The sequence below is a fragment of the Aphelocoma coerulescens genome, chromosome 6 (assembly GCF_041296385.1).
Source record: "Aphelocoma coerulescens isolate FSJ_1873_10779 chromosome 6, UR_Acoe_1.0, whole genome shotgun sequence".
NCBI classification, from domain to species: domain Eukaryota; kingdom Metazoa; phylum Chordata; class Aves; order Passeriformes; family Corvidae; genus Aphelocoma; species Aphelocoma coerulescens.
The window spans coordinates 20,051,659-20,321,950 of record NC_091020.1 but is presented as its reverse complement, the minus strand read 5'-3'; the positions used below and the strand labels follow the sequence as shown (position 1 = coordinate 20,321,950).

The 270,292-nt window shown below is 39.6% G+C and overlaps 4 protein-coding genes, 1 long non-coding RNA gene and 1 other non-coding gene across 11 annotated transcripts; 4 read left to right on the top strand and 2 right to left on the bottom strand.

The window, feature by feature from the left end:
* Nucleotides 1-23,488: 23,488 nt before the first annotated feature.
* LOC138112477 (uncharacterized) lies at nucleotides 23,489-24,050 on the top strand. 2 transcript variants are annotated; one of them, XR_011151752.1, is made up of 3 exons: nucleotides 23,489-23,657; nucleotides 23,767-23,872; nucleotides 23,963-24,050. It is a non-coding gene; the product is annotated as an uncharacterized lncRNA (long non-coding RNA). The 2 variants fall into 2 exon arrangements; XR_011151751.1 differs by having other exon boundaries at nucleotides 23,494-23,653.
* A 17,095-nt stretch (nucleotides 24,051-41,145) lies between these two features.
* On the bottom strand, nucleotides 41,146-158,270 carry PCGF5 (polycomb group ring finger 5). 4 transcript variants are annotated; one of them, XM_069019656.1, is made up of 14 exons: nucleotides 157,870-158,270; nucleotides 155,398-155,494; nucleotides 153,107-153,222; nucleotides 142,856-143,047; nucleotides 96,538-96,649; nucleotides 74,133-74,442; nucleotides 64,250-64,346; nucleotides 60,462-60,517; nucleotides 60,283-60,342; nucleotides 56,954-57,102; nucleotides 55,739-55,837; nucleotides 54,843-54,932; nucleotides 52,889-52,948; nucleotides 41,146-50,702 (listed from the first exon to the last, which is right to left on the bottom strand). In XM_069019656.1, the coding sequence occupies exons 6-14, from the start codon at nucleotides 74,242-74,244 to the stop codon at nucleotides 50,655-50,657; spliced, it is 771 nt and encodes a 256-aa protein (XP_068875757.1). In that variant the 5' UTR covers nucleotides 74,245-74,442; nucleotides 96,538-96,649; nucleotides 142,856-143,047; nucleotides 153,107-153,222; nucleotides 155,398-155,494; nucleotides 157,870-158,270; the 3' UTR covers nucleotides 41,146-50,654. The 4 variants fall into 4 exon arrangements, with proteins under 4 accessions (XP_068875757.1, XP_068875761.1, XP_068875760.1 ...); XM_069019660.1 differs by lacking the exon at nucleotides 52,889-52,948; XM_069019659.1 differs by lacking the exons at nucleotides 142,856-143,047; nucleotides 153,107-153,222; nucleotides 155,398-155,494; nucleotides 157,870-158,270 and adding an exon at nucleotides 106,541-106,609.
* Nucleotides 158,271-158,272: 2 nt separating this feature from the next.
* Nucleotides 158,273-166,431, top strand: ANKRD1 (ankyrin repeat domain 1). The gene is made up of 9 exons (XM_069019661.1): nucleotides 158,273-158,382; nucleotides 159,559-159,738; nucleotides 161,586-161,723; nucleotides 161,813-161,920; nucleotides 162,561-162,659; nucleotides 163,750-163,848; nucleotides 163,994-164,092; nucleotides 164,245-164,343; nucleotides 165,528-166,431. The coding sequence occupies exons 1-9, from the start codon at nucleotides 158,353-158,355 to the stop codon at nucleotides 165,636-165,638; spliced, it is 963 nt and encodes a 320-aa protein (XP_068875762.1). The 5' UTR covers nucleotides 158,273-158,352; the 3' UTR covers nucleotides 165,639-166,431.
* A 1,933-nt stretch (nucleotides 166,432-168,364) lies between these two features.
* RPP30 (ribonuclease P/MRP subunit p30) lies at nucleotides 168,365-186,891 on the bottom strand. Of its 2 annotated transcripts, XM_069019655.1 has the most exons (12): nucleotides 186,459-186,523; nucleotides 185,858-186,044; nucleotides 185,410-185,465; nucleotides 185,063-185,119; nucleotides 184,300-184,374; nucleotides 183,693-183,764; nucleotides 178,968-179,057; nucleotides 176,749-176,865; nucleotides 173,150-173,179; nucleotides 172,713-172,750; nucleotides 171,510-171,589; nucleotides 168,365-170,115 (listed from the first exon to the last, which is right to left on the bottom strand). In XM_069019655.1, coding segments are annotated over exons 2-12 (726 nt in total). In that variant the 5' UTR covers nucleotides 185,859-186,044; nucleotides 186,459-186,523; the 3' UTR covers nucleotides 168,365-170,005. The 2 variants fall into 2 exon arrangements, with proteins under 2 accessions (XP_068875756.1, XP_068875755.1); XM_069019654.1 differs by lacking the exon at nucleotides 185,858-186,044 and having other exon boundaries at nucleotides 186,459-186,891.
* A 5,856-nt stretch (nucleotides 186,892-192,747) lies between these two features.
* HTR7 (5-hydroxytryptamine receptor 7) lies at nucleotides 192,748-217,554 on the top strand. The gene is given in 3 exon segments (XM_069019653.1): nucleotides 192,748-194,109; nucleotides 194,112-195,118; nucleotides 216,505-217,554. Coding segments are annotated over 3 exon segments (1,794 nt in total). The 5' UTR covers nucleotides 192,748-194,073; the 3' UTR covers nucleotides 217,256-217,554.
* Nucleotides 217,555-227,408: 9,854 nt separating this feature from the next.
* On the top strand, nucleotides 227,409-227,503 carry LOC138112905 (small nucleolar RNA SNORD116). The gene has a single exon (XR_011151907.1). It is a non-coding gene; the product is annotated as a small nucleolar RNA SNORD116 (small nucleolar RNA).
* The last annotated feature ends 42,789 nt before the right edge of the window (nucleotides 227,504-270,292 follow it).

The window sequence follows — 270,292 nt, the reverse complement described above, 5'->3', positions numbered from 1 at the left end:
CTTGAGCTTGCAAAGAGAGATGAAATAAAGAAATAGTTATATGTAGAAAGGCAATTATAGAAACAAATTCATATTTTTTTCAGTTCCATTGAGCTATAAAGGCCTGATTTTTGACGGTGTCAGAAATGCTGAAATAGTTTTCTACTGAGGTTATCTCACAAAAAGCTAATGCAAAATCAAAGACATCAACTTCTATTGTCCATGCTCTCCTGTGGTATTTGAAGCGGTCTATTGAACTAAACGAATTCAGGTGAATATTTTGACTCATGACAACTATGAAAATAAGCACAAGAAAAATTTCTTCCTATTTTTGTAAGAAAGCAAAATGACCCTCTACTGAAGGAGAAGCAAACAGATTTCCCTACTTCTAAGGAATGTAGCTAGCATGCATCTGGTGCCCAGGGTTTGAGACTAAAAGTACTTCAAGATCATTCATAGATCCACAAGGCAGTCAGAGGTATAACCACAGCTGGGAAAGACATTCTAAATCAGCTTTCAGTTTTTTATTGTGGATGGATGCTAGCTGGGAGCAGCAGTGCTGCATATAATGAGGCAATGCATGTAGACCCTGTAGTAATTTGTTGCCAAAGCGATGAACTGGGGTGGTGGGCAATGGAGCAGTCAGAAAACAGGATGAAGACATTCTAGCAGTCAAGATTTGTGGGATACACAACATACACAATTTTCAAAACTAAACAGAAGTATGCAACTGCCATTTTACAGACTTCATGAATTTGTTGGACAGATAGCCTGGGAACCTTGACAAAGGGCCGAACACACTCAATGCCTGTATTTCAAAGGACGCTTTCCTTGATTTTTTTTACATCTCTTCCAAGCTACTTAAAAATCTTAAATCACATGGTGCCAGCTACTTCACCATATTTTTTGGTGAAAGGGGCAAAGGTAAATTTCAACCGAAAACTGATGCCAATGCCCAAGTACATGCTCCCTGGGTCTACAGTTCTTGCTGTTCCTGGAGGAGTTTGCAGTCTCACTTGACCCCCTGCTGGCACAGCACGCTGCTGGCTCTGATAAACATATGCACACTGCAGTAATACCCTTGAATAACTGTGTGGGGAACACAGCAGGATGATTTTCTTATATTCATGGAAGAACAGTCCTGCCTTAGCAGGATGTTGACCCTTTCAACTGGAATAAGACCTTCTTGACACCTTATTTTAAAAAGCTTAACAAATATATATTTTCTATCTAAGGAGTTTGAGTTGTCAGAAGGGGGAAAAGTCATTGGCACATCTCTGTGCAATGACGAGGCCAGGCACAGACCGCTGCTAGGAATGACAGATGGAACCAAACCAAATGCTAACATTTGTTCACAAATGATTAGTAAACGCTTACAAGTAATAGATACACTCACAGAGACTGGCATTTGGGAGTGATACACAAATGTAAAAAATAAAAAGGGCTGAATTCCCTGCCTAGTATCATCATGGCAAATATTGATTGGATCTCACATGTTTCTCTGCAGTCAGAAGTCAAATTCAGCTATAGCCAAAATCGCCCCTGGTTTAATTCAGTAGCGTTAGGGGATAGGTTTGGGCTATTACAGGGTTTTCCCTGGTCCTCAAATGGTTTACTAGTGTTTGCAGTCAAATGGTGTCAAACATCTCCAGTGCAAACTGGTATTTCAGGAATCGAAGCAATGCGTGACCTTCAGGAAAGGTAGGCTGAATTTTCCTGTTCAGTTGCTGATGTACTCCCATCACACATCTGTACTGTGTCTCTCTTATGGAGTAGTACTCCTTCTTTCTCTTCATACCTTTTGAAGGTCTCATACACTTCCCAGTACAAAATATGTGGGCCATTTAACAGATGTGTGCTTTGTGAGATGGACCCTGAGTGGGAATAAGGGGAAGCACAGAATGGCTGAAACATTAAAAGAGGAAGCAAAGGCTGGAGACAGCCCATTTCCTCTCTATGGGAGTAGGAGAGAAAGAAATGTTTGGGAGTTTTCCAACACAACAGGTTTTCAGCAAAACATTCTGTTTCAACAGAAAGACCTGATTCATTGAAATGGAAACGTTTTACAAAGAACCATCTTTCTCAGTGACCTTTTAGCAGAACTCAGGCAAGATGCCACCAAAATCCACCTATTACTCTGCCGACTCAGTTGGAGAGCTCACCACACTTGCCATGTGAATCACAAAAATTAGAGACAGTGTAGCTTCTGGACTCCCTGGCCTGCTAACTCCCAAGCTGTGGTACCCTCCTGTGCCACCTGCCCACATCATCCTTTAGGGAAGATGGAAATTCGTGTCTGCTCTCAAGTCATGACTGTTCAGAGACTGCACAACCTCAGAGCTTGTAAGGGATGACCCCAGTCTTGTCCAACCTCTGCTATTTGCAGCCACCTGTTTCCCGTGAAGTTGGACTAAGGTATAAATTTGAAGAATTTTGTCCAAAAGAGTCCAAATGATTGTGAATCCATCTGCCATTGCTAATGAGCTAGTCCATTTAGATTTATTATTCTTGCTGCAAATTTGAAAATGTGTCAGCCTTGAGCTTGGCTTATTCTTCTAGTCATCATGTGCCTTCATTTGCAAGAGAGAAAAGCTCCTTCTATTCCAGAAGCACATATGCAAGGTGCACTCAAACCCTCCTGAGCTACGTCCACGTTATTTCCCTTGTGACTAACATTAGATGAACTAATGTATAGCTCTCGCTTACCCTTTGGCCATCCTCCAGTACTTGAAAAGTCTCCTTTAAAAGAAAAGTTTATAAACATTTTATAAGAAAGTGGTGCAAAGAACTCAGATAATCTTCTGAGGCACTTACATGCAAGTTGGTTTGTCTTGGCAGACAACTATATCTTTCTCTTTGGCAAATGGTAAACTTTTGATTGAAGGTAAATCACCAGATGGGATGCATCCAGCTTGGGCATTCCTAGTACAGAGAAGGAAGAGGTAATCAGAAGTTCTGTCTTATCTGCATCATTATGCTTTCACTTTGGGTTCCTTGTCATCACTGACTGGTGCAGTACAACAGCTGTACCAGCCAACTGAAAAAGGCTTAGGCACTCTGGCACCTAAGCTATACATGATCTTCTAGGTTAGTGATTAACTCATTTTTGTCTGCCTGAATAAGGTGAATATTATATTACCTCTTGCCATGGAACAGGGTCTTTGGGTTGAAAGAAATCATTAGCCTCTGTTTTAGAAATGCAGTGGCTTTTTCAGAGTGAGCTTATCTGTGATAACGCAGTTTATGCAAACACTGGAAGAAAGATATGGCAAGAGAAAAACTCACCAAATGAAGAGCATTCCCGTAGTGAGCTCTCAACTTTACTATGGTTTCCATTTCTTCTATCCAGAAAGCTGGTGTTGGTTATTCAATCTAAATTTCAGTTAATTTCACTTGTACAGAATATAACAGTAGCGTAGCCTTCCTCAAGTTATAGCAAGGGACAGACATTAAGGCTGGGAGATAACTCACAACCTTTGTCATGTCTGATCTGGAATTTATTTTTAAATGAGATAGAGGCAGATATTAGGCACAGAATTTTATCCAATTTCTATTCAAATTGGAAATAAGAAACAAACATGCCATGCTACAGAAGTTTCAAATGAGGAAGCAGTAATAATGCTTAATTCAGAAAGTAGCTTCTGTACCTTTGTCATGTGACCTCTAAAATGGTAAAATACTGTTAGAATTAACATTTGCTTAGCATGGCTTTGCAAATATCCACTTACTTAGTGGTTAACAGTCGAGTCCGATCTCTTTAAAAAGACAGCGTTCTTGAACTGAAGTGACAGCGAGAGATACAATTTAAATAATTTCAATCTGCTCATCCTCTTTACCTTGGAGGAGCTGGAGGAACAGAGGGTGCTGGGGAGCGAGCGGAGGGTGCCGGTGGAGGCGGCAGTAGCCGGGGCTGCAGCTCCCTCCAGCGCCGGCACAGCGGCTTTTCCAGGGAAGGGGGCTGGCCTCGCTGAGCAAGCATCGCGCTCCGGGCTCCTGGCGTTTGGAAATTACTTATTAGCTCACAGACATGTTTGACGTGGTAGAAATACCTAGATTTCGAGCTTTAATGAAAATAAATATGGGATAAGATCATGTAAACAGTGATTTGCATGAGTATCCTTGAAACTGTTAGGGCAATTGGCACAGACGATATTAACCCCATATGTTGGTTTGGGCAGGATTAAGAGCTGGATGCTTGCAGACTGTCAAGAATTTCACATTTTTAATGCATCATGTGGTATTTCCTTTGTAATGTGTAAGTGGGATGCATACAGTGCCTGCTTCTTCAAGTATCTTGGTTAGCTAACTCTAATTGCCTTTCCTATTAATGGCTAACTTCTACAAACAGGAGAGATGTTTAAACTTGTGGAGGTCTTGAATCTCCTAAGGAAGAAAGGCCTCTGGCACACATGATGGTAGCTAGAATCAGAGGGCTGGGGCAGATTCTGCTCTCCCACTGAATGGTGCAGTCCTTGCCAATGAATCTGCAACCTTCCTGCCATGCTTCTCAGGCTGGTCTGTAAGATAAATCACCTCTGCTTGTCAACTATGGTTACAAACCTAGGGGAACCCCAAGTGAATGGGGGGCCTCTATAAGTGTTAGTGGTGCTGTTCCTGCAGCAGAGCAAGCCCTGAGGACAGTCCTCCCAAAATCCGGTTCCTCATGTGCTGCTGGAGTCTGGTTTGGATCCACCTGCAGAATTGTAGCACAGGCACTGATGTGCCCCAGCTCAGCACCTGGCCAAGCAGAACCCACTGGGTGCTATGTCAGCCTGACTTTCCTAGGCTCAGCCTTCCCTCTTCAATGGCTGCTTTACTTTCCCATCTTCCCTGCTCAGGGCAAGTTGTTTGAGAAAGCCAGTTGTTTCTAAAAGTTGTACGAGGGCTCTCTCTCCTGTCTCCTGTAAACACCATCAGTTTCAAACCCAACTCTTTCACAAGATTTTCTTAACTTTCCCCCACTGCTGTCAGTTGCACCACTATAGACTCACCAGCTGCTTTTCAGCAACTTGCCTGGAGTAGCTATGAGAGTAGAGACGAGGAACACCATGCAGTGCTGTGGCAGCCACAGACCAAAATCACAGCAGGGAGAGAAGAACTCCCAACAAGACCCCAGCTGTTCTGTAGTGTCATATAGGCCCATCACACATACAGACTGAAATGTTCATACCTCTGAGGAGTACACCTGAGGTTTCACAGCAGATTTGGGGGGAGGCAGCAGCTTCAGGATATTTCTTCAGTCAATGTCGGCTCAGACACAAGAAGCTCCCTGTGTGCCAGCAGAGGTAGCAAGTGACACAACTGATGATTTTACAGAAGCACAAGAATTGCTTATGGGTGAGTGCCAAGGGCATCCCTGTACTGTGCAATGTGGATGCCACTCAAACACCCGGCACCACTGGCACATGGCTACAGACAGCACTCAGTGCATGTTGCAGAAGTGCATTCACCAAGGGCCTTTAAAAAAAAGGCACAAATGTAAGTGAATAAGATCAAGATGTGTTTTATGGATATTTTCTGGCTTCTTTTACATAAATAATCATACTCACTCAAAACTAGTTCCTTCCTAAACAGTGTCTAATCTAGTAAAACCTCATTGTCCACCAAAATAGCTCAAAAAACTCCACAGTTTGTGTGGGATAAAAGGAATGATGCAAACACAACTAATGTAATGGTGACTAAATTTACTTAATAAATGAACAAATAATGCTGTTTTGTTTCTCTCCCCTCCAGAGGTAATGTGCACCAATTGGTTAATAATCCCATCTTCTGTCCTTGCCCCACACAGTATCCCTGTATTAAAAAAACTCCGCCACAGTGCTTGACTCTAGGGGCAGAAACTTTATAAAAGCAAAGAACTGGTCTAGATAATAGGGTTCATATATCTGACTTTCTCCCAAATTATCTTTTAAGAAATTTTTTCCTTTTAAATTTTTCCTGCACTTGTTCTCCTTAAAAAAATAGATATTTTAATTTTTTTTTTTTTTTCCAGTGAAGTTCCTGAGACACACAGTAAGGCAGTAGAGAATCCTGGAGTTACAAAACACTATTAGAATATAAATAAGAGACAATAAAACAAACAGCTGGACCAGTTCCCTATATAAATTATAATGATTCTTGAAAACACGCTGGAGCAAGGGAAGGACTCCTCTCACTGAGAAGCAGCAGAAATAATGTGCGATGAACTCACCATAACGTCCATTCTCTGATTCCCCTGCTCCACCACTGGGGAGGAGGTAGAGCTGGGGGAAGGTGTTTTGAAGGTCTTGTTTTATTCTCATTATCCTGCTGTGGTTCTGTTAGTAATAAATTCAATTAATATCTCTGATTTGCATCTGTTTTGCCCATGATGGTGTTTGGTGAGTGATCTCTCTCTGTCCTTCTCTCGGCCCAGGAACCCTTTGTTATATTTTCTCTCCCCTGTCCAGCTGTGGAGGGGAGTCATAGAGAGGCTTTGGTGGGTGTCTGGCACCCAGCCAGGGTCAACCCAATACACACAGTCTCCTACATTTTCAGTTGATATTGCAGAATTTACTGTTACTGGGTATAAAGGTGCCTGATTTGCTGGAGAGCATTGCAGGAGTACAGGCTCCTTCCCAAGACAGTGGTGCCAAATTATAACATCATTTGTGTTTATCCAAGTAGTTCTATTTATAATAACCTTTCAGGTGACCTAATTGTACACTGGGTAAAACAAGCCTAAAGAAGATAGAAACTAATCTTTCAGAGTATGAAGTAGTGTACTATATAAATACTGCAGCTTAGCTAGTGTCTGTTTTGAATGTCAGTTAGGATCAGGTAGTGTTTATATGCTCCTGAGATTTAGCAGTTTTTATTCAGGATTTCTCAAATTTGCATCAAGCTGAAACTTGGCATGTAAGCTGTCAGCACAGATGCTAGATTTATTCCAAAAATAGAGTAAGTTGAAGCTTTTAAAGGTGTCAAGTGGCTTATTTATGCAGTCGTTGCAGATCCTTTAGTTTTCTGTCTCTTTCAACTATACAAAATCTTACTCTGTCACCTTCCTCCAGCATTACTTCCTTCTCCAGCATTACAGTCCTGAACAGTGAGGAATAAGAAGGTAAATAATCACATTAGAGTGGTAATCCAAGGATGGTGTGCCCTGGAAACAGGTGTAAATAATGGTAATTTTTGGTGAAGCAGAACTGTCCTTATGGAGTCACCATAAAGAAAAATAATTGGGAAAACATCTGAAATGCTACCCAAAATGCTAACATATTGCTTGGTAGCACAGTGAAAAGGCAGGCAAGATCCCCAGCACTGGGAAGGTTTTCTAACAGTCCCATTTAGACAAGGAAGGACCTTCTTTCAGGGATCACTGAAACCTCCTCCTCCAGGAATCATTGCAGGGTACAGCTCTACCTCCACCATGGTATTTATTGAGTGTGTGCATTAAAGTCTAAGGCATAACGACTCAGAAAACTTGTACTAGTATGGATCACTTATGTTCAGTGATCTACAGCACTGAGTGGTAACAAACTGCCCCTCGTAGAACAAATCAACCCAAATATAAATAACCACAAGTGGACTCCTTTGCTCTATTTTGTGCAGCCAGAGAATGCCCTCTGCCATAAACTAAGCTCTGGGAGACTAGAAAACAAAACTAGGAGATTGTGAAACACAGGAGCTTTCTTGCAGAATGTCCTGCCAACAGCTTCAGGAGATGGCAGGTCAATGTAAACATGACATACACCCTGTCCTCTTTCCTTTTAAGTACCCTGAAAGACGGGATGGGGAAGGTAAAGCCAGGGAGGGCCTGTCTAGTTAGAGGTCTTGCAGTCAGAGATCTGTCTGCAGCACGAGTTTCCATTTGTAACAAGTGGAGGCAATATCCAATTATTTGCAATCATGTTGATATATAAAAAACTCCCATATTATGATATGTAGGTTTTTGTTAATTTTGTCAGTTTTAAGAATACTTACATGTTGCAAGGACTGTGATTAGGTTTCAGCTGAACTTAGTCATTTAACACAACCTTCAAATTCATAGCTGTATTTTTTTCCAGTGAGCAATTTACTCTTCATAAAAGCACTTGTGCCAGTACAAGCTAGTGTGCATGACTTCTTTATTCTACTCTTCTTGGAGAGGCATCCCCCATCTATTTAAAAAACAAAGAGAAGTTGTCACAATGGTTGCAGAAAAATGTTTTTAAATTTAGACCCTTTCATTCCACTGCATCAAACAAGATCCAAATATGAATAAAGACCTGTCACAAGATTATAAGCTTGAAACGTTTGCTCATACATAGTACATATTCAATACTCAGTAATTTTATTTTCTCTGAGAAATGATAGAATTTCAACACTCACTGGCTATACCTTTTTTTGGAGGTCTTCAGCAGTAATTTCTCTTCTAAAATCTACTCCATTAAATGTTCAGCTGTATCAAAATAAAAGATGAAACCATATCAAGCTCTATTTAGTGGCCAAGATTTGCACACCTACAATACTCATGATATGTAAACATTTTAGTCTCTCCTGTCAGAATGAAGCAATGTGAAAAACCTGAGCTAATTTATTTGGGCTTTAGACAGCTGTGGATAAGAACTAATTTCTGGTCAGGATTTGAAATCATGCCAGCAGGAGCTTACTCTTAAACAGATGCTCCAGAATTTTATTAGGAAGGTCACATATCTCACGTCATCATTTGGTGGGAACCTGGTCAGAAGTCTCTTCTCCTCCCGCTACAGCTGCCCCTGTGAAATAGCAAACATGTTTTCTGGTCATTGTGTACTCTGTGAATTATTTCTCTAAAAGCTTATTTACAGAAAACTCAGGGTCTATATTCTTAACTCTAAAAACATGGAGGTTGAACCAAATCATGTTTGTTAAAAATCCTATAACCCTTAGTGTGGTAAAATTCTGAATATTTTTAGTAATTTCAAAATGTTAAAATAATTTTACAGATTAAAAAAATAAAAAGCCCCAAACCCACAAGGGATTATTCTTTATCAATCCTTTGGTTTTGAAAAAATAGATATAAAAATTTAGAGATTGTATTTTTCCCTAGTGGGCATAGAAAGGAGACAGCCCAGAAATATACAGGCAGAAGAATGCATGGAACATGCTTTGTCTAGATGCTTTTTGTGTCCCTTAAGCCTCCATGAACATCAGGTCTCGTTGCAATGTTTCCCCTCAGGAAACATCATGTTTATGCCAGAGATTTCTATCTCTCAAGAGTTTCCTCTGTACCTGACTTCAAGTGAGACAAATAGAAGGTGGATATTTTTGGTGGGTTGCTCGTGCTGTTGATAGTCAGTAGTGCCTGGAGTTTCATGAATGCTTTCTGTTCTGGTTTGAAAGAAGCTGTCCACCCTTTCCCACCCTACAGCTACCTGCTGGCATCCTACCTTCCCCTGTGTTTGCAGGAGCATATTTTGTGGTCATGTGGGGCGCTGGTTGTTCTTAAACCCAGGAAAAACTCAGAAGGGTTGGTACATCATCTGTGAAAAGACGGTGAGGGCCAGGAGCAGGGTCTGGGCTCAGCAGTGGCTCAGTGCGGTACCTGAAGGTCGGGCACCAGCTCCAAGGCTGGTACTCACCACACTGAAGTAAGTGCTGTGCAGGAAAGGGCCACTAAATCGACCCAACAGGGAGAGACTCCAACAGGGCACCCCTGGGATTCAGAGCCCAAGTTCACCGCTGGTGTCTGGCTGCCTACACACACACAGAAGAGGAATGTGCACGCAGGTCGTATTTTGCAAGAACTACCCGAAAAAGGTGCAGTGAATACTTTTTGCTCGTGGTGTGATTTGACACATGACGTGCCACAGCAAATTTCCAGGGCACAGAATGTGATCCCAGTATGTATCTGATATAATTAAGGATGTATGACTTAAGTACCAGCTCATGGCTGTGGCCTGAAGTGATACCATTGGACTGAGATACAGCATTGTGGTTTTGCTTCCCATCTAGGGAATTGTAATGTGTGCTAAAAATACTGTTGGGCACATGGAAATGCAGAGTGTTATCGTGTGCAGAGGGGGACATGGAATGTCGGTCCCAGTAGAAGTCACCACGGAAGAGAGAAAATGGACATTTTAAGGAAGCCTTCTTGTGTTGCCAGCAAGATAAGCTGGGGCTGGGTTGACATTCTTTATCCCTCTCTCCACTCTGTCCCTTGCAGGATGAGGAATGATCTGTTTAGAAGTGAGTCATAGCTAAATAAAACATGCATAGGTAATCATTTGCACCATATTAGGCATCAATTTTCCCCCACACATTGTATCTCTGTAGCTACTGGAGATCTTGTTTTTTTCCCTGTATTTTTTCATGGGAAGATGCATTTATTTTTAAGCTGTATTTAAAGTCACTCATCTCTAGGGAAACATGGGATACTTGACAGGAAGGGACCTCATCTCCTCTCCAAAGCTACTCTGTGCCCAGGCTCTGCCATCCCAACTCTGGGTGGCACACCATGACTGTGGTTTAAGAGAGCATCCAGGAGAGAAGACTTGTTCTGACAATCTTTTTTAGAAAAAGTATCCAAGATCCCGTATGAAGTTATGGTTACAGACAGCAACATCTGCTGAATTATTTAAATTGATACCTTCAGGTTCTACAATCATAGAATCAGAAAAGGGGGAGCAAAGAAATGTACACACTGAGTTACTTGTGAAGGACAATAAGGTAATAAAATATTCTGGATAAATACCAAATTAACCAAAGTGATTAAATTTCAGCCTTAGAGAGCTGTAGAGCCAACTCCTGCCTATTTTACCCATATGAGTAGTTTCATTAACAACAATCTGCTTCTTAGTAAATTGCCAGTTATAATAAAAACAAATAACTTGTTCTTTTGTGTCTCTGCTGCTATGCATTTTAATAATTCCAGACATACTCATTAAAACTGATGCTTTTATACTTACATGTTGTAAACCCCTCTTGCATTACTGTTAAATCACTCCATCTCCCTTTTCTGTCTGAGCATCAATATAGCAACAGAAGAGGCAGAGGAAAATAAATACCTCCAGAACAGGTGCAAGAGCAAGATGATGCAACTGTCTGCTCACTCTGCCCACAGGAGCAATGTGGCACCTCGGGGCCATGAGCACGGATCCAGAAAGTGGCACTGAGTGAATTCCTTGCCAAAATGTTGACAACATCTGATATGTACAAGAGGGCCACTGAGTGCACAGAACTGTGTGTCCAGCAGAACATAACACCATGCAAACACCACTGGGGTTAGATTTGCACTCAGTAATCATTTATTTGCTATAAAACCAGATGAGCCTTATAATTGCATCTAGAAGGTGTGCTCCCAAAATTAACAATCCAAAACCTGTATGAAGATAAAGGTTTCATCACCTTTATAGTTAATTTGAAAAAGTTGCTCTCCATTTGCTTATGCTATAGGTACCAATTTTAATAAAGTACGGAGTGACATCTATGTAGGGGGTTTTTATTATTTTTTACTTTGTCACACTTTTATGTTTATAATGACTGTATACTATGAGGACAAAGGGGTGACAGAACACCAAGTTTGCTTTAAAAGTGTTATTTGTTCTTTTATATTATTCATGAAGTACTTAAGGCTGTTCAGGAGAATAATGATGTTTAATATGCACATGTGCAATACTTAGTCTGCAAAAACAAGTTGGCAGACATTTGCATGGAGCTGTTGGTAACGTGTCTTTCCTAAACAGTGGTACATTTAGGAATCTGTTGGCAGTTTTTCATTCTGCCCATGAGGAGTGACACCCTAAAAGACTCATTTTGTGCCCATTCTTATCAGGAGCATTACTGAGAGGGCAACTGGCTCAGCACTGCAACAACTTTGGAGGGACAGGTTTCACTTTACTGGCCCTGTGAATGGGGAAAACTGTGGTAAAATAATATGAATTTGGATTTCTGTCCACACTTCCAAGAGCTACACTTCAGAAGCTAGTAGAGTTCTCTACAGACATTATTCTTCCCTATTTCTGAAGTCCCTGAATCTGTCATGCTCAATGTTGTTCAGAGCTGGAATAGAAGGGCCCAAAGACAGCTGGCAATCTGTGTGTGATACAACAGATGATACAACTCATGATAAATTAGTACTAATAGATAGAAATAAGGAAATAACTCTGTTATGGGCTGCTCAGCCATTTGAAGAATTGGTATGCAGGGAAGGTGAGAGAGGTTAAAACTTACTGTTTTCTAGAAAAAATATTGTTTCCAAATAGAAGGACTTTGCTCAGTGTCTTTTTCCGGTCTAGTTGAAGATTCATCTTAACACTGATGGGTATCTAATGAGTTTGAAGTATTACCTCTTAAAGTATGAGCACTTTTGATGAATGATTGTGAAACCCTGCTGGATGGCTACAAAGTTGCGACTTCTGGGTTAAGGAGGGTCCACTTAACCTTAGGGATCTGTCCTGTGCTTGAACATGGTCCCACCAGAGTTCAGCATGGCAGTGGTACTCTGCAGATAGAAATCCAGCACCTCTGGCTCTCTTGTAGATTTATCAAGAGAATAAAACAGAGACCAGTCCACAGGCAAACGCATTTCAAGCAGGAAAAAAAAAATCACTTGAGTCTTTGTACTGCACCAAGGATAACACAGTCCCAACCCAAACAAGTAAGAATTATTATTGGTAACAGACAGCTGGAAACACAGGTCAAGGACAGAAGATGTCCCTGCCTCAGTAGTTTTCCATTTGCTCGTGATGCAAAGGTCCCCAGTGACCACCTGACTGTTCTCCTGGCTTGTTGTAGTCTCGTGGGCAAAGCACTAACTGTGATGAACTCGCGGTTCATGTGAGCTCAGCTCACATGGTAGGTCAGGCTCCAGACTCCCAGTCTGTGGGTGAAACTCCTCTGATGGCATTTCCTTTAAAGCTGTAGCATTATGCACTTTATTCTCTGCTGCATAAGCTTGGGCCCATTTAATATAAGGCGTCCTGCTTAAAATTGGTTGGCGTAGTGGAGTTTCTGCCTAAAGATGATTGAAAAAAGAGAGAACTGAGTGATAGGAAGTGAAGCCAAACTACAAGTGGTGTGAACCTTGTTTTCGAAGTAGAACTAAATGTATGGGATCTAATTTAAAATGAAATATATATATATAAAATGTTTCATTTCAGTAAGAAGAAATGCTGAAAATCTTTTTACTACCAAGCAGATGTGGATGACATTGGCTGGCAACACAGTAGTACAATGGGAATTTTTTCAAACATTGCCACAGTACATGCTTTTTTTTTCTATTGAGATCTCACTACTACTATAATGTCAGTCAACTGAGAAGAATTTCTCGTGTTTTGGGTGGTAATAAATCTTCCACAAAGTGTTAACCAACACCTTGGGCAGTTTTCCTGGTTGGTATTACTCTAGATCCCACAATACAAATTGCTGAAACAGGAGAAGGGGCTTAGGTACATGTTTCAAACATTTCCTTCCTACTTTTGGTCAGCATCGTGACTACATGAGTGAAATAGCAAGGGATTCATCAATAATAGTGGTAAACTACAGCTCAGGCTTTGAGTTACAAAAGAAAGCAAAACCAAAACAACTTTTCCCTCCCCACTCCCCCTCCTTATTCCCATGTAACAGTTCAACAGACTGTGAGAAGTCTTGGAATAATTCCTCTTTTCAATGCTTCTAATTTAAATGACTTACTAGAAATGAATATTTCATGGCATATCAGGACTCTCCAAAGCTTCATCTCTTTAGCACTAATTATTTCAGCAGGACCTATACAAAAGGCAAATACTGCCACTTTTCTATATTGTCTGCATGAATACTGTAAAACCATCTTCATTTGACAGTTAAAGTTCTCATTTCTGTATTTCCTCATTTTTACTTTTCAGTGTCTCCTACAGTTTGTAGTGTCATGGGGTTAACCCCACAGTCAACCAGTTATGTCCTCATTAGTAAAAAAGAAGTAAGGCTGCTAACACTTAATCCTTAGTTTTCTTTCTCTTCAAGCCAAAGACACCTTTGATTTCCACGCTGGAAATTCTCGTAGCAGTACCCCTAAACAAAGTACTGTTTAATCCTCCAGGTCAGTTTGACATAGTATCCATTGCCTGAGCAAGGAAGCAAGGTCTACTTAGGCACCTACATGTCTGGAGCTATGAAAGTTTCCACTTCGGAGTAAATAGTTTCCACTAGACCTCACTTCTCTTGTAGTAAAAAAAAAAACCAAACAAACCCAAAACAAATCAACCTTCCATCTGCATTCCTTTCACATTCTGATGGCCACAAACAAATTTAGATAACCTCCCAAAACACAGCCTTATGTCATTTGATCAAATGGAAGGACATGCATTATGAAGCTGGAAATCTTTTCCATGTACCTTAGCCAAGGTCAGGACAACCATGTGTCCAACCTGTTGCCTGGGGTGTCAGCATTTCAAATGTGCTTTCAGAGGCTCTTGCCACAGTTCTTTCATGCAACATCCACACTGAGGAAAATAACCTGCAAGTCCAGGCTCTTCACCCTTTCAAGTTCCCTCCTGTTCCTTTACTCATATTCAACTTTCATCAGACCATCTCTCATAAGGTGCAATTTGCAGTGAGATACTTCCTCTGTCCTGGCTTCTGCCTGACTCTTGAAGTCAGGTTGAGCATCCAGGTGGACTCTAACCTTGAGAACTTGAATAACAAAAGCCACTGGGAATGGGCTACAAGAGATCAGCACAGGGGCTCACGGTGGCTTCTGCCTGCCTCTTGCTGCTATAATACCCAAGGTGAGGGCACTGAGGGCTGCTCTGTGGTGCCAGAGCAGCATAAAGCAAGACCAGTGCAGCCAGAGTGAACGCTATGAGCATGTGGCAATAATTTCTCCAGCCTACTCTGTGTCATTGAGCAGCCCAAAGGTGGGGAAACACCTCAAAGGAGGAAGGAACCAGAGTTTCAGACTTTCACTGCTCGTCCTCCAACTTCTGAGCTGAATGACCTAGAAAGTTTTGACTTTCTAAAATTGGTATTCACAAGTGTGGGACTTCACTGATTTAAATACTCAGGACAGCTTTTCCCTCAATACCTCCATATGGCCTTTTGTCACCCACACTAAGTTTTCTGATGGAGAACTAGGTGGCTTTGCATGCCCTGGCCCATTCCCCCAGCCAGTCTCCTGAGCACCCAGCATCCTTGTTCACAGTAATCAGATGCATGAATCTAACAATTCAATTCCAGTTTTATGAAGTGCAGATTTCTGTAAAGATGGAGTTATTATCACAAAAGAACCTGATGTTTATTTTCAGCCCCTATAGGTTTTGACAAGTTTATTAGTTTTAGATGTGGATCTTAACTGACTTCCATTCTTTGGGTATTACAAGACACTGACCTCTTAAACATTTAATAAACAATATGAAACAATAAACTAGAAGAAATGAAATGTTGTGGAATTAGCTTTGCATTTGGACTGAACTTTTATTGTATCATTTACCAACCACAAGGATAAGCTTGTAAAGTGGTTCTTTTGAAACAGCCAAACAAGTAGGATGATTCAGGAACACATGGTGTAAGTAGGATGAAGTCTTATAAAGAAAAATCCTTCATGACACTGTAGCTGAATAAAGCCAAGGCATAATAATTTCCATTTGCCCATACAAGCTACTGGCACAATCTCTACAACAGAGCTGAAATGGTATGTGCAGATAGCCACTGGGGTGCAAAGTTAATGTTTTTATGAATGAAGCATCCTGGCATGCACAGGTGATCATCAAATGCCAAGGATTGCCTCTCTCTTTTGCATCACAAAACATCTGCAACAGTCCTATGGCATTCAACAACACTGTTTATGATCAAGAGCCAGATTGTGATGTTTGTGTTCACAGCTATTTAGCTTTCACCCTAGATTTCCTTCCCAAATTTTCCTTCATTTTATCCTGCTCCTGTTGGGCTTGTAACCATATAAATTATATGAGCAATTGTATTTTTGTCAGGCTAGTTGCCCTGTTGGAACTGCCAGAATCTCACTGGGCTGGTAAATCACAGTTTGGTAGCTACTGCCAGACATAACAAGGACATCCACTGGTGTCCAGGAAGATTTTGGGAAGCAAGACACTGCTCAGAGGGAATATGGATATCTCACAGTTGATCTGCTTGCTAGAAATATGGAAGTAAGGGGAGCAAAACTAGGCAGAAATATTAAAAAGCCCTTTTGTATGGTTAAATACTTATTTTGGGATTGCAAAATACAGGAAAAGAGGGAACATAAATATATTAATCCAACAAAAACTAGATCAGTGAAAGGGGTTCCTCATGTAAAAGCTGAAGCACAATGATGAAAAAGTATCTATTCCAGCAAAAACTCCATCACTATTTACTTCCCTCTATTAATACAATCATGGCTTAGTGTAAATCTGAGGTAAAACTGAAATGAACTGGAAATGAGAACATTCTGTTTTGCAACTGTTAGAAACCATTGAATGCGATGTTAAGTTCACCACAGGTTTTGTCAGCAAGTCCTTGCTCCTTTAAACTCCTATGTACAGGCTTTCTACTCTTTTGGAGTGGGGATTTTAAAAAAGTAAGTCATTAATTTGGCTTAGTTTGCCTGGGAATTATGCAATCTGGACAATGTGGAGATCAGTGTTTGAAAGATGTATTTACAAGGTTGTGCTGGGTGAAAGCAGCACTTCCATCTGGCAGATGCCTGAAATGTGAACTCGTTGTGGGAAAGACTGGAATAAAAGAGGAAAATAAGGTGATACTGGCCATTCAGCTGCAGTTACCAAGTCTTACCTGGCATGTGGCAGAGCTCTTGGGCAAGCTCAGGGTGTACCAGTGTTGTAGAACAACAGAAAACCCAGAAATAATTCTCACTTTGTCTGCAGTGCTTAGAAGACAAATAAGTGTCACTGATTTTTCTTTAATAATGTATTCATAACTAAAATATTCCTTGCTTTAGTGAAACTGGAATAAAGTACCTTCTAAAAACATGACCAACTGATAAGACATAAATAAAATTACTTCCATGTGTATGAGATTATTATAAATGGGACTTCTCTTTTAAAAGAAGAATACTGTAAACAAATACATGATCCAGTTTATTAACTGAGATTGGCTGGATTACAGTTTGAAAATAAGATACACATGTTGGCAATTATCACACTTCACTACAGTTAAGCCTTTGAAAGACATACCTCATGTGTTTTTTTTTCCTGTGGAAATCATAGCTTTTTAGCTTGCCTTACTAGAAGATTTTGAGAAGTATTTTTTCAAAATTTATATACAAGCCTGATTTCTGAATTCATGTTCAGGCATGAGAGGGCAGATCCAGATTCCTCTATAACCTGGGCTGAGGTGGAAGTTTGGAAAGTCCTCCAGCCAGCTGGGATATACCACAGAGGGGGACTAGGTATAAATGTTTCAGTGGCTACCATGTTGGCCTATAGCCTGTGTCACTCAGGGTATGAGACTAAGAGAGGCCTTGCCTGGTTCAACTAGGAGAAGAACTGTGTCAGTGCTCTGTTTTATTAGGGTTATTTTACCTTGCAGGATGGTTGTTCTCATGTCCTGGTTTGTAAAATGTAGCAGAACAGACTTTCCCTACTTAATATAGATGTTATTAGGGGAACTTAAACTGCTAGGCTCTTAGGTAGTAGTTACCAAAGTAAGATTATATATAATTTTTTTTTTTTTTTTACTTTAGCTTTGAAAGAAAAAGCTTCTCTGCTTGATAAAAATAAAGAAAAAAAAGCCTTTTGAACAACAGCAACCTGCCATTCAAGGCACTTGTGGCATGTCCAGGCCAAGTTCTTGTTCCCTATCAGGTAGAGCTCTTGTTTTGCCCTGGCTCTGCTGCCTGGCTGGTGCCTAAGCCCTAAGCACTGGGCTGCTGGCCATTCTGGAGCAAGTCTCTCTGAGTGAGAGACTTCTCTTTCTGAAACACCACAAAACATGATTTAAGCACTCCACATGTCTTGAGAGAGCTCTGTGCTGGGATGCACTGGTTACAGTGGAGAGAGGCAAATTAGATCTCATGGGAAGTGATACAGATCTTAACCATAGCACCATATTCAGTCTAAATAAATGATTGTTGTTGCAAAGTTTGGACAGATGGCTGGCAAAACCTGCCAGGGGCATTTCAAAGTTAATATTCATGTGCTGTCCCTCTTCTCCATGTTAAGGAAATGCATGTTAATGTTAACCCTGGCACTAATCCAATACTGGGCTCTGACATTAGAAGGACATACACAGCAAGTAGGAACATGTCTGCAGAGATTAGAGGTGACTCTTTACTCTCACAGTACAAGACCTTTGTGCAACAGCTGTAAGGAAAAGAAGAGGAATACCAGGCCCAAAATCTCTGCTTCAAGCCCATTATACATGTCCAAGCAATGATGACAAAGTATTTTGCAGACATTATTGGACTTCGGTGCTGTTAGTCCCATTCTGGCATAGATAACACACAAGCATGAAAAAGACAGACCTAACCTCTCTTCCCTGTCATGCAGCCTAGAAAACCAATGGAGTATTGCAATAGATACTGCAACAACAGCACAAATTAATCTCCTTATCTAATTGACGCCAGCATTCGTGGCTCAAAGTTATATGACAGAAAGATGTGAATTTAAAATGTCAAGTGTCAACGATAAAGGAACCCTGGCCTCAGCTAAGGTTCTCAGACAGCAACTCCTCAGGTACAGAAATGCCACAGTTAAAGCATTATTTACTTCAACCAAAATTTGCCACCTTTACAGCATGAAGGAGCTATGCCAGTCCTGTCCCTCCTTCCAGGACAGCCGAGACAAAGTTGGCCAGGTGATGGGTTAACTTCATGAACTGCACTTCAGGCTTCATTGAGGGTGTTGAAAGACCTAATTTTTCAAGCAAAGCCTTCAGCTGCCTTGAGCAGGCCAGTAACATGGGAAACCTTTTTTCCCTGTCTTATGTTACAGAAAACCTCAGATTATTTTTGAGTTTGGTGCTGATTCTAATGTCACTTTTAAAAAACATGAAGAAAGCAATAGAGTTAAAATCAAGAACTTCATAAATCTTACTAGAAAAAGATTCTGTTTAAATTACATGAGATGAAAGTGTGTTCTGAAAACTCTCCAAAGGATCTTAAAAATGCAGTAGGGGGACAAAGATACCATCCAGTTAGTCCTCTAGTCCTACCCACCAAAATAACCACACTAAATAGCAAAATAATCAATTAAGGAGGGATCAGAAAAGCATGGGGGAAAAATTGAGCAAAGGACTCAGCAAAGCCAGCCCTCTCTCTGTGCTTCATTTATTTCTACAAATCCAAAGATTGTTTTCTTGAAAATATAAAATGAAAGCCAGCCCTGCCCTGTTTTGTTAGAAAATGTTGATCTTTTTATATCAGCTACCTGCTCACAGGCAGAAAATTTCAGATAAATTCTTTTAACAGTCTCTCTTTTTTTACTGTAAGGCCAAATAAATGGATGAGGCATTTATTTTTTGGAAGAATGAGAGAAGCATTTCTGCTTTGCCTCTGTGTTTGTGGCCACTAACTGGTGACAGCAATTAGAAATTACTGCCTTGAATATTTTCTTCCACTACCAGCCCAGTCTATGTGCTGGAGGCAGGCAGAGGTGAGCAGAGCCTCAGTCAGTGGATTCCTCGTGTTGGCAGCCAGCAGCAGCACTATTGCTGCTATGCCTTTATTCCTGTTGTGGACAGGTGCTGGAGCAGGGATCCATCGGCCTTGCAGCAGGCGGGGGGACATGCAGCTCGTGCCACAGCAGCCCCACGGGGCTGACATGGCTGTCTTTACTTTCATGTTCCCATTTTTCTGCATGTCAAGCTAAGCCACAAACCAGCTCAGGGCTTTATCAGCCACCTGCAGAGGATTAGGTGGGCAACCCTGGACTAAGGTTTCACAGCAAGCCCAGGCAGCGGCAGCAGCTCTGGCATGTGGGGAGCTGAACCACGGTGTCCCACGGCCCCAGCAGAGATCAGACTGCATTTGTGCACCCAGGCTTTACAAAGCAGCCATCTGTCACTGTGCAGCCACAGGGGACTTAGAGGGGCTTCGGCAGCTGGATCCCATCCCCAAGTACTGTACAGTCTAGATGGGACCAGACAGTAACCAAAGTGTTACAAGTCAGTGATGGAGACCTGAGGAACTGCTCCTGAGACAGACCCTCTACCACAGCAAAGCCCATGCCAAGAACTGCAGCAATGGAAGGAGAAAAACCTTATCTTACTACCTGGAAGTTATTAAGTCTGTGCTTCATACAGTAAGAAAGTTATTATCACCAGCAAATCTGTCCCTTTCTCTCAGACAAAGAATTTGCAAAGCTATGAAGCCAGATGTCTGATAACATGGAAATCACCTCAGAGATGAACACCATCAAAACTGTTTTTAACTGCCATTCTGGAGGTGCTTTCAAGTTTTAAAGTGATTGTTTAGGGAAAACAGCTAAGTTTTCAGGTCACAATAAGATTACCTAAAATAGAATTTAGAGTTTGGATGCTTAGTACAAAAATGAACAGATAGGATCATAAATCTATCTTATGCTAGATACATCTCTGTATTATTCAGGGACCCTAAGATTTTAATTTTTTTTATATTCTAATGCTTCCATTCTGGTGGGAATTATACTGCTGTAATTTGGTCAACTAGCAGGTATTACTTTCAATAAAACCAGTGGAAACAAGATTAGATGTCAACCCATTTACAGCAAAGCCAACCAACCAACCCAAACAAACCTCAAAACTTGTAATTTATAAAGCACTTGCTCTGATGCAGCTCATGCCCAGCTTCCTGGGAACCACAAGGGAATATATTAATTCCTCTGTGAGGCCAAAGAAGGCAAGTATCAGATGGAAGACACTTTATAGTGGATCTACTCTGTCATTCAAACTTCAGTAGCTGTTTGAGATATCTTCTGATTCTCTGACTATAGTCTGTTCTCTGCAGACCAAACATGAAAATTCTCAAATCAAAATGGTTTTCTAATCAACGTTAAAAAGAATTAAAAAAAAAACCTCCAAAACCTTTCTGCCCTACAGAGTTAAGGGAAAGCTCACAATAAGGAACTGAAAACCAATATGCTGCTTTTATACAGAATTTCCAAGAAAACAGGCGTGGGGAAGCAAGTATAATGAACAGCCAAGGAATGGTCTTTAAGAAAAATGAAATGTTAGAGAGTTTTCAAGCTTGTCTTAAGCAGGTATCATTGTAAAAGCAGCTATAAAGAGCTTTTGTTAGTGTTACAAGTGTAACTAGAAGCAGAATTCTGTTATGGTAATAAAGCTGCTACTGCAAATATTTTACAATGGAGAAATAAGCTTTTTGTAGCTAATAAAATCATATATATTTAAAGAAATGGTGCAATTATGCAGGTCAGCATTATGTTTCACCTCTGATTTCCTTTTTTTCACACCCCCTGCATGCTTCTTCCTCACCAAAAGCCATAATCCTTGAAGAGGAGGTAGTCATGCTCTGCACAAGTGTAATAGTCTAAACACGTCTTTTTTCTGCAGATTGAGACCTGAGAATTTAATGATTTACAGAACACCTCTGCTCGAGGTCTTCTCTCAGCTTTTATTAATTAAGAGTACATGTCTGTGATACAAAGTAGAATCTCTGAGAGGCGAGAGGCATTGCATTCTCAGGTATATTTAACACAGAGCAATGTGATGAATGCAGTTCAGGGTTCTGTGCTGCCCATCTCTTTGCTAGTATAAATTTAGAAAGTGTTAAAAGGTCTAATGCCTATAAAAGTTAAGCATGTTACAGCAAGCCAAGAAAAGGGAGATGATGCATTCTCTCAGGAATCTGTCTAAGGAAGTTATGGGTGTAGCTGCTGCGCTCTTTGGCTTTGGTGAAAGTCTAGAACAGGAAGTGTTGTGGGATGTCCCTGGCAAAATTTACAGAAACAACAGCTCTAAAGTAAGTGGGAAATTTAGATAAGAGAACTGACATAAATCCTTAGGACAAATGAATCTCCTATTGGACTGAGAGTCTAGAAGAGTAATATCTTCCTCCTGGAATTAACAGTTTATTGCAGAAAAATGAATGAAATGCTATAGCAATGATAGATTCCCCCAGAGTAGTTACTGGGTCTTCTCACTTGGAGAAGAAATGAGAGGAATTTTCTTTTTTTATTCTGCTCTTTTGTTAGTTATAGCTGTAACAGGAATTTAGACAACAGAAAAAAATTCTAAACCACTTGGGGAACTTGTCAGCCTTTTGTGATTTATACAAAATAAGTGGGACTGAACACAGTGGGACTCCAAATCTTGGCCTCCTCACCACTGACCCCAGAGCCACTCCTAAGGTGGTGCTGTAAAAGCCTACACTTACTACTGGAAAGAGCCATTACTGACAAATAGGGTCTCAGAAAATGTTCAAAGGAGTCATGTGTCTGACTTCTTTTTCTAAAAGCAGAAGTTTCCCTCGTTAAGTCTATTCTGGAACAATATTGTCAGTCATTTTCTGAGCATTCAGAAAGTCCTGCTTTGTTTGCAAAATTAGAGCAGAGAACAAACAAGAGTAAATTGTCAGCTTCAGCAAAACCATCTATTTGAAGCTGGAGGCAAATATCAGGATACCTTCTTTCCTGAACATTTTGGGCCAGACTGCCTCAAACGGTGGAAATCAGAATCAAGTTCAATCAACAAGGCTTTCTAGCATATTCCCAGTAGCAAATTGACTCCTTGCTGAGCTGCCAGACTCCAGCACTTCCACCCACAGACCTGCAGAAGTGCCCAGCTGCCCTGCAGATACACGTTAAATGTAGCTTCAGTGTCTGCAAATGGAGACCAGTGCCGTCACTTGCATAAGGCACAGGGTCTGCTCAGTGTTGAAAAAGAGCATGTTTAGTATGCTGAGTTTCTTTAGGGAAATGGGTGACCACAGTTAACCTCCTTAAAGTTTTTTTCTGCTGCAGCAGGTTTTTAAAGCAAAGAATTTATTGGTGTGAAAAACCAGACATGCTCTTAATGCCAAAGTTGCAGTGCCCTTGTTTCATATCTGTGTTTATTTCACAGCACCATTCAAGCCCTGGTCCAAGTAGTCTCAATAATAATTGCTTGTTAATATTAGAGTGGTTCCTCAGGAAGTTCCTATGTGACAAAAAACACTGTTGACAGATTGAGAAGAGAAATCAGGTAGAAATCCCCCCTACTGCACCAGCACTTTAGGATTTGTTGTGAACCTAAACATGTGAAGAATATAGCTTTCACCCACAGATGGCGATGAACACAGTCTGTGCCTTCCCAAGATAGAAAACCGCAGATTCAGGCTCAAAGAAATGCCAACACACAGCTTAAAGAAAGGGGCTCTCGTTTATGTTAAAACAGGATAACCAGTTTGGCATGAAAAAGGTGGGAGTCAGATTGGTATCCACCCATTCATGAGGCTCTGAAAAACCCAGGAAGGCACAGGCTCAGAAGAAAACTGCCTCATCCTAATAAGGCAGAGCTGTCTGGCAGTGACATAGTCTGGATGCCTTCTATATGAACTAAGGCACGCCATCGGGGAGCCGCTCCTGCGCGGCTCGGGAGCCATGTCATCTTTCCATCAATAACTGAGTGTGCTCACCTCTGCAGGACTGCTTGTGCTGAGTTGCACACAAATGCTGTGCTCGCTTGTGTGCTGCAGGAAAATCTCATGTTACAAGAAAAGCCACTTACGGATGTCCCGAGTTACCCTCTGCCTCTCCTTCAACACGAAAGCCCAGGGAAAAGAAAACAGTCACCAAGACTGACTAGCAAGCATTTCTTTCTGCACAAGGGATAAAAAATTATAGCAAGTATTTTATTTATTTTTTTGACGCTGCAGTAAAATGATACTGCTTCTTTGTTTGACTTTTCAAAACCTTCCTTTGCTTAGATTTAACTTGATATGATTGAATCCTTTAGAAATATTAGATTTGAAATGGAAGGCAACAGCTCAGAAGAAAGGCATCTATGCAAACAGCCATGTTTCTGTCTATTGCTGAGGGGAGGCGGCAAGGTGTCTGCTGAGGTAGGAGATGCTGCTCACTTATTTTGAAGAAATGTCTTTATTTCTTCATATATTTATAACATTCATATCCACTACTTTAATGCATTCCAGGGAGAGGCAGATCTCTCTACTTTTGTCAAGAGAATCAGCTGAAAACAGGCCAATAACAATTTCTGGACTTTAAAGCAAGCTCTCTGGTTCTGCAGGAAGGAGGAGATTTAGCATTATAAGCACAAACAAAAAACCAAGTCAATCACAAAGAAGAAAGTAAGTATATCATGTCAAAATTTATTAATGTAGGTGCTGTTCTTATACTTCATAGCCAAAAAATGATCCTTCCTGCAGCAAGATTTCCATCTGAAATTTTAGGATATTTGCTTGATTAAGTACTGCAAGATGTGCCTTTTGTGCCAAAACTTCATTTTGGTCTATTGGCATTGTGGAGCTTTGTTATTCAATCAGAAATACCCCATGTATTAAAATGAAAATCAATACTCAGCTACCTCTACTACGTCTTACTCTTTTCTTTCAATAGTTTTAAATATTGAACCAAAATATGGTGTCATGTTGACATTTCATACTTTTGCAAGGCAGAAAAATTAAAGCAAGTGATGACCTTTTCTTACCACCTGCAATAATCAAGTACGGCTCTACTGGTCTCTTAATCCCCCTCCATGCCCTCCTTACAGGTTTAGTACTACAATGGGGTATCAGTGGCTAAAAAGAGACCAAGAAATTGTGGTGAGGGACAGAAAATGTGCTGAGGTGCTCTTAGGTGAATGAACAGTGGAATTGTAAAGATTTTGTTTAAACACAGGCATTTATCTCTTAGCAGAACAAAGTATGAGCTTATTCAATTCTCAATTTATGAGATAGTTTGGGATTGCTTAATCATCATTGGGGCTCCCTAAACTTCAACTACAATGAATTTTCAGTTTGGAGGAAGTGTTCTCACTTGCTCATCAATTACTCAGGAAATGAAGGTAACTCCGACATTCACATACAGAGGGGAGCTTCCCCCACAAACCTCCCAGTCACTGTAAGCAGCTCCTTTAACAACCAACTCCTGCAAAAACATAAGGCACTCAAGAGGTGCATCAGGCCAGGCATAAATACACCTCTATGCTAATAATGCACAAAAGAAGTTGGAAGTTTGAAAGGTACTCCCAAAAGCCCTTCTAATTGATGTACATACACATTCCCAATGAAAAAGGCAACAGATCCCTTTGACGTGCCATCTCCTACAGAGAGGCCTTTTCTCTGCCATGTCAGACTCCACCTGCGCCAGGAGTGAAACTGGGTCTGGCTAGAGATCCACAATTATCTTACAAGGGTCCTATTTCACTTGCAATTCTTTAATAGTTTCACGGTTCTAGACATATTGTTTCAACAGTGTGCAACTTCCCTGCATGAGCTACGGCTTCTGCTTCAAATTGCCACATTTGTGTAAGTGGACAGAACCAGTAATTTGAATTCACGGACCTTGGAACACTCCATTCTGTTTGAGCAACAGAGAAGGGGATTGAAGTATGCCCAGCAAAGAGACCAAAAGCATAAGCAAGTATGAGGCAGTGCATTGCAAGCATACAAAGCATTGTCAGGGTGCCCTGCCAAGCCATTGTAGGTGTAGTCAATATAGAAACCCATCTGAAATTTTCCAGAAAACACTTTCCACATGACTGACATCTTCTACACGTCAAAACCAACAAAACGTTCATTATCCCAGCTCTCTGTCCCAAGCAGGCAGGACAAGAACACATGCTGATACATCAGCATTTCTCAGGAGAGAGAAATTGTCATTTATGACCACCTCTGCATTTTTCTCCTTTAGATGAAGGATTTCTTCCCTCTGCACCAGAATCTGTCAGCACACACCAAACAATAATGATGTATTTAAATGTAGTTACTCAGCACTATGTACCCAAGCACCTACAGCTGAGAAAGCTGTTCATTCAGTAAGCCAAATTTGGAGCCTCATTCTGCTTAACCTGAGGAAATGCTCCATCGTCATTCCACTGCTTATGCCCTTGTTCTGGCATCCACAGAAAGCCTGGTGACTCAAAAGTGCCCACTCTTGGGCAAAAGAAAATGGAAGACACTCCAAAATATAAGTACAAGAAAAGAAGTCTCTTCAAGGCAGGGAGATCACTCACCTCCAACATCAGTTGTAATGCAGGTTTGCTAGCCTGGACTCCTTCATTCCGATTGAGAAATAGGTCCTTCATTTCACTACTTCCCTTACTCTTAAGTTTCTCTTTGCTCCTCCATGTCACTGTAATGAAAGAATAGTCAGTCCAGTCCCAAGCAACCATTCTGAGTATGTATTTCAACATTGTTGTGGTTAATTAGCTTGTCAGATAGCAGTCTGGGAGCAGTGGATATATATGTCCCTCAGGCACATTGCATATTTTATCTTTGCCATATCACTAATTATAACCATGGTTGTGATTAGAATGCCGAGATTCACGATTTTACACATCACTCTTTCCTTGCCTATCCTAAGTTTCGTTTCAGCCTCCTCTCTCTGGCTCCAAAAGCAGAGACATCAGTAACATGGAATGCCTGCCAATGAGCAGGAGTGAGCCAATGCTGATCCCTCTTCCTGTAACATGCCCTGGCTGAGCATGTCCAGGCTAAAACATCATTACAGCCAAATTTTCACATCCCCAAAAGCAGTATTACTTTGTATCACTACGTACTAGTACAAACAACACTCCTCACAAGCTTCTTGAACAGACAACCTTTAGATTAAATGGAGGAACTGGAAGCAGGTTTTAAATTAGCTTTTCCATATACTAGAGGACACTTCGTATGTTTAGTTGCACTAAAAGCACCTAATCCCTTTAAATTCTTATCCTTTCAGAGACCTGCTAGGATTCTTGAAATGTAATTCAGACCAAGACACCTGGGATAAGTAAAAAAAACCAAAACCAAACAGTGAGAGAGAGGGAGACCAAAAAAGCATATAAGGCCATAAAAAAGAGTTGTGCAGGACTCAAATACCCGATCCCAGACTCTCTTTGCTTGATTGCCTCCTAGCACTGGAGAAAACTCAATTTGACAGATACCTACTTTTTCCACTTCCCCATCCAGGTGCCCTGAGCTGCACCACTTTATCCAGAACTGCCTCAGCTGAGGGTAAACAGAGATGCTCAGCATCCTGCTCTGCTTCACCCTGCTCCACACCCAGAAGCAGGGCTTTAGTTCAGCCCAGTGGCAGGAAACACTCAGCCATGGGGCAGTTGTTTTCCAAGTCTCAGAGATGCAGACAGATGCCATGGCAGCTCCTGTCTTCCTGTAGAACAGAGGATGAGGTGGGGTTCTCTCAATTTGTTAATCTGATGCTTGTCTGCTTCTGCCTGGGGGCAAGAAAGCTGTGATTCTGAGCAGGATACCTTTGTCACTAGGTGACATCCTCCTCTGTGAGGCAACACTCCCCATCTCACCAGCTGAAGCCATGGTACTGCTCAGGGAAGCACTCACCATGCTCAGGGCACTCCAGGGTGAGCAGGGAGTTCTGGTTACTCTCCTCACTGCCAGAAATGCTGGCATACATTACTGTTCAAGTGCCAAACACAACTCATCTTGGGGGCAGGAACCAACTGACCTGATCCTTTACACAAATCCAACAACTCCCCTCTTCCTCACAACTGCCCTAAGCTGTAGCCCACAACCCTGCAGCCTTTTTGTGTCTTTCTGTTTGTGCTTTCTTTCCATTTAATTAATTTTGGTTTGGCAGAACACATTCAAAAGGAGAGAAGGGTGTTCTTCCAGGATAAGTGGTTGCCTTGGAAATAGGACACATGGATTCGAATTCTCTCGAGTTGAGAAGAGAACCAAATGTAAAGCCCCTGCTTCATCTGCAAGGACAGTAACCACCCACTGCCATGGGGAAGGTGCACCTCTGAGACATTCAGCGAGCTGTAGCCCACTCTTTGAAGAAATGGACCATGGAAGTGTCCTCAGGAGCCAGGACCAGGCTTCTGCAAGAAGGCTTTCCCCTGAAGCTTGAAGCCTGTAGTAGGACATTTTACTCAGGTTATCATCCAGGCAACTTCTTGCTGAGCATACAGACTTTGCATGACTCTTTCCTCAGGCTTTCTGACTGCTAATCTGTCAGGGAGAGAAGAAAAAAATCAGTGATTTTGCCTAAAAATTGGTATGATAATAATGATGCTTTCTGGATTGAGCCAGTAGGTACAAGTTCAAGTGAAATGGTCTTATACTGATTTAGCTGGGGTTTTTTTTGGCTGAAAAATGCTTTCCCTCATAGCTTCTTTTCAAGCAAAGTTAGCATTAGGTCTGGGTTATTTACAGCTAGTCAAACTGCAAAAAGGTTGTCTCAGGGCATGATCTTTCTGAAAAAATGCCAAGACATTCACAAGCTGGACATAGATCATTTGTTGAGTGTTTTAGGGTATTGTGAAGGTGTCAAATGAAGACCACTTCAGGCATCCATAGCAAAGGCCCAGGAGCCAGCGGGACTGTGACCCTGCCCAACCTTGAAGCTGTACTGTCTTGTGTGCTGAAGATCAAAGGCAACAGAAATAACAATTATCATGTTACATCATGCTGTTCCGATAAACAAATGCACATATTTTCACTTCAGCTTTTCCTGTGCTTTAAGAAAAGTGCAGTTCTAAAAACAAACCCCAAGAGACTATGAATTAAACTGTGTATGTCCAAAAGCCAAGCCTGTTATGTTTTGCTACTTTTAGTTAGTTAACATGAAGAGGATTTTTAGGAGTTCAACATACCACTGCTGTCCTGCAACAATATTTCACAGTGTAGTAAGAGAAGCTGTCTTATTTTTCTTCTTGGTCCAGAGTGAATAATTCAGCACTACATGTTTCATAGTCTGAGTCATAAATGTTGAAATTGATTACACAGAGGCATTGGAGCAGTTTCTCATTTTGCTTGCTTAAAGAACCAGTGAAATTCATTGAGACATAAAACTCAGGCTTCTAACTTGAGGCTTTTTATTTCCCCCCACCACTGTCAGGACAGCAACTCCAAGGGCACAGTACATGTTCAGAAATCACAAGAGCACTTAAAACCTCCAAAATTCTGAGAAGGGTATATATGAGGAACATTGCTTAATCTGGCTTGCTTCTAGCAGTGAACAGGTATTACCAGTACAGAGGTACGTGCTAATTCTCAGTACTGTGTAACCTCAGTGGCTGTCCCTGTTCCTCTGCCGACAAGGAATTTTACTATTTAACAAAGTTTCTGTTTACTGAAATTACTCTTTAACCCTCTAGCACCCCTTTTGATACCAGAAGAATGCAACTGGATCCTCCCAACCCCATCTGCCCCAGGACAAACAAACCCACGCTCCTTTGCCTCTTTTCTCCTCTGTCATATGCTCAGCCTCCTCCTCACACCCCCATTTTAATGGCTTGCCATTGAATTAATATATTTGTCAATAACAGCACTTGATTAAGAAGAAATATATATTAATAGTCTCCCTACCAGGAGTAAGCCCAAATACACCAGAATGCAAGACATTAAAGCCTCGTTTTTTTCAAAAAAGATGGGATTTTGCTTCTTGCCTATGGAACCAGTTGTGGTCCACTCTACAAGAGTCATTTGAGCCCCTGTTGACAACTGGACAGAGCTGGAGCAAATCTATTACAGTAAATGCAGCGACTCCAGAACTGTTTGATGTTGCACTTCAAACAGGTATAACTGACCTGATCCTTTACACCAAATCCAACACAAAGCAGATCAGTGTTTGCTATTGTGGTATGGAGATCAGAACTGACACTTGTTGGACTCCCCCAAGACACTCCCAGTGGAAGAACTCCCTAACATATAACTAGAGTCTAACAGAAAGGGTACAGCTAAAGGTAACATGGCTGGCATGAAAAAGGCACTACCAACACCACTTTCAATTCTGAATATGCTACCTCTGGTAAAAAAGTCAGTGGCAGACTAGGACATGCTGCCCCATTTAAACAATTGAGTTACATTACACTCAGTAGTGCAGATCTTCATCCACCTGTAAGGGCTATGAAAACTTTTATTGCAATGCTTAATTATTTTCTCCTCTGCAAGCTGATGGAGGCTCTGGGGCAGATCAAGGGAGCTGATGGAACAACCTCAGCAGCCCATTCATTAGACTTCCTGTATGACCTGGACTGGGCAGGATTTTCTGCACAGAATGTTCCTCTTTCCCAGCCTCACAGGGCAAATTAGAGTACATCCAATTAAGATACAGAGAAAACTTCAGTTAGAAGGAAATAACCTAATTCATATTTCTCTGGGACATGAGCGTGATACATCCATCTTTATTAAAGCAAACAGAACAAGGATAAAAACACTTCGCAGTCCAGGGACAGAAAACAACCCTTACTGTAAACAGAGGGTTTAAATATTATTCTTAGAAGGATTATCTTTTAAAGAGTTGCCAAAATGTTCATTGGCCAGAGCTAGTGCCCTCTGACTTGTAGGAAGTTGTATTTTTTAAAATGTTTTGTCTTTGTGATAACCTTAGGAAGGGCCATTGCACACCTCAATGCAGTCTTATTGCTCATTCTGTGCTTGTTTCACACCTTGCAGCCCTCCCTTTGTTGGGGGTATTTACAGCACCGTATTTCAGTACTGCTCTGATCAACTGATCCCCCATAAAAACATTTGGAATTAGAATCATGGAATTGTTTAGGTTAGAAAAGACCTTTAAGATCATAAAATCCAGCAGTTACCCTAACACTGCTAAGTCCACCACTAAACCATGTCCCCAAGTGCCACATCTACACCTCGTAAATACCTCCAGGGACAGAGACTCAAATGCTTCCGTGGTCAGTCTGTTCTAATGTGTGACAACACTTTCCACGGAGAAATGTTTGCTAATATCCAACCTAAACTTCCCCCAGTGTAACTTGAATCCTGTCACTAGTTGCCTGGGAGAAGAGGCTGATCCCCATCTTGCCATAATCTCCTTTCAAGCAGTTGTAGAAAGCAGGAAGGTCTACCCTGAGCCTCCTCCAGGCTAAACACACCCAGCTCTCTCAGCTGCTCCAGACCCTTCACCAGCTTTGTTGCACTTCTTTGGACACACTCCAGCACCTCAAACTCCTTCTTGCAGTGAGGGGCCCAAAACTGGACACAGGATTCGAGGTTCAGCCTCATCAGTGCCGAGTACAGAGACTTACATCTCTGAAAAATCATACAGCAAAACCACTCCAGAGAGAAGAATTTTCAGGTGGGCTACATAACACTCATTGTCACGGATGAGACTTGGGAATTTCATGGAGAGGAGCACAGGCACGAGGCAGTGCCCATCAAGAGGGAAGGGGAGGGCGGGTGCTGCCAGTGGGGCACTGCCAAACCACGCAGTCTCTCCTGGCGCAGTGAATCTGCTTTGCAAAGCCCCAGATACTCAGAGGGCTTGCTTTGCTTGCTGCATGCTTTATTACCCGTGTTAGAGAAGTGGTGGGGAGGGATTTGCAGTGAGAACGAGTAAGACTGTTGTAAACCTTTTATACCTTCCACCCAAGGCCTCGAGGCATTTCCCAGCTGCCGGTGTCCCCTCGGGGCTGCCGGGACGCGTCCGTCTGAGCGGAGCGGCTCCCCCGGCGCTTCCCTGCACACGCCTCTGGTGCTGAGCTGGTTTGGCTTTAGCTCTGGCAGGGAGCACTTCAGTTGCATCAGTGCAGAGTTATTCTGTTCCAGGGGCAGCCTCCCAGGCTAAAGCGAGAGTTTTAAAAAGCTTACTCAGTAAATATCAGATTTCATATTGTTTCATCTACCACTTCCCACCCCAGTCTCAAGGCGAAGGACAAAAGCAATAATTTAACTTCACATCAATTTGCTGCTGGTCTCCTCTACCCTTCCCCAAGATTTCCAAATAACAAGCATTACCATTTCCCTAGCAGGCACTCCAAGCCCACAGCGACATAAAAGCCAAGTGAGGCCACGGCATCTCTTCAGGAACACAAGAGGAAATGAGACCCAAGACACCCACAAACTGGTAGAAAGTAGAAACTGTTTCAATCTGCTCCTGGGTTTGAAGAGTCAGCTGCCAGGACAAAAGACTGTGGAAAATGTTCTCTTACAAAGACTCACAGTAAATGAGAGAGGTCAGCAGTGAGAAAGCTACTAAAGAGACAGTAACTGTAGCTAATTAGATGGGCTGCTGCCTGGCTGTCTGAAACCTAAGGATTTGCCCGTGAGGTATTTTAAGTTTTTAGGGCCTTCCCACCCTTGTGTAGTATGCTGAAGTAGTTCATGCAACAAAAAGATTGCTTCTTTTCCCTTTCTTTTATTGTTAACGCCTTAAATACATCATTGTGTTCTCTTCTTTTTTTTTTTTTTTTTTTAGAAAAAGCAGGTGAAGGTAGGTAAAAGATAGAGCTGCAAAACCTTGCACACTCAGCATTAATGTGAACTTAAACATATTTTGCTGGTAGGCAATTATTTCTGTACAAATTTTTTCACTAGAAGAAATTTTAGCATTTGGAATGCCCAGTTACAATATTTTCCTAACGCATTCTTAGTTAAAAAATTTTAAAAAATCCTATTAGGGTCATTTAAACTTGTCATATCCAAGTCAGCATCCATCTTTGTTGCTTAGTACATCTCTGTTCTTTCCCTGCTGGAGATAAGCTGGGGGATTTGCATGCTGTTTCTCACTGACTCATTTTCCAAATATGGCCATTTAACAAATATTATTTCTGCAGGCAGCCATCCCCTTCAGAGCCTTCATAAAGGAAATTACTCAATCAATAAAGTTAATTTTCCCTCCCCCCTGAAGCAGCCACCCACCTCAGCAGATGTTCAGAAACAGACTAAAACAAAGCAGGAAACCTACTCAGATCCAAACATCTCTTACCAATGTCCTCCTGCAGCTAAGGTTGAAATTAATACTTTATCTATACTAGGAAGCAATGCAAAGAGCAAGACCGTGTTCTGCTTCTTTAATTAGCTGACTGAAAGATTAATAAAAGAGTGATGAGCTCTGGTCCATTCTCACTATGTTTAGAGTCAACCCACTTCTACAAGAAATGCTGCTTTCATGTTGAAACAAATTTGAAGTTGACATTAAGTCCTACTAATGATAAAGCCCAGTGATGTGCACAGCACAAAAGTGGGACAGAAGGAACCAGTTCCACTGCCTACTTTCATCCCAGGAGGAGGTCTGCATTGGAAAGCAAGAAGAGACTCGTCTGGAGAGCCCAAGGAAACCCTGCAGCTTATGGATACTGCTGGGGAGACTCCCAAAACCACTTGAGTAGGGTCTGTTTTTGCAAACCTGTGGGAAGTAATAAACAATAACATTGACCACAGGAAGAAAATGCACGACAGCACCCGCTTTACTTCTCTTCTGGTTTGAGTAAGAAACATGAAATTCAGTATTGTATATACTAAAAAGGGGACCTTGGGATCTAATCTACTCTGCTTTATGTGAACCTGATGGTCATGGAGAAAGTTCAGACTTAAACTGAGAAAGTTCAGAATTAGGTTCTCCTTGTCTTACCTTGTCCAAATTCTTGCCACATGCAATCTCTCTGAACACGTTGGCAAAGGCAGCACAGAAGTTGGCCCCAGTTTAAATTTCTGTGCAAATCACACTTAGGTAGAAGGGACACAGATTTAGTGAGTGCATTAGCTGGTCTTATATAAAGTTTGGAAGAAAATAGAAAAATGAAGGTTTCAATTTAATGTTTAAGAAAAAACAAAAAAGACAGGTGCTCTCAGGAATAATAGCAAGACAACTTGTTAACAGCTGAAGCAGGTCTCCACACAGGCAGGAGGCTCGGGGAGGAAAAAAAAAAAGAGCACCCAGTTAAGGACAAGAGGATTTCATGGGTGAAACATGCATCAGAAATTACTCAGAAATGCAATATCAATGTAAAGCATTTCTCTTTGAAGTATGTAAATCATAATGTATGGAAGGTATGAAGGAACTGGGACCATCAAGTGTCAGTCTATGATATGAACGAAAACCAAGAGAGAAACACTTTGAATAGTTATTGGAGAGAGAATGAAAGAAGAAACTGATTTATCTACCTAGTATTTAGCAAGATATTAGATTAATATAATACATTCTTAACAGAGTACTGCCAGTCAATGCACTTATAGAACAGATCTACTCACATACCTAGAACAACCCTCCTGTCTCTGCAACATCAAGAGTCTCACTACCACGGGAACAGCATGGCACTATTTATGTTACAGGTGTCACCAGTTAGAGACAAAATTAGCCCATCTCCCAGAGTTTATCTCCTGGGAATCTTCTGAGCTGGAAGGCATAGGGGGAGGCAAATCAGCTTGCCCCATGATCCAGGGTAGGGCTGGGTGGGGGATGCTGCAGATGTCCTGGGAACCTGCCTGTGAGTTTGTGCCACCTCATGCAGGTGGGATGGGAATTTTCCAGAGTATGGGCTACTGGGGCAGGATATCCCATGCTCTGAATGTTGGGCTAATAAGGAAGTGTTTGAGTCCTAAGAGAGCTTTGCATTCGGACCTTAGCAACCACACATACCTGTGGCTATTCCGCAATTTCCATCCTGCTGACACAACAGGCACTGGGAGAGCTGATTGCAAAGAAATTAACCCCTGTAATTTCAAGCAGAGCTCTTGCTGTTAAAAGGACAGAGGCAGGTTAATGATGAACAGAGGAAAATCTTCTCTAAGAAGATCTGATAAGTCAGTACCTGATTTGATAGGAGATCCAACCTGAAAGGATGGAAGCAGGTTAACACAATGCAGCTGGCTTCTTAGATGGGACTTCTGGGGTGAGAGCAAGCAGAACAGTCGCTGCTGCTGCTAAAATCATGGCAAAGCTTATGCCTTCACAAGCCTGTGGGCTGCTTCAACAGAATTGATAATAAAAGTTGGTGGGCAAAATCTTTCTGTGATTTAAACAGGTATCTGTGACATGTATCATATAATGAACTTAAAATGTGGAGGTCCAGCACATTCATACCTACAGCTCTGGAATATGAGTAACTCTTCTGCCTATTGCTGGGCAGCAGAGCACCAGGTCAACTTACCTTTATTTTTCTACATAACTACCTGGTATAAATGCTATCAGAAGAGTCCAGCTCCAGCTGTGTCACATATGGAAAAGAACAACGATTAAGGATATTGCTAGAAATGTTTATCACATAGGAGCCTACAGCCGCAGAGTGGTGTTTGGTGTGTCATCCCGCCTGGGCATGGAGTCACTGCTTTACTAACACCAAGCTCCTAAAGATCAGGGCTGATGACAGACTGCACACAGACAGAGTTTCCAGACCTTAAGATAACTCTCTACACCTCCTTCCCAGCAATTACATCTGATCTGCAGCAGCTGTCTCATGCATTTAAGCTCAGTTTCTATCTAACCACTGTAAAGGTAGTTACATTTACAGTTCAAAATCCTGACTTGGACACATCTGAGCCCAGGGAAAGGTTGCTCTGCACTGAGCACTAACAGCAGTAAATTATATGTTAACTGCTTAGAGCTCAACTATTGTCTTTTACAGGAAAAAGCCTATATATTAACGAACATGGAGAACATCTATAAAATCATTAGCAAGTTCTTTTTTTCTTTATTTCCTTGGCTTTTACTTTGGTATACTTAAGTTATTTTTTAAAAGTCTTTTGTAGTCTTTTCTATCTAATAAGACATTTTCCATTCACAGAACCCTCTTTCTTTTGCTGTAGTCATATTTATCATGTTTGTCATCTCTCCATGCCACTGAAGTTCTCCCAGTGTAAGGGGGCAGCCTTGCCTCTTGGTCTTCTGGTATTGAACTTTATCATTAAATTTAGAAAAATAAAATGCCTGGGGCTTTTGGAAAATTGTGAGAAGGTAATTTTTCTTTGAATGCAAAGCACAAAATCCACATGCATTCCACACTTTACTAAAGATCTGGGTGTGGTGAAAGCTAAACAAGCCTTGATCCATCTGATTCTGAAGAACAACTGAGGAACCTTTCCTCCCATTCCTTGGGGTGGACACCTGTGCTGGCTTTGTGTCCCACCCTGGAACCCAGGTCTTGCATACATCCACATTGCTGAGAGCAATCAGCTGTGTGCTTGGTTGCTGCTCCCCATTCTTACTCAGAATTGCTTCAGCATCTGGGTGTTGCTGTCAAGCTCAGGTTTTTATGGAAATCAGAGAAAAACATACCACCTCCCTTTGTGAGTTTTGCAGAAGCACAAGCGGAGCCTCTTAAAGTGTTGCTTGGAAGGGATCAGTGACATTTTAAGCATTCTTAATGCAGCATTCATTGATCATCATTCTAAATATTACTGATGCATGAAGAGACAGAGATTCAGTTCAGCTTCGGTTCCTCAATTAAAAATGTGTATGTGCCTTGTGGTCTGCTGCAGTAGAGATGCTTGTACCTGTAGGCTTTTAGAGATGTTTATAATTGATCCTGTGCTGAAGTGGAAGAAAACACATTTGACTTACAGAGTCAATGGAAATAATCCTCTGTGAGGACTACATTTGGATGAGTTCTCTGAGCAGCAGGCAACAACCCATGATGCTTTTGCTCTTGGGACATACTATCTTTTCTTAGAAGCTATTAATAGTATGAAGCACTGTCTAATGCTTACTTTCCCACAGAAATCTTTGATTTGTGTTCACAACTGCACATTCCTTACCACATTACCTTCCTTACCACTATTCTTATTCCAGTGGTTGCTTGTGGGCAAATGAAAGAAGAGTAGATGATAAAGCTCTGGACAAGAGGTGGTTTTCCTTCCCCATGACCTATGCTCCCAAAGAGTTTAGCAACAAGAAAGCTGTGAATCCACAGCCACAGTGTCAAGCTGATGGCCACACCAACAAGTCTCCTGTTTTCTGCCAGAACTTCTGCCTGCAGCTCTATAGAAAGGCTCTAGGATGCTTTTCTACTGTTTCCCAAGGTCAAGCTCTTTGCTAACTCTTAATGTCAGGCTGCAAACAGCAGCTGGAACTAAGTCTATGCTTCCTAGTAGTAAAATGTGAGGACATTTAGAAAATACAGTTGATCTGCTGGCTATGTACTTTAGCCTGGCAGCAGTTAAAGAATATGGTTGGTATTGAAAACGTTTATTGGTGAAAGGTCACATACAGTATTTTCTATACAAACCACGGGCAGACACCTTGTCTACAGTGAAGTGTGGTGTACAGGCAGTCTGGTTGGCAGTGACCTGAGCTGCACAAGGGCTCAAAGCCCACAGCCACTGCCTCTCTGCTGCCAGTTTCCTTGCACAGAGCTGCAAATAACGCAAAGGGTGCTCACCAATGCAGCTCTGGAGCTTGTGCTCAGCTGGTTGGCTCACTACTGCTCCGTGGCTGCTCGGCGCACCCTTGTGTCGGTGTGCTGAGCAATTTCCTCCACATGGTGCTCTCTGTGATGTTACATCTCTGGAAATTCTTGTCCTCACATTGAGAGAGATAAGAACTACAAGAGCTGAAGACTGAATTTCTTATGGGCTATTCAAATTTGGTTTTAGCCAGTGTCCTCTTGTAACTAGCAGTAGATGACATCAGAAAGAAAATTGCTGTACAGCCCTCTTCCTTAGAAAGACAAGCAGGGTCTCCTATCACACCCACCCCCTTCTCAAAATCTAGAAGAAGGAACAAGGAATTCAGAATAATTTAGCTTCTTGTCAGCTTCTTTAAGCAGTGATTATTGTAGTTTCCCCATGCTGGGAATTGAGAATATATTAAGGCTCATAGGGATAAAGCATTTTACTCTGATTTTTTTTACCCCTGAGAATTTGTTTGCCATAGAATAGTCTTGGCCAGGAGCTGCAGGCAGAAATCAGTGTTTTGAGGCTGAATGCAGATGGCAGGCAGTTCACTGTGCAGTCACTGAAAGGGTTTACCAGCACTTTTCTCCAAAGTCAGGGAACAGACCTGAATATATTTAGGTGTGAATTCTGATTTCACATTACTGTTACCTTGAACACTTCTCTTGCACTTGAATTACTTTCTTGGGCTGAGTTGCTCTATTCTGCTTTTACCTATGGCCCCATTGCCATGGCAAAGTCACTCCTGCATGTGTATGTTTTAATTACATAACCTACAATGCACTTTGGATTCCTTTGAAATGGTAAACATCTCTTCTCCAAGTGATTTTCTTGTTTTAAATACAACCTGTACAACAAATGGAGAACATGCTACAGGCAGGCCAATTTGTATTTCTACAACAGGATCACTAAAAACCTATGTACACGTCTTGCATGTTACACGTTGAGTATTCTTTCAGCACATGCCTTTATAGGATCAGGCATCTACGTAACACGTGTTTGGTTTCATGCTGTTATTATGATGTGACATAACAACTTGTTTTTATAGCAAGTATAGAAAATTAAACTATAGCAGCCCTGGGCTGAAAACAACAGTGCAGATTTTTTCCTTCATAGTATCACTTCTCTAAATAAGCTATCGCATTATTTATGTATTTATTTTATTTATGTATTAAGAATTTTGATTAGCAAAAATTTTTGATTTTATATGTTTCTGAATACTTTTTTAAGAAGTCAAATTACATGGGTAATGCTCTGAACATGTACATCCATCCATGCAAAGTATTAGCCAGAGTGCCCTTTAATAGCAATTTTTCCAAATAAAGCTTAAAAACCAAGTTGCATATTGCTTACCTCGAGCACTGTGGTAAGTTTTTTTGGTTATTTATAAGGTACTCCAGAAACACCTTTTCAGTCTAAGAAGAAAGATTCTGGCAATCAGCAGAACATGGAAAGAGGGGTAGGCAGAGTGCTGCAGGTTACAGCACTATTCAGCAGTACAGATCCATGCCTTTTTTTTTCTCTTGTTCCAGGGATTTTGATTACCAGAGAGTAACAATCTGAGCTGAACACTTGGAGAAAGGGTCTGGAAGAAGTCGGTGTAATTGCTGTTTAACATTATAAAGCAATCCACACTGGAGATGAGGGCAGTACTCACAGAAGTACAGGTGCTATTCTGGATGCTGCTTGCTTCCAAGGGGTGCCTATTGGGAGTATATCCCTTTCTCTTTCCCTGTTTTTTGGTTTCAAATACAATCCACGAGTTCTCTGTGAGTACTAAGGTGCTTTACAAATCCAACATCATACTCTAGCAAAGCACAGGAGCAGCAGTGGACTTCCCTGAGCTCACTACTTAAGATGTTTAGAACTCCTGATGGGTGTAGCATAAGGACATGCGGAGCACACAGAGCACTCTCTATGTCTGCATCACTTCCAGCAGGTTATAGGGAGGAGCATGGGAATAAACACATTTTAGAAACTAGTCAAGACAAAATCGCACTACTTTGAGAAGGACATGGACAGAGAAATTAAAGGAGGAATACTGGCTAGTAACAAGTTCTGCTGGTTCTGGAGGTGTACTAGGACACTAAAATCTGGAGAGGCTGCTTGTATGCAGCAGGACTGGAAGTCTTCAGGGGCATGGGACGCATACATATGCAAAAGGATGACATTCAATCCAAGGAATTTAAAGTGTCTCCAAAACTGGTACTAAGTACAGCTTTTCTTAAGTTCCTTTTTGTAATTATTTTCCATATCTAGAAGTGCATTTACTGTCATTATTTGTGTACTACAGGAAAGGACAGAACATTACCTATAAATACTTTAGAACAGAGAGGGTGGTTTTGCATATAAGAATGTTTTCTTTTCCTGTGTGAGTTTAATGGGATAGATGCCAATGCTTTTATGAATTATGAATGCAGCAGTCTTCTTTCCAAATGAAGATGCTGGAAGTGTGCCACTGGAATGAGGTGCTCATATTACATACTGCCAGCAAATTTCTGTTGCTTTAATGAAACCTAAATTACTAAAGCATTTTTCTTCTGAAAAACATTACTCTTGCCTATAATGACGTTGCATTGCATTTTCTCCTCTAGAATAAAAGAGGAAAGAATAATTAGGGTAGAAAGCAATGTGAATCACAGTTCTAACAGGGAAATTCATGTGCTACACCCCTGATGTAAACAGCTGTTTGTATGCCACCTACCCTCCTCCTTCAATAAAACATAATCCAGCTTTATGACTTATCAGGCATTCGTTACTATTCTTATGCATAGGGTTCCCCCCCCCCCAATGATTCTCGTTTTAGCTACCTGAAACAAAGTAATTATTTAGAATAATTTAATCACTGCATTTTAAATGGAAATCTTGCTTGAGGAAATTCGTTCCCTATTTAGGAGCAGAATTTTGCACTTATATACAATTCAATTTCTATTAAATAAAGAATGTAATGACATTATGTAAAGTCAGAGGGTTTTTTCACTGAGTGACCTTAAGTCTCAAGAACACTTTAAGAAGAAGGGAAAGTATTAGTTTATGACCTTTGACAAATCTGGAGGTCAAATACCCCACATGAAAAAGGTTCAGAGAAAGCCATTGAGGCTGCAGTGCTTCATCTGCACAGGTTACAGAGCAGCCAGTAGTGCCACAGCTGCTCTTAGCCTGTTAACAGCCAATTACAACGTAACTAACAAATCCTATTAAATCATATGTATTAACTGCAATGTGCTACACATACCTTCACATTTTGTGCTCACAAGCGATTGGGGTTTTTTCTGCTAACATGTAGAAGGATTTTACAAGAGGATACAAAATGTTCTTTGTCTCAGATCATTTTAGTTCAATCAGCAATCCTTTCTATTATTTCCAAATCTGAGCCACATCTCAGAGCTTGTGTGGTGGTATTGCAGGTTTTGTAGGAGCATCTCAGACAAAAGGTGCAAGTTCTCTTGAATAACAGGGCTCTCTCCGCTGTTTTTCTTTGCAGTAACTCAGTATATAGTATGAATAACATTACTTCACACCAAGGGCTCAGTTGTAATGGTATCCCCTAGCTTCCAATTTGCATGCACATTTATTTTACACTTCCTTAGACTTAAAACAACTCAACAATATAATAAAGGTTAAGTGCATAGAATAATAAATACTACTGAAACCATATTAACTCAGAAAAATATCAAAAAGGGAGAGAACAAAAAGCAGTGAAATTAGGTTAAAACATAAACTTGCAGAAGCTCTATGGGATTGTTTTTTTTTAAAAAGCCTCAAGCACACAGTCACACTGTAACTCACCTGGTTATATTTCACAAATGGGGTGCCAAGCCCAACAACTTTAACGTTAAGCAGAACTCTGCACCCTTGAAAAATAATGGTAGCACTCCATGACATTAACTAGAACAAAATCAGGCCTTCTGAGTACCTTCTGTTTTTTTCTATAATGCATAACATTACTGCATTGTGTTTTCTACTTGCATTTCTGTGAGTTGACAATATGCTTGCACGATTAAGATATAAAGCTAACAAATGTCTGAATTCAAATATTATTACAAACTAGAGAGAAGTCAGATAAAACCAGAGATTTTTTTATTGCACAAAATAAATTATATAGAAACAATGCAACAAAACAACTCGTATTGTAGGCTGCACAACAGATGTTACAACATGAATATATTTATTGCTTTGAGAAAGGAGCAATTCAGTGCTAGTAAGCAGATTAGTTATACTTCTTGCTCATCTAGATTTTTCATAAAATTAATCCAACTGGGCTAGAGGCATCTTGCAGCATACAGGTCAAGCCAAATTGTCATTTGTTATCAACCACTATAAAGGTGCTGTAAACCTTCTTGACATTAGCATGAAACATGTAATTTAACATCACCAGTACTGAGCCATACAGGTAGTTCACTGTTAGAAATATCATTACATACCTGATACATTTATACACAAGATTCTAGAGGCCCATTTACAGGGTTTGCATCAGCTGTTGTTTCAAAATAAATCTTACTTACAAATGTTGATGCAGATTTGAACAGGCTTCACTCTACATCAACAGGCACGACCATGGGGTTTTGCCAAAAAACCCCCAAGTACCAGCACTTCCCCTCCCTAAATGCAAAATTGATCACTAGTGCTGATTCAGTTATAAGTGTCTCATTTTTTTTAGGGCCACAATCAGATTCTAGATTAAAAAACTCCCCACATTCCTTTGGTAGAACTGGGTGAAATTTACAGTGCTTTTTAAGGTACTTAAAAACACAACATATTTGGTTCTTCAAAAGATACAAGCCTGCAGTACTGATATTGCACTCAGATCAAATGGATTTTGAACTGCTACTTTGTGGACCCTGAGATGTTGACCCTAATGAATTCCTACAGAAATTAGCTCTTAACAAAAATTATAAAAATGGGCAATGTTCATGTAATAAAACACATCAAATCCTGATCAACTGCAGATCTTTGTGAAGCATGAATGTAAATGAGAGAATGCCATTTCAAGTGTTCATAATCTCAGTCAAATTCTCCCCAAATTAGTCAAGGACACAAGTATTTACTCAGTTGAGTTCCTACCAATGAATTCTACTGCTAGTGTACACACTCATTATTGCAGAACTTACTTATGAGAAGGTTAATATGATAAGAGTAAATTTAAACAATATTAGTCACCCACGAAAGGAAATTAAGTGAGGAAGTGGGAAGTCTGGCTCATTTCAAGTCTCAGCTACAAGGATAATTATGGAAAGTCACTCCACTGAGGTCAAGCTGAAGAACTTAACTGAGCATCAGACCCACGGAGTAGATCCCTGTAGAATCCCACTGAAATGAGCAAAGAGATTTTGGATTATACACTAATAACTACAAACAAATATGGTTGCCATTCTTTAATAACATTATTTACTCTTTTTTTTCTTCCCTGAAACTGTGTTAATGCATTATGATGAATCAAAATACAGTTGAAAGTAAGGTTTCAAATAGCTGCAAAATATTACAAGAAGTGAATGATTCTGAATTTAAAAAATAGTATTTGTACAAATTCTCAGAAACTTTAGTGATGCAATCATGTTCCACACATATACCCAGCAGCAGTTTCCTTTGAAGGAAGATAAGTATTAAACTTGACTAATCTTGCATACTTTTTCATCCAGGGGACTATTAGTTAAATACTTTACGTAAAATCCTGTCATCTTATAAAAATGTTAGTAAGCATAGCAAGATTCAACTAAACAACCAGATATACCCTGAAATGTCCTTTGAAACACATGCACCACAAAAAAGGGTTAGCATTTTTTATACTTATTACGAAGTAGAAAAGTTGTAAGGCAGGATGAAGCTAATATCGAAGATGAAGAACAGCACCACTAGCCTGTGTTTTACCATTGCTTTCTGATCAGACACAGAATATATTATCATAGTCAGATACAACTGATTAAGGTGAGAAATGCATTTAGCCCAGCTGTACTAACTATACAGCTTCACACAGAATAAACATTCCATAAATCATCAGAAAATGCATTTGAGCACAAAAAATAAAAATATGTAAGTGACTCTCTAAGCAGCATTTTGTTTTCTTTTTTTTCCCAAAACATTAACATAGATAGATATTGGACTGATTAAATATCTACAAGTGCTTTTCCTTTACAAAAATACATATATTCTTAATAGTAGGATAGACTGTCATTAACAATGACCTGTGTTTTTTTTTCACTTCAATTTGAATGATTTATAAGCTAAATTTTACAACCACAAAAAGGTTTATTTGTAATAGGATGTTATCACTTTTGACAAAAAGCTTAAAACATTTTATATTTTAAAACAAATTAGCAACTTAAGATCACAATGTGTTCTATGAGCTCCTAAGTACTGTGAGGGCTGCTTTATTAAAAACTGGTAACTACTGATCAAATGCAAGGAAGCATTAGAACATTATTACTGCTCACCATAGGCTCCTTTCTTTTAACTTGGATCACAGCTTATATAAGGACACTTAGGCCCCAACACCCAAAAAAATCCATTGAGAGTAACTCTATATCATCTATTCAGTAGCCTGGAACATCCAACAATTCAGGCTTCGCATTAATTAAAAAAATGCAAAATACTTTCCTTTCAATAGTTAAGTCTGCAATAAGGGAAAAAATGATGCATTGCTTCATGTTGATGCTAAGAAGCTTCTAATTGAGAAAAAAAAATATGTTCAGTAAGTATTTAGAATGAAATCTTTCAGCCAGCAAAATAATTAAATTGACCTATTACTTTCCAGTTTAGTTAATCACTATCCTGGAAAAGGAAATCAAGATAATTTGGATTTTTTTATTCTCTCTGTTTTATACTGCACAAGTAAAATAATTACTTCTTGCTAATCAATGGTCTCATGTCAAGGACAGCAATGCCATTTGCTAAAAAAATAGCTATAAAAATCTGTAAAACATACTTAATATCTTCTCATTATCCTCCAAATCTGTCCTTTCCACCCTCCAAAATATCACTGAACTACAACTAGAAACCCCGAAAGTAGCTTGGTGACTATTTTGTGCTTTGGAAGGTTTACAGGATTGACAGCACACTGAGTATTTTGTTAGTTCACAGGCCAGGTATAGCAGACACATCAGTAAATGCAAGCCTTTGTGCTTTTCTTCAGGAACATGAGCTAGGACTCAGAGCTACTCTATGTCTGTTAACTCAAACTTTATGCTATTCCTGTTGTTTCTTTCCTTTTCTGATTTGTTTTGGAAACTGCAAGGTGTGCCTAACCCTTTAGCTTGGTGACACAGACAACTACCACTGGTTCAGTTCTGCTTGATTGACTCCAGGTGTACCTCTTGACCCCTCAGGCACTGCAGAAAAGTGTCAATGTCATATTCCAAGTCCATTTCTGGGTGGCGTTACCTTTGGTATTAAATAGGTCCCTTAAAACTATTAGGCAATCAGATTATCCATAAAAATAGTTTATTTTTTTAAAAAGCCTAAGTTTTTATGAACAAACTAAATATCTGACAACAAAGACTAATTTTAAACCAACTAGCATGTGATATTTTTCAGTAAAAATGGAGCATGTTTCATTTTACCACATCAAAATTCAGGAGACAACAGGAACAATATCTACTATACTCAATATAATACAAAACTGAATTTTAAGAGTAGAATACATCATAAAATATGTGACTTGCACTTTGACAATAAACATCTTCATTACAACTTCATTTGTAATAAAACCCTCAGTATGCTAAGTAGCAGCAAAAACATTTTACTGTGCAGCCACTTTGTATATTGTATAGTAACCTTCTCTCAACTCTTACTTTGCTTTACACTCACTGTCATGAGGAAAAAGGAAAATGCACAGTAGCTACTTCTGTTCACCTCATCCTGTCAACTGTCAACCATGCTAGAAACATTTCCTAAAAATACACGTAAAAGTTACTTCAAAGAAAAGTACCTAATGGTTCAAAAAAACATGAAAAGTCAAACCAATGCCTACTTTTGGTGAAAATTAATGTAACAGCAAAAAACTACCACTTATAGACATCTTTCATTCTAGAATTTCTCCTCCATCCTGAGCTTACAGAACTTGGTCTCCTTCTGCAAATACAAAAGATAACCTGGACACTTCTACTCGTGTATAGAGCTCCTCTGCTTCACTGCCCCACTCCAGAATTATAGAGACCTAAATTGCTTACTAGAGAATGAAACAACATCCTTACTCAGCTTTAGTGGAAAGCAACCTGAATGCAAAAGATTTATGGCACATACCTTGGATGGAAGAATCTGTCAGGAATTCATTAATTAATCAATTGACTATTCTGGAATCTAAGGTTTTAATCTGACCTACAGACAGTGAAGACAGTAGGTAGAAAAGAAAATCAACAGGTAGATCTTCTTATGAAGAAAAATATATTAACATTACAAGATCATCATTTGAAGGACATTCCTGCAATGGATGTTTCAGCTGAGGTCTGAATGTCAGACAACCCCTATGTGCCAAAATTAGAGGTAAATGTGCAGTTGGAAGCTTTCACATTTCCTTTAGATGAATCAATCCCTTGGTGTCTTGGAATTCATCCTGGAACACACTCCAGTAGACTACAATCCCTCCTCAAACAAGTGCCTTTAGCTGAAACCCTTGTGGAAGCATGACCTTGCTCAAACTGGCTGCAAAGGATTGAAAATGCAGAACTGTGAAAACTTTGCTGAAATCCATGAGAGCTGCCTGATTAATGAAACCTGTCAGCTGATACCTCATGTGCAATTTTACTTTTATAAGTCCTAATGTTTTGACTTTTGGGTAGGAAATGGGGTGGGGTACAGGAATGGCGAAAAGACGTGCAAGAACTTAGAATTAATTACAGGAGGGAGGGTGCCTGTTGAGATATTTTAACTGAGAAAAGTAATAAAATAACAAAGCATGAAGTAAAATGAGAGGGGAATATGCAGCATGATACATGCATTTTTGTAGGAAGCAAAGAGATGCCTTAAATATGCCAGATTAAGAGAAGAAACTGGACCAAACTCTTGGATAAGGATGTTAAACCTTAATTGTCTTTGCAGTTTTCCAGGACAAAATTGACTTTGATCAGTGAATGTTATTAACCAGTATTTTATGTAGCCCCTCTATAATTTATTCCCAGTCTGTTTATTTTGAGACTTAAGACTGGTTTTGAACAGCTACCTGTTCTCTAGTATTTCTACCAGGCATAGTATCTGGCTGAGCTGGATGCTATGCCTTTTGTTGCAAGTCCTCTCAAGAATGATTTTTTGGGGGGAGTGAATAAATGCCTCTTGTCTTCAGTTATATGAAAATGTAAAAACACCCACAAACAATACAACTCAGTGATTAGTTCAATTAAAAGGACTATGCTATGGCCTGTTTTGTTATTTGAGAAAGCATCAGAGAAGGAAAAATTTTTACTTCTCTCACAAAGTCATGTATAACAGCTACACATGGGAGAGATGAGATGAAACTCGGGACCGCTACTTTGTCTGTAGTAAGAGCCTAGCTTATATCTAAATGGAATAGGATCAATCTTTTTTCTCCTGCAGATATACTAGAACTGTTTGTGATAACAGCAGAAAAGTCAAGTCAAATTGCTGAAACCTATGGAGAAAAAAAGACCAAGATCCAGAATTAAAGGGTTCCTCATGCAGAAAATGGAACATTTTCAACATAAAAGTACTTATTTTTATGTAGTTTCTACTGAGATAGGTGATTTTAATTTAAATTATCTAAAAGAACACATTTCTTTTTATCCTTTTTACTCATGAAAGCTTCTCAATACAGTATGCTTATGATATATTCTTGCTGAAAATATTAAGACCACAGATAAAATACAGATGCAAATATTACCCTGTCAAATGCAAATAATGGCCTTAAAAGGTATTCTGTATTAGTAATCAGGCACTTCACATTGTGTAACATTTTCAGTAAAGATTATACTTTTATAATTTTTTTCTGTGTAACTGCAAGCTAGCTGACTATGCACAACATACTTCTAGCACTGCATACTCCTAGGACCCAAATCCCCAAAGCTTTCATGTGAACAATACCTACTATAGTGATGAGTCACTTCAGTTATTGTAGCAATCTTACTTGGTATTTCATTTAAAAAAATCCTTCATAAGACTAGGCCCTTAGCTACCAGGAGTGTAGTAATGCATCATGGAAGATACATTTTTTGATTAATCATCTAATTCCATATTGTTTGAGATATTGCAGGATCTTGTTTCTAAATTCTAGCTTACGGCTTGTTACTAGATAAATGCAGCAACCAGCTATGCCCAACAAAAGGTTGTTTATGATTTTCATTAATGAGTTTTTCACTTCTAGGGAAAAAAACCCAAGCAGCACCAAATGTGCTAAATAAGAGACAGCAAGGTTAGGTAGTAGTGCAGAATTTTTTAGGTCCCTCTGCAGTTAGATACTGCTAATATGGGAAAGTCATAGAAACACAGTGGCAGCAACACTTATTTTATATTCCTATGCTTTACAAGCATGCAGTGGTGACACTTTGTCATGGAAATGCTCAGAAAGTGTGACTATCCAGGCATCTGCTCTAGCATGGCATATGGTGCAGTCTGAAGGGAATGCTTAGGTACTCATTTCACTTTACCCCATCTTTGGCACACAGGAATCTGCAGACGCATTATCATATTCCTATGGTGCTCAGATACTCTTAATTGGCACAAATGAATTAAATATGCGTATCTGTAGAGACATGGCACATATGTACTATATGAGAGAGAAATTTCCTGTAAAGAAGGCAATGCCTGTGTTACACAAGCTGCCCAGTTAAGATATGTATTTCACTGGCACTTCGCTTTTACAAAAACTATTAAACTATAGCAGCACTCAGGCACTGTGCCATCAAATCAGAAATGCATAAAGTGTAGGTGGTTAGTTCATATGCATTTAATGCCACCATTCGCAGCTGGGAACGTCAGTTCAGATCTGTCAGTATTTTCCATGCTTAAAATGAAGATCTGTCTTCTGTAATCTAGCTTTAACTTGCATCAAGAAAATACCAGGAATCAAAAGCAATGTCCAACTCTGATTGTGAAAATTCACGGTTCTCTAAATTATGAATACAGGAAGTTATCAAACAGTCAAAGAAAGCTTCTATTAGTTGCAATTCCAAAGCCAATGCAAAACAGTGCTGTTCCAAGGGTCCTGTTAGGTGGATGGATTAGAACTTACATGTTCCTGTCTTTTTAAAACAAGTCTGTTCAAATTTGTCAAAACAGCAAACACAATTGTTGAGAAAAAAATTGTGCCCTGAACCAGGCAGAAATTATCCTTAACCATCCTACCATTAGTTTTGTGATAAACTGAAACAGGTATTTTATGTCAAGCAAATCTACAGTGAAAATTCTGGTATAAAACCACGTGAAATATATAAAAACTGTAAGGTGTAATTTGTATGTGCATGTAAATATTTACAAATTATGTCCTATTTCTACTGTACAAAACAACTGTATGTACTAAAGAGAAGAATGATTTTTCAATCAGAAAGCATGCTCTGCTCTTCCAAGCTGCTCCGTGAGGAGGACCTCTATATATACAAAGAATCTATTTTTTCCCCAGAGACTCTGCAGAGAAAGGCCCTCCCTACTGGGAGTATCTTCCTTCTGTCAAGTAGCGCATCACAGACTGGGTGGGCAGAAGGATGTCTGCTCCCTGCAGCCAGCACGTGCACCCCTGCTCGTTTTTGGGCAAACCAGTGCCTGTATTGGCCAGCACGCTGTGCCTGCAGAAAGGGGCAGCAGCCTCTTCCTAAACGTTTTTCTTCCCCAGTTCCACTGGCATCTGCACAATATGTGCAACCTTGACCTGCAATGGCAGGGTTCCTAAACAGACTGCTACCGACAGCATCTTGATTTCTGCGTGTCATATGGGCTTTGGAGTGCAGTGGTAGAATTCAACCCAACTACATGTGATTCCTCGAGTCATCAGTGTTAGAACTCCTAACAACACTAAAGGGGCCAGATTTAATCCACAACATGCTTAGTCCTCCTAAGAACATACTATTGTACATGAACATAAACTTACAAAGGAATTACAGCCTTGCATCTATCTTTTATATTTGATCCCAAGAAAGAATTTTCACTTTGTCTATCTAAGAATGATCAGTTCACTCTACAGCAGCTTGTGAAAAATTGTTTTGATTCCTTTTTGCTGTATGCAAAAGGCATAAAGAAAGTAAATAGATATCTACAACACTAGCAGGCATGTACTAAGTAGAAATTACGTAATGAGACTGAACTATAAGTATCTCCAGAGAATCTGATCAGAAAAACTCAACTGACTTTTAAGCAAAGACAACGGAAGACAGAAAACATACGCATTGCTATGCTCCCTGCAACATTACCAAAACCCCAGCATCCCATACTAGAACCATTATGCTTGCAATACTTAAGGCAACAATCACTTTCTATCCAGCACTACCAGGTCTTATGAAAAAAAAGGTGACCTGAACAATTATTTTGGTCAGACTGCTTATCTTCAGTATTGCATTACCTCTAATTTTATGGAAATAGCTTTATGACATTACTTTAACTAATGAAAATTTCTGTAATGAATTCTAAACTCCAGATAGTCACAAGAGACACAGTATGTAATTAAAGCTATATATTATTTTTGTCTTAGCATATTATAGACCTCTATTCAATCTTAAAAGGAAATGTTTACTATGAAAAGTAGTAATTATGTAAAATTTTGCCTTGGTCATAATTTTGTAGTGGAATTTATTTGTTCCATATACATTTAAATTATTTTAGCTTCATTGTTATGGAGGTTTTATTAGAAGAAATGTAATCTGACCAGAAGCTATTTTTCCAAAAATAGCTAGTATCCCATATTCCAAACTTTAGGGAAACCATCAGAAAGTGCAATCACAAAGGCTGCAATGCTTTTAAGCAGTATTAGCAATTTAGAAGATTTAAAATCACTATTTTGAATTATCATGTTCTACACCTCTTGTTCAGTGTAATTAATCTTCATTCACTGCAAAAGGACTGTTGCACACTCATGAGTGAGCTATACCTGGACCCATGAGAACCTTATCAAGGAAAAGGTAGTGGCCCAATCACCACTTTTCTAAATATATTTTCTATACAAAATATTGTCAAGGTATAATCCTTAGTTATTTGTACAGTACTCTATGATTTAAACAACAATATTCAGTAAAATAGTTAAGTGTGTGAAACTGCAACACCACATGAATGAGCACTCTGCCATTTTGCTAGTGTAATCAATATTAGGACCAGAAAAATTTTCTAACACGCAAGCAAAAATATTCCATAGTTTTTGAGTCTTGACTGTACACTTCATGATTTTGGCTATGATTTGCAGCACACTCTTAAGATACACAAATATCTTATGCACATTTCAGTAGCAGAATGGCACTTGGCTTGCTCTAATAGAAACAACAGAGATGCAACTGACAATTTTAAGAAAGACAATGTCCTTATTTGCATGCTGAAATTCTGGCTGTGTCCCCCCAATCCAGGCACATCCATTCATTGTGCAATCTGTCGATGGGTAAACAAATAGTGCAGGATTCATCTCAGTGGGATCTGGCCCTTTGGTCTAACCGAAGTCAATTCTAGGTCGATACTGAAGTACCATAGGATAAGACTGAAAACAAAAGCAAGGGAAAAACAACAACAAAAACAGACAAGAAAACATGAAGACATGATTCATAAACAATACAAAGAAAATGCAATTAAAGACTACTTTAAGAATAGCCAGACCTTATCTCTAAGACAGATGTATACGACAATTTATATGAAATAATCCCATACATTGTAACAGTTAAATCCATCCCTGTACTTCAAAAATCTATTAGGTATTTGTCACTGATACACAATTTCTGTATCTGCTTTTATATGTTTCAATATTTATGGTTTTTTACTTTTATACTTGGGAGTGCTCAAACAAGTCTTATTTCTGTGTTGCTGTGTTTTATAAAAAGCAATCTTGACATTTTATACTTTCTAAATCAAAGTATATTTACAGGTGATGTACTTTGAAATTTATATACAGAGGTTCCATAGCTAAACTATAAAAAAAGGTCATACTGCTGTCAGCTGGTTTTCTGAGAGATGAGGGCTACCTTCTCCCTCAAATCCAAACTCCTTAGCCTCAGATTTAGTGATAAATTTTAATTAATTCCTACTGAGAGAAAAAAAAAAAAAAAAGAAAGGCAAATCAGCTTCTTGGATCCCTAAATTGGACAAAACTGTTGTGGAATGGAAGGCAAGAGTGGATGGGTTTCCCAAAAGGGCTGCAGAATACCTGGGTGCTTGTTGCTCAAACTGTTGTTTTACACAATCTCTTATTTTTCAGTCTGTCAGCATTTCATTTAAGTCGCAAGTTTTCCTCTTAACTTCATTAGCCTATAGGATATTTTCTATAGCATAAAACCCTGGCAAATCTCATTGACTCAGCAGCTGTATGGCCTTAAATATCTCTCTGCCCCCAGACAGAGAAACAAAGGCAATTTAAGGGTTTTTTTTAATTGCAAATTTGGAAATAAAAAGAATTATTACAGAAGCTATCATTAAAACCAGAAATATTTTGCTGCATCCTTCAAATGCAACAGAGATGAAGAAACAAAGATATAGCTCCAGAGACCTATGGGGTTAATAAACATTCCATGACACGTATCACCGGAACTAAATGTGATCACACTTGCAGGGGATTTACAAACTGGAGTGCAGAGAAATCACAAGGTAAACCCAGAGGTGTTAACAGTATCAGGAGTGTTTAGGAGAGAAGACAGGGAGCACCATGTGTAGTCTGCATGTGCAATTAACAAACGTGTATCTGCAGTATCATAAATTACTTGGTCTCTGATTAATTTTTTCTTTGCACAGGATATGACTACCATATTATTTAAATGCTGTTTCACATGGTTTTCACTTTGAGTATATAAATTGTCTCTAGAAGAATACAGATCTAATTGGAAGTGCACACAGGCAGAGACAGAGCAATCACCACACTGAAACTGCCAAGTAAACCAGTGAGTCTCAGTGTTTTAGCAAAAAAAAAAATCACAAAACTGTACAAATAAAATGCACTATGTTGAGACAATTCTAATTATTGAAGGAGGCATGAGTGCAGTAGCTCACTTCCATCACTAGTGGGGAGAGACCCTCTATCACTAGCTCTAATTTTTTACTCTAGACAAAAACAGTATTTCAAACTTGCAAAGTAACTTTTAGAAATCAGTTCAAGTCAAAATTCTCAATGAGGAAATGGAAATACTGTTTCAAATAGTATTGGGAACCAGATGGGTCAGCGAAACTTAGAAATCAGCTTCAGTTTGCAGGTTCTGGAGGTTTTGCTTCTAGAGATTATTCCATTTCTAATTTTAAAAATGTGAAAGGAACAGTTTAGAAAAATCTAACATTTGTTTACTCCATTAAAAAGAACATATGAATCCCCATAAAGAGATGAAACCAGCCTCTTTTCATTCACACTCTTCAGTTTTGATCCCTTGCCGGTGACTGCCCAATGCTGCTTAGTTAGAGGAATGAGACAGGAAGAGGTAGATAATCCTTTGAGGCTGATATGGATATCAACCTGTAGAATGATATCACTCAAAAAAACCACAAACAAAAACCAGCCTAACATAAAGTAAGAGAAACCCTAAGCCCTTTAAATAAAGTTTGTGCTGCAGGAATGAAAATGCTCAGGCCTTGCTCACAGTTTTAGCACTTTGTAGTGAGGAATTATAAAAATTCCACAAGCTGAATTACAATGGAGGTGCTGACAGGACCTTAATGACTGTAATATGTACAGTCGTGAGTGCCTCTTACCTGATAAAAAGTGCCATCCTGTGAGCAGACTTGCGAAGATGAGCAGTTCTGACACCGAAACTGCGAAGGAGATGATTTTCTGATCAGATAAGAGGCATCCACAGCTGGACATACACATTTACCATTTATTGATTTTTTAAAAAAATTTTTAAAGGTAAAGGTTACAATCAACTTGTTTAGAAACAGGAAAGATTTGTTTACTGAATAACATTTTTCCCTTTACTTGTCTACCTCATATAAGGTCCACAGCTATGCCAGTAAAAGCTCATGGCCAATAGTACCAAAGATGAAGCTAATGGATTCACTTGATCTTCATTTGGAAGAAGAGATTGTTAATTAATTAGTATTGCAATTTCATTGAGGTAAACAAAATCATAGAAGCCTAGCTATTACTGGATTTATTACCAGTACAATTAAATTTTTAGAGGTTTTACTCATCTCTGACTTCAGGGGAGTGATTTAGAACTACATAAAAGAGAAGATGAACACATACCTGGCTATGCTGTATGTATAAAAACACAACTTACAAACTTAACCAGGAGCTGTCAGCTCTTGCATTCACTAAATGTTAAAAACTATAGTTCAGAGATTTTTGAAAAATTTTCACCAGTACTAATATCTTTTTGTCAAGATCATAGTTACTGTTGCTTCCAATTTCATGCAGCTGCCAAAAGTCCATCTGTAGGCAAACGCTGCAGGATGAAATGCCGTGAAAAAAATCCATTATCACTGAAATTGTTGCCTCAACACTTCCTACTAGTACAGCCAATGCTAACAAAAATACAAGATGGCAAACCAAACAAACATCCAGTGGTTTCAAGGCAGTGTTGTAAAAAATTCTAGTTAAAGCTCCCTTACTTGCACAATATTGGGGTTTCAGCAATCACCAAATTTCAGAGCAATATTACTTTCAAATTTAATGAATACTTGCCTATATACATTGACCTCCCTAGTTCCTATCAAAATCCATCCGTCTCCCTCCAGCTTCAGATTAAGGTAAAACTTAAGGAAATTTGTGAATTGTTAACTCTACAGTGTGTTTAATCCTCTGTCTTCTCTGTCCATGTCCCAGTGCTTTTTATTCTGAGCACTAGGAAGCTTATAACAAAAAAAGAACAGAGGAAATTTGGAATTTTCTTCAGATCAGCACATTAAGGCATGTTAAATGCTTAACCTTAGCTGCACTCCAATTTAGGCTCCAATAGTAACGATAGACAAACTTGCATATGCTACAAAGCAATAAAAAGTGAAGAACAATCAACAGGCACACACAAACAAATGTATAAAAGAAAGAGAAGAAGAGAGGATATGACTTCTAACCAAAAAAATTAAATATACAAAGCAATACTAAATCAAACTGAGTATCAGTCCTGAAAAAAAAAAGTCTTTTAAAAAGTTAAATACTGCAATTCTAAAATATACGTATGCAGCAAGGAAAACCCATCTGGCTGTTATCTGAATGTTATTGTTACACAGTGTATCTAAAAAGAATAGATGGTATTAACAGAAACAGCAATAAAACAATTAGATTTCACCAATAAATTTTCAGTGTCACTTCCAGTTTATTGACTGAATGAAACAGGTTCTTACTGAAGAACTGCTGGATGCAGATTCCCCAACTATTGTAACTCAAAAGGCCACCAAAAGCAAATTTGCTGAAAAAGAACAAGGGCTTGGGTTTTCAATTACTTGACTTAAAACTCTGAGGAGAACTTGCATGTACACATTTTACATGTGCTATTTTGAAGTTTCAGAATCTACACAATATATGTGCTGCAGGGTTTCACCCATAGGGTTTTACATAAGAAATTCAGAAAACATGCAAAAGGCACTTTTAAATAGGGGTTTTTTTGAAGGGTCATGGAATATATTCTGGCCTAAGATGTGAAAGCATGTATAGTCTCTATAATGAATATACCAAAACATCATTTATCAATAATGTAACAGCATTTACGTTTTCGCCTCTTAGTCTCCATCTTGTCATATAGATGAATTCCATAGTATGATCCTTCCCCATGATTTCTCCGTTGCATAGTACATCCAGCTTAAAATATAACAGAACAAACAGTAAGACAAAGGGATGCAGAATTTTAATGTCTAAATGAACTGCTTAGTGACTCTCCAGAGTTAATCCCTCCACTCCTGTCACCATACAACAATTCCATCAGACATGTATATCAAACCTGAATGAATACAATATGCTGACAAGATGCTATTTTTTACACTGGTATTCAACTGGTATTTTTTCACTCTTGTGTTTTTATTTGAAGTGTGGAGAGAAGGAAGTCTGCTACCAAGGTATGAAATCAGCAGACAAACATTCCCTATATTTAGCTACACTACACAGTATCTGTTTGAAGAGAAAGCCTTGTGCTGTATTTTGAAGGCCATCTTGCTATGCCAGTGCTCTTTCAAACCCAAAGATACAAACCAGAAGTACTGTAATTTTCATTTTAAAAAATAGATTATAAAGAAATTTTTAAAAATTAGTTTAAAAATAATTATAAATTATAAGAAAAATGCACTTCAAAGTATACAGACATTCATTAACTGAAAGCAAAAGACAGGAAAAAAATGATCTTACTGTGAAAAACTTCCAGTTTAAACTGTATTATAGCATCTTACTAGTGCCCACCACTGCAAAGTTTGTCAATATTTTCATTACTAGAGCTATAATGTTTTCTGGTTTTTAGACAGAAAAAAGAGAACAGGCTGAAGAAATAGTCTTGCTTCAGTCTAAATTCCTGCATCCCTGGAAAAAGGGGAAGTGGGTTTAAACATGATTAAATTTCACAGAAATGTATTATGTTGCAGGGAAATAAAATACAAGCATCTTTCTTTCAAATGTACCTCATAGGAACTTGGAAGTTTTAATTTTAAGCTGAGAAACTTTTTGATAGTTCCCACGGTCACTCGAGTAGAACAGCGGATAAATTTCTTCATTAAACCCTAAAGCAACAGCAACAAATCAGAAAAGACATGTTAGAAATTCTGGAAAATGTGAGCAATCTTTAGGGCAAGAACAGCTGTAACTGATACTTTTTTCAATCAGTAACCAGTTTTACTGCACTCTCTTCTAATTCATAACGAATTAGTTCCTTTTTGTTCACTTGTTTTCAAAATTTAAAAGATGACAAGCAAGTTCATTTGACCCATCTCTGGTTCTAAAGACATTTCTAAAAGATACAAAAGGGAGGAAAGACAAAAAACCAAAACCCAGCTACCACCAAAACGATCAAAACGCCCAGAAGTACTTAAATAATTAATGTGTTTGTGTTAGTTATGCTGGGGGTCAAACAAATGTTGCATTCCTTAGAAGAGTTAAGAACCTCCAAAGTTACACATGTAACACAATACACAGAAAATGTAAGTATTTTATTAGAAAAGTTCTTAAATATATTTTTCTTATTATTCTGCTATCTGCAATTTAATAAAATGTTATTAAAATCTAAGGTGATTTCTAAAGATTTTCTAAAGACTTTTTTCTAGACTCAGTATGTTAGGTAATCCCCTTCAGGAACAGAACCCAAATATCCCTAATTCTTAAAACAGCAATTGGCAGGTATTACTCTACACATTTTGCAGACTGAAGTGACCTCCCCAAGGCCATAAACAACATATCAGAGTCAGGTCTACAGCTCAGAAAATCCGGATCCCAGTCATTCAGTGCACAACACATTTGATAAGCAGGTTCATTCTGGCACGTTAAGACAGTGATCCTGAAGGTGTGAGGCAGCTCACCTACAGCTACCTTCATAAGTACCTCTATGGTATGCTGTAATCTGTTGTGTAATGCACTTATATACCATCAAGGCTGTAGACCACAAAACTATAACCCAGACACAAAAAAAATTCCACTGTCACAGATGGATTTCTGTACAGAACTGTATTTTTTACAAAATTCCGAAGATACACTGAAATGCCTCAAACAGAAGGACTAAATAAGTGTGAAGTGGGAACAGGTCACCACATTAAAGTTTATTTTTAATGGTTATGAAATCATTTGGCTCCTGTAAAATGCTATTCTGTCATCAATAACTACAGCACTGTTTGTTTGCTACTCACTTTGACAACATTATCTCCTGACTGCCCATTGTTGCGTAAACAGTCGAGGCAGATTGCAATCTGTGGGTCACTCCTGTGATAGTCTTTATCTTCTTCATTTTCATCACACTCCTCATCTACTTTGGGTTTATCAGCTTTTGGACTTCCATCTGTAAAATAGATCATAAAAGATCATATTATTTAAGTATAAAGTAATTAAAAATCACATATTTGAGAAATAAGGCATTTTATGAGCCATACTTTTTCTTCACATTAAATTTACACAATTCTAACTCAGTGCATTCTTAAACTGACCAATTTAAAAATCTTTGAAAACAAATTTTTACTACTGAAATTTTAATGCAATATGCAAGCAACAGATTTCTATGGAACAGAAAATTAGTCAGTGGACTATATCAGGTATGGCTGTCTACATCTGATATGTCCAATAATTAAAACCCTGCAACTGTGCATGCATCAGGATCACTCAGACACGTAAACCTAGTGTAAGACGTGGCAGTTCACTGACAAACATAATGTTTTTAAAATAAACAATGGAATAACCAATCCCAACATTTGTATACCAAAGTAACACAGCGAATCAATTCCTATTAACTGTCTGTCACAATAATCCAGGGAAGACAAGTTCCTGTAATGTAATCATGAGGTAAATTAAAGCTTAGATTTCATCCACTTTTGACCTGATCTAAGTAATGTCATTGTAAGAACTCCAGGTGTTTCTCCCCAGAAGGATTTTACAGCTATATAGCCATATATTTACTTATTCCCCCTTAAAACCAAAAAATACAAAGAAAAGAGGAAAGCTCTGTGTATTTTTTAGCAGAGCTTATATAAATTACATAATCACATATAATGTGTTATCCCCTTTCACTCATGCTGCTAACATGTTCTATTGGTTCCTTGTTTAAAACTCTAACCCTTTGGAAAAGGAAGCATCTCGTACAGTTTAGCAAGGCTTAGCAAAGTTGAGCACTCAAATGCTAAGACTAGCAAGTACATCTAGATAAGGCTGCAATGTATGTAAATAACAACCATAAAATGGAATAAGTTTCACAGATTTAGAATACAGTATACAATAATCTTATTGTATACATGTGGTTTTATTCTGTATCCCCCACTTACTTATTTTGATTTAAAACAAAGGCTGCTCTCTGTTGGAATAAAACACTATCACAATTAACTGGAATAAGCTGCTTTCACATTTTTAAAAAAACTTTCAGATCAAGTTCTGCTGCTTTCCTACACTTACAAGACTTCTAAAGGAATTTAGAAGAGTTCAGATGAGAAAATAGAACGTAAACTTTAATAAATACCAAGCCATGACTAAGTTTCTTGACACAGTAATTAGTTCCCTTTGTCAGTTTACATATTCTAGATGAGTTTTAAGGTATATTCATTACTTTTCTCTCTTACAGTTTTTAAGTTTTCAGTAATTATAAAAGACTTGTCCCCAAGTCCCTATTAGCTACTGATGCATTTAGTTGAATCTGTATCATACATACATTTTGTTACTATCATCTTCTTAGGAACAGAATTTACAGTATCAAACTAGATTTTTTTTCCTTTTTTTTTTTTTTTTTTCTGAAAGTCCAGGAAGAAAACTCTATTAATTCAGCAGGTGCAGTCTACCTGTCACAAGCATTTGTTCAGTTCAGGCTGGAGAGTACCAATGAATATTTTTTCTCTGTACCATGGTATGTTTCATCTTTCAATTCTTTCTGGCAACCACTCTCCTGGAGTCACCAATGCCTAAGATATGCTTTATTGTTTGGGGGTTTTTTCCTTCTGGTATGTGAAAATTTTAAGTCCTGGGATTTTTTTATAGATCTTAGATGCTTAGGTTGGGAACTGTGCTGTGACCTGTGGCACAGGACATAACTGACAGACTCTTGGACTACAGGGGCAACGTGATTGCAGGGCATGGTATTGACCACTGAAACAGTCTCTTCTAACTGAAATTATTCTCAGCAAATAATTTCTTCCCAGGCAAGATTCTAAATGCTTGTTTATGGCAGAAAATAGTTTAAGTGCTCATAATTTGTCTCAATGAGTTGTCATGACTTTTGAATGGTTTGTAGAGACAAAGTTCCATAGCCCCAGGATACAGTCACTAATGGAGTTGGATACATCTGTAGCTACTAAGAAGTATATTTGGGGAGTTAGAGCTTTCCTCTCATTCAAAAAACAATCCAAGCTCTCACTATCCTTATTAACTCATCTCCATTAGGCTTACCATTAAATCAGGAGAGGAAGGTAAGAACCAGAAAAGTAAGTTGGTGAAAAGTAAGTCACATTCTACAAATTCACAAATTATCTGTTAATTCTTTCTATGTATATAGCAGAATACCATTTTCTAAACAGTCATGAAATGTCTATATCTCACAAAAAATATTCTAAGTATTTTTAAAACTGAACAGGTATGCACTACATAGTATACTGTAGTCAAATAATATAATTTAATCTAAACCGTTCTGCAGCTCTTAATTTATTTATATAATGGAGAAAATAACATTGTCCCTTACAATGGATGCCAAATGCAAATCAACAAAACTTGTGATAAAGAAAATGAAATGTTACAAAGTTGAAAAGAAGACATTATAAAGAAATGAGTGCAGAAGAATATTACAAGATGTTTACTTGACAGTTACCCTTTACTGAAAATAGCTATTTTTTTAACTTAGCAGAGTCTTTCAAAAGTTCTTTAAAATCAAATAGGCTACAGTATTAAAAACCTGATGTCAAACTAAAGGGGCAAAAAACCAGCTGGATGTAGTCCTCACTTAGCACCTCAATACTGCATTTCAAAGTTCATGGGTCAACTACAAAAAATGAAGCAAAACAAACCAACAACCAACCAACCAAAAAGAAACAAACAAACAAAAAAGCATTGTGGAATCTATATAAAACAATTATTTAGCATGTGTGGAAAACTGTTTTACTACTTGTCATAACTAATTCTTGACAACCTCCTACTTAACAGATGGTCAAATTTGGTAACAGAAAGTAATCTGTAAAAACTGTGTGAAAAAAAATCTGTATCTTGCTGTATTAAGAAAATTAAGAATTCAGCTGGACAATTATGGGAGCATTGCAAGTGAGAGCCTAGGGTAATGCAAATAAAAATGATGGTAAAACAGCTAGTGTTTGTTAGCCAACTGGTTAATAGATAAGCAGCAGTATACGAAGGCTCATACCACATTTGCACAGTCACTACAAGTTTTCTGTAGTAGCTTTGAATCCAGTAAAAACAAAATGTACTTGTGTGAGTGAAGAAACCAGTCTTAATAAGCAGTGTTACTTAACATACAGAAGAGGGAAAAAATCATCACCTTGTCCATTTTCTTGAGGTTTGTTTTTCTTCCAAAACTCGATCTCTCTCTGCAGTTCCTCTAGTTAACATCAAAGAACAGTAATGTGAATTTTTAAATCAATATCAGGTATATAATCAGAAACAGCCATATTCCCTCCGCCAACCCAAACAGCTCCCAAAACCAAACGAGAAACTTACGTTCTCGAAGTCCAGGCACCAACTTAAATATAATTTCCTCTAAGGTGTTATCCAGCCTTTCAGAAGGAAAAAATACATTTCACATTAAATGGAAACCAGCATTTACAGTATTTTTAGTGTTTAAATGAAAAAAACATTTGAATAATGAAATGAGTTTCATTTTTCTGGTAAATAATAAATCCTGTCAAAGTCAACTGATTTTAGCTTGAGAGACAACATACATTAAAGCTTATCTCAACCACCTCCTAAATGGATTTATCATAGAAATAACTAAGGCATTTATTTTTTAATATATAAAGAGAAGAATGAAACAAAAGAGAAAAAACATTATACTCTAAAATTTTTGTTTTTTGAATTTGTATTACATGCAAACAATAGTGTTACTAAAAGGAACAGACTGGAAGAGTAGTATCCAATTACCAACAGGGGCAAAGTAGGAGTAAGACTGAATGTTTTTATTGTTGAGGAATGCCTACAATCCATATAAATTGATAACAATTATCTTAGAATAAATATAGGAGTATTCAAGGGTCTCTTTACAGAATTTGTACTTGTACAAAAAGTACAAAATTAGACCCATCACCCGACCATCAAGTTCTGAGACTAGTTCCCTGTGGAATCCATCAGGAGATACAATCATACCATAAGAATATTCATGTTTAAGCTACAACCACAATCCATTCTTAATTGCTGCTTCTTAAGGGGACGACAACAACAACAACAACAAAATCCAGCAGGTGAAACATACCTCCCATAAAACAAAGCAACATAACGAGCACTTTCTCAGAGATAAGAAGGAAATTAAAATTGTAGGGTGTCTGAGTGCTTGATTTCTAATAGATGACAACATAGGTCATCTGTCAGGTCATCAATGTACCAGATGGTTCATCTTGTAGTCTCCTCTGTCAGTATCTAAGGTAACTACAGGGTACTGCTTTCTGTGAGGTTCCCACAGCAGTGCACTGGGAACTTGGGAACATGTCTTAGAAATGGAATTCATTTCACACTGTCAGAAAGCTCCAACCTTCAAAATTTACTCATTAAAAGAAACTAAATAAGGACTTCAAAAAAGAACATCACTGCCTTAATTAAAAATCCCTCTTTTCTTCAGGATGGTATAATACATGCTGGTTTTCCTTCAATTATTTTTGAAAATTCCCGTTTAGCCCTTTCTAATTTACCTTCAATGACCCAGAACAGAAGTCACTGGTAATGCTAAAATAGCAAAAAATCCAGTATACTTTGCAAAGTTACAATGCTAGAAGCAAGAACTGGCTTCCCACTTTAGTCAATGACTTTCTTTTCTTTCAAAAACTAAATAAAAACCCCTTTTTTTTTCTTTACAGAGGATAAATACTGATCAATACTCTGACAAAGGGCAGAAAAAAAAAGCCCTATCTGATCTTTAAGTCCAGGGAAACAAAAATGTTAGGGAAAAATGAAATTTTTACAAGATTCTCAATTTCAGATGCATCTTACAGTGTTCCCATAATCCACATATGTGAGCACTCTGACATAAAAGATTTGTATTTCTGTGACTCACGTCAAACCCATTCCAAAGTGAAACTACTTGAAAAAGGTGGTCTCAGTCATTTAATATGATACTTCCTGTTAATGCTGAAACAAGATTGATATTTTAGAGACACCTCTTTCCACTCCGACATCTTCCAACCATCTTCCAAATCTCCAAACCAGAATGTAAAGAAAGAAGAGCCAAGCATTTCTGTCAGCTTAGTATAGCTCCTTTTTTCACCTCTTCTATAATACTGAATGAGTTATAAGATCAATACTCTCTGATAATTGTCAGCAAATGCGAACCAAACCAAGACTATTGCTCAGGAAAACTTGCATGCACAGGAGTATGCTAGCAAGAGAAAAAGAAGTCTGCCTTTGTGACATTGTCAACACAGATCCTATTGAGTACTGATGCTGCAGAATTCTGCTAAATCAGAAAAGGGAATCCTTAAAACTTAACACTCTTCCTACATTTTCATTTTAGAGCTCAATGTTGAATTTCAGGCTTACTCAATTTCAGACTTAGTCTGGTAGTTACAACAGACCCTAAGTGCTGCCAACTACGAGATACATGTAAAAAGCTCACATAGTTATGAAGTTACTCAGAACTGAGTTTAGAAGTACTTTATAAAGCTTATCTGAGAGATCTTAGTTACTACTATGTGGTGTTCACATGATTTCTCAGAAAATGACTGCATTCCTTAGCAACGATGGCGCTGATCTCTATGGTCAGAGTGTAAGACTTGTATTAAGTTATGCAGGCAACAGCCAGGAAAGATAATTCCATTGCACTGCTCATGTGCTCTTCTGATTATTAGTTTAGCAAATGTTTAAAGTTGGTCCATAAAATACAACCAGGAAACTACTAACTATATGCATTTTCTTGGCAAAGGGACCAAATGATTCAAAAAGGAATTTCAGGAAATAATTGCATAGAAAATACCTCTTCCCACATTTGGGGCTTGTGCTCTCAACTTTCCTCACCCATCTATAATTTCCTGCTCAAAGGACATTATTTGTTTACTAAACATCTACTACATGTTTCAGAAAATGCATCTTTCATCTCATGTGAAGTGGTCCCACCAGAATAAAAGAAATATTTCTAAATGCTTTTGTTTTCAGCTTATTAGTAGCCTATAGCATGTTCTGTTATGACTCACACAGCACCTCAAAAACTGACAGGAAATCAGAAAAATACTTACAGTAAACACCTACATAAACCTGCTCAGCCCTATCCTTCCAAAAAACATTCAGATGATAAAGACTTAGGCCAATCACATTCTTTCCAGTTGCTGAATTCAATCTCTCTCAGTTTCCCTCTTTGTACATAACTGAAGTATGGGAATGGTTATGCACACACGGATCAGTCAAAAATCAGAGCAATGTATGAAAAATTGTAACAAAAACAATGGCACCAGGAAATAATACCAAGCCTAGTAAATTCCAGATGTAAATTTATATTTTTACATTAATTTAAGTCCTCATAAGTTCACAACAGTATTACAAAATAATAATACTGGGGGATGAGGTGGAGGTAGAGTTGGGAGTGAGGGTAGGGAGTGCCTTCATCACTCTAGGAAAACATGAAGTTCTTCCACTTATGATGACATTTCTTGATTTCTCTATCTTATGAGATGTCTATCATCTTTTCTTTCAACATAACAGCACTAAAAGTGAATCCAGAATTTCAGGAAAAATATTTGTTTTTGAAAAGATGTGTTACTGTGATATAAAGAAAAATCTCAAGAAAAGGTATTTGTAATGTAAAAAAAATTTTCATTAATGTCTTTACATTAATCTCACAGCAGATTTCAATCAGACTGGCAGACCTATGCCCTGAAAAACATTGGTTTTTGCATGATTCATTTTCTATATTGCTCTAAGAAGAAAAAAATTGCCATGTGGTTTGGAATGCCCTAAATAATTTGAAAAAAGAAACACTAGCATTTAATTTCATGTAAAGAATAAAAGGTATCTAGTTCATTTATTTGTTTAATAGAAACATTAAAATGCTTTTTTTTAAAACTTGTACAATATAATCACTCTTTCTTTGTCTTTCCCTTATGTTTCCTCCTTTTATTACATCTGAAAAAACTCAGTTTAGACTTCAGTGGGAGCTGAGAAGATGACAACCTACATGGCTTAGAACAGTTAATATATGCATTAGAAAAATAAACAAAACGATTAATTCGCTTATAGGATAAAGATGTTAAGATTTTTTTCTTTTTCTGTTGTTCTTTCATTTCAGCAAATATTGTGAAATAGCATCTTACCTTAACATTTCTAGTGGATTGGTCTCATGCACTTGGTTGCCACACCTGGGACAGTCATTGCTGTCTTCAAAGTGTTGAACGATACAAGTCTTACAAACTAAGAGAAAGGAAAAAAAAAAGGAAAAAACAACTTGAAAAGATCTAAATAATATTGCTCAAGTATGACCTAATGATACCTGGTAGCTACTTCATGCATCAGAAGTGAATGAGTATTATCTTAAAGTAAATAATTGCAATGTATCTTATCTTGTTCCTCAAAACCTTAGTTCTGCTCTGCTGAGACACCAAGGTCAGCAGCACAGGTTGGACAAGCACTGCTTTAAATTATGAGATATTTTTCCTACTTAGAATTCTCCCAGAATCATAACATGTGAAGCCCATAGCCTGTACCACCTTAAAGAACAGGTTCTCTCAGAGAGCATGTGCTGGGGAGCTTCAGCCCAGCAGAGCCCACCATCACCTCAGCTGATCTGAAAAGGACCTACATACATCACTTCTGTTCCAGTGGTGTTGCTTGCAGCTGAAAATACTGGTTCAAGTACTCATTGTAAGAGGAAAGTTCACAGAAATTGTACACAGGTTCAAAGTGTTTCCCTTTTGACACAGTGCTTTCCAAAGCAATGACAGAATTTAATATTTGAATCAACATTTAATATTTGAATCTTCCAATGAAAAATCAGGATCATAACCATTGCAAGTATCAACAAACTCAAACCAAAACCAATGTGAATTTAAAAAACAATGAACTGAAAGTAAACTAAACAAGGTGCTACACTACTGTTGCTTCCAAATGATTAATTACAGACTCCAGATTTTAATGTCATTAATAAGAAAATGGAAGCCAAGATGATGAGAACAAATATGCCTGCTATTATTACTGCACTACACTGTTCTGGACAGAGATACACTCTACCCTCTGCTTATTATTAATTCACCTACACTGAAATAAGAACTGCAAATTCATCAGTAAATGGACTGAAAAAATAAATGGACTGCTGTGATTGCAATATGCTTTCTGCTGAAACACTGTAATTTCTTTCATCAATTACCTAAAGAAGTATGAACATCTCTAAACAAGCTGGTAAATCCTAATTATAAGACAACTTCAGGAATCTTGAAATTCAACAAACAGAGCCTGTATTTGTATTTGCCTTAGAATGCTCAGAAGAGTTATGTCAAATCAGCTGATGCTGATAATGCACACATTAAACCTCCACATAGGTGTTTCTTCCAACTGCTTTAAAACAGTAACTTAAAGACATTAACTTCACAGCCCAAGTTTCTCAAGGAATTGTGAAATAACACTTCTGTCAGTTGAGCTTTTCAGCAGCAGCACCTGATAGCTCATAATCCTGGTATCTATATTGTGCTGAATACACTGCTTCTGTCAGGAGAAAGTGTATGGGTTAGTGGTGGCTGATGACAATACTGATGAGAACCACCACGGTAAGAGTCATCTGCTATCTCAGAAATGTCATTAGTTGGAAACCCCAATTTAAAGAGTGTGGGGGTAAAGGGTTGAGGAGCAAGTATGATGATGAAATTGTGAAGTCTAACACAGATGCAAATTATGGTCATTTGGAAATTCAGCTGAAAGTCACTGAGGTAAGTAACAAAAGGGTTTGGTTTACTCTAGACCTCTTCTAACTTGACTTCATAGAAACTGAGCTTAAAGATAACTTTTTTTCAATGGAGTTTCATCTGATAACTCCCATAATAAAGGAAGGAGCTAGTCTTTATTTTTTAAATTTTTTTGGTAAGCCTTCTGTCTGGCATAAACAGCAACATCTCTATGGAGTCTTTCTAGCCTGACACCAACTTAAAATGATAAAGAATAAACAAAGTGGAAGAAGTCGTAAAAATGTAACTGGAATTGATCGGTATTTTGGAATTGATAAGCTCAACCCCTAACCTTCTCTTATTTGGAAAGTGGCCAGGCTGGATGAGGCTCTGAGCAACCTGAACTAGTGGAGGGTGTCCCTGCCCACGGTAGGGGGGTCAGAACTAAGGGTCTGTTCCAGCCCAAACCATTCCATGATTTTTTTTTGCAATGGAGACTCAGAGAATTAGCACAAAAATTATTCAAAAGGAGAAGGAGCTTCGTATCAATACCAGAGTGACTTAGTTTTTTTTCCATAAGCAACTAGAATTAGCCTCCTTCTGAAAGAATTTCCTTGCATTTTAGGAAAACTTTCTGAAATTCTTAAGAGAATTTAATTCCCTTCACTTGCTCTCAGGATCTCTGCTCCACTCATGTCAGAGAAGTTCTTGAAGTCTTGAAGAGATGACATTGGTCGTACTGCTTTGAAAAGGACTCATTGATTTGTCTTGTAAAGATATTTTAAATTTGGGCTTCCTAGTTTTATTGTTTTGTTTTCCAAACTAAAGACAAATATGGCCTATCTGAGCTATAGCTTTCATTTACATCTAGAAGAAATCGGAAATTTACTATTCAGTAGAACTCCATGCCATGGGATCAATAACTAACACACTTATTTAAGTCAGATAATTGATTCCATAGAACCTCCCAAACACTAAACACTGCTAAACATAAAGCATCCTAATGTCCACAATAATGTAACTTGAAAAAATATTTATAATATAAACCAATCTATGGAAAGGAACTGAATTCCTCACTCTGAATATATTTTTGTGCTCTCTTTATACCCTTTTTTTTGAGAGGAGATGACACCCTTGGAAGGTATGCACAGTCCAAGAAAGGACCTAATGATTAATGAAGAGTTCCATTTCCAGTGTCAGAAAGGCCTTTGAGTAGAACATATACAGAGGAAGCATCATAAGGAACCAAGCAGTCCAGTCCTATATGGATGTTTCCCTATGCCAACAAACACACAGATCTGGATCATGTGTTTGTACAGCCAGCTCAATGCCATAAAAATCCCTTGAAATTGTAAATCAATACTGTAGTAATATAAAATAACTTTTGCTTTTTCTCATGTAGACCTAAGGTGCTATGAGGATTTGCCCACCAACACTAAATGTGATTTACCACCAGCAATGTAAAGGTAAAAAATACACATAAATTCTAGCATGCAAGAATAACGATCTGATACATGATACTCCTAGTGGGATCATCAACCAGTATTTTCCTGTATGACAGGTATAATCATCCTCTGTTACTCTCAATGTAAAACACTGAACTTTTTTCAAAGCCTATCTCTTTGCAGTTTCAGAAAATGGGATAAAATCTCAGTATTGGGTGAAAAAGCCAAAAGGGAATCTTTAAACACAATTAAATTACAAATATAGTTAATTCATTAGGGAAAAAACCAAACTCCAACCCAAAACCCTTTAACACTTTCAGTACAGATTAACAAAGTAACACGGTTTAATTTGCTTTACTGTAGGTCATGGTAAGGCAGCAAACAGGCAAAAGAAAACTGCTTAACCAAAATGTACAGTTTGCAGAATTTTGAGCTATATGCTACACATGCCACTGAAATGAGAACCTGAATTTCATAGTTGCACGATGACATTTCAGATGAGACACAATAAAAGTTAAACTCACAGAAGATGACTTACCACAGCTGATAAAAGTACTTGTGTGACATATGCTAATTAGCTGGCAACCATAACAATGCTGTTTTCCAATATAGAGATATCTGGTTCACACATTCTTTCAGATCTTTGTAATCAGATGAAAAATACAGATAGAAGTGTCAAGACTGTGCTGTATGTCACAAACAAACAAAAAAAGTACATGCCTTATGCATATCTACATACCTATGTATCCCTCCAGGTTACTGTTTAAATGTTGATTAATGAGGTACCTAAATAAAACTTCATATTGCATTTTTAAAATAAAATATTCTACAAGATAAAGTTTAATTAGTTAATTGTGGTACAAATTCTTTGTCAGAACTCATCCTTTGAATTCTTCCAAGGATCTCCTCTCTCCAAGTTAATCACTCTGATTCAGTGAGCAAAGGAAGGGCACAGGATATGCACAGCTAGTGGAACATCAAACCCATCTCAGTGATGGCACAGAGGTGTAACGAGTCATTTTGTATGTTTACAGAAGTATTTAATTATCTACCTTAAGCCTACTTTAAAAGCACTTACTTTTAGGGAAAGTGTTTGCTTAAAAACAGGACAGAAAACTTCAATTCACTTAACCATCCTTTTCAGAACTATACAAGTGGGACTACTCCACTCTTAATTACAATTACCAGACACAGTCAAACTGGATTCTCTTCTGTTAAAAAGGAGAGAGAATTTCAGTATGTGATGACCAAGAAAGACTTTATGTGTTGAAAACTATTTCAAAATAACATTTAGGCCCTGCTACATGCCATTGACTAATGCTTCTGCAGGAGAAGGAGTCTGAAAGCAGCTCAGCTCGCTTGTCTGAGGGTGAGAAATTTTGCTGCAGTAAAGGTTTTTTGCTGTCTTCTCTTGACAGCATAGGTTTTTAGCAAAATTTGAAAACCACTCTGGTTGAAAGATTATTTGATATTGAAAATTATATCTCTGGTAAATTTCCTGCCGGGAAGGACATTTCTGAAAGTTCCTAGACTGCCTTGGTTGGCAATTTCTTAATACAAATATTAGAGAAACCAACTAGGAGTAATGCACCCTTTGATCTCCTGTTCATAAACAGGGAAAAGCTGGTGACAAAAACAGCCACAGAGGGCAAGATTTGTCTTGTGGTGAGTTGATCATCTTGAGGAAGGATACACTTACACAGCACAGTTAGGATTCTGAACTTCAGGAGATGGGACTTCAGCTTGTTTAAGCAACTGCTCATCAGATTTTCCCAAGGAGACTATCATTAGAAAGAAACTTAGGAGAGCTGGCTGGGCTATACAGTCCACTGTACAGGGAATTTTGTCAGAAGAACTGCTTAGTGAACAAGAATTCCTTAATGCGCATGGTTCCTAATTAATCCACAAAAGTAGATCATATTAGAAGTGGAAACAAGGACGGGAAACAAAAGGATATAAAATCACTACTCTGGCACTTAGAGACAAAAGAAGGAAAGTCAAGGCCCAGCCATAGCTAAAACTAATGAGAGACATGAGGGAATTGTGTAAGTATGCTAGCAGCTGAAGGAAGCTTAGACAAAATGTGGCTGTTAATGAATGAGGGAAACAACTCAGGCATAGCTTATATAGAGAGGTTTGAAATCCTCAGTATCTTTTTGCCTTGGTCTTCACAGGTAGAGCTTGATCCCAGATCTCCCTGCATACCAGCATGATTTGGGAAGGAGAGGGATGATCAACGACCAAGGAGTAGCAGGTTAGAGCTTACTGAGAAAGACTGCATGTATTTAAATCTACAGGCCAGGTAGGATTCACTAAGATGTAAGCTTATCACCATAATCATGGTGATTATGAGAGGTACCTGATGACTGGAAAAGGGTAGTGTGTTACGCCCACCTTTAATAAAGAGGGGAAGGATGACCCAGGGAAGTACAGCTAAACAGCCTCCTCTAGCTCATGGAGAAGAGGGCAGATTACATCATGTCCCTTGGAGTCAATTTCCAACTATGTGAGGGACAAAAATGCAATCAGGAAGTGGCAATAGCAATTGCCAAAAGTAGATCATGCTTTAGGCTGGCAGGTGATGTAATAACAGCTTGTACCATTTGAACAGCAGCTACTGGAGTGACGGAGCCCGTCTTCTTGGGAGTGGCAAATTGTACCACGAGGAGCAATGGTCACATGTTGACATTTGGCAGGACATTCAGAAAAACTAGATAAAGACTGTAGCACTGGAAATGGTTATTGAGAGAGGCTGTGGAGACTCCATGCTTGGAAATTCAAGTGTCAACTACACAGAGACATGGCTTGACCTGGTAGAGCATTGGAAATTAACCTGCCTCCTGCATGAAGTTGGCCTAGACAACCTCCAGATGTCCCTTTCAATCAACATTTCTACGATTGTGTAAACAGCCTGTTATTTTCTAAGATACTAAAGAATGTTCTTGAGGAAAGTTTATTTTTCAAGTTTTGTAAGTGCACACTCTACTAAACAACGGAGTGACTCAGGAGACAGACGATGGGACATGCCCTTTAGCTCACATCCAGCCTTCTTCCATCAGTAGTTCTTAAACATCCTTGACAACTGTGTAACAGACTGGAATAAAAGGTCTCAGTCCATAAGACAAAACCATTCTGTTGGAAGTAGCAAAAAAGAAATGAAGTACTGAATTTGCAGACTAAGTAATTTTGCAGTAACATAACCATTTCCTTCCCAACAGAGATAGGAAAGTCTGCACTTCTGCTACCCGAGTTGCACTTAGGTTTCCCCGTGAATAGTGGAGTTATCTGTCCAACATTTTCAAAAGCCCCATCAGAAACATCTCCTATTGAAAAGGCACTCATTTCTCAGAGCAAAACTTTACTTAATATTTTCAGCAGTACAGAATAGGTGAATTAGCTGCTAATTCCCTGCTTTGGTTACCACTGATCACATTAGTTCCCCTATGATCACTGGAGAACATCTGTGTCAATACATGCTTTTCATCTTGTCCAGAGTAATACACTGTACTCCCAGTATCTAATGAATTTATGCTGCTTCTTCAACCACTAATATCTGCAGATTTAGATCATTTGTACAACACTGTTTTCAATTAAAGCAATTAGCAAGTACAAGACAAATAACAAAGGACAGTTAAAATCATTGTATTCTGTGGTATTTGGACAATACTGAAGAATCATGCCTGTATGGTACCATACCTGCACTTGAAAAAAAAATTACAACTTAAAAAGATTAAGTATTTTCTGCAAGTATAAGATAATTTATCAGAGTACCTTCCTGAATTCTGCCATCACCTTTTCTTCTGAGACATAAGATTTGCATTTTCAAAATTTTTTCAAGTTTTTATTTTCCTTTCCATTATTGTAAGCTTTGTATTCTGGCAACTAAAACTAGACTTTGCTTTAAAGAAACACCACCTTCTTTCCTGCATTTCTACATAACTCAAACATGTGGTAGTTCTTCTGCGAGGAGACCTGTGTAAGTACATGGCAGCTCAGTAAAATTCACCTGCTCTAACCTGGGAACTAGGCTGTAACAGAGCAGGCTCAGTGAAGAGCTCACAAACTACAAAAGAACAAAAGAAGCAGATGCTGCTGAGAAGACAATGCTCCTTCTGCCATTATTCTTTTGTAACAGGAGCAAAAGTAAATAAACAAATAAATTACACAGACAAAAAGATACCATAATAAAAGCATTTTTTTCTTACATCTGATTTCTGATGTAAATATTTTCCTCTCACCCCAATCTTTTAAAAAGTTACTAATGCTCATTAAACTTCAACCATAAAAAATTAGCTTATACTGGAATTTTTCCAGTTTCTTAAAAGGGAAAGAGAATTTAATAATATATTTACCTCTCTCTGAAAAATTTACCTCTGTTAAGTACCTCAGTCTTTCCTGATTCTTTGTCACTATTTTCCCTCTGTATCCAATAAAGGATGAAGATCCTCCTTAGCACTCCTTTTCTTGATAATGTATTTATAGAAACATTTTTAATTGTCTATTATGGCAGTAGACAGATTAAGTTCTGGTTGGGCTTTGGCCCTTCTAGTTTTCTCTCTTCATAACTTCACAATATCCTTGCAGTCCTTCTGGGTTGACTACCCCTTCTTTCAAATTCATAAACTCTACTTTTCTTACTAAGTTCCAGACAAGGCTTTCTGTACAGACAGGCTGGTCACCTTCCCTGCCAGCTCATCTTTCTGTGCATGGGGACAATCTGCTCCTGTGCCTTTAGGATTTCCTTCTTAAAGCACATACAGCCTTCCTGGACTCTTCTGCCCTTAAGGACTGCCTCCCAAGCGACTCCATCAACCAAGCTCCAAAATCCGCCCTCCAGAAGTCCAGGGAAGTGGTTCTGCTAAATGCCCTCCTTACTTATCCAAGAATTGAAAACTATCTTTTTGTTACTGCTGTGCCCAAAGACGTCCTCCAACTGTCACAGCACCCACCAGTCCTTCTCTGCTCACAAACAGCAGGTCCAGCACGGCCTCACTCAACAACTATGTCACGAAGTTATCTTCCACCCACTCCAGGAACCTCCTAGACTGTCTTCTCTCTGCTATTTCCAGCAGGGATCTGGCAAATTGAAGTCTCCCTCTAAAACAAGTGCTAGTGATTGTGAGACTTCCCTCAGCTGCTTATCAAATGTTTCATCTGCCTCTTCATTCTGGTTATGTGATCTGTAACAGACTCCCACCATGGTACCTGCCTTGTTGGCCATTCCCCCCAATTCTTACCCATAAACTCAACTCTATCATCACCATCACTAAATTCTAGACACTCAAAACACTCCCTTGACACACCTGGTGCTACTCCACCAGTTCTCCTTCCTTGCCTATCCCTTCTGAAGAGTTTTATAGCCATCCACTGCAGCCCTCCAGTTGTGTGAGTTATCCCACCATGTTTCTGTGATGGCCACTGTGTCACAGTTTTCCTGCTGCACAATGGCTTCCATTATTTTAATTCTCTCTGTACTTCAGACAGTAGGGATGGAATACCAAATTGTAAAAATTAACAGTGAAGATAACAACTGCAAGAACAGCACTGCACAGAAATGACTGGAAATGCCAAGACGAGACTTTTAATTGATATTTATTAAAGGTTTAAAATGGGAAATCTACCAGAAGACATACAGTTCCCCTTACTCTTCTTTTAGAAGACTTCAAATACTATTTGAAAAGATGCCAAATTCTCAAGAAGGTCCAGTGAAACTACTGCCTATTCAGGAATAAATGTAAAAAAAGTCAAGCATGTAAATAAGCCTCTGAAAGTAAGATGACAGAGTTTGACAGGACCATTCATACATTTAATATAATTCATACATGCCAATGTTTCAGATGTAGTAGGAGCAGAAGACAAACTTTTAATGCGATAGTTTGAAAGAGATCTACTCCCTAAGTAAATATTTTGCCACCTTTCATGTATTTCTCTGCGTTGTGCCATGGAACTCATTAGAGAGATGTGTGCCAGTTCTGACCGAACTAGTGTACCCATCATACACACTGCCAACAGATACGTCAGCTTAAGTTTCAGAAGCATGGCTGTATTATCAAATAAGCACACCTAACCCAATGATCTCATCTGTAATCAGACAGGCCACAGTGATACAAGGTTGGTGTTAGAGCCAGCACAATCACCACTAGGCTTAGGGGAAACAAAAGGGTCTCTGTACTCTGCAAGGTGTTCAGCAGAGCTGACATACCCTCACAGAATGGGTCAGGTTGGAAGAGACCTGGTCTTCTGGTCCAACCTCTCTGCTCAAGCAGGGCCATCCCAGAGCACGTGGCACAGAATTACATCTGGACTGTTCTTGAATATCTCCAGTGAGGCAGACTCCACACCCTCTCTGGGCAATCTGTTCCAGTGCATGGTCACCCATACAGAAAAGAAGTTCCTCCTCATGTTCAGGTGGAACTTCCTGTGCATCAGTTTCTGCCCATAACCTCTTGTTCTATTGGCTGGGACCACTGAGCAGAGCCTGGCTCCATTCTCTTGACACCCACCCTTTAGATATATACACACCTTAATGAGGTCCCCTCTCAGCCACCTCTTCCTGAGCCTGAACAGGCCTAGCACCCTCAGCCTTTCCTTGTAAGAGAGGTCCTACAGATCCTTAATCAACTTAGTACTCTCCGCTGGACCTGCTCCAGGAGCTCTGTACCTCTCTTGTACTGTGGAGCACAGAACTGAACACAGTTCAAGATGACCCAGACTGCAGACCAGTGTTTAGGAAACTCCAGAAGAAACTAGATTAATTCAGAGTATATAATGTAAAAATTCAGTAAACAAAAACAAGCACAGTGGTCATATTAAACACATTAACAATTCAAGAAAATATAACTTATGAAGGAGGAACTATTTTGAAAAGTACTACTTACAGGTATGGAGGCACTCTGTTACTGTAGTTGGCTTGATGAGATAGCCTTTACAGATATAGCAGGTGATATGAGGATTGAAATCTTTCACCAAATGCTTCCTCTGAGTAGCCATTCGTGGGGCAGGAAATGCTGGCAGAGTGCTTGGGGCCAGAGAAGCAAGTCTGAGAGGGGTCGATGTCCACAGTTCACAGGAGCTGTGGCGCTACTCTGTGCAACTGGACTTCTCCAGGCATTTGATCTTAATTCCGCAGGTCTCACTGAGACATGGCTCATAACTCCTGCTCCTGCACCGGACGAGTCATTTTCCTACCTGTAACACACGTGGAAAAAGAAAGCTGTGTGAACCTGGCCGGACAGCGGCGATGCCCGGGAGGACCAGTGTCGCCATGAACTTGGCAGCAGCACGGAGCTGTAATTTACATAACAGCAGCCGCCGTGAGCCGGCAGCCGAGGTCCGAGGCCGCGCCCCCGCCCCGCCGGGCTCCGGCCGCCGGCGGGACGGACTCGGGGCCGCGGTGACAGGTGCAGGGGCCGCGGCCGCCCCGCCGGCACAGCCCGCCCGGCACAGCCCGCCCCGCCGCGCCGGGCCCGCAGGCCGCGCCGGGCCCCGCGGGGAGCAGCCCCCCCGCCGCCCGGCCCCGCGGGACCCGCGGCCGGAGAGGGCGGCGGCCGCCCGCCTCTGCCCCCGCTCGCCCGGCTCCCGTCCCTCCCCTCCCGCACCTGCGGCGCCTCCCGCCCCCGCCGCGGCCCCGGCCGTACCTGGCGCAGCCCCGCGGCCTCGGGCGGGCGCCCGGCGAAAGAGAAAGGGAAACGCCGCGCGCCTCCCCCGCTCGGAGCGCTCCCTCCTCCCCGCCGGGCTGCCGCGGCCGGTCCCGGGGCGGGCGGGACGGGCGCGCAGGCGCTGCTCCCGGCCGAGCCCCGCTGCGCCACAGCCCGCAGCGCCGCTCGGGGCGGCGGCGGCCGGAGCCCTGCGCTGCCCCGCACCGCGGGCTGCCCGCACGGCGGCCGGCCGGGAGCGGGGCGGCGGCGCTGCCGGCCCCAGGTAAGAGCAGGAGCGGCGCCCGGCCCGCGCCCTCGGCCCGGCGTACACCCGCTGGAGCACCGGCGCCGTTTCTGAAAAATAACTTCAGCTTCTCCCCGTGGAAGGGTGAAAGTTAAACCCATTCTCCAGCCCGCAAACACTAAATACTGCAGTAAGTTAGCCCAAATCCCATGAAAATACGTGAGCTTTCCTCGAACCGGGACCAACTAGCCAGCGGCTTAGCACGAGTGAAAGCTGTCTCCGTGGCTCAGTGCATCTGCTTTTTGCCCCCCTAGTCACAGAAATCCAACATATTACCAGGTAATTATCCATAAAACTAATGCTCCCTTAATTTCCCAATTGTATTATTTATAGAAAATTTATTTTATACCGCTTTTAACAATAATGACAGAAACACAAGGAGACGTTTCCTGTATCAGCTGCAATGCCACCACATTACCTGCGACTGTTTTAGGTCTTTGCTTTTCTGTTCCGCATTTCGAAATAAATGCTCATTTTGCACTGGCCCTCCAGTGCACTTTCCCGTTCATCCTTGTGTAAGTGCTGCAACAGCAGAAGGCTTTAATAACTTTGGCCTGTTTCTGCCATCCACTCCTACTGCTGTAATATTTACCAGGCAATAGATCTCCATTTACAGCAATTCAATTGCTAGTCTGAGTCAGGTGCATCAAAAACGGCTACAATTAAAGTTACAGTGCAATGATGAATGCATGATAAACCAGACACAGAGCAATTCAACAGAATGTGAATGATTTTTCCTGATAAAATGTTAATCTTCTATGAGGTTATTTCTCCACAACGTGAACAGAAGTTTATATAGCTAAAAATCTTTTGAAGCAGCGTAGAATCGTAGAGTATCCTGAGTTGGAAGGAACCCACAAGGATCATCAAAGTCCAACTCCTGGCCCTGTACAGGAACATCCTAAGAATCATACCACGTGCCTGAAAGCATTGTCTAACTGCTTCTTCAACTCTGTCAGGCTTGGTGCTGAGACCACTTCCCTGGGGACCCTGTTGCAGTGCCCAACCACCCTCTTGGTGAAGAACCTTTTCCTAATATCCAGCCTAAATTTCCCCTGACTCAGCTTCAGGCCATTCCCTCGTGTCCTGTCACTGGTCCCCAGAGAGAAGAGATCAGTGTCTGGCCCCCTGCTTCCCCTCAGGAGGAAACTGCAGACTGCTATGAAGTCTCCCCTCAGTCTCCTGCAGGCAGAACAAGCCAAGTGACCCGAGCTGCCTGCTGCTCGTAAGGCTTCCCCTCTAGGCCCCACACCATCTTCATAGCCCTCCTTTGGACACTCACTAACAGCTTTAAATCTTTCTCATATTGAGGTGGCCAGAACTCTCCCCTGCACTCAAGGTGAGGCTGCACCAGTGCAGAGCAGAGCAGGACAGCCACCTCTGCTGATGGGCAGGTGATGCTGTGCCTGATGCACCCCAGGATTCAGTATAGTTTAACAGAGTTGTGTTTTGATGATTTTGGCTTTCTACTGTTAACCGTTGTTTGCATTTTTATACCATAAAGCACACTCAGACAAGTCACAGGCTACAGAACACTAAACAGAGAAAGAGACAACAAAAACTATACATATCTCATGGGAATATTTTCTTTAGTCCCATTCACTCAGTTTAGTAGAAATTGACGTATTTCATAATGTGCATAAGAGTGGCCCTGCTCCAATGTAATTTGATACAGCATTATTAATCTTATATACATGCATTTAAAACAAGCAACTGCTGATGCTCTCCTGGCTGTTTCCAAACCAGTGCATGTGGTAAGGCTTGTTTTAATACTAAACTGTATTCTAAGTGAGATTTCAAAGCATAGTTTATCAAGTGTCCCATTTGAAATAAAAGAACCCAACATTTTCTAAACGAATTAATCAGGTAGGCTCATATTTACGCAGTAATGGATGCACGATATTCTATTCAATCACATTTAAAAACTCAGTTATGTCCTTTATTATACTGTGTAGCCCATGCAGTAATGCTCACACAGCAGTTGGGATACTTGCAAACATACACAGCTGGCATTGATTCCCATAAGTCATACTGAAGTCCCTCTTTTAAGGACAACCAATCCCATGCCAGGTAAGTGATAGTGTACATGACAAATTCTTGCCTCATCTCTCCACAGTGCAGGAACTCAGCCCTGCTGGTACCAAGTTGTATTTATGAGATGCTGACTGAAGGTGATGAAAGCTGAGGCTTTCAGCACCTTTCCAGACCACAACATAAAGAGCAAATGAGAAGCATCACAGAAGAAGCTCACATTTCATTATCAGAGGAAAATAGATTCTTAAATACTTATGCTTTATATCATCAGGAAACAAATTATGTTAATAAGTGCTTACAAATTAATTATAATTTCAAAGATAGCTAACTCCTAGCATTGCATGCAACAGGTTTATTTAAAAATACAAGTCCATATAAATGATGTGAGCATTTTGATCTGCTTATAGCAGTTCAAAGGTAACAAGAATAGTGCTTGAATCAAACAAGGCAGTCATTTCATACTATGAAAGAAACAGAATTAAGAAATGAACGGAGCTCATCAGAGTAAATATATGTCATGTATTAGTGACAGGAAACATGGTATGACAGAGAGGGTGATTATAGCCCTCAAATGAGTGATGAAAATACAGCTGCTCTCATTTTTCTGTGTTTCTTAAACTTTTGACTTTCTCACCAACTGACTTTTACTCAGCAGTCCTCAGTGTCCTCTAACACAGTGCTTACTTTTTTTAAAAGCCAAGTCCTTTTTTCACATATATGAGCTTTCCTAACACATAGAAAATAAAGGCTACTTTCTAAGCATTATCAACCTTGAGGAGTAGTTTCTTGAAATCCCTGAAGAACTACTGGATGTGAAACAGAGTAATTGCTTACTTTAATATGAATAAAATATATTTTTTAAAGGAACAGCCAGGACACACAAGAACTTGTGAAGTCCAAGCATTTCATTAAAGCAGTTCTAATACTTTTTGAAATATACCAATGTTTGATGTCAGCTCCCAAGTAAATTTCAAAGATGAAATAAACATTGGTCAATAAAGCCAAATTCTCAGCAACATTTGAAATGAGTGAATAATTCTAACTTTGCAAGAAGATCCACATTGGTACAATGTTACCTCCCTATCGAGCTACTCTGGAGTCTGTTCCTAGGCAAATCTCCAACTACCCTCCAGTCATCCTAAGAGTTACTTGTATTTTGTAAATGGAAGAATTACTGATGCACATCTGAACTAGGAAACTACCAAAACAAAAAATCCCTACTTTTCTTAATAGAAATTCTGTAGCAATCTGAATGACATTTAGAGAGAACCACAGTATTCACCTTCACTGAATACTGATTCTCCAGACATCTGATAGAAGTGCCATTCTACAGCTTTTAAAAACTTGAAAACTTCACAGAATTCCTTAGGTTGGAAGACACCTCTTGAGATCATCTAATCCAAACTGTCTGCTCAAGCAGGGTCAGCTAAAGCAGGTTGTCCAGGACTGTATCCAGCTGGGTTTTGATTATCTCCACAGATAGGGCTGTACACACTCTCTGGGCAATCTGTTCCAGTTTTGATCACCTTCATAGTAAAAAAAAAAAGTTTTCTTGTTATCAGATAGAATTCCATGTGTTTCAATTTGTACCCATTACATTTTTTTCTGTCACTGGGCACTACAGAGAACAGTTTGACTTCTACATCTTCATTCCTTCCCATCAAGGAATTACATATGCTGAAAAGATCCCCTTGAGACTTTTTTTTCCCAGCTGAGCAGTCCCCAAACTCTCAACCTCTCCTTATATAAACAATGCTCCAATCCCTTAAACTTCTTTGGGGCCCTGAGACTTGCTTCATGTCCGTCTTATTCTGGGAACTGGACAGAGCACTTCGTATGTCACCTCATCAGTGCTGCACAGAGAGGAAGATCAACCTCCCTCAAACTGCAGGCAAATTACTTAAAATTTACTCAGATAGGAAGAAGAGATCACATATAACCACTCTGGGATCTCTTATTTCCAGTGTTAAATTCCCAATCAAGTAGAACATTATCTGCAATAGAACACTAATTGGGTTGGCAGGACCTTGGACATCATCTGATCTAATGCCTTTGCTCAAAGCAGGCCTAATGGTAGTTAATTCAGATTGCTCAGGGCTTCATCCAAAGAAAGTCTGAGTATATCTAAGGATGGCAATTATACAACCTCTCCAGGCAACCTGTCTCAACCCCTGACTATCCTCATTGTGCATTAATTTATTTGGGACCCGTTGGAATTTTCCTTGCTCCATCTTGTATAGTTTCTCATATATATGAATAATTTACTAGCAGCAAGTAAACTTAGCTCTTACTGCCATTACTAAAGTCTTTGCCATAATCTTGGGATCATGTGACATACTTCTTTGCTTTTTAGGCAAAGAGTAGTAACACTGTTTATCATATAAAAAATAGTATTATGCTCAGTGTGAAGACTGCCTTTGATTTGATGGGAAACAATAGGAATTAGGCTATTCTTATCCCCATCACTCACTAGTGAAAATGATCAGCAATGAGGTTTTTGCATTTCTACCATGAGGGTTTTTCTTCATCCCTACTGGGCTCTCTATAAGAAGCCATATATTAGCACATAATATTACTTCTGGGATATATAGAGGATTTCTTAATGCTTACTCTTCTTTTATAGCCTAAAGTAAAGTAGCAAAGCAGGTGGCAAAAGGCCAACATCTGTATTATTAGGCCATTGACAAATACGTAAACAAGAAAAATGCATTCAAGAAACACTTCAAGGGAAAGGTAAAATTGCATCACACAGTATTCCAACTGTGTTCAACTAAATTCCAGGAACTTTTAAAAAGCAAGAGAAATTGTAAAATAAGTTCCTACAGACTTTATAATAATTGGCTGCTAGTAAAGAATAGAGAATCAAATAACTGACTCCGGCAAGGGAAAGCTGAGCAGATCTGTATTGTTAAACATTTCCTTAGCACAGTAAAATACTGGTCAGCCACAGCACACACTGTCTCTTCCCAGCTAGGGAAAGAGAAAACAAGAAACAAGGTCATAGTAGTGGGAGAGGGAGACTGCCAGTGCAAGAAAAAGAAATCATAACTCTGAAAAAAAATTGAGTAGGAATTGTCACAAGCATAAAGGAGACAATTTAACTTTAGTCACTTGTATGCAGAGGTTGAAGGGAAAAAATATCTGGTTTAGAACATATTATTTACTGACCATTAAATATACTGAGTGAAGATCTTGGGACCAGTTTGACATACCTCCCTGGAAACAACAAATTTAAGAACTATGGTTATAGTCTTCAGAGGTATTGCAAACTTAAAAACACCAATCTATCTCAGCAGAATCCAAACTTTCCAGGTAAAAGCAGCAGTAGATTTAAGAATTAAGTGCAATGGGCATATTTTTAAAAGGTATTTTCCTTCTGTTTCCTTGATTATTTTGTCACTGTTCTGGATTTTTGTTTTGAAGAATAGTTTTAATAGGCATGATTACATTTATCAGACACAAACATATCCAGAAACTTCCCAGAGGAAGTGAGACAAACTTACAAAATTTTAGTGACCAAATTGTCTATTCAGTTAACCCAGTGTCCAATGTGTGAACTGTGATCAGCTGTTGCTTTCTGGTTTGTTTGGGGTTTTTAAAGCATGGTACAGGTATAGACGGCCATGTAGCCAAGCTGATTCTTCATGTGAGAATGACCTAACTGACATTATTTTGGCTTTAAAGGCAAAGATTCTTTGTTATTGTATAAAACCTTGTATTGTTCCACAACAGTTGTTTGGTCTTTTTCATAGGTAATCAATTTTTGGTGAAGTGGGGCTTGCCTTTGAAGCATCAGAGACTGCTCACAGGGAGCAATGCAACGGCAGGAGGTTTACAAGATATAAAACCAAGATGCTTCTGTGCCTCCATTTGCCTGTGTGCTTGGTTAAAAACCGATGATCTGTGGTGGAGTTAGGATCTCTGGGCAACTAAAACACTGGTGGTATCCTCAACCTCTCCTGGTTTTATCTCATGGCATTCTAACTTCCATGCACTTTGGTCTGCTGTGCTGCATCTCCTTCACCTTTTTATAGGGTATTGAAAAAAAAGTTTTGTGGTTCTTGGTATGTTCTGTAGGCTGCAATGGAGCAGGCATTATTTCAGAGTTGCCTGTGATTGTGGAGAACCACAGGGCATCACCAAAGCAGTCTTTTATAGTCCTATGCTTTATATAAATTTCTAACAATTCTGTATAAGTACAGAAGCTAGCAAGTCTGTGTAAGTAGAGCAAGTAATGGTGGTGTGCTTTGGTAACATCTTAAAGATACATAATTTGAAACAATTGCCTTGGTTCTTAATCAGTTGTTCTCCCTGAACCACGAACATCTCACATCATCAGAATTACATTTTTGGTCTCCGGCCATTTACTTCTCCAGTAGCCTGGAGAGTTTTTTAGACTGTCTCTGAATTAATGGAAATCACACCTGTGTTGCCATTTCTATTATTGTATAATCTCCAATACTTCTTAACTATTTTATCTATTGCCATCTGATTATATGCTTCTGCCAGTTCAGTTTCCTTTTACTCTGCTCTCTACATTAGTATCACCTGCTTATTCTGAGGCTTCTCCAGAGAAAATCTGCTCTGGAATTAATTCTACTTCAAGTCTCCCTGCTACTCCACAATGGAAAAAAATAAAACAATTGGTGACACTCAGATTATCAGTGATTATCAGAAAAATTCCAGTGCTGTACTCATGCACAGGCCAGCCTTAAACAGCTGTTGTCTGCATGGGCAATATTGTGTCTCCTCCACAGACTTCCAGGATCTGTAAGTCATAGAGAAAACACTTTGCCAATTTGATGTATCTATCCTTCCAGGGGAAAAGTATTTCCATAACAGTATGAACATAGGTTTCCAGTTTGTTAATCAAGTCACAATGTAGTCTATGCATTTTCACAAAACATCCCAATGGCTACTTGCTATAATTCTATTACTTTAAAAAAAAATCCTTGTTTTTGTCAGTAATATATGTCCTCTTCCATTCTATACTGCATTTTATACCTATAATATATAAAAATACCTATTATATATAATAGATATTTTTCCCACTCTTTTTTTCCCCTTAAATTATCAAAGCCACTTACATCAACATATACACCTCAGCTAAACAATTACCTGAAGTCTTCAAATAGTTTTACAGAGTGTCATCTCTCAATTTCCATGAAATTAAAGGACAAATGAACACAATGAAAACAAACTGTAAGAAGCCTCCAATGATTCCGACCACAATTGTTACTAACAGATTTTGTTTCTTACAGTTGAAAACTGGCAGGAATGCAAATCAAATTGTATCACATATGTCAAACAGCTTCACAATTATGCAATCAACTTGCACTGCAAATTAAAAACAAGACTTGCTACTAGATCTTAAGTCAAAACAAATTCAAAATGTCAATAAGCTCAACAAATCTACTCATGTCTGTTATGATGGCAGAACCAGAAAACAAAGAGGCTTGAAAGGAAATAGAAAAGTAGAGACCAAATTGCTTCATCTTTTACAAGAGAAATTACTGACATTCACAATGTCTTAGGGAGTTAACTACTCTACTTCAATCAATTTTCAACACGAGTTCTGTTTCCATCTCTCTCAAGAATAAAACCTTTAACTTAATAACATACTGTTGGATGGACTCCATTTCATTTGAACTGCATGGGACTCATTCATGGGAAATGTCACTTTGTCATCCCATTAAAACAGCTTCATTGGAGAAAACCTAACACAGATACTTGCGAATTTGATTCTAACTTGTAAAATAGGGAATGTTTGTTCTGGATAAACTAAGAGAAAATAGGGGGCAGACTGAGATACCAAGCTTCACATCCTCCTATGATCTTTTTTGACAGCAATTTAGCATATATATGTATACATAGAGTCAAGGTCTGTGCAGCAACATTTTCCATGTGATCCTGTCCATCTACTCATATGACTATAGTCACTATGAAATTTGGCCTACTGAGTTAGATTTTAAAATTTCCATAAGAAAAAGCAAACATAAAAGTTCTTTCCGTATTTTAGATATTTGTAACAGTTCACATTAACAAATGAGAATCACTCCATATAACATTTCACTGAAAGCATTATCTTGAAATCTAATATTTTTTATCCACTATACTAATGGAAGAAACTAAGCAAAACTGATATATTTAGGTGATTCTTCATGTGAATAATGTGCTAGTTTTGAGGAGAGACAAACTCAGGATTCTAGCCAGAACCTATTCTCAAGTGAGCAATCAGCCCATAACTTGGCATCATCTGCCAGTTCTGCAGTGTCATTAGCTTAGGAAGTTGACTGCTGGTTTGCCCAACCTCAGTTCCATGACTGCACAAAACCAAAAAAGTTTGCATAAATGGTGCCAGCATCTGACATTATCATCACTGAGTTTTCTAAAGAAAAGATGTATACACACAATTCTCAAGTATGCAAAGTAAGTTTGATTTTTTTTTTTTTTTTTCAGTTACAAAATCCTGGCCTTCAGACTCTGCCTGCATGTAAACAGCATATTCTTGGTTTATGTGCATTTAGTTAGATTGAGCACAAAATCAACCAAAAACTGTGAGACCATGTTTACGATCCCTGCATCTTGAACTTCCTCCTGTAGTACTTGGAAGTCTGGGTTCAGTGCAGTGCTAATGAGATCATGTGGCTTTTAGCTGAGTATGATGTGGCAGTTTGGACTCCCTGTTTTTAGGGCTCTCAACAGAGCAGGGCTGAGTCCCTCTCAAAATACAAAGAATAGACACAATCCTGCTTTTAGAAAATTGTATTGTCTGCTGAAGCTCATTTTCACATTTCTAACTTGTCCAGTCTCATAAACTAGACATGATTGTAGACTACTTTGCTAGAAAATTCTGTAGGAAGAAAATGTTGGTGAGAAATGTAGCTAATACTTCACGAGACTACATGCTTTTGAGTCTAAAATGAATTCTTAGGCATACCAGTACAGGCAAAGCCCTTCTAGAGATCAAGATGTTTGAATAAAACAAAAAAATATCTGCTTTGGTTCTTAAATATATAATGGCACTTAATGAGAACATCTGAAAAATGTACAAATTGGATCATTGTATTAAGAATCTTGCTTTGTATACAGAAAAACAGATCTTTATTTCCTCCTCAAAAAGAATCACAATCTTGCTAAACTCACTACATTCCCCTGCAAGGATATCTATACTTAAGTGGCAGGTTAACTATATTTATATTACATCTTTAGGCCTGGACTGTATAAACATCTTCACTATCTTGCTTTACTATGCATGCCCAGAGTCCATGCAAGCCTACAGTCCTCATTAAAATGCATGATTAACAGCTTTCATCAAGCTTAGTGTGGAAGTCCATGCAGCAATGTACAGATATTATGTAACAGTCACCTCCTTACATTGAACAAAGGTGTATAAAATTAGCAGAGAGCATACATCATTCTTTATTATTGTTTCATACCTTGCTGCTATTTCTAATCTGTATTGCAAGAGTTCCAAATTCTATAGTGACTGTCAAACACTAAGAGATTCTATGAGATTTATCACAGATATAATAGCTCAGCTTCAGGTTGCCAGCTGCCTTTTCTTTTCACTGTACCAACACACTTGAAAAAGCACAAATTTACCCTAAACATTTTTACTTGCAGAATTTTTCACATTTTGTAATGAACTGAGCTCCCGTAAATGTTAAATACATTTCAAGAATGGTTTTCTAAAGCAAATTATAAACTATGCTAAAGATATCCAATTTCTGACCTTTCTACATTACTACAATCTGCATGCATTTTACTGATTTTTTTAGATGTGACTATTTTCTTCAGTGCTGTAATAACTTTAGGTTCTAGAGGCATAAAGCTAGAAGGTTTCACCTGTCAATTTATATGGCAAATCTCACTCCATTCCTTAATCTAATCTCCTTGGGAAGCTTTTAAGAATAAAAGGCATAATACTCTTAAAATTATTTCCCTTTATTGCAAATGCATAGATGGGAATATGAAACTTTGACAAGGTATTTGGCTTATGAGAACTTGTTGATACAAAAAACACATAGTCTGCTCCTATCATAATCATGCTGTCTATTTAATAATTCACATTTAAATACAAGACCGCAGTTGCCACAGCTCAGTAGGAATAAAATTAAGGCGATTTACATTTTTCCTGCTGAGAAATCTGGAATTCTGTCTAGTGTTTTATCCTGTGTCTTTTAAACTTGTCAGAAACACTGGTACCAACATAACCCTCTATCAGTCAGGAACTAAAATATGTATTTGGGGGCTGTGTCTTCCATTATGCATCAACTTACCTAAATCATGACAGAAACCATTGTTACAAAATATATCTAAAAGAGATACTTTCAAACACAGACTGGCAATTTACAGTTTTAGCTGATATATTTAAAATCTATTGTACAATTTTCTTCCTTTCATCTGGTTTTTTTCACATTTGTACCAGTGAAGCGATACCTTTCCCTTACCTTTTTCTTTATATACCAGTGAATAGTACAAAAAACTCGAGAACAGTTGAAAACTGTCAAGATGAGGTACTGAAACTGCTTTCTTATAATCCTGTTTTATATTAGTGTCTCTCAGTCAATGAGGACAAGCTAATGAATTTCAGTAGAGAGACTCAATAATACTCCTGAAAACTAGTGCTTTTGGTACAAATAATGTGGTGCTAACAAAACCACATATCAAAGATAACCATAAAGAAGAGAAATGGAAGGTATACTGTTTCATTCTAGATAGATTAAATCCAGTCACTTTTTTGAAGAAGGAAATAGTTTGTCTGGATTCTAGGAACACCTGTCCAAATCTTTGCATACAAATTTTACTCAGTATAAAAGTCAATTTCACTCATTTGTTAGAGCAAACATCCTTGCTATGAACATAACCTTTCAATGGTGTTTTTGTCCAAATCACTGCCACTGATGTAAACAGGAGCCAATTTAAATGGCACTTAATGGCCAAAGAACAATAAACTTGTAGCTACTTACAAGAATACTGTAATTTATTTAGCCCAGACAAAAGGTGATGGAGATCCCTACTTCGTCAGTAAGTGTATTTTTTCAAAACTGCAGAACACAGAAACATTAGATAGAAAAGATGCAAATATTTACTATAAAAAGTGGAAGGTACATGCTACTCTTGGCACGTAATTTTCTCCCCTCTGTTCATGTTTTTATCATACAAAGTGCTTGAACAGCCACTAAGGTGATTAAGGGATTGGAGCTTCTTCTGAGAGAGCTGAGGTTGTTTAGCCTTGCTCAGAGCGGGTTCTAGGCAATGTGTATAAACACCTGATGGGGAAGTAAGACAGAGCAATTCTCAGTATTGTCCAGTGACAGGACAAGAGGCAATGGACACAAACTGAAACATAGGAAATCCCATTTAAGCATTAGGAAAAAAAAAAAAATCTATTGTGAAGGTGAACAAATGCAGAATCTATCTACACAAGGACAGATGGAGAGAGAGAGCTGGGAGTGTTTAGTCTGCAGGAAAGAAGAGCCAGGGGAGACCTTACTGTCTGTATATTCTTGATGGAGGAAGGAGTAAAAAAGACTGAGAAAGAATCTTCTAAGTGGTGCCCAGTGAAAGGACAAGAGGTAATGGACATGTATTGAAACATGGGAAACTCCACTTAAACATCAGAAATAGGTGATTTTTACCGTGAGGTTGTTGGAACACTGGATTGTTTGCCCAGTGGAGCCTCCATCATTGAAGACTTTCAAAACCAAACTGGATAAGGTCATGAGTAATCTCCTCTGTTTATCCTGCTTTAAGTAGGGGAGGTGGAAGACATGAGCTCCAGAGATCCTTTCCAACCTCAGTGATTCTGGGATTCTGTGAAATACTAACTAGAATTACTCAATTAATGCTCACTTCATGCAGTTTTAGGCTACCTGCAAACAGAAAGTGTATAAAATGTTAGTTACCCCAGCTGAGTCTGACCTGTATCAGAGGTGAATGCCACGGTGAGTGCTGGGGTCTGGTCTCACACCATGACATTGGTCTCTCCTTAGTGTGCAGCATGGTTACTAGGGATACACCCAAGCCTGCACTGGCACTGTCACCTCCTAGTCTGTATTACCCTGTGGGATCCACTGTGCTGAGCATCATAATGTCAACTAAACAAAAGCCACTGGCTTTTCCTAAAAATCAGTACAGATCAGTATCATATTGCACAGCAGCTTTGTGTCCATTCCCATTTGCTCCATGACACATCTAAAAAATTAAATTATGAAAAAACTACTATTTAGCAATTTAAGGACAAAGCTACCATTATAGTAAGCTTCCTGGAATAGTGCATAATAGCAAAACACACAGTCCTGTTAAATACACAGTCCTGTTAAACTGGGTTATGGCTGCTTTGCATGTCCCAACTTCCCCCATTTTTCCCTTCATTCAAGTTTTTCTATTTCTCATCTCCCTTCTGCATTCTCCTCCTTCTTTGGGTAGCTACATTTTGCAGAGGCACCAAATTTTAACTCAAAATCTGATGAATAAATTCAGCTTCCAGAAAAATAATTGTGTTTTTAAAACAGTATGGCTTTGGGGTAGAGATGTTACTCCATGTTATTTATGTAATAGGAGTCTAAATCCTTCTTGAAGAGGAAAATTCAACAATCTCAAATTGCAGATGTCCTTTCACAATACAGAACTCTACTTGATCAACAAAATTTTATATTCAGTTCAATACTTGACTTTAGAACACTTACAACCCGATTGTCCTAGAGGAGAATGCCATTTCAGAAGTGGGTAATTCAAGCTGGAAACAGGCTCTCTGTCAGGTGTGGTTCAGGATGAGAATGAGGCTAGCCAACTTTAGGGTCCAGGTTGTGCATTACCACGATCCAGCTCTAGGGAAATCTGGGCAAAAATCTATGGACTCAAGCTTTAATTATGTCTATTTCTTGCTTTTCTGAAAGCATGAAGGAAATCATACACCTTGGGAATTCTGGGGCAACTGTCAACTAGTATTGCTCAGTAAAAGAGCTCTATTGAGCAAAATAGCCACAGAGGTGTGCCTTTTGGTCTTCTGGGCATAAAGGAAGAGTCTGTGTATTTTGGGACAGGGAGGGCCAAGGAAAGACAAAGGATGGAAAGTGCTTGTCTCTACAAGAAAATACATCAGAAGAAAATCTAAAGGTTGACTGCAGTATTCAGCAAAAGGAGTAAGACAAAAGTTGATAAAACAAAAACATTTGTTTTTTGGAAGGGAAAAGCAGATCTATTCTTTGAACTAGCTAGCCCCATTAATAAAGGAAGTTAACAGCTGTATCAGCATAATCTAGTCACACAAGGTCCAGGGCAAGCTGGATCCCATTTACTGAAACACCTAACACTATTTTTATTGGTATTTAACAAAACTGGCTAGATTACATTTAGAGCAAATATATCCAAATATATCCATTCAGCTAATACCTTCAGCTGCAGTGGAAACATATCCTTTTGAGAGCCCATCTGCTCTAAAAGGTCTCCAACATAAACTGTGTTAAGAAAAGGATGCATTACTGAGCCTGTTTTACATAAAGACTAAAATATTTCTAGCTGTTTCCTAATAAATTTTTGATATCAGCCACGCAGGAAGAAATGACTGCCTAGGAATTAAACCTCCAACTCTCAAATTCCAATACAATGCATTAATCACAACATTAGTCTTCATCTGAATGTTAATTTGACATGCATTTAAACCAGACACCTAATCTCTGAGGTGAGAGATTTTATTTAAAAAAAGTAGCCATACTGAACACTTAACCTACATTTTGCCTCATACTGCTATTGATACCAGCTCCTGAAAATAACCAAGATATTCGCAGATAGTTTTAGAACAGGACTGGTAAAAAATTAAGAGTTAAGTCTCAAATTTTCAGCATATGGAGGCAAGTAAAACATTTTGCAAGATAAAATATTTGAAGATTAAAAAATGGATTCTTCAGAACTTGATGCTTTATATAGTATGTGTCTGTGTATTTATAGATACAAAATTTTATATGCTTGCAACTGAAACAGAACTTTGTGTTTTAATTGCATTTTTGAATTTGGTTTGAAGCAAGAGCAAATGATCACTTAAGATGACAAAGATTCAGACCCATCAACTCAACTTTCTTTTTCATATTACCAAACATCTCATGAACATGAATATTGCTGTTTACACAGCCTAATCCCACACAATAACATCATAAAACAAGTTATTTTTATGTCTCTATGATGTATTTAAATATACTTTTACCTTTGCTGTCATGAAGAGATTGTTTGTTAATACACATCTAGTGCTGATACAGTGTTTTACAGCTATACATTACTTATTGAAAAGGAAATAAAAATGCACAGTTACGTTCATTTACAAAGCAGCAGTTAATATTAATAATCACTGAAACAGAAATACTGTCTCATTTTATGTTTGTAATTAACTGAAAGTATTTTTGGTTGGAAATAGAAGAATGTTGTTACAGATTCACTCTGCAGTGAGGTTTAAATATAACATCTCCATCATTGCACTGTTTGCAGCATGGTTAGAAATGTGCTTGTAAACTACTCTCATTTCACACACACACAAGCACCACAATCTCCCAATAACAAGGGGTGAAGACATCAAATAAAAGATGCCACCAGTGTCCACAGTGCACTGATAACTGGGAGAACAAAGTGTCAATGCTTCTAACTCCTGTAATTCTTACATGAGAAAATTGCAGTGCATTATCTACTGCAAGTGTGCTGGAAGCCTGAGGACTATTCAGAACTGAAGTGGTCCTCTGGTCTACTGCTCTGTTACACCTCTCAGTCCTAAAGACACAAAGATTGCATTATAGTCCCAAGGGTGTTTTGTTATGTTTGCTTAGGTTGTGATCACTGCACAGGCAGAAACTGCTCATTTGAGACTGCCAAATTTCTGTTCTTTTTTTCTAGTCCCTTCCTCACACCTCCCAAACCCAGGATGGTTAGACACTCTAAGTACCTTCTATTCTGTCTAAAGTACTTCCAGTACTTCATAAGCACTCAAGCAAACTCTCTGCTTCACAGTGGAGTCAGTGACTCACTTCACTAGCATGTGAGCAGAGATGAGGAAAGAATAAAGAATAAAGAAGAATAAAATTTTCACACGATATTCAAACAATGTTATGTAAAGACAACTACTAGACTGCTTACATCCCTACAGACTCTGTGTCAACAAAAATAACAGCAACCTTTTTTCTCTCTATTCCCAAAACAGCACTGAGAGTAAACCTGCAAAACTCCGTAGATTCCAGCAAAAAATTCAGTTCCACCAGAGACTAATGCCAAATATGATGTTTCAGATCTCATTTCTCTAAAAAAGGAATGCATTATGTTAGACAGGGGTAGGCAGAAACATAAGACATTTAGTCAAAACATCCAAAAGGCTCCTGCACAAGAAAATTGATACTCTAGTTAGAGAAAGTTGAGAATTATGTAATGCATACAAGTGTATAAGTCGTCTGTTTGCTGCAGTAAAAAGAATGAAACAAAGTACTTACTGACCTAAATACAAACTTTTGTCCAAGACAAACATAAATTCTTATTTTTCAATTCTTTCAATTCTTGAGCAACTTCAGTGGGACACACAAATATGTACCTTGAATATATTTTATGTGTGGATTTCCTTCTCAGTCTGAGTTAGAAATATTACTCTCCTGCACCATGCGACCTATGAAATCTGTTCAAAAGCACCAAGGTTATCTACAAAATACTGGGTTCTTCCTTCCTGAAAAATGTTTTGTTATTCAGATGCTCTCTATAGCTTTTTATAGCTTAAGTCTCAAATGCTTCCTAAATGATCCTGGTAAATAACTGTACTGGGCCTGGCTAGGACAGAATTAACTTTTCTCCCAGCAGCTCACGTGATCTTTTAGTTACCTGACCAAAGCAATGCTGACAGCACACCAAGGTTCTACCTATTGCTGAACCGTGGCTGGCCAGCACCAAGGCCTTCTCTCTTTCTCACTGCCCCCACAGTGAAGATTGCAGGGGTGCAATATGCTGGGAGAAGACACAATGGGGCAGATGATCTGAACTAACCAAGGAGGTATTCCATGCCACGTAACACCACGCTCAGTCATAATAAGGGAAAACAGGGGCCTTAGGGATGTTAGCTGCCATTTCCTTGGAACTGGCTGTTCATCAGTCTGCCTGTGGGATGTGGGCAGTGATCACCTTTGCCCCACTTCCTTCCCTTCCTTTCTCTCATCTTTTATCTATCCTTCACTTTAAAAATTTTTAAACTTTTTTTTTACCTCAACCCCCAAATTTTCTTACTTTTACTCTTCCCTCATCTCATAGGGGCTTGGGGTGAGTGAGTGAGCAATTTGGGGTTCAATTTTGGGTGCCAGCCTGTGGGATATGCCCAGCCCTTGCCCTGGAGGGATCTCTGCTGAGACAAGAGATTCCGCAATCGCCCAGCAGGACTCCCTGAAGGGGCAGCCACTTCTTGGGTCATGGCGAGGAAAAGTGGACCCACAATCCTTTGGGAGACACTATGCAGATCTTTCTGTAACCCATTGGTCTGTCCCAGACCCTCTGTAACCCATTGGTCCCCTGCTGATCCCCTGTATCCCTATAAAAGGGAGCCCCCTGGCTCTGTGGGGGAGAGAGCTCGTCCCTGGCTTTCCCCTTCGCCGGAGGGAACCAACAATAAAGCTGCCTCTGTGCGGAACCAGCCACACGAGCCTCTCGTCTCTCTCTGGTCTGGCTTGGCCTGGAGGTGCCCTGCAGAGCTGAGCTGGAATCACGAGCTGACAATCACTAAAGAGCTGACAGCCTCTGCAAGGACCCTCCTGCCAGCAGCTGAGAGGAAGACACCGGGCCTCGGGAAGGCGATCCCTTTCGGGACCATCTCTCCGGACCGGTCACCTCTTCCTGGGTCAGAGCCACGGACCCCACCACCAGCTGTAATACCAGCCCACTGGGCTTAGCCCACAAAACTAACATAATAAACAAAATTAGTGATTTCCCACCTTTCTGTTGTGCTGCCTGGTGATGTACAAGTAGGTATTGGGGGTTTATGCACACTTGTGACTAAGCCTGTATTTGTGTCACAAGCAGATACGTGCTGTCCCTTTCTCCATGGCCAGATACAGATGTGCACGGTATGACATGACCAACATGTCTGAGGATGGAAAGAATGCAGGAGTGGGCTGGGTGCCAGATGAAGTACTTGCCAGCAGCATCCAGCTCAGTTTCTAGTTTGCCTATAGGTCAATTAGCATAATCAGAATAATTTTGTGTAACATTATACATTGATTATGAGTTGTCAACATAAATGCCTTCATCACACTTGCCCCAAACTAAACACAAAAATTTTACCAAAACATGGCCATGTACTGCACATGCTTCTCACCCCGGGGAGAGGATGTGTTAAAAGACTGTGACAGGTGTTAGGGATATTGTTTACTATTCTGCTGGAAGATGTTTCATTTATATGGTAATAAATACATTATAAGAAGCCATACAGATTTATGGCATAATCTCAGACAGATATTTATATCAAGTTATTAAATATTTTTAAAGACTGGGAATATACTAGATACAAATGATAGTATTTTTGTGTGTCATCCCACTGATATTTGTTACTTTTACTGCTTTCATAGAAAGGTGCCATTTGTATTACTGAATATTCTTAATGTCCTCTCACTGAGCAGTAAAATGCTGTATTACATCAAAAGTAAAAAACACTTAGCATTAGATTTTCATACATAAATTTTATGACTAAAATAGAAATCAAAATGTACAGGCTCTAAGTTAGAAGTCATTGCAAGCAATTTTCCCTATTGACTTTAAGGGGATTTGAACCTGTGGCTTTTGACCCTTAAAATAAACACTGCATCTCTGTCACATATAAAAAATATTATGAATAGTGAAGAACTGCAGAACTAGTTTAATCTACTTCTTAGAGCAAACTGAGAATCTCCTAAAGGGGCTTAAAGATTACTGTACATCTGAAGCAAAGCTCTATCTTGCATGCCACTGAAACAGTACAAAGATGGCTTAAAGAATGTGGTTATTAACAGGGATATTTATTGATCATAACAAAATATTTATTTTCTGTTAGTGGTATGAAAAAAATTTGCCACAATGAAGAGAAAAAGCCTAACAGATAGGAATCCTGACTTCTTACGGTTCCTCAGCATATGTTAGTTCTATTTACACAACATACACCTCTGTGGAACTTTAGGGAAGCTGGGCATACACTTCCACACAATGTTTGTTTTCTCTAACCTTATTATTTTAAAAATAAATATGAGCCATTCAATCAAGTCTGACTTTCTTCTTTCTGAAAGAATTCTGGAAGGCTGATCTTGGACCATTCTGTACCTTAGCTAGTTTGTTTTTATTAATTGTTAAAACAACACATCTTTTCTAGGTTTATTTTTAAAGATCATAAAAATATAAATGGAGAAGGGTTTAATACAGAACAAACAGGGAACAGTATTTTTACAGAAAACTTAATGGGTAAGCAGATGTCTAACCTACTTTGAGACCAACATGTTATGCAAATACAGTACACAGCTCTCCCTTGTATCCCAGGGCTATCTTTTGCAAGACTAGCTCTTGCTTTACTTTCCACATACTTTTTGAATACTACCCATCGAAAAGGAAGATAAAAGAGCATTTAAAATTTAAATAGCCAGGTATTTTACAAGGGACTCTATCATGCCTTTATGAAGTGCTGACAAACCACACTAGGTGTACTGTAATTGAAAACATCTCATCTAAGACCATCCTGCTGTCTTTTTGATATAGATGTCCCTCTATTCTGCTTTTTCTCAATTAGCAATCTGAATTCTGGAGAATTTCAGGTAATTGCACAAAGAACTCTCTGCTAGGAGACTGTGTGCAATTAAACTTCCAAAAGTTACAGCAAAGATTGACTGCACAACCTTTACTGTAATACATATCAAGTAAAAAACCGCTACTAATCACCTAATCTGAGTTGTGTTAAAAAAAAAAAAAAACCTCACCAACCTTAGGACTTACTTATACTAATTTTCTCCCAAAGTTCAACACATTATTTTGCTAAACCATCCTTCTTAATTTTCTATTGTAAAGAGTGATGTACAAAAATCATTCATAGTTCCAGATATTAAAAAAATATTAAAAATCCTTAATAGTATCCTGAATTAGTCTGTTTTTTATTACCTCATTTGCTAAGATATAGTAATTTGATTTTCTTTTGGTCAGCAAGACTGAATAATATGGTCTTTAATATGACTTACTTTATCTCAAATGTTTTGATTTAATTTGTGAAAGATAATATCAAGGGATGGCTTGGTTACTGTCTGGAAGTGCCACCTTAGCTTTACTTTCACTAAGCTGTGCCCCCCAACCACTCATGATAAAGCATGTGTCCCAAGAACTCTATCATTCTTTTAGGTCTTCTATATACCCCTTTCAAGTTTTCTGCATCCTTCTTGATGTGCAATTGCCAGAATCAAGTTCAGAATGAGTGGTGATCACAGCATTAACAATCACTGAATCACTGTAATTCAATAACTGCTTGATATTCCCCTTGCCCATTCATCTAAGACTACCTTCATTCTTTTGTCTCCCCTTGACACTGGCAGCTGATTATACCATGACCCTTCAAAACTCCTTTAGAAGTCTGTGCTTTGTGAGGGAAGAATGAGGCACTCTGTAAATAGAACCTACAGATAGTTTCTACATGGTGATTTCTCTTTTGCTATCTATCCTATTCTTCTATTTCATTAGCTTAGATCTTAGATCTGGAATATGCACGTGGAAGTGTGTAAGACTTCTATTTGAACTCATCTAATGTCAGGGAGCTTAATTACATTTATATGGAATATATCAATTTTAGAATTACTCCCATGTGTTATTTTCTGCTGTTTCCCTCATGAACAACTGAACTCTGCAGACTTATTTCCACAGTTTTAAGTGTGGAAGGTGTTGGTAGGACATGAATGCTTAGCCTCCCCCATATACATTGTTTTCCTTCCATTTCCTGTATGATGCTCTTTTGATTCATAATTAAGCTGACTCTAGCCTAACATTTGAATCAAATGTCAGTTGTAGGGAAATCATGATTCTATCACTGTTAGAAAAGTGCCACATTATGTCTCCATTTCATTTTTACTAAGTCCTTATTCCTTATTCAAGGATTTGTCATCTTGCTAAACTACTTTTGTCATGAGTTTCTCCTCTCCCTGCTCCCTGTTGTTTCTTCTGGCTGCCCTGAACACAAAACTAACAAACTTCTGGTGGCAGCACTTTACACCAGCTGGTGTTGGCACTTAGTGAGATTGTGGCTTGAATTTCAGTTCAGTGGACACTGAACAGGTATTTTTATGTAAGAGCACCAAGGATATGGGCCTGGAAAACATACTTAGAGCCCTTCCAGTCTTCTGTCTTGCAATTAAAAAGAGAAAGGTTTTGAAAATGTACCAGAAAGTTCATCTACATAAGATTAAAAATAATCAAGCCATTTCTCTAGGATTAGGTGACTGATTCCAGTCAGTCAACTTGTAATGCATAGTTGTACCTGGTTTTGGCCTGATGAGTCTTTACATAGCACAGTTCTGGAAATAATTAAGAGTAAAAAAAATACATAATTTTAGTGCTACAGAAGTGAAAAAAAGAGCAATTAAGGTTTTTAAAATTTAAATAAAATGTCCTGTGTTTTAACCATCTGATTTTAAATGAAAGACCCTTTTTCTTCCTTTGTGCAAATTCACACATTTAAATTTAGAACTTCTGCAATAAGTATAAAGGATTCAAATTGTGGGCCCACAAATAGCAGGAATGCTTGCTAGAGCCTTCAGTGGAAATAGAGAGTCAGAAATAGACCAAGATATCTTCTAGGTGAATAATGATACAGCATTATTTAAATGTGTGCAATATTTCAACCTTTTCAGTGTTAAAAAAATGAATTGTCTTTTTTTTTTATAATCTGGAGATTGAAAAATGCATCTCAAGTAGTATTTACAAATGGTTTTCCTTCCTTCATCTTAAGGAAGAAAAAAAATGATACTCAAAACATTTTTAACAGTGGCAAAAAATCCAGCAGTAGAAAGTTGACCTGACTTTTTGGCTAGTTTCCATACAAAAAAAAAAAATTTCTTACATATAAGACACTTGAAAAAGGATAAAAAATATCTTAGTGGATACCATATACAACAGAGTAGGAGCTATGCCAGTCTGAATGCATTTAAACATAGTTTTTCTAGTAAAAAGTAATCTTTCCTGGCCTGCACAGACTCAATGGAACTATTTTACATGCTATAATCTATGCTAAGCGAGGTTTGTCTTCCAGAGCAGACAGTGACCTGAATTCCAAGGAAAATATTTAGAATTTCATACCAGAACTTGTACTCTAGATTCTTCTTAACAATCCTTCTGCAATTTCTTTTCAGCATACACAGGTTTCTTCTTATTCCAAAATTTATCTTCTACTTGGAGTTTCGATCAGTTCCTTGTGTTTGTGAGATAAGCAGGAACATGCAAAGAAAAGAAAAAGAGACAATGAAAAAAATAGACCCCTGAATATGAACCCTTGCTAACTCAGAAGTGTTGCACAGAAAAGCACAAGCATGAGACCTAAAAAACAAATGATTGTGAGCATATGCTCACATAGACAGCAACTCCAGCCCCCACCCCAAATGAAAATATTTAGTACCTACTTGCTTACAGGAATACAACTTTGAAGAAGACTCTTAGTCATTAAGTCCAGTCATGTCTGGTGCAGGTAATTGCAATGCAGTTCACTCCTGCAGGGACACCCTAACTATGAAGGTACTTCAAACTGGTATCCTATGAAGATCTGATCTACTGCCTTTCCTCTAGAATACAGTCTAAATATCTCCTCCTGCATCTGTGCATGTTCCAAACAAATAAAAGCACAAGCTGCAAAAGGGTTTTTTGAGAAGTTTTTTCCTACGTTAGGACCACTCAAAAAAGTTCTAGAGCTCCTGGTCATATTATACTGATTAATTTTGGTACATTGTGAGACAACAGCAGGAACTGCACAGTCAGCAGTTGGATTTCCATGCCCTGTTTAACTTAAATGGAATCACTGCTTTCCTTGTATTTGGTATAGGTCCAGAGACTGAGGCCTACAGAGCTGGTGACTTCCAAGGGAATGATGCTCATGGTAACAAGATAAAATGAGCAATAATGGAGCATCAGGTTTTTTAGTCACTATTTAAAATCTCTGCAGCCCACAAAATACTTAGAAAAAAGTGGTCAGAAAGAAGTGACTATAGTTTAGCTGTTCAATTAGCCTGTGAGATGCAATGTAACACTTCATGTAACACTGCTGTCCAGTATCTGAACGAATGGTCACAATCATTAATGCCAACATTCTCGCACTCTTACAGCAACACCACACTGAGCTGTCTGATCTACCCTAACCTACGAAGAGCTCCTGCAAAACAAACTTCTGAGGCTTCACTCAATACAGGATGCTCAGCAATGTTTCTGCTTTTCTTACTGGTAGGAAAGAACAGGAATCAACATTTAAATGTCAGTTACCACTTTCAAGGAATGTGAAGGTTTACTGCTGTGAACAATATAAATTTCACCTACTCCAAGAAGCAGGATCAACAACATCCCACTCACTGATGCATAAGTGAAGGCTCTGCATTGTCCAGATTCAAGTATTGTGGGCTTCTTTCTATTGATCTACACTCACACTAGTTCTTCCCTAAACTCTGCCTTTCTTCATGCAAATTCCATAATCAGAACTCACTCATAGGATCACTATCACAGCTTCCTAAAGAATGTTTTCTTTGTTTTAATAAACTATTTTTAATGACTCTTGTTTGTTTTAATGACAAGAAAAGTTGCAAAATGTGTCTACTACTACTGGCAGCAAGATGTGTTCGTGTTGGAAGCTGACTAGAAACCATATTCTAGCCAGGGTTCTGTTCAGGGTAACACCCTAATGGTGTTACCATGGCACTGAGCCACAGCTAATAAACTCTGTCTTTATATTACACTAAACATTAGCAGTTATCTTATTAGTTTCTTCAAGCTCAGGCAGCAGGAGCTTACATCTGCTTAAAAATGACATAGATGCACCTCAACGCATAATGCTTTTAAGAAATAAAATAGCACCTTTGTACTTCCAAGCAGCACACCCAAGCACGTTATGGAAAAATATACCTGTATGACTAATGCCTCTCCCTGAACTCAATTTGTCCATTATATTCCTTTGTTTAAATACTCAACCTTTAGACAGAACCAATCTCTTATACATGTCCATGAAGCCAAACTCAACAGAATCCCATACCTAAATGGGGCCTGGCAAGGTTATTATAACTTCAGTAAAAATTACAGACTTCAAAAGAATTGCAGAAAAAATTCTGTGCCTTTGCATATGTGAACTGCAGCACTGGTTTTAATACTATGAATGTATATTTACTACCAAACAAATTAGTATAAAAGACAGTTATGCTTTGTTTTAGTATTTTACTCCCAGGTGTTTGATATCACACACACTCATACCCACTCATTCCTGCAGCATTTCAGCGCTCCCCAAATAGTAATAAAAGAATCTTCTCCACAACATATTCAACAAGAAAACATTGGTAGCTGTAATTTTCAGATAGAGAAAAGGGAGACACAGAAGTCTAGTTCCAAACTGTTTCAAGTATTCTTTAGTTCCATACACCTGATGTTCTAAGGTTCAGCTTTTCAGGACACTCAGGACTCAGTAAACACCTCCGTATCACACGATTTCAGTTGTACTGGTGATGTAAGAACAAGAGCAAACTTGGCTACATGTGTCCCACAACTGTTAAAAAATGAAAGGTCATCTGTGAACCCCTGACCTATATTACCTACCCAGCAAAAAATAGTAATTTAGTGTCCAAGGACAGGCAGATACCAGTCCTCCAAGGCAGCATTCAACTTCCCTGAGCTGAGACTGTCTCCCTGCAGCATTCCTCTGCGCCCATTCTACACTCTCCTGCAGGTGATAAGGGGGTGCTGGGGAGAAAGCCTTTTAAAAACAGAGGTGAGGAGCACTACAATGGATAAATTATGGTCACATCAACAACCTAAAACACGAAATGCCCTAATATTTTGGCCCTTTAGCTATATAAGAACAGTTTAATTTTTATACTGAACCATTCCCAAAATACAGGATTTCTACTGCTGAGTTACTATGGCTCCATGCAGTCTAAGTTGTCAACAGTTTGACTTCTGCACCCGTCAAATAGACTTCACCTGTATGAATAAACAGAATCAATACCAAGCCAGAAAGCACTGAACTGAAGAGAGGTTCTTTGCTTGTTTTGTCTTCTGTTCAAGAAGGAACAATGAAAGGGAAAGTTCTACTCAAAGACTTGGCTGCAGATACTGTCTTTGGAAAATGTCACTGGCAAACTCTCACCAACCTAAGAACATATATAAACTTAGATTATTTTTTTCCAAAGGCTTATACTTAGATCAAACACTTATATTTTCATAAGAACAGGAAAAAATACATTCATAATACAAGGGCAATAATTAAATCAAATTTGAGGTCCTACCTTAATGAAAAGGTTACCAAAAACATGACAACTTCTCCCTAATCTTGTTCTCAGAATTATTTAATCACTGACAATTTTATAAGCAATTCAAGGCAAGATCTACGCTACCTTAACTAAAGTCAGTACAAGGAGTATTTGTGGTTACTCTGTCTACAGGCATATTCAATACTGGCATAAAGTCAAGCAGATAAACTGAAGCTTAAGTTACAGCAGTTTTCATCAGCTGAAGTTAATGTTCTAAATTATTTCTATTTTTATGGATTCCTCCTTTGATTCATGAGACTCAAGACACTTCCCTTGAAAACATACAGTAAAAATTACATGGTAAGTAGCTATCATCACTTGTAGGAAATTTCAGTCACCACATTACCTGTCAGTGTTATCACATATTACCCACCACACTCCAAAAGATGGAAACTGTAAACCCCAAGTCCAATGTTTGACAGATGTTTGCAAATGTTCTTTAAATATCAGAGATGCTTGAGAAATCTAGGTGTAAGACAGCTAGATGGGAGGAGTGGGGAGGGTTCTCTACTGCCAAGAAAGAAGTCAGATGCAGAGCTTGTACTCTGTAGTCCAGAACCACAGAACACCAAACTTGCTCCTAGCAAACTAGCCCATGTGACCCAAACACACTGCTAGTGCAGCAGCCTAGCAAGCACCCAAGAAAGGAAGAAAAATCATTACCTTCAATAAATATTTAAGAACTGTTTTCTTCATGTATGCTGTTCTATTTATGCTATTCTGTCAACGTTACACACATATTACCAAGACTTCCAGTGCCACAATGAATCCCCCACTTCTTAGCCCTGATCACCAAGTCAAATGTGGAAATGATGGTTCACAGAACTTCTGGATACCAAAAATAATAGACTTAACTGGAGATACTGTCTCTACCGCATGGTGACACTCCAGCTAAAACCTTCTGGAGGTTCAGGTGGGAATGATCTGTTTTCCTTCTGCCCATGACAGAGCACTACCTCACAATCTCTTCTCATACTAATATCCCCTTTGTTTTACAGGTGATAACCACAATTTTCATCAAATTAGCTATTTAATTGCCATAATCGAAATAAACTTACAGCAACTCTTCCAAATTTGGCCTAAACCTATGGTTAGATGAACAGTGGAGCTGATCTGACAGACCAGTTGTACCAAAAAGAAGGGAAGCACCACTCTGGAGCTTGTTGATCCATCTCTAAGTCCATTTAATACTCTGGAGCAGCAGAAAACATTTTACTAATTTCCTGGTGGTTTAGTTAAACCTAATTTATTTGGGGGTTTAATGCCAGGCTCAGAGAGCATAAGCCATAGCAGCAGCACTTCCCTTGTTCTAAGCAGTGGCTGTAGATGTCTTCTGAAATTGCACCCCTAGTTCATTGTTTGCTGCTATTGTTCAAAGGCTGAAGAAGGGCTCGTAGGCCCAATAGTTTGTGTGGTTTTCCTTATTGTACTAGTTGGTGTAGTAAGAGCTATTACACCTTGGGAAGACATGGTAAAGTAAAGCTCTTCTGTTACAAGTCTGTCACTGGTTTCATCCAGCTTCACAATAAATAAACTGAAAGAGCTTCTCTGCGATTAATGGTAATTTTGAATTGGAGGCTAACACCATATAAATTTACATTTTAAATTTTCAGCAATGAAAATCTACATCAATAGTAGATTTTAAGCACTAGCCTGTGTGAGGCACCAACTGTCACTGAGTACATTATTTCAAGTAAATCTATTTGCATTCTGTGGTTGCTATCCACACAAAAAAAACCCCACTTGTACTTTTGGTAAATATGTATTTGGGATGAAAGCACAAAAATTTACTTTATCTATGATATATCAAAAGAGTTACGATGGAAAGCTGAAAAATATTGGTTTGATTAAGCAGCTCTTCAAAATCACTTTGTATGCAGGGAAATTCTACAGCCAGAATCAACCAAGAATACTTACTCAAAATATCATTTATATCATATAAAGGATCTTTTGTCTCTGCAGCTAGTACTGATGATTCTTCAAAAAAGTAAACAACAATTTTATAAAACCATGAAAGAAAGAAACATCTTTAACTCCATTCAATACACATATTGGCTATTTAAGAGATGATCTTTCATCTGAAAAAAGAACTGTGTTTTCATTACAAAACTAATCAAGAGTTTGGTTTCTTACATATTCCATTCTTCTTCTTGAGGAAGGAAATAAATATTATTACATTTGCCTTAATCAGTGGTGACACTTCTCTAAGAATCACTGAAGACTTTCATCTCAAGATCAACTACTTTTTTTGTGGCAGAGAGAGTTTCTCTCTCTGTCTGATCTGATTAATTGTAACCAGCACTGAAATCTATCTTCAGAATATTTAAATTTTGGATTCCCTTACTTTAATGTGCTTTGTTTATACACAGAGATTTTAACAGATGTAACACAATGCCAAAAGCCAGAACGAATGACAAGGGGTTCCCCAAGAGCTTGTATTACAAAAACTAAGCTGCAAAAACAGGTGAGCAAACCAAGTGTGTAGGGTGGAGTTTGAAAGATGGGAATAACAAACTGGATGTGAGCAATTTTACAGCAATTATGAACTAGGACTCTCCCTGCTGGTATTAGATTGTACTTACAGATTGAGCTGTCAGAAAATAATTCTGTAACACTGCTATCAATATTGTGCATGTAATGAGAATCATAGCCATGAATCAGGAAAATACCACTGTTTACCATTTAGGTCTCATCACTGTTTCTTGCTACATCTCCACTTGTGATGTTTTGTGTGGGAAGGGTTCTTTATGATAAGAATTACTGTGGAGTACAAAGCGGTTTTCCTCCTTGGGGAAGGACCTATACTGAAGTTGAGCAAAGGGGCCACCAAAGGCATCCCCTGTTTGCAGTGTGGATACCTGTTCTTCAGCACTCATTGCTCCATCTCCATGTGTGCCCCCTTTAAAACAGTGAGTACAAACTCAACTGCCAGTGAAGACTTGGTGTTGGGAAGGCAGTTCTTGAACCATCACAGACTGTGGCAACTTGAAGCTCTCTACGATGCACCAGTCAGTGTCTCAAGGAAGTGAAGATCCTCCCAATAACTGTTATACTCATCTTTAACCTCTTCTGAGAATTTTTCTTGTCTTTTCCTGGCCAGATCTTTTATGAAAGTAAGATTATTATAGCAAATTAGCAGGCTACCTTCTTAATTCCAACCAAATCTCAGAACATACATAAACCAATGGCAAACAAAATTATTCCATTACAGGAAAGAAATGACCAATGCACAGCAGTAAATGAACAGTTTGGTTGGCTGTTAGGAAAGCTACTGAGATATGTATGAATTCCATTACTAATAACTGGATAAATAGTCTTAGTCAAAGTTATTTGTTTGACATATAAGAACTAATAATGACAGCTGTTGAGACCATAGTGCTCACTTAACTCTACATATCTTTCATTCCAAAAGTGGCCCACACTTGACAGTGAACAACTTTTATTTTATAAGCAATAATCAAGATAGAGACAACAACACTGCTATTTCCCATGGACACACATTCCGTGAGATAGACACAGTCTTGTCACAGCCTGATGGAACTGGCTGCCAGTGCTACACCTGCTCTGCTCATTATGGGCTTCCATCTCAAAGCCTGTCAAGCTGTTACTTTTCATGGCACTACATCTACTGGAAAAATTTAAAGATAAAACCACAATAATCAGGAAAATAAGCTTCACTGTAAGAAATGTCTAAGGCACTACCTGTCATCATTCAAATCAGATAGCTACAACAGTAAGTGATATAGAATCAACTTTGTTTCTCGATACTTTAAATATTGAGGCTAGTACTAGAAATAAAACTTCTTCCCAGACAACTACAAAAAAAAAGTTTTTTAACTGAGGATTTGGGGAACAAACAAGCCCAAGCTAAGGTGTACCTGGTGCAAAGTTTTCAATAGTTGAAGAAAGGATTCCCCTTTTCAACACCAGCAGTATGTCTTTCTATAGGAAAAGTTCAAAACTTTGCTCAGGACTATTGCACTTGCCTAAAAAGGGTCTTTAAAGCCAAAACTGCAAAAAGGAACTAATAATTTGGGTCGGGGTTTTTTTCCACACTGGGATGTTCTAATTGATAGCTGGAAGAACACATGAAGATGCTGTTTCAAAGCACAGAAAGATTATAACTTAGTACCCTTCTTTTTTTTATAAAAGGCACTGCAAAATTTGATATATACATATATCAATTGGTCATGCTAAGAACAAATCCTATGTATCCCCAACATAGCAAAAATCAAGATACAAAGTTCAGACACTTCACTTTTCTCTGCATTGTCCTCCACTTTTCTCAAAGTTCTTCTGTGCATCCTGCAGTAATTTGTTTATCAGTCCTAAAAGTGGAGCTGCACAGGAGCAACTTTAAACCAATACGTTTTATCTCACTTTATTTTGCATATTCTGCACGCTTCCAAGTGAAACCTAGAATTTTTCATTTCCACTCTGAATCCTAGAGTGTTCATAGAGCAGGGAAAACCAGCTAGAGCAGAGTTGTGAGTCCACTTTCAGTATTATTTCCTTTACTGCTTTCAGCTGAGGTCTGAGCACATAGAATGCCACACACACGGTGTTTTTATCTTCTCTGTAAGGAAGTTCAATAAAAAGGATGAATGCTATTAGATTGTTGAAGGAAATGAGCAAATAAACCAGTATTTTTTCCTGTTTGTTAACTTTACCACCCAGCATACCTAACAGATTCTCTATTACAGTGTTTTCACTGTCATGTGCAGTCTTAACTTGGTTATCTTCAGAATCTTCTGACAGGGAGATGTTAAAAGCCATGCAATGAACCCTGAAGCAGTACAGTTTTCCCATACTTAGCTGCTCCAATCCTCTAATTAATACTATGAGGTGCCAGTGCATAGTTCTAGTCAATCAAAAATGGTAACATATCCTTTTGCCCCAACAGTGACAAACATCCAAAGCAATCCTTTCCATTCCCATTTGGAGAACGACTAGAAGTACAAAACACAGGTATGGAGATAAGGGTTGCCTCATGCCACAGGAAACAGAATAGTTTACTATCAAGACATACAAAGACCTTCACATACTTCATACTGTAAAACCAGGTGGTTGTATGTGTAAAGCACTACCTCCCCACTACAGGAGAAACAGTGACTTTGTTTCTTGACAGTGGCAGGTATACCAAGAAAAAAAAGAAAAATTAATCTTGTAAAATTCATAGTTCTGCCTCTGTACAGGAAGAGGAGAACGTGTCCCATAAATGTGGAGGATGAAAAATCTGCTTTGGAAGCAAGTTGGAGTTGAAACAAAACTATATATAGGATCCAGACTCAATCCCATTTAAAACAGCAACAGGCAAGAGAACCAGGAACAGAAGTCTATCTAGGTACAACTCCAACGTGTTTATTAAATCAAATGGCTTAGCTTTTAAAAATGCATATTTATATATTTTTTACTTCAACAGAGACTATTTTTGCTTAACAAAACTAAGCAAAACAAAACCCAGATTAAAAGCATCTGGGATCTGTCTCTGGCTTCAGGGTGTGGACATAGTGTGATACTATTTTTGGGGGTATTTTTGTTTAAATTTTATTTTAAATTTATACACTTTGAATAACATAGTTACTTAATTCTTACCATTTACACTCCCCGTTAGATTATTTGGCTAAAATAATGGGTAACAAGTTGATAACTGAACGAGGTTACCATTTAACCACTGAGCCAGAAAAACTGCAATTGAATGTTGCAAAACTTTCACAGTTCACAAACCAGCCGCAGGAAACCTGCTGGGTTTCTGAGCATTGTCTATACTTCTGACATCCCACTGTATGTCAGAAACCGACACCAACCTTTCACTATCTACGGTACCACTATGCTCCCTCACAGTTGTATGTGTGTGTATGTGAGATGATTCACTTGCTTTTATTCCAGGGAACTGATGATTCATTCAATCGTCTCCAGATCATATTAACGTACTAAATATGCACATAAAAGAAGCAAAAATCGAGTTCTTAAACTTTTTTTATGCTCACACGTTTATTTTTTTTTTTTCTCTTTGAGAGAGAATAGAAGCAATCAAACATAGGAGAGGAACCAGGACAGGTTACGTTTCTGCTCAAAGGCAAGGTTTGGGGAACACACCCAACCCACGTGTAAAGCGAGCAGTCGTATTCCAGCGGCGGACTGCGAGGGGAGGGGAGCTCCCGTCCCCTCCCGGCCGCTCCGGGCCGGGGCTGGTCCCTCTGCTCCGGTACCTGGAGCGGGCAAGGCGCGGCGGACCGGTGCGTTCCCCCCTCCGCCACACCGAGAGCTTGTGCCTCTCCTTCTCCGGTGACATCTTACATAATGAGGCGAGCTAATCACGCCGGAAGCGAGCCAAACCGCCACGGAGTATCAGCGGGGATAACTACCCGCGGGAGGAGATGCTCCGGACCGGCACCCGCTCCTCGCTCACTGCCCGCCCTGGCGCCTTGCTAGAAAAATCCTCGCCGGGGCGGCAGCGGCTCCCGTAGCAGCCGCCAGACGCGGAGCCCTCGCTCGTCCCCCGCCGCGCTGCGCGCCGTCCCCCCAGGAAGCCGCAAGCATCGCGAACGGCATCAGCCTCTCCCGAGCGCGTTCCGCGCTCCCAGCCCCGCCGGCTCCAGCCCCGCCGCCCTGCCCGGCCGCCGCCGGCTCCCTCCTCAGCGCGGAATTGGAGGAGAAAGTTACTCGGCGGCGGCCCGGCGTCCGCCGCCGCCGCAGTTCAAGAGCAATGTCACGTTCAACAACTTGTTATGACACATGATCCCCCCCTCACATATCCGCACCTCGCCCGCCGCCTGCCCGGCGGCCCCCGGCGGGCCCCTTACCTTCCCCTGCAGAGGCCACGGGCACCCGCGGGCGTGTGCGGGAGTGGGTGCGTGTGGCAGCGCGGGCGGCGCCGGCTGGGCGGGCGGGCGGGCGGGGGAGGGGAGGGCGGCGGAGCGGCGGGAACGCGCCTCGCCGGACTTGGCGGGCGGGGGCGGCTGCGGGGCGGCGCGGGGAGAGGCGCGGAGGGGAGCGCGGGGGGCGGAGGAGTTCCCGGGGCTTGTTTACGCATTGCCGCCCGCCCGGTGCAGGCGCTGTACTCTCTGATTGGACACAAACTGGGGCACAGCCCAGCTTCGGACGCTGCCGCCCCGGGAGCCCCCGGCGCCGCTCGGCCGCCGGTGGAGCCCCCGCCGGGCTCCAGGGCTCAGGGCCGCCGGTGCCCCGCGGGCTCCGCCAGCGCCCGCCGCCCGCCCACCCCCAGACGCTGCCCGGCCGCCGCCCCCGCGCATGCCCGGCGCGCCGGCGGGCCCAGGACGCGCATGCGCTCTGCGCGTGCCCGCTGAGGCGGCGGGGCCGGCGTGGAGCCGCTGCCCGGTCGATGCCAGCGGGAGGCGGCCGGGGCGCTCCGCGGTGTCCGCCGGGCTCCGGCGGGGCGGGGGCGGAACCGGCGGAGCCGCCCCCGGAGGCGCTGGTTATGTAACCGGGGGATGTCTCTGGCGGCCCCGCGCCACCGCCCCTGTCAGCGGTAGCGCCCGCGGAGGAGGGGCTGCCCGTCGGTGCTCCTGTGGCTGCGTTTCCCCAGCAGGGAGGTGGGTGTGCTCCCTCCGACCCAGCGATGGGCCCCCGCCGAGGAAGGACCGCGGCCGCTGCCCTTCTCCGCCCCTCCCCGGACAGGTGCGGCCCCATCCCGGGGCCAGTGGCGGGAAAGAGCACAACATAATCAGTCAGACCCTTCTTCTTGACACGCTCTTAGCGCATCGCATCCCGAAAACTTGGAAGTTTCGGCAGTACGCGGTCACCGCGCGTCGGCGTGGAGCGAACAGCACCAGGCAGCGAGGGTTGCTGCGTGTGAGCAGCGGCTGCACAGAAATACCGCACTGTTCCCTCTGTGTAGGCAAAAGGCCATCGCAGCAATGGGTATTTTCTCCTTAGTTTATTTCTGCTGCGTTGGGTGTGACTCATATCTTATCCTTAGTAATTTCCATTGAAATAAACAGTTTTAACCAAGGAAATAATGAGAACATAACGCACTAGTATGACATTACTCATGTACTCATTAATTCTAATTAAGCAGCTCCTTAATGTTCCTGTTACTCCCATCCCACAGTCAGCAATGACAATAAATGTAGTATCGAAATATATGCCATAAGAGCTCTTTGTAACAGGAATCCCCACGATGCACTCCCAGTACACACCATGGGAACTTCCCTGACTCATTTTCAGATGAGTAAGCTTCTCAGTCTAGTTTTCCTGGCATTTGATGGTAGAGCACTGAACTTCCTCATGCTGATAACAGAGTGAATAGTCCCTGTAACCTGTTCTATTTTGCCTCTTGCACAAAGTTTGGGTTAAGGCCCCTGGCTAGAACCATTTCCTTGCAAGCCAGTAGAGTGGTTGGCCAGCAGTTAGGACTGCTGATGCTAACCTAGAGGTGAGCATTCACCTGCAAGTTAGTAGCTTTCATGACTTCAACTTTTATTCTTAGATGGAAAGTAGGAGTGTAGTTTTGAAAGATTAATTTTAATATATCCATGATGCTTTCCAAGCAGCATTGCATTAAAAAAAAAAAAAAGTCTAGAGAAGAGTTCTCTTGTGCCTGCTTAATTAGAACATTTCTGTTTTAGTCACTTTCTGGGAGGAATTACCAGGATATCTGAATTAAAGATGCTTTAATATCATCTGAATCAGGTCAGAGCACCACATTTATTTAGACTGCAGTGGACCCTGTCAATAAGTAGATATTCTGAGGCTTGCTGGTCAGACTAGTGTCAATCTTGACTGTCAGGTCAGCTGTTGGTTATAACTGTGTTTTTGATAATGAGCCAGATTGGTTTTATCAGAGCAATGCATTTAACTCCACAGAGTTTATCGTCAGTGGGTGTCACACAATGCACAGAGTATTTTTAGAGATTAAAAGAAACTTCAATGAAAAGAAACTAGACTGTCTGTACTTCAAACTATTGTATCAGGCTCACTGAAAACTGAGAGCTGGATCCTATCATTAAAAGGTTTGGGAGCTTTTCAAGGGTTTTGTATTGGGGGGTTTGGTAAGTAAAACTTGTGACTATAAGTTTTCATTTGAAAAAAAAAAAAAAAATCTGAGTCATGAAAGAGCAGTTCCAGAGAGAAACAGTAGTTTTGAGGTCTTTATCTGAAAAGAAAGGTCAGAAAGAAAACAAATTCCTTCCTGGACATCAAAGTACTTGAGAACGCATTGATTTTACTGGAACAACTGATGCTGACTCTAAAGTCACAAAAAAAAACATACCAGAAGATAACATTATTCAAGGTATTGTTACAAGGTGGAAATGTAGCTACCAGTGATGGTCTAGACATGGCAGGACAGACCTCAGAGCAGATTAACTTTCTTTACTAAGAGAGCAAGGAAGGCACGTTAAACCCCCAGTGTGAAACATGCTTCAGTACTGACAGTTCTCTCACCAAATGTTCTGAGTCTACCTAAATGATGGATACAGATTTCCCTTTTCAAGGCTTTCTTAGCAGCCAGGAGGGACATGTATTTAAATATAAGTACATACATATGTAACTGTAAGTTTAGATGAAAGATGATCTTCTCACATGTTGTCTTGCCTCCTAGGAGACACCAAATAACAAGAAACTAATAATCGAAGCACAAGAGTTGGCACTACTCATTTTGTGTGTTGCAATTTAAAGGTCTAAAGATCTAAATCCACTAAGTGGCTGTGAAAACCTGAACTACAGATTCCAGTTTTATTTTATATCTTACGTGATACTGAATTTTTAGTGTAAACAGCTTTTGCAGTTTCATGGTAGGTTTTGCATACAGGAGAAAAGGGTTTGTCTGGTTCAAGACTCAGTTCTCTAATTATCTTTCTTTCACTTCCTCTGCTGATTTTATTTCTAGTAGAATGAGAAGCCTTAAACTACTCCCTGAGGCTTTCTTCTTGATCCCAAGCTTTGTAAAATGTAGGTGGTTTCCTTGAGATGATGGCTTTTATAAGCTGTGAGTTAATTGTGATTAGAGCAACAGCCACATCTGGAACTCCTCTTCTGCTAAAGCATCCTTGGAGAACTGGCATGAAAGTTGTTCTCAACTGTAAAATATGTGATTGGAAAATATTTTTCAAAACTTAAAAATAAGCAAAATTAAATTGTTTAATTGGTTCTCAGCAGTTGCTACATGTAGGGTTGTGAGTTAACTTTCAATTCATTAGTAGACTTTGCCTGTCAAATAAGCTCACAAAATTTCCAGTGAAGGGCAAGCCATAACCTTTTGGTATATCAGGGATCTTTAGGGTCCTTGGCTTTCAATTTCTGACCTACTATACATAAGTCTCAGTGGGTGCCCTCCCTACCTCCTCAGAAATATTGCCAGGGTACATTTTTCCTTTTCTAACGATTACATAGAAATTTAAAATCATGGCTTTAAAATATCTGGCATTAATTATGCAGCTTTCTCATGAGCTAGGACTTCTTGCCAGTGAGTGATAAATCCCTCTCTCCCTTTCATCCAGAATTTGACTACTTTAGCAGAGTACTAGAGCACTCTAAAACTACTTCCATTTGAAAAGAGAGTATTATCACTCCTAACTCCCTAATTAGAACCATGTCACTATTTTAAATACTATTTTACACTATGATTTTTCATTCTGTTTAATTTGTGTTACTAATTAACTTGCTCTCCAAGCAAGGTTATCAATTGTTTACTGGTCAGCAAAAGGCACTCTTGGGTTTTACTGAGCACAGCTTAGTGTTACTATAATTGCAGAATATGTCATACCAACAGTGAGCCTAAATTGTGAATTCTGCTTTTTGGTGGATATTTTCAACTTGAGCATTGTTTTATTTCTAGTTTATAAATACTGAAAGACCCTTTCATATGAATTACACAGCAGAAAAGAAGTGCCTTCTTGCCTTTGGACTAGACTGAGAGTTTTCTTTCAGTTGCAGAGGGGAAGAAGTGTAAAACACCTGATCAGCCTGGCTTCAGCTCCAGCAGGAGTAAAAATTGCCAGATATCTATCTTCTGTCAGCTGGAATAGCTGCCTATTTACAAAGTTGGTATAGAGCCTACCACAAGAAAACCTAAGAGTTTACTTTCTCCTCATGACAGAAGCTGTTGAGATCCTCGGGTAAACAGCACATTTAATCATTTATTGGTGCATTATAAATACATACATAAAAGACAAAAATCTTCTGTGTCAGAGCACAGCTACAGCAACATCATGGTTAGACCCTCAGCAGGGAATTCTGCACTCCTGCAAAAGCATCAGGAGTCTCCACAGACCTGCTCCCGTGCTTTAAGGCAAGTCATATCTCATCTCAAGTTTCACTATTCCAGAAACTTTCTCTACTTCCTTCCATTTCACTACTTTTTAACTCAACGATGCTCTATATCATAGTGTTATTGTGAAGCATTTTGGTTATAATATCAGAGAAAGGTGTTTCCCAGTTTAATTTTCATGATTTTATTGAATATGAACTAAGGTATAATTACATTATATAACAGACTATTACAAGATGTCCTTTCATAGGCAGAATAAAATACCTGTCAATGACTATGGGCATTCTTCCTCAAAAATGGAGAAGGGCACAGAGAGGTGGTCTCATAGTAATGAGCTCTATTATTTCACGCTGGGGAGTTCTGCTCATAGAGAATTAGAGGAGTAGATTTTAAGGGACTAACACTTTATTTGAGTGGGATGGCAGGACAAGACTGGTACCTGTGCTCAGTAATCACAGCAGCTGTTTCTGAGAAAGTCTCCCTCCTGACAGTGAGGAGAGAATCCCTTACCAAGAGATTCAGAGCATAATTACTGAATGAAGTCTTTTCACAGCCCAGAGACCTCACTAGACAATCACTTTTCCACTGCTAAATGGAATCAGTGCAGGAGAGCAGGATGAAATAGCAAAGTCTCCAGGAACACTTTTCCTCTTTGTTTAGGGATGGGGACATGACTGGTCTTCTGCACTTCGCTTTTGTAGCCTGTGGTTTGCAAAACAGCTCACAAGGCAATTGAGAGAAGTAGCTGCTCATGAGGAAGAGGTGAACCTAGATATCTGAATTTAGATCTTGTGTATACCCTACCATGTAAGCAGTCTTAGATCATCCTAAAGGGAAATACTTCCTGCATTGAATCTATTTCCTTTTGCTAATGTTGATTTGAGCCACTGTTGAAGTGAAAGAAAGTAGGATGACACTTCTTTCTTTCTTTTTAAGATGCCTAGAAATCAGGGTTTTTAAAAATTTCTAGTGTTTCTACTCAAATACCTGCAGTGGTTCTTTCTGGCAACTTGAACAGTTAGAATAAATTATAACCAGTCAAGCTCTTGTATTACACCAATTTCTAAATTAGAATTCAGAATCCTTAAGGTGACAGGTGTTTCATCTGGTATACTTGGTCAGATTCCTTGCTGGGGCATCTGAACACCTTAGTACCTAAAGGGCAAACATATTTCTAAGTTTTTATTTGCACGTCAACTAGAATGTATGAGTAAAGATTTTTAAAAGGTAGAGAGGAAAAAAAAGTTCTGCTTACACAGTATTTACTTTCAGTCTAGTCTGTGGACCTTGTTGAAAACAAACCATTTTTAAGAGGTTTATATATTTAGGGCGAAGTAGTTGAGGTCTTGATGTAGATAACTAGAGCTGTGGATACTGGAGTTTTTTCTTTACAATGGGATGCAACATTACACAGAGAAGAGGAAAAACAAAGGTTTGGGTGACAAATCCATCCCAGAGATCAGAGATCTTCCTTGAATTTATTTAAAAAGCAGCGGACAAGACAGGATAGAGCACCAATAGATAGAAGTGTTCTTATGTAAGAGGGAGCTTTTCTAATCTTCAAGGATCAACCTGTCCACTGCCAAATACTTAGTATGACACAGCATGCACTATATTAAAAAAAATTCCATTTTTAGCATGTGCTAAAATGCAGAGTATAAATCTGGGTTTTTTTTCTGTCCCATAGCATTAACATATTTTATACATTTCTTATCCCCTCTGCATGTACCTGATGGCACCATCACTGAGAACATGGTAATCTTCCTTATAAACTTCCTTGCAGACAGCAGTGATCCAGCAGTTTTTAATCCTGAATGATTTGTAAAACTACTGTAAAAGCACATGTGAGCAGTCTGAACAGCTATTGAGAGCTTAAATTATCATCAGGCTATATATATGTTTTGAAAGTGAGTCAGTGAATGATTTACTTATCAGGTGTTAGTGTAGTATTTTTTCTTGGCAAACACAGAAAAGATTTTAAATCAAGAGATAAGGAAGGAAAATTTAACATACTATTCTTTATACTTCTAATCAGAACAGTTACCAGGATATTTTTGTTTATCAAATGCATGAAAATTCTCCCACTATGAGAAAATTTTTTATTAAAAAGAGTCTATAAGCTGCAAATCCATGCAGAAGAAATATAGTGCTTTCATAATTTGATTTGTCATAGTGCTAATTTTGTGCAGAGATATGTAAGTGCTGCTTGTGACCCCTTCCTGTGTCTGGCCACGTGCCAACAGTGCTGTCTCCTGTTCTGGTCACAGGGTCTGATTTTTCCTTTCTGGATCCTCCCTCTGCTCAGCCCTCTCTTCTGATTGGCTGGTTTTGAATGAACAAATCACTGAAGATCCCTTCTCTTCTCAATTTTTATGGTGTCCTAATCCCAGAAGAAAGCACATTGACACTGGATCTTACTTTGGGTATGTGCAGCCATGACTAAGGCCAGGGAGAATAACAGATCATAATACAATGATCCTGCACGTGTTCTTATTCCTCATGGCAGTAGAACTTTAGTGGCACAAACCCCTGTGCTGAACACAAAGAAGGATGAAACAGAAAAGGTAAATCCATTTGCATATGTCCCATCAGGGCTGGTAGCAAACAACAACCACAACACAAACAACCCACCTTCTAGGGCACAACTGGAAACATGTGACATATGGCCTTGTACTGTGTGTGTGGACAGAGATGTGTATATGGCCCCTAAAAGCACCCCATGTGGAAGGTGTGTTTTACCCAAATTTACACACGGGAGGATTTAGCTTGAAACATCTACCACCCATGATCCTGATTAAAAATACCCCAGTATACCACAGATAGAGCAGGCAGGATTAATCCCCTCACTGTAAATTAGGCAGTACTTTTCCAGGAGCTTCATGTCCTCCAAGTATCTCTCTGTCAAAATATAGCTGGAACTTGTCAGTAAGTTGAAACATCATTAGGGAAGGGAAGCCAACATATGGACAAACTGTGGGACTATGGATCTTACTTCCATCAAACACACAGCTGAACTCCAGTTAGATCTAGCCTTCAGAAATTTAATATTAACCAAAAAATTTCCTATTACACTGGTTAAAAGTCCAAACTATGATTTCTGTAACCTGATGAAAAACATAGTGGTGGATATAATTGAAAGTCAAGGCTCTGAGAAAGAGCTTTAAGCAACCAAATTTACAGACACCCTTAGTGACAAATCAATGGAAGCAGGTGGACATCTAAGCTTAACATTGAATCTGTTTTCACTCAGCTGAAGCTGTAAATAGGAAGAATCTACAAGATGAACTGGTGAAACTAAAAAAAATTCACGCCCCCAAATTTTATGTAATGAAACTTTCAATATCTCATCTAAATTCCTGCCAAATTCAGGATCCATATGCACTGCTATAGAGTTAATTTGAATTTTGAATTTAAGGTGTTACTTCTTCACTGGTATATAGCATATTTGATAAAGACTGATTTATAGTCGAAGAGAAGAAATTAGACGGAACAGCACAACATGAGGAAAACAAAAGCCAGGGGAAGAGGTTTAACTCAGGTGCCTTTATAATTTGTCAGCTGCACTGACAGCTGCTCTGCCCATCAGAGAGTTAACTTCAGGTACCATGGCAGTGTCAGGCTTTTGCCCCCTCATATGGGTTTTCATTCACAAACTCTGCAGGGGGAAGTCGAGAGTCAATGCCACTTTTTTTCCATCTTGTTGCCCACAACATCACGTGAGTGAAATATGCCAATGACATTCAAGGCTTGCCAGGCTGGATGACTGTAATCACTGCAATTTTGTTCTTCTTCTCTCAGTGTTCAGCTTATAGTTTCTCTACTACAATCTTCCCAGCCCCACATATCCTTAGTTACTGATAGAAGTCACTGGTTTTAAATATACTAAGTAAACGCATTAGAGACTTGTATAGGCCAACCACAGGGAAAGAGAAGACAACATAATTGCTTAGATATAGATATTATAGTTGAAGACCAAATAAAAACATGGATGCACAACCCAGCTGGTGAATCACACAGATATGGATAGATTCTGTCTACCTGGGATGATGTCCTCACATTTACAGTCTCATATCTCTATTGCGATGCTGTGCTTCAAGGACACATTTAGGAAAGGCAAGAAGAAAGAGCACCAGTGGCACCGGTTAAGCATAAACTATAATTCACAGAAGATATTCTTTCTTTAAAACACTGTGTTACGTGTATGTATTTTCCTAAAATAAAAGAGAAGTTAGTAAATACCCTAGAAACTTACTTGAAAAAGCCCTCACACACTAGGTCTAAGATAAGAAACGTCTGGTTCCTGATAGAATTTTTTTCCTACTTGGAACTAAATATTTTTTATAATCCACACAAAATAAGCTGGTCAGACCTGGTTTAGTAACTGACACACAGATAAAGCTCTATCAACTCCATCTGTGTATATGCAAAAATACAAACAACAAAATCACTTTTTTTTTAACAAGTGTTTAAAATATCTGCGGATATTTGAGCGTTTCTATTTTCAGTTTCAAATAGTTTTCCAAATATTATAATATTTTAAGATTTGCTTTGACAGATAGAGCTGAGTATATTTAATTTTGTTGTGACTGCAGGACTTTGAACTTTTGGTCTCAAAAGACCAGACATAACTAGCTGGGCATTCAAAATGAAAATCCTGTATGATTTCGTATCATACGAAATACATTTGATTTCCTGTATGATGCAAGTAAATTTTACTTTCTGTTTGAGATTAATTCTTTCAGTTGTCAAGTACCAGGCTCAAAAATGAGTCACAGTATTTGGTGAAATAAATAATGAAAGGCTATCTGTCTAAATGAGAGCACACCCTGGGCAGTAGTAGTCTTTAGTGAAATCTGACTGCTTATCAATTGATGTTTCAATGTTTCTTAAGCCTCAGAAACCTGAGTAAGGCTAGCCTGAGGCCCCTGTTACTTATTTTATTTGGAACAAGAGTTCTCAAACCATTAGATGGAGCCCCTCTTCTTCTGTCGGTATGGATAATCCCCTCAGTGATGTACAGGCACCTCCAGTGTGGCCCCAGCTGCACCACACCAAGGGACTGGGAGAACCTGGGAGACTTTGAGTGCAAAATACACCTCCTCCCTTATAAGTGCTGATCTTCTGTTTATTATGACTTTGACTCAGGATGTTGGCTGGACAGCAAAGCCACTGAAGAGGGACAACTGGAATGAGGAGTGTCCTTATGCACTGTCACAGGTGCCTCGCTCGCTGAGCTGAAGCACGCTGGTGTGACAGGATCTACTTACACTGGCATTAGCTCTGCTAAGCCTGCCTGGTAGATAGAAGACTTCTGTCTTCAGAACAGATTTTAGGCACATTTCATCAGCCCAAGTTTAATCCTCCTGACAGCATGCCTACTTTAATGCCATCCTTCTTTTCAGAAAACTGCATCCATCTTTTTTCAACAGCTTTTACCACAGGGTTCCTAGGGGTGTGAAGGGTGAGGAATTGTTAGCAAGAGGTCACATTCCTTTACCCAACAGATTTGATGCAAGTCCCAGACTAAAGGTTAAATTATTAAAGTTAATTTATTTAGCTTCACAACTAGTGGGATTAGGTAATGCAGTTCATGTGTTCTTAATGCTTAGCCAGCCTCAAGGCCAATAGTAACTCCTGGTAGTCGTTGCAGATGATTTGTCTTCTGAGAACATCCATCCACTGCCAAACATTCTCCAGCTGTGAGGCACCAAATATGGACTTTTTTTGTTCCTTTTAGCTGTAAAATGCCATATAGCTAACAGATTTGGCTTTTTTATGGTTCTGTTGGTTTTTTTTTTGTTGTTTTTTTTTTTTTTTTTTTTGGTTGGTTGTGTTTTTTGGTTTGGTTTGGTTTTTTTTAGCGGCTTATATAATAGCTCCAGGAATTTCAGTAGGCCCCAGCATCTTCCTGCCTTCCTTCTCTCACAATCTCTGAATAAGCATCACTGCTGGTAGCCTACACCTCTCCTTTTCCACCCCTGCAGCAGCTTCCGATTTGTTCATCTTTGCTCTCTGCAGGGAAGGTACCTCAGCTGCCTTGGATTCATTCTTCATTCAGCAAAATGTGGAACAAATGTTCAGTGACAGCCTGTTGCACACCAGTTTAATAGTGCATAAAATAGAGAGGCTACTGTGAGCAGCTTTTGGAAATTCAGCATTTTGTATTTAAAGCTATTCAGCTTTGTAGTAATGTGATGGTTCATTCTGCTGCTAGATTTCCAGAGATGTGTGGCTTTATGTAAAGTGGTATTAATGTATTTTTAAGACACTTTTGAATTTCCAGTAGAATCCTTTGTAAACTGCTATGACATTTGTTCCAGATATTGTGAGAGGAGGGGTCAATAATGCAAATATCCTGCTAACCTCAGCAGCGTACTTCACGTTCCATGTTCTCCAAGGAGTCAGTAAGAAATTTTTGAAGATACAAAAAACGTCACAGCAAATTCAATCAATAATGATGTATTTCTCTGTTGAATACGTATTTCTACCTAATGGAAAAGTCTTAAGTGCTGTTTAAGCACTTCATTACCAGACCTTATATCTTCTGACCACTAGTGCTGTTTTGCTGTATTAAAGGGAAAGGTATTTGTATTAGAGAGGGAAACTGCAACCAATTTTTCAAACTTGAAATTCAGACTTGTAGATATGTTGTCCCAAACTTCTTTTTTTTCTTCCCAGACTTTCTCCCTCTGCTCTTAGTTCATTTTCCCTTTTAGAACTCTAAGCAGCCCCATTTTTTCAGATTTCTCTCTCCCCAGCACAGGTCATACTTCATTGCCAATTCCTTTCTCCTTATATTTCTATCCCCCTGCCATATCATGGAGGGGTCATACTCTTTCCCTTTGTAGCACCTGCTACATGTGGCTGCCTGGAGAAAATCTCTCCATCTCTTCCTGTGTGACTGGCAAGTGGTTCAGTGTGGTATGAAGAGGAGCAGGGGCACCTTTCCTGTGAGGATCTCTGGCATCCCTGTGCCTGGGTTTCTGCCCTGGCTGCTGTAAGCAGGCTGTGGGAATCCCCATTTAGTCACGTGTCCTGCCTACTACATGAAAGACTCCAGTTTTTCCTGGAGCTGAAGATGGCAGTGCAAACCTATTCGTATCCTTTCCTCTTAGAAGGCTGTATTTATTTTGTCTACCACAGGGTAACTGCTTTCCCACCAAACTTTGCTGAAGGCAAAATAATGGAGGCCCATTTCACTGCTTAAAGAGCATCTCTGGGATTGCAGGAGAACTTACAGGGTCTTTCCAGTTGTTCTCCTTCCTGTTGCACTAATACTCCCATTGGCAGCCAGCTCTTCTGAGCCCAGCCAGGAGACATTATTGGAACAGAACAGAAGGGAAGTAGCTACAGAAGCCAAGAGCATCCGTTTACACATGATACTAAGTTTTATAAAAGCTTTTGGTGGTCAGGCATCATTCCCTGCCTGCATTGAATCTCTGTAAGTTTTTAAGCATCTTTGAAGACAGCTCCTAGCAGATCCTTCCTTTTCAAGTTGTACATTAAAGATAAGAAATGACATTTGAAGAAATACTTTTGTATGTGGTTAGTCTCTAAGACTAATCTTCTAGGAATAAGCCATCAAATGCAAATCTATTTCCCAACACCATATAATATGTCTTCTTAATATCGACATCTTTCCAGGCAGTATGGTTTCCCTAACAGCAAAAAATAGAAAGCTGTGCTCATGGAGGGGGTTGGAAATGATACAACACTGATGGAGTAATACTATCTCAACATAGTCAAGAAGCCTCCAGATTGTCACTTGCCATGACTCCTGACTGTCTGCAGCTGGTAACAAAGCTAATAGTGCACCTTTGACAAGTGTCCTGCTTCAGTGGTTTGCCTCCATTTACCTCTGGCACACCAGCAAAGTTGTTAGAGGGATGCAACTTGCACCACAACTAGTCCTTTGTGAACGTGAAGTAACTACACAGAACAAAAAGCAGTCTCAGCTCAGCTTTCATCCCTGCCGAGATTTTAGTGAGGCAAGAGAAAGGTGACAGATCTTCAGAGTCACCACCTTCTAAAGAAAACCAGAAAAACTCAAGTGACTCCTAGCTGAATGTTCTTACCTTCCATCAGTACTGGAACTGGGAGGTGAACAACATGAAAAGGAAGCATTTTCTCTGTATGAGCTTTCTTACAGTAGTAGGTGAGAACAGCAGTTTTGTTTCAGGTATGAAATACTGTAACTATAAAAATGAGCCTGCTCTCAGTTTTCCCTTTTCCATAACAAGGAAGTAATAGTAGAAACACTAATTTTTGAGTATAGAAAATAATAGGTAAACTTCCCAATTATCAGTTTTGTAACACCCTAAGATATTAAAAAAAATTTATAAGAAATATTGTCTTGATTTATGTAATGAAAATACATTTAACATCTCAGAATAATTAAATCCAGTAGCTCAACACAAAATAACTCGTGGATCACTGGGGTTAATTTTCCTGAGAGCTATTGAAGTACTGAAAAAGAGAATGAGAATTTAAACAGCAGTAATGTGCCAAAAAGATGATTTCATTCACTCTTTCATACATGCAAAGATGGAGCAACAAATCACCTCCATCACGACACAACTGCTGCGGAGAATGCAGCAAGGAGTCTGTATTTTTACCTTTGTTCTTACAAGAAGAACAATGGAAGGTTTGCAAAGTGCATTCTGGTCTGTCAAAAGCACTCAATGTTTGAGTTACCACAATGCCTGTGACCTGGAATGCCTACCACTTTTTTTTCTGTGTTGATTAAACTTCATTAGAGGTGAAAGCACTGCATGCTATTGCAGGAGAGGGGAGGAGGCAGCACTAACAGGCCACTTTCCAAGCAGATTTCCCAGAAATAGAGCAATTAATAAAGAGCCCTAGAAATGCTTTTCGTGCACTTCTATTTATTATGTCATGAAGTGCAAACTAAAAGCTTAGTGAATCATAAAATGCAGCATTTTAATGATTATTTCTTCATGCCTAATCCAGATCTGTCTAAATAAACAAGGAGTAATGTACAGGCAGCATTTGGATCTAGCTTACCCTCGACCAAGGTCACATACACAAAACAAACGGTTCTGTGAGGAGAGTTCATGGTGCCTGGTTTGCTATGGATTTTTTCTGGGAGCCCAGTTCACTGGGAGCAAACTGTGTGTGCATTTTAAGTGAAGTTTTATCTGAATTTAGGATACTCATGACATGGTTCTTCATGTGGAATCTCTTGTGTCTTGTAGGAGCTGAGTCCTTAGTGGAGGCACTCCCTTGTTAGGGCACTCTTAAAGCCTCTCTCTCCCCTTGGTAATGAGGTCCTGATTTTCATAAATATATAAGAATATAAATTTTTTTGGAGACTGCTGCTGCTCCCCAATTTGGTTAAAATTTACTAGTGGGTTGAAAAGCTGCCGCAGCAGGACAGAGAGATTCAAGACCACATCCAAATCACATGATTGCATAAGCCTGTTTCTTTAGAAAACCAGAGGAGGAATTCCCAGACCCACAGAAAGGAAATCACAAAGAAGGAAAAGAGCAGTTAAAACAATTTATTAACAATACCTAAAAAGCACTTCTTATTCCTATCCACAGCAAATCTACACACATAAAAGAAAATTACTGAGGCAAATAATGTTCACAGATTAAAAACATCTTAATGGCACATTAGTTTTACTCATTTATCACGTTAGTTTTACTTTTCTCTACAGTAAACACAACTGAGCTTCACTGAGCTATTACCAAAGGACGCATGATTCATCACCCTAGTATCAATAAATCAATATAGTGCATCAAAGAAATGTTACCTAGTGAATGACATTTCTTACTGTAGAAGCAAAAAGACATAAATATAATTAATTTCTAAGGGTTTTTTTCATAGACAAGAAGTCAGGTATGAGTCTCTGTTCAGATAAATAGGAGAATGAGGATTTAATCCCTTTAAAGATTTTTTATTTTGGTGTGTGTCCTGTAAGCCATACAGTTTTGTTTTACACAATACTTTTCACTAGAAACAGGATCAAAGCAAACTTTCAGAAAACACCTCCTTGGTTCTGCAGAAGCTCTGCTCTGGAAAATTGTCTCCTTTGTTTCCCTTCCTTTTCCCTCCCCAGGAGCTATTTTCAGTGTTTCCACCAAGCTGTTAGTCATAAGGAGTTACCAAACCTGGAGGGTGTTAGCTTTGCAATGGAGCAGAAGCAAGTCATGGATGAGGTTCTCTCCTAACAGCTTTATCGTATGAATGACACAGAAATTGTAGTTGCATCAGTGTGCCCGGGGTGCTTACTTTGAACTGAAAATTTGTTCATATTTTAGATGAAATTATTTCTGTCAAATAGTCCAAATGGGCCTCTCTTCCACAAGACAAATTTATGTTGTCCTAGAAACATTTGCACAGGTGATAGGGAACAGGGTTGTATGGCACAAGGAGACAGCTTTGCCCTAAACTGAGATCTGTGTTACTAATGATGGAATGACGGCAGCACTCGTAGCCCCCTCCCAGCTTTACACACACCTCCCATCCTCTCTTTTGCCTGTCCTCCCAGCTGTGACCCTTGCTCGGTTCCCTCTCCCGGCTTTTCTTCACCTCCTTCTCATGTCCCGCAGCGGAGGGAGGGCAGTGCCGGTGCAGAGGCCGGCAGGGGCGTGCGCTGCCGGGGGAGCTGGTGCGGGTGCTCCGGCAGCCGTGCGTGAGCAGCAGCGCCGTGCGGGGCAGCGCCGTGCGGGGCAGCGCTGTGCGGGGCAGCGCTGTGCGGGGCAGCGCCGTGCGGGGCAGCGCCGTGCGGGGCAGTGCCGTGCGGGGCAGCGCCGTGCGGGGCAGCGCTGTGCGGGGCAGTGCCGTGCGGGGCAGCGCCGTGCGGGGAAGTGCCGTGCGGGGCAGTGCCGTGCGGGGCAGCGCTGTGCGGGGCAGCGCCGTGCGGGGCAGTGCTGTGCGGGGCAGCGCCGTGCGGGGCAGTGCCGTGCGGGGCAGTGCCGTGCGGGGCAGCGCTGTGCGGGGCAGTGCCGTGCGGGGCAGCGCCGTGCGGGGCAGTGCCGTGCGGGGCAGCGCTGTGCGGGGCAGCGCCGTGCGGGGCAGCGCCGTGCGGGGCAGCGCCGTGCGGGGCAGTGCCGTGCGAGGCAGTGCTGTGCGGGGCAGCGCTGTGCGGGGCAGCGCCGTGCGGGGCAGCGCCGTGCGGGGCAGCGCCGTGCGGGGCAGTGCTGTGCAGGGCAGCGCTGTGCCTACGCAAAGGGGGACACGGCCCCTGCGGCCGGGACAGACTCTGCACACTGGAAAGAGCTCGCTGTAGTTTCCACTGAACTGAGCTTAGGTGGGTGATGCTCAAGGTTAACAAATCTTCGGCTGGGGACGCATCCATGACAACTTTTACAACTTTTTCACTGCAGCTGCTGACAGCACTGCCTGCACTGCATGAGCATCGTTCACGGGTGCAGCGCTGCTCCAGGGCTCAGTCCAGGCAGGCAGTGCTCATCTCTAACGCTTAACAAAGAAGAGGTAGAGCATTTGTGAATACTTAGATTGGTGGGTAGATTAGATTTGGTACCATAAGAGACTATAAACCCAAAGATTTTATGTCATCTATCATCACTCAAAGGAGCAAATTACATTGTTTCCTTGCTTCTGAATTAGCTGCAGTCTTAGTACTAATTTTTAATTCTCAAAATTTGCTTCTTGCAATATATGCTGTTTAAATTCAAGACTTTGGTGTTTCTTGTGTTTAGTGGAACACTCTTGCACAAGAAATAAAGACATCCTCTAACAAATATACTTGGAGTCTTGTTTTTTCTTGGTGTGGGGTAACAGCACAATTTTTCTTACTAATTATTCAGGTACACATAAATAGCCGATTGGGAAGTTTGTGTATAGAGACAAGTTAGCAAAGTGCCAAGTTCCAGGAGTAGCCTAAGTGCTCGTTATGGAGGTAGCATTTCTCATGACAATCATGCTTTGTCTTTTTAGCAGACAAGCTGTACCAGTTGCCACGTGGTTGTTTTTCTGATGGCCTCCTCTCCCAGGGCAACAAGATCCCCAGCAAGCAGCAGTGACTGCTACAATTGCTGAGAGCAGAAATAAATGCACATTCAGGACCGATCTACTAATAGCCTTTACTTTCCTTGCCCCAGCCCATAATCTGTGTTTTGCATCAGTTACACGGCAGCCCAGAAGTAACTAAACAACTCTGAAACCTGAGCAGCTGAAATTATTTCAGTCGTTCCCCACCACCAAGGAGCTCAATCCACCTCTGGCAATTACAATGTGGTTTAAAACTCAAGTTTTTTCATTCAACTGAACATGTACGTTTTTCAAAATACAAATACAATGGACTTGGGGTGACCCAGAAATAATAAGGAATTAATGCAGATGAGAAATTTAATGCTCTCATAATCATAATATTTGTAAATTTCTTATCACTTTTGAATTGTTTTCTCATCTCTAAAAGGCAGTTTGCCAGTGGCCTCTACCTCCTGAACTACTCCTTTTTGTATGTTAGATCCAGTACAAGCATTAGCACATATTAATATTTCTATTGTTGCACCAAACACCAGTCTGTAAAATGACAAATATGGTAGCACAAACTCAATTTAATAGAGGCTTATGATCAGAATGACATTTTTGCTGGTGAGATTTTGTTGAGACCTAAATGAAGCAAACTTCTTTGTCATGTGTAGCTTTGGGGAATCAGATGAGCACTTATTAGAAATAACCCCCCTTTTTTTTCTTGAGATATTAAATACATCTGCTCAGAACTCATCTTGTTTTCTTGCTAGAAGACAATACACTTGAGAGAGACATGCTGCATTTCCCACCTCCCTGCCTCCTCCCTTGTGGCTTTATCTTGAGTTCATGTTACAAATAGCTGTCTACCATTATTCAACAATGAAACATTCAGATTTGGCACTTGCATCTCCTTCGAGATGGCAGGATGCAAATCCACACACCTTTCAAAAATAATAAAAAAGGCTTCTTCATTTATAATTTATCATTTGAATACTTCCTATAGAAAGGACTTCTTTCTAGCTCAAGATCCCACTCTGGAAAGTTTTTCCCCTAGTTTTCTGTTTCCATTTAGCCATAAGAAGGCAGGATTCAAATCCTTCCTTTACTGATTTCTTTTTCATCACTATACAGCAGCAGAGCTCACAGTGTAACCTGCATCAGGTGCTCTTCTTGATTCTGTCCTCAACGAGAGACATTTTAAGAAATGTGGAAGAAGCTATGGTTTATACTGCTTCCTGTAATAGAGCTAAAAGGATGTTTGGCAAGAGAAGGAAGGAAGATTTCTGCAGGAATAGATCTAATAATAAGCATTTTAGCTTTGGATCCTCTGCTTCATTCTAATGTGATTTCTAGCAGGGGTATATCACCAAAACTGGTCCAGTATGCAACTGTATTTTTGGAGAGCAGAGCCTAAATTATAGTTGTAATAAATCAATGTTTCAGTGTGTTATTTACTGTATTTTGAACCACAGACAGAGCAGGTGAGATGACAATATTACTTCTTGCTTCTTTCACCAAAAGCTGAGATTGCCAGGCAGGACTGATGGGCTCTTTAACTACAGTGGGGTTGTCTCACTTTGGAAAGATCCACCCAGGGAACAAATACAAATCTAAAAAAGCCATGTCTGATTTAAAGGCCAAATGTAGCCCCAAAAGTAGTACATACACAATTATATACACAAAAATTAAAATAAATACATATATAAACATATACATATAAAAAGATAGTTAAAACAGCCTTAGACTCCCCTCTGCTCTTATTTAGCTGTCCTTATCAAAAATACTACAAGAGAGCAGCTGGCATTTAGCATTTTGAACAGCACAACTTTAGACAGCCTGCATTTGTCTTTTCTTTGTCAATTATTTAGGAAATTAGACATGAAGAGGCTCTGATTTGTGTGACTTCCCCCACTGTTAAGGGCTAGATAACCTGAATAACAACAGAACAAGAAGCAGAATGTATTTTACTGCCCCAACCATCTTGCTCAGATTTGGTTCTTGCTCCACCTCACCTTTCAGACAGCCCCGCCCATATCAGAGTTCCTACTTTTGCTTTTGAAGGAGACATAGGGAAGGGACTGTTTTGGCTGATGTTGGGCAGGCAGGCATATGATTCATGCAAGTTCTAGACCAGAAATGCAAGAAAATATTTCTTGCCACCAGCAAGACCTGTAACTTCACCGTTTTTCAGACAGAGAATAGCATAAATTTTGGACATGTCCCATATCCAGAATATATTCCACTGCCCTCTGCAGGAGTATCAAAATATGACTCAACTACAGCACCAGAACCTCTCTGTAAGCAGACACAGTCACATTGGTGCTTCTTACTAAAATTTGAGTCTGGCAGTTGTGGCCCTGATTTCAAGGTAATGCCAGAAAATTTTAGCACTCTAGAGACCTGCAGTCACAGTTGCACTAGAGAGAAGCATGGCCTTTAGTCAGTTGTAAGAGTTGCCATTCATAAAATCATTTCTTTGCCAGGTATCTCAGATAATTTTCTGGGTAAGGAAATATCCCATCTATGGAGCAAGGGTACCTGTAACACTGGAAAAGTGATGGGTTGAGATCAGTCTGCTACCAAAGCTTCTTTTCTAAGTCCCAGGGAGTCACCTTATTCCCTAGTCACCTTATTCTCCTTTATTTTTCATCACAATTGGTCACTCTGGTGAGCTTAGTTTATGATCACTTCATGACTTGAAGCTTCTGCTGACTTCAGTAGGAGTTAGGCAAATACAGATGTTTTTCAGAACTTACATCTGAAATGCGCCTCAAAGTTAAAAATAAAGTTTTCAAACTAAGACACGTGAGATAAAAAACCATAGCAGCATCTCTATTTGAGGTAACTGGGAGGCTCACAGGGAGCCTTGAAGCATACTTCAGTTGTGCTCTGGCTTGGTTTTGGGGTCTTTAGCTTAAAGGATATGTCCCCTTTTCATGCAATGAGGCTGAGTCCAAGTCCTGTACAGAATTTTCTGCTAGCATCAAGATTTTAGTTACCTTCCTAGAATCTGAAAACATGGGGGAGAAATCTAAACTCTCACCTTTTAACTTTTTTGGGAACCTGAAAGTGCTGAACTTGCTGATAGGTATTAAGAAGCTTTTCACTGTCGTCATGATAAGTAGGAAACAAAACTTTCACTGAGATTAAAAGTAGTGGAAGTAGAGCTCTAATTAATTTCAGGAGAGCACAGACAGTCAAGTCTGATAATTCTTCTATGGGTTCAAAAGAGAAGAGACTGAAAAAGGCTTTGACTCATCTGTCATTTATGCTGCCCTAATATACATAGGCTACAGAACTTCTTCTGAGAGCAAACTCAGACTAAAGAGGAATTCTCAAAGCTCATTATACGGTACTTGCAAATGAGTTGAAGTGCTAAGGCTTTGATTTCTGGAGTTGCCAAACACTGGCTCAAATCCTGACCCCCTAGCACACACCCTACATAACTAGGACATACACTGAGGAAATCAAGAAGAGGGAGATTTTTTTTTGTCTTTAAGAGTTTGGGGGAACAATAGAGCCAACTGCATCTTTAACAACTCTCAGACATATCTTCTGTCCACTGCAATGGCAAACATACTGATGTATCTCAGTGCCCCAGAGTTTTCTTTCTCTGGCTCCCTCCAGGCTGTAAAGTGTGGGTCTCCCTGTGCAATAGACCCAGTGCCAGCAGGGCTCTGCCTGGGTGTTCAGAGAGACAGTCAGAGCTGGGAAGCTGTACAGCATACTGCACCTATCTGCAAAGATTACCTTGTAGACAAAACTAAGACCATGAAATGTTAAAGAGTGCCCAAACTCTCAGCTCCCTGCTGCAACACTGTCAGCCCAACTCTCATTACCATTTGTTACAACACTGTCCAGAAAGACAGGAGCATTTCAATAGGAACGTATTCTCCAGCCAGGCTACGGAGTGGGCAAGTATCAGAGCTATGTATCACAGGGTTAGTTTATGGGCAGCCTTAGGCACCTTGAATTCTGAGCCAGGGGTGTGCTGTGGGGCAAGCCAGCTAACATTGCCATTTCATTCTTATGACCATTTACAGGTGGGTGGGAAGGAAAAAAGAAACACTTTCTTACAAGTGCTTTTGCAAAGCGGTGTCATCTGAACACAGAGGATTACTCTGTGACATAGACTCTACTGACACAGACTGACATAAATCAATTGCCTTTAAGTACTATAGCTGCATTAGATCTGGCACAGAGCTTCTTCAGGTCTTCAGAGAATGTATTATTAGTTACTTTTGGCATCACTAGGACTCCTTCGTTTCACTGCCAGGAGGCAAAAACTGATACAGTTACATGACTGAAAATATCCTCCCTGTGGTTAACTTCTTTGTGATTGCTGAAAACTCAATGTATGTGCTCTTTTTGTTAGCTTTGTCAGATTGAGCTGCTTTACAATTCAAAAGCTGAGTCAAATTTTATAATAATGCCATTAAAATCATGAGTGAAACCTTCAGCAGTCTCAACAGAAAACAGTCTGAGGTAATGGCTTGGGTGTTTTTCTTAATATGTACCTCCACTACGTGGTTCTGCTGTTTGGGTTTGACTATATTTTTTCCAGCTAAGTAGACCCATACTTTGTGGGCTGCTTACAGAGTGCTGGTAACATCATCAAGGCTATGTCTGATCACTATGCTGGGAGCATAGTAGATGGAAAAGGATTTATGCATGTCAAAACACTCCAGAGAAACCGGCAGCTTACAGCCCAAGGGGGCAGAAATCATCCTTTTAGTTAATCTCTGCAGAAGGGTTTTGTAGACACCACATAGGACATCCATCACCAGGGGTTTCCAAGAGGAGAGGAAGAGAGGGAGAGTGTGAGCAGTTGCAAACATATCATGAGTAGGGCTTAAAAATATAATCTCTCCTACTTTGTGGAGAACAAATGGCCTAGATTCCCTGTGATCCTTTCTATCTCAGTTGGTTTTGGGGTTTTTTTTAACTGTTAAGGCCTAATTTTTTCCTTTAATCCATAGTGGAGAAGCTGCAGGCTCCTCAAAGGTAAATCACAATTCATTTAGTGGTGATTTTCTGGGTTACATGAAAGACAAATTAGTCTCAGGAATTATACATAGCTATTGGTTTGATTTCAAAAGCTCTTAACATTGAGGGTATGAGTTATCTAATTAGTCTTTTGTACAAAAAGCCTTTCCTTTCTTCTAATGAGGATAGTGTGTCTTAATTATTTTTGTGTTACCAGGTGAGGCCACAAATTAAGTAAAACCTGATGCAGTTGGTTGGCAATCATAACATGGTATTTCCATTTAACATAAGCACATTAATGATTAAGTTTGGGGAACATGTTTTGCATATTTTTTCACAATTTCTGCCTCTTCTTTCACAGTCAGAGCAATGAAACAAAGTGCCTATTGATCAGGACAGAAAGTGTCCAGGGGACCTTACGGGATGTTGTTACAAACGTGTCTCCAACATAACTTTCTTCTGTAGCTCCCTAGAGGGAAAATTGAGGTGATGTTATTAGGCTGATCTTGATGATACTAGTCATCTGTTTTTCCTGCCTGGGAAGAAACATATACTACCAGACACCCCTGTGGTCACAAAGAGAAGTGGGTAACATCTCACTGAACTTGGACTACAGTTCTTACATCTTTTGCCAAAGTAAGTAGTTCATTATAGTAGTGGGTGCTCAGGTTTTCATCTCTTAAATACACAGTTAAAGAAAAAAACCACCCTCCCCTTGCCCTTACAGTTAATAATTTCAGGGCACCTGCTATTTTTCTTTGAGGTCATAAAATTTCTTAATAATCCAAAAAGACACATTTTTTCTCCTGCCTACAGCAGAGAATGCATCTTGTGTCATCTTCAGCCTTGGAACTCCCTTGTGTCTCTCAAGGGGCAAAGCAACTTCAATTCTGCTTCCTATTGCTAATTAGAAAGGAAAATAGATTGGTTGGCAATCCTTTATATCACAATTCATGAATAGGAAGAGCCCAGGGACTATTATTCCATAAAATTAGGGAGTGGTGAAGTTATGGGCTGGTCTAGCAAGGGATAGAATTTTTACCAGGGGTTTAGAAACCTAAGCCATGGGTTTCAGAGCTTCTTGCTCATAGTCCTCAATTTTTAAAGACCTTATGCAGTTTGGCAGGGTCCAAAGTGCGTGGGTAAACTTGCATTTCAGGTGCTTTCCATCTAAATAAGCCAAGGAGAAGGGGGGGGGCAAAACTGAAGGAAGAAGCTCTGTTTTGGGTTTGGTGATTCAGAAGACTGTGGAAGCAGGACAGACTCCCAGACACTCCAGATCACAGCTTAGCATGCACCTGGAATGGCTGTGAGCAGGTAGCAGGTGACCTAAGGACACAGCTGATGATGCAGTCAGTTTAGGTCACCCAAGGCAGTGAAGTTACTTGTCTCTATCCATGCTGCCTTGCAGCAGTTCCATACGACAGCTTAACATTCACCCTCCCTTTAACATCAGTGGTAAACCTTCAGAGGGGCTTCTCATATAATACTGAGTGCATTTAGAACTTTAAAGGATAAATCCAAACAAACAGAAAACCTGATGCAAAGTTTTTCCTTTTGGGTTTTGTAGAACAGAAAATCTGTTCAAAGCCTTCCTCTTTCTGCTTTAGCATTTTTTTTAGTAAGTGCTAAAATATTCTAATGTAATAATATAATTCATATAATTCTTGACTAAAATTTTGTGCCAGCCCACTTTGTGATTTTAACCTTCCTCATGAATGGGCAAGGCTAAAAATGAAGTATTCAAATTAAATGTATTAAATCAAATATTCCTCATCTACAATCCAACATTGAAAGAAGTCTGTAGATTTTTCATCTTTCCCAAAGATCTCATGATTACAAATTTAATATTTCTTTTCTAACCAGATTCTGAAATATTCATTTAATAGTAACTCTGTTGGTGACTATTCCTGGCATTAAGCTTAGATGCAAGGATAGCCACATGAAAACAGGGACGACATAGGCCTGAGTTTATGCAATAGGAAGTGTTGGAAGTGAAATGAGCTGTCACAGAAGTCCATCATGCATCTTCCCTCTTGCTTCATTTTCACAGGGTGTCAGCACAAGCCTGCAATGCTGTGATGAACTGGAGATTGATTTTACAGCCATGATATTTTTAGGGCATCACAGCTGGGTATTAAATGAGTTCCCCACTCCAGCCAGTCCTGGTTGCTTTATTTAAGGGAAGGAGCTGCTGTGAGCTTCAGTTCCAATTCTCTGCCTTGCTGTCCCACTTGTACCCCCAACTGCTATTATACCCTGCAACTTGTTTATGAATTTGAGGTCTACCTAACTATTGTGAACTATTCAAGTTTGCATTCCTGTTAAAATAGATACAGTCAGAAGGGTTCTGGAATGAAAATACAGAATGTAACATGAAAGTGTCATTGGAGGACACTAATTTTTTTTGTAAAGACAGCATGGGAAAAGCAGCAACTGTGTTTCTTCTGGCATAAGGACTGTCTCCTTTGCATAACTACAGATGCCATGTGTGAAGTTTTATCTTACATGGAACTCAAAGAGAAACTCTGCATCTGTACTGTCAGCGTGGGCCATGACCCTGCAAGCACATGAGTACTCACACTGCCAGAGCAGCCAGTGCAGATGAAGCCAGGCAAAGCTGTTGACCCTCCATGACAAACTAGAACTGCTACACTTAACCACGCAGTGATGGAGTGCCTGGCACAGATCAGCCGTTTTCTTCTGGCATCCTTTACAATCTGTCACAGGTAGAAGGCAGAGTAAACTCTGAGTAACTACAATTCAGGGGGTGTAATGATAACACAGTCCTGTTGCTTGCTTGAAGGCCAGTGTCGCCTGCAGGTAGCTGCCTTATCATTATTTTGAGACTGTAGTAATGACTGTCCTTTGTGCACTGGAAGTCAATTACTCCCCTTACTGAAGGACAAGCCCTTTCCTCTCATCTTTTTGCACGTGGCCAAAAAACTATACAAGAACAGTAAGCAACAGATGTCATCAGCACAAATACACTAGAACAAGTTTACATCTATAATATTATGCTTCACTTGTTGACTAACTGAAAAGGCTGATTTCTAAAACAATGCACAGATCACTATGATAATGTCTAGTTACTTATTTGCACTACTTTTGTACCTGAAAGCTTCAGCCAAGAATTCGTGTTGCAGTGCCCAAGGCCTTATGTGAGGGACTCACCCAGCTGCCAGATAAATGCTAGTCCTCAGTGAAGGAGGCCTGGTTATCATGTGCAGCAGGTTCAGGTGAGAGTGAATTCAACAGCCTGGGACTGTGTGTCAGTGCACATGCACAAATGGACCCGTGCAGCAGATGACTGTGAGATCACACAGGAAAAAGGTGCTTACAGGGAACAAAAGGCAGAGTCCAGGGAGTTATCAGAGCAGTGAAATGAGGTTTAATTACTTTGGCAAAGCTTGCATTTTAGATTGTTTTAGTTTGCAGTCATCTTCATAACACATACAATATGGAATGAGGTAGTTGTATGGTGCAGTCACAGCAGGAGAAGATATAGAAAAATATTTCATTTTCAGGACTATGTCAAACTTAATTTGTAGCTGTCCATTTTCTTTTCATTTTCCACTGTGATCATTTTCATTCTTGCTTGCTCATCTCCACAAGTTTGTACAGTATGCTAAGTGGAACATCTGCTTATCACTCATTATTTTTCTGCTCATTTATTCTGGGTTCACTCAGTGTGATGAATGGGGTAAAAACAGAAAAAATATTTAGTTTTAGTTTATGGAAGGAATACACCCAGCTGGGGATGTCTCACTTTCCTAAGAATGAACCACTTTGGAATACACCACCTCAGCAGACAGCCAAGCATGCATCAGTAGAATAAACTACCTTCCTCACAGTTCTCTCTTCTTGCTGGAATCTTGTATCAACACTTACAGAGTGAATGCCAAACATGACATGTAAATATCATTAAATGCTCTACATATCTTATTTCTTCAGAAGTATTTTTAATTGATAGAAGTACTTCCAATTATTCATGTTTTTTATTTTATGTTTATTGCAATACTTTTCCTTGGCAGGAAAACAACTGTTATTTGCACATAAAAAAAGCTATTAGAAGCAATTTAGCCCCGTGAGCATTTATCTAGGTATTTGTGTGGCCCCTGGCTATATGAATGTGTTCTTATGCAATAGGATTTAGTAATCTGCAAACAGATTTAATGAGTGCCAACCAAGAGCTCCCTAAGCAAACCTCCACACATGACAAATCAAATATACAATTCAAAAATAGAAACTCAGCATAAGGTTAGAGTTTTATAGAAATATTATTCCACTTTTTTGTTACATAAATCCCTGAAGAGTGAAGAACAGAGGAAACTGCTTGGCAAACAGGCATAAAAATTCTATTCTGAAATAATTCGGTGACTCAGGAACTTATCTGAGACACCATATACCTGGGTTCACAACCTTACCGTGTCCTATTCTGACAAGAGTTTTGAACCTGTTTGTCCAGGGGAAACCTCCTAATCATTATCTATTTGCTGGTCTGCTTTTGTATTCTTGTAGTGACAGGAATTTAAGGAAGAGCAAGTCTCCATTAAAAGACGAGATGAGTGAATCAATGTTTTTGTTTGGAAAGATGGTATATCAAAAACCCCAAGGAACCCCAAGCCCTTTATAAGTTCTACTTCTAGAGACACTAAAGGATTTTGGAACCAGGGTGTGCAGAGGGAGGCTCTTCTTCCCAAGGGACCCTGCATCAGCCTGAGGCTGCCAGTGCAACCCCTGCAGGTGGAGGCCCCTGCTTTGCAGAAAGCCCCTGTCAGAAGTTGGCCAAGGACCTTTTGGGGTCCAGCTTAGAAATGGTGGCAAGAGCAAGCCAAAGGGAAACTTCTTAGGAAGATCTCAAAATGAAATAAAGACAACTAATAAGAATACATCCTAGTGGATATTTTAGATCTGAGGGACTGAAGGAGAGAAAAAGTACATTGTTCTTTATTTACAGACTCGGGTTATTTGATATTCTGTGATTTGAATTTAGGTTTGAGAGGCAGGGGTAGAGAGAAGGTAACATTTAGACTGTATTGTAGCAGAGCAAGGATCAAAAATGGATGAATAGCTGGGTGGCTGCTATATGAAATTTGCTCAAGGCAGAGGAGGAAATGGAAAGCAATCAAAGTGAAACTGCCACATGTGCAGCAGCAGAACCTGAAGTATGAGCTATAAAGGTACAAGGAAGAAAATACGCTTAAGTTGGGTGAACTTTGAATTATTGAAAATTGGAAAACTAGAATCTTATCCTCAGGATTTTAAAATGAGAGCGGAAGAAAATGAGAAATTATTTGAAATAGGAGAGAAATTGCAGCACCATGTCTCTTATATTTAAGAACTGAACAAGAAAAGCATGGAGAAGGAAAAGCCAAGGAGTAACATGTGTCTACATTCATGATAAAGTTACCTTAAAGAAAAAAGATCATCAAAACCTGATAAGGGCACCCTGCAGATCATATTCTGTGAATATCCTAAACCGTTACATGACCTCTCACTCTGTGTTAGACTAAAGGTTGTTCCTGAGCTCCTGACTGCATTGAATTGGGTTTTGATCACTGCACGTCATCAGCAAAAAAATTACTTTTTTATCTTGACCTGAAAACAAACAAGACTGGCTTTTACTACAATAGGAAATATTGGGATTGGTCTTGCAGTGACTCAGAGATTGACAGGGAGAAATTTATTCCAGCTTACTCAGAGAACAACAACTTGGGACAAGAATATTAAAGTTTTTACTATCGCTCTGATGAGTGCCACAATTTTAATACCACAGCTTTAATATTCACACGATAGTACCAAGAGAGTTTTGATAAAAAATCACCAATTAGTGTTGGAGTCAAAGCAGAGATGCCATAACTCACACAGTAGTGCACACTTGAAGTCTGGTGTTGGCTGCTGCAAGTAACCTCCACAAAATTGAAGGAGCCAGGCTGCCATGTCAGTGCAGCCCTCTGCAAAAGCACAAGCTGAGGCTAAAGCAATTATATTTTTCCACATGGATATTTACTATTAAGCTGAGAAAACATAATCTGGAAGGCATCCAGAGTGACTGAGGCAACGCCACAGGAAGGATTGCACTGTGAAAGTGTGAGTGCTCAGAGCACTAAGCAGGTGTGCATCACACTTGTTCAGATTTATGATGGAAAATACATCTCTTTGATATGTTCATTGCATAGCAAGTATAAAAGTACAGATATGGTTTATCATAGAATGATGCTGATGCAAGACAAACGATGTCAAAACATTCTCTCCTAGAGTAAATTGCCACAATGTTTCACACATTGCAAATCCTTGAAAATGGGAAAAATTCCCAGGAAGATTTGTCCCAAGAGACATATCAGCATGGAAAGCTTTATCCCAAAGAGTTGCTTAAAGTTTTCTTATAAGAAATTTTAAATGCCATTTCCCCAGTAATTCTTCATGGGCCAGCTTGCACAAGTTCAACACTTTACTGTATCTCTACCACCCACAGACAGTACCTATGACATTCCCATTTCTCCTATCACATATGGTATATGCCAGGTTATCAAAACCCCTTTAATAGCATGAGATAAAAATAGAAAGATGAATTGTTGTCACTAAAGGAATATGAACAAGCCAAATCTGTGAGGAAGACTCTGAAGTAAATCCTTCCATAGCCAGTTTTCACTGCATCAAATGACCCATCCTTATGAAGATGGATCAGTAGATCTTATAAACATGTTGAGGGGAACTTAAAAAACATTTTTGCATCATGAGTAGCCACCTCTTTTTCTGATAGCTACTCTGCCCCCTCTCTTCTTCCCTCCCCCTCCATTTTAGATATCTGCTCACCATAGTTTTCACAGGCAAGTTTTCTTCTCTCTACTTTTTTGTCTTTTAGCACACTCAAGCCTTATTTAAAAAGAGCATGGGTGAGTGCATTCTTTTAGGAGTCAATGCCATGTAACAAACCACATTGTTCATCCTGAGGTAATGCTTGGAGGTGTGCCTTGTACAGCTGATGCCCTTGACCCAGATCCTCTCCATGTCCATCCAAAAAGATCAAGGCAACCTTGAGAAATCTCATTTAGCTTTCAGAGTTGGATCAACTGTTATATCCTTTTTAAAATTAATTTTCTAAAAGGACTGAAGCAGACTGCTTAATGGCCTAGTAACCAAAGCACAGTGATCCATGGAAATCTTCATCATTGCTCTGATGAGGTTCCTACACCCAACTTATCAGCTGAGCACCTTCCAGCCAGCATTAGAAAGCACAGCCAAGGTCTGTCACATGCTGTTTGTTCCGATCTCTGCTCCTTACTCTCACCCCCCGCTTCCACTTTTCCCCAGGCTTGTGCAGCAGAGTCCCTTGCTTAGGTAGCTTTTTTAACCCCTGAGAACATACATATCTTTGTGCTATAGGTTGGAGGATGTGTGACTTGTTCTTGGGATAAGTTTTGTTGAAAGCTACAGCAACCTCTAGCTTGCAGGAGAATGTTTCACTGTCTTTAAGGCTGCCTCAGGAAAGATTCATCTTCTTTCCAGGCTTGCATGTAAAAGTGGGCTTACTGACCTGCAGGTTTGGCTGACAACTCACCAGGACACCAATGTAGAGCAGTGGGCAATAGATTAATTGAGAGTGTAAGACTTTTTAGACCGAGTCTAGATCCCTGTCCAGTGCTGCTATTGCTAAAGGTGCTGCAGGCACGGCTGCTCTTGGCAAAGTCTCAGGAGGCCCCTCTATGCCAGCTCTGCTGGTGCCCCCAGTGCTGTGAGACAGTGCAGGTGCACAGTCAGGTGGGCTTCACAACAGAAGCAACACCCACACAGGGCAGTTCTCAGGGTAGCCAGTGTGCTGCTCGCAGCCCTCCTCACAGCTCCACCGCTGCTGGAGCCCAGGGGAATGGTCATGCTGTGCCAAACTGCCCCACACCAGGTGCAGAGAACAGTCAGCAATTCCCAAGTGTGCATGGAGGAGTTTGCTGTGCACTGTTGCCTGAAACAAATACACCCTTTGAGAGCAAAATAAGGGTATCTGTTCCCCATTCAATTTCCCAAACACTCAGAGTAGGAGCTACTAGGATTTTGTGTGTTAAAAATGAGGGTCTGCAGAACCTTACAGAAGCATCAGCATGTAAAACGTGGGTGTGGCCCGAGGACCACTCCTACCCTCCAAGAGCTGGGGTTGGAGAGGTCTTCCTTTCTCTGCAGTGCATTGAGGCATTTTCAGCCATTGTTGTGCCAGATGACAAGGTTGAATAACTTCTCATCCCCAGAGGCTGCTAACCAAGCTTTGTAACAGTTTAGTGCTGCTGTGGGAAAACCTGAGGCATTTTCTCTAGCACACTATTAAACAGAAGTTTCTCTGTTTAGGTATTTCACTGCTGGCTGGGATGCAGGACCCTCCTGCTCATGCTTTTCTCTCCCATAAAGTTCTGCAGAGCCCAGCAGGGGTAGGACTTCAGTTTTTCTGCCTTGGGAAGCTAACACAAGCATACTTTGCCCACCCCCCCCCCCCCCCCGCCCCTCCTTTGCCCCACCCACCATGCTGAAACACAAGGATTTTCAGCACAATATCTAAAATCTATTTTGCTCCTCAACAACATACCTTCAGCATATTTTTCTTGCATCAAGCTGGTAAAGTTTTCACTTGTAAAGTGTTTCCAAATTAAACTGATCTTGTTCCTCCTTCCCAAAGCCATCCATGATGTTTTTTTCTTTACACAGAAGCCCCACAGGGCACCAGCTCAGCTCTGCTCTTCTAAGATACCCTTTAGGGCATCTTCCCACAGATGATTGAATCTGAACTCTAGATGTCTGCAGGCACAACCTGCAGCAGCAGATAATTAAAGTACAAGCAATACTGTATGGGTTTGAGTACAGACCTGCAGAATTTCCTGGCTTAAAGCTAGAGCACAGTAGGCCCTGTCAAGGATGAAAGCAGAGATTTATGTCCTCAGTGGTCAAAGCTGAGGATAGATTCAGAGACTATTTAAAAAGTAAAAATTCACTTTCTGGTAGGGAAACAAGAGGAGGAATGGCACTCTGTTGCCATGAAATGAGAACACCCCACAGGCACAGTCAGTATGGGAGTACTTACATGAGACATAGCCCAGTAAGAATCAGTCCCCTCAGCAAAACCCTTTTCAGAAGGGAGTCACCAGTATCCTACAAGCCTCCAAGAGGTACAAGCAGTTGCACTGATAGATGCTCCCTTCCCTAGAGCCTTTGGGCAAGTTTACATAGGAAGTAAAAGCAAAACAGATCTCCTTCTGTCTCTTCCTCTGCTCCTGGCTATAACATTTCTCATGGAGTACAAGAGTTTCTTTGAAGTTTCTTCACCTGTAAGTCCAGAATGTGGGTCATGCTTCGATGAAGTCCTGAGGATCTCAGATCTGCAGCTGAGCTCCTGGCAAGGGAGCTACCAAAGATGCCACAGAGGATGCAAGTCTGTGTGTAGGCCAGTGGTTTGCCTTCAGGTAGCCAGACCCCAAAGGGCAGCAGTCAGGCAGAAAGATGGCTCATTTCAAAGGGCCTCTCTAGTCTGCCAAATCAGCTTCCTCAGATGAGAGTGCATCCACTTCTGCCAGCCCACACAAGAAATAACCCCCCAGCAGCAAATGTTATTCTCTACAGGGGAAGCACACTCCTGCACAGATTTCTTACCTTTCATTATTCACAGGGATCCCCAACTAATAACACTGTGATTTCTGCAGCTTATCACATTCATTTCTTCCCTACCATTCTTCCACTTGCACTCTCCCATGAGAGGTACACTCTCACTGCCATGGAAGCAGTGGACTTGCCTGCCTATCTCGTAAGTGCTTCCAGTTCAACCCCCTGCTTATATTGCTCCAGCTACTCCAGTGCCCTGTGAGGGGCTTTTTGCCTGTGTATTTTAGGTAAATAGATCACCAGATCATTCTCATGGAAGCTTCTACAGATGTGCTGTGTTTGGAGATGATGATAGAGAAGAAGCTAAATGAAAATGGGTTGAGGGGATCTCGATTTCCTGGTGCCATTTATGTAAGAAACAGTCCAGTATCCCACTCATCTACAGAGCTTTCCACTGCGAGATCTCAAAGCACTGATTTTGTATTACAAACAACTGTGAGAGCTGAGAACTCAGTTAAGGTAACAGGGAGCCCCATCCTCCCACTTCTGCCATAGCCTCACCTTCCATCTTCTGACAAGATTCTGAATTTCCTTGTTTGCTTCTTCAGCTCCACCCTACATGTGCCCCCCCAGAAAGATGGCAGAGGGGCAGACTTAGCAGCAGAAAAGGATTTCTTGTCACGGCACATGCTTAGCACGAGCCTTAGAGCATTAAAGGCAGACCCTCTTCCTCACACTTATTTCAGGAGCCAATACCTGATAATCCAAGGCTGTAATATGTTTTTCCTCTAACAAAACAACTCTAAAGCCATCTACTCCTTGTTACCAGTGCTGGCAAACTGAGGCACTTTCTTAAAGGGTAGGCAGAAGACCATGGGGACCTTTACGGCTTCAATAAAAGGAATTTTATTACAACTTGCTCTTTCCTTTTTGTTCTCCATTCAGCATACATGGCAATGCCATCTGATGTATTCACAATTTATTAATTTCTGGAAAAGAGGTATATTATTTTATAGCCTTGACACAGACACATTTCACTGCATTGCCATGAAGAAAACAAATGCAAGGGATTAAACAAAAACAGCTTCCAGCACTGGTCTTCCACAGTCGTTGATTTTAACTGGAACTCACTTCCACAGAGCTGCCTTCAGAGACAGCAGCAAGAGATCTCCACCCTGGAAGTGCACATGCTCCTCCTCCACAATATTTGCTGGGCAGGCACAGAAATGTGGGTCCAGAACTCCCATATCTGAGACTTGCCAGGGGAGCTGGCATGTAGGCAGAGCAATTGCAGCTGGTGAGAGAACAAGGTATATGAAAATGGGCTGTATTTTATTTGCAGAGGAGTGAGGAGAAGGCACTCAGGTCTTGCTTCATGAGACCCCCTGATCCCAGAGTGAAACTTGCTGCTTACACCAAGTGTAAACAACCTGTGGCTGTCATCCCTCTCTGGTTCAGACTCTCAAACCCCTTTGCAACACATCAGCCTGGAATAAACAGCCCTATAAACAAGGACACTCTCAGATGGTCCCACTGGGTGAGACATTAAATGTCTCACATGGCCAAGTCATATACAGAAGAGAAAACAAAAGACAGAAAAAAGAGGAGGAGGGAAAGATTCCTGCAGAGGGAGATGGAATTGATCTACTAATGGCTCCAGCCCAATTCTCTTTAGAGAGAAGCGCATCCCTCAGTACAATGTTTACATCAGTACCTGCAGTATTCCCGCTCATCTTTTGCCTTTTTAGAATCCATGTTAGCAGGTAAATACATGCACACAGGGCATTTAGCTGATCCCAGACAAAGGCAGTGTGTGTTAGGGCTGGATTCAGCCACACCACACCTGCCAGAGTGCCCTCAGAGCCACGCTCCTCACATGCCAGCATCAAAGGGGTGAGTCTAGACTCTCCTGCCCTCGGGTATGTGCAACCTTGCCAAGGCCATGCCAAGACTGTTTAATCCTATTAAAGCATAAGATGGAAGTACATGATACTCATTAAAAGAAAATAGCTTGCTTTGTTCCTGAGATCTGAACCCCACAGAAGCAGATAACCCACCATTATTGATCTCTGCAGGCAGGGCTTGCCATTCCCAGCTCCACTGCCAGGAGAAATCCCACAGCCCTGCTCTTTGCTCCCATGTGAAAGAGCCAGGTTTAGAATCCCTACTCAGGACAAATGCCAGAGCTAGAGCACATGTATTTCCAAAGGTAAATTGCAAATGTGAGGGTCCAGCTCGTCCTTTGGGTGCTGCTTTACAGGCACACGGGGCCCATACGGAACCACAGCCAGTTGTCACTGTCCCCACACTGCCCTTCTCACTGAAAAAGTACCAGGCAGACAAAATTTTAGCTAGTTGTATAAGTCAACAAACAAATCTTTTAGGAATAGTAATTATTTAGCAAAAGGTGAAAAAAAAGATCTAGGTAGATGGGCTGTGCAAACTCATCCAGATCTCTTAATGCATGGAAGGGGCAGGAATGCAATAGCATGTGGAGCTTTTCTGCAGCATCCAGCTAAAGTGCAGGATTCAAGATTTCCAATGGTTTTAGCTGTCTCCAACATTTGATTTAATTTGTTAAACTACTGAAACATGAAGTTGCTTTCTCCTTCCAAAACTATTTATTTTTAAGATACCCGTGCTGCAGTGCAGCAGGCATTGTTGATTGCATATCACCTTACTAATGAAGTGATGAAATCAAGCCTTGTTGCTTTTGTTCATTCCACCTATAATAATCTGAAACAATTCCTTCCAGTCTCATGCCATTTGGAAAGACAGAGCTGTTTGTATCCAGGTAACCAGTGCTGGCACCACAGAGGTCACTGCAGATGTGTGCCCAGGGACAAATCTCCCCCAAGCTCGTGAAAGGGCCAAGACGGAAGGGGCAAACTCTCCTAAAGCAGTAACACACCTGACCCTATAGAAGCCAATACAATTTTCTGCCACATTCCCCAGAGAAGCCTAGGGAGGGGAGTGTCCAGGTACTGGACTGCTTTTTGGACACCTAGAGCTGTGCAACAACAAAACCCCACAAAAAAAAACAAGGGAAAAAGAAGCAGGAGAACAGCAGCAAGGGGAAGATATACATATGCATACAACCAAGAGTTAAATGGTTTTCATTCCTTCATGCGTATTTCCTGTCTTGTTTCTCTGCATGTCCAAGTACTAGAGCATTGCCTCCCTGTCTTCTGACAACAGAAAGCCTGCCCCACAGTAATAACCATAAACCTGTTATTTAAAGGGACTACCAGCTGATCCTTCTTCCCTGCCCCTCAATCAACGGAGCAGTCATTCTTCTCTCCCCCTTGGTGTTTGCCTCAGGTGCTTGCCCCATTAGATCTTCACTAAGGGTATTAATTCACTCTGTTGCTGAAGAATCACCACAGATCTTTCTATGCTCTCTGTGTCCACTAACAGTTTACATAAAGCAGAAATCCCCCATTCTCTTTACCCAGGAATGTCTTTTTCAAAAAGTGATATCAAAAAAACCCATTAATATAATTTTCTTTACAATAAAAAAAAATTACACAACACACTCCCTTCACATAGCCTACTGTGAGTGTTTTTTCTTTTCAGAGGGCGTGTAGTCAGTTATTTCTTAAGAAGGTGCTTTATATGCTCTCCAAGGCAGCATTCATAGTATCCCACATATGCTGGTTGTTGCTATGGAAATCATTTCTCCGTAAGCTGATGTGCAAATGCAGGTCTCATTGCTGAGCAGAGAAGCTAAAGGTGTGCATGAGTCAAACTATTTGCTGTGCATTATTCCTCTGCAGCCTTGCTGCTGCCAGGGGACAGGAAAGGAACAACTAGTGTCTGCACAGAGGGTGCCTGTACCAAGGAGCTGTGGAGAGCTAGCAGTGCTGGATAGTCACAGGAAGGTTCTGGCTGTCACCTGCAGCCAAGCACAATTCAGTCATTCAGCTCATCTGCCCTGGGTGCCATGGAAGTTAACAGGATACAGGTACAGGAGGTACAAAACAATTCATGATGTTTTTAAACATTTCAGGGGGAAGGTAAGTCACAATGTGCCATCGTGGCTAGGAGGCACAAATCCCCTGTCCTGTCTGTAGGCCTGTGATCCCTCAGAAAAGTCAATGAGAAAATTAGACTTTTGGCAAAGTCCTGCTGGTGGCTACAGAGAGGCAGAGACTGAAGAATGCTGGAGGATCCCTCTGACTCTGGAGAAGCAGCAAGACCAAAAGGGAAAAGCATCTACAAAAACCAAGCTTCTTCACATATGCTGTGTCTGGCAACTTGACTAAACATGGTTTTTGTGCTCCTGACTACCTATGAATAAGCATTAAGGCGGATATTGGAGTACTCTCAGTCAAAACACAGCTTGATGCCAGCAGGCACTTTTCAGAAACAACTGCTGCCCTTTCCAAAGTAATAGAAACAGAGGAACCTGCTGCCTCCAGGACTCAGCTCTTGACCATGAGTGAGGATGCAGCCCTTGGGGCAGAGGGCACATGGGGGCAGGTGCAGAGCTCCTCTGTGCCCCACTCCAGCCAAACACCAGCACTTCTCTGCATAAGGGAGGCTGGGAACGTTTCAACACAAGCATCCCACACCCCTTTCCCCCTCCCCTGGAATACTTGGCAGTAATTTTCATAGAAATATTGCAACAAGTAGGAGGTCTCAAGACAGCCCCCATGCCTCAGTGTTTTCTTAGTTCATCTCTTCTGCAGCCTGATGGGAGGAACTAGGATCAAAGAGGGAACAAAGGGTGTAATGAACTCAGATTTATAGCAGGTTTTTAAGGGGGGAGAGGGGAGATTATTTTTGGCAAATGCTAGATTGGCCATCTGAATATTCAAGGGTTTTTTTTCTTTCAAATGAAGAACTAGAAGGCTGCAGCAGACAAAGGCAGATCCATCAAAAAAGCAAATATGGGATTTCTTCCTTCACCCCCCTGAACAAATTGCTCCTGCAGAAGAGCAACAAGCAGTCCACCACATGAACTTCAGGTTTCTATTCACATCTTACCTCCTTTATCTCTGCTCTACAGATAACAGGTGCTATATCCAACCTCTCCTCTGAATTACCTTCTGTCCTAGACATTAGGGAGCTCTTAGAAGCCAAGCAAACAGCTTCAGCTACAGAAATTTGTGAAGTTTTTACACGACCTTTTTTTTTTTTTTGGTCAGTCACCCTGGGGAAAGGCAGCTAGTTAAAGAACAGATTCCAAACACCCAAACAGAAGTCTAAACTTCTACACAACAGCTTAGATCACAAAGACAATAATCTCAAAGCACAGCTCCTGTGAGGTACATTATAAATGACAACTAAGCACAGTAAACAGACTGCAGCGTATCAGTGTAAACAAAGCAAGCAGATCTCCCTCACCCTTACCTCAATTCAGGGCTAAAAGCGAGTCTGCTGTCACCCAAAGCTGCTCCACTCCTGCTTGCTTTCTCAGTGGAGATGGTCTGGTCTCCTCTCCTCTCTTACGAGTTACCTGCCAGAAGGGCAGCTGGTCCCTGGCCCTTAGTAAAAACACCTGGTTCAGCACAGCTTGCTAGCAGAGCACAGGGGTGCCTGGGACTTAAAACAAAAGAACATAGTTAATGATTATTTATAAAGATTATTGTAATTTTAACTATCTGTGAGCTGTAACAGGCATTTTTCTGGTTAAAAACAGCTTACTTGATCAATACTTCCTAGTATACTAGTAAACTTACACCATCTATTGAAAATACAATGATAAGCAAATAGAAGTGTTTCCAGTTGCTTGAAGAAGATATGGTATGAATGTAAATAAATTATGCTAAATCATACTATCATAGAGAAGTATCTTGTGATTTATAACTGCCTACCTTATGTAAATTAATGCCCCACAATTCTGCAGCCTGTGGATAGCCGTCTTTTGTGTTGTGATATGAACACACATACTATGCTTCAAAAGCTTCCAATTACGTGGGTGGGATTTGGAGAATACAAATGACATAAAAATCTAGAGGGGTTTATTTCAGGAACACCTTAGTATGATAGAATGTAGTATCAAGATTAGAGGTTATGAATTAGATTTTCATTTTCACTGTCTTGTTAGAAAGGATATAAAAGAAACACTGAAGGAATAGTAGAGATACAGGAAAGAGCAAAGTATACTCTTGCATTTAATACAATTCCTCACCATTCCTCTTATTTTTAGTATAATGGCATTCATAGTCAATCATATTGTGACCGTAAATTTAAGAAATGTGATTTTGCATAGATTTGGAATGGTCTGTTTATAACATTCGTAGGTGCAGGCACAATGCCACTGTCAGAGGGACTGGGAAGGATTCTTCTCATGCACATGAAAGCCAAACCCTATGTTTACATTCTGAACAAGTTCCTGAATTTGCTAATCATTAGGGTTATTTCTCCCTTCTCAGCTGCATCATTTCATGAAAACTGTTTATTTCTTGACAGTTCAGAGGGTGAATTTGAGCTAAAATGCTCCTTAAAATATTTGATGCTCTTCCTTAACAGATGTAAGTGAATTTAGAAATCCAGATCAGTGAAGTAATAGATTGAATTCAGTAGTTTTCTAAGATAATTTTCTTCAACAAAACCCAAGCCAAACTCAGAGACAAGGTTTTTGCAAATGTTAAGAAACATAATGTTTTCAGGGATTGCTTTATTATAAAGGGAAAGATTAAGTTAGTACATGTCAAGAGGGAGGATGCACGTCAGAGAAAGGGGAAGAGGTGTTGCTGGCTCAAAGATCTGCTAACTTTTAGTCTTTCCATGGAACGAACAGACACTATTTTTCTGCTTTGCTTGAGAAAAAGTTATTTTAGCTATGGCAAAACTACTCAAAAAAGGACTTTTGCCCCTTATCTCTCTGTAAGAATTCCACCTTATGTGTGTGATGACAAAAGGAGACACAAAATACATGTCAGTGCCAAATCCTAGAATTAAACTGCAGGGGAGAAGGAGGGTTTGTCAGTGGGATCCTGTACATCACACTCTGTATGAGGCAAACCCTAAGATATCCAAAGCTCCCAGCTCTGATTAACTCCCACAGGAGAGTAGTGACTCAGCACCAGGCAGGAGATCCGAGTGCATTTCAGGGTGAGGCCATTTCCCTACATGATAGCAAATATTGCAGTGATTCTTTAAACTGATTCTATACACATAAATATGTTGTAATAAATCTCATCCTCAACACATCAGTCCAAAATTGGTGCTCTCTTGGCTGAACATTATGCAACTTGGCTTCACTTGACCAGCAACACACCCTGAGGGTCAGATATAGGGGGGATATTTTCATCTGACTAGACTGTTAGTGAAACCAAATACTACCCATCTTTCCCTGCCACTCCCCTTTGTTGCTGGATTTATTTTGTGAGAACAGTTGTCCTGTAAACAAGAAAGAACTCATGTGGCTGTTTTTGTCATTGCAAAAATAATCCCAGAACCTGTTAAAGGATAATAGCATCTAATGCAATGTGTCCTGTCCTTCCACAGGAAAGGCACTGGCCTCTAATATTTTTTTCTCTTACAAAGCAAAGAAAGCAAGTGATGTTTCATTCTCTTCTGTCTGAACCTGAGTTCAAATGTCTGTCCATCAAATCTAGATTTAGAGCTGGAAAAAGACAGACAATCACATCTGATTATCTGATGCACCAATTCTACTGATTCAGGATGGCAATATGCAACCTACTACTTCAAGAGGAAACCTCTGGTTATTTGGCTGTTGTTGTGCACACAACAGAATTGTTCCAGGTATTTTCCCTAAGTCCAGCATATCCAGGATGTGTCTGTACAGGACATAAAATCAGCTGTGTGAGGAGCAAAGTGCCCTGAAGGCACTGGAGCCCACACAGAGTGGGTGCAGTGTCTGTACCAGCTGTGATGTCTGGGGTGCATTGCACTTTTTGTCACTGGCTGGCACTGCACCCCTACACATTACAGTACTTTCTCTGCACTTTACAGCTCCTCAGGCTGTTTGTGGCATCTCACTGTATCTTAACATAAAAGAAGGTTTTCGTAAGATTGCAAAGTTCTAGGGGTTGGAAAATTGATTGAGTCACAGAAACATTATTTCAGGTTAGCTCTACAGTGTAAATCAGTAGAAAGTATGTTCTTCCCAGAAAACTGGCTCAGGATTACTTGAAGCTCAGTTGGTTGGAGCATGATGCTAATAATGCCAAAGTCATGGTTCAATCCCTGTACGGGCCATTCACATAAGAGTTGGACTCAGTGGTCCTTGTGGGTCTCTTCCAACTCAGAATATTCTGTGATTCTGAAGAAAGCCATTTTCAATCCAGCAGAAACTTCACGTTGGTTGGCAGCAGGTCGCCCACCTCCATTCATCAACAGAATAAATCCTCCTTGTGTTGTCTCCTGATGATACCAAACATCAGCACAAAAGGCACATCGCCTTTGGAAGCACAAACTTGCAAGCACTCTGGAATGGGATGCACATGTCCCTTGTCCTGCTGTAACCTGGAACCAAAGCTGATTTAAATGCAATTCACAGACAGGGCTGCTACAGTTACACTTTCTCTCTTGCAGTGAGACACAGTGGCAGCTACTCAGTTCTGGTATATCTACAGTGTTAGAAAACAGTAACTTGATCCAAAGAAATCATCAGCAGGGGTCTGAACTTACTGCTCAGTGACAGCAGTTCCTGGTCTAGGAGTACAGCTCCAGATGATGTTAGGATGACACATCCCAGCCACAGTGGAGAATACACAATTGTCCCCATATGACATGAAAGGTGACACTGTCCACAGCACACAATTTTAGCCATTAGACATTTGTTATGAATATCTAGCAGCTGCAACTGGGAATAATTTCTAGTGTGAAGGTCTTGCATTCCCTGTGCAGAGACATTAGAAGGGGGAGTCAGCAGCTGCTGAGCTTTAGTCCTCAGCCAAATCCTGGCAAACTTCTGACCCTACATGTTTTCCCTGGACTTAGGGGCTCCATGAACCTGCAGCTCCAGAGGCTGTGGAGGTGGTGTTGCACTCGCTCTGATCAAGAAGTGTGTTTGTAGCTCCATGTTCAGCTCCTCAGAGTAGCTGAGTTTGTCCACTTCTCACTGATGCTTCTGACAGTTACTTGGCTCCTCTTTCTCACTTGTGACTGTTATGACTAATAAATACATCCTGTTGTTTCTTAAAAGGTGCTACTAGGAGCTATTGCCTTTCAACCCTTCTGCTCAAGCCATGTTAATGAGAGAGGAAGTATGCTAAGATAGAAGAGAACTCTGCACTAGTTCAGCCCAGCAGAAATCTCACAGACAACTCAACTGTCCTTGCAAGATGGGAAGATATGACTGTGGAAACTAATCCATGTTTAGAACAAGCAGCACTTGGTGAAACTTCAGAGAAGTGAGCAGGACTGGTATTAGTAACTTGTTCTTGTTAAATGGGAAGTCTTGCAGTTGAGATTTTGTGTTTAATTGACTTAGCAAAATACTGTCCTGAAAGAGAAGTGAAAAGCCTTGGCACAGAGACAAGTTGTGCATTTCAGCATGGTGGTTTGTGGTAATTTTATTGCATCTAGGGATGATTTCCATATGGATGCTCTGCTTCATGTTACAGTTCTTCATGAACCATCTCACTGGCTGACAGCACACAGCCAGGAGGACAAAAGTGAGATAAATTTGCTGAGTGCTGGTCAAAGAGCGCGAAATAATTGATTTTCATCTTGAGAGAACTAAGGCAACCAGGGTCAAGTCCAGTACAACTATGGCACAACCTTCTGACATGATGCTGAAGGGAGCACCTATTTCATGTTTACTGGGTTTTCAAAAGGCAGACTAACCTATGATATTGTGATTTCTGTTTTTAACTGATGGTGCTCTTATATTGCAATGGAATAGCTCAAGAGCTTCTCCTTTAAGCTTCATCTCTGTTTTGGACTTATTAGCTTCAGCCAGCTGGGTTTTAGCCACTTGAAGGTAAGAGCTGATTACTGGAGGAGCTTCAAACTCATCTATGACATCTCAGGAGACTACAAATTTTAGGCAATAGACTTCAACTCATATAAGTTATGAATGAAACCTATACTATGTGGAAAGAGAAGTAGATATAGTATTCTGAAATGCACAGGGAAAATTTACCATTTCCTCCCAAAAACTTTGAATTATTGGCTTGAATGAAAGGTTGGAAGTATGAAAATTTAAAATATTCATCTGTTCAGTTTTGTATTTTTAGGCTTATACACTAAAAAAAATCTATAGGTGCCAGATGGACTGACTCCACCCATCTGTAACTTCGTAATGAACATGGAGATACACTCAGACCAAGAGCCTGCAAGTTTCCTGATTCTGTTTCTGAGTTGGTATCTAATCCCCTCGTGATTTCTGACAGCTAAGTGATTGCTACAGCTCACTGTACTTGATTTTATTTTCACTAAGAAATGGGTACTGTAGTCTCAGAGTGCTCCATTAGACACCATTTTCAGAAGTGTGCACTTCACTGGAGGACTTCTGTGCCAAGTCAGTGGTTTTGGGACAGTCCATCAATGCAAAATGCTTCGTGTGTGTAAGGAAGACCAGCACTTCACTGCAAGTACAAAACAACCATGGGATTGCTTCAACCTACTAAGGCCACTTACCTTGGCATCTACAGGTGACAGAGACAACATCTTACAGGTTAAAAACTTTTTATTTTAGTTTTTCTTTACATAAAAATGTCATAAGGATGCCAATGAAACTCTATCACTTGGTGAAATCAGCTACATGTCCCTGCCATTATTCTTAGACAGTAACAAATAAGAAAATGTTTGGGGTTTTTTTCCCCCCCCCATTCTAAAGGCTCCATTAATATAGATAACTGAGATCTCCCTGAGTGGCAAATAATCCTATTAATTAATGTTCATGTGAAAAAAAATACAAAGAAAACATACACTTCAAAGGACTATTCATTTGTATGTGAGTGCCTTTAACCCCAATGGAGACAAATGGAAGATGCACATATAAACAAAAGGGAGAATATGTTCACCATGATGGACAGAAAAAGGCCAGCCTGGAAGAAAGTGGAATGCATAGAGGGATTTTAAGAAGGATTACAGATGCCGGTGGCAAATGCACTCAATGAATTATATCTAGATCAAAGAAAAATAGAATGCTTTGATAAGAGATTAAAAGGTGCCCTTCTCAAATGTACAGCTGTAATTACAAGTAAATAAAATTACATTTAAACCCCATACTCAAGGTGTTACTTTTTTCCCCCCTAGTTTTATTTATAAACAACTTCTGGCACCCAGGGAAAAAGACAGCTTTTTCAATGCTGTAATTCTGTTACTACCAGCCACCAAATAAACATCCAATCACTGTTTTCATGCAATTATCAAAAGTTCTGATGGGGCTATGGGCTTTGGGTGCAGGTGGTAAAAATTTTAGAAAAACTAGGTGACACACTGCAGCAAAACCATAGAGATAACCCAGACAGCAAGGCTGCTGCTTTTCTTGGGTTGATAGTTAAGTATTTACCAACTTGTAATAAAGAGAAAAGCAAAATTGGATTTGCTTTCATCTATTGTCTAGAATAATTTCTTGCCCAAGAACATAATGAGCATGTGCACTATTGCTTATGCAGCTTAGTAAAAAAGCAGTAGTTCTTTGAAGAGTCAATAGAAAATTAAGCAGTAAAGTCGTAAGTTATTACAACTGTGAATATGCTTTCATCATGTTATACTAAGTGTAAAAGTTGCCCTCCTTTTTTCTCTTTTTGTTAACTTACAGCTATCATGGGAAGATACATTATGACTGTTTCCCTTCAGCAGCAGTGAGCAGGCACCCCAGCAGGCATTCTTCAGTGACTGGGACCACAGAACTATCTGCAGCTGCTTGATTCAAGGCAGTTCAAATCTGAGCATTTTAATGCTGCTGTGGTCTAGAAATTCTGTCCTTGGAAAAATCACCTTCATGTGACTATTCCTCATTTCTAAAAAATTTTCAGACAGTAAAAGTCAAATCTGTCACCATGGCCTTATGTTTTTCATCTGGGAACTGCTTCATCTACATTTTTCATCTGAAGGTTAAAATTTACCATTTTCCCCCACTAGTTTCTGGTTGTACAAATCATAAGTAGAAAGTCCTCTGCACTTGCAAAGTGCTTCTAGTAGTAGACTTAACTTTCTCAATCAACTGCCACTGAGGGGTCTAATGTTTTATTTGTGATTCTTTTAGTTCACCAGGCTGGAGGTCTGCTTCACAGAACTGTGTTACTGTGAATGATGCTGTAATGCCTTGAGAGCTCACTCCACTGAGCACTTACTGGTGATGAGAAGATGCTTTTCTTCTCTCATCAATAATTTAGAGTTGATATAGAATGTGCTGCACTTCCTGCCTCAAAAATCCTTAGTGAAAACAACACAATTCCCAGTCTCATCAGCACTAAGCTATACAAGTTTCCATGAAATCTCAGTCATGAAGCTGAGGGAAGCATGGATGCATACTCTTGGGATTCATTTCTTTGAATTTTCCTAGAAGTGGTATTACAGAGTCTGTGTACAAAGTCCCTGTGTTTGTGCTTCTGGGATAGAGGGTGCACATGGCAGTAGCCCTCAAAAATCAAACTACCATTATAGGATGTAGAATATACCAGTAGTGATCTTAGTGCTGGGTAGATGTTCAAAACACATGACAGTGCTTTATTTTGGCTCTTTTTGGAATACAGGTTTCTCTTGCTCCTGATTTGTTGATTGACAGGCTTTTGAGCAAAGCAACCTCTCTTCTATCTTCCGTCTGTGCAGGTCTCTAGGTCACCTGGTAGGGATTTCTGACAGGAGGTGATAAATGTCATATACATCTCAAGTGAATTTTTTTTCCCCCAAAAAGACAGGGAAAAAATTTCTACTGCTTTCTGTGATCAAATACTAAAAGAATAAAGCCCAACAGGAATTTGTGAGGATAACCACAAATTTGCCTGTACCTGGCTCTAACCTCAACAGTCTGGCATTCTGAGCTAGCACATGCAAACCTAAGAGTTCAGACTGTGACCATGTGTTTGGTCTCTGACAAAAAGGGCTTAAAAATATTGAAAAAGAAAAGGAAAAAGTTTTTCTGTACGTATTTGAGCTGGAATTCAGACAAAGTTGTAGTCAGTCAGGGATGCCCAACACTTCCTTGCTTCAGGAAAGCTGGGAGCCCAGTGGAATTTAGACATAAAACATTTCAATATTTCTTTTCCACTTTCTGCCAAAACTAAGAATTTCAGAGAGACTGTATGAAGAAAACAAAATAACTAGCCAAAATATGCTGTGTTTCACAAGCTGCAGTTTCTTGGCAAAGCCCCTGGTGATTTCTCATTTCATCCAAACTAGTTCTCTGACTCATGCTGCTTAGTGGGAAATCAATGTCTTTTCCCTTCCTCATCATGCACCACCATATGAAAACATAAGGTTACTCAACAGAATTTAATGGCCACTCACTTGAAATAAAGACAACCCAGTGCTCTGAATCCAAATGTCAGAGAAGGCAGTGGCCTCTTCATTGCCATTCAGACAGGAACCTCTGGGAATGTACTCACTCCTGTGGTCACCCAGCCACAACCCTTGGCCATCAGAAAAACTGGGCGCTGAAAATGACAATGCCCTTCATTATCTTAGTTTCTTAATTGTTTTCTTGTATCTGTGAGGGAAAGGATGTATTTGTTTTTACGCTTCTTCACCATGAAATTTAGTGTTTCATTTGGATTAATGCTGTCCTGCACCCTCTCCCTTGATGGCCTAGGGGGAGGAAAAAGAAGGATCTTCCCGCTCTATGACTTTAGGGTGAGAACAGCCTAGGCCTACACTGTCTTTGCCACACAGATGGTCTAATAAAATATGAAAAAAAAGCAGAGCTCACAGAAAATTTCTCACAGGGTATGTGAGTTAGATGTGGGCAGAGCTTCAGGAAGAGCTGGCTGGTCCTGGTCACAGCCTAGTCACCTCTCTAGCTCCTCTGGATAACAAGAGATTTTTTGGGAAAAGGCCTACCCCGTGGCCTCCTTATCCAGCTGTGGTGTGAAGATGCCTTTGCTGAGACAAAATAGCTGTGGGGGAGATCTTTATTATTTTCCCTTGTGAAATAACAACTTAACTAAATATAGTGTCTGCAGACCTGGAGAAACCAACTTAGATCGTTCACTCCTCTTTCCTCCTTTTACCTGCACTCCGTACACTTTCTGAACCTGTAATGAAACAGAATGCAGAAACCACATGCCAGTTTCATAACAGACTCCTGTAAAACTTCTGTGTTACAGAAGGGCACAAGGTTTTTCTCCAAATTCATCATATGACATAAATTTGTCTCTGATTATGAAACTTTGGAGGAAAAGGTGCATTTGGGGTTTTTTGCTTGCCTTTATTTTTTTGTTGGTTTTTTTTACTTACTCTCTTCTCTAAAATGAAACTCAAACTTCTTTTTATTATATGCTATATACATATAACAAACTGACAAAAGAGAGAAAAATTATTTTCTTATCCTTTTTGTGGTCACAGAAGTACTTATTCTCTATCCCTAAAAGGATGACCAACACACGATGTAATGCAATTCCAAATTTGCATCAATGCTTTTCCACCCTTACTGGTATTATCAGAATCAAAGGAGACATTTGTTAAAAATAGCTTGGATAAAAATCCAATGATATCTTACTGCCAATGAAACCTCATGGAAGGGGAGAAAAAACTTTTCAGCAAATTTAATGTGAAGCAGATTTACACATTTACATTTTAATTGCAAAATGTTAAAAGAAAAAAACCCCAACAAAATAAACCCATTCTCCCTGAAATAAAAACATAAAAGGGTTATTTTTTCTAGGTAATAGTGATTTTAAAATTCTCCTCAAGCTGTTTCTAATATTATAGTGGATATGATTCCAATAAATGAGAAAGAAAGAGGCTGCCTGAGTGCATGTCTTCTTATAGCAGAATTGTGACACACTAGTGTTCTGCTACAAGATTACAAACTCAGTGCTTTATGAAAACATTTTAAAGCAGAATCCACCCAATTCTTTATCACCTTGGTTCCCTGAGCTCCCTTTTATTCACAAGAAGCAGGAATCTCCCTCAGGTAGAGCATCCACTTGGGCTACATCCAAAGATCTCACAGGCCAGCTTCAGTGCCAGTAAAGCAGAGAAGCTCCTTTTCATTTTTTCTTAGCTCCCAAGATGTTTTGACTGGCTGAAAATGATGAAAGAGTTAACAACAGGCTGGCTTACCTGACTCAGTTCCGGGAAAACAGGAGGAAGAGTTAACCAAAACTTTATCAAGAAAGAATCAGACATGTTACACGAAACAGATGCCAATCTGTGTGGCTGGATGCAAAGCAAATCTTTTTTAAAAAGTGTCTTTTTGCAGAATGAAAGGTCTGGTTGAGAGCAGCTTTCATGTTAATGCAGTTTACTTGGGTCTTGCCAAAGGCATTTCATTTCATGGCATATGTTGGTATGATTAAAAAGCATGCATTGTATGGAATTAAAAGGATGCACTTTGGAAGAACTAAAAGTTGGCTCACTGACAGATTGCAAAGTGGTGAGAGTAACGAGTGGAACTATTTCCAGCAGATTCCCACAAGGATCAGTTCCTGGTACAACATCGTTTAGTATTTTCATCACGTGTCCAAACAATGATGTAAAATCAGTCCCAAGATGGTTGGGGGCTGGAGCACTCACCGTCAAAGAAATGGCTGGGAAGTTGGACTTGTTCAGCCTGGAAAAGGTTTCAGGGAAAGTAAAAGCAGCCTATGAGGAGGTTATAAAGAAAGCAGGGCCAGGCTCTTTACAGAAGTCTGTGGGAAGAGAATGAGACCCCATGATCATAAATTTAAAGTGGAGAAGTTTCAACTATATATAAGGAAAAAGAAATTGCTATGAAGATACTCAGACATCGAATCAGGATGGTCAGGGAGGTTATGAGATCTCTTTCCTAGGAGGTTTTTAGGATCCGATTGGATGAAGCCTGGAACAACCTTACCTGAATTCAATTTTGACCTTGTTTTGAACAGAAACTTGGACTAGATGGCTTCCCAAAGTCTCCCCTTGGGAGGAATGCAATTTGGTTGATTCTGCCTGGAGAGTGATTTGGGAATCCTGTTGGATAACTACTTCAACATATGCTCTAATGTAAGGCTACAGGGAAAAGTAATGGCTGGGTGTTACTTGGTCACTGCTGTCTAGAGTCCCACACAAAACCTGACATCTTTGCAGAGTGGAATTCCTAAAACAGAAGCAGCCAGTTGCAAGTGCCCATCACTTCCTCAGGTACAGCCTGTGAGGTCTTGTACTGCTGCCCAATGGATCTCTCCAGTGTTTCCTGAGCTGCTGCTTTTGCTATGTAAGTGGAGAGGACAGCTAGGACCCGAATTTTGTCCTGTGCAAGATATGCAGCATCTCAGAGGGATGTTTCTATCACCCAAAACTATAGCAGCCCCTTACAGAGAAGAAATGCGTTGCACTACTGGGATGAGAGAAAGTACTTAGGAGCTTTCAGGCAAAGTTATACCAAGATTCAATAACTGGAGGCTTTAAGTTAGACAGTGTGAAATTCTAAATAAAAATAAAGTTTAAAAATGCCACAGCTTCTCCAGAGAGAAGATGAATTCTCCCTTGTTGTCATTCAAAAGTACTGGCTATGCTTTGCTGGAAAGCAAGTGGCCAGTGCTGGATCGTGACTGAGGTGGCCAGGATTTGCAGGCAGGCACTCACTGTTCTCTAAGCACTTTTCCTTTCCTGCCTGACTTGGAGTTGTTCTGGAGTATTTCTGAATGGCAGAAACCTTTAAGACAACTCCACACTTTCACAGATAAGCCTTTTACAGCAGCTGAGGGTATAATGTACATCATCTACCACATGCAAATGTTAGAGGTTACATTAACAGCATCAGCACAGGTGTGCTGGAGCAGAAGGATCCTGACCTATATCACTAACTAGAAAGGCAAGCAGCCAAGAGATAAACCCATTTGACCACAGATAACAACCCTTCTGATGTGTTTTGCTGCACTTGCTTATTAGCTGAGATCCATTAAGGTGAATTATCTAGATTCATGTGTTGTAGAAATGCCATTATGATAAAACTCACAGCCTCAGATACATTCAAATACCTTGTTTTTAAATAGAAATCACAGTTGTATTTTTTTCTGTTATGTGAAATCCCCAACCCTTATGTAATTTGAAGAGGCTTTTTTAAGCTCTTCCTAAGTGATGCAACTATTGACTCATTGCTGCTTTGAGTTTTGACACCAGAGAACTGTGTTGGCCAGACCAGCAATCTGCTAGACTATGAATTCTTTGTTTCTTCAATAACAATCTGATGAAATGGAATTGTAACCTTGTCTTTTAATTAGACAATTTCTTATATTCTAATTTTGTACTTGACTAGCTTAATATACCTAGGTGAAAAAGTTTTCTGGGATTTTTTTCCTCTGAGAAGACAATGTACTTCCCTTTAGCACTTTTAGACACAAAAATACACATTGATAAGTAGTCTCTAATCAGATAATGTAGCAATCCCTGACCACTTTTTATATATGCCTATGTTGAAAAAGTTAGAACATGAATGGTATAATTATCACATCATAGTTAACTCATTCCCAAATCAGTTACCTTTTTGACAAAAGTATCAAAGAGTATATGTTAGACAAATAAAAGTGTTTCCTGCCTTTTATGGAAAACCAACAGCTAAAAAGAAAGAGGAGGAAATAAATGCATTTCTTGCAATATGCAATTATATACTGCTCTGTTGCATGTGGATATATAAGGCGTGCTGGATGCTCACACATACTGCAAAATAAACAAGCCATTACACACCAACACATCACTAATCCAGGAGGAGTAATCTGTGGGTTGCTACTTCTTCTGTGTACCTTGGTTATGGATTTATCTTGACTGCACACATGTGGAACAGTTTGCTGGCTCAATAACCTCTTAGGTGCATAACCACTCCCTAGCAACTGATTTTTTCATACCTTTACTTAGCAGCAGGAAAAGGACAACAGGCAACCAGGCACAGTGGCATCCAAGGGCAGCATCTGTGGGTGCATGGACAGAGCCAAGGGCAGAGTGCTGGAAAACGTAAGATAGATGAGTAGAGAAGTGACATCATGAAAACATGATGGTTGCACACTTGACAGGAAGAGGCAATATCATTTGTATCACACATGATAAGTTCACTCTACCATTAATCACTTAAAAAAATTAATTACAGACATTCTTTACTTGAGTCAGACAGTTCCTTTTTGCTAGCAGGGAACAGGGTGTGCTACAGTTTTCTCCCTGTCATGCTGAGCCTACTGTCCTTTCGTATTTTCTCCGTGGAGAATTTTTGTGACAATATCCAGTTGCCTCACACCTTGCAGATGATTGCTCTGCCCTTATCCTTCAGTGGAGTGGCAAGAGTTTTTCAGATTCCTGTTACACATCACCCACTGACCATCTGCTACTACCACCTTAACGAGAAATCACTTGATGAAAGGTGATTGAGTGGTTACTGTCCAGTACAAGGTTACAAGCCCATTATACTACTTCCCCCTCCAATATTAAGCAACAGTGATAAGCCCAGAGTCTTAGCTGATACAAATCGGTGCATTTCTGCTATTTCAATAGTGTTGCCTCTGTGTACATGACATTTAGCTTAAAAGCATTTACTGTTAGGTTAATTTAGATCCCAGCCTTTGGTTAAAGTGGGTTTCTGGGTGCCACTACTTTAAAATAGAAACTTGGGATAATAAAGGAATTTTCTGCTCTTTATTATTCTTTTAGTCATCAGGGCTGGGATGTTTTAAAGATAAATAAGCTTTGGTGTTGTGGTAGCACTCGTGAGAACTTGGTTTCTGTTCCCCCTCAGAGCACTGAGGTTTCCTGTAAAGCTGCTCTGGCTCTGAATTTATGTACCATTTGTAGAGGAAGATCTATCTACTTAAAGCTTCCACTTTAGGTTTTGTTGAGTCAGTTTTATATATCAGGCTGCTAACCCCCCCCCCCCCCCAAAAAAAAACCCCCAAAACAAAACAAAAAAAAAACCAAAAAACAAAACCAAAAAAAACAACCAAAGAAAAAACAAGTCCAGAGGAAGCTCACAGTTCCTTCAAGAGTTTTTGTTCTAAAAGCAAACCTCTACATTTCTCTTTCTGCATCAGGTCTCTGCTGTGATCCGTTTCCACTAAACTAGAAGCACTCTATGCAGCCATCCTGTTAGGGTTGTGGATTTTAAGACACAATAAAAGTCACAAAACTGAACAGATTGAGGTAAGCTGTGACAACACAAGAAAAACCCAGAGCTGCCTCTTGTCATAGAGTCATTCGGCAGGAGTACAAAACTGCAGTGAAAAAAAGCCTGGCAGTGTGATTCAGAACATACCACTAGGGGATGATAGCGTTGCTGTACTTAAGTCTGGAAAAAAACGCTCTGAAAGGTTGTATTGCTAGCACATACTCTATTTTAGTTCTGGGACTCATCCCCTAATGTCATATATATTCTGAGTAGTAAAGGAACCACCTGATATCCAGCTTCATTTCAGGGAAAGGGAGGGCATAGGTATGATGGGCACCAGAGGACAAGTTTGGTCGTACTCGGATTACTGGGGGATAGTTCAGAGGAGAGACACCTTGAAAGGTCAATGTCAGGAATGCAGCATGCTAATGATGCTAATGATATAAACAACCCCCGAGATGGGTCTCGATTTGGTGAAGCACTTATGTACATGTCGTACTTGAAGCACCTGGGCTGCTGTATTCATTTCAGCCAGGTGACCTGCATACCTCACTGGATAGGAGTCCCAGGCATTGCACAATCACAGAACTGATGTTTCTTGGCATTTATCCACAGTCTTTGAATGCAAAGATTAGTGCATCTTCCTCTTATAAAACTGCCTTCTGCTGGTGATCATTCTCCTGATTCCAGATGACTCTGGTTCATGGCTTTCCCAAAGGATTCAATAGCTCTTTTTCCCCAAAACACACACATTATCTGCATATATTTGTGTGTATCTCCTCTTATCCTAAAAAATAAACAAATAACTTCTGGGCCCCTATTCCCTCATATCCAGAAGGAAAATATTGCCTGAGAAAATAGTATTAAGTTCTAAGTTTTTTTTTTTTTTCTTTTGCATAATAGGACATGATTTATTATTTGGCTTATAATAATTGACAAGGGTCCAGAAAAATGGAAATCTTACTGTTTTGATATCTCACACTGATTGTAACTTATGTCATAGGCCCTTTTAGCACCAGAGACATCATTCTAGCATAGTAATCCCTTCAGAGAATTCCTTCCAACAAATATAGAAGACTGTCATCATGATGAGAAAAAGCCTTTCCCCTAAAAGTGTTTATCATCCAAGAATAAATAGCAATGTAAACAATGGCTTTTCGAGACTTTAGAGGTAATAATCCATTTATCAGGAAGATATTGCTATAAGCATTGTACATAAGCCACTTACCCCTTCCTGTGTCTTACAGTCACCTGAATGTCAATTAAAAAAAAAGGAAAAAGAAGATGAAGTTATAATGCTGTATCAACAGACAGCTGTCCTAGTGGGCACTGGGAGCACAGAATGAGTCGCATTGCTGAGCAGTGCAGTCATTGCCAAAGGAATGGTGAGCTCACATTTCATTCCGATTCCCGATTCCCATCCTGGTGTGGTCAGACTGTGGGGCTCTCACCCTTCCTCGCCCAACTGACGCCCCTTCACTGCCTCGACACCAGATCTGGCTCGTTAACGTGTCTGGAATGAGCGTGAGCCACCTCTCAGCTGGCAAGCACAAGGGGCATACTTGGATTCCCAGGTTGGAAGATTATCTCATTCAAGCACAGTTCTCCCAAAGATATATAAGTGCAGAGAGTGTGGTGGTCCCTGCAGAGCTGGCCTGAGCCCTGGGAGGTGTCAGCCCTACAGGAGCACAGCCTTCGAACACCAGCAAACATGACGATGATGATGAAAGTAGAAGAGCTGGTAGGTGCAACCTCCTTTGATTTACTCACAATTACTTTTCTTTCTAGACTGTTGTTACACCAGGCAGAGAAAGATGACCTTTGTGGATCACTGATTTAGCAGGTTACCAGCCCTGCTGTGCTCTAGGTGCAAACCCTTACATACTGTTTTCTGTATCATTAAATTTTCATTCTAACTTTTCCTTGGGAAAGGGTCTCACCACAGATACAACTACACAGCTGTTTAGATTTGGCATAACAGCACAGTTCACCAGGAAAAGACCAACCAAAATTTAGCTATTTGATTTTGTCCTTGATTTTAATTTATATATGTATTTTTTAGAAGCCAGTAATCTTATGATCACACTAAGTAATTCCAATCTAATAAGGGACTGGTACAACATATTAATGCAGGGAAGCTACAGCATTTTATAATACTAAATGAACAGCTTAATAATAGTATTGTTTTCTAATAATAAACTAACAGTTCCTACAGCCACTGCTGTTCATGATGTAAAAGAGTCTTGAAAAATAATGTCTAGACCACAAGTAATGGGACATTCCACTGCAGGTTTCAGACTAAGAATGTCTGATCTGAGGGAGAAACTGGGAAAACAGGAATGATTCAGTAAAGCACTGCATTTATTTTCCCAGATAGCTTTGTTAAGATACAACTGCCTAAATAGTTAATGCTGTCTTAAATTCTTTGGCAAGGTTCTGACAGTTTCTTCTGTATTAGACTCTATAAAATACAATTTTACAAGGTGATCAAATAGAAAGGCAGTCTAGGCCACATGAACCACTCGCAAAATACACAACAGTCTCTACAAAGTTTAACAAGTTATCTCTTTGCACACACTTCATTGGGCACCAGAAATATTTCTGATAACTATTGAAAGCTGTGCTGGTGCACAGCACCACATAGCTTCTGCCATTCTGCTACAAATGGGACTTTGGTACTGACAGTGATGGATAAAACCAGCCTTGAAATTACTCAGCAACCTGATTTAACTGCATGGGAGACATGCCCTAGCCACAGTTCACCCAGGCACGGGCAGAAGGGCCTGCCCTGGCTGTCACATGCTCCGAGAGTGGGCAGGAATGAGGTGCAATCAGCCCTAGGCAATCCATGTTCCCAGGTGGTGGCTACTGCAGTCATGAATCTGCTGATTATATTATATCATGTTTGCATTTACAGGTGACAGGGAAGAAGGTGGATGATAAAGAGACTGGCAGCTTCCTCCCTGAGGACTTCAAAAATGGAGAGTATGAAGCTGCCGTAAGATTAGAGAAGCAGGAGGACCTAAAGACAATCCCTGAGCACTCATTGACTCGAGGTGATCTGGCTTATGAGAAGGAGAAAAAACTAGAAGCAGAGGTAGGCTCTTGGGTTTTCTGCTTGGATTTTTATCATCCTCTGTGCATTTCCTGCTGCAGTCCTTGAAGTTTTGCCGCTCTCTAAGATAGAAATCCATGCATGGTGAGCTAGAAAAATCCTTGGGAGACCACCATGAAAGGAGGTTGGTCTGAAGTCCACTGAAGAGCATAGAGATCTGCTCACCTCTGTAGCCTGTGGGTGCAGGCAGTAACACTCTGAGGCAGAACCTAAAATACCCCCTATACTGTCTGACTGAAAGCCTGCAGGCTCCTGCTGCCCAGGGGTCACCTGCTGCTGGCTGTCAGTGAGGGGGGGGGCAATCAGAGCCAGTGAGACACCTTCAGCTTGCACACCTAATGACTGCTACCAAAAATAACTAACCCACAAAATATGTAAGAGTGCATTTCTCAAGCCAGAACCCTTATTTACCATCAAAATATTCTTTTTATGAAAACACGGCATTACACTTACCAGCACATTTGGGAAGAAGAGTTACAAAGGAAACTCATACTGGTCTACAGAAAAGTACCATTTTCTATTCCTGGAGCATGACAATTCTGCCTAGAAGGGAGATCCCTAAGAAATCCCTAAGAACTGAAGCTTTTTCTCCCCAAAACACAGTAGCTGTAATATCTTTAATTTCTTTTTGTGAATAAGCAATCAACTGGCCTAAAAATTTAAAGTGATTTGGAAATGATAAAGTTTAGCAGGGGGAATAAGACTTTGTTCTAAAAAATGAAGAGTGAGAAAGTCAGTCCCAGAAACATTAGAAGAAAAACTACTTCTTAAACTTCAACAGAGGCATCATTACTGGCTACAGAGGGGTCTGAGTTCCTTCAAAGCAGGTTCCTAAGAACTTTGTGGGTTTCCAGTTGATTCACAGTCAGCATAATTATTTTCCATTAGGCCAATGATCTGCAGAGCAAACAAGAAATGCAGAGAACAACAAAAAGAAGGGGTGGAAATAACTTGGATAAGAATTCAGTTGACAAAACTGTATACCGTATGACAGGGTGTCACCAGTGTATTTACCCTTAATCACACCATGGGACAGAATCTGTCATCTGTATTCACCCTGAGTTACCCCTTGTTTGTGAATCTCCCTTCTGAAGTCAAGGACACCTCATGGGATCTCAGTTCAGGCAACACATTTGCCCTTGGTGTCAGCAGTGCCCCCCACACTGACTTTATGCCCAGATGCTTTTTGCAAGCAGGTCTGGAGAAGCCTTAAACATTTATTGAACTGCCCCATCAAGGACACTGAGGGCATTCTTTGTGGCTTCCCAAAATGTAACAACACTTGCTGACTGAAATGCTAAGATCATTCTAAACCCTGTTCTTCACTTGAGGATATGTTTTTAAGCAAAGAGAATTAAGTTCCAATAAATTAGGGGCTGCATCATTAAAAAATAAGTGATTAAAGAAAATTGCTTGGTGGAAGTCAGCTAAAACTGCAGGAGCTTTCCAGATCTCATAAGCTGCACAAGATTTTTTAAATTGGTGTGCCAGAAGAGACTGCAGTGCTGCCCTGACTCCTGGTCTAAATTTGTGTCACAACCTATGGCTCAGGAAGAAGTTAGGAAGAGGTCTAATGGTATATGAAAAACTATAGATGAGGTAGAATTTCTCACATAGTTAGCAACTTATTCTAATGGTCACTTAGCCCTACCTGCAAAAAAAAAAAAAAAAAAAAAAAAAAAAAAAAAAAATTAAAACAGACAATTTATTTCAAAGTTCATCCAGTCTTAACTGAATTCAGCTGAACAGTATCACAGTGCTGTCCTGCCACTCTGAAAAGGAGAGGTGGTCGCACAGCTCAACTTGCTGCCTTCCATGATTTGTTTCAGCTGAAGAAGAAGAAATTAGAGGCCAGGTCAAAACTTGAAAACTTGGAGGATCTTGAAAAAATTATTCAGCTGAAGAAGAAGAAAAAATGCAAGAAAGTGAAAGTGCCTGTTTTAAAGAAACCTGAACCAGAAGTTATTGTAAGTTACTTCAAAGTACCTTATTCTTGAAAAGAATTAATGGGGGTTTGTGCCACACACATTTATGCTCTCTATATTCTTTCCATCAGACAGGACCTGTGGATATCCCCACATTCTTCAAAGCTGCACTGGAGAATAAGTTGCCCGTAATTGAAAAATACCTGTCAGAAAAAGGGGATCCAAATGTCTGTGATAAGGTACAGTCTTCTTCCTAATGCAAAGCTTGGTACAGAAGAGAGCAAAAATAACTTTTACCATGAGGTTTTGTAGATTCTACTCTCATTAGAGGAAAAAAGCGGGGGGGGAGGGAAGTAAATAAATGCTGGAAGTTTTGCACATCAAGTTTTCTAGTGGCCACTGAGACCCTTCAAAGTCATATTACCTCAAAAGAGTCTTTATATTTAAAAGAAAGCTGTTGGTGCCCAGGAGAACCTGATTTTCCGTAACAGGTGATCTTCCAATGCTATGGAAAAGGAGATAAGAAATTTGTCTGCAGAATAACAGCAATAAGTGGCTGCCTTCACACTCCATAATGCATAAGCTGCATTTAGAAAACAGAGTTTGCATGTTGGGTGGGGAACTCAACAGGCGTCATTTTAAATCTGGATGCCATACTGCAGATACTTCTCCCATCCTTTAAAATGCTGGGTAGGCAGCTCTCAACTATTACGTTGCTATTAAAATTTAGCAGATTTCAGGTGTCAAAAGCATTAACTCTTTAAAAGGAATCAGCATGGAGCATGTATTTGCCATCATCCTAGGGAGGAGGGGAGAAGAGATTTAAAGGTATCTTTGCGCCATATGTAACGTCTAACTTCGCACTGTTGCAATTGCCAGTTCAAACGCACTGCACTGCACAGGGCGTGCTCTGAAGGACATCTAGAGGTGGTGAAAAAGTTGGTGGAAGCTGGAGCCCGGCTTGAACAGAAAGACATGGTAAGCACATCCACTCACACCTCTTTCCAAAAACTGCTCATTGTTTTATACGTGCCAGGAGAAGCATTTATATAAATGCTTCTTATAGAGGAGGAGTATTAAAAGGCCTTACAATGTCTTTTAAGTTTATCCTTAAAATAACATTGTTGAGAAGAGGTTTCAGGAGGGACTGTCTGCCTCCCTGTGCCAAAATGGTTGTTGGAAAACACAGGAAGTGCTGGCCAGCGGAGTGCCACAAACAACAAAGCCTCGGGTAGGGTAAGAGAGCTGAGGTCAGCCTGAAGCAGGTGCTGAGATACGTGCGAGGGACAGCGCTATCCAGGGTCAGCAGGACGCGCACATTCGCCACCAGGATTTCAAGGCTGTGCTTGGGAGAGCCCCCTACTCCTCCTGAATGCCAGCCACAAGGGTTCCTGAGTATCAACAGCTTCTGCAGCTGCTTCTCTGCTTTTTTCCCCTTTGCTCTGCTCTTTGTCCCTTTGCTGGCCAGCCTTCCTCCCCCTCGCTTAAACCAGCAGTGCTCACGGAGGGTGAGAAAGAGGAGGAATGACAGGCAGAGCAGGACCATCAAGGGACATTCCACTCTTTCCAGCACAGCTCAGGGCAGAGATACTGAATCTTGTAAAGGAAAAAGGTTTTAATTCATTTTGTGGACTTGCATAATTTGGGGATTGTTTGTTTGTTTTTTAAAGAGAACTATTCTTTCCCTTGAGCTTCATTTCTATTAGAACCCAAAAGGCATTGAATAAAAAATATTAACTAGCACATACCAGCCATATACCTGGCTAAAGATAACTTCTAAGCTCACAGAATAGACAAAACACATCCTCTCTCACAGCAGCGTTGCCAAGATCTCTGTCTTTAGGAGCAATATGCAGTGAGTGTGAAGAGTGAGAAATTCACAGTACTGCAAAAATTAGGGCAAAATAAGAAAAGCTGTTACTAGAAACAATTCAGTGATCACAGTGAAGTGCTCTAGGTTAAATTGCATAAAAATGAACTTGGATTAATTTAGAAATTTGATAAAAATAGTGGGGTTTTTAATATACCAATGTATTAAAATACTTTAAATTTCTTTTTCCTATTAAAGCTTCATTCTACAGCTCTGCACTGGGCATGCCGGGGAGGGAATCTGGATGTTCTGAAATTCTTATTGGACAAAGGGATAAACATAAATGCAAGAGACAAGGTACGTGCTTCTGGAATTCTGCAGCATTTTTAATTGGAGACGAAAAGCTGACCCTTACTCCTACTAGATAGCTTCTGGTAGCTTCTTTTTGAAGCAATTTTCAGCTGTTCCATGCCACTGACCACTTCCTCCCCTGACCCCTCAGCTGCTCAGCACGCCCTTGCACGTGGCTGTGCGAACAGGTCGCTATGACTGCGGAGAGCACCTCATTGCCTGTGAAGCAGATCTCAACGCCAGAGACAGGGTGAGTACCAACACCTCTTACGTGCCAGCACCAGGGAGCACCATGCTCCTGTCTGCCTCCACAGCTGCACTGGCCTGTGGGAATCCCTGTGCAGTTGGGGCTGGCTGGCAGTGCTGGCCTGGCAGGACTGATGCTGTGCTCCATGTCTCTAGGAGGGAGACACACCAATGCATGATGCCGTGAGGCTGAACCGCTACAAAATCATCAGGCTCCTGATCCTGCACGGAGCAGACCTGACTCTAAAGAACTGCGTAAGTAATGGCACAAAATTGAAGTAACTTTAAAATGCTTTCAAATAAGTTTCCCACCAGAGCAGTTCCATAAGTTTCAGGACTGGGAGAGACTATTGTGAACAGACTTAATTAGATCACTTCAGAGATAATTAAAGCAGAGCTGAGACAGGGAGAGTGTAAGTTGGGGGAGGTCAGGGAAAAGAGGAAAACCCAGTACCTCTTTTACAACTAGAACCCACTATCTGCTACTTAGACAACATCACACCCTTCTATGATTTATTTTAATTACTCATATAATATATTTAAAAGGTATAATAGACAGACACTTACTCTTCACAACTCCTGGGCTTCAACCACCACTGAGACAACAAAGATTTTAGCTTGTAAAAGAAACCTCCTTTTTGTTAAGCCCACAGCTGAGGGCAAGCTCCAGCACTACACCTGGATGACTGGCTGGGCAACAAATCCCCGTGGCTGAGCAGAGAGAAGCCCCACACCTGGCTGTGCTTGGAGCCACTGCAGCAGCAGCAGTGTTGCTGGAGCCCTGTGACCACTTGTTAAAAGATAGCACTTGATAGACTGTTTCTCCCAAACCCAAACCTAGCAGCAGTAGCACGCGTTTCACCCTTGCCAGTTTTTGACTGACAATCAGTCAAAACTCCAGGGGACAAGGAAGAAAACAGTCACTGGACCACTCTGTATTCCCTACTCTCTGCCTACCCCCCTCAAGTGGGGCTGCTCCCAGCATTATCCCTCATCAGGGTATGACAATGATGGAAGGTACAGCCCCAAAGGCCAGAGACTTGCTCTCTCAGATTTTGTCCACACAGTTATCCTACTCAATTACTGTGGTCCATACCCTAATTAAACTCCTACCTGAATTCTGAATTAAATGGAAGTGTCTTACTGAGATTGCACCTAAATATATTTCTAATCACTTGAAACTAGAACAAAAGAAACACCTGCACGTTCTGCTGGTCACAGCATTTGCTTAGACCCACTGAAACCCAGGGAATTTTCATCATTGGTCTGGCCAGGACTGAGACTAGATCTGTAGAGCAAAAGTACTCTGATCTCAGGGGGGTGAGAGTAAGTCTAAGCCTGTGTGTGCAGAAGGGATTCACATCATTCAGATGCACTGAACAAGTATTTGCCATCAGCAGACGAAATTAGATCCCACTTCCTCTGTTTCTTTTAACCAGGAAGGGAAAACTCCTATGGATCTTGTTCTTCAGTGGCAGAATGGCACCAAAGAGATATTCAACAGCCTGAAAGACAATTCTAAAAAGAGTGCCCATCTAGGTAAATTCTGAAGAAAGAAACCAGACCACGCTTTTTGTTTGAAATGCTTCCCACGAACCTGGATGAAAATGTCCTTGAACCTTGTCCTTATGGCACTGGATATTTGAGGTGCCTTCACGGAAAATTGCAAAAAACCTGCAAAGAAATTATTTTGAAAGACAAGTTGAGTGTTAAAATTCCACTAGCTCTAAAATGCCTTTATTTATTTCTATTTATTATTTATTTATTTAAAAGTAATTTTTAATGATCCTCAATATTATTTAAGCTTTTTTTTTTAATAGATGCAATTGCTCTAAATGCAATCTTTGCGAGCAACGTAAATCCTTTTCTCTTAAATGGCAGCATTTTCAACCATATTAGCAACTTTCCTTGAGCCTTCCAATAGCTCTAAATAGAAAATACTTGCAACTGTTGCCTTGTCTCGCTACTAAAATAACCTGTGAATTGAGTGGTGGTAAGTGGAAGAGCAATGGGAGAAGGTATACTGAGGTGCCAAGTGGATTTAACGAAGTAGTTGAGGAATGGTGTTTACTCAGGGTTTGGCAATCGTGGTTGATAATGAGCTTGAGGACAGAGCTCCAACCACCACGTAGCCCTTCAGACTGAAGGATTCAGATACAACGTTGTGAAGGTGAGAGGAGACGGTGTCAGGGAAGTGAATTTTTTTTTAAAACTAGACTACTACTAAGTATGATGATAGAAGAATGCAAAATCAGATTATGTATATTTGTAAATTTGTACTGCTTTTTCTGTACATTTTGAACTGATCCATTTCAGATTAAATAAACAGAGTGGTTCTTTTTACTTGCTGGAGTGGATGATAGAGTGATGAGTGTGCATGAGGTAATTTTGTCTCCTTTTAAAGGAAGTTCACATCTTGTCTGCTGTAAAATTCTTAAAAACTTAAAAAAAAGTCTCAGCTGCCAAGAGCAGCCAACCCTTGAGCTACCTCCCTTCCACTGTTAGATAAACCCCATCTCTTTCTTATTTTGTTAAATGGAAGCACATGTGAAAGCAGAAAGACAGTATTTTGAGCAGCTAGTAAAAAATTACAGTTCTATTACTGAGTTTGATTTAAAAAATATCATTTCTTGGTTAGCCACTACAGAGTAGAGCATGAGACAGCCCCAGTTATCCAAGTCAAGAGAGATGCCAAGTCCCATTAGGAAAGGCAGACACTTCTCCCTTTGCTTTAGCAGAAGCAGGACAACCTTCAGTGCTGCCAGCCAGGGCATCATTTCCCATTCCACAGAATCACAAAACAGTTTGGGCTGGAAAGGACCTTTAAAGCTCATCTACTCCAATCCCTCTGCAAGGAGCAGGGGCATCTTCAACAAGATGAGGTTGCTCAGAGCCCTGTCCCACCTGGCCTGGAATGTTTCCAGGGCTAAGACATCTACCACCTCTCTGGGCAACCTGTGCTAGTGTTTAACTACCTCCACTGTAAAGAACTTTTTTGTTGTATCTAAACTAAATCAACCCTTTTTTAGTTTAAACCCATTTCCTCTTGTCCTATCACAACAAGCCTTGATGAAAATTCTGGAGAAATCCTTCTTATAAGCCCCCTTTAAATACTGAAAGGCCCCAATAAGGTGGTGCTGGAGCCTTCTATTCTCCAGGCTGAACAACCCCAGCTCTCTCAGCACTTCCACACAGGAGAAGTGCTCCATCCTTCTTACCATCTTCATGGCCCTCTCTGGACACACTCCAACAGCTCCATGTTCTTCCTGTGCTGAGGACCCAGAGCTGGACACAGCACTCCAGGTGGGAGAGAGCAGAGTAGAGGAGTATTAGATGCTGCATTCAGTTACACTTCTAATTATCCATTGGGTGGCCTGACAGACAAACATGCCAGAGGCTCTCAAACTCCTTCACCAACCTATGCCAGCTGGCTTTATAGTTTGGCCAAAGCAATGTCCTGAGGTGGAGTCAGAAGCAGGCAGCAAAGAAGAGTTGTTCCTGGAGTGCCAATTTTGGAGTGAATTTACACAAACCCCACAGAGAAGCAAGAAAAAGAACCACCTATTCTGTCTGCAGGCAGCTCTCCTAGACTGAGACCAACAGCTTCAGACCTGTGAGACTTTTCTCACACAAGCACCATAATTCACGAGTGTCACCTTGCCAGCCACAGGCCTAATTTGTGAACACATCCTTCTCCACCTCCACTTGCTGCCCTTCTCTGCAAGCCACGACTTCCCTGCTTGTTTCTGCACAATTACCCGGACACTGGGAGCAAGCCTTGCAGGAAATAGAAATGACATCACTGCTGGCTAACTTGGTCTGCTCATCACCTAACCAAGCAGCAGTTCAACCATTCAGGCACCCAAGTAGCCACCGCAACATGCTTCAGGAAACTGGGGGAGAAGAAACTTTTCAATCAGCTCCTGAAGCACTGTATCTAATAAAGGGCAAAGAGGCAGAGTTTAATTTTTGTAAGTCAAACAAGTAGCAAGAAGAATCTCAAGCATTCAAAGCCTCCTTCCATATGTTAGTTACCTTTTGTCATGCTTAAGGTAGGTTATTCTCTGGCCAAGCCAAGATTAACGTGTCATTCAGAAAACTGCACCAAACACACTTTGCTTCTTCTGTGGTTAGAGCATCATTTTAGAGGCAAGTCCATAAATGACAAACTACTTTATGCATATATATATATACACACATCCACACACATATATAAAAAACTCCCCAATACCTATAGTAAAATGGACTCAAGTCACAAAGTCAACAAGTAATAACATACAGGAAACGTATTTCATATTTGTTGAATGGAGCAAAAGCTGTTGTAACTTACACAAGCATTATACAGAATTGTTAAGTCTATGAGAACTTCATCTGTTCCGCTCAGTCCAGTTACCAAGAGCTCAGAAATGACCCACTGCAGGATTTCTGCTATATTTTACATGTTACAACTTCCACTTTTCAACTTTCTGTCAGGCATCAATAGAGAACTGAAATACTCACAGTAAAACAGGCTCAACAGTATCTTAGTACAGTAGCTTACACTATTTTTATATTCATTTAATGAAAAGAAAAACTTCAGTCAACATTTGGAAGAGCTCTGAAAATGTTCTGCTGATTGTATCTGTTTGATTGGTTTTTTGGCAGCCAGATTAGGCTTACTGAGGCATTAAAAGGAAGGAAAATGGAAAAGCAAGAGGCAGCAAAATGAACATGTGCATAGACAACAATTTCAGAGCAGGATGTACAGAAGGAAATGGTGCAGTAAAGATGATGTGATGTGAAGGTTGCTCGGGCCTAGGTGAGACAGCTCCTACACTGCAACATCTCCTGCTGAGCACGCATTCAGTGTAACCTTGGGCTCTCCCTTCCCACCTCTGGCAACCATCTAATGGTACTGTTTGGTTTTAAGTGCTGCAGGACACACAATGGCCTTTAGGATATTCATCTGGCAGGTCAGGTCAGCCAATCCTACTCTAACCCAAATCCAAGATACTTCCTAGCAACTGACAAATCCTGGGATCTTCATTATAGCCATTGATCACAAAACTGAATAGGAGGCAGTATTTTTTTTTACTGTACTGTGGTGGCTGATTGACCTGTGGTACAAGAGAGAGTTCTTTGTAAGACAGTCCCTGGTGCCAAAGACTTAGCTGTAGTGGTGAGGGAAAGGAGCCTCTCCCAGGATGCCTTGTTCAGTTATGGTAATGTACCCCTTTCAGCTTCCCCGGTTGGCTCTTGGTGTTAGCCACACCCCTGTACTTAAGCTCGAGATGTCACAGGCTGGGGGTCATTTGCCTCTAGAAACCTTCACAAGTCGTAGCAATAAACAGCTTTCTGTGGAACTCTATGCAAGGACCCTTCTCAACTCCTTGCCGTTGGCTTAACATTACTGAAGCAATCCCTGCGTCTGTGCGTTCATTGTGTGAGCCACACAACCAAAAGGGACTAAGTAATACTGTACTATTATTCTTCTTCACAGGCCACTTGAAGTCAAACTTCATCTACCGGCTAGCAGCTGTACAAAGATGTGTTTAAAACTTGAGAAACCAGAAGAGCTAGACTATGAAGGCATGTGTTCTTAGACATGTTTTTAATAAAAAAGGAATGCATGTGTACAAGTGAAAATTTCCATGTTAGAAATGTTCTGTTGAGTTTGCATTAACTTCAGGAGACCTAAGGCAGGGTGAAGAGTCAGTCTCCTGACCTTGGCCAGAAGCCCAGCATGACCTCTCTGATGTGGTGAATACCATTCAGCAGTCTCATTCACACAGCTTTCCTCACTTGAATTCCGGAAGAGTAATTCTTCTGCAGACTAAGCAAGGTAGTAAGGGAAAAATTAGGTTGGCTGGAGGTCGGAGGAAGACTCAACACTGGGTAAAGAGGAGATGGAGGCTCCTGCTGACAACTGGTTCAGTCCTCAAGCTTGAGTCTTAGCTTTTTTGCAGGCTGGCACTGCGGCTTCTTCCTCCTCAACCTTGCGAGGCTTCTTCACCGTGTACACCACACCACAGGCACTCTTTCGAGTTTCTGGAATATACAAGCAGAAGCTGCAGTACCAGTACCTCAAATACTCAAATAAAACACATTTAAGGCCTACTCAATTCAGGTGTCCATGCCCCAAGCACAGTTGGACATGTTGAGCAACAAGCCAGTCAGCACACACAGCAGGGAAGAAACCTGCATGGGCAGGAGCTCAGGATTCACTGCATTACAGAGTGGAGAAACTGCAGGGGGAAATACAATGGTGGGTGTAGAGTTATAGCAAACCAAGGAAAACCGAGGTCTGCAGGGACTGGGGAGCTGCAGAGACACAAAACCATAGGAAACCAGGCTTAGTCAGTTCAATAATCACAGAGGGACACATTCTTGAAGCACTGTCAAAAGCATTTCTGAGCCAAACATGTTCTTAAAAAAATACTAAAAAATGCATTCACATACCCCAGGATTCTTAGACTATGTGGGCACAGCTGTATTGGCAGAGGATCCCCTACACACCAAGGAAGTGACCTGATGGTATTCAAGAATTTTATTTACTGAACCCTCAACAGTATTATAAAATACTGGTGCGTGATGTTAACCAAATCCTCACATTTGTCAAATAACCCACTTGGAGCCCAATCCACTTTTGTTATTACCAGCAGAAAGCTTCTGTGCAAAATTTGAGTTAGAAGAGATTCCCTACAAATACTCTATTAGCAAAGACACTCTGCAAGAAGCTTGCCAAAATATACTGACTTATTCTGGGCTAGTATCCTCTCTGGGACAAGGGAAATGACACCTGCTATTTAATTTCACAGATAAGATAGATGACAGGATTGAGAAATCCCACATAAATTTGACAATTCCTTCAACACACTCTGTATCTCTATGTAGATGAGTAGCAGGCTGGAGAAAAGCCTGTTGATTTTGCCATGAGTTTGAAATTATCCACACTGAAGAGTGAGTCAGAAATAATCCACATACTAAAGCATCAAAAAGGGATATGACTAATGTTGCTTCTGCAAACATAGGGCAAAAAGGCAAATGCAAAACACACGCATAACCATTTTTTGAAGTCAATCACTTAGTTTCTGTCAGTGTCACCAAGATCAGCATTCAAACCTTTCTGAAATGGGACAGTTTCACTACAAAGCACAGCAGGCAGGTCCCTATTTTGGCTAAACCATTTACGAATCATTAATGTGGTTGAGCGAGTCCTCCAGCACAGACAGCACCATCAGTTCAGCCACTGATTTGCCAACATGGCAATGAGGGAAAATAAAACACCCTTGCCACACAAGCTCCTCTTCATGCATTGGACAAAGAAGCTAAAACCCCAATGACTTGCTCTGTAAGGGCTCAGACCTTTTGGAGAATATGCATCAACAAGAGCTCAGTTCAACAAATGCACATGCTACTTAGAGGAGCTTACAAGTGCTTACCTCCATGCAGCATGGTGGCTCTGCAGTTGGTGGACACAGCTGCCTTTGCTTCGCTTTCTGACAGGCCAAACAGCAAACCTCTGTCACTGCTGCTCAGGATCAAAACACATGGAAGCAACAAACAGAACAGGGAAGTCTCTCTGCATGATAGGTTTGCTTACTCTGCAAATAACTGGGAATTAGCGAAGCTGTAACTCAAAGTGACATTTTGCATAAGGTTACCCAGAGGCAGAGAAATGAGGCACCCAATTCTCCTGGCTGCAGTTCCCCAGCAGCCCTCCTGGAAAGCTCCTGGCAACGTTGCTTCTTTCCAGACAAGAAGCTGTACTTTTGAAAATAAAAGACTGTCAACGCAGGAACATTTTAGATGTGCATAATCAAGCAAAAAAATTACCCCACAGAAAATTTCAGTTTTGGGACATGGCAGTGTCTGATACAAAAGCATTAAGCTGAAGTTTCCAGCCACCTTAGCAGGGATGACATCACATTAGCAATGTTAATTTGGGTTGAGCCTGACTGCTCATTTTAAGAGGGAAGAAAAAGTTGTGCATAAAATCCTTCCAGGCCACACAGCCTCCCACACAGTTCTCATGACTCAGAGCATGCTCCTTCACTTTGAGGGACAGGCCAGATATGTGTTTCTGGGGTGGGAGAGTAATAAAAATGCATCTGAACTCCTAAAAGGAGGGAAGAAAAGACACTCTCCTTTGTTTCTAGAACACAACCTCTTATTTAACATTACATGGGTACCTAAGGACTGGAAAATTCAGAAAAGAAGTAGTTACTGCTCAGATGGAAACTTCTAATTTTACATAAATACAATTTTATAGCTTCTGCTGCCAAAAATGTGGCACTTTGGAGATACTAAGTAATAATTTCTTGTTTGGTTCACAGTGTCCATAGATTCTTATAGGTTTTATTCATTTCTCCATTTACACCCACCCAACATTAATGCATATCACAAAAAAACATTCCTGTAGCTGAACACAAACATCATTATTTACAGTGACTGCTCATGCCACCTCATGACCAAGATCTGCTGCCCCTTCCACACACACTCAGAGCTCTGATTCAGTGAATTGGTCACCAACAAGTACCACTGTATAAAGTTCAAGGACTGTAAAGGATGAAAAGAACTTCAAAACCACTTTAAACTTTCAAATGTTCCTACTAACTGCTGCCTTTGACTTTGGAAAAGGATACAGATTAGCCACATCATAAGGACCTCGGAGTTCTAGAGGCTAAAACAAAACAAATAAGTTTGGATATGCAAGTGCCCTTGCTTGCAGGCTGACAGTGTGAGCAGGCAGGGCAAGGCTATCAGACAGGCAAGATTAAATGCTATACAATAGCAAGCTACTGAAGGTACTAGGAAATCAAGCAAATATCACTATTTTGGCAAACAGAGTCTCCGTCTGGGAGAAAACTGTCATGGAAAATGCATTGTTTTGCTGCAGCAAGAAAATCCCCCCAAAACCAACAAAACAACCAACCAAAAAAATCCCCAAACCCACAATACAATTCTTGGTAATGGCAACCATATTTAAACTTACAAATGTTTAATGTGTAATTAAAGCTGTATTTTCAGTCATAGATAAATCTTCAAATTGTTCTGACAAAAAAAAAAATCTGGGACTTACCCTTTCAGCTGCACTAGATATAACTATGTTCTGGAAAACAAAAGAGAACAAACATTCATCTGTCAGAGAGCATCAATAAATGAAAAAAAAAATTAGCAAGAAGCAAAGGCTTCATGAGCATTAGCTAAGTACAGGCTCAGGGCCCACTTCAACATCAGAGTATCTGATGCCCTCAGATGATGTGAGCTCTATTCAGGGTGGGCATCTTAATTTGGGGACACAACTAAACTCAGTTATTGCTGTGTCCCCTACACAAAGAGGGGCATAGGCACAAGCCCTCCCTTGTAATTACAAACCTCTCACAGCCAGACAGGAGATGAATAAGTACAGCACCTTTTAGAGGGATAGGCTAAGCAGCATGTCAAGAGTGATGGCATTAAGCAAGCACCTATTAGCCTGTATCTCTCGCAGAGGACTTCAAAGTGCCCTTAAGGGTAAAGAAAAAATGCAAAGCTGCAGGCACTGTGTTAAGAAGTGTCCCCTTTATTTACAACAGCTGAAAGAGGCCCCCCTACAAACAACTCACCCTGAGCTGTAACAAATGAATTTAGGAGTCCAGGATCCCCCAGAAGGAGCTTCCAGATGGTGCCTTGAGACAGTTTGGTGCTCCCAAATTTTCAGCCTATACTGTTGCAGCACAACTCAATGCTAAGCATTCATGTTGCCCTTGACCATACTCACACTGCTTCCAGAAATGTATCTACACCTAGGCAGTGGCTGCCTCTTTGCGCCACACACTCATTTCCCTCAACACTGGCACCCCTGTGAAAATCACCAGGCAAAGAAATCAACACTGGCACCCCTGTGAAAATCACCAGGCAAAGAAATCCTTCTCCCTTCTCTCACAAAAGGTTTTTGCAGAACAGGTAAGTGACTACACAGGGGCTGGCAGATCCCACAGCTCAGCTGCCAGAACTCTTCTGATGTTAAGCTTCCAAGGATGCTCACCTAGGGGAAGCCTGTTTTGCACAGCTGGTAACTCTGCAGCAGCAAAATCTCCTTGCACCTTTTATGATACTGAATAAAAGGCTTTTGGAATTCTTGCATGAGTGGGTGAGAATGAGAATTGTGCTGAGGCAGAGACAAACTTTCCCTCTCTGACATCAGTACCACCAACACATCACGCCATCTCTGGTTTCAAGGTGGGGCTTTGGATCCCTTCCCCACTCTGCTTGGCTTCTCCTGCCACCTCCCCAGCACAAAGAGCTGGGCAGGCACTGGAAGAAAATGCCCTGTGTGCAGCTGGAACTCAGCAGCTGAAAGACCTACATGAAAATGAGCGCATGTGCACACTGTGCCCAAGGTTTCCTTGTGTGCTGAGGAAGAGAGGATGACTCTGATGAGGACAGATGACTCTGCCTTACCATGAGGAAAGCCAGAAGCAGAAGCAATACATACATCAAAGTGACTTAACAGCACACATCCTGATGGAGCCTAAGACATTTGTTTTTCTAAATAGTTCACCTTTAAAATGACTACACTATGGATCCCAAAGGTGCTTTTGAGCCTCAGTGGCGCTGACTGCAAGAGTTCGCTGGGAAAATTCAAGTCTCCTGCTCCAAACTGTAGAAACTAATGCCTGTTGCCCAGGCTCAGAGAAGCTCCCAGAGCAGCTGAATGAGACATCTCAAACCAGCACGGAATTGTGGCTCACATCTGCGCATTGGAGATATGCTCTGCCTGGTTCAAAGGCAACTGGTTTCCATTAGGGGACGGGTAAGATGGAGGAAGGAGACAAGAGCAGACAAGAAAAGCACTCCTGGCAAGCGAAGGAGAGGCAGGCAAAGGCAAATCCAAGAGAACAGCTAAAGGGAAAAACTCAAAGGCAAAACACTGTCTCCCCAGGTAAAGCAGACAGCAGCTGTTCAGTACACTGCTCCGGGCAGCCTCCAACTCAGTTACCAAAACACAGGAGGTAAGGGACTGTGGCTATACACACCTTCTGTCTGGCAAGGCAGGTGAGTCTCTCCTTCATTCCCTGCACATTTTAATGTTTTAAAGACACTGCTCAATGCCAGCCCTGAGAACACCAGTAAATTTCTGAAAGTTCCTCTGCCCTGCTATAATAGAGGAGTAAAAGGATCCAAAAGCTACTAGAGGTTCAGCAACTACATGTTACAGAAGGTAAGAGTTGCATGCCAGGTGCCAATGGAAGCAGCCTATGGACCAGCCATCCCATGTCTCATTTAAACAAGGGCCTTTACCTCACTGATGGAGGCAAACTCTCAGTAAGGGCTAATAACCATCTCTGCTGGTTCACAACCTACTCAGTCTGGAGGCAAACAAAGACAAGCTAGCAATCCTCTTCCAGTGCCTAACAACAACTTGTCATATGCAGCTCCAGCTGATTTACCTTCCAGGCACAGATGAAACACTAGACTGACAGATGCAGAATGAAAGGGCACCGTGCACAGACTGAGTGCCTGAACATCTCGCTTGCCCTGTCTGTGACATCAACTCAATTGGTGCTCTCCAGTTCATCAAAAACCATGTGAGAAGCACATCTTGAACTGCACAGATGAAAGGGGAGCAGCATCAAAAAGGGAATCTCAGAGGAAAGGGGTCTAGTGTGTAGAGAAGTCATGTCCAAGTCAGTACTTCATGTCATTAACTGCCAGAGCTGGGCTTCTCAGGAAAGGCTCTGCAAATATTTCTTCTGTAGCACCAAGGAAATTTACCTGTTTGACCCACCCTGCTGTCCTACAAAAGCTGCCATGCTTGAGGATAACTGAGCTAATGATGGATCTACTTTTAATTTGCCTTCCAAGCTCTATATCCCAGTTCAGATTTTCCAAATCCAGCTACCATTCGGATCCAGTTTCTCTGGACAAGCTACATGTGGCAGAGGCCATTTACAATGCAGAAGGGGGAGCTACAATTTCTGTTAACTTTGATATGTATTAGGATATGACCCCCTATTAAAAAGCATGGTCTGAGAGGACACAGCATAACAGACAGCTTAACCTGGTAGCCTGGGAGGAGGTAAGTTATGAAAGCAATGGGTTACAGGCATCTCAAAGTTACTTCTTCCTTGGGTTTCAGTAGCATGGAAGAATGCAGTTCATCCGACTGCAGCAAAGCCTTGGCTGACAGCCAGCTATCTGTTAGGTCTATTTTGGACACAGGGAATTTACTAACCATTTAGCAAAACAAGGCTTCTACGTTTTTTTCTTACTGTTTTCTAGCCCCCATATTCAAAGTATAGAGTCAAAAAAGAGCTTTTGGCCAATCAGAAATATGAAAGGGAGGATTTTAAAGAAATACATGGATTTCAGTTCTAGTGCAAACCCTTGGATGTCTGGTACTTTATTCCCCCTCCATCCCCTCCCACCTTTGTTTTGGGAATTGCATACCATAAGAACACATGGATTGTTCTGGAAAAGGAATCTAACGGCTTGATAGCTTAAGAAGAAAGCATCCAGTGGTACAAGACTTGAAGTATCTGGAGCTAGAATGATTGTGTCCTTGTGTTAGTAGGCCAAGATTTAGTCACAGCTTCAGATGCCCCAGCATCAAACTCATTTAAAATGGCTCAGTCTGTACAACTCCAGAAGTATTTGAACTGAATTAATTACCTTGTTTTCACTTTGAGAGCTTACCTTTCCTTTGCAGATCTGCATCAGGCTGATGGCATTTGAAATTGTGTATCTTCTCATTGTGGAGTCTTTGATGGCAGGCGTGTAAAGAAGTTCAAAGTAAATGCCTCGATCTATTGCCTTCACATGAAAGAGAGTGATCAAAAATCAAAAGGATAGAAGCCTAACAATCTAACAACTGCTGTCTATTATTGATGTAGCTTATTCTCAGTTTAACTGTGTCATATATGAAAAAAAATAAGGCAGAACTGTTCCAGTAAGAGCACAGCATAGCATGAAAGGAGAGTGGGGGAAGGCTTCACTGTACACCAGATACATGCACATAAATCTTCGGATGACAGATAAATGAGGTTTAACAAACAAATACCAGCCACTTATTTGTTGTAATTGGCTATCACTAATATAGACATAATATCACAGAGTCAAGGAGACAGATAACCACTGCTGGTTATCTGCTGCCTTGAAACTTTGAGGACTCTACTCCACTAGGCCCACACCCTGCTGTGAGAAAGATCACCACCTCCCTCAGTACCCATGTCTTGCAGATGAAGAATTTCTCCTTGCACAAAGCAGCAATGAGGACCCTTCTTCTGTCTCACAGCATACTCTGGTGTTTGTGACAATGTTAAATAACAGTGAGTCACAGGAGAAGTTTCAAATAGTAATACTGATAATATTTTCAGCTGCTTTGACATCCTTTGCTATCTGTCAAAGTGCCTCACCAAAAGCCTAGTATTCTTGTTTTTGCAAACATAGAAAGGTTAAGCAACTTGCACACAGTGTGCTAGTGATAAAGACACAACGCAAAGCCAGGAATTCCTTGTTCCATGGCAATTCTACATTTGCCTGAAATGACACTCTATGTTTACACAAATATTATTAAAATATGCTGCAATGGTAATACTGTAAGAGAGTCCAGTAACTGAATACAGCTGCAATTAATCCAGCTCCCACCCATGCATGACCTCTGCACACAAGCACAACAGAAGCCATATATGCATTGAATGTTTTACACAGAACTGGCCTGATATCCGCAAACAAGATCAGCCTTAATTTATCAAAGCCAAACAGGTGATGGCAATACACCAATTTCCAGTCAAGGTGATTTTTAACCTCATCCCTACCACTTCAGCTGCCTGCCACTCTGTCTGGCATCATAACAACCAAAACTGACTGCGCCAGGGTGCACAATCAGTCCAGACAGACTGCCTTGAAGCTGGGAGTGTGGAAGATGAGTAGCAGCTTGCAAGAAAAATGTCTCCCAACACAGGGCTTTAAGATCCACATAGCTCCTTACCTGGGTCAGCTGCTGGAGTTTTAGCCAGCTAGGGTGCTTTCATACGACGTTTCATACAAAATTGTTATTCCAAGTGGAATGTTGAAATCCTCAGTTTATTATAAAGTCCAACGTATTATTTTTATTCTGTCTCAGAATTAATTCTAGTTAATTTTAAATTCTTATTCTAGGTCAAACTTTCTGAGAAAAGGAAGTAGGATTACTAGCCAATTCCAAATTTAAATTTTTAAGTACTAAGGACTACATCAGCCAAGAATATCCATCTGGAAGAAACCTTTACATATATTCAGAGGAGAAAACAAGTTCCCCTAAGAGTATGTTCAGATTAAGTTTTCTGGCAAACTACTAACAGCAGGCAGAACTATGTTTGATCCACACTGATAGCCATCTTGGGTCCCACAGCACATATTTAGCAATGCCACATTTGGTTCATTTACCAAGACATTATTTTGTCCAAGTATGGATTTAATACAGTTGTCTTTCAAGTAACCAGCACAACATCCTTCTCCTAAATTAACACTGCCATTCACATTTCCTGTCTTTTAAATCAAACGGCTGTTTATCTATTCTGACACAGCTGTACCATTTCTGGTTTGGGAAGCAGCTTAGTCAGCAATCACACCATATCTCCCTGCTTAGCAGTGTAGTGGCCTTAAGGCTCTCTTTTCATTCCTTGGGAACACCACTTCTGCCTTCTTAAGTGGGGGACAGGAGGAGAAAAAGAAAGAACATACATCACTGTGTATTAAATGCTGCTGTGGAGACCCTGAAGTGAAGGACATTTGAAACAACACTACATATTATGCAAGAAAATAAAAGAACCACTTGGATAGGAATGGTGGGAGGAAGGCTGTAGGGAATTTGACTCAAATTCTGTATTTAATGTCAGTCTAACAGCAAGAAAACAATTTAGATGTAAATTTACCATATTCACAGGGGGCCTTCGGAAGTAGAATGGCAGCTTTTCTGTTACATTTATGCAGACCAGATCCACATCTAGTGTTGTGCAAGCAATCTACAGCAAAGAAATAGGAACAGATTATTATATATGCCAAAAAATGCATAACCAACTTAAGGTGCACTAACAGTCTCCTTCATTTCTTAATGCAACAAATGTCTCTCCAGGGTGAGTTCAGTTTTAAAATTAAGAGGTACTATGCCTTGCAGATATGCCAATAGAACAGCAGGACTATAGATGCAGAGCTTCAGCATTTGAGATTTAAAACCCAAGTCTTCCCTTTCTTACAGAACTAATTTTCCAATAAAATAATGGCCAACCCCAAGGCAGTATTTACTTCTTTTTTTATAATCTGACAGAGGACATGCAGAAGCAATGCTGGCTTTTGACAAAAGAACAGGTAATAAAGGCCAACCCCAGTTTACAAGGGGAAGAGCCCAGGAACTGCCCCTTGTCCCATCATGCTCTGCTTCCAGTGCAGCACCTGTTTGTTTTCAAGATTAATTACTTTTACCAGAAGCAAAGAAGAAAAGACTGAAAGAAAAGCAGGATGTTAGACAGTGACTGGTGGTGCCACATGCCCAATACTGGAGACCAACCCCCAGAGTCTCAGTTTCCTGTCTGGGTGGAAAATGTGCAGCTCCTCCTGACAGCCATGCCTCTGGCAGAGTCTGGAGACAGCACTGAAGGCTACAGTTTCAGAATTTAGCTCTGAATTTACACCACAATTTACAGGTGTGCAAGAGATGGAGGGAATGAACAAGGGGCAGAGGCTCCTCACACTGAGATACAGGGAAAATTAAGGGTACCTAAAAAGAAGTCCTTGATTTACATTGATCTCATGCATACAAGGTAGGAATTATGTATGCCTCCCCTGCAAGGATGATTACACAGGGCCAGACTAATGTCTGTAAGCAGTGTTGTAACAAAGAAGATAAGATAGGCTCAAGAAGTTGAAAAGGCATTTTCTGTGTGTAGGGGAACACTCTGCACTCAGAAACCTGCCAACAACTGCTCCAAATACACCTGGGCCAGGTGCAACCATTCATCCATCCCTCCTCCCACCAGAACTAAAGCAGTGGGGGCTGTGAGAAGCCCCAGGGGTAGGGGCTGCTCTAACACAAGGCACGCTACTCCTTGGCAAACTGGTCTTCTACCAGTTTGTTCACATGGAATTTGGAGGAGATGAGAGCAGAGGCCCAACTTTAGGATTGTTTCTTAGCTGTTGATAGCATTCTCTCCTAGACAAGAGAGCCACAGTACACATGGCAGGCAAACCAAGAGGTTTTTGAAGTTAAAATGTCTCTGCCAGGACATTCAAACTAAACTTTTTCTTCATGCCCTACCTTTATCCTCCATTGGGCAGGACACAGTTGGAATCCATGGCACAGAATTAGACTTGCATGTGGAAGTTCACCCTACAACAGCCAGTTTTCCTCCTTTTCTTACAGGAGGTACAAATTACTACACAGAGGTGATTTATTGGAACATGCATAGAACAAATAGCTCTGAATCATGCCCTAGAAAATACATCAGTGAGGTCATAAAAAATTCAGGAAAAGATAATGCTAGAAATTAAGGAAAGCAAGAACAGACATCAGACACATGCAAGTTGCCCTATGTGATGAGAAATCGAGCCTTCCTAATCAGCTCCAGAAACACTGGAAAACTCTTCTCCACTTTGCAAATTAAGCACAGTGGGAGAGGGACTGACTCAAAAGCCAGGATATATACAAGATTCCAGTGACATGACCATTTCAGAAAATATCACCAAAGAAAAACAAACAGACTCATACTTCCCCATGAGGATTTCCTGCACTGTATGAAAAATTGGAGAGCAGATTTCTCCAAGAACTATAATGCTCAGCCTAGCTTTGGCTCCCAGACAAGTCAGACACGCAGGTAAGTTAAGGTTACCCTGCCTGCTGAAAAGATCTGAAGTGCAACAACTTCATCCAGAAAATATCACGCAGCAGTTGCACAGCCCAGCACCCGCCTGGCAACACTGTGGGCAAGAGCCCCATCTACTGGGAAAGCCCAGCCAGCCATTAATAAATACATTTGCCACTGTTTGGATGCTCTGAAGCAAGCTTTGGCAAACATTTTAGGAATAAACATTGAAATTTGACTTTGTCCTACACCTTCAGACTCGTTTATGTACGTTTTTTAGATACTGGTGATGTACTAATTGCTTACAAACAGCAGACAGAGCTAATTAATACCACTAAAACAATCAGAAATCTTAGAAAGCAAAATTTTTGAAAAGCAGCAGGTACAGACCTTATTACCTGCATGGAGTGGGCATTCCTGTTGCAGGCCAAAATAATCTTTTTGGGAGACTTAAACAATGAACATGTTCTACAGTTGGCACACATGGCTTCCTCATGCCCTTGAGGATATAAATTATTTGGAGAATTTAAACACATCTTTCAGTACATGTCACTGCCACAGTCACAGAAGAGCTTCCCTGGCTTGTGACAAGAGGGCACAGACTAGTTCTGGACCATGCTAAAATCAGAGGACATCTCCAATGGTCATGTAATTTTTTCAGAACACCATGAAAAATCTTGTTCTATGGAGAACAATACAAATGCCAAATTGTTGGTGAGAAAGTGATGCTCTTGAGGTAATATTGTCACCAAAAGCCAATAGGAAGTTTATTTGCCATGCAAGACCCACTCTTGAAGGCTTTATCCTTAATAATGCAACATCCATGAGTTGTAAGAGCCAAACTGTATGTGCTGAAACCCCCTGCACAATGTCACTTGCACTGGACTCCTTGTGTGATACCTCTATGAAACTGACCCAGCTCTCCACAGAGTCAGACATTCTTAAATCTCTAAACAAAAGCCAACCATACAAACCTGCCCTGAATGTGAAAATGTAAGGATGAAGTTTTTCATCTCATGCAGTTTGCAAGAAACACACTTGGGTTCCACCCCCAGCTCGAAGTGCTGCCAGCATGGAAGCAAAGGAGATAATCTCACTGACAATCCTGCTTCTTTCCTCACACCCTGTCCATCACCTGCCAGAGTGTCAGCTTAACCAGGCACCGTCTGCACTGGCCTGCCCAGAGCACCACCACCCGCTTTGCACTGGCACAGCTCTCCGCATGGCTGAGTGCTGAATCACACTGGGAAAGCGGATCTGCCTGAAAAATAACTTGGCAAAAACTCTGGTTACTGCTCAGCCAAAAGCAGGCTCCTCAAAGCAAACTGCCCTGCAGCTAAGCAAGCAAGCAGCCTCAGCAGCAGGGCAGACAGGGCCCTGCAGAAATGAGTGGCTGTTTATGCCAGCTTAAACACCGCCACAGCTGGACATCCAACTGCAGCAGGAGTCATGACATAGCTGAAAATAAACAATAATAAACCTTAAGTGAGAGAACACCCTTTTCCCAAAAAACAACACAGCACACCCCTGCTGATTACCTAGTTTCAGGTGCTTGTTTAAACACTTGGTAAACCAGTTGAGCTCACTTGAGAAGTGAGATTTTATACTATTGCCAGAGATCAAAAGAAAAGTGGAGAGTGGCCCATAAAAATATTTTAAACCATCTGCCTCTGTCACATCCCTAAGAGTCCTAAAATCTTGCAAGGGAAATAAAATTCAGAAATTAGTTTCATTTAGCTGTAACTCTCATAATTAATGCTTGAATCCTGCTGAAAAATTCTTTAAAGTTCACGTTCTTCTACAGCCTCTTGCTTTGTACTTTACTTGGACAAGTCTTGAAAGAGGAGAGGAAATAAGGTAGAAAAACAAAACAGAAGGAAACAATTTTAACATGGAAAAACAGGTACTCTGCAGTACTAGAAAGTGGCTTTAACTTATTTTAAAAAAACAACCACCAGACTCAGTTTTAAACTGAGAAGCTCCCTTTGAAGGTAAATTCTTCAAAGAAACTCACTTTTTTTTTGCTGTGCCTGTGCCTCCTTCACACTGCTTTAAACTGCACACCTGCTTGCTGCCTGCCAAGGCTAAGAGAGATGGGACACGTCCACCTACTCACCCAATTCAGACTTAAGGTTATTATTTATGAGCTTACAACAGGTCAGACATCACAATTTTGGGTTTTGTAAGAAAAATTCTGACAAAAACATAACTTGCTTCAAGGTGCTCCCCCTGATCAGAACATCGACATCACCTGTTATCAAGTACTTGAGAAAATTTAAATAAGAATATGAAGGAAATGGAGGTGAACACCTATCAGGTAACTCACAGAACCACATTAGCCCCACTTTAAAATCCTCCCTAGCATTTCAGAGACCAGGAACAAAGAAGATCACAAGCGCATTTTTAGGGAAGTTGTCAAGAGTTTGAGAAGTTAAAGCTCAAGACAGACATTTTCTAGATGATGATAGTACACATATATCGGGGAAAAAAGGGATGTTTTTTCTCCTCACTAGAGTACAAGAAACACAAAGGCAACCATAGTGCAGGGGCATACAAGTCCATTCATCAGGTAGATGAGGTAGATGTTTCAGACTTTAACCTGTCACCTCAGGGTCTTGCAGCCTCCTGCAAATCCTCCCAACCCCCTCAGCCTATTAACTGACCATAGGCCTATAATGCTTAATTAGGTCCATGAGGTCTTTACAAAATGGGAAATAAAATCAAAACAAAGCATGTACTTAAATTAGCACAAGGCACAAAAAGTTACTGAATGAGCATTACTGATGAAATGATTGTACTTACATGGAACAGTTTCTCAGTTTTTGGAAATACTGCTATGATGTCATACAACCTTATATTTGCAGATGTTGATCTCTACAAAAGAAGCAAACAATTACTACCTTGAATTCTGGCAGATGTCAAAGCTATGCACAATGATTATAACCAAAATAATGAGAAGAAAAATCCTTTCTCCCTGTCAAGTACCAAAACAAAGCCAATAATCATCCAATTACACAGCAGGTTTCTACAGTGAAGTCACACATTCTCAGTTTGAGGCTTGTCCCACCCATCTACCAGGACACTTAGACCATTTGCTTCGAACTTGTAGCACTAAAACATAACCAGAGACAAGGCTTGCTCATGGTCTCCTAGTTTATGCGCAGAAGTTCAAAAACCAAGGACCAGAACTGTTGTTCCATACTGACAAATGACCAGCAGAAGCCATATCCAGTCTTGTAAGTCTGCATCTCCTCATGATCACATTATTTGTTAAAGATGCAATCTGAGCAATCACTGCTGAGTGCCCTATAAAATCCAGGTAGATTTTCCTGTAGAATTTCCAAAGTTTCATTCATTCAACTGAGAAAAGGAAATGAAAATTAGAAAATTGATTGTTAAGTATACTTACCAAGAGATTACAGTGGGAAGGATCAGAAACAACAAGTGTTAGCCGGGTCAAGACTTTAATTCTTTTACATGTCCCCTACAGAAAAAGGAATAATAAAAAAAAAATTTTAAAAACCCAAAGCAAAAAATTTGTGGTAATTTCCACCCAGTCTACTATAAAAAGAAAATGGTGTCATGCTTATAGTCTTGCTATACTAATTTTCTGAAGTCTGTAGACCCTTCCCTAATTTATAGTATCTCTTTGATATTATACTTGTCCTTACAAAGACTGACTTACTGTGTTTCTCTGGGGAAGGATGAATAGAAAAGAAAAAGAAGAAATAAAGAAAAACAATCATGCAGAAAAATTGGGTATGTTTCACTACTGCTGTGATTCCCCAGGCAGGCCAGAATTGCAAGGAAAAGCAATTCTTGAATTAACCAATATCAGTGACCCCTAACACAGTATTTGTATTTCTTTATATCCAAATTTTGCTCCATCAAAACCACAAAGTTATTTCCAAAACTTAAATTTCAATAATTGTACTGTAATTATTCAGCTACAAGCAGATTAAAAATTCACACAAAGCATTTTCTTTAATAATTTCTAAAATAATGAATAGAGCCTACCCTGATGCAAGTGTACTATTCTTTCAATGCTTGGTGTTTTAACCATGAAATAATGGACACATTTCTCTTTTTTGATTACCTCCTAATACATAAAATCACATATACAAACACACAAAGGTAAAAAAAGGTAACTCAGAATAACTAACTAGACATACTTGTACAATAGGTAAAGATGGAAACAACTCGGAAGGAGATACTGGCTTGATGATTTCCTTGAAAGAGAACAGAACAAAGTTATTAAAAATGTCATGGGTGAGGTTTACAAGTAAACAAAAATTGTGTTCCAATCTTAAGAAGAAATTTACCAGGCTAACAAAACTATTTTTGTGGGACAGTACATGAACCATATTAAAAATTAATCCCAGGGCAGTTCTACTGAATTATAAAATGTACTTGTGTCTAGATGTGCATTCTGCAGCTAAAGCTATCTGGGAACATGCAATAAGGCAGTAGGTTTACTAAAGAAAATACAGTAAGAACAAATAACCCCAAGAAAAATTACCTGTTTCTTTTCTTTAAAATCGATGACATGATTAAGTGCAACTGCAGAATATCCCACTGAAAAACACACAGTAAGAATATTTTGTCCAGCAAACAAAAAAAAAAAAAACAAATCCAATGGGAAAACTGTAAAATACTCATTACTTAAATGTCTTTAAATTAATAATCACCTGCATATTTACATTTCACAATATTATTTAAGAAGACTGATTCACCCAAAAACTGCTTTAAAAGAGAGAGAGAAAAAAAAATCTGTTTGGCTTTTAACACAGCCCAGGCCTGACAACTCTTACTCAGTGGCAGAGTTTTATGAACACGAATACTTGGGCTTGGGGTTCCCAAAGGTCTGGCCTAGTTTGGTCCTGTTTATGACTTTATTTATGGAAAACTGCTAAGTACATTCAGGATAGTTGTTAAAACTGCGGACAACGCAGAGCTGGGAGACGTACTGCTATCGGAGAAGGCGAGGCCAGCATTCAAAACGATGCCAAGTAAACGGAGGCGAAGGTGCGTTTAAAGGGTTCTGAGGAAGATGATACGCTCGCCAGGGGCACTTAAACCACCCGGCCCAAACACCGGACAGGCAGCACGTGGCTGTACTGCAGTTCTGCAGGAAACGATCCGGGCCGTGAGGAACTGCAGGCGGAAAAACTTGTCCACGTTGGGAAAAAGCCAACTGTTACGCTGGGATAAGCGGGCAGAGACAGAGCTGCAGGGCACACAGGAGCTTCCCCTGCGACCCAGTCCCGGGCAGACCCAGCCCTGGGCACTTGGCTTGCAGAAAGGGGAGAAAGGAGAGGCGCCGGGGGAGACGCGCCCGCCGGCGGGGCTGGTGGCGAGGGTCGGCCCGTGCGGAGGGAAGGGAAGGCTCATCCCGGGGAGTCCGGCTTGTGCCCGAGCCAGCCCGCAGGCTCCGGCTGTGCCTCCCGAGCCAGGGGAGCCGCCGCTCGCGTCCCGCCGCTCTCCTGGCCAGGGCCGGCCCGCCCTCCCCAGCTCAGCCCCACCGAGCCCCGGACCGGCCCCGCCGCCCTCCCCGCTCGCAGGACTCACGGTGCGCCGCGGCCTCCAGCAGGCTCTGCAGGGACTTCTTGTCCAGCCCCTGCGGCAGGTTCAGGTCGGCGAAGCCGGCCATGCTCACGCCGCGGCGGGCGGGCCGGGCCCGGGCACGGCAGCGGCGCACGGCAGCGGCGCCGCCCCCGCCCGCCCGCGGCAGCCTGGGCCCTGTAGTCCCGCCCGCGCCGGGCCGGCGCCGCTCTCAGCCAGCACAGCGGCGACCGGCGGGGCGGTTGTTCCACACGGCCGCGGGTGCCTCGGCGGTGGCCGGGGAAAGTCTGTGGGGTGATTGCTCAGGCCTCAGGCGGGGCCCCTGAAGGTTCTCAGGCAACGCATCCCGGGCTCTGAGGGGCATTCCCCCCGACTCAGCCGCTCTCCGCAGCCGGAGCGGCGCTGGCCAAGGCTCGCCGCGCCCCTCAGAGCCGCCGGGTGCCCACCAGGTGGAGCGTTAGCCCTGCTCCAGTGGCGTATTTATCCCCTGTTAAACTGGTTCAGCTCCACCTGAATATTGCCAATGAAAATCAAACCCAATCTTTTCTATTTATATAATTTTAGAGTTATTATCTTTCCTGCAAAGCCCCGAGTTGCCATGTCAAAGATATCCCCTGACACGGAAAAGGGCTGAGGAATTATCACAGACCCAATAACCAGATTAAGTTCACTGTGTAGCCCTGCTTCAAAAAGTACAAATATAGTTCTACTGCTGAGAAATAGCACAGACTATGTAAGATACAAATGGAAATTCTCAGTAGGTGGTTTTTGGTGACTTAGAGCAGCTGCTGAAGACAGCAGGTCTGCAATTCCAGTCCAACTTCATGTGGCCAGGCCAGGAGGTGCTTCACTTTTTCTATCTTCAAATTGGGCTAAATGCTCACCAGGGGAAGTCTGTGGGGGGTATCTGGAGCCCCGAATTCTTAATGAGGCAAAAATGCTTCTAGCCAAGGCCAAGGCTGCTGCCAAACCATGGAACGTCCCTACTTAGAGGGTCTGACCTTGATGCAGCTTGTGCCAGCTGTGCACAAGGGACTTCTGGGGACCTGGCTCATTTCTGCCAAAGAGATCACTTGTTTAACAAAGTATGGCTGAGAAACAACAAGTGCCTTCTTGGCGTGTTTCTGGACTTGGTATCTGATGAATTACAAATACCCGGGATGGTGGTAGCAGAGAAGCTACTTGTGGGCTGCAGACACTGGACTAGGAGTTGAAGCAGCTTTGTGGGGCAATAGAAAACAGCCTGCCACATCTGGATGGCGGGAAAAAACCACATCACTCTGAAAGGGGTAAAAAACCCAGCTGGTAAACCATCTCTGTTCATGCCACATCTATGGCAGCATTTTTTTCTTGATTATTAGGTCAAGATATTTTAGTAAAGAAGCTTTGTTTTAGTCCATCTGCATCTATAAGGTGCTTGCCTCTGTCAGAGACTGAAAATAGTTCATGCCTCAAACATTGATATAAAGTTTTGCTTGTTATAAAGAAGCTACAGCCGAAGAAGCTTCCCTGAAGAGTGGGACTTTGAACTGAAAGTCAAACTGTTGATTAGATAAAGGGAAATGCATTGTTCAGTCATCTCAGGCTGAGGGAAAGGTGTGCATCCGCAAAAGACCAAAGCCACCAGCTGCAGCTATCCCCAGCTGAGTTTGGGGTGAGGGAGAGCACAGCTCACAGAAGCCAGGTTGACACAGACTCCCCCCAAACGAGGGGGGAGGAGGAGGTTTTGGGTGCATGGTGCAACCTCTGGTGAGAGGCAATAAACACCCATCCTCCAATTGCACAAACTGGCCCAGCTGTGGAACCCCCAACCCCACAGGGCACATCCACGGGACATTCACGTGAGAGGCTTGGCCCCACAGGGCTGCACGTGGTGCAACAGACCCAGAGTTTGCTGTGAGAGACTGACCCCCACCCCAGGGGGACATGGCTGGACATGCCCACCTAGCCTGAGCATGTACACCCATCGGGCTCTGTGCCTGCTGGGGGACCTTCACCACCAAGAGACCAGCTGGAGAGGATCAATGAACATCACTGGGATCCACAGAGTGGTGAAATTTTCCTTATTCTGTCCCTGTCACTCTTTCTGTCCGCCCCACCTATCTTCTACTCCTTTCTTTCCTTTCTTCTCCTTCCTTCCTTCCTTCCTTCCTTCCTTCCTTCCTTCCTTCCTTCCTTCCTTCCTTCCTTCCTTCCTTCCTTCCTTCCTTCCTTCCTTCCTTCCTTCCTTCCTTCCTTCCTTCCTTCCTTCCTTCCTTCCTTCCTTCCTTCCTTCCTTCCTTCCTTCCTTCCTTCCTTCCTTCCTTCCTTCCTTCCTTCCTTCCTTCCTTCCTTCCTTCCTTCCTTCCTTCCTTCCCTTCCTCCCTCCCTCCCTCCCTCCCCCCTTCCTTCCCTTCCTCCCCCCTTCCTTCCCTTCCTTCCTTCCCTTCCTTTCTTTCTTTTTCTCTCTCTCTCTCTCTCGTATTTACCATCAAATAAAGCCCTTACTATTGTCACTGGCATATGGTCTCGTTTGCCCCTTAATTCGGGCAGAGGCACTTCTAAGAACCTTAAAACTGGATAATAACCTGTTATATCAGATCAGCCAATATTGCTTCTCTGCCAGCCATTTGAATAAGCAGCACAGCCTGAATGGTATTGCCAAGGTTTTTCATCGATGTGTGTGAAAACCGAAGAGCTCAAGATATTATTCCAGGTTTTCTTTGGCTCAGTGTGTGATGTAACTTGATTTGTCTTAATGAATGTAAAAAGCAATGCAAAAGCATGTATCAGTAATTTTTGAATGGCCCTACTGCAGCAGCGTTCAGGCACACCGAAGAGGATTAAGCAACCTTTGTGTTTAGCAATATACAAGCAAAAGAAACCTTTCCTTGAGGTGCTTAAAATGGAGGACATCTAGACAGATTTTCATGCAGAAGATCTGCAGAACCTTATTTGCTGTAATGGTGTAAGAATCTGAGTATGAAGCACTTTAAGCATCAGGCATCATGAATTGTGTACTCAGAGCAGTGCACAGCCTTATTTCCTATGTTATTATTTAGATATTACTGCTTTTATTTATGCCCCAGTGGTCTGCTTAGAACTTCCTTATGCTCCTCATTGTTGAGCTGCAAGCTTCTAACATGCTTTGTTTCATTGCTGTCCTGAAGTTCTCCTTAGTGAAAACAGATCTCCTCACTCCAAGTGTTTCTTTCTCAATACACTTAGACCTCAAGGTAGTCGTTTCAGTAAATTTTAATGCAGAAACTGTAACAATTCTTCTAATATGTCTTCAGTGGGCAGCCCATGGTAGCAACTGCTAGGTTTTTTTGCTTTAGTTCTGCATTTGGCACTTTTATTACTCAGTACAATCTGCCTCAGCAACTCAGTAACATGAATGTCACAGTCATTTTTATCATAACCTTATAACCTCAATAAGCTCCTTTGTAAAGGTACAGACAGAATTTTCAGAGTTGGGAGCTCTCATTTTGAGTGATACAGAATTTTAAGCAAAAATGTCATCTTAATTGTTCATTTTCTTTTCAGATGCCAGCTTGCTGTTAGTATTTCCTGGTTCCAAAAAAAGGGAAGGCATAATTTCATATTTAAGTTGCACAGATGCAAGTATTTATTTTGGCAATGATAAGAAATGCCAAATATGGGAATAGTTACCTCTCTGTTTTACTGCCACAGAGTGATGATGATTTATCTTCACAAAGACAAGAAAAGGCAGAAAAGAAAAGTGCAGCTGCAACATATTTGCTAGAAGTTAGACAAGAGTGTTATTTGCTAAACAGTACATGCTGGGAATAAAAATCGAGGTTTCAGTAATACCTCCAGCCAGTCTCTGGTAAAATATCCTTAACGTTTTGACAACAATATTTCCCCAAGGCAGAAGAAACATATACCTATACTTTATTTATTGTTCCCAACAGTAGGTCCTCACCAGTCTTATATTGGTTTCTAAGAAAAAAAGATGAAAAGGAAAGAAAAGAAAAAAAAATACGACAGACAAATAAAAATAACAGTTCAAGGAGATAAGCTGTCTTAGGCAAGGAAAGAGAAAAAGTGGGATGATAAGAAAGGAAAAAAGAACAAGAAAAATTTCTGATCTGTTTATTTATTGCATTGCACACTCATGTTACCTTCCTGCCATGTATACAATATTGAATGGTTTAAGAAGGGGAATGTAGCAGTGCCTTCAACTCTTTAAGCTGAGCAGGGCTACTGTTTTCTAGAGGCAGCTGTGTGAGGGAAAGTGCTACCATGCTGGGCTGTCAGCATTTTCTCCTTCACTGCTGAAGCTCTTGCACTGCATTCTTTGACCCATTTCAGTCAGGATCCTCCAAGTTAGCACAGACCTGCCGTCTGCAAGCATTAAGTCCTCCAGGGAAGGATGAAGGAGCCAGGATTTAATGTGAGGTTTTTCAACACAAACACTTTGATAGATACAGTCTGGCCCCATTAAATCAGCATGTGCTTGGGAAACTATATTTCCTTGGCTAGCCCTGATAACCTGTCTTACCTTTTCTCACTAACATGGGGACAAAAAATTGATACCAATACCCACTGCTATATTATACACTTAGTATGAATGACAAATGCTGAAGATGTTATGTGATTACCACTATTTCTGGAGGAGGAGAAAAAGTTAATCAAAGGAGTTAACTACTTTGGGAGAGGAAAAAAAAAATCAAGTTAACTACTTTGGGAGAGGAAAAAAAAATCAAAGTAAAAATTGTCTTACTTTTTTTTAAAATCTGAAACTTTTCTATATAACAACAATAAAATAACCTTTTTCTTAAATACCAAAGGTTAGATTTGTTAAATACCAAAGGTTAGATTTGCAAATAAAGTACATTATCAAATATTTACAAATTAGTTTAACTTCAATAAGTGCAGAAAGTATGAGGGACAAAGGACAGCACAGAACTGGAGGTATGTAGAAATATTAAGAGGCTTTTATGCATAGAGAGCCAAAATTACTCAAAGGACAGGATTTTACTGAGCCCAGCCAGAAAAATGATTTGATGATATTTATTGAGGCCTAATGGAAGGTGAAAAAGTAATTTCTTGGGGAGAGAACAAATGTCAACTTGTTATTCTTGACACCTAATTGGACATTTGTTTCACTTCTGTATGCTGTCCGGAACAACATGTTAGAATTTCTAAACAGAATCACTGAAGATAAAAGTGGGATGTACCCTTGGAAAGATCGAGTCCTACTTTCATGTGGTGTTGTTTTAAGCATCTACAATAGATGTTGTCTCATGGAATGATGGATTCTCTGTGCTTTCCCAGACACTGGCCATGTGAGACCCTCTAAACCCTCAAGAAAAGCACCTCACCAGATTCAGCCCAGCCTGGGAAACTAGAAGTTAATTTAGGTGTGTCCTAGTAAAAAGCTTTCAAGGAACATATTTTAGAGAGGTGTGAGCTGTTTTTTCTTGACAGGGTTTCACATCTTGTCTGCAATAGTACACAAATCCTTTTCTATAATGGTACATAAATTGACTTAAATTGCTTTGTTTCTTCAAAGGTAAGATTATGACAGCAAATACAAAGAATAGTAACATATGGCCTTTGAGAAGGAAAGAAATCAGGTGATTAACTTCTGATGAACTTTAAGGGAATTTAAGATACAGAACAAAAGACAAGATTCAATTCTACTTTTGGGTTGGAATGGGTAGGAGTACACACAAATGATCTTGTGTATCATCCACTGAGAACATTTAGGGAGTCACATTCCAGAAGTGTATTGAAAAGCTGTCAAGAAGAATGACTAAATTAATGAACTGTGTTAACACATTTGCAGGAAGCACCAGATTATAATTTGCTCTGCCTTAGTAACATTTTAAGCAACTGAAAAATTGCTTTTACTGGGAGTATTAAACTGTACAACTTTTTCAGCTTTTGTGATAAGAATCTATTCTGAACAAAATTTACTAAGTTCCTAACTCCTTAGCTGTACTTCAGACACTATTTTTAAAAATGTGTTCAACCAATAAGGAAACATTCTCCTTCCAAGTTTTTCCTTAATGTTTTAACTTAGATATATCCTTGCCATTTCTAAAGACCTTTTCCTTCCTAATGTTTGCTTAACTGAGGAGGACAAAGGACTTGATTTATCACCTGGTGGGGTAACTCACCTGAAGCTCAAGGCTCATGAACACATTCTGGGTGGTTTAACAGGGATTTTTATTTTGTGCTGTTATTGCTTTTATTGTGATTGGATACAATAAAGCAACTAACAAAGTGTAGGAAAATACTTGCCTGAACAGGAAAACACTTTCAACTTTATAATGGTCAAAGAGCTGCCCAACAAGATTTCATCCTTATCATTGCTTATTTTATTATCTTAGTCAAATCAAGCTGTGGGGGTGGAAGGGAAGGGCAGCAACTGAACTACCAAATCCTGCTGCGTTTCTGACCTCAGGAGGCTCTGCCTGTGCTTAGCTTGTGTCAGGCTCAGCTGAGCCCAACCCCTCAGTCCATGCATACTCACGTATGAGCCAATGCAGAGTCGTGCATGTTGGAAAGCCCATCTTCCAACAGGAAGAAGGTGGAGAAAACAGGAGATGCTGACAGAATGGAAGGTTTCATTAAAACTGAGACATTCTGTGAGTCAAGTATGGAAGCCTCAGTTGCCATGGATCTGTGTTTCAGTAGTCCATGTGACTGTCAGTTAAGGGTTTTGGGGTTTTTTTCCCAATAGCTGGATATTTATTAGGTCTGTCTTCAAAGCAGATTTTTAAGTCTGTGTAATGTGTGGTCATTCTGCAGCCTTTCTTACTACTGAGCCTCACGAATGGTTCTTCCCTGTCTGGTGCATACTTAAATAAAACTTGCTGTGTTGTTGTAAGGTCTCCCCTCATTCATACATCGTGGTCCATGGTTATTGATACATCTGGGACCAACGGATTTCATTTCCTCTCCTCTAGTTCATCTGGCTTCTGTCTCATGTTGAAAATGTGAGGGACACTCAGGAGCAGATGTTTCTTGTTTCAGTCCTTACTGTCTGGCATGTTACTATACCAAGGGGTGTGACCTGCTGGCATTCCATGGGTAACTCACAATTCAAACAGTTAGTTTTCACCCCACTTAGAGGCAAGAACAGGACTTAAAGAATTGAGAAATCTAGTGAGTCCCAGAAACTGGCTTGTATCTAAGAGTCCAGGGAATCTTCAAGAAAAGCAGGTAATTCAAGCAATGGGAGTTTGTTGCTTTTAGCTTTACTGGAGGAATTACACATGGAACATTGAGTAAACTTAATATAAGGGTATAAAAATATTAATAAAAGAGAAAATACAGGTGATGGTATTCACCAACTTAATATGAAGGAGAATCGGCAAGCTTGGATACACAGAGAAGTGCTTCAGTGCTGACCGTGTTGTTGGAGATACAGATCTTAAAAGGTGGCCACTATCAACTCTCCAAGCAGCAGCCGCCAGGGTCCTGCTGGCCCGAATCCTTCTGCACGGACGTGCCGCAGGGCTTCCGAAGCAGCCGATGCGGCCGCAGGGCTGTGCCGGAGCCGGCAAACCGAGAGGCTCGTACCCAGCTCCGGCCGGGGCAGCTCAGCCTGCGGGCGCCTCTGCGCCCGCCGCGGCCACCTGCCCGCAGCTTCCCGGGTGCGGCCAGTATGCGTGTATACATATATAGGTGTCTACGTATATACACATATACATATACGCATGGGGCTCCCAGAGCGCCCTTCGCTTGGGGCGGCCGCGAAGGAGAAGCCGGAGGAGGAACCGGCGCCCCAGACTGCGGGGAAGGGGTGCACCCCACGTGCAGCTCAGAGGGCAGAAGGGAGAGGGAGGCGGAGCGGTTCCCATGCCGTCTCCTGTCGCCTTCGGAAAGCAGCCGCAGGCGGGAGCGGGTGATGGGCGCAGGTGGGAGGGGAGCGGCCGCCGCCCCCGCCCGCCCCTCTGCCCGCGGACTGGGGGCGATAGCGCCGTACCCACCCCACGGCCACCCGGGATGCGCCGTGGGCGAGCCCGGCTGCCCCGGGGGAAGTTGAAGGCTGAGCCCCGCGGGCCGCTCGGCCGGCTGCGAGGGGGAGGGCGGCGCCGGGCGCCCGAGGAGGAGCCCGAGCATCCCGGCGCCGGGGACAGCCGGAGAACGGGCGGCGGGGCTTCATGGGCTGCTCACGCCACCATGGTGCTCGCCCTCAACGGCAGCCACCTCTACGGTAACCTCCGGCCCCTGGTGCTGGAGGACCCGCGGGCGCTGAGCGGCGGCAGGATGATCGCCGGCTCCTGGCCCCCGCGCAGCCTGGCGAAGCTCGGCCCGTCGCCCCCGCCGTCGGCGCTGCCCACGGCGAGCCCCCTCCCCGCCAACGACTCCCAGTGCGGGGAGCAGATCCTCAGCTACGGCAACGCGGAGAAAGTTCTCATCGGGGCCGTGCTCTGCCTCATCACCCTGCTGACCATCGCCGGCAACTGCCTGGTGGTGATCTCCGTCTGCTTCGTGAAGAAGCTGCGGCAGCCCTCCAACTATCTCATCGTCTCGCTGGCTCTGGCCGATCTCTCCGTGGCCCTGGCCGTCATGCCCTTCGTCAGCGTCACTGACCTTATCGGCGGCGAGTGGATCTTCGGGCGCCTCTTCTGCAACGTCTTCATCGCCATGGATGTCATGTGCTGCACAGCCTCCATCATGACCCTCTGCGTGATAAGTATCGACAGGTGAGAGAGCCCGGCGCCCCGAGGCTTGCCCTGGCCTCCCGCCGCTCCGGGGGACCGGCCCCGCGCCGCTGCCCGCAGCCCCGGGCACCCAGGACGGCCGCCGGCCCCGGCGCGGGGACCCGCCGTGAGCGGTCCCACCAGCGGTCTCCTGCCTCCTCCTCCGGGTCCCTTGGAAATGAGCCGTGCTCAGAGCAGGGAGCGAGGCGAGTGCCAGCCCGCAGCCTCTCTGTTCGAAGGAGCCCGCCGGAGCAGGGTGAGCTGCCGCCCGTATGCCAGCCCAGGTGCCCGGTTGTCCCTCTGGGTAACTTCCTTGCTGTCACTCGAAGGCTAAGGTGTCAAAACAAAACTGGACCTAAACTGTCAACATTTACCATGACTCTATACAAGTAATAGGGCATTTCCAGCTGCTTTAAAATTTGGAACATATGTCTTTAAACTGCTTTATACCACAGGTAGATTTGGGCTGATTCTTTCAAAGCTGGTGACAATGTAACCTCACTGGGTTCAGTGGACTTTTACCAGACCAGAGAAGGAGGAGAAATTATAGCTTACTAAGGTTTTATCTTTATTCTAGGACAATCCCAGAATAGCTCAGTTTCATTTTTGACAAATAATGCTTTGTTTGAAGGAAAAAATTACTTTCAAATATTTGCTTTTTAAAAAATTTTACCTGCTGTCTTAAAAACCCAGTTATGTTCATTGACATTTAGCTTTTTACAGAAGATACAATCACTGGGGCAACAAGGAGGTGTATACACACTGCAGAAGAGTATCTTAGGTGTTCAGTTCTGATGTCAAAACCATACCTAAGTGCCCACATTTGCCTGTATCAGAGTTCTCTGTAGAGGAAGGCTAACAGATTCCTTTTTTCCATGCAGCTCCTATTCTAAAGTTGCAGCTTGTAGCTTCCCTTTTTCACAGGCTAAATTCTATTCCAAGAATTTTAACAGCTAGAGAGTAACTTTTCATTACAACTCCACACAATTGGCTGAAATTGAAGAACTTCATAACTAGACTGTAGTAGTAGTTTACCAAGTTCGATATCCAACAGCAGCCTTGACTGTTTACTTCAGAAAGTCTTCAAAAAGGCTCTGCATTAGATTTCTGGAAAGCAACAGTCATTCAAAAGAGTTTCCTACAGTAAATGGAGGTTGTTTCGTACCAAGGAGCATCACAGTTTGTATTCATTTCAGAACTTTAATTGCTGTACAAGCATCCTCTGCTCCAGCGCTCTTTATTTCGTGACTTCTATATTGGTCAGCAGTTACCTGAATGCTGCAAAGCATCTTGCAGCAATGAAATCCACACACAGACTTCGACAGTATCAAAGGGTTTATGGTGGTGGTTTTTTGTTTTGTTTTGGGTTTTTTGTTTGTTTGTTTTTAATTGCTGTTACATTGAAATTTGCTTAATTTTATCTAAGTTAAACTTTTAACTTAATTCCTGTATTGCAAGAGAATATGAATAGGCTTATCTACCTTCCCAATGTTATTCTCCGCTTTTCTATACTATTTGTAAGATAGGTGATTTCATTTTTCCACTCTCTCCCCACAAAGTATTTCTATTCTTTGATTTTTCTTATGTCAGTCTCTGAGCTCTCCACCTCCATTTCTACTTTTGAAAACAGGTTAACATAATTAAACTTTCTTAAGGATGTGCGAGGATTCACACTGTAGTGCTGGGGTTTTACTCTTTTCCATTTCTTAGTTTAACATTTGAGGTCACTGCTGAACAGGGACTTTGACTGAACTGGTCATATTAATCACTGCATCTCTTGTCTTCTTTCAGTTTTCCCTCCATTCCTTTCTCCCCCTAAAATACTAACAAGGGATATATCTCTGTATGAGAAAAAATATAACCCCTTATAAATGACTGATTTTCACAGCTAGTGCTGATTTAAACTAGCTGAATGTTAATTGAACACCATCTCTTCATAATTCATTATACTGTTGTCTACTACCTGCTTGAAATTAAAATTCTGTGATTTATGATGCCTTAACCTCTGTCACCCAAATCCATTATATAGTTAAGTATGTAGGTATCATAAATAAAAGGAGACAAGTCACCAATTCATTAACAAAATGTCTCTACTACTCGGCAATAAAGAATGTAAAAACCTCCATGATTTGTAATCCTATTTAAAAATAATTAATCATATACTATTGTAACACTGCTAAGCCAGGTCAAAGATTAGTCTGGGATATTAACAAATCGTTGAGTAGTGTATGTGTACAAAATATGCAAACCAGGGAGGTATCATGAAAATCAAATATGAATGATGAAATGTTGCCAGTATAGCTTTGATGGTAATGATGCTGTCTTATCAGCAGTTGTTCTTACATGTATGTAGTTAGGAAATCCTTGAATGATCAGTGAGGAAAGTTTATCTCTGAAAACACATACCTGCAGTTTAAGTTTTGTTTGTGGTACAGGAGCTGCAAATCACAATGTATATAGTGCATTAGAGGGTCAGACCATTTTCACAGGGTCCATTTTTGCAAGGCTTTGGTGAAAACAATTCCATGTTTTCTGTTATGTAGGAGGAGGAGATTACCAATGATACCTCCCTTACCAGCCTTACTATCCCAGGGCAACTAATACAAATACAGGACCAGGAAATTTCAATAATAATTCCAGAAGCAGGGAAAGTGAATGAAACTCACCATCCTTCAAGTTGGCCACTATCCTCAGAGACATTCAGATGTACTTAAATCTTGTAGATCCTGGGCTCACATAGGAGACTTCTGTTTAGGAGGAAGGGTTAAGACAGGACAAAGAAACATTTTTGAAATACAATTAGGAATTGCACTGTCACCTGGCTCTTTAGGGCACTTTATGAAACCTTTGTTGTGATCCAGTAACATCTCTCCTGAAGTAAATAAATAGACTATTTTAAAATTTGTTAAATCTTTAGGTTCTTCCTGAAGCAGATATGAGAATCAGGTAAATAGCTGAAAAAATATTACTATTGAATTAATCTTAAAAAAACAAGTTTGTTGCAAACTGTTAGGGAGAGCTTGTAAGGAGAAATAATAATACCTTTTATTAAACAAACAATTAAGTTAGTAAAACAGAGGCTTTGAGGAGCTGCCAAGCAGGATAAAATGAGTAAATTGAAAAGGCTTTTTGATTTGTTTCTCTTGCACAAATATGTGCTACTCAGCTTATGCCACTGAGAGCCCTGAAATGCCAGCAGCTGGCAAGCCCAATGCTCAGAGAGATTTTGCTGCACAGCCCTTAGTGGTGGATACGTTTTTTAGCAGAATCTATCAGTTGGAAAGCTCTAAAAAAGCATATTAGCATGGGTGTACAAATGGGCCGGTCTTGTTCTGTTGGAAAACCTTGTATTTTTTTCCTAGTTAGACACACCAAGCACTTCTTGTACTTTTGAAGTTGCTTCTATTCTGTTGTGTAAACAATGAGGGTGCAAATTAGATATTAGTGTGCTATTATGGGGATATCTAACTTTGCACAGGGTGCACAAGGAAGAAACCAGGTTGGACAGGTTGTTTGATCATTCACAAAGATCTAAGTTTGCAGAGATCATGAGATAATGTCCTTGAAGTTACCAGGATTTGGACTATTATGCTTTTCTTCAGATCATATCTTCCCTTTTGTTTCACAACGTAAAAACCTTCACAGATTTTATCAGGGTGACCTGAGATGAATGTATTTTTTAGGCATCTCTGTCTTATTTAAGCCTGCACTTTGGAAGAAGGCTATGTGCTTACAGGCAGGTCTGTCAGAACTAAAGCAGATATGATGGACTGACAAGAGTATTTCTGCCTTTTCAAATTTCACAAGGATTAAACAGGCAAGGAAGCTTGATACTCAGTCAATAATTACCTTTGCTATTCTCCCGATCTGTGATATGAGAAGTAGCTCCGTAGAAAGGTAGGAGTACAGAGACTTTTGCAGGATAATCAGGTCTCAGTGAATAGTCTTTAAATATTTCCTATTAGTGTGTTTGGATTTTTTTTTTTCTGTTGCTCTTAAGACTCCACTTTTCTGGTTCTGAAATAAATAGATAATATCACATTTAAATTCCTTTACGTTCTTTACATTTAAGAGTGAGAAAAAATTATGAATGAATTATGATGGATGGATACAAACCACATCTTAGTGGGGAATGAACAAATAAAGGGAATTAATTGTATTTGAACTGGTGGTGTTTTCATGCTGAGTCATCGTGCTGTTCTGACCCAAGATAGCTACAGAAATGCTGTTTTGGAGAGTATCCACAGGATAACTGCATAAGTAGCAATTTTTAATTCAATTTAAAAATAGTTCTTTGGCTTAGAAAGTGATAAAGAAACATAACTACTCAGATACAGTTGAAGAATTATAACACTTTCCCCACACCCACACAAGTAATGAAACACTTTTTTGGGAACTTTTCCAGTCTGTATCTTGGCCAACAATTCACGACTATTCCAGGCTTCCATTAAATTGATGAGGATTTAGAATTTCTATGCAAATAAGTGGGCCTTTTTGTTGATTCTGAGATTTTTATACACAAGAATCAGCTCTCTCTCCTGTTTTGCAAGGCTCCAAGTATGAGTACTTATCCTTCTCCTTAGAACGTGTCAGTCCCAAAAGTTCACTCGCTCCTCGAGTCTTTGTTCCATGTCTGGGAATAGTGCAGACCTCAAATTTCCTCAAAGGAAGAACTTGGAACTAAATTTAAATAAAGATTTAAGCACTTTCAATAGAATCCAGGTGTCTAAATTCTACCTACATCCCAAGCTGATAATATGACCTGAAAACTGTTAGAAAATTGTTAAACCTAATGGTACCTAATAGTCCTGTGTGGCTTCCTATTTGGTATGAAGAATTTTTCTGCCTCAGTGCCATAGGTGGAAAAGGCTGCAGTCTGTTCTGCCATCCCTGCTCAGATCATTCACAAAATCCATGTAGAATAAATATGCAGAAATAGCTGTGAAAAAATCCTCTGTGTGATATATTTTGGATCTAGAATAAACATAGGCTGCCACCAGTAGTTCCACTTGTGAGATTTTGTTCAATACATACATTTACACAGAAATAACTGAGAGAGGAGAAAAAACCTAAAAGGAACTATAGGAAAAGTGTGTGATGGAGTTATTGCAGTTAAGGTCTATATTGGAGAAGAAAGTTTTGAGATCAATATGGCAGCTAATTGCTAACAGCAGCCACCCTCACAAGAGCCATTTTTTTCACTGTTTAGTCTGATAAACAACAGTACTCTTTCTGAGCCTGTAAATAACTTGTCTAGCTTATGAAAGACACAGACAGCATTAATAAACTAAACTAAAGTGAAAAAGAACAGATTTGATCGTAATTCTTTCCATGTAGTTTTTCTAATGTAGTCTATTTAGAGAATGTTCCTTAAGCTGATGCAGTTTCTTTTTTGCAGAGAATTTATTGCTGAACACTTATGCAATCTCCATTTCATTATTTATTTGAAATAAGGTACAATATACATTTTTGGTCCAAAATTCAGAGATGAAGAAGTTCAATTGGAAGTTGGATGCATTAAGTAGTATAAGGCAGTGCAATGTGTATCTGTCACTGAGAACCCACTCCAAAAGAATAAATGAATCTGGGGTGTTTTGTTGCATTAACATGATCCCATTTCTTTAGGTACCTTTCTGTGACATCCTTGGGTATCTTCCTGTGTCACGTAGGCAGCCTGAAAGAGATGCAGTTACTTACAGAGTAACCAGGTCTTAGCCACAAGTATTGTTCTATTATGTGTTTGCAGAGACATTATGCTTCATGCCAGATGCACAGTAATTAAGTGGGAATTAACAAATAAAAGATATTTTATAAAACCGATGGTCTATTTTGTGAAAACGTAACACAGGAAAAAAACCTGGAGTTTTACCATCAAAACTAGTGGAAGTTTTGTTCTTTTGCAGAGGAAAAAGGCATAAGATCTGAAGTTGGGTGGATGTATCTTGTGTCTGCACTGTAGAGGCTGACAAAATTTGGGAAGCTAGAAGATGTTATAGAAAAGAAATCTGTAGATTGATTATTCTATTGGTGTTCTGTACTGGATGCATTTAAGCAGTGTTACTGCAAGGGAGTCACAAAGTGGGGAGATGCAAGATAACCCAGAGGTGGCAGTGCAAGGGTGACTGCAATTGGTAATTTTTCAAGGTGCCTGAATTGGGAATTATAGTTCAGTGAGTAGCAGGAGATTTGAGATTAAACCACATTTACCTGAATGCCTTTTCTTGAAACTGGATGTTGCATTTTCCCCCCACATTTGAAACTATCTTCTGTTTGCTCCTACCAGGGTTTTACACTGGATGAGTTTTCAGAAGTGATTTTGGGGTCTCTAATTCTTGGGGGTTCATCCAGACATTTCAAAGGAGCCTGATAAGTCAGAGGTAAGGGAACATTAATTCACATTTTTGCCAAGCAGGGCACTCCGGAGACATTTAGAAAGTGATTTCTTTCCTGTCAAGGTCACAAAAATAGTTTCTGTAAGTAAGGGTAGATGTGCTTGAAGATTCACAGCAAAAATGCAGTTCTAGAAACACTCCTCTTAGTTCATGAAGGGAGCTTTCAAAAATATGACCTAATATAAATCACAAAAATGCAAATGCATATCATACTGGTATGATGTGTAGTGTAACCTGATTACACTGGTATCAAAATATATTTTCCTAGTGTTTTTCTTGAACTGGATGAGTATCATAGAATGAAACATCAAAGCTTTTGCAGTTTTGTACACTGAAACAAGATTACTGTATCAGTAGTAACATGCTCACACAAGAGTCTAGAAGAACAGAAATTAATCAGGGAATGTTTTCACTTTCCTGGAATAATTTTCTCTGAAAATTATTTTTAGAACTCCCTGAAAATTATATGAAGTATCTTATTCCTTTTAAAGAAACACAGTATTATTTTTGATATTGTTGTTGAGTTTGAAATATTTCACTGGAAGTGTTTGTGGCAACTTCTGAAACTTTCTTCATCTGCAGTTGATATGTACATATGGCACTGTCTGTCAGCTGCAAACACCTCTTTTTTTTTTTTCTCTCGATATATGACACACAGATCTGGTCCTTCCTCTGTGGATTATAAAGTCTGAAGAAAGCTGGCCATTGTAGGTCTTGTATGAAAATAAAGAGCTTGAGAAATAGTTGAGTCTGCTGAGGTGCAGCTGTCATAGAAGAAAGACTGGGGAGCAAAATCACAAGTGTTGATAACCTGCATGTCCAAAACACAAGTATCATAAACCTGTGCTCACTGCAGTTTTGTTCTAATGGTCACTACAGGCTATAAGATAAGGATAATTTCTTTCAGCTGGAAAGCTTACAAGTTTTAGTTTTTCTTGTTGTAGTGGAGAGGCAACTATTTCTAAAGGATTGACTAGTATAACTCTTCCTATATATACTGAAAAGAGGCAAAAAAACAGCGGAAATTTTTTGAACAAACTCTTACTGCAAATTTTCATTTTCAAAAGATCCCAGGAGTAAATGTCATAGTGAAAATTTGTTTTTATTCTGTTTGAACTAACATAGCAAAATTAGAGAATGAGTGTCATTGGTTTTCTTTTTGTACCGTGTTGTTTATTCAAGGCTTTGTATAGAAATCTAGATTATCTGATACATATGGGAGGTTCTGTACACATTAGCATGTATGCAAATCTGGTAGTGATTCACTTCTAACAATAAACATGGCTTTTGGGTAACATACAGACAAGAATGAATTTTCTGGTAGTGCAGAACAGAGATGCGCATGGAAATCAGATCAGTACTGACTATATTCTTCCTGTCTATCGTGGCCTTTGCTATCAAATTGGAGCTAGCACAAGACACCACTGAAGGGGATTTACTTCATCATTCATAGCTATTTCACTGCTAAATAGTCATAAGTGTTTAAAAAACAAGCCAAAACACAAAGCCAAGAGGGATATTACAAAAATAACTTTTTTAAATTAAGGAAAACCGGGGTGAAGTCTATTCTTAGAGGTACATTGTGTCTCGAAGAGAAAATTGGCAGCAGAGTTTTTTCCTGAGATGTATCAAGGAAATGGGTGTGGTTTTGGTACAGTTAAACACCTAAAACCAAGTTTTTCAGCTTTTAGAAGTTTAAAGTATAACCACAAGGAGAGTTGGTAATCCAATAAAAATCCATTTTTATGTACAGTTCTTATGACTCTTAAGGAGATTGTAGGAAGTGGAGGCAGAGCCATATGAAAGATAACATTTTTCTCACTCTAGAAATTATTTGTTCTGCATGGTATAGCAGGCTGAGGGGCAAGCAGCACCTTGCCACGCGTTAGTGGTGGAAAAACTGGTCAGGGATCAAGGGAGAGTGGACAGAGCTTGTTGTATCTCAGACATTCACCAAGTTGGATAAAATCAGAAGTGGCAGTAAAGGCTTGCCTGCAAGAGCACTATTTTTGTGGCAGACTTATGTAAAACTTTTTGCTTTTTATTTTTTGGCTGGAAACTCTCCAGTCTTTTGAAAAGAGACTGTAATTGGAGATCCAGGCAAACACGTGACAAGGTCTCTTCCCAATAATCTGGCATGGAGATGTGCCACCTTCACTGCCACTGAATAATGCTGATGCCCTTGGTGGCATTCAAATCATAATTTCTTGTCACCCATACAAGTATCTGTAATCAGGAATATGGCCTATTGCTGCTGCAAGTGAAATTGAGCCACCCATAAAGAGCTTTCTTTATTCATAAACGGTTTGCTTTTCATGAGATATGTTGGAGACTGGGAACAATGTATTTCAACATATGTTTTGCAGATCTGCAGAGAGGGACACAAAATGTAACTGCAAAAATCCCAAGGCTGGGCCAGTTGTGTCTGGTCACTAGAAGACTGTTCCCATATGAGAAAATACAGACACTTTTTAACCAAAGGAAAGAATAGTGCCCCAGAAGATTTACTCTGATAACAGGGGTTCAGAAATTGTCAGTAGGTATAAATACTGGAAGGTAGAAATGGAAGGCATAAGTACAGATAGCTGAAGAGTGTGCTATTATCTAAACTTATTGAAGAATTTACAACGTAACTGTCATCATGAATATAAACCATGAAAACATGTTGTGATTGTCATGAAATATTTCATATATGCAGTAACATTTGCCAGAATAATTTTCTCTGAGCAGTTCTCCATGTGGGTTGTTAAATTTTGTTTATTTGCTGTAGAAGTTGACATTTAGAAAATAGTTGAAATATTAAATCCCTGAACAAAGGGTGTGTTGTCTGGCCACAAACTACTTGGAAATATTTATACCCATGACCCAAAACAGCTGGTGACAAGATGCAAAGCTTTTCTTTAATAGTCTAATAAGATGTTTTGATGCTTAAAGTGGTACAGCTTTGGCTCAAAAGACTTAACTTTTGAATTGTTATGTACTGCAGTTTCCTTTTTACCCTAAGTATCTGCATTTGAAGACCCACTTCTTGTCACAAGAAGCTTTAGCAACAGTACTCATTGTAGTGTCTCAAGAGTGTATTGTCCCATATTAAAAAGATATTTTTTGCAAAATGAGTATGGCCATTAACAGAACACATTATTGATTTTTAAAAAACAAAACTGAAAATAAAATAGCATAGTGGACCATTTGTCTATGAATTAAACAACACAAGAAGCAGCTCAACATTTCCAAAGCCTGTAATTTAACACAAAACTTCTGCACTGCTCCTGAGCTGTTGAAATAAAGGGAGGATCTTGTCAAATTTCTCAAACACCTGCAGATTGCAGTGAGCTACCTGAGATGTCCACAGGCCAGCTGTAGTGATTCATCCCACACTGATGCCAATGTTCTGCTCCTAAATTCAAGTGAATATTTGAAGTTTTCAGCCTGGCAATGAAAGCTGTTATCATTGGAAGCTGTAGTCACACCAATGAACCTTAGGTACTTCACTCTTTGTCCACAGAGTTGATGCCACCATATCTCAGAACATTAGAGTTACCATCTTTTTGTTGAGGAAAATAAGCAAAGGAAAGACATACTCACTGAGAGGTGGGAAGAAGGGCTTCTTTCTGCTGATCCCACTTGTTCCACTGCTTTCATGTGTAGTGTAGCAACTGTAAAATGAATATAAAAGAGAGTTCTGGGATCCTTGATAATCTTCACATCATGCTATCTTTAAAGGGTTTGGAGGAGATAATCTATCATCGGCTGTGTTTCTGTTTTAGCATGAATATATAATTCTAGATTCTGAGGAGCATGAAAAGATGTTATGAAGGTATTGTGACCACACAGCACACACCGAGCTGGACAAATGGATATTTGTGAATAATCAATAGCTGAATCTGTCCTCAAATTTTGTCATTCTGTACAGAAAACTCAGGGGAAGAGAGCCAGAAACTCCTTTCTTGACAAGTAAAAAAAGCTAGACGTTCATTTTGTAGATTGGATGTACTATGTTTTCATGCCTGTGAAGTTGGTGGTAACAGTTTGTGTTGAAATGTGTTCTATATTTTAAAAATATTTAATGCTGCAATTTTTGCATGATTTTTAAAAGAAGGAAAATATGAAGGATGTTGCTGAAAAAAAGAATACACTGCAGTGGAAATTTGCTGTGGGCAGGCCTATTTTCAACCAGACAAAGAGGACACACTATCCTGACTAATCTTTTTCCAGGTTTCCTGTCTAGTGATCTCTAAGCTCACTTGCAGCTACCTTTACAAAGGTAGACCTGGTGACATCTGAAATGGGGAGTATGGACTTCTGGATTTGGATTAAATGTTTCTGATGCAGCAAGCTGAAAAAAGCCCCCTATGTGGAACCACAGCCTGGCAGGTCTGGGCAAGACCCAGGAGGTTCACAGTTCATGAGAGTGTGGGATTTGTTAGCCAGAAAAAAATGGTGTCCGTTTGGCCATTACTTACTTCATTCCCAGGGCTGCTGGCAAAAATGAATAAATATTATGACAAATGAACTACTAAATATTGAGTTTGGGAAAGGCTGAATATACAGTATTACCCACTGCAATTTGGGTTTAGCTGCAGTTACTTCTCCTCACTAGATCTTTCTCTCCTTCAACCTTCTCCTTCAGTTAAAGGTCACCTGAGGCTCTGTATTTAGGGATTCTGAGTGACTGCAATTGGAAGAAATATTAAATTCCTGGAAATTTTCTATTTCCAGTGTGTATAAGAGAGCTCAACCTGACCAATTTATTTATTGATATTACATTTCAAAATTTCACTGAATGAAACATTTTGTGAGGGAAATGACAGCAGGCAGAAGAACTACATGTGAAGGGAGAACTTGAGACTGAGTGTTTAAGTATGCTGTGAGTATGTAGTTAAAATGAGTGCTAAGGAAATAAATCACATATGGTTGAGAAATGTGGTAGTTACAGTAAACCTTACATTCATTGGCATGAAAGATGATGAGACATGATAACCTCATTCTGTACCACATACTGAGCAGAAAATATACTGCTAAAATATCAAGAAATGACAAAAATTTTGCTGTTTATATAAGTTACAGGGAAGGAATCACCTTATTATCTAATGATAAGTCACTGAACCAAAAGTTTCTGCTGGAAAGGACTGTGAACAGCAGTTTTCTAAAAGGTTCTTGAATTGTAGACTCACATTTTGATCTAACCTCCTGCCTTCCTTCCTTGATAGCTTCCCCTCATGCTGTGCTCTGTCCAGCCCACAGCCTCTGCTTCCAAAACGAGTTGTGATTTTTTCCTGTGTTAAGAATTATTCATATTAGGAAGAGAGAAATTATTTTACTGCTGTAGGAAAAGCAACTCCAGTGTGCATCTTTAAAAAACAACTAGATAAACACTATACAAGATGCTTTGCATATCCCAAAATTTTTGAAAGAATATTCTTAATTAAACCTGCTTTAGATTTGGATTTTCCTGTGTATCTAACACAGTTTATTGATATATTTTGTTTTTTATCTGGCCAAGCGTGGGCAAACAAGTAAAGCTTGAGGTCACCATTTGTAATTTTCACATACCTGATCCAGTGGAACACAAAAAGACTTTTGTGTGATTTTTAAAAAATTCAGATCTCCCTTCAGGCCAATGCAACTATGGACAGAGTCAAAAATGTCTAAGTAGGTTAGGTCTGTAGTGAGATTCACCCATAATGACTGTACAGGTGTTCCTTAGGGCTCTTGCAGAATTACTGTCATGAAGAAGCAAAAAGGAGAATTTGGACCTGGTCTTTCCAGCATTTTTCCTGTCTCTTCAGAGAGAGGAAAAGAAAGAAGGGGGAGGAGGGAAGAAGTATTCTAGAGAGGGTTGTTCCTTAAGTGCTTTGTCTGGAGATACTGTGTTTAAACTGTTTGTATTAAAGGAAGGAAGAGAAGGGACATAAATATCAGCACATTGAAATAGCTATTCCCTGAGGATACTTTGTTTTAATATAGTGGTATTATCAGTTCAGTGGGCTGTAATTTTTCATTTCATTCATTGCTTATACTATGGATATTTCTGAAATGTTTAATTTAATTGTACTGAAGACATCAGTCATGATTTTCTAGTTAAAGTTGTGGGAGGCTTTCATTTTGAAACACTATTATAGCTTTCAAAATAATTCCTTTTAAGCTGATGTTTAGTGTCAATCCAAGCGTGACTCATGTAGTGAAGTTGGAGAAAATCACCTTAGCCATTTCCGCTTTGTGGTAGTCTGATGAGGGTTTTCTTCTTTAAAAAAGAAAAGACAGTTTTTCATAGCTCTGAAATCGAGCCTTCACACATTCTCTGACCATAACCCCGGGTGTGAGGGACAACAGGGTTGAGATGGGGTGAACATGAAAGGAAAATGAGGATTTTTCAATTCTTATCTGCAATACATATTCTTTTTAATTTTTAGTTTTGTTTGTTCAGAAACTGCCTCTGTTGAAAAGAGGAGGGATTTCATCTGAGCTGGTGCTTCAAGAAACCACATCTTTAAAGGGGAGAATAAGTCCTCTGTAACACTATTAAGCAATATTCCAAGTCAAGCCTCATCCTTCCTCAGTACCATTTGGACTGTGCATACATGTTCAAGGTCTCTGCTGCTCCTCAAGCTCACTGACAGCACCAACTCCCTCCAGTCATGCCACATCATTTACTCAGATTCATTTTCCATTTCAGAATTACCCAGTTCTCCTGTAACATACAAAAGGCCATATGAGATAAAACCTCTTCCCTAGCCTTTTCCAACCTAAACTATTTTCCTGCATGTTCAGTTGCTAATGAACATTGCATCACAACCAGACAGAAATAAACAAGAATGTGATTCCTCTTTAATTATTTTTCTAGAAAACATTTTTTTCTATGTTAGTCTCCCAGGTAGTACTAGAAGGTTAAATATCTTCTCTGCCCTCTCAAAAAGAGGCCAGGCATGTTGTAATAACTTAGTAACATGAACTACTGCATCATACACATAAAGATGAAAAAATAGTCATGTAAGACAGACATCAATCTACATTTAATTAGATATACTCAGTTAGCTGTAACAGTTGACATGATGCAATTGCACTGCATTTATTTCTGTGAGCCTACAGTATTTTGGGATAATAAAAATGTTCTCAATGTGGAATAAATTGAAATGTGAATTTTAATAGAAATAGTGTTTTCTGATATGAATCCCCTTATTGAATATAGCAACAAACAGCCATCTTTGAAGAGGTTTTGATTTTCCTTCTACTCATTGATTGATAAAATGACTTAACAACTACTGTGAATGATACCACAGGGTATGAGGCTGTATTAACAAGCTGCACTTGTGAAGCAGCTTGTGTGTATACGATGATGAATTTCATGAAGAATCTTTCAGTAAATTAGATATTTCTTAAAAAGCCTGAGAAGTCTTTCTCTAGGCAATATTTCTAAAATGTTACTAGTATGTATTGCAAATCATGCTTTATTCTGTATTTTGATGAATATAACTTTTTACTTAAAAAACAAAAAAAGAAAAATGTAGGGAAAGCATTTTGACTCTCTTCTCACTTCTTCCACAAAAATAAATAGATCTGTGTTAAATAAAGGAGCTTGCAAATCTGGGAGGGTGTGTGTGTGTGTGAAAAGGCAGAAGTGGGTAGTATGTCCCTGACACAGTTATGCATTTTCTCTTAGAAAAGCGTGAGTTTTTATTTTCCCTCAACCTTCCACATTGTTGAACATTGTAAAGAAAAATGATTCTTCCTATGTGTGAGTTGCCTGGATTTGGAGAGCTTTTGAAGTGTTACAGATTATCTATCAAGAAGTGGGGTGAAAAGCACTTTTGAGCTTGGTATATAATTAATCCTATTTCACTCAGTAAGCAAACCACACTTGTACAGAGGACACTAGTGGCGATGAAACCCACAAAGCTGCAGCTCAGATATTTTGAAAAAAATTAAAAATAGTAATTCTTCCATTACACAATGCAACTTAGTTCTAAACAATTTGTGTCCAAAACCTTCTCAGTTTTCAAATGTATCTGGTTTCCAGGTGGCTGGTGAAGGATTAATGGGCTTAAATCCACCTCCCTTCTTATATCTCTTATCTTAATGTCTCTGGTAATGGTAGAGAAAGGAAAATATACAGGTACTGTTTTCTTCAAAGAGTGTTAATAAGAGCATTTAATCTATAATTTAGAATATTTATAAGGGTAATTGCAAAATATTGGGTAGGAAATACATATTATCTAGCATTCAGGCTGTGTTGCAAGGTAAACATCAGCAACTACATGTTCGGACCTTTCTTTCCAAGCAATGTATAATTTGCAGTGGAAAATGAAAGGCTACTGAGCTGGTTTGTCAAGAAGCTGAGAACAAGATGTGACAGGTGATAAATGCTTTGACAGTCATGCAGGGTGAAAATGAAAGGCAAAGGGTGAGGGCAGGTGAAAGAAATTTGCCAAGGTCTGAAAGTAAAGAGCAATATGGTTTCAGAAGTACAAGTAAGGTAATAGAAGTTGAATAGAAAAATGTTGCACATATCCTGACAATATGGTTGTCATGTATTTCTTAGAAAAAGAACAGAATGCATTCCCCTATCTATGGGACGGATGTCTAAGATTAGTAAACAGAAATAAAGAAGGAAAAGTACAGAGCTAAAAGAGAACAAGAAATAAGACAGCAAGAATGTGAAATAAAAATGAGTGAAATGAAAGAATGAAAAATGAGCTAAAATAAATATGAAAAATATGAAGCTGTAAAGTTATACAATATGAGAGGAAAAAAACCCAGGAAAGCACAGAGAAATGAAAAAAAATATAAAAGAGGAGAAAGCAATCTTCTACTATGCAAATTACATTCCTTTAGAATGAACAGATATTTAATTTTGATTGACTTAATCCTCCCCCACTACCAGGAACACCTACACTTCTTGAGTTCATCAAAAATAAACCCCTACAATGATTTTTGAGAAAAAGAAAAATCAAGTCAGAACATTTATGATGTAGAATAAATTCAATATGTATCCACCGTAGCTGTGGAAATTATCCTATTATAAAGAGAATTTAAGAAAATACATTTAATTAAAAACAAAAAGGGGAATAATGTAAAGTGTTAACCTTACTGAAAGCAAAACAAGTATTTCATTCTCGTTCTTCCAAATATAAAAATTAACACATCACCATTTCAATGATAAGAATAAGGTTGAAATTTTATGAAGTGTGAAGCATAAGCAGCTAGAAGAATCAATATAAAAACATAGATTTAAGATCTTTTATATTTGTTCATTCACCATCAGCTGAGAAGGATAAAGTAGAGCTTTCTAGGATTTCTAGCAATTAAGATGTGGAAGCTGACCACTGTGCTAAGACTTTTATAACCTGTGCACTAATTCACAGCATCGGAAAGATGCAACATTTAACCAGATAGCATAAAATTAGTCAGTCTTTTTCTCTCCACTGAGTAGTGTTTTGATTATGTTAGTTCTCCTGTCTCACTCTACCACTGCATGACATTTTATGTTTAGGTTTTAAAGTGACCCAATTCATATTCTGAAAAGTTTAATATATGCATTGAAATTAGTAACTTTGCTCATTTCCGCTAAAGAGAAAAGTATTTTACTGCCTCTGAAATATCCTCCCAGGCAATAAATTGGCAGTGATCATGATGTGATTATGAGGCCAGTCTGTATTGCAGAAAGGCCAAGTACTGTTGTACAGTTATTAGCAAGGTAATTGTCACATTATAGCACCAGAGCTGTGCACTGCAATGCTCATGTCTCACCATTTAGGTCTTCTTATGTTTCTGTTCTTTTACTTCTGTCTCAATTACTTAAGTATGTGATAGGAATAGTATTTTCTTGGTAAGTCTGTATGTTTGTATATCTTGTTCCCTTTTAAAGGATGTCTGAGGGACAGAGCATCTCTTGCATTGTGTAAACACATCATCGTTGAAAAGAGAACAGTATTTGCTAGGTGTTTTGACATAGCCATAACAGAAATATAGGATTTGGTATTTGTTTCAACTTTCTACATTTACATTTGAAAGAAAGGGAAAAAAATTATTGAGATATATACTAGGGAGAATATTTTTGAATGATGGATAGCTTTGAGGAATGGCATTTTGCTCCTGTTCTTGTGATGTGTCTCTTAATGTTGAGCTGAACCAAACAGAAAAACATTAAGAAAGACGATGAGAGAATCATAGTCAATGAAGAAAAGTCAGTAGATCAGCATCATTCTTGAGAGTAAGTTATTATTTCAGGTGAAATACAGGAAGGGAGTCTATAGCTGTGGGTTTGCAAAGAAATCCATACATGGAGATGTGCATTGAAGACAGAAAGCTTCTGTGCTAAAGAAAGAGAGAAGCGAAGGAGGAAGCATTGTTGTGCCTTTGGAACAAAGCAGTTTTATAACTCTTAAAATACAACAGTAGGCGAACTGACAGAACGTCATATTAAGCACAACTCCTAATCAAATAGTAAGTGATAATAAAGCAGTATGTTGTGATTCCTAGCAGAAATAGCTGTAATACACATCTGTATAATTTCCAGTATAATGGTTCTAGTTTTGTTCTGTAGCAGTCCAATCTGCTTCATAAAAGCATAGTCAGACAGTGAAAGATCTAATTTGACTCTGGAATCTGTTAGATCAAGTCAGTGAATGTGAGGAACGAACGTGGACTAACTAGAATGGAATTCTATCTGCCTATAACGTACATGGAGACCAGGGACAAAGGAGTAACACGTGTAGTACAAAAGTGGCATAAGTGATGCTGATGTCCTGGTGTATTCAATTTATTATTGAGTTGGGCAGGAAGCTTCAAAATTATTTTAATTCTTTGAGATGTAAGGCTTTCTATTGCTCTATGACTTTGCTCACAGTGTCAGGCAAGACCTTTTACTCTTTACCTTTTAGCCATATAATGGAGGTAGAAGAGAAAGAGTTAGGACACATGATCTCATATTGGACCGTGCTGTTACTATTTTCTTTCTATTGTTAAAGTCAATGTAGCTGTTAAGCCTCAACTTGTTTTCTGTATATTTCAAAAGGTATGAGGACTAGACCCATCTGCCTGTCCGATCTACAGTTCAAGTGACAATAGAGACTTTTTTGGCCTTGTAGTATAAAAAGTATTCTGTGTGGTCATTGAAATGGATCAGTATCAAAAGCCAGAATGAAAAAGCCCACAAACTGAATAATCTCAGAAACAGACCTATACAGTTATAATGATTTTGCATTAAATTGTCTATGACAATTTCTTGTCATTAAATGCTAACCATTTAGACATACTGGGAAAGAATTCTACATCACAGGAAATCAGATTTTTAGAAAGGAAAGGATTTGTTAATTTACCTTTTCCACTGTTGGTGTTCGTTGTGTGTGGCACATGGCAACTGCGTACAATGGCTGACTAAAGGAGGGAGTTCTTTACCCCCTCCCCTCGCAGGTTTGAACAGAGCTCCAGAAAGAGGATGGCATGCAGTAACTTTTCCTCCCCAGAGCTGGGCACACGATGTGTGGACTGCACAAAGAAACCAGTTTCCAAACCCCCAGTGGGGAAGAAGGGACACTGAAGAAATTATAAGAAACCAACCCAGAATCAGGACATGCTCATGTGTTTATATACATTCATTTAACAAGAAGTTTACTCTGCCCTTCACCATTTGACATCATTTTGATCTCTGCTGTTTACTTTGAGCTCTTCAAGCAAGGGTCTGTTTTCCACAAGTGATGCAGCAGGAAAAAAGTTCACATCATCCTTTTTTGCTGTATCCATTAGATAGTAGTGCCAGATTTTTCCTTCTCACTGTTTTCCACTCACCCAGCATCCTTGGAATGGCAGCAGGACGTGACTGCTGTGTGTGTTGTGCCTCTCATAGGGTTGCCCAACAGTACAGCATCCTGCACATCGGTGTTCTGCTTGCAGCATCAGGCAGTGCTGAATGGAAAATGCTGTGGCCACTTTAGAAGAAATAAAGGCCATTCATCTGCAGTACTCTGCCCTTGGGGAGTAACCTAGATACAGACCTCACTGAGCTGGGTGTAACATGGAGATATGCCGTGTCTGGCAGAACCATAGAGTCAAGAAATTTGGAGCAGGAAGAATACAAAATAGCGTTGCCCTTCTTTTACAAGTGAGAACTGAGGCACAGTTTCTTCTCCACCAAGATCAAAATGAACATCTGTGGCATGTGAAAGAAACAACTCTCAGAATAACAAGTCTGAGACACTTCTCTCATGTGGAGGATAGCTGAGACACATGAAATGGGCTTTTTAAGGACTCTGACTTCATTCTTTCCCAGTAATAAGACCTCAAGGTGTTACTTATACTTGAATATGTTAATTTCAGCTGATTTACATTTAGTATTTTTTTATTAAAGTACTAATTTAAGATTAAGCATTACAAAGCATATTTTCCTACTGAATTTGACACAATATTTTTGAAATTCATGAATCTATTAAGCCCTGAACACTCTCTAGTGTATTAGGCAACCGTAGTGATTTACATTATTTTGACGTTGCAAATGAGTTTTCAAGGGTAATGGATTTCGTATAGAGAGATTAAAAGATAACATTCCTTAATTTGTGCCTGCTGACTTCTTTCCCCCTATCATACTACATTTAGCAAAATGAATAAGGCAGAAAGGATGCTGGTGTATTTTTATGTTAATTAATGTATTTTAATTTCAAATAGCATTTCTGAAGAAAAGATACTCTCCAAAAAAAGTGATGCCAGGGCAAAACTAATGAATTTAAATTCTTTTCAGTATACTTATGCTTTCATGAATTCTTTTTGTTATATTCTGGTGCATGAGAATGCATCAGTAGGCAGAGTATGCAGCCCACAGATCTGATTTTTGCAGAAATCCAGCTTAACTTTTTTAGCTACATAATAAAGTTCTCCTCAAAAGTGTGTTATTTTTAGTGACCAGTTGGGTAATAGCTAGAGAAGTGCATACTTCAGGAAGGCAAACCAACTTCTTAAGGATTTTTTCTTAAAACAACCCATTGTAAATGACAAGAAGTCTTTGTGCACAAAGGATGCGTTTAACTGTTTTGTACCTAAATTGTGCTGTTCTTAGACAAATTTTAAGGGTAAGGCCACTCTTGTCCCAGAAAGGCTGCAGCTGATAACTCACCCTTGCTGCAATTGCATTGCTTAAAGCAGTATGATGTATCCTTTAAGTAGTTAAACTGAAATTTCACTGCACTAACTCTTCCATATCTTGGAGTGCCTTGGAAAACCCTCAGCTCCTTGGGAGTGAAAATGGTTTTGGCCATGGTGCTGTAAAACTAAAATCTCCATGGTCTCTGCATGATGCCTGTGGCTGCTGGAGCTGGGCCAGTGACCATATTCTAATGCTGGTGCTGAGGGCCACAAGAAGCAGCCCTTTTTAACAGCATGGTCCATGGATTGCACTGCTCTGATCCCAGACAGTTCCAATGAGAATTCTTAGTTCATGGCCCCTCCACGTGCAGACTGGCAAAATACTGGCCTGCTGTAATTTACTTGTGCAGCCTGTCAAGAATAGGGCACAATAAACCAGCCTGTCCTTTGTGTAACACTTGTCATAATAGCAATATAAAACCAATGTCACGGTTGAGAAGGATTGTTGATACTCATCAGAACAGATCATTAAATGATGTTTCTTTTACTTCCATCACTGTAGCATACCTGAGTGCTTGTATAAAGCAAGAGCACTGGCCATAATTTACTGCATTGCAGTAAAATCAACAATGCAGCATTCCACAGACCCAGGCAAATCTCATATTTGATGTGCTAAGTGAATAGACAGAGAAAACGTACTCCCCAAAAATATTTTTAATTACATTACTATAGTTCTCATTTGTAACCCTCCAGAACCTTCACTATGTGAGTAAACCCTGGTAGCTCTTGAAACCAAAACATTATTCAGAAACTCGATTTGAAATAATTTCTTTTACAAGTAACAAAGCAAATCACACTGATTTTCTCAAAATTCTTTTGGAGGAAGTGAAAACGAACAATTTGAGAAGTTAACAGTAACTCATAGGTAAGTTCCAGTTGAGCAGAAGCCAAAATTGAAACTAAAAATCTTAGGTCTAAATAAAAGCATCTGATTCCATCTAAGAAAAATTCCCATTGTTAGAGAGGAAGTACAGACATTTTCTATAGTTGAGAGTAAATTCAAACCTAGAATATTCTTACCCAGCTATATAGAGCCATAGTAATATTTCTGTAATTAGAAAAAGATACTTAGTTTAAAATACCAAAAATTAGGAAATATAAAAGTTGTCAACAGACTTAATTTTTTTTTCTATTGAAAAATTGACCCATTATAAATATTTTTCTTGTCTGTAAAACTGTGTTTTCTTCCCCAGGTCTTCTGGAGCTATGATAGACTTTTATTTTGTTCAGTAAAAGTTTGGACATTGAATAGGCATGTTTTTTTTCTAATTAAATGATGATAAAAAAATTATTTTAGTACTGAAATAATCTACTCTTGGTATAAGTTTGCAGTTTGTTGTTCGTGTTGTTCCTGAAACATGAAAGAAAGAAAGACAACCCAATTATCTCAGCTTAGTGGCAGGGCTCTTCCTAACTGCTGAATACATCAGAAGAGTAAAGATGAATGCTTGCTTGTTATAACCATCCACTCAATACAAAAAGTGGATGGCTTTGTGGAATGAGCATTTTTCTATAGTCCAAGATTTCATAAGGTAACAAAACAAAATTTAGGCTTCAGAATTTCCTTAAAAGCTGAAATATGCTTTATGTGCATGGAGATTGAACAAATTCATGAAAATCACATTGTTATGGCCAATGGGAGATTTCCTTCTGGAATAAAAGACCTTTTATATAGAATACTAACACTATAAATTTTAATGTGAAAGACACATGAATTTACAAGTTAGTAAATACATGCAAAGAGAGGACTGACAATTATGAAACAGAAACTTGGCCGAAGGTTTTGGTTTAGGGTAGACTACATGAAATAACTTTTAACAGTTAACCCCTGCCCTCTATGGTAACTCTGTGTTATCATTCCAGGTACCTGGGAATAACAAGACCTCTTACATACCCCGTAAGGCAAAATGGGAAGTGCATGGCCAAAATGATCCTGTGTGTCTGGCTTTTATCTGCCTCTATCACCATACCCCCGCTCTTCGGCTGGGCCCAGAACGTAAATGATGAAAAGGTTTGTCTCATCAGTCAAGACTTTGGCTACACCATTTACTCCACAGCAGTTGCATTTTATATTCCAATGTCAGTGATGCTTTTCATGTACTATCAGATTTATAAAGCTGCCAGGAGGAGTGCTGCTAAACACAAGTTTACTGGTTTTCCCCGCCTGGAAGAAATAGAAGGGATTTCTGTGAATGGAGTTGTAAAACTGCACAAGGAATCTGAAGAATGTACTAATTTTTCACGACTCCTAAAGCATGACAAGAAAAACATTTCCATCTTTAAAAGAGAACAGAAAGCTGCTACCACCCTTGGGATTATTGTTGGGGCTTTCACAGTCTGCTGGCTGCCCTTTTTCCTCCTCTCAACTGCAAGGCCCTTTATCTGTGGTACAGCATGCAGCTGTATCCCACTCTGGGTGGAGAGAACATTTCTATGGCTGGGCTATGCAAACTCTCTCATTAACCCTTTTATATATGCCTTCTTCAATCGGGACCTGAGGACGACCTATCGCAACCTGCTGCAATGCAGATATAGGAACATCAACCGCAAGCTCTCAGCCGCAGGGATGCACGAGGCTCTGAAGCTTGCAGAAAAGCCAGAATTTGTTCTGTAAGGTTGCTCATCCTCTACTGTGATGATTTGGTTTTGTATCACATTAGTTTTTTCCCCACAGATTCGAAAGAAGAGTTGTAGGAAGAGCCAGGCTTCTTGAGCACTGTTAATGCAGTCATCAAGGGAAGGGAGCAAGGTAGAGCCCACCAGTCCTAATCAGCCTGACAAAACATACCACCATCTAAAGAATTTGGGTGAAAGAGGAATATAGGAAAAGAGGAATGTGGTGCAGGATGTTTGAACTGTTAGTGAGGAAAAAGCAAAGTTGGCCTAACCCGTTTGTTTGGCCCAAAAAATGTTTAGTAGGTCTGAATGTTGGATGCATCTTGTGTCCTAGAGATTCTTTACTGTAATAAAGACTTGAGAATGATGAAAAGTTCATTTACTTCCACTTTATTACAAAAAGAAATCATTTAAGTAGAAGCTGGATCAAAGATCTTCTATTGCTTAGAAATATTCTTTGTTATAGAACCCCATATGTTCATTAAGCATTAATTTATTGGATTGCCTGGAAATGAACTATGTTGTGAAATTTAATGTTGCCTTTGCACAGCAACTCTGGCACTTAAAGAATATGTTACACTTCCAATATGATTATAGGAGTTTGAGTAAAGTCACATGGACCAACATCTATTGCTGCATGCAGCCATGCAGCGCAGGTAGCTGCAGTGCTGCTGTGCCAATCACACCAGGTAATCTTGTACTATATTTCTAACATAACAAATGTGTCTGATTACAGTTTATTTCAGAATCTGTCTGGTCTTTGTCCATCTCTTCATTCTTTAATTTTCTTGGCCTTCTCAGCTGAGCACTTCTCTAATCTAGATGGAGATGCTGCCTGTGCTCAAGTTATTTCTGTTGATGTATGGCTAGTCCTTATTCCACTTCAGTAGTTAATTTATTGTCTGTTTGAAAGCTCTTCTACTTTTTGGGATTTCTTTCTCTTCTGAAGTCAGAAAGGAAAAAATAAACATAAGACCTTATGACTTCAGAGACATCTGGACTTTATCCTTACAGCTAATTTTAATCATCACTTGTGCTTGAAGTGATTTAAAGCCTTGCCCTGTGTAAGAATAAAGATAATTTAGTTTTTCTGGTTCTAGCTTTTTCTACCACCACTGCAGTTTGTCCATGTATGTGATCCTACTTCTCCTGACTTTGGTAACAAATCTCTTCCCTCAGTGGAGCAGGCCCAAATATTATAACAATGATTTTATTTAAAAATTAATAATAAAGGTGTTGATTATATTAATCTATTACTAGTAATGTATTAATAAAACATGCAGTGATTGTGTAAGATACTACTATAATAACTTAAAATAATAATAAAACAACTCATAAGATCAAGATGAGTTCTTTGGCCCAAGTTTGCACTGCACACCATGTTCCAGCTGAAGCAGAGGGTGGGGGTACATTAGTGAACAAAGACTGCTTTGGAGCTTGATCTACTTTTTCAAATATCAGGACATCAGTGAGGAGACATATTCATTATCAAATTGCCTCCGCATCAAATCACACTTTAGGCTAACTTCTGTCCCTGCTTTCTCAACTATGAAGCCAAAATGACTTAAATGAGTTCAGTGATGTTAATTTGGGCTAAGTAGTGAGAAGTCTGTGCCAGATCCCTTGTTCCAAGCACCCAAACATAACTGCAAACACTTGAGCCTCTAACTGGCACATAGGCAAGACCTGGATTGATGTGCTGAGCTATGTGTACTGAAACATGCTTAAGTCATTTTAGATGCATTCATACACTACAGTAGGAAGTACATTTTGGCCTCATTTTCAGAAGAGAATCATAGTTTTGTGAGAGTAAGAGAACGTATCGCAGCTTCAAAACAGTTTTCTAAAGAAGTTTCAAATTGATTTGGGACAGTCCTACTTTTAAATGTTTTAATACTATGCACAGTGCCAAGAAGAGATTTGGGCCCAAAATATCCACAAGCTCTGGAGTACGGAGTAGAGCTCATGTTAACTCAAGCATGTTTTCCACATTCAACACTAAATTATTGTTGTTTCTTTATTACTTACAAGAGTAGATTTTCTATTTTTTTCTCAGCATAAGTGAGAAATTTTTAAGGCCTTCTATAAGGTTTTTCTCTGTGTAAGGATATACATGGGTATAAAAAAATAGATTTATCTGGGAAGACTCCAAGTGGGACTATAGAACGCTGAAGGTGATTTTAGAATTCTGGACAGAAGTTTCATCATTTTTACTCTGCAGGAAAGTGTGAGGAGCTGTGTTTCCTCCAAATAAGATTTTTCCCTTTTTTTTTTAAATGAAATATGTGTCTTGTGAGTCAGAATTTGACATTTGCCCAGCTGTCACTAAAAGCAATTGCCTTCCTCTGGGAAAACATCCTGCAGGACTCCAGCTTTCCTCTACCATCTGTTTCAGGTAATGAGACCCCAGAAAGGAGTAAGAGTTGTTATGGTGTGTGTATACTAATCCTTGAAGTTTTTGGAGATAAACAGCTATAGCTGATCTCTGGATATGTTTGGGAAACAAAGAAAAACAAAACAAACAAACAAACCCCAAAACCAACAACAACAACAACAACCCCAAAAAAAACCCCCAAAACCCCCCAAAAAAGACTACAAAGTTTCTTCATACACCCAAACCAAAATATAGAAAGCTGGAAGGTGGTTTTAGATGGAGCTATATTTGAGGGGAAAAGTAAAGAAGTTGAGAAGATTAGAAGAATGCCCCCTTGCCCAGACACACAGAGAAGAAAAGTTGAGAAGAAGAGAAAGTTTTCAGACAGAAGTCTAATGGAAAGTTGCTTTGATAAGAACAAGAAGGAAATAATTGTTTGCATTCATGAACAGGTCATTTCACTTTTAAAAAAGATAAATAAATAAATAGAACTGCATCACAACATCTAACTGCAGAAATAGCATTTTTTAAACTTAGATAATTCACTACACATCTGAAAAGGGGGTGATAAAAGAATGGGTGAATGAGAAGCCCATGTCAACACACGTGCAGCCTGGTACATGCTTTCATCAAACTCAAGAAGAGACTGCAACTCTTGGTCTCTGTGTTCTTACACGTGTTTCTAGAGGAAAGCCAAAAGGGTGAATCAGATAGATGGGGTTGTGAAAAAAATGGTAATGAAAGACTCCAAGAACCAGCCAGAGCACAGGCAGGCCATCATAACATTGACTAAATGAAGAGGGAGAAAGTGAGAATTGTACTCCCCCTTCTCGCTTAGCACTATTTTTTAGAGGGAGACTGTCTGTGACAGAAACCTCACTCCTAACACTTTTTCCAGCTCCCACCACCTACCAGCCTGTACATCTAATACTGTAATACATTATTGGCACTTGCCAAACTCCTCTGTTTAGTAAGAGTCTTACCTGCTAGTAATAGAAATAACGGAGTAGTAAAACATGTGACTTGATGGTAATGTCTTATTATTGTGCATCTATTGCTTCACATTTCAGTTTCATAAAAAGAAAAACAGTGTCTTCTATGCTCTGTTCAGAGCTAGCACCACCTGCAGAAAGGTGTGCCAAAAAGTGGGAAATAAATCTACTGCAATGAGACATAAAGAAGAGAATTATTTATCAAATTAATACTATAAATAATGCAGAAAAATACATTCACTTTTGCCCCTGCTTCATGGCAGAATAACAAATTTCCAGGCAGCCATTGCTCCAAACAGTGCAGCATTATTAGAAGAATATTTCTGAGTTAGATTTTTTGATTCCTGACCAAGATGCTGTAGTTACAGAACTGGAAGGTGTTGGAAGCAATGCCATTGGTCCTCTTGTTTTCCCCCAGCTATTAAATTAACTCTTATCATTATTTTTCTAATCTTTCAGGAAAAAAACCCTATTTAAATTATAGTATTCTCAGAAAATGTGCAAAATCAACAAGTCATCAAATCCTCTTCATAGTTTGCTTAAGAAATAGTTTTTGTCTTTTAAAATGTTTCCCAGGAAGACACAGAGAGAGAGAAGGGAGAAAATGAAGAGACTTGAGGAATGGTTTTAATATGAAAAATTATTAATATCCTGGAATAGAAGAAACCTCTTATTTCAAATGCTGAGGAGGTAGGGATTGTGAGGATTAGATTTTTTTTTTTTTTAAGAGAAGGACAAAAACAAATAAATTTAAAAATAGCCTAAGAAACACTGAATTTACAATTTGCAAGAAACACAAACTTAGGTCCCTCTTCACGGTTTTAAATCTCCTAAGTAGTTATTGCCTCTAAAGAGTGGGTTCAGAATGAGTTTGAAGAGAATTATATATTCTACATCCGCTTTGTAAACATTTTGCCACATGGGCCCGTCATTCCCTACACTCACTATTCAGCTGCTCTGCTATTTTCCTGAATACCTTCTCATGTAGTGAAATTTCCAAAAGGTCAGAATGGCTTTTATTTGCTGAAAACTGAAAAGATGCTTATGATTCCCAGATTCATTTCTCACTGCTGCAAGCTAAAAAACCCCCATGGAGCTATTTCTAAAATATATTAATATATGGTGATTGTTGGGGTAATATTTTGATGATTTGTGTACCTTTGTGACTTTACTGACTGAAATTTTATTTTCTGTCATTTGTGAGGTTTTGCACAGAGCTAGTGAAGTTACTTCAGGAAAAAAAAATGCATTCAAATGTATCAAAGTTTCCAGAAGAGATCATACAGTTTTATAAACCAACATACCAGACTGAATAAATATTTTGCTTTTAGTTTTCTATCTACTCAATCAAAACCAACAATATTTCATTAATTCAGTAGTTGTGTGGTCTTGCTAGTTCCAGAAAATTGTGTTTACAGTACACTTATTTTTACCTTTTGCAAGAGAAGAGACAGCAAGCTACTGAAGCATACTTAGTTCAGCCGTTTTGAAAAAATCTGTGGTTTAAAGCATGGAAAAATATAAAAGAATGCATCTGGATAAACTCACTGTTGCCCCAGACCACTTTGCATCTTTGGCTAAACTAACCAAGTCTGAGTTAAAACAGCAGGGATTCCTCAGTCTAATCTACCATCCTGAAGACGGTTGCAAGGAAAATAAAAAATTGGGCAAATTAAATGAACATTTACTTCCCAACAGCTGCAAAAGCTGACAAATCCATAAATTTTATTTCTGTCTTCAAAGAATGCAGTAAATGCAGGTGACAATCATGTTAAGGACCTTTCACTTGTCATTACAAGAAAAAAAATCAGAAGTTATATTATGCAGGTAAAGTTAATGCTGCATAATAACAATTTTTTTTAAGATCAGCATTCTCTTTCTGAAATAATCTCTTGTCAGCCCAGAAAGGAAAAAAACAACATTTTATAGGGAAAAATTATATAAAGTCCAGAATTTTATTCTGGCTTTAAAAAAAAATCTACAATTACCTAAAACATAGGATTTAAAATATTTTTATCTTTCCTTTATATCTAGTTTTGAACTTGGATATAATTACCTGCCTTCCTTCAATTTGGATCATTTTTTGCCAGGATGTGTTTACATGTAATAAAGGATTTGAAATAGGGGAGAGTGCAGGCTTGCCTGTAAAAATGCCTGCTCCTGATACAGTTAAAGATATGATTAATTCCATGGTTTCAACTGGGAGGCTGTAACAAGACAAATTAGTCCCCTGCTGCAAGACTGGAGAGGAATGCCCCGAAAACCTGTCTTGTATTCTTGCAGATGTTTCTGTTACAGCATTTCAGCCTGCTTGCTGTACAAGAGTGGTTCTCCCCTTCACCCAGCTTGAGAAGAGAGGCAGGAATTTGTATATTCCATGCAAAGATTTTGCAATAATTCTTTGTCTACAGACAGTTTTATGAAAGCAAGGGAGAAGTCTTCATTATTGCTCTGTCTCCTTTCTCCCTCTCTCACATGTGTGAGGTCTCCATGGGCAGTGTAGGTTTGTGCTGCCACCAGAAGCTGGAAGGCTGGACCAAATGCAGGGCTCTGAATAAAGTCACCTGTATTTAATGAAAGAATTTAGGGCTTTTGCCACTGATTTGTGTAAAACAGACTGAATTCCTCACTACTCACAACAACCCGAAATATGATGAGTACAAAGGACTGAAAGCCCCCAGAATGCTCCACTTTCCCCCAGCTTCCTCCTCTGTATAGGATTTTAGAGAATTATCTCAATAGACATGATCTAATTGCCTCTTGAGAAACATTTCCATTTATTTCAGTGGTATATTTGGTCAGAACTTTTAGTTGCTCCAGAATATTTCTCATCTAATTCATCCACTTTTTTAAAAACAGGAGAAGTTCTGATTTCTCCAGGGAAAAAGAGTCATGACCAAATGTGCTTCAAAGCAGCCAGAAAAAGCCAAGCCAGAACAGGAAGAAGAAAAATGAAGAGTTGGATTTGGAAGAGTTGGATAGATTTATGAAATGTACTTCGTCTTCTTTTGATGGGAATGTGCTAAAAATACTCCATGAGCTTGATACATTGCATTAAATACATTTCTGTTGGAAGTAGTCACATCTTGTTTGTTATGGAGGAAAGTGCTGCCATATACAAATGAAAATAGTTTTCTGCCCGAGAAAGCCAAATAATTTCAGCAATAAGTTTGACACAGAGGGTGGGGGAAAAAAATGCCACTAAAACTCAAAGATAAAGGATTGTACAGATTTCCACCACTTTAAACTATGTAGAAGAACATTCATATGTTTACCATATTTGTGGATCCTGACATTGGTATTCCTATTCAGGGATTGTCAGTGTTACTGAATGTATTTTGCTGTACTAAAAGAAGAGATTTTCAGGCAAATGCTGTCTCTGTGGATGCTTTCAGAGCTTGTGCTAAAGAGATGCTGTACACCTGCAACAGGATTGAGAATGACAACAATAAAAGCCCAATTTTTATTAAAGCTGTCTGTTGTATGAAGTAAATGTCTGTTACATGTTAACATACGTGTGGTCGGTTCTCCCAAACTTTCGTAAAAAGCTGCTTTCATTTACACTGTGACAAAAGTTTAGGGACAGAATTAGAATGCATGTGTATTACACCATGGCTAATTTACAAATATGATTGCTTTGCTTTAATGTAATTTTGATGACCTGCCAATTTATGAAGTTCTGTCATTTCAACTCAAATAAGTATAAAAGGCTGGAGAATTTCCATAGTACTTTGCTTTTTGTCTTACTGGCTAGCTAGAGAGAGAATTAATTATAATTTTTAAAAATGTGTTTGAGAAGTGTTATTTCTGCCAATGGTTTGTTATAATTTAAACACATCCCTTTGGCTTGATAAAAATTAAGTAGGCAAGTATTAATGACCATTTGTCCCAGGGAAAATTGATTCAAAGGATAGTTCCTTAAACATAGATTTTAACCTTTTTTTTGAGCTTCTCATATTCATTTCCCTTCAGAGTTTCTAAGCTATGTGTAGTTATACAATGCACAATGCAGAGGCATATCCCATTCCTAAAGGCTGTCTTGCTAAAGGTGCACCTTGATGAGCACTTGCCTTATTTCCATAGCTGTGGGATTTGTGATAACTTAGTCCCTTACCCGCAGTTTAACCAAAATGCTGCTGGTAAATCATCCAGTGGCTACATGTGCCACTGGGGCTTTGATTTTCTTTGTTTAAATTAATATGAGAGTTCACCATAGCTGCCTAAATAAGGAGGCAGACATACCAGAACAGGCCAATTAATTTCTTATTGGCAAGGGATCAGCATGGGAACCAAATAGAATCTATGTTAAGCCTATGTAAAACCTAGAACAGAGAATCCTTCTTCTACACACTATCCTGACACCCTAGGGTAGCTCCTGTGGTTACACGAGAGCACCAGAGTGGCATATTTTCATTTTACGAGGTCAGCAAGGCTCATTTCAGTATTTTACTGATATAACTACTCACTGTGAGCTCTGCATTTGAAACCTAATGAGTCTTACAGTTTGCTTTATTTAAAAAAAAAACAACCCAAGCCTTAAAATGAAGGGCAGTGGCCATACTCTGAAACTCATTTTCAAGCTTTATGGTCTCAGTTGCATGTCCATTTCACAGAGGCAATAAAACAATTTTACTTTGATGAATTAGACTGTCATTTTATTTGTTCATGATACTGTGTCAAAAACCTTAACTTGAACTGAAATGGAAAAATTATATGTCATATGAATATTTTGAAGAATTAAAAGAATATACTCAAATTAAAAAAAAGCTACCAGTGAAATTGTTCTGTGAAAATTTATAGGGTTTTTAATGTCAATATTTTAAGCTTAAGAGAAAGTGCATATTTTAGGAGGAACTTAATAGAGGGCACAAGAGTCAGAGCTTTTAGCTGCTAGGGAGCTACAACTCTAGACAGATACATCTGATACACATATATATCACACACATATGTCCCTTGTATTTTAGGGTGGTTCTGCCTCAAAAAAAGAAGGTAATGAATCTATTATTACCTGATAAATATTTACTTTACTACCTATTACATTCCTAGAATCTCACAGAAATTATGAGGATGTTTTAGGACAGGTTGTGGCAACACAGACCTGCAAAGTTGCAGTTCTACCTGTTTTTTTCCACAAAGAGTTTTTCACCCAGGAATTTTCAGACACATAAATAACACAGAGAACATTAGGAACTACACAATACTGATACTTTTCCATACAAGATGAAGCTTATTTTTTTTTCCTGCTGTAACTATCAGGTCTATTACCTCTTAAACCAATGCACAAGGCCACACAGTAACTAGGAGAGTCATCCAAGGCTAAGTACATATTCAATACCAGCAAATAATGTAAACTATATTTTAGAGGATTAGGGAAAAAGTAGGGTTGATCAAAAGAGGTCAGGAGATGAGATGGCCTATTGGGATAAGGAGTTGAGCTTTCAGTAGTTCCTGTAGCCCAGAGTACAAGGGCAGCACATGGACCTGGCTCACACTGAGATAATCCAAGTCCCCAGGCTGTGGATATAACAACAGCAGAGTGGATGATGCCAGAAACAAGGCTCAGAATCACTGTGCTGGATCTGCAGAGGATGCCTCTCTGGCTCTGTCACTTAACCTGTTCAGGGATGTGACAGTGAGCAGTTTGCATTTTTGCAGGGCTGCCTTACAGTGGTTACCACTGCATTTATCAGTTACCATTGTCATTTGATAAAGTAGATGACTTTAAAAAAATTGCATAGCCCTTGATCTTCCACCATCCACCCAAGACTGTCTTTTTCCATACACTCTTGTGGTTAACAGACCACTGATATATTTTGTGGGCAAGCCTACTACACCTTTATTAAATCTCTCCTGCACTTCCCTCTGTTTTTTCCCCCAATTAATCTGTTCCTTTATTGTACAATCTTAAAGCCTTTTCCTAGCTGTCCCCTTGATTCTACTGTAAAATTCTTGCTAAATTATGTAGCTTTACCAATATGACAAAGTGATTAATTTGCTTCAGACCTAAGCAAAAAATAAATATGGTGATAACAGAAGAAAGTTTTTCTTATTGTCATAACATACGCTGATAAATAAAATTACACGAAAGCACGAAAAACATATCTACACATAGGATGAAAACAGTCAGATGGTCTCAATTTTAACAAACAAAAGTAAATTTTATTTATTATTTCAGCCAGCTAGGACTTTTAATATGCAAAATTCACCAGAGTATTGAGATGGAAATCTATTTTAGGTCACATATTTTACCTCGATGAGGTCTGGTAAAACATAAAGATGGTTAATAAAAGAGACTCTTTTCCATAAATAGCTTACCAAGAAATACAAATACAATGAAGTTAAGCTCTTCAAGTTCTAAGTGGCCTGTGCTAAAAACATTGAGTATCTTTTGTTGTAATATGAGTCTTATTTGTAATAAAAAGAATTGCTGCCACTTGCATTGCGAATTATTCAAATTTATACAGCAGACTGATTTAGCAGAAAAGGAAATAGGGTTCTTCTGTATTAAGTACTGAGTTATATTATGTTTTTAAAATGTATAACCCCAGAGGAATATTAAAATGTTAATTTTGATAGTATTTAAAAGGTAATTACTTTTATACAATAAAATAAGAAGTCTACTGAATACTAATCCCTGTGTCATGTGCTTTCTTTGAACTAATGCTACATTAAATAGGGAATCCATTTATTTAAGTGATTTTAATTTAGATTCATGGAAGACATTCTCATCTATAAAAATGTCTGTGTTTTTTCAGGTCAACTAATATAAAATCCTTACTGTATTAAAATCAATGTTGAAGAAAGTACCTACACTTGTTGGATAGCACTGAACAGAAAGAATGAGAGATTTTTAATGGCTCTCCTGAAGAAAGTGTGGTTTGGTTTGCTCACCACAAGTGCTGCTACAAAGGGCACTGGCAGGGGATGTACGGAGCAGGTCGAGACTGGTTGCTCCTAAACAAAAGCTGATTTCATCTATTCAAGCCTTTTCAGGGAAGGGTGAATGCTCAAAAATTTTATTAGCATTTCGGTCCAGAAAAGATTGCTCAGACTAGAAAGCATATTTTTTCCAATTTCTTGAATTATATCACCTAACCTCTTGTCTAGCATGATCTTTTCAATGCACAGAGGGCATCCATCTTGGGACATCCTCAGAAAATGATATGCAGGTGTTTCATAACATATTTCATTTATGCTAGTGTTTTCTTATTTTTAAATCTGTTAAATCAATGCTTATTTCTTTAGCCAGAATCTTTTCCTATGGTTGACTACCTATCTGAATTATTTTGTTGAAAATACCACTTATCTAAGTTGGACATTTAGCCAAATAAACAGAAATTATTTCCAGCTGAATCAAAATAGCTGATAATGTTCTTTGATTTGTAAGAAAGAGATAATAATTAGATTATTTTTTCAACATATCATAGAAGAGATTTTTAGAAGACAGAGTATTTTGAAACTGCTCTCAGAAAATCAGTTTTTCATGTAACCATTTGAGTTGTTCTGAGCAAGCTTCATCTCTCATGGCTTCAATTATCAGATTGAGGAAAGATTAAAGACACAAACAGCAGCACAAGCCGTGATGGGAAATCACATCAGAGAAAAGCCGTATTTGAGACACTGAGCATGTAGGTGCAATTTTCCAGAGCAAAGGCAAACCAAACAAGGAGGTTAAATCTGTGTCCTCAGTCTAGGGCTACTTCCCAGTGCCTGAATCCAGATGTACATGTGGGGAGCATGCCACAAGGCAGGTTTCCTCCCCAGTACCATTCCCTGCTCCATGTCCATGGGGAAGGGAGTAGAGCGCCTGGGCACCAGGTGAGATGGGGCACACACCAACACATCCCCTGCCCTGGGCAGCCCTGGGCACACCACGGGGCACAGCTGTCCCCAAAGCTCAGACTGATGAGGACTAACAGCTCAGTAAGATTAATTTTCAAGCTGGATATCTATTAAACATGACTAAATTTTTTAGCAAGAACGTGAAGCCCTTTTAAAAACGATTTCTGATCAAGTTACAGCCAGTGCAGGTGAACCATGCAAGAGTCATTCATGTGGTGAAACTCACATTGATATATGCTTAAAATGAGGGAGTCATTCATGTGGTGAAACTCACATTGATATATGCTTAAAATGAGGAATGTTAAGAACCTCTCTGCTCTCCTAGGCCATTTACATATGCCCACTCTATATTCATTAGTTTGACATTTACTGCTCTTATTCTGTCAGCAGAAAGATGACTTGATTTTCACTGTTGCTATTACAGTGTCACAGGTATAATAGCACTATGAACAGTGCAACAGATCTACCAAGTGAATAAAATATGATTTCTGAGGAGTAATTTATGGTAGAAAATGAAATTTTAATAACAACTTACATCTGGATGGCAATTAACTAAATATAATTATTTTATTATCATGAATTATAGATGACTCATTAGAGAGAAACCCCCAACAAAAAGCTTATCTCTCATTTGAAACATTATAAGGATAAAGATATGGTCAGTGATCATTTTCTTGAAAAGGACAGCAAAAGCAAGAAGCAAGCAAAGAGAAAAACTGTAGAAAAGCTGCTGCCTGTTTCAAATCACTAAGAGATCCCATGCTGGAAAAGCTTGTTTTCAAATTTGAATGTGATAACAAAGTGAAAAAAGCCTGTCGTTTTGATTCATATATGAACAAAAAATATTAATTTTTGAGCAGAAATACGGCGTATCTAATAAAAATTACCCTGAGGCAAAATTTTTGTGAGATTGAATGAAATATTTCTGGAATTGTGATCCAATAATACGCTACCTAGCTGCCATCACAGCATGGACACATCTAAACCGCCCCTTCTCTGTTCTTGGTAAGCTCCTGCAAGGCACAGAAGTCTGCAGAGCCAGAGCCAGCCCATATGGCCAGATGATCATCTGTCCAGGTTGCCAATCCAACACAGCCTGGGAACATGGACTGTGCATCCAGCAGAACCAGACCTCTGCATGTTGCTGGTCACCTCCTTTTGGAGATGGTTGTGGCAGTATCTATGTTTCTTATAATGTTGTCAGAGCAGTTACTCAGCACATGGAAACCCATGATCAAGGCTGACATCAAACCCAGAACCCCTTACTCAGAGAGTGAGTGTATCAGCACAATCTTCCAAGTGACAGAAGCACTGTCTGGCCCTTCTGGGGAAGAGCCTTTGCAGACAGCAGTTCAGTATATTAATCGGGCCAAAAGGGAACCAAAGGAATACATGACTCCATAGCCTACTACTTCAGATGTTAATTTACATTTAAGAAGTTCTTTATCCAGTGCATGTTTTGTAGAAGTACAGTGAAAGTTGTGGATAAAATTCCCGGAGCAGAAAGCAGGACTCAAGTTTACCGTTGTCCAGATGTGCTTTACATCATCCTACAGAATCATTAAGCACAACATGAAAAATATAACTTACTGCTCTCCTAGGGAGGGCTTCAGACCAGAGGCACTTCTTCAGCCATAACATGTGGTACTACCTGCTTCAGTGAGGCCTTATGAAGAATATTTGACACCCTAACACGCAGCAGTTGGAATTCGTGAGAAATTGGGCAAGCTCTGTTATTTGGATTTGTCCAAGGGAATTTATCCCTGATTCCTAGCTATCCACAAAAGTTTAGATGGCAGAAATACTTCCACTTTCACAACTGAAGCTAAAAAAGTACCTGTTGCATCTAATAAATGAATATTTTACATGTTATAAGCTTGGATTTGGCAGGGGAAGCCTATGTAACACTCAAAAGAAAAAAATCGTAATGCAACCTTGAAAACCAGAGAATTTAACATGACTTTTATAATGTATGGTTTCAGTCTTTTGCTCCAATATGACTTTTCTGAGTGAAAGATCTTCAGAATGTTGAGCATAAAAGCTTTTTTATCAAAGCAAGTTTTAAAATGTTATTCAAAATTGTTCTGTTGCCACAAAGGAACATTCTAATCTTTACAATGCTCCCTTTAGAACTGTCCCAGATAATTGACAGGGGAAAAAAAATGTTGTTTTTTAAATTATCACCTAGAAGAGATGGTAAACAGATTATAATTTTCTCAATTTCCATGAATTGGCCTACCTAATTCACTGGTTAAGCAGCACAGCAGATTGCAGAAGAGAAATAACCTGAATGAGGTCCAAAAATACATTTCTCTTTATCTGCTATAGTTCCATAAACTGCAGCTCACATAGATAAGTCCTTTTCCATTTGGACTTCAAGCTCTTATCTTCACGTTACAGTCTGTAGAGCCTAAACTGTGATTTAGTGAACAAAGTAGTAGAAAAGACTGACTAGTTCTGATAAAACACAGAGAAAGATTAAGCCTTTATTGGAGAAAATGGTCCTGAGATTACTTGGGATACAAACTCATATAGGTGTCTCTGTCCTCCAATTGACATTTGATAATATTTCAACCTTTTTAATTTGTAGTACAGATTTTGCTTCTTGGCTAGCAAAGGCTTTGAAAGGAACTGGAAAGCATTGACTCTTTGTGGATTATAGTGGAAACAAGCAGCTCTGCCTCTTGCTGTGCCATGCAAAGATCATTGCTGGCTGGCTAATTTGGATCCACGTGGGCCCATGAAGCAAATTTTTTCCAGTTGTTGTTTATTAGAAGATGGAGGATTAATTTTTTCCTATAGGAAGAGAAGACAGATCATACTTTTTGTTTTTATTATGGGTTTTCTCCCAGCACACAACTAGCTCAAGTTGATGGGCCTGATTAATAAAACATCCTGTGGGTTGCATAGTTGAGTCTGGGTGCATCTCTCTGCATCCCTGTATCCTTGTACACCAGGTCACCTGTTAGTAAGTTTTAGTGTATGCTTACTGAAAGGTCACAAAGGTCAGAAAAGTTTCTCTTCCTATGCTTTCTTGCTCTTCCATGGTGATGATTCAGCACAAAAAAACCACTATGCTTTTGTAAGTTCACTTTCTCTTTAAAATTAGTCTAAAAACCAGCAGCTAGACCAGTTTTTAGCTGTTGTGCAATATTGGTAAACTGAAATTATTAAATGGTCTTTTTACTCAAGATTTAAGCCAGCAAACAATAAATCTAGAGTTAACAGATCAGTTTTAGTCTTCACATTTGTGCTTCCTCCTGTCTTTGAAAAGGAGTAGTTCTCATTAATTAGAAATTACTGACATATACAGATTTGCAGATAAATTTAAGTCTTTACTTTAAACTTGATGCTTGCCTTTGTTGACCAAAAGGATATGATACAGATGTTCAAGAAGTTATATGATTTAATGCACATGTACTCAGAATATTAACATTTAAGTGTTGTAATAGCTGAATGACATTTGTAATTAAATGTTAACAGATCTGAGCTACAGATTAAAGCTCTTTTAGCTGGTGTTATTCATCCAACTGTGTTTAGAATGGAAACTGAAATTTAATGGATTTGAAGAAAAACAACATTTTATAATTGATTTGTCATGTAACATAAAGGAAAAGGGATTATGGGTGTTTTGCACTTCCAAAACTTTTATTCTATAATAAAACCTTTACTAACCTATGGTAACAGGACCGGCATTTGAATGAGCTCAAAGAAAAGTTTCCCAGTCCCTCTGTTCCTCAGTGTTTCAGAAGTGGCTGGTAACAAATAATTGCACATTTTATCTATGGATTCAAAGAAGAAAGGAAGCTTTCCTATTTTTACAGTGAATTCCACTGAGAACACTAAAACCAGGGCATCTTATCTAAGATTTTATTTACTAAGAGCTGGCCTGGCAGTTAAAACCCCTGTGGAGTCAGATTTCTAGTTTGATACTTCCACTGACACTATAATATGATCATTAAAGCTTTGATCCTAGATCAATAGATTTTTAGGAAGCACCTTTGAAAAAAAAAGTCAGCAAATATTTTGTAATCTTGAAATATTTTGTGAATATTGAGAATGGATATAGAAGCAGGAAGATGTAAAGAAAATCAGAAAGCCCATTTTTCATTTAGCTATTTAGGCAGGAATAACCATGAAATCACATAACTTACCTGGCAGTGATATTGCTGGATGTCAGGAGGAGACAACCATGACTGGGAATCTGATTTTTGCTTTTCTGTAGAGAAACAGTTTCTAAACAAGGTGACAAGCTGGTGTATTACTATCAGCACATTCCCAAAAATGTTTCACTATTAGATATATTTGAAGGCAGCTTGCAGGCATTGATATTAAATATTCTCAAATTATTTCAGATTAACTACTTTTTGTTTAATTTTGTAAACTGCAGGTACAGTCTGCTCTTCTCACAGAAGTCTTAGTGGTATTTCAGTGGGAGGTGATTAGTTCAGATAAAAGGCCTTTAGATACTTGAAATAAATTAGTTTATATGTCAAGAATGCTGATTTAGACAAAAAATTCTTCTGATTATGAGAATACGTGTAATGAATGATCAACTCTGGGCATTTTTTGACTCAAGTGCTCTATTTCAGATGAAAAAAAATCTCACTGTTGCCAAAAATATTTTATGAAAGTCCCGGAATTTCTGAATTACTCCCCACTTTATTAGTAGTTTCAACAAGCCCTCTGGGGGCAGTAGCTCACTTTTAGGCTGTTTTCCAGATTTTGCTGGTTTCCTTTACCTAGTATTCAGAAAAACTATGTAATTTTTGTGTCACTCCATCCACAGCTCCAAGATCGAAACACATTATGTTTAAATTTATTTTTTTTAAACCTTGGCTCTACCAACTTTTTTCTCTCTATTCAATAAAATGTCACTGAAACAATTTTTGTAGATCCTCTATGCTCCACCATCTAATCCTGTGCTAGTTGACCTTTTGTCCCTGCAAGCCTTCTCATTGCCTATTAAGTCCTTGTATCATTTGGTCCATCCTAGTCATAACTGACCATTGTGAGGGTCATCTCTAACATCATCATGCCAACATCCTTAGTCTTTCTAGTCCACCCCTCAGCTTCTCTCATAGGAGAAATTTTATGATTTTTCTCATGATGGTTTTTTTTCCTGCCTGAGAAGAGGTCCCTCAGAAACATCCTTGAGAGTTTCTCCTACTTAGCTCACCTACACACATCATAGAGATGAAACTCTGCCATTTACTACTTAGTCAGAAGACAGGGATGTTACATTGATCTCCTGTGGGAATGAAAAGGGCAGCTTAGAGCACAACCATGGAAAAGTGAGGAGAAAACTGCAACTCATTTCCTTCCCCCAGGGACCCTGTATCCACTTGTGAAGGAACAGATCTGTTGCTCCTTTAACTGTCAAAAAGCAAGTGCTAAAACTCTCCTCATGCTGCTCCAAAGCAGCTGGTGAGGTGGTGGCCTTTTAACTGGAGCAACAATATCACAGCTCTGGCTGCATCTTAGGGAAGAGTAGGGCACCAGCAAGAAGGTGGGAAAAGACTTCTAGTACGACAGAACAAAATGACTGGAGGAAGAACAAAGCTGTTAATCTTAATTAGCTCAATTTTCATCAGTTTGTACTTCTGGTTTTCTACTTGAATGTGTTCAGCTATATACCATAGAGGTTTCTGTTTTCCATAATCCAGAGACTTCAGCATACTAAGTACACAGCTGAGGACATGCTCTCCTACATAATGAACACACTTTCTCAGTCTGTTCTTCTGGACATCAATGTTTTACCCACTCGAGTTTAATCCTATTGACAAAATCTGACATATTTGGGAAACTGTCTGTGTTCCCCAATATACACTAATATTTCCTACATGAATGGTAACCAGTATTTATAGGGAAATAAGCTATGATGTATGAGATTCTTGTTATAAAGAAGACAACCTATAAAATGACAGCATTTGCAATGTAGTATAGTAGTTACATTCAGTATCATAAAATAAACACACTTATAATGTTTCAAACATGAGAAATGAGGATTTCTAGCCAGGATTTTGGCTACTCCTAATATTTGAAGGAGTGGTACCATGTGGTTTGTGCATTCATATCATCCTGCATGAGCTGAAATCTCTGGGGTCTAACTTTGAAACAGCCCTACACAAACAGCTCTTGCACTTACTGGAGCATCCAGGGAGCACAAGAGGAAGAGCTGCATTCTGTGTTGTGTACAAGCAGTCATGGAGGATTTGTTATGAGGACACAGCCTTAGTTTACAATTTACATAAGATAAACTTAATTTTCTTTAAAAGAATCGTAAATATATATTACTATTCCACCTTCTGTTTGAGGTACAACTATCCCTCTGATGTGTACTTTGCCCCAAAAAGGCATATAAATGCATCTGTAATGCTACAGTGTCTGAAGAGACACATTAGCATTAATTAATAGGAAGCACTACAGAAAGATTACTTTAATGTTTATCTCCTCTCACTGTTATTCAGCTCAGTGCATAGTTACCTTGCAAAGGAGATTTTAAGTTCCTATTTACAATGTTTAATTAGAATTTCGATTTGACATAAAAAATTTAGTTACAAAGAAAATTTCACAAAATAAATATTTTATCCATTGTACTAAAAATTAACTCTTGCTTGTGATTTTTCTGTGTGATACTGACCTATGCTGAAATGCCAATACTCACTGGCAGCACCAGAACACTGACAAGCCTAAGGAGAAAAATAGTGTACTTGCATTGGATGTGATGCCGAATAGAAAACAGTCCAGAAAAGAAACTTTAATACTAACGTTAGTCCACTAACTAAACAATCATTTAAAACCATTTATCCTTGTTACATTCAGTAAAAAATCTTTAAAAAAAAAAAAAAAAAAAAAAAAAAAAAAAAAAAAAAAGGGGCAACACTTAAGAAGTTAGAAGTTTAATTAAATGCTTTTAAAAAAGCAATAGTATTTATTCTGGTACATATTTTACAAGAATGGTGCAGTGCTAGAAAAGGTTCCAAGTTTAAAAAGGCTATATTTTGTTCTTTGGCTTTGTTTACATGACTTTACGTGAATATCATCACCAAGGGATGCTTTTCTTTCTAAAGCAGGATTTCAACTTTTTCAATTAAAAGAACACAAAAGCCCTGTTTCCCTGTGCTAGCTGTATTTTCAGGAATTACTGAGGAATGCAAATGGCAATAGACACATTTAAACATTAGATAACAGATAATACTAGATAACAGATAATAGATAACATTTAAAGAACCAGCAGCTGTAAAGTGGAGGAAATCCACAGAAAAAACTAAATGACAGTCACCAGAGAATATATTTTTATCATTTAACCATCAGTTTCTGTTTCCCTGATGCCACTAGAAAATATTTGAGGGGTAAAATGTAGCAAATCAAACTAGATATGCTACTTGCATCTAAATTAATTTGAATTCTAGAGTGTGATAGTTTCAAGAGCTTCACAGCTGAAGGAAGGGATGCCCAGCACATTGCTACCAACCCCCAGCTCTGGACAGGGCACGCAGCTAGCTGATGGAATCTGTGCTGGGGCCGTGCCTCTCCAGTTGCCTGCCACAGGTAGTGTCAGAACCACGAGTACCTTTTTTCAACGCACCTCTAACTGTTGGGGAATAGAATTATTGGGATCAATAGAAGAACTGTGCAAGCAATAGGGCTGGAGGTTTTTAGGCTTGTGTATGTGAGAGACATTTTCCGTGGGAAAGTCCCTGTGTGAAAGTAAACAGTTTCAGCCTGAGAAAATACAGGGAGTAAAGAACTTGCAGGTGTGCTGTCCGGGAGTGAACCAGGGGAGTTGAGCACAAAATTCTTTTGATCATAACAAGACTGTGGAAACTTGCCAATGTAGTCCAATTATGTAGAAATAGAAATGTGTCTTGATAAGCTTTAAGCCACTTAGGAGCTAACAAGCTGGTATACTATATAAGTGCCTTTAGACTGCTAATAAAACAGAGTTCATTTATCAACCATATTGGTTTGGATTCTGTTTCTCGCTCCCCCTGCCGGGGATCCGGGCTCTTCGTCCCGCGCGGCTTCCAATATCTAACGACTCCTTAGGTTTCAGTAGGTGTCTGTTCCCAGAGCCAAGAGCCCTGCCAGAGAGGCTCACGTGCTGGACCATGAAATCCCCGGAAGAGTTACTCACCGCGAAGCTAATTGCAGCAACAACAAAAGCAGGGAGGCAACATTTTATGCATAATCCATATGCAGCACATCTAAAATTAATCCAGCAACAAAAAGTACAGATGGAAAGAGCCCAACTGTTGCTATTCTGATGCTGACAGCTTTCAGAAGAGTATCAGCATTTTTTTTTTAAATTATCCTGGCTCTTTTGATTGGAAAACATTTTCAGGCACATTCTGAACCAGCTGCAATATGATTAAGGTGGATAAACCAAGGTTTTTCAGTGCAGAACATATTTCTGGCTTCCACCTGAGGAAGGTGTACTATTAAGACTGAAAGTATGTAACATGCTACAGCTTTCATTCAGGAAGTAGGGGAACACTTCCGCTTCCAACTCAATTTTTTCTGGTATAGATTAAAATGTTGGGAAATTGGATACATACCAAGTGCTAGTTCTGTCCTGCTCTGTTCAGCCAACCTTACTAACTGCTAGCTTTGGGAAGCAAAAAATGTGAGTGGTTGGCAGAGCCAGTGACAGGGAATTACATGATTGTCCCTCTGTCTTAGATCCATGCAAGATGTAGAAAATGTTGGTTATTTGTCAGGCACTCACATCAAATTGACACATTGCTTAGAGCGTACAAACGTTTAATGTAGTAGGGCTTCTCTGCAAAGCTAGGATAGATCATGCAAAGAAACACAACTTGAAAAAAACCCAACCAGTTGCAAAATAGTTGTGCTCCTGGAAATGAGAGGCAAAAATAGAGAGAATGGATCATGGCAGAAAGGTAAGAGTACATTACAGAGGTAAGAGTAACTAACTTTGCACTTAATGCTTATTCCATGAGGAAAAAGTAGAGAACATTAATAAATTTAAAAAATATGACAATGTTTGCAATGGTCTACAAGTGCAAAGATTTCTCTTCTACACCCTTTTCCCAGAAGCTCATTCTGAAACCCAGACCTAGAACTCCAATGCCCCAAGCCCCTCTCAGCCCAGCAGACGGCAGAGCAGGCCATACCCTCCTTTGTGGCCAGCACAGGTCCAGGTCAGACTGGTACAAACCAGCAGTGTCGCCATCATCTATCAAGCACAGGAGCACAAGCAAGCTTTGCTCCATGTATCCCCTCAGTTCCTTTCCATAGTCTAAGTGTAAGAACTTATATGTGCTAAGCCTGACAGGAAGGAACAAGAGCTACCTTTTGCTCTTCTCCACGATTTCTTAAGATTGCTCCTGCTTGTTCAAACATTTGAATTACAAATGTTGCTGTGGTACCTCCTGAGTAATACAGCTGGGTGCCTTCTGATCTTATCCTGACAGTGCCAAGTCTTTATGCACATTATATTTCCATGCACGTGGCAAAGGAAGCGAGACACATCTGGGAATGCCTATCTGAGCATTTGTCAGCTACATGGGCCACAAAAAACCGTGAGACGTGAGCAAAGTAAAATACAACTCCTACAAGGCATTACCTCAGCACACTTCACTTGCAGAATCAGAGGAGCCTTTTGCATGAACAAGGAGCAGCACTTGCTGTGTAAAAAAATAAAGTAGCCAAAAAAATACACTTTGTCCAGCACTACATATAAAGGGCTGTCCACTTACTGGAGGTGCCCCGCCTGCCACACTGGAATCTACAGCAAGGGAGGTGCAGCTGGTTTCTCTTTTGCTTGGAAAGTGCAGAGTAAGATGCTGGTGTCTTTCAGGGAGGCTGCCATCCACTCTTGTGTCGTGGTGTGTTTGACCAAGAAATCCTGAACTTGAGAGGAACTGAGTCATTTGGACTGTGCTTCATCTCCTTCCTGCTTGGGAAATTCAGGTGAAGTCTAATTCCTTAAGCAAGCATAGTCCTTCTCAATATATGTATTCCTAAATCCCACCTCTATTTGCATATATATTGCTAGACTGAATAATTTGTTAACAGGAGCAACAACACTTAATGTGAATAGGCTGAAATTGAATAATTTGTTTTCCTTTTGTGCTTCTTTATTATGACTAGTACTCATGTAAAAGTCATGAATCATTATATGGCTTACAGATACCATACACACCTACACTGAGCCATATGTCGCTTGAACATATTTTTCACAGGCAACAGACTGCTTATCTCAGAGACCTCTGCTCTCCACAGAAAGTCTGACTTCAAATGTTGCTTCTAAATCACTGAACTTTCAAAACAAAGCTCATTTACAGTGATCTACACTCTTATGTTAGAGATACTCCAGTAGTAAGAAGCTACACTCATATTTTTGCACCCTGCAAAAGAATATTATTCTAGCAAATGACTTGCTTTACTATATTTTATTATCTGGGAATTATTCCAAGTGAATAAATGTTGAGGAGTTTAATTAATTTATCATTCTGCAATTAGTTTGATTTTGTAAAGATTTCTAAATCATCCCTAGAGGGATTTGCCAAAGCAATAGTAATTCAATTTTAATCTCAGGGCAAACCAAAATAACACACATTATCAGAATAAAACATTAACGGACAAAACAAGAGTTAGGAGCTTCAGAAATGCCTGGACAAAACATAAAAGCTTATTTAAGGAACAGTCCTCCTACTTTTAGAGTTCTGCTCATCATCTTTTTGCCTCCAAACAGAGGCTATGGAACACATCCTACCAAATGGTTCTGTTTTTAAATGGCTGCAAAAAATGTTAATTAAGCAACTCTCTTTGCATAAAAATGTCTTCATTTAAGCAAAGAATAATAATAATAATAATAAAAATAGCAAAGCAGATATTTTGTTCAAAATGTATGACCACTTCTTCAGATTGATATTAAAAAGCTACATTTTTCTAATTGAAGTGGTCTATCAAGACCAAAACTTTAACCAAAAGTTGCAGCATCTCCAAATGCCTTTAAAGGCTGAGTCTATGAATCAGTACCAGCCCTCAAAACACACAGATCCCATGCAAGACAGTTAAATAAGAAATGTTATTATCTAAATCCTGATCTGTTGGATCTGAGAAGCTGGCATTAGAAAAAAATTACTTTCAAAATAAGTTCTTTCAGAAAAAAAAATCAACAATCTACAATAAAACAACTTATTTGTCTGCAAAATGAAGTCATGCAAAAAAAAAAAAAAAAAAAAAAAAAAGGTGCTCTGATACCATGAAAGTATTTCCAGCTTAAGCCTGTCTCCATGGAAGACAAACATTGTAACAATTCTTGAAAGGTAGTTTGACTGCCTTAATGCAAAACCACATGCATTATGTAAATAGAGACTTAATCTGTTCATCTAACACCACTTAATTGTTTTCCAGTTATGGAAACACAGATATGCTTTTTTATGTCTTTGTGTGGAACCAGAAAGTGATGGCAAGCATGAGCATGGCTCTGAAGCTCACTGATTAGGGCACTCTTCTGGAAGCAGAGTGCCAGTTTATGGTTTATGTTCTAGGAATGCTTAATTTAACTTCTAAAGAAGTACTCAAAGAGGGAACTTGAACCAGTGACTCCTGTCTCCAAGGTTAATGCCCTAGCTGCTGGTCTATAATGTTTGGATCTGACCTGACTGCACTTCCAGTTAAATGATTTTTCTGCACAAGGGAACTGAAAGTGGAGAAGGGAGGTGTTCCTCCCTTGCTGTGCGATCTGGTATATTAGAACAGTTCTCTCAGAGATTGAAAGAGGGGATTTTCATTCTCTTGGATTTATTTAAAAATTGGACTTCTCTTTCCTACATGTTGGTTCTCTAATGCCACATTAATGGATTTTGTGATAGAGAGGCAGGAAGGGGGATAATACTCCATACTGTTTTGAGAGAAGTTCAGTTCTGTCAGTGGACTTTAAAGTATTTTCTTATGATTAAAAGCTCATTCTTCTAGAGAGGTTTGAAAGACCTGAAAACCACACTATACATTAAAAACACTTAAAAAATCCAGTAAAAATGTTAATGACTTGCAAGGCAATTTGATTTGGGAAGGGGGAGTTCAATGAGACATGCCTGGAATTGCTGTTAATGAATAGAAACACTGTGCAGGAAAAGTTTCACTTACAGAGATGCTGCGAAGCATTAAATTAGCCCTCAGAGGCACTTGTTGATGTCACCGGGTCAGCTTTCCATGAAATGCAATGTCCTTTGCAATATACTAAACTGTCAAATAAAAGTCAATGTATCACTTTTCCCTAAGGTTCAGAACTTCTCTTCCTAAAATATTAAGTAGATAAATGTGATTAAACTGCATTTGAGAGACAGATCAGAGATACGAGATGCTTTAACAAACAACTCTAGTAAATGTGAGCTCTGCTAAGTGGAAAGGTTTATAGCTCAGAGCTCAAAGATGAGCTATTATTTTTCTCATTTCATCAGCTGTACTGAGCATTTCTGTCAATCCTGCAGTCCTCAGGAGGGACTGGTGGATCTGGCCCTGACACTTTTCTAATTTCTTTTGTATGGTTTTATTGTTGAAAGCTCATTTGCAATCAGGAGTCAAAGATAGTAATCAAGAGAACAAGCTCAGTCAGAGCACAATGCTGGTTATGATTTTATTCCCTCAGAGATTGCAGTGAACACTGGTAATCAGATGTTCTTGGGGGCAGCAGCCAAAGAGAAAACTATAAATTTATAGAAAAAATAACAAAAGTATGATTTTAAACTGAATTTACAGAACTATTTACAAGAATAAGCTCAAGCAATCAATTTACATGGAAAACTACTGCAGAAAGGCTAATTTCTAACAATATTACACATCATCCACATCCAAGTCCTTCAAAACAATCCCAAATCACACAATTCCCTCTGTTCCCTATGTTAAAACACTTAGAAGTTTGATCAGTTCTCCTATGGTCCCCGTGGCTGCCAGGGAGCCTCCAGGTAAAGCAAGTTAATGAGTGACCATCCCTGTGGTGCCTGGAGCCTGCAGCCTAGACACTTTAGCATCCATAAGATCAGAAAACAGGAGTCCTTTATGCCAGAGCCAATCAGGGAAATGAACAGAGCTATTCCAGAAGAAGACAATTCGACCTGCTTGAATTCCATATGCACTGTTTTATAACAGTAACTCATGAGAGCACATGAACTCAGAAAAGGATTTGGGGTTTATTTGCATGTCTTGACTACCTATGTTTTTGGAGGAATGGAGATTAGTAGCCTTGAGTTTCAGAAAACACAGTATGTTTTATTGTCTTTCTTTATTCTGTGGCTGGGGATTTGTGGGTGTGGGTGTGGAAAGTAGGTTACATACCCAAGCTTTACTTCCTACAAAATATAGAAATGTTGCAATTAAATTATTCGTATTTCTTCCAAAACTAAAAGTTATGTCAATCCCAAGACAAAGGCCTATGCAGACAGCCTATAAGGAAAAGGAAAAAAAAAAGTTTCCTTTTTGGCCTGGTAACACAGGGCATTGAGATTCATGACTGAAGTCATGGTTACTTATGATTAAATCATGCTCAGATCTTGCTCTTACATGAAAGATTGGACCAGACAAAACTCCTTTAGTTTAATGCCAAGATCAGTATAGAGCAACTTGAGATGAACAAGCAGAATAAAATCTTGCTGTGGGATGTGCCAGTAACTGAGCTGGATATTGTTATCTGTTTGTTAGGAAGGAACAGGCACACATTCATAAAAACAAAACACCAGCCAAACAAATGCAAACCCCTCAAATCCTAGAAGCAGCTCTGGCTTTTTCCAAGATCTGAACTCTTCAAAGACTCGTGAATCAGCAGAGCCCTAACACAGAGCTCTTAAGAACCAGCCAGAATATGTTGACCAACCTGAAGTGCCTGTCTGAGAGCCCTACATCCCCAGGGAATCCAGCTCTTGGAAAAAGGGTTACAAAAATGTCATATTCCAGGGGTTACTGAATGTTATCTTGGGTATATAATTCACAGGTCTTTTAACCTTTCATATAAATAGGTGACTAAATCCCACAGTGTGGAAGTAGATACAAGAGAATGTTTAAAAATTATCAGGAAAGGATTTTTTAAAAATACTGAAGTGCTGAAAAAAATCTTATCCTTGTTTAGCTTTATGAAAAATTTACTAGTTGTATCATTCCTTTCAATAACTTGAAACTTTCAGCTGAACTAACACATAGTGACAGTTTTCCCTCTCTGTTCTCTTACTATTTTTTTAAAATAACCAACCACAGAGAGTCCCCACATCATTTGGGAACAAAAACTCAAACCCCAAAGCACACTTAGTAATATGCAGTCCTCTAATGCTTTTGTGTAGCAATGACAAATCAAAGAGGTGTGGTATGATTTGTGCTTATTGTATGCAACACAGAGTTTCTTAGCAAGCCAGATACCCTGACATGTGGAAAATGTAACTCTAGGAGCCTTAGACAAAGTCTTTCCTTCCATAGCCATGGTTTTAAATATTTAGGTTTTGCAAATGCACATATGTTTAAGTGCCTCTGTATGAATAACCTAGTGCAGAAAACTACATGTCTTAGACACTGTGCCAAATACCTTCTCTGCTCCATCTTTCAGTCCTGCATGCTTTGGGAATGAGCACTGAGCTTCACTCTTTATGAATCAGCAACAGACCTGCATCCTTGAACTATTAGTGATAGCCATCACCCATTCAACCTGCAGATAAAAATGAAGACATTTCTAAAATAACAATAAATCCCGCAACATCTCACCCATAGATCCAAAAAAGAAGAATGGGATCAACATAAAACAAGAAATAGGAAATTTAGAGCAAGTGTTCTTGCAGGAGGTTTCAAAACATTCTCCACAGATATTCCTGTAATAGAAAAGCCCATCTGCTCTGTACAAAGCTAATGAAATCACTTGGCATAATGTGTCTTTACTGCCCTCCTCATTGCCCAAGAATTCCTTCTCAAATGATAAAAAGCCATTTTTAACATAATATTGGTGTCCATTTCAAATAAATTACCTTAACAGATAAATTCTATTAAGATCTTATATATTTCAAAAATTTTCTCATTTTAAATATTAACAAAGGAGGGAAGTTAATACTGATTTATCATGAGATCCAGGTCATTATGAAATCAGATCTATTAACAAGGATAATAGTTTCTTTTTTAGTCTAGATGAAGGCAATTTATGAGTGCTAGGAAATTTTGCAGATTGCCTGTGGGTAGAGCTTGGCATCTATGTAATTATGTGGGATCTCTGAAGGCATTTAAAGGCCAATTGACTGCTTTTAAAACATCTCTTTAAACTGGTGACAACTAGGATATAAAGATTTTGTGGCCAAATGAAAGAACAGTATTTCAGTGTTGCCAATTCTGGCCCAGCAACTCACAAGCCTTGAAAGTTCATACCCAGATATATTTTATAGGGTATCTATTAAAAATTAATCATAAAATTGATTTTGAAAAAAACTAATTTTAAAAGAAATTAAAATATTCCAGAGCCATTGGAGAAAAATTTGAGTCAGTGAATGCTTTAATTATAGGAAGTAACTCACAAAGCTTGCCTGGTTACAGGGATCAGATCCAGGAAAAGCACATTTTCTTGGCCCATTCTTCATGTATTTCTTCGTGCATGCCTGCTACTATTAGCATTCTGGCTATCTGTCAGGAGGGAATTACTGTGCATACAACTGTCAATCTGCTCATAATTTCAGACTTCCCACACACCATCTCTAACACATGCACTGAATCATTCCCAGCATCCAGTTTTGTTGCCTATTGTATTTTAAAAGATAGAAGAAGCCATTTCCTTCCTTCCTCCATAGTGTTCATATTACATATTTTATACATATATATATATTTATATCTCCCTATCACCTCTAGATTACAATAAGGTTCCTGCATTGGTTGTTCTTCTCAACTCCTACATAACAACTGAACTGTGCATTTTCTTATAGTTTCTAACCATACCTTTGGTTACATACATTAATTAAAGGGTATTGAGGTATGACTCAAATGATTTTCAATAAAAACTGTTCTGAATGAATGGTTCAGTGCACTAACAAGTAGAGTTGCTAATTTTCTCATGTAAGAAATACACCAAAGGAGACCATTTATTCTAGTGTTTGCACACCAGGAGTCAGACCATTTAGCATTGCATAGCACAGGGACACCGAAGGGCAGAGCTGAAGTGCTAAACAAGCACATTACTCAGACCTTCTGCATCCACTCATGAAAGTCTCCTGCTTTTGACCACTAGCCCCAGGCAGTGGGGCACAGTGGAGCGGCCACTAATCCACAGATCCTCCTGAGTGAGCTGGTGTGTGTAAGTGCAAACCAAAACACCAGGAGAGTCATGCATGATGACAAAAGGGAGAGGAGAAGCAATTTTTGCGAGGACACACTTGCAAAAAAGCTGTCATTAACTATATCGCACACTTGTCTTTCCTGCAGTTTTCTGTGCTGTTATGAGCTGCATCAATTCATGTCTTTCGTGCATTACAAATCTGATGAAGCCAGAACATTTTCCACCAAAACGTCAGCAGAACAAACTATTACAGAAGAGATTTCTCTTCACAGGAAATTGCAAATGCCTGTGTTACTTCTGATTAGAGTATAAAGCCTAGGGCTCAGCATTTGAAGAAATGAAGAACTACAGTACTCCCTGCTGTAAGAAAAAAACCAACTAGTTACTAACATTGCCAGAAAAGTATAGTTTATTTCACTGTAATTTATAAAAAAATATATTCTTGTCTTTATGCAAAGCAAAAACTGCTTTTATTTTTATTGAAGACCTAGGTTTTCAGCTCCTCCTAATGATCTATTAGTCATTTAATCACAGAATTACAGGCAACAGTAACAAACTGTTGCATGAGTTCTACTTGCCTTGTTCCGAACAGATTTTTGTTCATCTTGTTCTTTCTAAAGCCCCTAATTATGAGGTTTCTCTATCTTTCTTAGGCATGGTATCCCCCTATGTCTAATTGCACCCAGAGCCATAAGAACAACAAATTATGTTTATATTGTCATTTGTGTCAACAAGGTGAAGATTACCACAGAATCTGATCTCAAAAATTCAGTTAATCAGTTTATTTCTCTCCTAAGAAACAAAAATCCTCCTATCTCCAAGGTGATAAGTTTTGCCATGACACATCATAATTTGCAAAAGCAAACTAACTGCAAACAGGCTGGGTTTTATAAACATGTGCAAGTTGCTAAATAGCAGTGTAGCTATCTAGCAGGTGTTTACAGAAGTCAAGAGCATAAATCAAGGAAATGAATATTTAAACAGAACTCCAAGGTAAGAGAATTCACTTGAGCTCAGAAGCACACATTGATTTAAAATACCTTAACAACTCACTCAGATTGTTCCTTCAGCAGTGATACTAAAACTGCAAATCTTTTAAAGGAATGGGTGATTATATTTGCCCACTGTTGCAGATACTGTTGTATCTGCTAATGCCCCATTCTTTTCCAATCAACCTCTTTATATCATGTTCCCAGTTCCTACTGGAAATAGTTGGACAAAATTTTGGTCAGCTGGAAAATTAAATTTAAGTATTGATAAAAAAAGTTAAGAAAAGATGCCTAGATTCCAAAATGAAGTTAAAATTTCTCTCCCTACCAATTAGAAAGCTTTACTGAAATGTTGACCCAGATGAAGCAGATGTTCAACAGTGTCAGTATTCATTTACTTGAAAAACATTGCAAGTTTCCAAATAAGCATTTCCTCTGCTCTGGTTCAGTTTCAGTAGCCATGATACGCTCTCCAGAAGTACTGGTTTGACAGGTGAGAGCAAATTTCTGACCTTATCATATTATCTGTAGACACAATCTTAGAATAGCATAAAACTTTAAAAATGTGCTTCAGATTAACAGTCTCTTCATACACCTCATGACAATTTCCTGACATGAATTGACCACAAATCATGTTGAGGCACAGACATTTCTTTAATGGGAAACTGGCAAGGGCAGGTTAATACCTCTGAAGGAACAGGAAGTTTGAAAATTTAACTTTACTCTGGACAATAAAATTAGATTAGGTAGGTATTACCTAGGTATTAGTGGGTATTACCTACTGTAAGTCATGGGGTGATCCTGAATTAGTCAAAATGATGATTTCTTAAAAAGAATGGAAAAGGGGGCCTTCAAATTTAGTTGGAGAATAAATGTAATTTTCCCCCTCTATAGTTATAAATTATACCTGGGCTTTTATTATTTAGCAGGTAAAGAATAAAAAGAATTATTCAGTGATTTTTTTTGTTTTGTTTTAGTGAATACCATTTAAGAAATTGTGTTAAATACTTATCTCACTAACACATTTCCACAGCAGAAAGTAATCCAGTGTCCCTAGAAAATGTTGTTACATCTGATATTAAAGAAACAAAGTTAAAAAACTTGGTTTTGCATGATATACTGAGAAACATTAATATCTCACTTGGTAAGGTTTCTTGCATGTAAATTTTTGAGTTTGCAGACACGTGGCTGTTCTGAATACTCTGAGTACTCTGCATGGTGAGGAGGAGCACCCAAAATTCCTTTCCGTGGGCAGAAACAGCTGCAGGTTTAACATGCTGGGCACATCCAACTCCCTGGGTCTGTGCACCTGTACCAAAGCCAAAGTTTCTGCCCCAGAATAGAATGTCTTCTACAGGAAAACTCTTGCTATAAGGACCAGGCTATCACGGCTCTAGACCTGCAGAGGGATGAATCCTACAGATCTGAGACACAATAGCCTGCTTGACCTAAGTGAAATGCAAACAAAAGTAACATGTTAAATGCTGTGTGTTTTCCTCTCAAGTGTGACATACATACATTTTTAGCTACACAAGGCCACCACTCACATTACCAAAAATAAACATCACAATAGATAACATCACAGTAGATAACTCATGAGATAAACCAAACATATTGCATGGGATACACAAAATTTTACTTCATTGCTCTCATGTGCAAGGAGTTTACTAACCACCAGTCTAACTCGAAGCAGCAAACATTGTTTGGTAATTAGTAAAATAAAGGCATTCTTTTCCCAGTCTGCATTCAGTTTCTAATGAAATACTAATTAAAAATCAGTATTCCACTTAATTGAATTGTCAAACACTTTTGTTCAGTGACTCTTAATATATTTTAAAGCATTCATAATTGGAATAGAATTCCCAGAAAACATAGCAGTAACATGAACATATTGTTCTCCTAAATACATTTTATGAGCTGGCCTAAAGTATTTTAGAATACATTTTTCCAAAGTCACCTTAAGAGAGCATCCAACATTGAAAATATCAAGAATGTACTTGCTGCTTGCTATATGACTGCTCATTCTTCACCTGAAAAATGAGTATTTCTGGGTGCAGAAAACGCAATTATGATGCTTTTTAAAATCCTAGTTATGAGGTAAATACCAATACTTTAAGCAAAGCTGTGGGAAGTCTGCAGAGCTGGGAACAAGGCAACAAAAATCAAAACTTAACTACTTGGTCACGTGACTGAAACTTGATAGCCAGAAACCAATTCTTTCACCATTACAGGATCTTTCTAAAATACTGACTAATTTCTATTTTGGCAAAACTAAGCCTGTTCACATTCAAGTGTAGTATTCGGGGTTTTTTTATGGCTTCCATAATACTTTACCCCTTAATTATCTACTTAAATTAAATACTACACAGATTTAGATTCATATGACTATCACAGGCCCTAAGACAAAAAATCATTATACTAACTGCTTCCTATTTTATCACCATGAATTGTCTCAGTGAAATGAAGATGTAGGTCACACATGATATTATCCTGAAACACAGTTTAAACATGACCAGAGAGGTGCATTTTCTCCCATTATTACCTGGCAGAGAATGGCTCCTTTTTGCTGTGCTTCAGTACAACAAAGTAATCACACCAACAAGCCCAAAGGGCATGTACCATGTTATGCTGTTATTACATACTGCAACATTAGTAAATAACTCACTTAATGATTTTGTGCATGGCACCCATAACAGAGTTAAATTCCACTTTTAAGTATTAAATTTAAGTTATAGCACTCATTGAAATACATTCCATAGCTCTAAAGACTTTAAAGCCAGAAGAACTATCATACAGGTCTTGTTCAATTTCCCATGTAATATAGCTTTCCCTGTTCAAAATCCACTGCTCAGTTGATTCTTTTCTCTAAAGAGCTTGGAGCTATATCCTATAAAACTGTGGCATGCCTGAAGAGGAACTGTGCAGTTTCTGTAGAAGCATGCTTGGAAAGTACAACAGTCTCAGAGGGACCAGACCATCTTCCTTGTAAAGTCAAAATTCATCTAAGAACTAAAGACTAGCCTAAGAAATATTTCTTTTTTGTTAATATATTACTTTTGAGAAAACTGAGAAAACCTAAATTTTAATGGGATTATTTCTATCAAGTTCATTGAATCATGGAGTGTTAAGGGTTTGGAATGGGCCTTAAAGATCATCCAGTCCCAGCCCACTCCGCCCCACAGGCAGGGACACCTCCCACCAGACCAGGTTGCTCAAGGCCTCATCGATGACACTGCCAGGGCTGGGGCACCCACCATCTCCCTGGGCAACCTGTTCTTGTGCCTCACCACCCTCACAGTAAAGAGTCTCCTCCTACCATCTGAATTTCCCCTCTTTCAATTAGTACCCATTACTCCTTGTCCTATCACTAAAGAGTCCCTCTCTGGCTTCCCTGTAGGCCCCTTCAGACACTGGAAGGTGCTGTGAGGTATCCATGCACCCTTCTCTTCTCCAGCTGAACAGCCCCAAATTTCTCAACATGTCTTCGTAAGGGAATTGCTTCACTCAGCACCTTTGTGGCCCTTTCTCTGGACTTGCTCCACCAGTTCCATGTCCTCAGAATCATTTAGATTGGAAAAGACCTCAGAGAGTCCAACTGCTACCCAAAACCTCCCATGTTCCCTACTAAACCATGCCCCTAAGTGCACATCTACACAGCTTTTCAATACCTCCAGGGACAGTGAATCGACTTCTTCCCTGGGCAGCTTGTTCCAATGCTTGACAACCCCTTTGGTGAAGAAATGCTTCCTAATACCCAATCTAAACCTCCTTGGTGCAACTTGGGGTCATTTACTCTTGTCCTGTTGCTTGCATTCTGGAAGAGGCCAAATATAAATCAGGAGAGGAATGAGTTCAACTAGAAATTAAAAAGCCAGCATAGGAGCGTGCAAACTGTGGTCAAAAAATTAACATCCTGTTGTGTGTAGAAAGGGAAACAGCCACGGTTTTACAAAGTGAAGAGAAATTCTGAAAATAAGATAATTTAAACTCTACAGCTACACTGTACATTGAAAGTCACCTAAAATGACAGAAATGCAGAAGAATGTGTATGCTGATTAAATCTTAATTTCCACCTTGTCAAGCAGCAGCTAGGATATAAAGCCATAAAAAATTTTACTGTCCAGAAGATGGATTCAAGTCAAGCCACCTAAACATGGCAAACCTGAAAATGCCAATTTCATTTTCATCAGAGTCAGGAAAGGCTTTTAAACTTTCAGCATTCTCATTTGCACTTAACCAAAGCTTTATTCCTGACGGTGTCTAGAAATACTTCAGCCTTGACAGGGCTGGGCAGCAGGACTCAATTAGAACCAGCTCTTTTTCAGGGGTTCTATAAGTGAAGTTTTATTTCATGTGAGTGAAAAGCATACTCTTGTGCTAGAATATAAAGACAAATGTGGATTTGATGAAATAAGCATTAAAGAAAGAAGGGGGTTTTGTTGTTTAGTGGAGGGTCTTGTTGTCTTTTCTGTTTTTACAAGGGGAATATTTTAAAAGCAACAAAATTCACTGTGGGATATGACACAGAAGGAACACGTTTTATATGAATGAAGGAAAACTTAAGAAACCATAAAGTAGTTCAAATCTTATCAATGTTCTTCCAAAACCACAGAAACCAACAAATAAACACCAACATGTATGACTTCAAAACCAGACATACTGTCACACAATAATTTTTTGTTAAATCACAGAAAATCAGAAAGGATCATGAATAAAGTATCAGTCAATAAAACTCCAGTAACGTGAATATTGAAATGAAAAAAAATAAATATTCAGAGACACTGAAATATTTTGAAGATGATCCTCAACTCAAATTTCTAAAAATGTACCCATTCAACAGCCCAGTTTCTTAATTTTTCGAGAACCTGCAAAGGCAGGGGAAAAAGGAGGGGAATAAATTATATCCATCTAAACTCCAGTCGAGCACTTGATATAGAAGGAAAAATTCCCTATTGCATCCCATCCTTTTTTATTATGCTGATGATTTGAAAAACTGCAAAAGAGGCAGAAATGGCATAGAGTATCCACCAGGCATAAAGACAGAGAACTGGTAAAATGTTTGTTGCCCTTGTTTGAAGAATGAGAATGCTGTTATGATTTTTTTTCTCAAGTTAGACAGAGTAACTCCCTAGTACTGCTGGAAGTGTGGGTAGCACAAGTGTGGTTTAACATGGTAATTTGCATCTCTTCTTCTAATATCATACTTACAGTTTCCAGCTTTCTCCTGCTATACATATTTTTTCCTAGTATATAATGAAATTTTATCCCTAAAATAAAGTTTCTTTGCTTTGAAATTCATACTACTGGATAAAAAATGAAAATTACCAGATAATGCATGGTTAAAACCTTAAGGTAGACACCATGGTGTTCATAATATTCAGGAAAGAGTTCTAGTAAGGTTCTACTTTCACAGATACAAAAACATTGGGTAAGTAAGGAAAACCCAAAATAATAAAATCAGGTACTGAGGTAATCATTGAAAAAAGCAATTTGACCTAGAAAGACTGGAAATAAAAACAGAAAATAAACTGATTAAGAACATGGTGAAAAGGGAGTGTTATCTGGACAGCAGCCATACCAGGGAAGAGAGGAATGATAAAGCAAGTCTTATTAAACCCACAGTGTAAAATGTAACATGGAAGCAAAAATATCAGAATGGTGTTCATGCAAGTTCCAGGAAGACATCAATGCCATGTAATCTTCTGTAAATAGCCCTAATGATAGCATATTTTAATATATTTATTTTTGTGATTTCTCCATCAGTTCAAAACAAAAGAACCCCAAATTAAAGAAGTATTTCTGAGAATGTAATTTATTTGAAGTCTTCAGTTATGTTTTCTTACTTGAACAACAAGTACAGGTAGGAGAACAAAATAGTTATGGACGTAGGAAAGAAAAAAAATATAAGCCAAAAGAAAAAAAAAAACCAACCTAAAATTACAAGGAAAAAGATGAAATAAGATGAAAAATCCATGAGATATGTTATATTTAATCAGTCAAGTGGATGAACAAAGACCTGTGTCACCACAATTGAAAATCTCTTACAGCTCAAATTTCCCTACATTTTTGCTAAAATCAGGGCAAAAGTAGTCTCAGCAGACCTTGAAACACCACTAAACACAAATCACAAAGGTTGTTACACTGGCTAAACATCCTGCCCAGCAAACCTCAACAATAATTTCTTTGGCTCATTTCGGATATTTCTGCGCTCTTTTTCTGTCTGCACCTTCCCAAGAAGTTTAGAGTGCTGCATGTTCAAAAACTTTGTGCCATAACTAAGGTTTATGTTCATAGAAACCCTGTGTTAGACTCTGGCTATGTAGAAAAGCTGCACTGAAGATTCCATCACTAATTGAGACTAAACAGGAGAATCATTTGGGCAGCAGAAAGGCAGCTTTGCTGAATGAGAACATCCAGAGTCTACACTTTAACAGAAGATATTTTGAGACATGTCAAGAGCCATGACTGACTGGTATTTGCTGAGCTGAGGACTGATCCCAAGCTGAGATTTTGGAATAAATAACAAATAGAAAGTGGTATATAAAGAACTTTCAAAACTAATGGCATGAAAAAAAAGCTATATAAAAAGCTCATTCTGGGGAGTTCTGCTTTCTTCTTAAACATTGAATGAAAATTCAAGGTGCATTGGTGTATCTGGATCTTATGACCTGAATGAGCAATGCATAGACATCAATCATTTGCCAACCACTCTGGAAAAGACCAAGCATGGAAAAGCTGAGTAAATAAAAGAGTCTTAGCAGTTGACAGGTTTGCTCTGGGCAGTTACTGCTGTTTTCCTGCAAACACAAACCCTATGGAGTAACCTAGGCTTGCTTTCTCTGTAGTAGCACATTCAGTTCACTTATGTTTTGTATGTGCTGAAACAGATATAACAAAAACACCCATTGTGCCACAATACTCCACGTTTTTGCTCTTCCATAACTGTCTGGAAACCAGAACATTGGAAACTGGGAGTAATAACACCTATAACTAGCATAGTTTATTTTCTTTCTGGAAACAGTCATGTCATATTTGTAGATGAATATTCCTGGTTTATATAGCAATAGGAATTCTTCTGTGGGCATTTTTTTTTTTTCTATTGAACAAGACAGATTTTGCTATTTAAATCAGGATTCAATGCCTGTTCAGGTTTTTAAAAGAGTAATTATACTACCAAAAATGATAGAGGGATGTATTAAAAGCAGATCATTCTGTCAAATGCCTAGATATAAAGCTACTCTTAATGCACAATGCAAACTCAGTGGGGAAAAATTAGTTAATTTTGAATAAATTTGAGCATTATAGATGCTGAAATGCAAGAAAGAATGCTACAAAGCAACTACCATGAAGTTGTTATGACACCAGTAACTTTTGGGCAGAAAATAGTAGTTTATTTCCTCACCATTTTTCAAAAAGGTTCACAAGAGTCAAACATTCTTTAACTACTCACTAAATGTAGTTTTAACAAGCATTTACTTCTAAAGTTATGCACAGTGCAATGAATTGATGCTCCTCATTAACCATACTAAACCAAACCCCATATCACAAACATTGTCTTATACAAGATATTAAGTAGAATATATCATGCTAGGGTTGCTTGCTAGGAGTTGTGCTCAATCACAACTAACTCCAAAAAAAATTAGAACATCTCACTTCATATTTTCCATGTGCACTTTACCCATGCTGACTGCTATGATGTTTCTCTCAGAAGTATGCATAGGAAAATGTTTGCCTTTGCAGGGTCATTATCTGCCTAAAGATGTAGACAGATAACTAGGGAGATTTTCAGGGGCTTGAGTGTCTTTAGGTAAGTAAACAGCTCTGAAAAGCTTGCTTAAGCATTTTACTTACCGCTTACTTTTTTATTCCACTGGATCAGCTTCATCCACATTTCAAATTAATTTCCATGTCCTTTTTCCTTTCCACATATACACAGATATCTCCAGAAAAAGCCAAAACAAATGCCACATTGGTAGAATAACTCATTTCAGGATTACTCACTCATGTTCCCAACAATATTTTCCAAAACACTATTTATAGCCACTGAAATCACCAAAAACATAGAAACTGCCAGCTTTAGATCCTTTGGATTTTTTATTATTTTGTGTATAGGAATTCAACTCCGATGAAAATAATATAGCACCTCATAGTTTAGAGAAGATGCCCAGCTATTGGCATCCTCATTCTCATGAGGCAGTGCCTTAGAGAGAACCTTCTGGATATTTCTGTGCTCTATTTCATATATATATGTATTAGAGAACCTTCCCTCTGATTTCTTCTTAGAGCAGAGTGCTCTAAGAAGCCTGGGGGTAGGATTCACACACTCTGCAACACAGAAGAATCAGTGTCCTTTTTATGGTTGTTCTTGCTGATTTCAGATGAGAAAAAGCTAGTATTAGGGCTAAAACATCCACAAAGCCTTCCTTTCCACTGACCCCTGACAGAAGTTGGTTCTTTGCATTGTTTCTACACTACCAATCCAGGCATTTATGCCAGGTTTCTCTTTGTAGAGCTCAACTATGTTAATTTCTTCCCCCGAAACCTGTTTTTGCCTAAGTAAGCTAAAATTTCTCTGCTGCAGCTTCAGTAGCTTCTTTTTCTGGCCTTCTATCTGAAAGAGATCTAATAACTTGTACTAAAATCTGTATCCAGTTGCCTTTGGAAAACTACTGAGTAAGTTTAATGGCAGTGGTACAGAAAACTGCACCAAGGATACACGATGGATAATTCTCCCCTGCTCTTACACATGAAACTTGGCAATAAACCCATGGGCCAGCTCAGCAACTCCCACCAACCAAAGGCAATGGAGCATTTCAGTGGCATGGTACATCAAAGTTATACAGCCTGGGGAACAAATAGGACTACTCAGAAAATTCCTCTCTCTCCTTTTAGCCTTACAGACCCCCCCATGTAAAATATTCCTATTTCTAGAGTAAAAAGAGAAAAGAGCAGAAATGTTCTAAGATGTGTAACAGAAATTTAATCTACTCTACAGGCAATCTGCATAGCTCACAGCTTGGATTCATGTTGAAAGAAATCCTTTGGTTGAGAAACAGCCTGTGCTGAATTGCTACCCTGCTGCAATTAGACTACTTCTGGAAATTAAGCTTGCTTTGGGTATTTTCATATTACTTCACAGCTTGTAGGGCAGTGTCATAGAATTTCATTGCAGCCCAAGTAGATGGAAGGCTGAATGTTTCTATCAAAACCAGTTAGCAGTTGCTAATAATTTTTAAATACTATAAATATTTAATGTAACTTTCTGTTTACTATAATGCATTATCATGAATCAGTGACAAGAATGGTAGCCTGGTTTTGGATTACCTCTCCTTCAACAGTTTCTTTCTGTACTGCTGTACTACATGAAGGTACTGATATGAATGCCAGCCTATATAATATGCATTGTGTGATAAATCATGCATAAGAATGCACAAAGACATTTTATTGCAAACATGTTACTTTAAAAAAAGATCTCAGTGCAAAGTGAAGAAGGAAAAATTCTTTAATTAAATGGTTTATAGTGATTTTTTTTTCTGCATTTTATTAACAGAGCAACATTAGCAGAGTAGCAGCACAATCTAGCTGGAACAGAAAATTTATCTACTGGAAGTTTTCTCAAAACTCCATAGTCTTCCATGTAACACCCTATTTCTAGGTGAAAATAATAGAAAATAAGAAATCTCAGAGAAAGCTGTGATTACCTCTTGATATTGGCCTTTAGGGAGTAAAATGGTATCAGTTGGAATTTGGAAGAAACACAGAGGGAACCAAGAGGGTGCTGTGGTCTCACACACACCAAACACAAACCTGTTTCAGTGCTGAAGACTGCAGGGAGACTTTCAGTGTCAGACAGTGTTTGAGGCAAAATTAGGATGCAGTAAGCAAAATAAGATAAATTGCAAATGTGTTAAATTCTATAGGAATACACAGAAAACTCTGCTAAAACTATGGTATGTAAAAAAAAAAAAATAGAGTTCTTGCTTTTAAGACACAGAGAGAGGAATCCTTCTAACTTCTTTACAGCTGTTTCCTCTTTCTACAAAGACAGCATGTGCAATTTCTCAGTTTCCTAAGCACTACATTAAATGCACATGCTGGAATTTTGGGTAAAGGTAAAAACAAAGAAAAACCAATTATGTATCTAGCAAAGACAAAAATACTCTGCTTCTGACAGTATAGGCAGAACTCTAAGAAAAATGTAAGACAGAGTTAGTAATGAAATGGGCAGAGGGTGTTTCAGAGAACCTAGCTCTTTGTACTCAGATAAACCTTCCTGTGAGCCCCAGAATTGCTAATATCATGTTATCTAGTGTAACTGACATTTTGATTAATGTCAACTTACAGTCTCTTGAAATTCATCTCTTCCACATTGAACATAGTTTATATAAGGTGAACATTTCAGCCATTTTTGGCAAGCTATTGAAAATTTTCCAGAACATTTTCCAGACAAAACAAAGACTATATTTCTAAAAACAGTAAGAAAGAATTGTGTCTGTTACATGAGAAGCAACAAATGCAATTACCATCACTGTTCAACAGATGCTTCAAGTGTAAACCAAACAGTGATTTTGAAGCAAGGCTCAGGGGGCATGCAGCATTCGATCTGCCAGGATGACAGGCTCTTTGCTTTCCAGTCACAATGTCAGTGAATATTGAGCTGGGACAGAGAAACAGATCAAATGTAATGAGAGACAATGTTTACTTGCTGAATTTGTAAATATTATTCTATTACCACTGCCCAACTGCCTGTTAAAATTTCAGGGACCATCTTAAATGACCCGGAGGTTTGCAAACAAAACAAAATGCCATTTATCCACATAACACAGGCTGCAGCTGCATCAGGAAATCCATTTGCCAGAGGTATTACTGCAAGCAATTCTGAATAATAATAGGATGCCAGCACAGATTACACTGGGCCCATAGGAAAGAATAATTTATTGAGTTTCATATATCTCTTACAAAACTTTTTGTCAGTCTTTCATAAATTCTGTTCAAAATATACATTGCCCAACATTGTTTCACTGTACCACATCAGACACCTTATATTTGAAATACTAGTTATGCCTCTGGATAGGTAATTTTTGAGGAAAAAGATTTATTTTTTCCATTTAATATTTCAATGAGAACAATTTATATAATTACAATAATATGTAGGAAAGACATTTTATAAGTCTATATAATTTTTAAATTAAGAAAAACATCTAGCTCAAATGCTGAACAGTTTGAAGAACAACTAAAATACTGCTAGGCTATAACAATTTCATTGATTTTTTTCTTTACTTCATGCCATTAAAGGGTTTAAATTTTTCTTTAATGCAAGCCACTCCCTTATCATATTGAAAAAATCAAGTTTGAAAATCTGGTAGAAAAAAGCTGCAAACTTCAATGATTAAAAGTAACTCTATGGAATTTACAAAGTTTATGGGAAGAATGTCTGAATCTCCCAAAGAAAAAGAAACCACAAGGTTTAATTTTGCAAATTCATGTAGGATTTTAACCGAGTTTTTGCTTTATCATTAGATTGTTATTGCATTTAATAACTGGAAATAAAATTATAGTTCAGAAACATGCATCTGGCTTTACAGATATGTACTTAATTAAGACTGACTTTTTCTACTGCTGTGCAACTCTTTTGCCTAAGAAACATTTGCAGGATTTCAAGGGTTGGAGATGTCCTTTGTGCACCTTTCAAAGAGTGAAAAGCATCTCCTATCTCATTTGTGCCCTTCTTTAGAACTGTGGTACAGCTGCTTAAAGCACACTCCCACAGTTCATTTTCACAGCAGGTAGCTACAGACTGCAGCCACCACGAGTTGGAAGTTTTCTTGGGGCTCCAGTGCCAGCCAATATAAAGCCAATAAAAGGGGTTTAGGGCAATCCCAGTCCCTACTGTAGCAATGAGCTGCTGTTTGTCTCTGAATCAATGAATCTTATTCGTTAACCTGGAAAGCAGAGCAAACAAGACTTTCCTTTTTTGAAAGGAAACACGCAGGATGAAACCCTTTCCCTTGTTAACATGAATTTTCAATTTTGAGAAAACTCTTCACAACATATCGTTTTTGGCAGGCTTGAGCAAGAATGCTCTTGAAATCTAGACAATTTTCACAGATCATGACAAAAACATGTGTTAATTATTTGGATTAGCAGATACTAAGATTCAGAGACAAGTCAAGACTGTTTAATAAAATGGGCATCCTACATCTTTGCAAGGATTTTGTTGTCATCTCCACAGCAAAAAACATCCTTGGGGTTTTGCAGTAGTGACAGAGCAGGCACTAGGAAAACAAGCCTTTGTAGATCTCTGATGTTACTAGTCGCAACAGTAAACAGAAAATTTTGCTGCTGATACACTCATATTCAGGTAAAGTGTGAAGAATACACAGCATCAGCAAACAAATGGTCTTGGTGAATTTCAAACACTGCATTAAGAAAGAGGAGAAGGGGAAATAATGCATTAACAACAACTGCTGGTCGAGTAATTTTCCACTTGATTTATTAATATAATTTTTGATATTAATAAATGCTGAGGATCTGCTGCAATGATGGCTCTTAAACACACACTTAGTACCACACACGTCAGGCAGTCAGCACTGGTGTTGAGTGTTACCTCTGCTCCAGAGTTAATCAGCATAGTTCCAAAAAAGAAAAGCTTTACAAATATCACTTAAGAAGGGTCTAAATTAACCTGTCAGTGCCTTATGAACTGCACTGTAATATGGGCAGACTTAAGGACCCTTGTTTAAAGAAATGTATCATGGAGGCATACTGGAATTTATTTATTTTTTTCTCCTTTTAGATATATCTGTCTCATTGCATTTTGGATTTGCTTCATGAAATATTGAACGTGAAATAGATAGGCTACATCTTCCCTGGTCATAGTCTGAATAAGAATTGCATACCTTCAAATCAGATGTCTAATGGACTCCTTAATATACTCTGATATTTCACTGTCAAAATTATAGTGAAAAGAGGAGAAACAAAGCACCATCAATCTTTTTTGACAGAAAATTGTATGAGAAAGATCAAAATTAATTGTTTTTTGAAGAGTATCATGTCAAAATTCTATCTGAATGCATAATTTGAGATATGCAGCTGTTTTCATTTAGCTTGAAATAAGGCAGAAACAGCTTTGTGAAAAGAAAAGAAAGGGTCTCATAATCTAGAGCCTCAGTTCTTCAGCAAGATTAGTAGATCTTTAACTCATTCCACCTATGGTAGTAGACAGTCAGTGGATTGCTGTCTTAGGTTTATCTGTGCTGAAGCGTTCACTTATTTTTCTACTGAAAAATAATGTTTACTGCTGAAAAATAAAAAAAAGTCAGAATTTGTGGTAGAGGCAGATCTACTTATATATATATATATTTAAGTTGAGAGTACCTGTTTAACACAGTTCTTTAGACCTATTTCCCTTATGAAACAGAAACACTATTGTACATTACTAAAATGGAAAAAAAGACATAACAGAGGAGAAAGTAACTATAAGGCAGAAAAAGTGAGTGAAAGAACTGTTTTAATAGAGACTCTCTGATTTCGATGCTATTTGTGAAGCTCAGGAAACAACTTTTAGTGAGAAGCTTTGTCAGTGGAAGAAAAAAAATGGAAGAGAGCCCCCAGGTGAGGCTTTGTGGCCAGCAAGCAGGATGCAGGCACCAAGATGTGTCCAGAAGCTCTTCTTATTTGCCATTTTGCATCCAGGCACAGGGAGAATCACAGTGCCAGAATAAGCAGTCACAGATATGACAGATTGAACAAACCTTTGCAGTTGCCAGTGTGCAAGGGCATACCTTGCAAACACTGTTTCTGAAGTACTGATTGGAGTATTTTGGCAAAATTCCCCTTCTGACAATCCTTGCCCAGAACAGAGTTTAAGCCTGCTCTGCTCAGGCTAAGTGGATTAACAAGAGCTTTAGGATCAGGTGATAACTGCAGTATGTCACTTGAGTTGCAAAGGACAAAATCTAAACAGAACTCAGGAGCAATACAAACAGATGGAATTAGAGTGGCTTATTTGTGATGCTGAATTCAGTCACAAAGCCAAGCAGGGAAACATTCAAGTTCTGACCCATGATAAATGGTTACTGAGTGAGTATAAGAAATAGAAAAGAACTCCAGAAACAGGTATGAAGAATTCAAAGATTTGTAACTCTTCAGAATCCAGTGAGATGACCTTGTAAGAGAGTTGATACTGCACAAGAATTTTCAGATACTGTTTCCAAATTTCTTAAGAAGCTTTAGCATCTCTAAAGATGCAGGGTTTTTACTAATGCATTATGAAGTGACAATGGAGAACTAAATGTTGAACAGGAACAGTATGTGAGGGCTTAATCTAGGGGGGCTTTCTGTCTTTTTTCCAGTTTATGAAGTAATCTCTTCAATGTAATGAGTTAAGCTTTGGTCTTAGTGCTTATGACTCACGGTCCTCTTAACCCTCCTTTTTTAGAGGAAGCTTTGCTATGACCCCTGCTAAAAAGAGAAGTGTTTCTGCTGAACCCTCTATTGCAGTGTATACAGAGAGCTGTCGTTTCTGTTGTTATTTTGCAGTGGACAGGCTGCAGATGAAGTTGAGGCAGTTTCCCAGTTAGGGGGTCAGGTCAGGGTGGTCCAGGTCCTGTCCCTGCCCACAGCAGCAGGAACCTGCCATTCTCTGCAGGACCTGGCAGGGAGCTGCTGCAGCTCCATCTGCACACTGCATATAGCAAGTTTACAACTTCCAGAAAATTCTGAGGCCTGTACATGGGCAGTTTTACAACACATAGAGGCCAGAGGGGATAAGTAATCGAGGAGAAGAGAAGGAGGCCACTGGGAGACATTCACAGCAACCACTACATAACATGAAATCCAATTTTATGGAGTAGCATAAAGATGAAGTGGTGTAATTTGGTGTTTGAGCTTACTCCCCTGCCAGTATTCTTCAAATATTTGCCATGCATAACAGAGACATACATTGACTCATTGACTCAAACTCGCAGCTAGGGGATTCACACAGAGAAACTTGAATTTTAGCTATGCAATAATATATATTACACAACTACATGTTAATTCCACACACAATAATACCATGCACTCAGTATGGCTTCTGATAAGGATTTTAGTAAGGATTAAGTTTTCTCATCAATCAAAAGTCCAGCAATGCCTATGTTATGGGGAGATAAGAGGAATGATTGCTTTTCATCCACTGGAAATATTTTTACACAGCACTATTTGAACAAATTGAATAAATTCAATAAACTTTTAAAAGCCAAGGTTAATTTACATATAAGCTGCTCATCATATCTGTGTTCATCAATACAAATAAAATTAAAATGGCACATTGAGGGGGCAAGGATACTGGCAAAAAGAGTGAGTGTGTATACACACCTAAATATACAAACACATACAGACTATGTATGTATGTATAGATTTTATAAAAATAGTGTACATATGTTTGCATGTGTGTGCATCTTCAACAGAGAATTATGTCTGTTTTTACTTAGAAATTCAGCCACATCAAAAGCAAAGGATTTCACTATTTTACTTCCTATTCTGAGCAATTAGATTCCAATGGAATCTAATTTATATTCCATTTAAAGGTTTTATCAAATCTGTTCTAATTCTAGAAGACAGTTCTTGAAAGCTGACAACATCAGCAAGTACCACTAGCAGATAAAAAAAGCTATACTTTCTCTAACAGCAATTAAGTTTTCAAAAGGAAAAGGTAAATATTTTATCTTTTCACTAGAAGTTATCAACAGGCTTGAAGCAAAACAGACATTTTCTTGGCAGATCTCCAGGCTGGTAGGGGATGGCCCACCACCACCATGGCCAAGTTTAGAACACTCTATTTTAAGCAGTAGCTAAGAGGTTACTTTGCTCAGGGTTAGTAGCCAGTGTGGAATTTCAAAGATTTAACTCCTTTCTCATCCATCTCTGTCACATAGGGGAAAAGCATGTTGTATTCCACTTCTCCTGAGCTGGCAGGTGCACACTTGGACATAGCTGCTTGGCAAACATTTGCACTGCCTAATACACAGCTTCTTTACAGTTTGTAAACATGGCTAGCCAATGCTGCTAGCAGCTCTGATCACCATTTAAAAATGCTTATAAAAGACTCATTAAAATGTCCAGATGAAAATGTATAACCCGGGACCAACATAACAGATAATGATTTAATAAACAGCATCCAAACACCCACACTACCACTGCCAATTCTTTCCCCAAAATAAAAGGGAAAGTGGGAGATTAGCTAAAATGAAAAGAATTGGCCCAGCTGTTCTGGCCATTCAGTTCTTAATGCCATAAAAATATGATAATTGTGGCAATGTATTACTGGTTATGGGAGTAATTTTAAACATTTTTAAAAATAAAATTGTGCATCAAACCTTTAAAAAGCCAGCACATGGTTGTTTTCTAAATAGGCATATTCTTTTCTTAGTTGAATTAAAGAAACCCTTACCACTGTCATCAAAACAGGAAGATCTAGACCAATATGCTGAAAACCATTATTATAGAAGAATTCACACAAAATGCTAGGCTTTGCATAATGTATTATACCCAGATGGAAGGCTACTTGGAAAATATCAGGAAAAATCTAACACAAAACCAGAACTACTAAAAAGCAATTGTAATAGCAGGGTAAATTTCAGTGAATGTTTCCTTGATTCTGCTACACCACAGCTTCCAATGTTTAACTAAATTAAACTCCTTATGCAGAATATTCAATTTGCACCTTTGTTTACTATGTCTAAGGAAGAGATACGAAGTAGATATGAACTTTGCATTAATTCAAGGCTTTCAGTAGAAATGTCACTGGCACAGCAGAGAAAATTTTCCTCTTTAGCATTGCCAGTACTTCTTTTATCTCTACATAGAGTAAAAGAGATATTCATGTTAAAAAATACCTGCCTGAGATTTATGTCTTAGTTCTGTGGCTCCCACCAAGGCAAACAAGCAAATCTCAGAGCTAAATCAACCATACATTTTTGTACTGTACACAATTGTGTGTGTGTATCTTTCATTGGTCATAAAAAAAAAAGGCAGTGAATACCTTACATTCCTTGTCAGATAATTAAGGCAAGACTTGCATATCTGCAAGTCGAAATACCACCCATTTAACTCACCATGTTTCATCTGTTGATTGAGTTCAATCAATTCAACATCTATTTAACCACCTTGTTTTCAAGATGCAATTGTGTCATTCTTCTTAAACAGAACATTAAACAGCTTTTTGAAACTACTGCTTTCTAAAATGAACACTTAAAAAAAGTTCACAATCGGTTGGGATGCTGTATCCTAGACCAATAGTCATTTAATCACCAATTTGATAGGGTTATATACCATTATAAGTTTACTGGTGTAGGTACACTTTCTACTTCCTGAACTTTGGCTTTTATGCCACTGCTCTGTATATTCAGTGTGTGAACTGCAATCTGGATAACATGTAGGACCCAAGTACATGATGAAATTGAAAAGAATATCAGTGGTGGTCATATTTTTATTTTACAGAGAAACTGATGTTGAAGAGATATTAATATGCTGAACATCTGTGGAATATTTAATCCACTTGTCCTGTTATTCTAAAGGGAGCTCTATCCCTGATTTATGATTTCTTTTTAAAACAAGGCTTATAAATATGCATAATACAGCAAAGAAGAATTCATCAACTTTATAGCAGCAGAACTACAATTAGAAATAGATTTATCTTTCAGAGATTAAATAAGAATTTTATAAATATTTTTCAAATTTCAGAGCTTTCATGGCTGTGCAGAGAACAGTTTTGATTCAGAACAGATTCCCAGGACTTTCAAGAGCATTGGATGCTTTTATAGCTACAGCTGTTTAAAGAGCTAAGAAATGCTTAAAAAAGCTATACATAACTCTTTTTAGTCAATGCTACTTAATTCAACTTAATCTTAAAAATAGTTTGAAATCTTTTAGAAAAAAAGCCAAACAAACCAAGCATGTACTACTCCTTTCAGCAATTAGTAAAAATAAAAAATCCCCAACCGAACAATGACACTAGAAACCATGAAAATTTCAAGATGGAACAAACTCTGCACCATTGTAAGCCTGAGCTATTTTAAGTTTTGATCTCCAGTTGATCTTTATTTTGCTGAGTCACAAGGCATCAAAAACTTCCCATCCTAGCACATCAATAATGGAATCAGATCAATGAAATATCTGAAACAGACATTAGCACTCAGCAGTATATAATAGTCTATTTTAACAAAGATACAAGAAAAAGTAAAATCCACTGATTTAATAATATGCCTTTAACATTGGTCAGCCCAAATCTCTGAGTACACCGAACCCCTCATGGCTAAGCTGTATATGAAGATTTTTATATGCATTACAGTATTTTAGGATTTATTAAAATAGCAAATTTACTCAAGTTTTCCTTTAAAAAAAAAAAAATCAATACAAACTAAGGTTTCTGTTTTATACCCTTAATGACTGATGGAATAAGACTATAAGTACTTCAGTATGTTCACAGTTATTTATACATCTGCTTTAGCTTGAGCAAAGGCACACATTAATAAGAGGCAAGGCTATCAATTTGGCCCAGAAAGAACCACATCCTATAATCCTTAAGAATCAGGTAGAACCACTCTACTAAGTTAACTACTCCTTTTGACCTTCCAAGGGCTGCTCTTGATAAAAACCCTGCAACCTCACACAAAGATTCGGCCATATTTTGACCCAAAGTCTTACTTACAGCATCATTGTGACATCAGCTTTCAAAATAAAGGGCAAGAGGAAGAAATTATATTTTCCCAGTTCTTTTAACCATTTAAGTCCCTTAAAGTCACAATGGCTAAAACTTTGGAAAGGAAAAGTCTTTTATTAGAAATGGTCCTTGCTATTACCTCCAACTAAAATAGGAGACATTACTTTCAGAGATAGCTATCCCCAAAACTGTCTGGAACTATCATTGTGTAACACAACCACAAATGGTAAACACACCTGTAGCCAGCTCATGAAACACACTGAATAATGACTGTAAATAAGCATTTTAAGCCTCACTCTAGTAGCACTGTAGTGACAGATCGTGAGTGAAGCTAGCATTACATCTTTGACCTTTGAAATTTTGTTTCAACAAGCTATTTAAAATGCAGATCACTCGAGGCCAGATTAACATCATTAATTTTAACCTGCTTACTGATATCAGCGGGGCTAAGCTTAAATCCATGTGTTCATGATTAAAGCACTATATATATAAAGACATATATAAAGTCTTGCATACTTCATATTTTGAAAACTGAAGATAGAATCCTGGAACAAGAACTGCAAATGGATCTGAACATTGCCCAGTGAGATGAAGGTCTCATCCTGTGTGAACATTCACCTTTTATTCTGTAGTTTTCTAATAAAACTGATTAACAATGTAAATTAATAACAAAAACAGTCAAATTGGAAAAAAATCACAACTTTTTTTCCCTCAATAGAAAAAACAGAATTTACCAAGACAATGGAATGCCCTTTGTCAGCCTAAAAATCATGACAGCATTCTAGGAGAAATTAATGATTTTCAAGATGAAGCAGATATTTTGAATTTGAGTTGCTCTCAGATCACTTCACAGAGCTTCAAAGATACCTCCCATTAATTTTCTTAAAGTAAGAGTAGATAAAGAGGCAGATTGGAAGCCAAGAGAATCAGCTTTGCTCTAGACACCAAAGAATAAGCAGCAAAATAATTAAATAGAAACATCAGAAGTTATTGTGTTAAAGCAGAGGCTCTTTTGCCCCCCCCCCCTTTATAAATACTGCTAGATAAAGGACAGGGGTTATTTTTTCCTAAAGCAAGCCAAATGAGCCTTGCTGAGAAGGGAGCATTGGTCATGAGAGGGGACTTCAGCACTGTAACCAGTGCTTCTTTAGAAGATGCTGCTGCTGAAGTCTCTGACAGAAGTATTTCATGCAGAAAGCAGTGCTGTAAAATCATGTGGTTCTGCTCACTCTGCAGTTTTTACATCAGAAAAAGATTTTTTTCCCCCCTTTCTTGCGCTCTATAAATCTAATATGGCCCAGTCACATTCTGTATGATAGCAGCCTCCCTGTCAGGCATAATGGCACCAAATTCAGGTATTGGCCTTTTGTCCAGAAGGGATTCAGGATGGAAAGGAGTAGATTATCATCAGTGCTGCTGTTCTCTGCCAGCAAACTCCAGCTCTAACTTGAAGGTTTATCGGCGAAACTTGCCAGTGTGTGCTCTACAGACACGGTGATCAGCCCACAGTTCTGTCCCTACTGTGTTTCATGGGCTTCTCATTCAGCTCCTCAGGGCTTCAGTTATTCTCTTCTGCTAGAGAAGCTAGCAAATGCACTTCACAGCTCCCAACCAAGCCAGTACAAGGACACCTATTTGGTAAATCTTCAGTAATGTATAGCTGAATTCACTCTGAGGCCCATTTCAAAAGTCAGAAAACATGTTGAGTACATCCATGCCTGAAGCAGCTTTGGAATAATTGGCAGTATTTATCTTTAGTGCTCCAGAATCAGGACTTCATCTCTGTCTTCTCCAGGGACCTATTTCTTGGGTTTTCTGTGCACCTGCTGTAGCTTTTGGACCACTAGATCAGATATTTTTTCACTTCATTTCTTTCCTCAATTAAGCTAATAGCAAGTTTTGCTTAGAACTGCTGGCACAAGGTATAATTACAATGACAAAACAATTTTAGAAAGTTGCTGTAGCTGTATTGTATGTGGTTAGCAAACTAGTTATCTCACAAATCAGAGTGCCCATGAAGTACAAGCATTTCTGGATTGTCTGCAGTAATTACCATCTTCTTCTTGCAGCAATTTTTTCCAAATATAAAAATTTGTCACAGGTATTGCACAGTTATTAACATCAGAGGGTTACTTGAGTGCATTCCCTCCTGGTTTATCACAGGAAATGAGTAGTGAAAGTGTGAAAAAAATTAACTACTGATAATGGCAACTATAGAGACATACTACCTTTTGCTGTCTGTTTTAAGAAAGGACTGAAAGATTCTTTGGGACATTCTTAATTCAGTCTTGTGAACATTGTATGTTTAGCTGGTCAATCATACTTGCACAGAAGTACAATAAGCCCAGGGAAACAACTGTGTTGCAAATCTTCACTGACCAAGTCTCATCTGGAGCAAAGTAAAATTATTAACAGCTTTCCAGTCTAATCTGTATTTTGTCCTTTTATTATCTGAAATTTTCAGACTGCGCTGGTCAGTTCTTTCCCACCAGTTCCAGATATAGCTCCAGTGCCAAGCAGGCTCAGTTATGAAAGGCTGTCCTTATCCAAAATCTAAATCACATGAATTTGTTATAGACAGCATGAAATCCTTGTTCGAGTGTTTAAACATGTTCAGCATTTGTGAGCAGAGGATTCAGAGAAAGATTCTTTTTGATATTCATCTTGTATTATTATATAGATAAACAGATTTTGTGTTTGCTTCAAGATGCAGCAAATACATATGGCTAAATAGTTATGTTATGGAAGTCCATTTTCAACAGCATATTCAGGATTTAATCAATGGGAAGAATACCAAACTATGAGCCAATTTTAAGGCCCACTTTTGTCAAAACAGTTGATCTTAGAAGAATTTAGCCTTTGAAAGTCAAGAAATAATTTTCTTTTTGAACAAGAGTTGAGTGAAATCCTGAGAATGGGGGTGGGTTTCTTTTTTTATTTAGGAAAGAGCCTGCATGCAGAGGATATTCTTATTAATATTCAGCATTGTAACAGTAAATGTAATACAGTAACTGGCACAACTCCCTTAGCAGTTTGAATTCACAACCTTCTCAACACATTGGCAGTTTGGCCAAAGGGCTGCCCAATGTGCTGCAGCAGTCACTGTCAGACCAACACTCCATGGCTGTTCTCAGCCAGCTCTTCTCCGACTGCTGCACCAGAGTCCAGGTCTCTGAGCATTTTTTTTTTTCTCACAGCTCTGATGCTAAGACACTCTCTAATTAATGCAGCTCTACAGCAGAATATCAAACTGCTACCTTTTCAGCATTCCAGTTTTCAGGCATCTGATGGAACACTGCAGGGTTTTTTCTATAATACAAATCCAGGACATGTGCTGTACTTGGCATATCTTCAACATCTGGGGGACTTTGACCTGGTTTCACTGAGCATGTTCACAGGAACATTCTCTGTTCACTGCTTTGTTGCATCAATATCAGATCTGGTGCATGGTTTACAAAGAACAGATGATACAAGTTTAGTATCTGATTTAGCACCTCACACATTTGCAAATTTGCCCATTTCTTCATAACAGCTTTCTTCCACTTTCACCATACTGCAGATATTTTCACTTTGAAATTTTAACCTGCCTAGTTTTCTTCCACCTCCATGGGAGACAGAAGATAACTCTCTCTCTGTTGTAAAGCAGAAATCAGTAACACCATGCCATTCCAGATGGATGCCTGATGATGATCTTCAAGAACATGTTAGACATAGTGATTTAAGAGTCTCCCTTGGCTGGTTACTGAAGTGCTCCCCTTTTGCTCCTTAGAGCTTTTCTCAGTGCCTAATAAACCACTTCTGTTGTAATTCAAGCACGCTGCTCATTATTTGTACACAGAGAGAGAAAAGTTTAATCCTTTCTTACCTTTCACTTATCTGAAAACTGTAGTGCCATAGACCAAAGTTGTTTTTTTGTCTCTGGACAAATTGGGCACCAATTCCTGAAACCTTTTTTCACAGGTCATTTTCTAGAAGTTCAATTCAGCCTTTGCCCTTCTCAACAGCACAACATTGTAGATACCTCTTCAACTCTTTATCCACTGTAAACCTCAGTCCCTCTGCACAAGTCCCATCAAGCAGATAACTCCTGCTTCAACTTGGGGAGGCGAAACAAAAGAAGCTAAGCAGAACAGTCCATGAAATCACTTCCCTATCAAATCTCAACTGCACCTGTACAGATTTTTGCAACATATTAGATGTCCTCTCCAGACTGGGCTCTTAGAACAGCTCTGCTTAGACAGTTTGTACACATCATTCTCCAGGAGACACAGCTTCATTTTAAGGTATCCATAGTATGGGGTAGTCAAAGCACTCATTTATAGACTGCAAAGACAGGTGTGTGTTCTAAGTGGTATACAGTACACTTCATACACACACCAAAAAAATCAATGAAATTGAAGTGAAAAAACACATTCAGGTATTTTGCCTTAAAACTGAATATATAGTAATAAACACAATTTTATTTTTAGAAAATACATGTTGTCACTATGATTTCAGAAAGAGACTAAAGGGTAATGCAATTATTGATATTAGAGGGATTGCAAAGTCTTCAGAGTCCCTGACTACAGGACAATTTGACCTGTGGAAAGAAATAAAATTACAACTTCCCTGCCAGTGTCTGTCATGGGCATCTAGATTTTCTAAATGAAACATGTATCACTTCTTTCTCCACAAACAAAAGACTGGGATGAAGCAACATGGCCAAGAACACATGGAGAAGTTTACAGATCAGTTTAGAAGTGAACCAGATCTGAAATCCAGAGAACACAGCTTCCTTATAATATTCTAAATAATTAAGGTCTTGGAAAAGAGCATGCATACACAATTCTAACAGTGTGTAATATTTAGAGACATTAAGCATCTGGAAAAATCAAACTGCAGATAAGTTTGGCCATCAAGCATTTCTAGAAAATGCAGCCTGGAAAAACCCCATTTTTTACTTCTTATCTGACAGCAGACTGCATCATAGCTTCCACTAAGTCTGACAAAAAAAGAGTTTGTAAGAACATATCTGTGCTTCATGTTATTGAAATCAATGCTTTCTTAATATTTTCAAATGAAAACCCAGCTAAATGGAAAATTCGCTGGTTGAGGAAAAAAAGAATCTTTAACTATTTCAAGACAAAAAGTTTTGTGCACTGAAGGCCTTGGGGAAAAGAAAACGTGTTCTGGAGCTTCAAGTCTGCACTTTTATAGTTAAAGCACTTTTTAGCCTTTGAAATAGAGTGCACATTTAGCTTTCCCTGAAACTCCACGACTTTCAGCAGCATCTGATGGAAGTCCTGCAATTCCCTAAGCTCACATTCTGTTATGATTGAACTCCCCAAACATTCAAGGTGGAACAGGACCTTTTCTACAGCAAAAATGTGGAAGATTATTGCATCTATGCTGGTTTTTACAACACTGTTCTAGTGTTGTAAAATGGGATCCAGCGAAAAGTTAGAGACTGACTGGACCTCTGAACAAGAGCTCAAAGTATGTTAGCAATACACATTATTACATTCAAGAGCATATTCTGCCTCCTGCATACTGTGCCTGACACGGCTGTGTCTGCCTGTCAGCTTCTAGGGCAATTATTGGGGTCACTGCTGTTTGTAGAACACCATTTTCCCTTGTCTCCTGCAGTGTCTATATATGTTTATTTCAATAAGAGTCATCAAAGATGAAAGTAAACAGCATTTACTGTTTTATGTAGTGAAAACAGAGCCATTATGAGACTGTCATAAATCAAGGGATTTAGTAGCAAAGCAGCAGCTGGGGAAAAATGCGTATAAACACAAATATTCAATTCCAAACATAAAAAAGGTGTTCTCTCATGAGTAAGGAAATGCTGCTTGTATTGAACTGATCAGCAGGAGTTTATATTGA

Bases quoted from the DNA above. Each gene is read 5' to 3' on its own strand.
- PCGF5 (XM_069019656.1), bottom strand. From the start codon at position 74,244: ATGGCTACTCAGAGGAAGCATTTGGTGAAAGATTTCAATCCTCATATC. The intron at 55,838-56,953 runs GTGAGTAGCAAA...CTGTTGCTTTAG, and splicing joins CAGGAGATAATGTTGTCAAA to GGTTTAATGAAGAAATTTAT. The intron at 50,703-52,888 runs GTAAGAGGCACT...TTTTGTTTTCAG, and splicing joins AGGATGGCACTTTTTATCAG to TCTTATCCTATGGTACTTCA.
- ANKRD1 (XM_069019661.1), top strand. From the start codon at position 158,353: ATGACGATGATGATGAAAGTAGAAGAGCTG. The intron at 161,724-161,812 runs GTAAGTTACTTC...TCTTTCCATCAG, and splicing joins AACCTGAACCAGAAGTTATT to ACAGGACCTGTGGATATCCC. The intron at 164,093-164,244 runs GTGAGTACCAAC...CCATGTCTCTAG, and splicing joins ATCTCAACGCCAGAGACAGG to GAGGGAGACACACCAATGCA.
- RPP30 (XM_069019654.1), bottom strand. From the start codon at position 186,540: ATGGCCGGCTTCGCCGACCTGAACCTGCCGCAGGGGCTGGACAAGAAG. The intron at 176,866-178,967 runs GTAAATTTACAT...TTTCATGTGAAG, and splicing joins GAAGGCCCCCTGTGAATATG to GCAATAGATCGAGGCATTTA. The intron at 173,180-176,748 runs GTAAGCTCTCAA...TTTGTTTTCCAG, and splicing joins TGCAGATCTGCAAAGGAAAG to AACATAGTTATATCTAGTGC.